The sequence below is a fragment of the Microcaecilia unicolor genome, chromosome 7 (genome assembly GCF_901765095.1).
Source record: "Microcaecilia unicolor chromosome 7, aMicUni1.1, whole genome shotgun sequence".
Taxonomy (NCBI): domain Eukaryota; kingdom Metazoa; phylum Chordata; class Amphibia; order Gymnophiona; family Siphonopidae; genus Microcaecilia; species Microcaecilia unicolor.
In genome coordinates, this window is record NC_044037.1 from 303,175,891 (window position 1) to 303,410,008 (window position 234,118).

The 234,118-nt window shown below is 46.0% G+C and overlaps 2 protein-coding genes across 6 annotated transcripts; one reads left to right on the forward strand and one right to left on the reverse strand.

The window, feature by feature from the left end:
* The first annotated feature begins 35,987 nt into the window (after positions 1-35,987).
* On the forward strand, positions 35,988-160,627 carry VIL1 (villin 1). Of its 5 annotated transcripts, none has more exons than XM_030209556.1 (20): positions 35,988-36,071; positions 74,189-74,288; positions 76,451-76,525; positions 79,505-79,701; positions 82,849-82,957; positions 84,608-84,718; positions 85,541-85,743; positions 109,557-109,635; positions 110,966-111,064; positions 114,028-114,181; positions 114,614-114,714; positions 118,030-118,167; positions 126,079-126,237; positions 126,473-126,655; positions 132,112-132,257; positions 138,688-138,832; positions 142,723-142,911; positions 145,268-145,339; positions 155,799-155,939; positions 159,894-160,627. In XM_030209556.1, exons 2-20 carry the CDS (start codon positions 74,214-74,216, stop codon positions 160,005-160,007), a joined length of 2,490 nt encoding a protein of 829 aa, XP_030065416.1. In that variant the 5' UTR covers positions 35,988-36,071; positions 74,189-74,213; the 3' UTR covers positions 160,008-160,627. The 5 variants fall into 5 exon arrangements, with proteins under 5 accessions (XP_030065416.1, XP_030065418.1, XP_030065417.1 ...); XM_030209558.1 differs by lacking the exon at positions 35,988-36,071 and adding an exon at positions 37,135-37,231; XM_030209557.1 differs by lacking the exon at positions 35,988-36,071 and adding an exon at positions 57,332-57,766.
* A 16,736-nt stretch (positions 160,628-177,363) lies between these two features.
* On the reverse strand, positions 177,364-218,711 carry LOC115474647 (sterol 26-hydroxylase, mitochondrial-like). Its single transcript, XM_030210236.1, has 9 exons — positions 218,399-218,711; positions 203,373-203,563; positions 198,516-198,715; positions 196,034-196,231; positions 190,363-190,526; positions 185,785-185,951; positions 184,300-184,381; positions 179,928-180,131; positions 177,364-177,690 (listed from the first exon to the last, which is right to left on the reverse strand). Exons 1-9 carry the CDS (start codon positions 218,612-218,614, stop codon positions 177,574-177,576), a joined length of 1,539 nt encoding a protein of 512 aa, XP_030066096.1. The 5' UTR covers positions 218,615-218,711; the 3' UTR covers positions 177,364-177,573.
* Between the last annotated feature and the right edge of the window lie 15,407 nt (positions 218,712-234,118).

A 234,118-nucleotide genomic window follows, 5' to 3' on the forward strand; every position in this document is an offset into this window, starting at 1 on the left:
AGACCATGCTCTCCCTTCCTTCTGACGTCCTGCATGCAAAGGAGTGTGCAGGACGTCAGAAGGAAGAGAGAGCAGGGCAGGGAATGCGGTGGCACCAGAGACCATTCTCTCCCTTCCTCCTGACGTCCTGCATGCAAAGGAGTGTGCAGGACGTCAGAAGGAAGAGAGAGCAGGGCAGGGAATGCGGTGGCACCAGAGACCATTCTCTCCCTTCCTCCTGACGTCCTGCACGCAAAGGAGTGTGCAGAACGTCAGAAGGAAGAGAGAGCAGGGCAGGGAATGCGGTGGCACCAGAGACCATGCTGTCCCTTCCTCCTGACGTCCTGCATGCAAAGGAGTGTGCAGGACGTCAGAAGGAAGAGAGAACAGGGCAGGGAATGCGGTGGCACCAGAGACCATGCTCTCCCTTCCTTCTGACGTCCTGCATGCAAAGGAGTGTGCAGGACGTCAGAAGGAAGAGAGAGCAGGGCAGGGAATGCGGTGGCACCAGAGACCATTCTCTCCCTTCCTCCTGACGTCCTGCATGCAAAGGAGTGTGCAGGACGTCAGAAGGAAGAGAGAGCAGGGCAGGGAATGCGGTGGCACCAGAGACCATGCTGTCCCTTACTCCTGACGTCCTGCACGCAAAGGAGTATGCAGGACGTCAGGAGGAAGAGAGAACAGGGCAGGGAATGCGGCGGTGCCAGCGACTGGAGCTGGAGAAGGCTTCAGCTGGCAAGAGTTGGGGACCCCCGCCAGCAAAACCTGGGGTCCAGATGAAATTTGGGGGGGGGGGGGCCCACAGCTATGCCACTGATGTAGACGCACTGCCATAGAGAGGAAATGTTCTCAGCTGCTGTAGGGCCCAGTTTTCTCTTTCCTTATCCCCGTGTTTTGCCATCTTGTCCCTTAGGCTTCACAGCATCTTTATGAATTTGATAATATTAATTTTCCTGGGGTTTTTGTGGGCACCAAATGTGAGCAGAGCCTTGAGTGCTCTAAGCTGCTATAAGCAAGTTCAGGGTTCTAATCCCATCCTTGGCTCTGGTTGGGAGTATCAAGCATGGAAGAACATTTAAGGTGCTTTATGGGGGACTGTTAACCTTCTGGAACTGTCTGGAAAGTTCTAGGTCTATTAAATATGTTGGGGTTTCCAGCTCTGCCTCTGAGAGTGCGTCTCTGTTGTTCTCTCTTTTTGACCAAAAAATGTTTCCCACTGCGTCGCATGTAAAAATTCCCCCGCTCGGTGCATTTCGGCAGGGGATAAAGACGCCGTCATCCCTCCAGTGTGAGTTCTACATTTGGCAAATGGAAACTGTTGCATTCCAGATGCTTAAAGCTGCCCCTACCCCCTACCTCACCAAGCTACCATAGCGACAGGGACCTGCATTTTGCCCTGATCCACCTGGGAGTGGGGGGTGGGGGAGCGCTCCAGTACATTGCGGGATACTGGATAGTCCTAAAGCACATCCTTGTGTAAATGACTGTTATGTTGGGCTCACGATAAACTCATTCTCGGAGTTCCACCCCTCTCTCTCTCTCCCCCCCCCCCCCCCAATGGGTGGTGCTTCGGAGAGCAGGACCAGCCACCTCCCACTTAGCACCCGCTCTGAACCCTCAGAAGGTTTTGGAGTCCCCAGAGACGACGCTCATACTGATAATCTGGTTTCCATGTAAACTTGTATCCGGCTGCGCAGCCACCTCTGGGGTGGATGGGCCCTCTTGCAGCATAGATTTGGCAACCAGAGTTCATGGGAAGAGTGCAGGCAGGTCGCTAAGATGCCTTGTGATGCTGTATGGTCCCCACTTGACTGTTTGAATATCGAATGTTCTTTGATTGTTCTGGATTTGGGTCCCTTTTTTGTTTGTTTTCATGCATTTCCCAACGGGGAGGGGCTGCCAGGGATTTGCTCTCTCTCTCTTGTGTATCTGTTGGACTGTGGCAAGCTGATTTTAAACTATGGGAAACAAACGCAAAACAAACAGAAAAGATCGAAGTGCCTTTGTTCTGTGTGATTTTAACTGAACATAATATCTTTATAAGAAGCAAAGATGTCTCGGGCTTTGTTTGGTGTTATTTCAGGTGAGAGTGTCTGGAAGGTTCCTGTACTGACGATTCCTCTCCTGCCCAGTCCAGCATCACTCCATGCCTGGGCTTTCTGGTAAACTCTAGCCATGGTTACCGTGGACACTGATTTATAATTTAATTATCTGTGTATATTCTCAGAGCTGCCAAGTTACCCATTCCAGGAGGCAGACGTTTTGGCCAATCTTGGTTTTAAACTTACATCCCCATTGTATTTGTAGTCCATGATTTTATCCATTGAAATATCAGTACTGCAGACCCCATAATGCACCAGGATGGGGTGGTCAGAAATCCCGGACTATCCAGCCTGGAACTAGGTAACTTGGCATTTCTGAAATACCAGAAAAAAGACCTGTGTCACCCACAGAGGACAAGCCTCAGTCATGCTGGGAACGGGCCCCTCAGGCTCCTGTTATAGTAACATAGTAGATGACGGCAGAAAAAAGACCTGCACGGTCCATCCAGTCTGCCCAACAAGACAACTCATATGTGCTACTTTTTGTGTATACCCTACTTTGATTTGTACCTGTGCTCTTCAGGGCACAGACCATATAAGTCTGCCCAGCACTATCCCCGCCTCCCAACCACCAGCCCCGCCTCCCACCACCAGCTCTGGTACAGACCATATAAGTCTGCCCAGCACTATCCCCGCCTCCCAACCACCAGTCCCACCTCCCACCACCAGAACTGGCACAGACCGAATAAGTCTGCCCAGCACTATCCCTGCCTCCCACCACCGGCTCTGGCACAGACCATATAAGTCTGCCCAGCACTATCCCTGCCTCCCAACCACCAGCCCCGCCTCCCAACCACCGGCTCTGGCACAGACCGTATAAGTCTGCCCAGCACTTTCCCCGCCTCCCAACCACCAGCCCCGCCTCCCACCACCGGCTTTGGCACAGACCGTATAAGTCTGCCCAGCACTATCCCTGCCTCCCAACCTCCAGTGTTGCCTCCCACCACCGGCTCTGGCACATACCAAACCAAAGCTTAACACATCAACAGCTATGAGTTTATGTATGATGGGCAGGAGGAGTGATGCTTAGATGGCAGCTCCAGTGAGGCCAGTTGCTGGACAGACTTCTGCGGTCTGTGTCCTGTTTATGGTCAGTCAGATCAGGATGGGCTGGAGTTGGGTGGTAGGGCCAGTGCTGGGCAGACTTTTATGATCTGAGCCCTGAAAATAGCAAGGAAGTATCGGGATCAAGTATGCGTATTTTATACCAAATTCATGTCATATGCTATGAGTGCGGGTGCTGTATATCTCAGTGGGGGAGGGGAAGACATCGTAAAGTGGAACTTAGTGAGTGAAATGTAATAATACTGTTGGATTGTTGGTTCAATCATGAATTGATAATGAGTGCGACTTGGGCAGACTGGATGGACGGACCATGCGGGTATTCATCCTCTGTCAGTTACTGTTACGTTTCTTAGGCTGTGATGAGAGAATTAAACTGACAGCAGGGTCTGTCTGGCAGGCTGTGATCACTGCAATTGCATTATATCATTACATCTAGGCTTGTAGCCCGCTAACACCTCAACAGTTTTAAGCGGGCTCCAATCAAAGAAGCCAAAACAAACTTCGGGGAAGCAATTAAATAAAAAAAAATCATCAGAAAAATACACTTTTTAGCTACATAATTTACCTGTGATTCTAATGAAATTGAACTGTCAATTTGAACCCAAAAAGATCTTGATAATTTAAAAAAATCAACATTATTGACAGTGGGCGACTGAGAGATTTGTTGTGGTCTAGAATGAAAGCATAGAAATTTGGCTTTTTTTTCTATGCATTAAGTTTTGACCTATGAATATGCATCCACCCTTCTAAAAGATCCATACAGCTCTAAACTTTGGGATTAATACCGAAAAGGGATTAATGCTGAAATGTCGTCGTCATAGATGTAATGAAGAAAATTATTTATTTATAGTAAATTTATACCCCACATTTTCCCACAAAAGTGGGCACAATTCGGCTTACAAAATTACATAAAGTTACATATCAATGAGGGTAGTGACTGAATAACTGTTTGAAACAGGTTCAGTCAAGAGGAAGAAGGTGTGGACTGAGTAATGTAGTTGGGATAAGCCTTCTCAAACAAAAATTTCTATCTAATAATGTACTTAAAGACCGCAGAAAAATATGAAACAATATTGGAGACAACAGAGAGCCCTGCGGAACCCACAAGGGTTGCTCCAGCAAAATGATAGATCCGAATGTAGCATCACTCTATTAAGATCTACAACTCAAAATACCTCTAAACCACTTCAGAACTTTGCCCGTAATTCCCAACTCTTCCAAATTCTGCAACAAGCCATGGTCCACCAAGTCGAAAGCCGATGACAAATCAAATTGAAGAAGTAGAGCGCACTTGCCTTCACTCAGCAATGACCTTACATGATCTAGCAATGAACTTAACACCATTTCCGTGCTAAAAAATGCACAGCCATGGAACTCCGATTGAGCTGTAGGGAGACTATCACATATCCAAACTCATGGAAGGCATAGTGACGAAACAACTCATTGAATACCTAAATAAACACTCAATCCTGCACGAATCTCAATCAGGATTTCGGACAAACCACAGCACAGAAACTGTTCTAGTAGCCGCAATGAATTCATTCAAACAAGCAATCGCAACTGGTAACAAAATACTCGTCCTACAATTCGACTTGTCCAGTGCCTTCGACATGGTTAATCATGAAATACTATTACATATACTAGAAAACTTCGGAGTAGGAGGCAGAGTAATCAAATGGTTTAAAGGATTCCTAACCACAAGATCATACCAAGTAATAACGAACGCGGACAGATCACCCCCGTGGACACCCGAATGTGGAGTACCCCAAGGATCCCCCCTATCACCAACCTTATTCAACCTAATGACGATACCGTTAGCCAAACTGCTAGCCAATCAAAACCTAAATCCTTACATATATGCAGACGATGTCACTATCTACATCCCGTTCAAACATGATCTAAACGAAATCACCAACGAGATCAACCAAAGCCTCCAAATCATGCACACCTGGGCGGATGCATTCCAACTAAAACTTAATGCAGAAAAAACACAATGTCTTGTACTCACCTCCCTAGGATATAACAAAAGAGAGGGAACGAAGTACAAACTAAAGTCCAAACAAAAAAAAAAACAGCACCACGGGCCTTTAAAAATGGAACACAGTTCTTTAATGAATGAGCCTTGACAAAAAGACCCGACACGGGCCGTGTTTCGGTGACTAGCACCTGCATCAGGGGTCCCCACGTCTCATATAGTAAAAGCTACAAAGCACCAAGGCACTTTCTGTATCCAAATGGATGAAACGCTGTGCTCTCAAAAGGCTCTGCTTTTAATACCACGTCACGCAGCTTTTCATCCATTTGGATACAGAAAGTGAAAGTGCCTTGGTGCTTTGTAGCTTTTACTATATGAGACGTGAGGACCCCTGACGCAGGTGCTAGTCACCGAAACACGGCCTGTGTCGGGTCTTTTGTTCCATTTTTAAAGGCCCGTGGTGCTGTTTTTTTTGTTTGTACTCACCTCCCAACATAACACAAAAAACTTCTCTACCATAATCACACCACACTGCTCTCTTCCAGTCTCACAAAACCTGAAAATTCTCGGAGTTACTATTGATTGAAACCTTACTCTCGACACCCACGTGAAGAACACGACAAAAAAGATGTTCCACACCATGTGGAAACTCAAAAGAGTAAGACCATTCTTCCCGAGATACGTCTTCCGCACCCTGGTACAGTCAATGGTAATAAGCCACCTGGATTACTGCAACACACTATATGCGGGCTGCAAAGAACAGACTATCAAAAAATTCCAAACAGCCCAGAATACTGCCGCCAGACTCATATTTGGAAAAACTAAATATGAAAGTGCAACACCCCTAAGAGAAACTGCACTGGCTCCCACTTAAAGAACGCATTGCGTTCAAGATATGTACAATTGTGCACAAAATTATTCACACAGATGCCCCCGATCTACATGCTGAACCTAGTGGACCTACCTCCCAGAAACGCCACAAGGACATCCCGCATGGATCTTCCTCCACCCCCATCCCGCTCTCTGTTGGAGTTCCTCAGGGATCTGTCCTTGGACCCCTTCTTTTTTCAATCTACACCTCTTCCCTGGGCTCGCTGATCTCATCTCATGGTTTCCAATATTATCTTTATGCTGACGACACCCAGCTTTATCTCTCCACACCAGACATCACTGCGGAAACCCAGGCCAAAGTATCGGCCTGCTTATCCGACATTGCTGCCTGGATGTCCAACCACCACCTGAAACTGAACATGGCCAAGACCGAGCTCATTGTCTTTCCACCCAAACCCACTTCTCCTCTCCCTCCACTCTCTATTTCAGTCGATAACACCCTCCTCCCTCTCCTTCTCTGCCCATATCCAGCAGACAGCCAAAACCTGTCGCTTCTTTCTCTATAACATCAGCAAAATTCATCCTTTCCTCTCTGAGCACACCACCCGAACTCTCATCCACTCTCTCATTACCTCTCGCCTTGACGACTGCAACCTACTCCTCACTGGCCTTCCACTTAACCATCTATCCCCCCTTCAATCTGTTCAGAACTCTGCTGCCCATCTTATCTTCCGCCTAGACCGATATGCTCATATCACCCCTCTCCTCAAGTCACTTCACTGGCTTCCGATCAGGTACCGCATACAGTTCAAGCTTCTCTTACTAACCTACAAATGCACTCAATCTGCAGCCCCTCATTACCTACCATCATCTCCCCTTACGCTCCTACCCGTAACCTCCACTCACAGGACAAATCCCTCCTCTCAGTACCCTTCTCCACCACCACCAACTCCAGGCTCCGCCCTTTCTGCCTCGCCTCACCCTATGCTTGGAATAAACTTCCTGAGCCCATACGCCAAGCCCCCTCCCTGCCCATCTTCAAATCCTTGCTCAAAGCCCACCTCTTCAATGTCGCTTTCGGCACCTAACCATTGTACCTCTATCCAGGAAATCTAGACTGCCCCCAATTTGATTGACTGCACTTTTTTGTCCATGAGATCAATTTATTTATAAATGCTTGTATATGACCAAATTTGACAGTACAAACGAGACAAAATTTCAGCAAATAACCTTATAAGTAACAAAATATCAAGCTGAAAATTCTTTGAGAAACTTCTCACTGTGAGACTTATTTAAGCCTAAATTTCATTTCAGTTTTCAAATTTTTAAAAAATTTTGGAAAATCACAATTTTCAGGATCACGGCACAAAATAAAGTGATTGGGAAGCACTTAGTCCCCTGAAGAAGCTTGATGCACAAGTGAAACGAAGAGCCCCGTTGGGCAAAAGGTCAAGCTAAGTGCCTTCAAACATTCAAATTATTTCTAAATAGAAAGTTGAGCTTAATGCCTTTAAATGTTTATAGTACCTGCTATAAAAGTCACAAAAAAAAGTTTTACAAAATGGAGGTTTTTGACCGATGATAATATCGGAGTCCGTATAGAGCAGGCATTTAGAAATTTTGTCTGCTGCCGAGCTGAGGTCTTTTCCGATCTGAGGAAGAAGGGCAACCTTCGAAAGCTAATCAAGAAATGTATTAAGTTATGTCCAATAAAAAAGGTATCATCTTATTTTCTTTCCCATGTTTTATTTTGTTTGATTTCTATTGATAACCTTAAGAGTGGACTAACACGGCTACCACACTCCTCTACTTTAGATTCTACAAGGAATGTTGCTACTATTGGAGATTCTACATGGAATGTTGCTATTCCACTAGCAACATTCCATGTAGAAGCCTGCCCTTGCAGATCAGCAACACGGCCGTGCAGGCTCCTGTTTCTGTCAGTCTGATGTCCTGCATGTACGTGCAGGATGTCAGACTCACAGAAACAGAAGCCTGCACGGCCGCATTGGTGATCTGTAAGGCCAGGCTTCTACAGGGAATGTTGCTAGTGGAGAAGTAGCCTAGTGGTTAGTGCAGTGGACTTTGATCTTGGGGAACTGAGTTCAATTCCCACTGCAGCTCTTTGTGACTCTGGGGAAGTCACTTAACCCTCCATGGCCCCTGGTACAAAATAAGTACCTGAATATATGTAAACCACTTTGATTGTAGTTGCAAAAACCTCAGAAAGGCAGTATATCAAGTCCCATTTCCCTTTCCCTTTAACAACAAAATAATTTTTCTCAAAATTAAAAAAAAAAAATTGAAAACAAATGAAATTCAGGTTTAAAGAAGTCTCACAGTGAGGAGTTTCTCAAAGAATTTTCAGCTTGATATTTTGTTATTTACAAATTTGACAGTAGCCATTCAAGACCGTTAACTGTCACATAATGAGTGGCGTAGTTACAGGTGAGCCTGGGTGGGCACAGGCCCACCCTGTCTAGCCCACCAATAATGTTCATCAGCTGTCCTCTCTCCTGCAATTCTCCCCCCTCCCTTTCCAATCTACCTCAGCATCTTCACTGGCGCAGCAGTGACACTCCTCTGCTGCCTGCATCAGCCCTTTGCTGCTTCCCACTCTCGCTGACATCACTTTCTGTTTCCTTTCTGGTGGGACATGGCAGAGGGAAGCCTGCAAGGCCAGCGCAAGCAGTGGATGTCTGTCACTGCTGGCACTGACTAAGATGCTGAGGTAGACCGGGCGGGGGGGGGGGGGGGTTTGCCGGGCCATGGGTGGGGGTAAACGCTATATTGGGGGCAGACGAGAGGAAGAAAGATCAAGTTTCAAGTTTATTAGAAGCTTATACCCCGATCATCAAGCAATTTTATTTTTTAAAAATTTTATTTCACACATTTATACCCCACATTTTCCCACTAGTTGCAGGCTCAATATGACTTACACAATAACATGGGTAGGCTACAGTTCAGTATAATATCATTAAACAATGTCATAGTAAAAAATTAATCGTAAACATATCGTCTAAGACAACAAAGATAATTAAAGATAATGGAAAAACAATGTCTGAGTGGCTTATCAATGTAAATGGGGGGGGGGGGGGGCGGGAAAGGACAGAGAGGAAAAAGAGAAACGTTTGCAGAGCAAGGGGAAGGAGGGGATGAAATACAATATAAACAGGAAAGCAAAGAGGGAGGCGCAAGGGTCTTCCAGGGCACGACACTCATAGGGAGCATGGAAGGTAGAGATTAATTATAGGCATCTGCAAATAGGAAAGTCTCCAAGTCAGGCTTAAAAAAGTGCAAGGAAGATTACAGCTGTAAGTTGATCGGTAGTCCATTCCAAAGAGCGGGGGCTTGTACGGAGAACATGGATTACCATGTGGTGATGTACCTAATTTCACAAAACGTTGTATCGATGAGTTGATTCTGCTGAGATGCAGGACAAATGGGGGTTTGGGGGGGGGGGGAGAAGCAGTTTTGCAAGACCCACTCATCTTAAATATGGGCTAACCCAAAATGATATGTTTGGCTACACCACCGAATGAAGTCATTTTCAAACAGAATGCCTAGCTAAGTTGGGAGGTCAAGCAGGGGATCTTGCTGGGGAGGGTTTGCAGTCCATCTGCAGATATCGTACCAAGTGTCTTCTGGGTGACCCCCAGGTCCACCCTGAGCCATCTGGGGCTTCTTGACAGCTACCCGGTGCTCCTCCTGGCTGCCAGTCTGGTGCAGTACGTCATATTCAGTGATATCTCTATACAGAAATATTTGGGGTGGCAATGGGGAGAAGCCAAAGTGAAATTTCTGCACATCATGCCCATCACCACATCACTCCCCCTGGGCATCACAGCCATCTGTGCATTAAGAAACGCTCCCCCTCCAGCTACTTTCAGCAAGTTAGCACAACCACCATTATAACTGATATCACCATTCAACAATGGAGTCTGGATTCTCTGCAGGATTGAACACAATCTCAATATAAACTCTGAAGCTCCGGTTCTGAATCACAAACAATGGAGCTCTAATTCCCCCCCCCCCCCCACCCACACACACAACTTGCCGTACAAAAAACGCAGTTTAGTAAAAGGGCCCCTTAACCCTTCACTGCCCCAGGTACAAATAAGTACCTGTATATACTATGTAAACCACTTTGAATGTAATTGCAAAAAACACAGAAAGGCAGTGTATCAAGTCCCATTTCCTTATTTGAGATTCTACGTGGAATGTTGCTACTAGTTGAGATTCTACGTGGAATGTTGCTAGTGGAGGAGTCGCCTAGTGGTTAGTGCAGTGGGCTTTGACCCTGGGGAACTGGGTTCAACTCCCACTGCAGCTCAAGTCCCATTTCCCTTTCCCTATTTGAGATTCTACGTGGAATGTTGCTAGTGGAGGAGTAGCCTAGTGGTTAGTGCAAGGGGCTTTGATCCTGGTAACCTGGGTTCAAGTCCTGCTGCAGCTCCCTGTGACTCTGTGCAAGTCACTTAACCCTCCATTGCCCCTGTTACAAATAAGTACCTGAATATATGTAAACCACTTTGAATGTAGTTGCAAAAATCACAGAAAGGCAGTAGACCAAGTCCCATTTCCCTTCCCACATGCATTGGAATTTACACACACCTCTTTTTAGAATATGCCTAAAAAGAAATGCACGTAAATTTGGTTGTATGCACAATTTAACACATGCTACTCGCTGCACCTTATATAGAATCCGGGGGAATATGTCTACACCACAGACTGTCTGCAGCTGTTATACTTCCTTGATTTCTGATTCATTATTTATGTGAATAGCATTTTTGCATGTATTTCATTTTATTATTATTTATACATTTATGTAAAAATGTTTTTTTAATGTTAATTATTTATAGGTTTGTTTTTCATTTTATTTATGTGTCTAAATCAGAGGTTTTCAAAGCAGTCCTCGGGGCAGTCTGGGTTTTCAGGATATCCCTGAGGACTGGGTTGAAAACCTCTGGTCCTAATTGACAGTTTGGCCATGGCGAAGGCTTTTTAAGGCAAAGTGTTGGGCTTGGTGTTTAATAAATTCCTTATTTCTGCAATTTACTGGTCTTCTTTGTTCACTTGCTGTTTTTGCAGCCAGTGAAAAGACAAGAATTTATCTTTCTTATCCGTGAATAGAGCTGACAACAAAGGGGCAAGACAACTTTCAGTAAAAGAACATGTTGGAAATCCATTCTAGTGCTGTTCTGGAGACATCAGCCTTGGAGAAAAATGGAGTCTCTGCAGGTTTTGCCACCTTCAATTGATCGACAGTGAAAAAGTGCACAAAATCACAAGAGTTTTACAGACTACATGGTGCTCAGAGGTGTTGCCACTTGGACAAGACACAGCAGTTCCAGTTTGTGACACTAGAGGGAACTGTATGACCTGGAAAACTCTCTGGTCTGTGGCTTGCAAATCACTATAGATGTTGATATCCCTGTGCACGGTAAGGCAAGATGCAGTCTAGGCATACATATGTGTACAAGTTTGGATGTAGTGTGGGATGAGGCATGGCGGTGATTGCTTGTAGAACTGAACATCTTTGCAGATGGATCCAAGGTGACATGTTCACTATTTTAAACGCATTGTTTTGACCTGTAGGTCACTTCTATATTTATCAATGTGGATCAGAGACTAAAGAGTCCTTAAAGACAAAATATGCTTTCTCCTGTGGCAACTCATTCTTAGGCTAATTACCAAAGTTCTACCCATGTGAGGTGCCAGGAGGAAGATTCTGGAAACTTTAAAGTGACCATCTGCAAGCACACCTGCACTCCCACTCAGGGACTCATACATCCCACATACATCTGCACTCACTCTCAGACTCATACATCCCACACACACTTGCAATCTCTCCCACACTCACATATTTATTTGTGACATTTATATCCACATATCCCACGCACACCTGCACTCACTCTCGGAATCATAGAATTGTGCATCTCATGCACACCTGCGCTTACTTTCATACTCACACATCCTATGCAAACCTGCACTGCCCCTCATGCTCATGGATCCAATGTGCACCCACACTCACTCTCATACACATCCACACTCATCCTCCGACACAAGCATCTCATGCAGACCTGCACTCACACTGACGGATTGTGGGCCAAAGATCAGCTGTCAGCTGGGTGCATTTCCAGCCTAGGTTCAGCAAGTGAATGACCTTCAGCTTTGAGAAACCCCTAAGAAGGAAATAACTGAAAGTGCTGAAAGGGTGGGCACATGGTCATGCCTGTTGCATCTCCTTACCTGTATAGAGCTACAGTAGTGCTGGGGGGGAGGGGCACATGCCTAAGGGTTACTAGAATAAACCAATCAGCAGATTAGATAGTGAGCTTGCTTGGGGGGGGGGGGGGGCAGAATCCCTCCCAGCCCTGCAATAAACTTGTTCTTTAGTTCATTGCCATGAGCACTTTCTCACTGAGTCATACCATACTTAGATCTGATAACACTGTATCTTCCAGTCGGTGTGTGTGCATGTTCTCCTCATCACCCCATTCATTTTCCTTGATATCAAGGTCCAAGGTCACCCTCAGGGTGTAAAGTGCAGTTGTTCCTGAGCTCTGGGATATGCTACCTTCTGGTAAAGCATCGCAGAATGGGTGATCCACCTGAGTGGGTGAACACTAACTCCCACGAAAACACAAACTGTCAAAGGGAAGTGGGAAGTGAACCAATGACTCCCGAGAAACGGGATACCGGTATAAAAGGTAGCACTTTATTCACAGATCCATTGTACAGGACTGCTAGAAATCCATTATAATGTACATTTCCTAAATCATTCATTTCCTTTGCCTTCACGTAATCTGCTGTCGTTCAGGTGCAATCAGGTGGCCCAGAGAGGCAGAATTAACCCTTTGGGCATATGCAAAGGAGCATGTTGGGCCCCCAACATAATATAAATCCATTTTTAAAGCTTCCACAAATATGAGCATCAGTACAGTAGTCTCAGCACTTCCATCATGCCCCACCCCTCACCTGAGTCTCTCCCTCTGTTGGTCTTCCTCTAAGGCTGGTGGGCTCAGACTATTGGGCACAGAAGGAAACAACTTGTCGACCAGTCCTTCCCGTTGGTGGGCACAATGCAAGGGACAGGAAGGATAGTCAGATGAACCTCTGCCCCCACTTTTCTCTTTCTGCTGCTGGTTGGCTTACTAGGGCTAATGTCTACCTGAGTTAGGACATCTGACAGGGCCTCCCTAAACATTCTGGACCTGGGCATGTGCCTAGTTTGCATATATTGTAACCTAGCCCTGGATATGAGCCATGTTATCCCTGTCCCCCAACCTGCACCTCTCTCCCTTTAGAATTCCTTATGGAAGATACAATCCATGGTAACATAGTAAGATAGTAAATGACGGCAGATAAAGACCTGAACGGTCCATCCAGTCTGCCCAACAAGATAAACTCATTTTACATGGTATGTGATACTTTATACCCGAGTTTGATTTGTCCTTGGTTTTCTCAGGGTACAGACCGTAGAAGTCTACCCAGCACTCTTGTACTAAAAGTTATGAAGCTAACGTCAAAGCCCCTTAAAATTTATACTCCAGCGCATCCATATCTATTCAGTCACGATCAGGGCACAGACCGTAGAAGTCTGCCCAGCACTGGCTTCCCAATTACCGGTGTTGCCACCCAATCTCCGCTAAGATTCCGTGGATCCATTCCTTCTAAACAGGATTCCTTTGTGTTTATCCCACGCATGTTTGAATTCCATTACCGTTTTCATCTCCACCACCTCCCGCGGGAGGGCATTCCACATATCCACCACCCTCTCTGTGCAAAAATACTTCCTGACATTAGTCCTGAGTCCTGAGTCTGCCCCCCTTCAACCTCAATTCATGTCCTCTAGTTCTACTGCCTTCCCATCTCCAGAAAAGGTTCATTTGCGGATTAATACCTTTCCAATATTTGAACATCTGTATCATGTCACCTCTGTTTCTCCTTTCCTCCAAGGTATACATGTTTAGGTCGGCAAGTGTCTCCTCGTACGGTTTGCAATGCAAATTCCGTACCATTTTTGTAGCTTTTCTTTGCATCGCTTCCAGTCTTTGTACATCTTTAGCAGAGTGTGTGGGAGTTGGGCACCTGTTAATCATTTTCTTTGAAATGTCTAGAGCAGCGTTTCTCAACCTGTCTTCTGTTGAGACACACCTGGCAAACCATATTCAAGGAGTAGCTTAGTGGTTAGTGCAGTGGGCTGAGAACCTGGGGAACTGGGTTTAATTCCCACTGCAACTCTTTGTGACCTTGGGCAAGTCACTTAACCCTACATTGCCCCAGGTACAAACTTAGATTGTGAGACCACTAGGGACAGAAAAAGTACCTACATATAATATATGTAAACCACTTTGGTTGTACTCACAGAAAGGTGGTATATCAAACCCATGACCCTTTACCCTTTTACAATATGAGTTAGCAGAAGGAAAGAGAGTTCAAAGGGGTGGGATCATTCTCAAGCACCCCCTTCTCCACAGCCAGCAGTGCCATTAATCATATTCATAGGGATGGAGCAAGCCCCCATGTGTCTGGGCCAGGCTTGCAGCAGTGATTGCAGCAACAAGGGAAGGAGCAGGAGTCCACATTTCTGGACCAGGATGGCAAGACGCAGCATTTCCAGCCTGGGCTGATGGGAACACAAGTAAGTCCAGGACGCAGTGGCACTGGTGGGGGCAAGCAGACCAGCAACATTTGTAGCTTGGCTTGGTGGCAACAATTATCATTGAGCATCGGAGGAAATAGAAAAAGTGAGTGGTTATAGGGACTTCAAGAACCTAGTTCCCTGCTCTGTGCCATTCCCAGAATACAGGTACATGTAGTTCTTAAGGAAAGTGGGGGCTTGGTGTCTGACACACTGGTTGAAAGATACTGATCTAGTGCATAGGTCCCCGGGGGCTACAAACCACTCAGATTTTGAAGATTTCCACAATGGAAGCAGTACGTGCAAATTAATCTTGTGCATATTGTGATAAAGTCACATCCAGGATAGTTGGGTTAAGGCAGTGTCAGTCTGAAATACAAGCCCCAGAAGGCATTGCAGGCAAGGAGCCAGGGGGTGAGATGAAGAACCCGGACTGGACTCCTAACTGCCATAGGGGAAGACATGGGTGTAAGTTGGCAGGACATGTAGATGGGCTACCACTAGGGGGAAAGAGAGATAGGAAACCCTGTGTGCAGGAGCTCATCATTAGTCTAATGCTTAACTCAGCTGGTATGGGTGTGGGGGAAGCTAATGGAAGGAGAATGATTGGTTGTGAGAGCAGAAGCCATGGATTGATTAGGCAGGTGGGAAGGAGTCCCAGGAGAGAGAGGAGAAGAGGGTAGAGAGGAGAAGCAGGGTGAAATGCCTTGGGTGTGAGGAAATCCCAAAAGTATTTGCAGGCTGAAAATCCTTGGGTAAGGGAGGTCCCAAAAGTATTGAATTTACCAGTGAAGCTGATGCAGGGTGAAATCCCTTGGGTATGAGGAGTCCCTAAAGTATTGAACTCTCCTGAAGGTAAAGAGAGTAGAAGGTAGAAACTGCTGCTTTGTGATTTAACTGTGATGATGAACTGAAAGAACTGCTTCTATTTGGAATTGAACTACTGCTTATTGTGCACTGGATAAAGAGCCCAGACTGGAGCTGACTGTGAGCCTGCATTGAATCCTGGTATGTGCTGATAGCCTACTGCTTAAAGGGGACTATTTGCCACACACTTTTAGGTGGCTTATATGTGCTTAAGATGGAAGGTGAATGCTGCTGTTGGAACTGTGTATCCGGTTTACTAGAAACCTGCATGGAATAAAGTCCTTAAGATTGAAGTTGCTGGTGGACATTTATTTCTTGACTGTACCGGGAGCCCGTGGCTGGAGGAGATTGTTCTATCCTTGGCTGCACTTAGAGGTACCTGGTTACAATATTTATTGTGAAAATCTTCAAAACCCAACTGGGTTGTGGCCCTGGAGGACCGTGATTGTCCACCCCTGATCTAGAGCAGGGGCTCTCAACCCAGTCCTCGGGACATACCAAGCCAGTCAGGTTTTCAGGATACCCACAATGAATATGCCTGAGATTTTTTAAAAGGTTTATAGGGGTGATCCGGGAAATTACATACTGGTAAGCCTGACGTCAGTGCCGGGGGAAATAGTGGAAAGTAACTAGTATAAAGAATAAAACTATGCAACACATAGACAAACATGGTTTAATGGGACAGAGTCGGCATGGGTTCAGCCAAGGGAAGTCTTGCCTCACCATTTTGCTTCATTTCTTTGAAGGCGTAAATAAACATGCGGATAAAGGTGAGCCGGTTGATGTAGTGTATCTAGATTTTCAGAAAGCTTTTGATAAAGTTCCTTATGAGAAACTCCTGGGAAAATTAAAGAGTCATGGGATAGGAGGCAATGTCCTTCTGTGGATTAGGAATTGGTTACTAGACAGAAAACAGAGGGTAGGGTTAAATGGTCATTTCTGCCTGCCGCCGAGAGACCCGCTCTGTCTCGTCGGCAATCATTTAAGCAGTGCACGGAGGCTGCCCACTGAGGTCCCGCCCACTTCCGGTCTCCCCACCAATGCCGCTGAGGGTCTCCCTTCCTCGTCACCTGGGAAAGCGGGGAAGCCGGAAGCGGAAGGGCGATTCAGGCCAGGGGCCAACACGAGGCAGCTGCCATGTTAGGTTCGGCTGCTCCGTATTTGCGTCGCTGGCCTCCTTTTTCTCTCAATGGAGGAGGGTGAATAGTGGAGTGCCCCAGGGATATGTACTGAGACCGGTTCCATTTAACATATTTATAAATGATCTGGAAATTAGAACAACATGTGAGGTGATTAAATTTGCAGATGACAGAAAACTACTCAAAGTTGTTAAAAAACATGTGGACTGTGAAAAATTGCAGGGAGAGCTTAGTAAACTGGAAGACTGGGCATCCAAATGGCAGATTAAATTTAATGTGGACAAATGCAAAATGATGCACATTGGCAAGAATAATCCAAATCATAGTTACCTGATGATAGGATCCAGCTTAGAGGTCAGCACTCAAGAAAAAGATCTAAGTGTCATTGTAGACAATATGCTAAAATCTTCTGCTCAGTGTGCGGCGGCAGCCAAAAAAGCAAACAGGATGCTAGGAATTATTAGGAAAGGGATAGAAAATAAGAGCAAGAATACTATAATGCCTCTGCATTGCTCCTTGGTATGACCTCACCTTCAACATTGTGTTGAATTCTGGTCGCCATATCTCAAAAAATATATAGCAGAATTAGAAAAGGTTCAAAGAAGAGCGACCAAAATGATAAAGGGGATGGAACTCCTCTCGTATGAGGAAAGGCTAAAGAGGTTAGGGCTCTTCAGCTTGGAAAAGAGACAGCTGAGGGGAGATGTGATTGACGTCTACAAAATCCTGAGTGGTGTAGAACGGGTAAATGTGAATCAATTTTTTTACTCTTTCAAAAAGTAAAAAGATTAGGGGACACTCAATGAAGTTACATGGAAATACTTTTAAAACAAATAAGAGAATGTTGGGTATTATTAGGAAAGGTATGGAAAACAGGTGTGAGGATGTTATAATGCCGTTATATCGCTCCATGGTGCGACCGCATCTTGAGTATTGTGTTCAATTCTGGTCGCCGCATCTCAAGAAAGATATAGTGGAATTGGAAAAGGTGCAGCGAAGGGCGACTAAAATTATAGCGGGGATGGGATGACTTCCCTATGAAGAAAGACTAAGGAGGCTAGGGCTATTCAGCTTGGAGAAGAGATGGCTGAGGGGAGACATGATAGAGGTATATAAAATAATGAGTGGTGTGGAACAGGTGGATGTGAAGCGTCTGTTCACGCTTTCCAAAAATACTAGGACTAGGGGGCATGCAATGAAACTACAGTGTAGTAAATTTAAAACAAATCGGAGAAAATTTTTCTTCACCCAACGCGTAATTAAACTCTGGAATTCGTTGCCGGAGAATGTGGTAAAGGCGGTTAGCTTGGCAGAGTTTTAAAAGGGGTTAGACGGTTTCCTAAAGGACTTGGGAAAAATCCACAATTCCGGGAATAACATGTATAGAATGTTTGTATGTTTGGGAATCTTGCCAGGTGCCCTTGACCTGGATTGGCCGCTGTCATGGACAGGATTGCTGGGCTCGACGGACCCTTGGTCTTTTCCCAGTGTGGCATTACTTATGTACTTATGTAAGAGGAACAATTTTTTTCACTCAACAAATAGTCAAGGGGAAGCCACTGCTTGCCCTGGGATTGGTAGCATGGAATCTTGCTACTGTTTGGGTTTCTGCCAAGTGCTTGTAACCTGGATTGGCCATTGTTGGAAGCAGGATACTGAGCTATATGGGCCATTGCTCTGACCCAGTAGGGCTATTCTTTTGTTCTTATAGGCAGTGCATGTAAATCTCCATTGTATGCAAATCAATCTCATGCATATTCATTGTGGATATCCTAAAACCTGACTGGCTGGGCGTGTCCCGAGGACTGGATTGAGAACCCCTGGTCTAGAGTGAGACGCTATGTCATTGACTCATAAAAGATGGCAAGGGGAAGGGGACTTTAAAAACGTTTTTTGTGATCAGGTTCCGTCAGTTGCTGTAGTGGTCTCTACAGCTCTCAATGCCAATGTCCTGTCTGCTGTAGCTTATCCTTAGTGATAGAATTATTAGTATCAGTGATCTACCAGCCTGACAGATAAGATCTCTCATTGGGGCTTGAAGACAAGACCTTCATTCTTGTTTTCTCATTCTGAAGGATCCATTAGTCTGAGCCTATTATTGTATCTGAGCAAGCCCACTGGGGTGCTGTCCATAGTACTAATTAATAGCACTGACTGGCCTTCAAGTTTTCTCAGTGTTCCAGAGTTGGAGAATCGACACAGGCTTGCATTCCATAATCCTGATATTAAGTGTGTGAAAGCACTCAGTGAGGCACTCAGGGCTTTTTTTGAGGGGGTACTCGGGGGTACTGAGTACTGGCACCTTTTCCATTGTCTGCTAAAATTGACCCAATGACCCCAAGTTTTAATGAAAGAGCTCAGGCTCAACACACCAATTCTGCCTTGTCGGATATTCTGTGACTGGTTGCAGGGGGCCTGGTTAGTGTGGGGTGGGTGTGGTTCCCTCAGTGATCACCCCAGCCCCTGAAGGGTGGCCTAGCATTTGTGTACCAGCACCTTTTTCACTAGAAAAAATGCACTGGAGACACCAGAAGGCACCCGAATCTGGTAAATTCAAGTGATAGAATAACGGAGTAGATGATGGAAGTAAAAGGTCAGTTGACCCATCTGGTCTGCCCAGCTGCATTACGTGCAAGGATGTATCCAAGCTGCTAGCTGAAGAGGCTGGACTGCTTTTAGGGGATTACATCCTAAACAAAGCAGAAACTGACCTGAGCCTTTATTGTACATGTGTAGTTTTCATTCATTTCACATTGCTCGATATACTGCTATATGCCAGTTTTACAATAAAACAATCAAAAGTTGCTGAGAGAAGGAGAAAAAAAAAAAGCTAAGAATAGGTAGGATATATAGGGGGAAAAAAGATGAGTTTTCAGGGGGGATTGAAACCTTTTATAGGAAGTTTCTGAACGGAGGGAGGCAGGGAGAGCATTCCATAAGTAAGAGCTGATGTTGGTGTGGAGTCAAGGTCTGATAACAGAAGGGGGTGGGATGTGAAGCAAACCAGCAGTTGATGAACGGAGTGAAGGTAGGAGGGCGTAGGGGAATGAGAAGAGGGGAAAGGTAGTCTGGAGATGATGGGAAACAGGATTTGAATACCAAGATTAGATTTTTAAACTGGTCCTGGGGAACTGAGGAACTGAGTTCGATTCCCACTTAAGGCACAGGCAGCTCCTTGTGACTCTGGGCAAGTCACTTAACCCTCCATTGCCCCATGTAAGCCGCATTGAGCCTGCCATGAGTGGGAAAGCGCAGGGTACAAATGTAACAAAAATAAAATAGATACTATTGGAGATTCTACATGGAATGTTGCTACTATTGGAGATTCTACATGGAATGTTGCTATTCCACTAGCAACATTCCATGTAGAAGGCTGCGCATGCTTCTGTTTCTGTGAGTCTGACGTCCTGGTGATCTGCAAGGGCCGACTTCTACATGGAATGTTGCTAGTGGAGGAGTAGCCTAGTGGTTAGTGCAGTGGACTTTGATCCTAGGGAACTGAGTTCGATTCCCACTTCAGGCACAGACAGCTCCTTGTGACTCTGGGCAAGTCACTTAACCCTCCATTGCCCCATGTAAGCCCCATTGAGCCTGCCATGAGTGGGAAAGTGCAGAGTACAAATGTAACAAAAATAAAATAGATACTATTGGAGATTCTACATGGAATGTTGCTACTATTGGAGATTCTACATGGAATGTTGCTATTCCACTAGCAACATTCCATGTAGAACACCACGCAGGCTTCTGTTTCTGTGAGTCTGATGTCAGACTCACAGAAGCAGAAGCCACATTGAGCCTGCCATGAGTGGGAAAGCGCAGGGTACAAATGTAACCAAAATTAAATATGTGCAGAAAATGGAAGCCAGTGTTCTCTGTAAAGCAAGGAGGTGATATGTGAAAAAGTCCTAAGGTGTTAAATCTGTTTTTCCTGAACAAAAAGTTTGGAATGAACTGAAAAACAAATGTCCAAACATTGAAGAGGAGGGTGGGAAGGTGAAAAAAAGACAAAAATGTTTTCTAGCACACCTCTAGTCTATATGCGTCAGAACTAAGCACAAAATTCCAGGTGAGGCCTATATGGAGGACATTATTTATTCATTTTGTTTCATGCTGGTCAGACCACATCCTTTGGATGCAGCCTTATCACATTAAGGACAATTCTCTAAGGTGGGCTTCAATTAACGCCACTATTTACAGAATATTAGCACTAATTCAGTATTCTTTATTCAGATTTTTTTATACCCCCACTACTGACTAGCAGAGCAGAGCAGAGCAGTGTATAGACCAAAACACATGAAACAGGAAAGAACTACATTATCCGAATAAGAAACGTCCAACTCTCATCCAAGGGGATTCGCAAAGAGGGTAAGAAGGAAAGAGAAGTACATAACTATTGCCATACTGGGAAGACCAAAGATCCATCGAGCCCAACATATTTTTTCCAACAGTGGCCAATCCAGGTCAGAAATACCCTGCAAGATCCCAACAATGTACAAAACATTTTATACTGCTTATCCCAGAAACAGTGGATTTTCCCCATTTAATAACGGTCTATGGACTTTTCCTTTAGGAAGCCGTCCAAACCTTTTTAAAACTCTGCTAAGCTAACTGCCTTTACCACATTCTCTGGCAACGAATTCCAGAGTTTAATTAATTTCTCCGATTCGTTTTAAATTTACTACATTGTAGCTTCATCGCATGCCCCCTAGTCCTAGTATTTTTGGAAAACGTAAACAGACGCTTCACATCTACCCGTTCAACTCCACTCATTATTTTATAGACCTCTATCATATCTCCCCTCAGCCGCCTTTTCTCCAAGCTGAAGAGCCCTAGACGCTTTAGCCTTTCCTCATAGGGAAGTCGTCCCATCCCCTTTATCATTTTCGTCGCCCTTCTCTGCACCTTTTCTAATTCCACTATATCTTTTTTGAGATGCGGCGACCAGAATTGAACACAATATTTGAGGTGCGGTCACACCATGGAGTGATACAAAGGCATTTTAACATCCTCATTTTTGTTTTCCATTCCTTTCCTAATAATACCTAACATTCTATTTGCTTTCTCAGCCGCAGCAGCACACTGAGCAGAAGGTTTCAACGTATCATTTATTTATTTGTTACATTTGTATCCCACATTTTCCCACCTATTTGTAGGCTCAATGTGGCTTACATAGAACCGGAGAGGCCTTTGCAGGCTCCGGTGTGAACAAATACAGGGTGATGTTGTGGTCAGATCAAGTTCATGTGGCACAGCCACATTAGGGAATCGGAGAACGGAAGAGTTGTGTTATCATCAACAACGACACCTAGATCCCTTTCTTGGTCCGTGACTCCTAGCACTACCACGCAACCTGAAAATGATTTATGAATTAACCCACTTCCGCAAACTATTGAAAACTCACCTCTTTGAGAAAAGCTATGGCAAGAATCAAAACATATGAAGTCCTTACGCACTAACAGAGATAGGGCAATACACTCTCTTCTGATCTCTCTTCCCCTTAATCTCACCACACTTAAAACCCTACCCACAGATGGAACTGTTATACCCTAATGTTCTCTCGCCATTGTTCTATCGCCGATCACTTCCCCATTGTTACATTCTACTGTTCCATTCCCAAACTATGTTTGACTTTGACTTGTTTTCCCAAAACATGTATGACTTCGACTGTCTTCCCATAACTCTTCTCAATATAACCCATAACCATATTGTAACCAGTGTAATTCCATGACTCACAATGTATTGTAAGCCACACTGAACCCGCAAATAGGTGGGAAAATGTGGGATACAAATGCAATAAATAAATAAAAACGTGGAACCTTGCATGACGTAGCTATAATTCGGGTTCCTCTTTCCCACATTAGGAGAGGCAACAGGGTAAAAAGGGAGCAACCCCGAGCTTGCTTCAGGTCTGCTTGCTGACAGAAAAAGCAAGTTGCCTGAACAGCAGATTAATCAGGCACAAAACCCTGCTGTAAACAGAGGAAACTGTGTGGATTGCTGAGCCCAGGAAGAGCTATGAAACCTTTGAACTCTACATTCATGCTGAGCAGCCCTGGAGCTGTCCTGGTGCTAACGCCACTCCTGTGGCTGATTAACCCTGCTGTCTGACGAGAAATCCGCTTCGCTTTCTGCACAACCCGTAAAAGTGGTTTCTACCCCACTGTCATGGGAGCCAACTTTTCAAAATTATTGGGGGTGCTAAGCCCAATGGAAATAACCCCTCCACGGACACATACAAGGAATTTTCTCAATATTGGGGGTGCTCGGCACCCCCAGTGTCGGCTCCTGTGCCCACTGTCATATGTACCCCTGCCAAAAATCAGTGGCCCTCCTGCAATCTCTTCTTCAGTGTAGTAGACAAGAGCCAACCTGCTCCACAGGCCCAGCCCTCCCTCCTGCAGATGAGATGATGGTTGGAGGGGAGCGAGGCCTTCTGCCACTGCAATGATACTTTACCGGGAAAGACAAATTATAGGGGCATATTTTTAGCAGCCAATGGCTCTGGGTCCATCTGTGCAAGGGAGATAAGATAAGCTGCAGCCACTCCCCTGGCTGTAAAACAATAAACCAGCCCTCTTTTCTGTCCTAGTTTCTGTTTTCTCTTCATTTAGGAATGGTGCAGCATCAGCTGAGAAGAGGAAAAAGGGGGCGTGGCCGCAAAGTGTTCAGGTGAAATCCAGTCTGGATCTTCAGTGACTCCTTCGTAGCACGATCCATTCCAGATTTTGAGAAGGCAAGGGGGAGAGGGTGTCAGGGAGGTCAGCGCCAGAGTTTGTGGAGGCCCTGGCAAGCTATAAATTGTTCTAAGTGTGGAACAATCTTTCCCTCTCCCTTCGCTCAGAATCTTCCTTAAAAAAAATTTAAATCTGGGGTAAAGACCTGGTTATTTAAACAGGCTTTTGAGGGATCAGACCGATTGGCTGTTCTTCGGATTACCCAACAAGAGGACTTTATCCCTCACCCCTCTTTTATATTTCTTTTATCTTCTACCTATACTAGTGTGATTGCTGAACTTTCCTGTTAAAAAAAATTGGGGTTCTTTTCAAATTTCTTTTGTTATTAGTCTGTGCACCGCTCTGTTATATACACAATGTCCCTCCTCTTCCTCCCTCTCCTCTGTCTGGCATCTTGCTTTTTATCTATTTATAAAGATTCTTTTACCGCCTTTTTGAAGAAATTCACTCAAGGTGGACACAGGCAATAGACAATTCCAGCAGTAAAAATATTCAAATACCACTACACATGATTAAATCAATGAGTGTGATATTATATACTTGATTTATGTTCTTTCTTTGGTGTTTCTGGGACATAGACCATAGAAGTCTATCTGGCCCAACTGCTGGAGTTGCCCTCGAAGCCCACTCCAGCCAATTCGTCTTCTCATTTGCGGGACACAGACCGTAAAAGTCTGTCCAGCACTGTCCTCATGTTCCAGCCACTAAAGTTGCTGTCTAAACCTTTTCCAGCCCATCCTAAACCAGATTGCCAGATATGAGACACAGACCGTACAAGTCTGCCCAGTATCAGCCCTAGTTCATCACAGCCAGAGTCGCCATCTAAGCGTCACTTGACACATCCACACACATGTAGCCATTTAAGGTTAGGTGTTTTATAACCTCCATTTTCTAATTAGAGATCCTCTGTGTTCATCCCACGTCTTTTTGAATTCCTTCATCATTTGTGTCTCTATCACCTCCTTAATGGAAGACTTTCCGCATTTGTGCTATTAAAGCAAGGAGGAGGAGGAGACAGCACTCAAAGAACTTGGTAATCGGTAGATGAGAGGCTGGCGCAGGTGTAGCTTATTCCATGTCAACCCCGCAGAAACTGCTTCCATCCCCGTGGGAAGCCCCGCGGGATTCCCGCGAACCCCGTTCCTGTGCAGGTCTCTACAGAGAACAAAACTCCAAAATCTGATCCACATATTGTCCTCCAGTTTGAACATTTTCTGGAGCCATATGGTAACCCCATTGAAAAGACCAAGACTAATCCTCCGACTCCAGACAAGTTGGCAGACAGAGACAAATTGCTGGACCTATTCTTGCAGAGTTTCACACACTAAGGGGTTATTTTCCAGTGCCGTGATAGTGCCGGTCTACTGCGGGAGCCAGAGGTAATACAGCCTCACCGCCACCATTTCTGGTACGACAGGAAATTGTTTTTTATTTATAGCACGGGGAGGGGGGGAGGGGACGTAACCAGCGGTAATCGGGCAGCGCCATGTGCAGCCCAGTTACCACCAGGTTAGCATGGGAGCTCATACTATCTCCTAAATAGGAAGCAGTAAGGGCTCCCCCAGGAAATGGCAACACGGCAAGTGTGTACTTCCCGCACAGACATTTCTTTTTTTCTGCCTTATACCCACCGCAGATCTATTCACCTATGCCACCACTGGACCAATGGACCACTGGACACTGGACACAGCTCGCTAAAAGGACCCCTAAACGACCTGCTCAAAATGCAACCGAAACTGACCAAAAATCTTCAAAAGAACTGAAGAATTTAAATGCTAAACTTAATCTATCTCAACAACAGAGAACATGGACTTTGGAACCAACAGCGTAGAAAACTCAGCAAAATTAAACCAACATCCAGAAACTTCAGCTCGACCTGGAGGACTTATCGAACCTCAATCGCAGAAGCAACATCAGAATTTTGGGATTGCCAGAAACGTCTTGGCTCTGGATATGATTGCCTTTCTTTTCTCTTGACTCACAAAAATACTCGATCTCTCCTTTGAGCCTCAGTTGGAAATTTGAGCGGCTTCACAGAGTTCCTTCGAGGCCTTCCTCTTCTGCTAAACATTCAAGGCCTATCGTAGCGAAAATCCTTCCTTACCAACATGCTCTGAAAATTCTCACTATTGTGAAATCTAAACAACATATCGTCTTTCAGGATATACTGACATTTTCTCGAAGACCTGAGGAAATACTACCTCAGGCTTGATCCTCCGATCCATGAGCTTACCTCATTTTCCACCTGTTCTCATTGAACTAATACATATACCCCCAAATCCTATATATGGAGCCTTAACTTCTACACGCTAATTTGGCTACATGGCCAAATTGTGTGCACAACTTAATTGATTAACAAGCCAATCAGTGCTGATAATTGGTACGTAACAGCCGATTAATGGCACTAATTGGCTTTAATTAGAATGTAATGCGCAGCTTTCTAGGTGTATTCTACAACGTGGTGTGTGTAAATTCTAACGCATGTAGGCAAAAATGGGGGCGTAGCCATGGGTGTGGAATGAGTAGGTTGTGGGCATTTCAAAAAACTATGGGGCCCTTTTACTAAGGTGCATAGGTGCCTACGCATATCCAACCTGCACCAAATTGGAGCTACCGCCGGGCTACCGCATGCCCCGAGCGGTAATTCCATTTTTGACGTGCCCAAAACACGCGGTAGAAAATGTAATCAGCAGTTTATGTGCACTGGTTGCGTAACGACCGATTAGCGTGTCAGACCTTACTGCTAAGTCAATGGGTGGCGGTAACGTCTCAGGCCGAAAATGGACGTGTGCTGGTTTTAATTTTGCCACACATCCATTTTCGGCCACAAGAAAAAAAAGTCTTTTTTTCAGGCATGCTGAAAAATTGACCTGCACGTGTCCAAAACACACGCCTACACCAGCGCAAGCCACTTTTAGGTGCACCTTCGTAAAATGGCCCCTAAATGCACTATTATAGAATATACCTACTACTACTACTTATAATTTCTAAAGTGCTACTAGACGTACGCAGCGCTGTACACTTGAACATGAAGAGACAGTCCCTGCTCTACACAGCTTACAATCTAATTAGGACAGGCAAACAGGACAAACAAGAGATAAGGGAATATTAAAGTGAGGATGATAAAATAAGGGTTCTGAACAAGTGAACAAGGGTTAGGAGTTAAAAGCAGCATCAAAAAGGTGGGCTTTCAGCTTAGATTTGAAGGCGGCCAGAGATGGAGCTTGACGTACCGGCTCAGGAAGTCTATTCCAGGCATATGGTGCAGCAAGATAAAAGGAACGGAGTTAGCAGTGGAGGAGAAGGGTGCAGATAAGAGAGATTTACCCAGTGAATGGAGTTCCTGGGAAGGAATGTAGGGAGAGATGAGAGTGGAGAGGTACTGAGGAGCTGCAGAGTGAATGCACTTATAGGCCAATAAGAGGAGTTTGAACTGTATGTGGAAACGGATAGGAAGCCAGTGACGTGACTTGAGGAGAGGACTAATATGAGCATAATGACACTGGCGGAATATTAGTCGTACAGCAGAATTTTGAACAGATTGAAGAGGAGAGAGATGGCTAATAGTCTAAGCGAGAGATAACAGTGTGGATGAGGGTTCTGGTAGTGTGCTCAGAAAGGAAAGGGCGAATTTTGCTGATATTATAGAGAAAGAAACGACAAGTTTTAGCAGTCTGCTGAATAAGTGCAGAGAAGGAGAGGGAGGAGTCGAAGATGATCCCAAGGTTACGAGCTGATGAGACAGGAAGGATGAGAGTGTTATCCACAGAAATAGAGAATGGGGGAGGAGGAGAGGTTGGTTTAGGGGGAAAGATGAGAAGCTCAGTCTTGGTCATGTTTAGTTTCAGATGGCGCTGAGACATCCAGGCAGCAATGTCAGCCAGGCAGGCTGATACTTTGGCCTGGATTTTGGCTGAGATTTCTGGTGTGGTGAGATTTCTGATCTGCGCCTAACTTAGGCGCAGGTATTTAGGCCTGGTTTTATGTGGCCTACATTTTAGTTGCAAGAAAGACGCATGAGCATATTCTATAAACTATGCCTAACTTTACGCGTAGTTTATAGAATCACCCTAGCCGCATGGTTTTCAGTGCCATTTATAGAATTTGGTCCATAGATTATAAACGTTATGGAGTGGAGTTGAACAGGTAGATGTCAAGCGTCTGTTCACGCTTTCCAAAAATATTAGGACTGGGGGGCATGCGATGAAGCTACAATGTAGTAAATTTAAAACGAATCGGAGAAAAGTTTTCTTCACTCAACGTGTAATTAAAATCTGGAATTCCTTGCCAGAGAATATTTAAAAAAGGTTTGGACGGCTTCCTAAAGGAAAAGTCCATAGACCGTTATTAAATGGACTTGGGGAAAATCCACTATTTCTGGGATAAGCAGTAGAAAATGTTTTGTACATTTTTGGGATCTTGTCAGATATTTGTGACCTGGATTGGCCACTTTTGTTAACAGGATGGTGGGCTCGATGGACCTTTGGTCTTACCCAGTATGGCAATACTTATGTACTTATGATAGACTCTTTCCTCAAAACTAGATCATCGTACTCTCACTGATAAAGAGCAAGAAATTTTGGGAACTTTTATAACTGGGAAAGAGGTAAGAATCACTATTAAATCAATGGTGGCAGATAAAACACAGCATACACCAGGTAACAAAAAGAGAGGGTAAGACAGTACACAAACATAAATACTCAAAGAGAAAAAAAAAATTGGCGTTTTTTTACCACGTCTTTCTCCGCAAGGCTGGACTCCCACATTCACTTCTCTTTAAAAGATATACCACATGCCGTTTGGATTCCATCACTGAATACAGTGACTCCGGACCCCTGAGGTAGGTGCTGGTGCACCAAAGCACAGCCCGAGTGGGTCTTGCTCATAATTACAGGACTTCATTTATCTCAGTCTTGAAGGCCCAGATGTGCTTTTTTTTTTCTTCTCTTTGAGTAAGTAAAACAATAGCAGAATTAAAAAAAAAATTTCAAATCTATACTTATACCTCTTCTGTTAGATTATTATAAGTCTTTGTATCGTGATCCAATCAATCAGCGTAATTTTTTATTTTGGTTACATTTGTACCCTGCGCTTTCCCACTCATGGCAGGCTCAATGCGGCTTACATGGGGCAATGGAGGGTTAAGTGACTTGCCCAGAGTCCCACTAGCAACATTCCATGTAGAAGTCAGCCCTTGCAGATCACCAATGTGGCCGCGCAGGCTTCTGATTCTGTGAGTCTGACGTCAGACTCACAGAAACAGAAGCCTGCGCAGCCTTCTACATGGAATGTTGCTAGTGGAATAGCAACATTCCATGTAGAATCTCCAATAGTAGCAACATTCCATGTAGAATCTCCAATAGTAGCAACAGAATCTCAATAGTAGCAGCATTCCATGTAGAATCTCCAATAGTATCTATTTAATTTTTGTTACATTTGTACCCCGCGCTTTCCCACTCATGGCAGGCTCAATGTGGCTATTGTATACAGGCACTTATTTGTACCTGGGGCAATGGAGGGTTAAGTGACTTGCCCAGAGTCACAAGGAGCTGCCTGTGCCTGAAGTGGGAATCGAACTCAGTTCCTCAGTTCCCCAGGACCAAAGTCCACCACCCTAACCACTAGGCCACTCCTCCACCCACAACCTCAGAGCCCTCCCCTCAGTAACTGGAGAATTCTCTCAGGATCTTTAGTAATCCCTATTATAATGAGGGATTACACGGGTAACTTGGCAGCTTTGTTTCTAACATGCCTCAGTTTTGCTAGGTAGGATGAACAGACAAGTGCAAGCAGACAAGATGAAATCTGGAGAGACAAAGCAGGAGAACTGGGGTTCCCAGTGCCTATCCCCCCCTTCTGTGAACCTGTGCCCCAGTTAAACCAGCCCACAAGGACACTGGGTGGGGGAGAGGGGAGGGAGAGAGGCTCTCTGGTTTGCCAAGGCAAGCAGTTTCAGTTTTGGCACTGATTTCAGTGCCTGTGTATCTACCGTCCTTCACTTGCCCGCAAGTAATAGGGTAAAACCTGATCTGGAGGCAGGGTCTAATTTCTCCCTCAGAAGGAGCTCTGAACTCAGGGTACAAAGTCCCAGGGAAAGCTCGGAGCTGCTCAGTGAATGGAAAAGGTAAGGGGGGCAGTGCCGGGTTATCCTGCCCTCTTTAAAGCGCAGGTGAAGTCATGGTGACTGCAGTGATAAACAGCGGTGAAGTGACTCCCCCGGGGCTCTGCTGTCACAGGGAACACCTGCGCCTCGGCAATTGTGTGTGTTGTGCGGCACAGTGTTTGTGACAGAGGAAGGACAATTAGATTGTTATAGCAGACTAAACCAAGGAAAGGAACAGGATGACAGAACCCAGGAGTTATATGCAGATCTCACACTGTGAAAGACCGCAGAGGAGTAGCCTTGACGTTAGAGCCCAAGCTGACAACAAGGGGATCCTGGTTCAAATCCCACTGCTCTCCTTGGGATCTTGGGCAAGTCACTTAACCCACCAATGCCTCAGGTACAAAATTAGATTGTGAACCCTCCAGGGACAGGGAAATACTCAGTATAACTCACTTTGAACAACAACTGAAAAAGAGGTAATCTAAATCCATATAAATAACAGATCCTAGGAGTCTGTATTATTATTATTTGTTACATTTGTATCCCACATTTTCCCACCTTTTTGCAGGCTCAATGTGGTTTACATAGTACCGTAAATGGTATGGAGACCCTGTGTAGTTTGACAAGTCCTGTGGTTCCGAAAACAGGGAGTTGAGGTCCCATCATCAATATCTTTAACCAGTGGTCACAGATTTACAGTTGAGCCTGAAATCAGAGTACTAGGGGTCTTGCTTGATTCTTCACTCATACTCTTCCCATATTAACCAGCTATGGAAGAAAACACTATTCAAAGTGAGACAGCTACGTCTAGTCCAATCATTCTTTGACCAAAAAAGCCTTTGCGCTACTAGTCCAAATGTTAGTTCTACCTCACTTGGATTACTGTAACATTCTATTTCTTGGTATTAAGTGTCAATATCAGAAAAAACTGCAAGTCATACAGAACACAGCTGCTAGACTAATAATATACATATTGAATAGATATACTAGAGTTTCAACTCATCTAAACAAACTGCACTGGCTTCCCATAGCAGGAAGACTCAGGTTCAAAGCTGCTTGTTTAGTTTTTCAAATTTTATAGGGTTTCACCTCTGAACTGCTAACTAAGACCACTTCACTATGTTTGGTCCAGTCTAACAGACTGAAAGAACAACTGATGCTAGCATCACCATTCCAAAAGACAATTCGAAATCAGAAGATTTTCATCTGTCTATTCCCTGTACTTGGAGTTAAAATATTGAACTCTCTACCTACTGCCATTAGAACAGAAAACAGCGGCATTAGCTTCAGGAAGAGGCTAAAAACCTTTCTCTTCTCAAAGACTGCTTCATAATAATCCATCATGACTTCTACCTCCTAGTATCATCCATTATCCTTTAATATTTTTGGTCTCATGTATTACACCAATGGTCTATAATTATTCTCATACCTCACACTAACATTATTGGCTTCTGTCTCACGTAGAATGTAAACCGCACTGAACCCTGGAAAGGGGATATTAGCGGTATACAAGAATTGATATGTTTTTATTGATTTGATTTGATCCCAGGAGTCTGTCAGGAGACCCTGCAGTGTGACAAACTGATAGACCCTAGGAATCTGTATGGAGACCCTGCAATCTGTGACAATCACTAGGAATCTAGGGTCTGTCAGGTAATCCCCCAGTCATAAAAAGAGGGAGTACCTGAAGAAAGAGCTGATGGGCTGGGAGGACATACGAAAAGTGGAAAGACAGTGGTCCAGGCTGAAAGGAGCTATAAAAATGGCTCCTAACCTTTATGTAAGGAGAGTAAATAAAAGCAAGAGAAAAAGGAAACCGATATGGTTCTCCAAGCAAGTGGCTGAGAAAATAAAGGCAAAAGAGTTGGCGTTTTTAAAAATACAGAAAAACTCAAGAATTGGAACACAGAGAGGAATACTGGATGAAACTGAAAGAAGCCAAGAGAGAGATACGTCTGGCAAAAGCACAGGCGGAGGAACAAATGGCTAGAAATGTAAGGAGGTAAGACAAGAATTTGTTTCAGGTATATTAGTGAGAGGAGGAAGGCTAAAAATGGAATTGTGAGACTGAAAGCTGCTGTGAACCACTATATGGAGCGTGATGAGGAAAAAGCAAATGTGCTAAACAAATATTCCTGGACAAGGAACACGATTGACTGGCAAAGGTACATATGAGAATGGAGTGGATATAGCACCGTTCACGGAAGTAAGTGTTTATGAACAACTTGAAAATCTGAAGGTGGTCAAAGTCATGGGACCAGACGGGATCCATCCCAGGATATTGAAGGAGCTCAGAGAGGTTCTGACGGGTCCTTTTAAATATTTGTTTAATAAATCCTTGGAGATGGGGGAGGTTCCTTGGGATTGGAGAAAAGCAGATGTGGCCCCTCTTCACAAAAGTGGTGACAGAGAAGAAGCCGGAAACTACAGGCCAGTAGGCCTCACTTCGGTTATTGGAAAAGTAATGAAGGTGCTGCTGAAGAAAAGGATAGTGAATTTCCTGGAATCCAGTAGGTTACAAGATCCAAGACAACATGGTTTTACCAAAGGTAAATCGTGCCAAATGAATCTGATTGAATTCTTTGACTAGGTGACCAGAGAATTGGATCAAGGAAGTGCGCTAGATGTAAACCACTTAGATTTCAGGAGAGCCTTTGACATGGTTCCTCATAGGAGGATCTTGAATAAACTTGACAGGCTGAATTTAGGACCCAAAGTGGTGAACTGGATTAGGAATAGGTTGACAGACACCAGAAGATGGTGGTTGATGGAATTCATTCGGAGGAAGGTAAGGTGAGTAGTGGAATGCTCTCATGGATCGATGCTGGGGCCAATTCTGTTCGTATATTTGTGAGCCACATTGCCGAAGGATTAGACGGTAAAGTTTACCTTTTTGCGGCTGATACCAAGATTTGTAACCGAGTGGACACCCCATAGGAAGTGGAAAACATGAAAAAGGATCTGCAAAAGTTAGAAGAACACTTGGCAATTAAAATTCAATGCTAAGAAGTGCAAAGTGATGCACTTAGGGAGTAGAAATCCAAGGGAGATGTATGGGTTAGGCGGTGAGAGGCTGATATGGGAGAAGGATCTTGGGGTGATAGTATCCGAGGATCTGAAGGCAATGAAACATGTGACAAGGCAGTGGCTGTAGCCAGATGGATGCTAGGCTGGATGGAGAGAGGTATAACCAGCAGAAGAAAGGAGGTGTTGATGCCCCTGTACAAGTCATTGGTGAGGCACTTGGAGTACTGTGTTCAGTTTTGGAGACAGTATCTTGCTAAGGACATAGAAAGACTTGAAGCAGGCCAGAGGAAGGCAACAAAAATTGAATGGGGCTTGTGCCAAAAGCCGTATGAGAAGAGACTGGAAGACAGGAATGTGTATACCCTAGAGGAGAGGAGGGACAGGGGAGATATGATACAGACGTTTAAATACTTGAAAGGTATTAATATAGAAACAAATATTTTCCAGAGAAGGGAAAATGGTATAACTAGAGGACATGAATTGAGGTTACGGGGTAGTAGACTTAGAAGTAATGTCAGGAAATTCTTTTTCATGGAGAGGGTGGTTGATGACTGGAATGCCCTCCAGAGGGAGGTGGTGAAGAAAAAAAACCTGTGACGGAATTCAAAAAGACCTGGGATGAACACAGAGGATCTTCAATTAGAAAATGAATGGTATAAAAAACAAAACTGAAATGGTCGCATGTGTGTTTGCATGTCAAGTGGTGCTTACATGGCGACTCTGGCTGTAAAACCTAAGGCCGGCGCTGGGCTGGTTTGTATGGTCTGAGTCCCATATATGGCAATTAGGATGGGCTGTAGGGAGCATCGACAGAAACTCCAGCAATTTGGAACACAAGGACAGCGCCAGGCAGACTTTTCCAGTCTGCGTCCTGCAAATGACAAAGACGGCTTGAGATAGGCTGGAGTGGGCTTTCACGGCAACTTCAGTAGTCGGAACCTAAGAACAGGGCCGGGTGGACTTCTACGGTCTGTGTCCCAGAAATGCCAAAGAGAGACAGCAATCATGTAGTTTATGTCACATTCATTTCTGGTTTAATCGTCACTTGATAATGAGTGTGACTGCTGGGCAGACTGGATGGACCGTTCTGGTCTTCATCTGCTGTCATTTACTGTTACTATGTAATCTGACATTGCCGAAGGGTTAGAAGGTAAAGTTTGCCTATTTACAGATGATACTAAGATCTGTAACAGAGTGGACACCCAGGAGGGAGTGGAAAACATGAAAAAGGATCTGCAGAAGCTGGAAGAATGGTCTAAGGTTTGGCAATTAAAATTCAATGCGAAGAAATGCAAAGTGATGCACTTAGGGAGTAGAAATCCACAGGAGACGTATGTGTTAGGCGGGGATAGTCTGATAAGTATGGACGGGGAGAGGGATCTTGGGGTGATAGTATCTGAGGATCTGAAGGCGATGAAACAGTGTGACAAGGCGGTGGCCGTAACTAGAAGGTTGAAAGGCTGTATAGAGAGAGGTGTGACCAGGAGAAGAAAAGAGGTTTTAATGCCCCTGTATAAGTCACTGGTGAGGCCCCACCTGGAGTATTGTGTTCAGTTTTGGAGGCCGTATCTTGCTAAGGATGTAAAAAGAATTGAAGCGGTGCAAAGAAAAGCTACGAGAATGGTATTTATAAATGACCTAGAGATGGGAATAACTAGTGAGGTAATTAAATTCGCCGATGACACAAAATTATTCAGGGTCGTCAAGTCGCAGGAGGAATGTGAACGATTACAGGAGGACCTTGCGAGACTGGGAGAATGGGCGTGCAAGTGGCAGATGAAGTTCAATGTTGACAAGTGCAAAGTGATGCATGTGGGTAAGAGGAACCCGAATTATAGCTACGTCTTGCAAGGTTCCGCGTTAGGAGTTACGGATCAAGAAAGGGATCTGGGTGTCGTCGTCGATGATACGCTGAAACCTTCTGCTCAGTGTGCTGCTGCGGCTAGGAAAGCGAATAGAATGTTGGGTGTTATTAGGAAGGGTATGGAGTCCAGGTGTGCGGATGTTATAATGCCGTTGTATCGCTCCATGGTGCGACCGCACCTGGAGTATTGTGTTCAGTACTGGTCTCCGTATCTCAAAAAAGATATAGTAGAATTGGAAAAGGTACAGCGAAGGGCGACGAAAATGATAGTGGGGATGGGACGACTTTCCTATGAAGAGAGGCTGAGAAGGCTAGGGCTTTTCAGCTTGGAGAAGAGACGGCTGAGGGGAGATATGATAGAAGTGTATAAAATAATGAGTGGAATGGATCGGGTGGATGTGAAGCGACTGTTCACGCTATCCAAAAATACTAGGACTAGAGGGCATGAGTTGAAGCTACAGTGTGGTAAATTTAAAACGAATCGGAGAAAATTTTTCTTCACCCAACGTGTAATTAGACTCTGGAATTCGTTGCCGGAGAACGTGGTACGGGCGGTTAGCTTGACGGAGTTTAAAAAGGGGTTAGATAGATTCCTAAAGGACAAGTCCATAGACCGCTATTAAATGGACTTGGAAAAATTCCGCATTTTTAGGTATAACTTGTCTGGAATGTTTTTACGTTTGGGGAGCGTGCCAGGTGCCCTTGACCTGGATTGGCCACTGTCGGTGACAGGATGCTGGGCTAGATGGACCTTTGGTCTTTCCCAGTATGGCACTACTTATGTACTTATGTACTTATGTACTCATGGTATGGGATTTGCGTTACAAGACGTATGAGGAGAGACTTGCAGACCTGAACATGTATACACTGGAGGAAAGGAGGAACAGGGGTGATATGATACAGACTTGCAAATATTTGAAAGGTATTAATCCACAAATGAACCTTTTCCGGAGATGGGAAGGCAGTAGAACTAGAGGACATGAAATGAGATTGAATGGGGGCAGACTCAAGAAAAATGTCAGGAAGTATTTTTTCACGGAGAGAATGGTGGATGCTTGGAATGCCCTCCCGCGGGAGGTGGTGGAGATGAAAATGGTAACGGAATTTAAGAATGCTTGGGATAAACATAAAGGAATCCTGTTTGGAAGGAAGAGATCCTTAGGAGCTTAGCGGAGATTGGATGGCAGAGGCGGGACTGGTGGTTGGGAGGCGGGGTTAGTGCTGGGCAGACTTATACCGTCTGTGCCCTGAAAATGGCAGATACAAATCAAGGTCAGGTATACACATAAAGTAGCACATATGAGTTATCTTGTTGGGCAGACTGGATGGACCGTGCAGGTCTTTTTCTGCCATCATCTACTATGTTACTATGTCTGTAGACCCTGCAGTGTGACATTTCTATTTGCAAATGCCGGTTCTTCAGCTTAGGTGTGCAGAGTGAAAATACATGTTTTTCTTTTTTTAAGTAAGCAGCAGTTAATCTGATGAGGCAATTAAGTGAGAATGTACATCTCCAGGGACAAGAGGAGAGAGCTCCTGAGCTCAGCCTGCCCCTACGTCTGTGTATCCCGCTGCCCTTATATGGGAACACAGGACCTACCCAGTGCCGAGAGGAGGTGGGGACAAAGGTCACTCTCTCTGGCAGGAGAGCTGTGCCACACAGGTACGAGGCGGCTCCCAGGTGTCTGCTCTGCAGAGAAGAGATCCTGGCACACAAGCAGATACAGCGAGGAAGGTAGGACTGAAAACATCACTCAGCTAATGCACACAGGTTGTGCACCTGGTGTTAGTCTGTGTGTGTGTGTGTGTCACACACCTTTCAACCTGCTGAGTCACTGCCCAGTGACATTTCTTTGACTTTCACTATTCCTAGTGGTTCTTTTCAGGGTGATGCCACCGCAAAAAATGGGCAGCATGGCGACTGTCACCCTGCAGGGAAGATGAGCTGTGTGTGTGTGTGTGTCTCCCTGTGCTGAGACTAGCTATTCAGGTAACATCTGGCAGTGATTGACATAAGGATGCAGTGACTGTTCTATCCTGACTTGGGCACATCAAGCTCTTTAAATTCTGGGTCCTCGGAAGTGATTTGCACCCATCCTCCCTTGCACATCTTGCACTGCAGAGCTCGGGTACTAGACAGTGTTACAACAGTGGGCTTATACACTTGTTGCGTGGGCCAGTCCTGAAGTGGCACAGACTTACAGGGTGGCGCTGGACTTTCATCTCAGAGGGTAGAGCTGAGTTCCAGACTCAGTGACATCCGAGAGAGGCCATATGATGTGACAAGGCTGGAAGCAGGATCAGAATCTACTGAAAATGTCTATCTCTTGGATAGATGGACCTCTAACAAATCATGATCAGAACACAACACGTCTCCCCATACCCCTAGTTGCCTTCTGTGTGGTGTGTGACATAGGAGCCGACTCTGTGGGTGCTCGAGCACCCCCAATATTGAGAAAATTCCTTGTATGTGTCCAGGGAGGGGTTATTTCCACTGGGCGTAGCACCCCCAATAATTTTGAAAAGTTGACTCCTATGGGTGTGTGATACAGGCATCATTCTGCCCTGAGGAGGAAGGAAGGGCCATTCTAACCAGCAGAAAGAAAACCCGTGTCACAGTTTCGAGGGTTTGTTCCCTTGATATTTGGAGAATCTTGAAGTATTAATTGCTCTTCTTTGCTCTGTTGCACTGGGTGCGTCGATTGAACTTGATTAATTATTAAGACATCATCGGAACTACCACAGAGTTACAAAGGCCACTTCCTGAAATGGTTGTGGAAGACCGGGGGAAGGCACAGCCAAAGAAGTGGAAGAGATCAGGAGGGAAGGGAAGACGGCTAAAAGGGCGGAGGCGATGGAAAAGGGTTGCCATTTGACTCCAGGTCAGCCAAACAGGTAAATCTGATCCAGGTTTTGCCCCAGTGCATGCAGGGATTTGTAGCTGTCATTGTCTCATTAATTTCCTGAGGGAAAATTCTGAACGATGTCTCCCCCTGTATATCAGGAGCAAATCAGCCTGTTCAGTTGACCTTGGGTAAGGTGGCATCTCCAGGCTAGATGGAGACCCAAAGGTTAGCAGAGGGCTGTGGGGATTATTTATTTATTTATTCATTCATTCGTTCTTATATCCCACAATTATCCAAAAACAGGTTTCAGTTCAATGTGGCTTACATTTTTCATTTAGTACATGTTACATTACGGAGTGATGACAGCCTATAGACATAGTTGACACATTTTAGATCTAACGACAGCAGGCTATAAACCTTGTACCAGTCCTGCCATCCTGTTTCAAAACGCAGTGTCCCACAGATCTGGGGCTGGGGAATCCCGTAAGTATCCCACAGATAGCAGTTGGGAGATCCCGTCCCACAGAACTGGGAATGGGGAATCCCATAAGTGTCCCACAGACGGCAACTGGGGGATCCCATAAGTGTCCCACAGATCTTGGGCTGGGGAATCCTGTATGTGTCCCACAGATGGCAGTTGGGAGATCCCGTCCCACAGAACTGGGAATGGGGAATCCCCTAAGTGTCCCACAGATGGCAACTGGGGGATCCTGTAAGTGTCCCACAGATCTGGGGCTGGGGAATCCTGTAAGTGTCCCACAGATGGCAGTTGGGAGATCCCGTCCCACAGAACTGGGACCCACAGATGGCAACTGGGGGATCCCATAAGTGTCCCACAGATCTGGGGCTGGGGAATCCTGTAAGTGTCACACAGATGGCAGTTGGGAGATCGTGTCCCACAGAACTGTGAATTGGGGATCCCGTAAGTGTCCCACAGATCTGGGGCTGGAGAATCCTGTCCCATAGATGGCAGTTGGGAGATCGCGTCCCACAGAACTGGGAATGGGGAATCCTGTAAGTGTCTCACAGATAGCAACTGGGGGATCCCGTAAGTGTCCCACAGATCTGGGGCTGGAGAATCCTGTCCCACAGATGGCAGTTGGGAGATCCCGTCCCACAGAACTGGGAATGGGGAATCCCCTAAGTGTCCCACAGATGGCAACTGGGGGATCCTGTAAGTGTCCCACAGATCTGGGGCTGGGGAATCCTGTAAGTGTCCCACAGATGGCAGTTGGGAGATCCCGTCCCACAGAACTGGGACCCACAGTTGGCAACTGGGGGATCCCATAAGTGTCCCACAGATCTGGGGCTGGGGAATCCTGTAAGTGTCACACAGATGGCAGTTGGGAGATCGTGTCCCACAGAACTGTGAATTGGGGATCCCGTAAGTGTCCCACAGATCTGGGGCTGGAGAATCCTGTCCCATAGATGGCAGTTGGGAGATCGCGTCCCACAGAACTGGGAATGGGGAATCCTGTAAGTGTCCCACAGATAGCAACTGGGGGATCCCGTAAGTGTCCCACAGATCTGGGGCTGGAGAATCCTGTCCCACAGATGGCAGTTGGGAGATCCCGTCCCACAGAACTGGGAATGGGGAATCCCCTAAGTGTCCCACAGATGGCAACTGGGGGATCCTGTAAGTGTCCCACAGATCTGGGGCTGGGGAATCCTGTAAGTGTCCCACAGATGGCAGTTGGGAGATCCCGTCCCACAGAACTGGGACCCACAGTTGGCAACTGGGGGATCCCATAAGTGTCCCACAGATCTGGGGCTGGGGAATCCTGTAAGTGTCCCACAGATGGCAGTTGGGAGATCGTGTCCCACAGAACTGTGAATTGGGGATCCCGTAAGTGTCCCACAGATCTGGGGCTGGAGAATCCTGTCCCACAGATGGCAGTTGGGAGATCCCGTCCCACAGAACTGGGAATGGGGAATCCCCTAAGTGTCCCACAGATGGCAACTGGGGGATCCCGTAAGTGTCCCACAGATCTGGGCCTGGGGAATCCTGTAAGTGTATTTCATGCTAACACTATCAAAAAAGATATGTGAGACCAAAAAAACAATATCACAAATCATACAGGTCTCAACCCAAAACAGGTTAGAGAACGCAGTGCCATGTTGAATCGCTGAGAGCTGTAGGTGTCATTAAGCAAAATTTGAAATCAAGCCTGCACAAGGTATGACTCCCCGATGAAGCCAGGTGAAACAGGTTCCTTTAGGAGCCAAAAGATAAGAGCCGGCTGTTCTGTCTATAAGATAGAATTTTCAATTTAATCAACATGGGCGAATGGTTATAATTGGCTTAAGCATTTATTTGGAAGATTGTGCAAAAGTGAATAATATAAGCAAAAGAATATATTAAAAACAAACTAAATAGAATTTAGTGATTTTGGAGGTTTTTTCTGACCTATGATTGGGATTGCAACCAAGAAGACACTCCAGCTTATTTTGGAAAGAGAAAGACGCCCATATTTCGACCCAAATTGGGAGATGGGCGCCTTTCTCCCGTGGGCGCCCAAATCGGTATAATCGAAAGCCGATTTTGGGCGCCTCCAACTGCAGTCTGTTGCGGGAATGAACAAAGTTGACGGGGGCGTGTCGGAGGCGTGGTGAAGGTGGGACTGGGGCATGTTTATCGGCCGAGGAGAGATGGGCACGCTCGGCCGATAATGGAAAAAAGAAGGGCGGCAGAATCGAGAATTTGGGCCGCTTTTATTTTACCCTTTTTTTTTCACGAACAAGTCCCCAAAAAGTGCCTCAACTGCCCAGATGACCACCAGAGGGAATCGGTGATGACCTCCCCTGACTCCCCCAGTGGTCACTAACCCCCTCCCACCAAAAAACAAGAACTTAAAAAACTTTTTTTGCCAGCCTGTATGCCAGCCTGAAATGTCATACCCAGCTCCATCACAGCAGTATGCAGGTCCCTGGAGCAGTTGTTAGTGGGTGCAGTGGACGTCAGCCAGGTGGACCCAGGCCCATCCCCCCCTACCTATTAGTACATAAGTACATAAGTAGTGCCATACTGGGAAAGACCAAAGGTCCATCTAGCCCAGCATCCTGTCACCGACAGTGGCCAATCCAGGTCAAGGGCACCTGGCACGCTCCCCAAACGTAAAAATATTCCAGACAAGTTATACCTAAAAATGCGGAATTTTTCCAAGTCCATTTAATAGCGGTCTATGGACTTGTCCTTTAGGAATCTATCTAACCCCTTTTTAAACTCCATCAAGCTAACCGCCCGTACCACGTTCTCCGGCAACGAATTCCAGAGTCTAATTACACGTTGGGTGAAGAAAAAGTTTCTCCGATTCGTTTTAAATTTACCACACTGTAGCTTCAACTCATGCCCTCTAGTCCTAGTATTTTTGGATAGCGTGAACAGTCGCTTCACATCCACCCGATCCATTCCACTCATTATTTTATACACTTCTATCATATCTCCCCTCAGCCGTCTCTTCTCCAAGCTGAAAAGCCCTAGCCTTCTCAGCCTCTCTTCATAGGAAAGTCGTCCCATCCCCACTATCATTTTCGTCGCCCTTCGCTGTACCTTTTCCAATTCTACTATATCTTTTTTGAGATACGGAGACCAGTACTGAACACAATACTCCAGGTGTGGTCGCACCATGGAGCGATACAATGGCATTATAACATCCGCACACCTGGACTCCATACCCTTCCTAATAACACCCAACATTCTATTCGCTTTCCTAGCCGCAGCAGCACACTGAGCAGAAGGTTTCAGCGTATCATCGACGACGACACCCAGATCCCTTTCTTGATCCGTAACTCCTAACGCGGAACCTTGCAAGACGTAGCTATAATTCGGGTTTCTCTTACCACTTGTGGTGGTAAATGGGAGCCCTCCAAACCGGCCCCAAAACCCACTGTACGCACATCTAGGTGCCCCCTTCACCCATAAGTGCTATGGTAATGGTGTAGAGTTGTGGGGAGTGGGTTTTGGGGGGGATTTGGGGGGCTCAGCATCCAAGGGAAGGGAGCTATGGACTTGGGAGGTATTTTAATTTTTTTTGTTACTTTTTACAAGTGCCCCCTAGGGTGCCCGGTTGGTGTCCTGGCATGTGAGGGGGACCAGTGCACTACGAACCCTGGCCCCTCACTGTGTTCTTTAATGGTTCACAGCAGTGGTCTCTGAGGTCTTTTTTCTTCCATTTATTCAGAATACTGGAGTAGTTGTTTTGTCAGTTAACAACCTTGTGCCTTTCTTCTTTTTTGGGTTTATTTATTTTATTTTTGTTACATTTGTATTCCGCGCTTTCCCACTCATGGCAGGCTCAATGCGGCTTATATGGGGCAATGGAGGGTTAAGTGACTTGCCCAGAGTCACAAGGAGCTGCCTGTGCCTGAAGTGGGAATCCAACTCAGTTCCTCAGGACCAAAGTCCACCACCCTAACCACTAGGCCACTCCTCCACTGTTGCTACTATTGGAGATTCTACATGGAATGTTGCTATTCCACTAGCAACATTCCATGTAGAAGTCGGCCCTTGCAGATCACCAATGTGGCCGCGCAGGCTTCTGCTTCTGTGAGTCTGATGTCCTCCCCACCCCGACATCCCATCTGAGCCCCCCTGCACGACCCAGTCCCCACCTGCCTACCAGCTCCACGATCGACGAGCAGACGACCCTCGTCTTCCATCCGGCATCGAGTCTTAAAAAAAAAAAAAAAGCCCGGAGAAACGCCTCGCGTCTGCTGTGCACTGCTGTAAAGCAAGCAGCAAATTGTCTCGTCGGTCCTTCCTTCACTGTGCCCGCCCTTGCGGAAATAGGAAGTTACATCAGAGGGCGGGACACAGTGAAGGAAGGACCGACGAGACGATTTGCTGCTTGCTTTACAGCAGTGCACAGCAGACGAGAGGCGTTTCTCTGGGCTTATTTTTTTTTTTTAAGACTCGATGCCGGATGGAAGACGAGGGTCGTCTGCTCGTCGATCGTGGAGCTGGTAGGCAGGTGGGGACTGCAGCACCAGCAGAGCACCCCCCTCCGCACCTGCTGACACCCGGGGCTGGGCGGGCCTGGAGGGAAACTGGCTGGGCCTGGGCCCGTCCAGGCCCACCCGTGGCTACGCCCCTGGTCACAAGGAGCTGCCTGTGCCTGAAGTGGGAATCGAACTCAGTTCCTCAGGACCAAAGTCCACCACCCTAACCACTAGGCCACTACTCCACCTATATGAATCCTGTGTAACTGCCTCACAGACGGGAGTTGGGGAATCCCGTAAGTGTCCCACAGATCTGGGGCTGGGGGATTCCATCAGACTAGGAGGAACGCACCTGCATTCCACAGACCCAAGACTGAGATCCTGTCAGCCTCCCTGCACAAGGTCTCTTTACCCTAAGTGAGGAGCCCAGGACGGGCCCGAGGCTGCCCCCCCCCCCCCCCCCCCCCCCCCCCCGCTACAGAAAGTTCCTTAAAGGGATGTGGAGGCAGGAAATGAAGCTGGTTTAACCTGGATCTTGTTCTTGGAGGGGTTCTTTGCTTCCTGACTGAATCCTGTGACTTGTGTAGCTGGTGGGTGCAGGGCCCTGATGTGCCTTTGGAAACGCTTGTTACATTTGGTCAAGCAGATGGTTGTACAGGGCATCCGTTCCCACAGTATTTATGAGAAGAACTACAGAGAACATTTAAAATTACAGGAATGAGATGCCTCCTTCATTATTACAAAACCAAAATAAGTTCTTTCAAGCAGCCTAAATATATAGTCTTACCCACTAAAACAAGCACCTTCACAAGTTTAAGTTCAGCTTTATTGATGTGAACCACGTACAAACTATCAAGGAAGTTCACATACAAAAAAATACTGCATTTAAACATAGTAGAGAAATGGAAAGAGAATTAATGAACTACAGGTACACAAGAGTCTCACACACACCAGCATTTCACATCTACTCACAAGCATCTCACACACAAAGAGCCTCATACTCACACACACCAGCATCTCACACATGCACACCGGCATCTCACATCTACACACGAGCATCTCACACATACAGAACCTCATACACGCACCAGGATCTCACACATACACACCAGCATCTCACACATACACACAAGCATCTCACACATACAGAGCCTTCATACTCACACGCACCAGCATCTCACATATACACACAAGCATCTCACACATACAGAGCCTTCATACTCACACGCACCAGCATCTCACATATACACACCAGCATTTCACATCTACACACAAGCATCTCACACATACAGAGCCTTCATACTCACACGCACCAGCATCTCACACATACACACAAGCATCTCACATCTACACACAAGCATCTCACACATAGAGAGCCTTCATACTCACACGCACCAGCATCTCACATATACACACCAGCATTTCACATCTACACACAAGCATCTCACACATACAGAGCCTCATACACGCACCAGGATCTCACACATACACACCAGCATCTCACATCTACACACAAGCATCTCACACATATAGAGCCTCATACACACACCAGGATCTCACACATACACACAAGCATCTCACATCTACACACAAACATCTCACACACACCAGCATCTCACATCTACACACAAGCATCTCACACATACAGAGCCTCATACACGCACCAGGATCTCTCACATACACACCAGCATCTCACATCTACACACAAGCATCTCACACATACAGAGCCTCATACACGCACCAGGATCTCTCACATACACACAAGCATCTCACATATACAATCTCATACTCACACGCACCAGCATCTTACATCTACACACCAGCATCTCACATCTACACACAAACATCTCACACATACAGAGCCTTCATACTCACACGCACCAGCATCTCACACATACACACAAGCATCTCACATATACAATCTCATACTCACACGCACCAGCATCTTACATCTACACACCAGCATCTCACATCTACACACAAACATCTCACACACACCAGCATCTCACATCTACACACAAGCATCTCACACATACAGAGCCTCATACACGCACCAGGATCTCACACATACACACCAGCATCTCACACATACACACAAGCATCTCACACATACAGAGCCTTCATACTCACACGCACCAGCATCTCACACATACACACAAGCATCTCACATATACAATCTCATACTCACACGCACCAGCATCTTACATCTACACACCAGCATCTCACATCTACACACAAACATCTCACACACACCAGCATCTCACATCTACACACAAGCATCTCACACATACAGAGCCTCATACACGCACCAGGATCTCACACATACACACCAGCATCTCACACATACACACAAGCATCTCACACATACAGAGCCTTCATACTCACACGCACCAGCATCTCACACATACACACAAGCATCTCACATATACAATCTCATACTCACACGCACCAGCATCTTACATCTACACACCAGCATCTCACATCTACACACAAACATCTCACACACACCAGCATCTCACATCTACACACAAGCATCTCACACATACAGAGCCTCATACACGCACCAGGATCTCACACATACACACAAGCATCTCACATCTACACACAAACATCTCATACACACAAACATCTCATACAGCATCTCACATCTACACACAAGCATCTCACACATACCAGCATTTCACATCTATACACAAGCATCTCACACAAACAGAGCCTCATACTCACATGCACTAGCATCTCACACATACACACAAGCATCTCACATATACAGTCTCATACTCACACACACCAGCATCTCACACGTACACACAAGCATCTTACATCTACACACCAGCATTTCACATCTACACACAAGCATCTCACACATACACACAAGAATCTCACATGTACACACCAGTAATGCACATCTACACACCAGCATCTCACACATACACACAAGGATCTTACATCTACACACCACTATTTCACACACACCAGCATCTCACACACACCAGCATCTCACATCTACACACCAGAATTTCACATCTATACACAAGGATCTTACATCTACACACCACTATTTCACACACACCAGCATCTCACACACACATAAGCATCTCACATATACAGAGCGTCATTCTGACACGCACCAACATTTCACATCTACATACAGGGCTGGATTTAATACATGGTGCTGAAAATTCAACACCAAAAAAAATTGGCGCTGAAGTGTATTCTGTAACAAGCATTCTAGGATGCCTCTGTATCACCCATCTTGTCCCCATCTATATATGTGCACTTGGCTCCTGCCTTCATGGTAAACTGTATTGTAGAAAAGCATTTAGATCACCACCTTGGAGACCAGAATGCGGAGTTCCCCAAGGATCCCCCTTCTCACCAACTATCTTCAACCTAATGATGATACCACTAGCCAAACTCCTAGCTAACCAAAACCTTAACCCCTACATATATGCCGATGATGTTACGATCCATATCCTGTTCAAAAGCGACTTAAATGAAATAACCAACGAGATCAACCAGAGCTTCCAGACTGTGCACTCTTGGGCGGACTCATTCAAGCTAAAACTCAACGCAGAAAAAACTCAATGTCTAGTTCTCACCTCCCAATACAATACAAACAACTACCCTACAATAACCACACCCTACTGCACACTTCCTATCTCAGAAAATCTGAAAATCCTTGGAGTCACCATTGACCGAAACCTCACTCTCGACACCCAGGCGAAGAACACGATGAAAAAAATGTTCCAATCGATGTGGAAACTCAAAAGAATAAAACCTTTCTTCCCAAGAAACATCTTCTGCACCCTAGTACAGTCACTGGTAATAAGCCACTTGGACTACTGTAACGCTCTATACGCAGACTGCAAAGAACAGACCATCAAAAAACTCCAGACAGCCCAGAACACCGCAGCCAGACTCATTTTTGGAACATCTAAATACGAAAGTGCGAAACCCCTCAGAGAGAAACTACACTGGCTCCCGCTCAAGGAACGAATTGAGTTCAAGATCTGCACGACTGTACACAAAATCATTCAGGCAGATGCCCCACTCTATATGCTAAACCTAGTGGACTTACCGCCCAGGAATGCCAAAAGATCGGCCCGCAAATTCCTCAACCTGAACTTCCCCAGCTGTAAAGGAATGAAATACAAACAGGCTTATGCTACTACCTTTGCGTATAAAAGCACAAAGTCCTGGAACGCACTACCCATGGTGCTGAAAACCATAACCAATCTAACAAGCTTTCGCAAAGCCCTGAAAACACATCTCTTCAACAGAGCCTATAAAAGTCACCCTCAATGAAACAAATCATTCCTTAATCTACCCAAGTACACCTAAGACACCTCTCACACGTCCTTACCTAACACCTTTCCATCTGAATTCCTCTTCCACCTCAGCCTATGATTGACTCTCTTTTTTTTTTTTTTTTCCTTCAAATCATGTAGCGACGTTCTCATTTCCATACTCTGTAAGCCACATTGAACCTGCAAAAAGGTGGGAAAATGTGGGGTACAAATACAATAAATAAATAAATAAATATTGTACCTATGTTATTTGAATGTTGTAATGTGTTGCTTATTAGGTGTTTCATTGGTATTATTCTGACATCGTATTCTATCTATGTTATTTGACTGTTCTACCCTGTTTGTATCGTATTGACATTTATCATATTTCTTTTACACGGTTGTTCTGCAGTGCTGTCAGATGTGTACAGTTCTAATACTAGCCCACTCCTCAAGTCACTTCACTGGCTCCCTGTCCGCTTCCGCATTCAGTTTAAACTTCTCGTACTGACCTTTAAATGCATCCACTCTGCAGCCCCCCATTACCTCTCCGCTCTCATCTCTCCCTATATTCCTCCCCGTGAATTCCGCTCACTGGACAAGTCTCTCTTGTCGTCCTCCTTCTCCTCCACTGCTAACTCCAGGCTTCGCTCCTTTTCTCTCGCGGCACCTTATGCCTGGAATAGACTTCCTGGACCTATACATAAGTACATAAGTACATAAGTAGTGCCATACTGGGAAAGACCAAAGGTCCATCTAGCCCAGCATCCTGTCACCGACAGTGGCCAATCCAGGTCAAGGGCACCTGGCACGCTCCCCAAACATAAAAACATTCCAGACAAGTTATACCTAAAAATGCGGAATTTTCCAAGTCCATTTAATAGCGGTCTATGGACTTGTCCTTTAGGAATCTATCTAACCCCTTTTTAAACTCCGTCAAGCTAACCGCCCGTACCACGTTCTCCGGCAACGAATTCCAGAGTCTAATTACACGTTGGGTGAAGAAAAATTTTCTCCGATTCGTTTTAAATTTACCACACTGTAGCTTCAACTCATGCCCTCTAGTCCTAGTATTTTTGGATAGCGTGAACAGTCGCTTCACATCCACCCGATCCATTCCACTCATTATTTTATACACTTCTATCATATCTCCCCTCAGCCGTCTCTTCTCCAAGCTGAAAAGCCCTAGCCTTCTCAGCCTCTCTTCATAGGAAAGTCGTCCCATCCCCACTATCATTTTCGTCGCCCTTCGCTGTACCTTTTCCAATTCTACTATATCTTTTTTGAGATACGGAGACCAGTACTGAACACAATACTCCAGGTGCGGTCGCACCATGGAGCGATACAACGGCATTATAACATCCGCACACCTGGACTCCATACCCTTCCTAATAACACCCAACATTCTATTCGCTTTCCTAGCCGCAGCAGCACACTGAGCAGAAGGTTTCAGCGTATCATCGACGACGACACCCAGATCCCTTTCTTGATCCGTAACTCCTAACGCGGAACCTTGCAAGACGTAGCTATAATTCGGGTTCCTCTTACCCACATGCATCCCTTTGCACTTGTCAACATTGAACTTCATCTGCCACTTGCACGCCCATTCTCCCAGTCTCGCAAGGTCCTCCTGTAATCGTTCACATTCCTCCTGCGACTTGACGACGTCTAGCTCCATCTCTACCTGTTTTCAAATCTATGCTGAAAACCCACCTTTTCACTGCTGCTTTTTAGCTCCTAGCCACTACTCAATTGCCCTCCCCTTGTCCCTTCCTTCCTTCTCACCCATTACTTCCCTCACCCGTAACTGTCTTGTCTGTCTGTATTATTTAGATTGTAAGCTCTTTTGAGCAGGGACTGTCTCTTTGTGTCAGGTGTTCAGCGCTGCGTGCGTCTGGTAGCGCTATACAAATGCTAATAATAATAATAATAATGTATTTATTTTTACATTTATATCCCACTATAACCCAAAGTGGATAACAATTGTACATACATAATATCAATATAAACAAAAGACAGATCAGAGAACAACACTCTTAGCAACATGGACAAACAACGTTAAATAAATAAATCAAAACATAAATCAAGTCACAGCCAATAAAATATACCTCATTCCTCCAGGAAAGCTCTTAAAAAGCAATGAGTCTTCAGGAATCTTTTAAAATGTTGAAGATGATCAGTCATTCTCAGATGGCCAACGTATAGGTCCAGCAACTGAAAAGACACCATTTTAAGCACCATTTATAGAATTTCGGGGGTTAATATGTTCTCTATAAATACTGAATATTAATAAGTACATAAGTACATAAGTAATGCCACACTGGGAAAAGACCAAGGGTCCATCGAGCCCAGCATCCTGTCCATGACAGCAGCCAATCCAGGTCAAGGGCACCTGGCAGCTTCTCAAACGTACAAACATTCTATACATGTTATTCCTGGAATTGTGGATTTTTCCCAACTCCATTTAGTAGCGGTTTATGAACTTGTCCTTTAGGAAACTGTCTAACCCCTTTTTAAACTCTGCCAAGCTAACCTCCTTCACCACGTTCTCTGGCAATGAATTCCAGAGTTTAATTACGCGTTGGGTGAAGAAAACTTTTCTTCGATTTGTTTTAAATTTACTACACTGTAGTTTCATCGCATGCCCCCTAGTCCTAGTATTTTTGGAAAGCGTGAACAGACGCTTCACATCCACCTGTTCCACTCCACTCATTATTTTATATACCTCTATCATGTCTCCCCTCAGCCGTCTCTTCTCCAAGCTGAAAAGCCCTAGCCTCCTTAGTCTTTCTTCATAGGGAAGTCGTCCCATCCCCGCTATCATTTTCATCGCCCTTCTCTGCAGCATTCTTAACAAATGAAGTAATGAGCCAAACATAAGGGAAGGAAGAGAGAGCTAGTTTGCCACTATTAAATGTGTTTGCTGAAAAGAAAGGACTTGGCCCCCTCCAGTCTGGATTTAGGCCAGGTATTGGTGTGGAGAAGGTGAATGATCTGAGCAGAGGTTCAGATTAAGAGGCATATTTAGTCCTTATCTTAGCTGATAACTGGGTGGCCTTTAGCACCATCAAGTTTAATAGACCTGCCAAGCAAGCTGGGTGTTGTGGCCCAGAGTTTTCATTCCTTTTGGATAGATAGGTTTCTAGTGCAACATAGGGTACGTACCCCTGATTTTTAAAGTGCCGAGTCCCATGGGTTTTGTCTCCGACGCTCTTTTGTGACATGGTAAAGTGTTTTGGGTTTCATTTCGTCACTTCTCTGATGACATGCTATTACACTGTCCTCTCGGCCTAGACCAGAATGGATGTAATTTAAAACACTTTGAATCCCACACCCCCCCTCAAAAAAAAGGGATTGGTAAGATCCCTGTTCAGGTGTAAAATATCATGTAGGTATTAGAAGATCTGGTTCTTTGACTGAGGAGTTTGGGTACAATATTAGACTTGAAAGTCAATATGTAATCTAATCTCTCGGCAGTGTCATGGAGTATGTATCTGACACTCTGTATAGTGAAGCAACTCTGTCGATATCTGAAAAACGATCATATGTGCATTAGTGTTATGTGGCACTGATTATTGCATATCTCTGTAAACAGGTTAGGTGATTTAGAATAACGCAGCATGCCTAGCACAGAAGGAGAGAGATATCCATTCCTTGTGAGCTTCTCTCTTCATTTTAAAGCCTTCTCTGGCTTGTGGTGAGTTTACCTGAAAGATTTTTGACTTGGCGTGCTCTGTCTGGGGCTCTAAGATCACCCAGTGAGGCCCTCCCCTGTATCCCTTTGATTAAAGAGATGAAACTGGTCAGGGTTCGGGGACACTTCTTTGTCAGTGCAGCTCTAGCTTTTGGGAACACTCTTCCCCGAAAGAAGTTAAGTTAGAGGAAAAAAATCCAGCGTTTAGACCACGGGCGTAGCCAGACCTCGGCAGGAGGGGGGTCCAGAGCCCAAAGTGAGGGGGCACATGTTAGCCTGCCTCCCCCAGCCGCCGACTCCCCCGCCACTTTCGACCCACCGCCACAAGGTACCTTTGTTCGGAATGTGCAGGACATGCTGGATGTCAGGACTCACAGCACAGATCAGCGAACGCGCCGGAGACCGGCTCTGAAAAAGTAAGACTGGTGGGGGTTGGGGACCCCTGCAAGTAAAGGTACCTAATGGCTGGAAGGGGGTCAAAAGTGGCAGGGGAGGGTCATTGGGGGGGGTCAAAAGTAGAGGGTGCCAGGACTAAATCTGTGGGGGCCCATGCCCCCATGGCCCCACCTAGCTACACCCCTGGTTTAGACGACCTACTTTTATAAGGAAATATTTCATTGATTTTCACTATTGGATTTCAGGTTAAAATCCATCTTGGCTGGATGGACCGAGAAGGTCTTTATCTACCGTCATTTACTGTTGTTTATTTTGCTGGCTTTGGTTACTCATTATTTCAAGTCTCCTTGTCTCTGTTTTCTACTCCTCATGCATTTCACTAGAAAGCCATTTCTATCCTAGTTGTCTGTAAGCCCTGTAAACGCAATTAAGTATAGGGTGTGGAAGTCCACAATCGCAAGTTATACAGTAACAATTACTTCCGCGTGATGAAAATGCAAAAATCTGCACTCTGTGTGAACAAGTGCATATATCAAAGGAAAAATGGCCTCACAGAGCTCCTAGATCAACAGGATCTATTGGAGCTGAAACGGATCCAAAGTGATCCTGTGTTCATCATTGGCCAAAAAACACCCTTTGATCTCGATGACGGGTAGCTAGTTGCTGCTATCGCTTTCGTTGCAATAAAGTTTTAATTCACATTGCTGCTGCGTCAATTGTTTAAACAACTATGGCTACACACAGATAAGGATTAGTGAAAACTGAAAGGAGACTTATCTTTCAGTCGCATTTGCTACCGGCACATGTAACTTCTTATGCTGGAGCAAGTTTCTTCTCCCCCTCACCACTAGCCGACGAAGGCCAGCGTTTCGTGCCACTGCTTCAGGGCCTAAGTGGCGGGGCTGTTTCTGCAAATGGAGAATAAAAGTGAAATACTCTCTCTCATAATAACACAATAGCATAACGTGTCAAACACTCTATGCAACACAGTACTTGAAACTGGCTCTAGTTAGCTCCTCCGTGCCTTTCTAAGCAGAAGAGTGAATCGAACATGGCTTCACTTTTATACGGTTAGTGATGTCAGACGCTCTCATTGTTGGATGAAAATTTTTAAGGAGGTCTGTGAGAATCAATATCATAGAAAAAATGGTACCATTCAGTACGTGTGTTCAGTCTGTATGGTTCCAGCGATTTAAGTCGGAAAATCCACTCCTGTTCCTGCTGCAGAAGTGCCCTACGGTAATCTCCTCCTCTACTAGACCGGTAGATAGGTTGTAAAATTATACAATTAAAATCATCAAAATTGTGGCCATGTCGTTTACAGTGCGCCACTAAAGGTGACCCAAACTTATCCACATGTAGGGCACTTTTGTGTTCAATTAAACGGGTTGTCAACTTTCTGGATGTCTGACCAACATATATTTTATTGCACGGACATCTAAGACTGGAGATCACATGGTCCGAAGCACACATGGAATGGGTTTTTAGTGTATACTTTCTATGGTCCACGGGATTAATGAACTCGGATGTCTCTTCCATAAGCGGGCAGAACGTACAGTTACCACATCTAAAATGCCCTGGACTGATTTCATGGTGGCTGAATGCTGTATCACGCAAAGTGGCTGGGCTTAGATGCTCTTTAAGATTTTTATTCCTACTATACGCAACCCGCATATGTGAGTCTTTCAAAGCGGGTATCATTTGAATCAGCTCCCAGTGTTTTCTAATGATTCTCGTCACCTTGGGCGAGCTTGAATTATATTGCATGACATAGGTTAATGTATTGCTCTCAGTTAGTTTGGTAGTGTCTCTCTGTGTAAGCAACAGTTTGCGATGATTAAATTTCGCTCACTGGTAAACTCTACGTACCACATGTTTAGGGTATCCACGCCTTAATAGTTTGGTCGATAGTTCTTCAGATTGACATTTGAAATCTTCATCTCTTGAACAAATACGGCGGTGCCTAAGAAATTGAGAAAATGGCAAACTGTTCTTTAAAGCCACAGGATGACTTATTTTATATGATAGAAATATATTTCTATCTGTGCTTTTGTGATAGACAGTTGTAGTAAAGCCTGTTCCACTGTTTTCAATTAGTACATCTAAAAAAGGAATTTTATTTGGATCCGAATTTAAAACAAATTGAATCCGTGGGTGGCACTTATTCAAGTCATGCACAAACTGCTGCAAAGTCAAAACATCACCAGCCCACAGTAAAAAAATATCATCAATGTACTGAATCCAGAGGCTTATGTTGGCAATCGAGGGAGCCATCGTCGCTCCCATTGCTACACCCAAGACTTGCTGAAATAAATAAACCTCAAATTGGAAAAAGTTGTTTTTCATCGCAAGACTTGCAAGGGACAAAATAACGGGGTTCGAAACCCTACCTGGTGTCCATGTCTCAAGGAACATTTGTAACACTTCCAAGGCTTCATCTTGAGGGATGACCGTATATAGGGAAGTAACATCTAAAGTTGCCATAATAGAATTTTTGGCTAAAGAATTGTTTGCCTCTAGTTTCTGAAGAAAGTGAGTACTGTCTTTTAAATAGGATGCACTTTCCATTACTAGTTGTTGTAAAAAAACAATCAACAAACATAGACAATGGCTCCAATACAGACCCTCTGCTCTTAGGGACCTTGAGAGATTAGAGCAAAGCATGTGGAGACAGAAGAGATTTAATTTAACAATGGACGAAAATAAAGCGCTCCATTTGCTGAAGTCTAATGAGTCCATTGTAATCAGAAGAGCTGACAAAGGCGGTGCGATTGTAATCCAAAATAGGGAGCAATATATTACTGAAATCGCCAGACAGCTCCAAAACGTATCAGATTGCCGCCCACTATTACAAGACCCCACTAAAGAGTTACAGCAACAGATTTTTCATCTGACCAGTAATGCGTACGCAAAACGGTACTTTGACTCAAAAAGAATTTCACTTCCTGAATACGCCTCACCCTAAGATCCCAGTGCTATACACTCTTCCTAAGATTCATCCACCAGGTAGACCCATTATTTCCAGCAGAGGGTCTGTATTGGAGCCATTGTCTGTTTGTTGATTGTTTTTTTACAACAACTAGTAATGGAAAGTGCAGTCCCTTGGCTTATAAAGATACACTGACTCCCAATCAAAGTCAGAATAACATTCAAACTATGTATGTTTGTTTTCAAAACTCTGTATGGCTTAACTCCTGATTACGTGCAACCTTTAATTGATCTCTCCCTTCACAACGCTCTCCCTAGTTCAAGAGATTATCTAACCCTCCACCATCTCAGTTGCAAAAATGTGATCTACAAGTCAATCTATATGTCAGGATTCTCTTACCTCTGTACCAAATGGTGGAATTTTCCTCCTGAAATTCATCTACTACTATTTATCATTTCTATAGCGCTACTAGACGTACGCAGCACTGTACACTTGAACATGAAGAGACAGTCCCTGCTCGACAGAGCTTACAATCTAATTAGGACAAACAGGACAAACAAGAGATAAGGGACTATTTGGAAACCTAATTATTTGATATTCTGGAAATACCTTAAAGCCTCTCTGTTTAAGCAATTTCTTAAGGATGATCATAATTCATTTAACCCCCTAATTGTACAATTATTCCAAGTTCTCAGTTCCACTGTAATTGTTATTATATATGGATGGCTATAAATAGTTTTTGTGTCTAGCATTCGTTTCCATATTACACATTGTAATAATCCTCATTTTGTTATTAATACTTAATGTGTAGTATCCTGCATCACTTTTTGTACTGTTAATTACAAAAAGCTGTTAACCACATTGAACCTGACCTATTTTATTTTTTGTTACATTTGTACCCCGCACTTTCCCACTCATGGCAGGCTCAATGCAGCTTACATGGGGCAATGGAGGGTTAAGTGACTTGCCCAGAGTCACAAGGAGCTGCCTGTGCCTGAAGTGGGAATCAAACTCAGTTCCTCAGTTCTCCAGGACCAAAGTCCACCACCCTAACCACTAGGCCACTCCTCCACTGTTGCTACTATTTGAGATTCTACATGGAATGTTGTTATTCCACTAGCAACATTCCATGTAGAAGTCGGCCCTTGCAGATCACCAATGTGGCCGTGCAGGCTTCTGCTTCTGTGAGTCTGACGTGCAGGACGTCAGACTCACAGAAACAGAAGCCTGCGCAGCCTTCTACATGAAATGTTGCTAGTGGAATAACAACATTCCATGTAGAATCTCCAATAGTATCTATTTTATTTTGGTTACATTTGTACCCTGCGCTTTCCCACTCATGGTAGGCTCAATGCGGCTTACATGGGGCAATGAAGGGTTAAGTGACTTGCCCAGAGTCACAAGGAGCTGCTTGTGCCTGAAGTAGGAATTGAACTCAGTTCCTCAGGAACGAAGTCCACCACCCTAACCACTTGGCCACTCCTCCACTCCGTTGGGATAATGTGGGATATAAATGAAATAAATAAATAAATAAATGTAAACCGCTTTGATTTTAGCCACAGAAAGGTGATATATTTATTTATTTATTTATTTATTGCATTTGTATCCCACCTTTTCCCACCTATTTGCAGGCTCAAAGTGGCTTACAGAGTTTGGTTATGACATAATCATTTCGTGTTAACAGGTACATTTCTTATAGTTTCAATGTTGGTAAGAGAAGATAAGCATAGTCGTTTCATGATGACAATTACAATTCTTGCTGTTTAAAGATCGGGTAAGGGAGGATAGACAGGGAAGTGTTAGGTAAGTTCGAGGTGAGCTGTGGGAATTGTGTGATTTGTTGAAGTAGTTTGTAGGCTATATATTTTCCTTGTAGGCCTTTTGGAAGATCCAAATCTCTTTCTTTGGGATCACCAGAAGGGTGAGTGGAAGAAATGCCAGGCTGTAGGTGGACAGACAGGGGGGAATCTCATGCCCACCCAAAACTGGTCATTTGGCTACACCACTGAGTGGTAGAAGCTGAATAGTAAACATACCAACCGAATCTCTCTGAGAGTAAAGAAACAACGCGGTGAATACAGGACGTTAGCTGATTGTCTGGAGCAATCCCCAGAATCTTAACAGAAAGAGGAGGGGAGTTCTCTTAATAGTGAGCATAGACGATCAGTGCAGGAAAACACAGCTTCAGATTTAGTGGTGTTCAATTTGAACTCGTTAAAAAAAAAAAAGAAGCAATTTGCAATTGTATCTAAGTTAGAGGATAACATTAAAAGAGTTATGGAGGACAGTGAGTCTAGGGGAAAAAAAGAAACTGAATGTCACCTGCATATAAAAAGAAAGTAAAGCTAAGAGATTTGGAAATGAAGGGCCAGAGGAGCAAGGGAAGCATTGAAAAGGATACAGTAGGGCTTAGGATGGAGCCTTGAGGAACCCCAGAAGCTGTTCCAGGGGAGGAAAAACCTAATAAATGAACTCTGCGAGCATATTTAAAATGATTTAGAGATGGGAATAACTAGTGAGGAAGTTAAATTTGCTGATGACACAAAGTTATTCAAAGCCGTTAAATCACGGGAGGATTGTGAAAAATTACAAGAGGACCTTACGAGACTGGGAGACTGGGCGTCTAAATGGCAGATGACGTTTAATATGTGCCAGTGCCGGTGGTGGGAGGCGGGGCTGGTGGTAGGGAGGCGGGGATAGTGCTGGGCAGACTTATACGGTCTGTGCCAGAGCCGGTGGTGGGAGGCGGGGATAGTGCTGGGCAGACTTATACGGTCTGTGCCAGAGCCGGTGGTAGGAGGTGGGACTGGTGGTTGGGAGGCGGGGATAGTGCTGGGCAGACTTATACGGTCTGTGCTCTGAAAAAGACAGGTACAAATCAAGGTAAGGTATACACAAAAAGTAGCACATATGAGTTTATCTTGTTGGGCAGACTGGATGGACCGTGCAGGTCTTTTTCTGCCGTCATCTACTATGTTACTATGTAATATGAGCAAGTGCAAAGTGAGCCATGTGGGAAACAGGAACCCCGAATTATAGCTGCGTTAAGCAAGGTTCCACATTATGAGTCACCAACCAGGAAAGGGATCTAGGCGTTGTCGTTGATGATACGTTGAAACCCTTTGCTCAGTGTGTGGTGGCGGCCAAGAAAGCAAATAGAATGTTAGGTATTATTAGGAAAGGAATGGAAAACAAACATGAGGATGTTATAATGCCTTTTTATTGCTCCATAGTGCGACTGCACCTCGAATACTGTGTGCAATTCTGGTCACCACATCTCAAAAAAAGATATAGCAGAATTAGAAAAGGTACTGAGAAGGGTGACAAAAATGATAAAGGGGATGGGATGATTTCCCAATGAGGAAAGGCTAGAGCTGCCATGGCTTTTCAGCTTGTAATAGAGTTAGCTGAGAGGAGGTATGGTAGAAGTCTATAAAATACTGAGTGGAGTAGAATGGGTAGATGTGAATCACTTGTTTACTCTTGCAAAAATACTAGGTCTAAGGGGCATGCAATGAAGCTACTAAGTAGTAAATTTAAAACAAATCAGAGAAAATATTTCTTCACTTACTGTGTAATTAAACTCTGGAATTTTCTTCCAGAGAATGTGGTAAAAGCAATTAGCTTAGCAGGGTTTAAAAAAAAAGGTTTGGATCATTTCTTGAAAAAAAAGTTAATGCGCCATTATTAAGATGGACTTACTGTTTTACTGGTTTGGGATCTTGCCAGGTACTTGTGACCTGGATTGACCACTGTTAGAAACAGGATACTGGGCTTGATGGACCTTCAATCTATCCCAGTATGGCAACGCTTATGTTCTTAGAGGCTCAGTGAGGGGGGGGGGGAGGAGCCAAGATGGCAGCCTGACCTTTTGGTTGTCTTTCAAATGGTTTGCTGTTTGCTTGAAAATCCTTGTTCTTCATGCCTCATACAAAGAGAAAGGAATTGGTGAAAGGCCAACTGCTGCTGCTCATAACATCTTCCCTGATTCAGCAGTCCATAGACAGATACACAACGGGCAAGGTCACAAGCAGCTGGAGTGATTGAGCCCTTGCTGAGAGCCAAAGGAGGAGCTTCAGCTCCCCAGGCAATTGAAACATCTTTGCCACCTCCTGAACTTAATCCCCCTCGGTGTCCTGCTTATGCTGGGAGAAACGCAGTGAATGACTCTGAAGTTCAAGAAATCAGGACTCCATTCGGCAGTGCAAAACCCATGGTGCAGGGAGAGAGAACAAGGAGCTATTAGCTGCCACGGAGATTAACCTTGAGGCTATTTGGAAGTCTTTACAAGATCGGACTGAAATGGTAACAAAAACAGCCCAAGACACGTCAGCAATTGTGAGTAAAGTTGATTTCTTAACTCAATCTTTGGAAAATACTAGGCAAGAATCTAAGAACCAGATTATGCAAATTCAACAAGATATAAAAGAAATAAAAAACACAGAGGAAGTACTGATAAAAGATAAAATTATCATTAACAGAAAAATTGGAAAACTTTAATAGACGTTTAAACTTAAGAATCCTCAATTTTCCTGTGGTGGAAGGTATAAATCAAATGGAACTATTTAGAAAATACCTAACAGATGTCTTAGCTTATCCAAACTCAGCTATTCCTCTGGTGATTAAAATATATTATTTGCCATTGCGGCCACTAACTGGAACAGAATCTTCAAAAATGGAAAATATACTACTACACTACTTATCATTTCTAAAGCGCTACTAGACGTACGCAGCGCTGTACACTTGAACATGAAGAGACAGTCCCTGCTCGACAGAGCTTACAATCTAATTAGGACAGACAAACAGGACAAATAAGAGATAAGGACAAACAGTAGCAAGATTCCAGAATCCCAAAGAGTAGCAAGATTCCGGAATCCCAAAGACTACTACTACTTATCATTTCTAAAGCGCTACTAGACGTACACAGCGCTGTACACTTGAACATGAAGAGACAATCCCTGCTCAACAGAGCTTACAATCTAATTAGGACAGACAAACAGGACAAATAAGAGATAAGGGAATATTAAAGTGAGGATGATAAAACTACTACTATTACTATTAAAATTTCTATAGCGCTACTAGACTTACACAGCGCTGTACAAATTAACATGAAAAGACAGTCCCTGCTCAACAGAGCTTACAATCTAAATTGGACAGACGAACAGACAGCTAGGGGTGGGGGAATTGCAGTGGTAGGGGTGATAAGTGAGGGTGTTGAGTAAGAGAGTCATGGTTAGGAGTCAAAAGCAGTAGCAAAGAGGTGGGCTTTAAGCCTAGACTTGAAGACAGCCAGAGACTGAGCCTGATATACCGGCTCAGGGAGTCTATTCCAGACATAGGGAGCAGCGAGATAGAAGGAACGGAGCCGGGAGTTAGCAGTGGGGGAGAAGGGGGACTGCTCCGCCTCCCGCCATCCTCCGCCCCCCTGAGGTCGCCGCCGCCGCCCCCACCACCCTCCACCAGTCCCCCCCCCAACCGGCCCGCGCAGCGCCCCCCACCTCCATGCGAAGGCACCGCACGAGCAGAGAGAACAGCCGCCGCCTCCAGTCCTCATGTCCCTCCCCCCTCCCGGGCCCGCCCCTGTCTGATGCAGGTTACTTACGTCAGACAAGGGCGGGCCCAAGAGGAAAGAAGAGACGTGAATAAATAAAAAAGGGTTCTGAACAAGTGAATAAGGGTTAGGCGTTAAAAGCAGCATCAAAAAGGTGGGTTTTTAGCTTAGATAAAGTACCAACTGAACCATTGAATATATCAGCTTTATTAGAAGACTCTCTTTCTGACGTTACTCAGCGAAGAACTTTAATTGTGTCTTAGTATTTGAGCAAGATGTAAATTCGATTATAAAATTATACATCAAAAACTCTCTAAAAACATTTTTGTGGACAGAGGATTTGGCTCTTCCATGACGTCACGAAATCAACACAGGATAGAAGAAAGAGATTTTTGGCTCTGAGAGAAGAAACAAAAAACCTGGGGGCAACATTTTCTTTAGTATATCCATGTAAATGCCTGATAAAGTTCTTTTTTTGAACCGGATCAGCTTCAAGATTTTTTTAGATACTAAAAGATCCCAGATAATCAAGAGGTTTAGAGAATAAGATTTCTGATTAAGATTAAAAGTATGTGAACTGACCAGACCATTTTCCTTAAATTGGTGTTACTATGTAAATATCTCCTCATTTATAAAGCTTCCGCCCCCCCCCCCTGCTTTTTTCTTCTTATTGTGGTCTAAGAAAGTGATTGACTGTGGATAGAACATTTTCCTGCTTTTATTTCTTTTTCTTTTTATGTATTTTACTAGACTACAGTCATCTCTGTATTACTGTTTGCAAGTGACCCTTGTAAAATGAAAGATTAGAAATAAATAAAAAAGAGGCTCAGTGAGCTTAACCCTTTGATGTGTAAGTAATCCTACCGGCAAGAAGGTTCCCTCTGTGGCTGAGCCCAGAAAAGCGAAGCTCTGCCAGTGCTTTTATTTTTGTTACATTTGTACCCTGCGCTTTCCCACTCATGGCAGGCTCAATGCGGCTTACATGGGGCAATGGAGGGTTAAGTGACTTGGCCAGAGTCCCACTAGCAACATTTCATGTAGAAGTCGGCCCTTGCAGATCACCAATGTGGCCGCGCAGGCTTCTGTTTCTGTGAGACTCACAGAAACAGAAGCCTGTGCAGCCTTCTACATGGAATGTTGCTAGTGGAATAGCAACATTCCATGTAGAATCTCAAAGAGTAGCAACATTCCATGTAGAATCTCCAATAGTAGCAACATTCCATGTAGAATCTCCAATAGTAGCAACATTCCATGTAGAATCTCAAAGAGTAGCAACATTCCATGTAGAATCTCCAATAGTAGCAACATTCCATGTAGAATCTCCAGTAGTAGCAACATTCCATGTAGAATCTCCAATAGTATCTATTTTATTTTTGTTACATTTGTACCCTGCGCTTTCCCACTCATGGCAGGCTCAATGCGGCTTACGTGGGGCAATGGAGGGTTAAGTGACTTGGCCAGAGTCCCACTAGCAACATTCCATGTAGAAGTCGGCCCTTGCAGATCACCAATGTGGCCGCGCAGGCTTCTGTTTCTGTGAGACTCACAGAAACAGAAGCCTGCGCAGCCTTCTACATGGAATGTTGCTAGTGGAATAGCAACATTCCATGTAGAATCTCAAAGAGTAGCAACATTCCATGTAGAATCTCCAATAGTATCTATTTTATTTTTGTTACATTTGTACCCTGCGCTTTCCCACTCATGGCAGGCTCAATGCGGCTTACGTGGGGCAATGGAGGGTTAAGTGACTTGTCACTAATGAGCTGAACTCTATTAAACAATCAGTAAGTATTCACAACATATGGAATGTGATATCAATTTTTTATCTCTTTTTGTTATAATCTTTTTTTTCTTTTTTTTTCTTTTTTAATCAAAATGGAGAAAAAGACCTCATCAGTCCTAGCATGACAATATTCTGTTCAATACATACAACCGTCTGCATTCTTAGGACTCCATTATAATCCTTGGTCTTTAAAAAATCCACTTTTCTATAATAAAAAATGTAGTACTCAATCGTGATATTTTTTCTCGATCGTAATATTTTTCTCAAAGAATAATTTTACTTAATGTTACTTAGCTTTTACTCTGCCCCACGGGGCTCTCCGTTTCGCTATATATTATATTATATGCTTCATCAGGGGGCCAAGTAACTGATGGCAAATCACGGTGTCTACAATCAAACAAAAAGATACCACATCAATCTTCATGTAAGAAAAAATTAAATATTGTTTATAAAGACATACGGCATCAAACCACAAACCTTACAACATGGCGTCTCCTGCTCCTATGACACCGGTAGTGAACGCACCACCCGGAAGGAGTGACTCTTATTTATAATCGCAACTAGATTGAATCAACCCCCGATTGGGTTCCTAACAATGTGTTTTAAATTTAACCATACAATTCTACAAAAAACAATTCTTCAAAAAAGATTTCAAAACGTAAAATATAAATCCACTTCTGTTCTTTTCTAATTAAGATCTTATTTCTATCCCCACCTCGAGTGTTATATGGAATCTGATCAATCGCAAAACATCTCGAAGAGTCAAAGGTATGTCCTTTTTCTTGACAGTGTGCAACTAATGGAGCACCTTTTTTATTCAGTTTAATGCATGAACGGTGTTCTGTAATCCGTTGATGTAATCGACGCTTGCTTTTTCCTACGTAAATTTTTTGACAGGGACACATCAGAATATATATGACGTGTGTAGATTGGCAATCAGTATGAAAACAGTGCTGCACAAACATAGAAGAAAGACAGTCCCTGCTCAAAGAGCTTACAATCTAATAGACAAAAAATAAAGTAAGCAAATGAAATCAATTAATGTGTACGGGAAGGAAGAGAGGAGGGTAGGTGGAGGCGAGTGGTTACAAGTGGTTCTCTAGGAAAAGTCTTGTCCGAATATTGGAATTTACTAACAAGACCTTTAAAATGTTGAGAAGAGATAATCTCAACTTCTTTATGCCAGTATGAGCGGCACTGTCCGTAAAACATAGAGAACCAACCGCACTTTGCCATACGGGAACTCCTGAGGCAGGCCTGAGTGGCCGAAACACCACTCGTGTCGAGTCCAGTTTTTAAGAGTAAACTCTTGCTATGAACTTTTTCTGAGTCCAGCAGAAGTTTTCTTTGGCATCATCCATCTTGTCGCCTTCGCTGCGTTCTACTCTTGGTTTTTCCATTGCGGAGGTCTGCTTTCTTCTGTGCTTACCGATATTTAAGATCTTGTCAGGAGCAGCTCCCTCATGTATGACGGGCTTAGCAACTCTCCTTCATAGATCTCCTCTTACCATTTCCCAGTGTTAATGCTTTGAAATCAATTAGACATTTCTCTGCATCACCTTCTTACCAGATGGCTTCTTCTTGGAATTCATTCCTTTAGTCTTACCATGCTGCTTACATTACTCATTGTTTAGAAAGAATTTGAAAACATTTTTGTTTCCGTGAAGTGCGACTTCATTCTTGTAATCTATGTTTTAATTGTATTTGATATTGTAATTACCAGAAAATTGGACCTGGTTCTCTTAGGGCCCCTTTTACAAAGTGGCAGGAGGTGGCGGAGATGAAAATGGTAACAGAATTCAAAAATGCATGGGATGAACATAAAGGAATCCTGTTCAGAAGGAAGGGATCCTTAGAAGCTTAGCGGAGATTGGGTGGCAGCATCGGTGGTTAGGAGGCGGGGCTAGTGGGTGGGAGGCGGGGCTAGTGCTGGGCAGACTTCTACGGTCTGTGCCCTGAAAATGGCAGATATAAATCAAGAGCAAAACAAAAAAGTACCAGGCGCCTTCAAAAAAAGGGGAATACAACCTTTAATCGTGTGTTTTGAGGAACAAATCTTTGAATGGAGCTGACACGGTCCGTGTTTTGGCGCTGAGCGCCTGCGTCAGGGGTCGCGAAGTGTAGCAGAATACGTACGGCTGTATTATAAAATTTGGTACGTTTGTTGAAAGCAATATGCTGCGCCGCTGTGCTGTCCCTTCGCTTAAAATCAAACAGAGAAATTACTCTCAAGAACAAACTCCTCTAGTCACGAAATCAGTAAAGGGCTCTTCAGCTTGGAGTAAAGGCGGCTGAGGGGAGACATGATAGAGGTCTATAAAATAATGAGTGGAATGGAACAGGCAGACGTGAATTGCTTGTTTACTCTTTCCAAAAATACTAGAATCAGGGGTCATGCAATGAAGCTACAAAGTAAGTTTAAAACAAATCGGAGAAAATATTTCTTCACTCAATGTGTAATTAATCTCTGCAATTTGTTGCCAGAGAATGTGGTAAAAGCAGTTAGCTTAGCATGGTATAAAAATGGTTTGGATAGCTTCCTAAAAGAAAAGTCCATAAGCCATTATTAAGATGGACTTGGGGAAAATCCGCTGCTTATTTCTAGGATAAGCGGCATGAAATGTATTGTACTGTTTGTTTGTTTGTTTGTTTGTTTGTATGTATGTACAGTGGGGGAAATAAGTATTTGATCCCTTGCTGATTTTGTAAGTTTGCCCACTGACAAAGACATGAGCAGCCCATAATTGAAGGGTAGGTTATTGGTAACAGTGAGAGATAGCACATCACAAATTTAATCCGGAAAATCACATTGTGGAAAGTATATGAATTTATTTGCATTCTGCAGAGGGAAATAAGTATTTGATCCCCCACCAACCAGTAAGAGATCTGGCCCCTACAGACCAGGTAGATGCTCCAAATCAACTCGTTACCTGCATGACAGACAGCTGTCGGCAATGGTCACCTGTATGAAAGATACCTGTCCACAGACTCAGTGAATCAGTCAGACTCTAACCTCTACAAAATGGCCAAGAGCAAGGAGCTGTCTAAGGATGTCAGGGACAAGATCATACACCTGCACAAGGCTGGAATGGGCTACAAAACCATCAGTAAGACGCTGGGCGAGAAGGAGACAACTGTTGGTGCCATAGTAAGAAAATGGAAGAAGTACAAAATGACTGTCAATCGACAAAGATCTGGGGCTCCACGCAAAATCTCACCTCGTGGGGTATCCTTGATCATGAGGAAGGTTAGAAATCAGCCTACAACTACAAGGGGGGAACTTGTCAATGATCTCAAGGCAGCTGGGACCACTGTCACCACGAAAACCATTGGTAACACATTACGACATAACGGATTGCAATCCTGCAGTGCCCGCAAGGTCCCCCTGCTCCGGAAGGCACATGTGACGGCCCGTCTGAAGTTTGCCAGTGAACACCTGGATGATGCCGAGAGTGATTGGGAGAAGGTGCTGTGGTCAGATGAGACAAAAATTGAGCTCTTTGGCATGAACTCAACTCGCCGTGTTTGGAGGAAGAGAAATGCTGCCTATGACCCAAAGAACACCGTCCCCACTGTCAAGCATGGAGGTGGAAATGTTATGTTTTGGGGGTGTTTCTCTGCTAAGGGCACAGGACTACTTCACCGCATCAATGGGAGAATGGATGGGGCCATGTACCGTACAATTCTGAGTGACAACCTCCTTCCCTCCGCCAGGGCCTTAAAAATGGGTCGTGGCTGGGTCTTCCAGCACGACAATGACCCAAAACATACAGCCAAGGCAACAAAGGAGTGGCTCAGGAAGAAGCACATTAGGGTCATGGAGTGGCCTAGCCAGTCACCAGACCTTAATCCCATTGAAAACTTATGGAGGGAGCTGAAGCTGCGAGTTGCCAAGCGACAGCCCAGAACTCTTAATGATTTAGAGATGATCTGCAAAGAGGAGTGGACCAAAATTCCTCCTGACATGTGTGCAAACCTCATCATCCACTACAGAAGACGTCTGACCGCTGTGCTTGCCAACAAGGGTTTTGCCACCAAGTATTAGGTCTTGTTTGCCAGAGGGATTAAATACTTATTTCCCTCTGCAGAATGCAAATAAATTCATATACTTTCCACAATGTGATTTTCCGGATTAAATTTGTGATGTGCTATCTCTCACTGTTACCAATAACCTACCCTTCAATTATGGGCTGCTCATGTCTTTGTCAGTGGGCAAACTTACAAAATCAGCAAGGGATCAAATACTTATTTCCCCCACTGTATGTATGTATTGTATGAAGAAAGACTAAGGAGGTTAGGGCTTTTCAGCTTGGAGAAGAGATGGCTAAGGGGAGACATGATAGAGGTATATAAAATAATGAGTGGAGTGGAACAGGTGGATGTGAAGCGTCTGTTCACGCTTTCCAAAAATACTAGGACTAGGGGGCATGCGATGAAACTACAGTGTAGTAAATTTAAAACAAATGGGTGAAAATGTTTCTTCACCCAACGCGTAATTAAACTCTGGAATTCGTTGCCGGAGAACGTGGTGAAAGCAGTTAGCTTAGCAGAGTTTAAAAAGGGGTTAGACGGTTTCCTAAAGGACAAGTCCATAAACCACTACTAAATGGACTTGGGAAAAATCCACAATTCCAGGAATAACATGTATAGAATGTTTGTGCGTTTGGGAAGCTTGCCAGGTGCCCTTGGCCTGGATTGGCTGCTGTCGTGGACAGGATGCTGGGCTCGATGGACCCTTGGTCTTTTCCCAGTGTGGCATTACTTATGTACTTATGTTTTAGGTTCTTGCTAGGTACTTGTAAGCTGGATCAACCACTGTTGGAAAAAGATGCTGGGCTCGATGGACCTTTGGTCTGTCCCAGTATGGCAAAGCTTATGTTCTTATGTTAAGGACATGCAGGACCACTCATATATCTGCTGACACTTACAGTGGGAGTAAGTATTTAACAAATATGCATATGGAAAAAAATGAGCAACACAAGCCTGGCAGCTTTCATATGGAGGTGGCAATTTTACAAATTCAACACGTAAGTGTAGCCAGCCTATTTTACAGATCTATCACATAAGTGCCAGCAGTTAAGTGGTGAGGTTGCGGGGGGGGGGGGGGGTCATTTTGGAGGTGGAAATAAACAACTAGGGATTAAGGATTACTCCTTAATCCTTTGCCTAAAACCCTGGCGAAATGAGCACTTTTCTGAAATGTATTAATTTAATTCCAGTGCTTATATCTTGCTTAACCTAGAAGTTCAAAGTGGGTCAACAAAAAATGAAAATGAAATAAAACATCATAATAAAACAGGACAAAAAAAAATAAAACAATACATTACAAAATAGAAAATATATAACAAAATAATATGTCAATGTTTAACTCAACAAATATTTTCAGAATAGCCAGGTTTTTAAAGCTCACTGAAATCCTACAGAATATATTTTTCTTATATACGACAATAAGTCATTCCAGAGATCAGGAGCTTTGCCAAATAGAGTCTCATTTCTTGTACTCACTAAACAAGAATGGTGAGTAGATGGCCTTGCCAGCTGCGATTCGTGTGGCGATCTCAAGGAATGCATTGTGTGATGTACAAATGCCAAATGAGTTATATAACTAGGACATAGGCCATATAAGACCTGCAAAACGAAAGTAAGCACTTTAAATTCCGTCCTTGCATGAACAGGAAGCCATTGTAGTTCACATAACAGTATTGTGGCAAGATCAAACTTCCCTCCTCCCAAAATCAGTTTTGCAGAAAAATGTTTGTAATACCTTTACCCTTTGCAATTGTTTGGCTGGCAGAGCCAATAAACACATATTAAAATAATCGAGTAGTGAAAGAATCGATGATTGGATGACAAACTGGAAATGGTAGACATCCAAAACGTATTTCAATTTTCATAATTACTGTAATGACAAAAAACCTTAAAAAGGTTGCTTGTCAGATTCCGTTGTCCTACCTGAATTCAACCAAATACCCAATCATTTTATTTCTGTTTCAATAGATACTTCAACACCCTGTAGGGTTAAGGTTTTCGCTGACACATTCACCGTACTGGACCTTATCCAAAGTGCATTTGTTTTATCTGGATTTATTTGTAACAAATGTTGTGTCATCCTAATAAAAATCCCAGAAAAAAAATATTATCTATTAATCTCGCTGTTATAAAATCTGAGAAAATTGGAAGCAGCAGTACAATATCATCAGCATAAAAAAAGTGATCAGTTTCCCTCCATTGCAGAATCACACCCATTTTACTGATAAACACTGTATAGAATTCTGGGTTATTTCCAGTCCTCAAGACACCCCAGACCAGCTGAAGGTATCCCGAGCACAGGAAATTCCCAAGGCTGCTTTCAATATATTTACCTCATATTATGCAGACTCCTTAATTACCAGAGATGTGCACCCACTCAAGGTAGTTCAGAAGACAATAACCAAGAAGAACTAGTGAATATGAGAAATTAGCTCTCAAGTTTATTACAGAATATTTCTACATGAAATTACTTCTATATCTGAGACACCAAAGAATATACAAGTGGCATGTACAATCAATTGGTTATAGGAATATAGTATCCCAGCTGCACAAAGATGCTTTCTGGGTCTTAGTCTTATCTCTCTATATAAGAGGCACCACCAACGTTCTATGAAGCCTCCAGCCAGAAGTGTGAAGGGGGAGAGATATCCGGTTTCCCCATGAGTGTCTGCCCCACCCTCTGCTCTCTCTGTAACACAAACAGTGAAGGAAAACACAGCAAAGCACGAAATCAAATCGCTCTCTCTGTAACAGTGAAGGACTCAGAGGGGGGAGGGGAGAGAGGGCAGAGGGCAGGGACACACACACTCCCACATGCACACAGAAGAAAACCTTGCTAGCCCCCATTTCATTTGCATCAGAAACGGGGCTTTTTTACTAGTGTGATATATTTTATCACTCAAAGGTATTCATGAGAAAGCAATTGGGTAATTTGCCAATTCTGATGCACTGCATTGGTTTCTCATGGACAGAGAGCAGCCATGGCTGCCCCTCTCTGACTTGAAGTAGGAAGTACACTCACTTTTATATGTCCATTCAGGATACGGGTAATATGACAGTAATCACACCGGATTGGATCTATGTTAATGTCATAGTTAACACTGATTTGCTATGATAATGAGTGTTTACTGGAAAAGCTAGCAAAAGACCAACCCTTACTGGAAGACTAAGTCATGTTCGTGTAAGACCTCTCATTTCTACATTTTTGACCACATCTTCCTTAAAACATTTTCTGTGACACCTGGTCATCTTCCTGTGAAGGCATCTGTTTCTCAAAAACACCTGTTGCCACCCTTTTGCCACATTCATGCCACTCTGCAAGTTAGTAATCCATGTCTTCCTGCTTATGAGGTTTTTACACCCTAGCTCCTTCCTTGTTTTGCTGCATGGTGTGTCCTAATAGCTCATGAGCTTACTGGAACTTCAGAGTTCAGATTACAGTTAAAGGCCTGTACTTTTCCTGTCAGTTTTAGATCCTGAGCCTTAAGTCAGGCCTGGGCTACCAAATAATAATATTCAACACCTTGATTAATATTCCAGGAGTTTGATGGTTTACCTCGCCAGGTGAACTTGAATCAATCTTTTTCATAAAAAAAACTCTATTTCACTCTTTCCAGGAGTACATCATGATTTAGTAGGTCAAATGTTGCTGATAAATCAGGCTGCATCACTAAGACCTGGACTCCCTTATCTAGATAACTTCTTACATTTGATAACAAAGCAGCAAGGACATAGGGTTCTAAACCCTGATTGCTTTGCATCGAGTATGTCATGCTGGTTTAACCAGTCTTGAAATTGAATCATCACTATAGCTTCAATCATTTTAGTAGTGGAGGGCAGGAGTGAGGTCCACTGACAGGTGGGTGGGGGAGGGCCTCGGTAGTGGAGGGCAGGAGTGAGGCATAGTGGCAGAGGGTCTCGCTAGTGGAAGACAGGACTGAAATGCAAAAAAAAAAAAAAGATTGGGAGATTCACAACTGGGTGATAATTGTTATAGTTAGCATCTAAAGTTTCTCCTGTAAGTAATAGGTTTAAAATGAGATTCCCCATTTCCATTTGAAAAGGGGAAATGTATTCCTATATGTGATTCTCATCGTAAAATCAGGAATACAACCTATATCATGCCTAAATCATGCCCTCTTGAAGTCTCTTAACTACAAACTCGGGAGAGGGACCTTGGGGTGATGGGGTTTGAGGATCTCAAGGTGAAGAAACAAGGCGACAGCCATGGCCAGAAGGATGCTAGGCTGCGTAGAGAGGGGCATAACCAGCAGAAAAAAAAGAAGGTGTTAACGCCCCTGTATAAGTTGTTAGAGAGGCCCCACTTGGAGTGCTGGGTTCAGTTTTGGAGGCCGTATCTTGCTAAGGACGTAAAAGATTTGAAACGGTTCAGAGAAAAGTGACCAAAATGGTATGGAGTTTGCGTCACAATATGTATGAGGAGACTTGAGGACCTGAACACGTGTACCCTGGAAGAAAGGAGAGACAGGGGTGATATGATACAGGTGTTCAAGTATTTGAAAGGTATTAATTTACAAACAAACCTGCTCCAGAGATGAGAAGGTGGTAGAACCAGAGTGTCAGCTATTAATATAAGTATGTCCAGCAATAATTTTGACCTCCTGCAATCCTGACACAGAGGACATGAATTGAGGTTGAAGAGGGGCAGACTCAGGAATAAAGTCAGGAAGTATTTTTTCACGGAGAGAGTGGTGAATGCTTGGAATGCCCTCCCGCAGGAGGTGCTGGAGATGAAAACAGTAACAGAATTAAAATGTGTGTGGGATAAACACAAAGGAATCCTGTTTAGAAGCAGTGGATCCAGAGATGTTTAGTTGTGAACAATGCCAGTGCTGGTCTGTGCTCTGATCTTGGCTGAACAACTTTGGATGGCCTGGAGTGAGGCTTTTCAGGGGCTTTGAAGACAACGTCAGAAGTTTTAGAAAAAGGACAGTGCCGGGCTGGCTTCTGCAGTCTATGCTCTGAAAACGGCAAGGAAAATTAAGATCAGGTATACATATTAAGCAGCACATCACACCTTATGCATGAGTTTATCTTGTTGGGCAGACTGGATGGACTGTACAGGTATCTGCCATCATCTACTATGTTACTCACGGAGCTTATTTTCAAAACACTCAGGGGCCCTTTTACTAAGCTGCATAAGCGTCTATGCGTGCCCAACGCGTGCCAAACATGGCTCTTGCGGTAATTTCATTTTTGGCGCGCACCTGATATATGCAGCTGAAAAATAATTTTTATTTTTAGATGCGCGTATCGAATCCACGCCAAGTGGCATTTGATGCGCATAGGTCATTACGTCTGGTTACCACGTGAGACTTTACCGCTAGGTCAATGGCTGACGGTAAGGTCGCAGACCCAAAATGGGCGTGCAACAATTTTCATTTTGCCGCACGTCCGTTTTCAGCAAAAATGTAAAAAAAAAAAAAAAAGGCCTTTTATACGGGCGCGCTGAAAAATGGATCGGTGCTCACAGCATCTACACTACCACAAGCCATTTTTCAGCACACCTTAGTAAAAGGACCCCTTAGACTTACAAAGTTCCATTTTCAAAGCAGGTTGCTTTTGAACTTTGTAAATCTAAGTGCTTTGAAAATACGCCTCCATATGAACTAGCTCACACAGCTAACATAGATCAATGGTCTTAGGTAATGTTTATTCACTTGTCAACTTGACTCTGAAATATTAGAAATATTTTGATTTGTGCTCTGAGGTGACTGAAGAGTTTGAATTAGTGCTTGAGAGATTTCCCCTTCCTTTTTGAAAATGTTATTTCAATGGATTCATTGAAGATGTGGAATGTGAAACTTGGATCATGTAGGGAGCCTCTGACCGTGAATATTTGAGTACAGTAAAGCAATTTTCCAGATAAGCGTACAATGTTTAGAGATATCTATAGGAGGGTTTTGTGGATTATGAACTTTTTGAGTGCTCTGAATATACAAAGCTGAGCTCTTGTGCCTTTGACTCATGTGATTGTGGAAGTCTCTCGAAAAGTAAATAACTGATAGCTGAGACTGTTGACGCATATTAGCTGAGAAGCTGTCTTGCAGTTGATAGTATCAACACCTTCCAGAAAGTAAATATTTTCCCCATTTTTATATGTGGTTTGTCCCTTGAAATCTCTGCCTGGTTGGATCTCCGTCTCTAAAGAACAACTTTGCAAAACTGCTATTGCCATATGTAAAAATGTTACTATTTACAGGTGGAGCTGTTTGTGGTGTCTCATTTCAAGCATGTAAAGGGTAGAAGGCATTTCTCTTATTCAGATTTCAATATATTGCCATTAAGCTGGGAATCAGAACATCAGTTGTGAGAGGGGACAGTGCAGGTAACACAGGGGCAGGGGTATCAGTCTATAGGGTGACATTAATCTGGGGCTGGTGACATCAGATGTGGGAAGGGACAGTTTATTTGTACATGGTAGGTAACACAGAGACAGGTTTATCATTTCAGAGAGCAATCATTCTCAACCCAGTTCTTAAGGCACACCTAGTCCCATTGGCTTTTCAGGATATTCGCAATGAATGTGCATAAGGTAGATTTGCATGCACTGCCTGAAATCTGGGCTTGGGGACATCAGGTGTGAGAGTGGACAGTGCAGGTAACACAGGTCTGTTCCGTCTTTGACATTCACATTTGTTGCCAGAGAATGTGGTAAAGGTGGTTAGCTTAGCAGGGTTTAAAAAAGGTCTGGACGGCTTCCTAAAGGAAAAGTCCATAGACCATTATTAAATTGGACTTGGGGAAAATCCACTGCTTATTTCTGGGATAAGCAGCATAAAATGTATTGAACTTTTTCGGGATCTTGCCAGGTATTTGTGACCTAGATTAGCCACTGTTGGAAACAGGACGCTGGGCCTGATGGACCTTTGGTCTGTCCCAGTGTGGCAAATACTTATCTTTCACTGGAGTAACATAGGGGCCCTTTGGGCTTCTTTGCATTTAGCAAACTTTAACGCCTTCAATGTGTGTTAAGGCCCTAATGCCCGAGTGAAGACCATGTTACTGCTTGATGAATCCCCCTATTTCAACTAGCCTTGAAAATTCATTTTCCTGCATCCAGTTTTTATCAGTTGGACTTGGAATTTTCCAGGTACAGGATCAGAAATTACTGAGAGGGGCTCCAGCAAAAAGCAGAGAGCACAGGGGGTAAAAATGTCTTTTTTATTGGACTCGCTTTACATTTTTTGAAGACAATGACCTTCTTCGGGTCAGAAAAAGAGAAGGCATTTGCCTTCCATAGCTGGTCAAAAAATGTATGAAGTTAATCCAATTTAAAAGATATGATTTCATCATCATATTTTGTTGTTGTTTTGCTTTATTTCTGCTTATTACCTGAAAAGGTGAACTAACACAGTTACCCCACCGATTTATTCAGAAATTTGTGGGAAAGGTGTTTCAGCAGGGCCCTAACAGCAGACACCCCTCTGATTCGCATTAACTGGATTCCTTACACGCTGATAAAGGCATCGGTGAACATATTCTGTCTTTTGTGCGTTTAATGTTTAGCTCAGCAAGGGTTTAACCTGTACTGCTCTGCTGGGTGGAGCTGGGTGGGGAGGGCCAGATGGGACATTGCACTATTATATCTGTTTGTAAAGAGCTGAGCAGTGATAATCCTGGTACTGAAGAAGCATCTAAGCTCCTTCCCTCTGCAAACACCTTACCCCAGTGCTCCAGCTGCAGTTATTGTTCTAGTACAAGCTGTGGGATGCTGATAGCTCTGTGGGTGTGTTGGGGGGGGGGGGGTCCCCTAGGACTGGAACAGCTGCTCTTCAGTGTGCATAAGGTGAACACATCCAGGTAAAAGAAAGCAGAAGAGGCTCGGTGAAAACCTACTGAATGTAACAAATCATTGAGTTAATCATAATCTGACATCTTTCTTGGCAGTCTTTGCATGCCTGCTGTGCTCAATCTCTCTTTCTCTCTTTCTATATCTGTATGCTTACCTTCATTTTTGCCTGTCTCTCAATCAGTCAGCTCACAGGATCTAGTGTAACCATCAAAGCATCTTTTTCGACTCTTGTATCTTTAGCCAGGCTACACTGGCTTATTCTTTTGTCAGATATGGAGTTGGTTTATTGTTTTGTTGAGAGGCGTTCTAGCTCTTAGACTAAGATTTTGCTCTGTCGGCAGCATGGCTGGTCCCACTGCGCTTTGCGTTCCTCCGGTTTCATTAGTGGTTCTCTTTCTCCTGTCATTCAATGCTCTTCCCATTACTCTGAGGAGTGAGTCAAATTACTTAAATTTCTAAAAGCTAACTGCTTTTTGCACATACCTTCGGAAAGCAGAAGTGATTCCTGTGAATATTTTTTTTTTATATACCTATTTGGAGATCAGAAGTAAGTTTTATGAATATTTTTCGTATGTTTGGAGTTAGAAGTGATTCCTTTGTATATATTTTGTAATGTGTTTGGAAATTAAAAGTCATTCTTGTGTTTTTAAATCTCACTTGTGCTTTATACATTGATGTCATATGTTTTCATTTTTATAGTTGTTTTATTATTTTTAATGCTGTATGAAATTTGTATGACTTTGATTTTGTAGATTTTTTTTGTGCTCCAATGACATTATTCTGTTTTGACGAATAAAAGCTGAACTTAACTGCTTTATATCTCACTGGAATCTGTGTTTGTTTTCCCGACCACCTGCTGCATCTACTGTTTGCATCCAGAATCCATCTATGTTTAAATCTGTTTATTGATGCGATAATGAAAATGTACAATCTTATAGTTTTAACCAATAACATTGCAAATACAACAAAGTACTATCAATCCTTTTATATAACGTCATGTCATTTTCTCTTTTATCCCCCAACAACCACCCCCCCCTCACCTTCCCTTCCTGTATGATTTAAGTGTAAGTGCTGATGCCAGCTGGCATACAGCCTGCACAAATTACTACTACTACTACTTAGCATTTCTATAGCGCTGCCAGGGTTACGCAGCACTGTACAAGTTTAAACATGGGGAAGGACAGTCCCTGCTCAAGAGAGCTTACAGAGATGTTACATCTATTAGGGTTCCCTTCTGACAAAGAACAACTAAAACAGTTCATTCATCTTACACACCCTACCCTCGACCCCATTTCCCCCCCTCCTCTAGCCCCTCCCCCTCTGTTCCTGCTATTCCAATGCACATTCTACTATATTATTGGTTATACATTTGTATGGTGTTAAGTAGCAAACTGCGGGCCCTGCTATTAAGCTGTTGAATATAAGGTTCCCAGACTGCCCAATACTCCTTTTTCCCGCTTTGAGGTTCTTCTAGCGTCTTTGGTCCAGAATCCATCTAAAGAACATAACTTCTTACGCATGTGCTGTGGCCTTTAGCGTTCCTCTAACATTATCATCGATTCTCTTTTGCCCTGTTTCCAGATCACAGCCCTAAGATCTGTTCAACATGACAGAACTGAGCTCCAAAGTCACCACGGTTCTCAATAAAACCACTCCAGGGATGCAGATATGGAGAATAGAGGTAAGGAATGGCGACAGATTATTCAAGAATTCATGTGCTCAAGGTTCTTCGACTTCTTGGGTCAGAAAGTAACTGGTTTAGGATCAACAAGAAAGCAGGCTTGATAAAAGGAAAAAGTATTTTATTAGAACAATACCCGACGTGGCCACGTTTCGCCCTCAGGCTGCGCCAGGGGTAGAACTATGAAATAAGAACATAAATATATATAGAACTGTTTCATAAAAAACATATTAAACATTTAGAACGTTTAAATGTACATCACAACAAAATAAAACCATCTATTAGATCAAATAATTGAATAAAAAAATTGAATAAAACAACTGAATAAAAAAACAATCCATATCTTGATCATAACAATTGAAACAATATAACAAAAATTATCAGACAGGAGGTAAAAAAATAAAAAATAGAAAATAAAATCATATATAAGGAGAGGCAGAGTTCCGAGTATCCAAATCAGTGCAAAAGATGGTGTGACATTCAGTCCTCTATATAGCTGTATTGTGGACATACCCATATAATCATGCTCTTGAATAAAAAGCATACATACCTTATTAGAGGTATAATAAAATAAACACCTCAAAGAAAATATCGCAAACACTCTATAATAAAAACACATTGAGCCTGCAAATAGGTGGGGAAATGTGGGATACAAATGTAAAGATTCAGTACATAAGTATTGCCATACTAGGAAGGACCAAAGGTCCATCAAGCCCAGCATCCTGTTTTCTGGATATAAAGATTCAATTTAAACAGGGTAAGGTTATGACCACACTCTATCGTAAACCGACAGATAAGAACAAACTTCTGCTATTTGATAGCTGCCATAGTCGACCTCTCAAGCGCAATCAAGATATGGATTATTTTTTTATTCAGTCGGGTATTATTCTAATAAAATACATTTTCCTTTTATCAAGTCTGTGGTTTTTTTGCAACTACATTCAAGGTGGTTTACATAGTACATACAGGTACTTATTTGTACCTGGGGCAACTTGCCCAGAGTCACAAGGAGTTGCAATGTGAACTGAACCCAGTTCCCCAGGATCACTGCAGTAACCACTAGGCGACTCCTAGAAAAGAGGTAAAGAAGGCAGAGATCTGGTAGTCTCTGGACTCCCAATGTCAAGAGGAGTCTCAAATATCCCCAAACGTTAGTGAAAATAAGCCTTGAAAGAGGTTTTCACACATCCACAATTTATTTCATTTCATAGAGAATGTGGGAGTGGGTTCCGGTCCAAGGGGCCAAAGTAGGAGATGGCAGAACTTCTTATTCTGTCAAGACAATGGGAGGAGGAAGGGTTAATTGGTTAACATATCGGGATCGAGTAGGACAGTTTGAACAAGTAGGAATGAAGAGATTGGCCAAACAGCTGCTGATGCCTGTGGAAAAGGCGCGATATATAGAATCTAGCCCTTTGTGGGTGTGTTCTATGGAAGCAAAGGGCATGTTTAGGCAATTCTAAATGACACCTGTTTTTAGAAACCAATGCCATGCCTATCTGGAGCTCTCTTTTCTTTATAGAATACTATTGTAAGAGGTCAAATTCGTGCCTATATCTTAGGTGTAACCGTTAAGGTAACCAGTTGGCTCCAGGTCACAGAGGGCAGATTGATCCAGTCCAGGTTTTACTTTCATTGAAAGCAATGGAAGTAAAACCCAGACTGGATCAATCTCTCCTCCATGACCTGGAACGATCTGGTAACCCTACACCAGCTGTAGTACTGGTGTAAATGCTTGTGCCTCGATTGTGAAAGTTCATGCATAAATTATATTACAGTCCATGTATGGAAAGCTGCACCCCGCCCATACCCTGCTTAAATGTCCACCTGCAGAGTATGCGTCACTGATCCTGCACATAGACAATACCGCAGAGCCCGAAACGGCTCATAAATATGCAGAGGTTCATAAGCACTTGCCAGCTAAATCAAGGTGGCTCCTTCTAGAATAAATGACACCCTATAAGCTCTTTGTTTGTGACAGAGAGAAAAGAAATTGGGTTAAATTTAAAACCTTTAAGAGCCATAAATGTTTTCAAACAGTCCACCCTGGCAAGAGCCCACAGGTTATAATTTAAAAGAGTTTATTACCTTTTGCAAATGTAAAATAAAAAAAAAAAATAAACCCCGGAAGTGAAAGGAATTATGTTGTTGGTGTTTTTCAGAGCATGGAAATGGTTCCTGTGCCTCAGAAGTCCTACGGTAACTTCTTCGAGGGAGACTGCTACGTGCTCTTAATGGTATGGCTCAGATTACTTCACCAAGCGTAGAGAAATCACCTCCTGCACCCTTGACATCCTTTGCACATGGCACTCTCAAGACGTGGTGAGCAAAGCACTGGTAGGGAGCTCACCGTGGCAGGACAGTGGCCACCATCAGAAGCTCCACTGTGTAGACAGGCTTCTGGTGCCCTCTCTTTCGTGCTAAGGGTTACTATTTTGCCCTGCCAGGTAAGACACCCGGCTTGATGGCTCAGGCTCTGTCTACTCAGGCAAGCTCAGGTTATAAGGGATGATCATAGGGCTGCTTCATACGATGAATCCAAGGGGACATGAATCCTGCATGTGTCACAGTGAGGTCCCAGCAAAGACTATGACAGATCCATTAGTCGGGCTGGGGGTGATCAAGGCAGTCTCTGCAGAAGCAGCACTCTGTAGTCACTTCTTCCTTGCTGGCACTGCTGCTGCCCTTGATGACTCCCCTTGCAGCTGGCAGATTTGGTTCTTAACAGCAGATCTGAGGCCTTCCTCCTGTCTGGTGTGGGTAATCACTTAATCACTGCAACTCCAGCACCAGCTGGCTGCAGGAATGGGAGCTGGAGCCAGAAATCAAATGATGGGATGCCAAGCTGGTGCTATCACTGGGCATTTCCTGCCTTCCAGGTGTCACTTATGGAAATTATTTCACCCCTTGGTCAACCCTGTGTCACAAAGTGCCTAGCCACCCTCCTGGGGTTATCCTTCGGCCACTTAAAGGGTCTATCCCCAGCACAGCTCAGATCCGCCTGTACCTGCCGTTTGTGCTCTACATTAGCACCCTCCTCCCACCAACTGGGTCACAACTGCCTCTGGGCGAGTCTCCCACTCCCAAATTATCCACAGTGATTTCTAGGTTACTGGAGCCACACTCCTAGTGGTCCCTCAGTTCCCAGAAAGCACTCACAGACCCAACACACAAACCACCAGGATTCTTTATCAGTCCAGACAGGCAGGGCAAACAAACAATTATGTTTATTCTCTTAAAACATATCGAACAGTGGAACAAAATAGTGCAAATAGCAAACAATAACAAGTAACTGAAATATGGATCAATTATAACACTAACTAATGACATCATAAAGGCACTCTTGACAGTGGTCAGCGACATCACAAAGGCACTGACTGTTACTAAGTAGAACAACCTGAGTCTGCCACTTAACATCACTCTAAATCAAAATTTATTTATAAAGATCATAAATAAACAACGTGATGGCAGAGACAGGGTGTGAAGAAACAGTGTGTGATTGAAGCCTGACCACTGTCGAGAGTGCCTTTGTGATGTCATTGGCCATTGTTAAGAGTGCCTTTGTGATGTCACTGGCTATACTGAAAGCCACATTCTAATCCAGTCCTCAAGGCCCAGCCTAGTTCTTAGGAGTTCCACAATGAATATGTATGAGGTCTATTTGCATGCAATGGAAGCAGTGAATGCAAATAGATCTCATGCTTATTCATTGTGGAACTCCTGAAAACCAGGCTGGGTTGCAGCATTGCACCCCGACTCTACAGCAGTGGTTAAAGCTCCAAAGAAAGTTAAGTGACGCATGCGATGTGTCCTGCGTTTGTTTAACAGTTGCTAAAAGAATAGCCTTTGATGAATCTTGGGTTACTACATCCTATATAATAATTTGCATCATGAATGTTCCATGAAGCTGCCTGGGCCTGTGCTTCCATTCTGATTGGCTGTGCCTGGGACTGAAGCCTCGGATGATGTCATCCAGAGAGCCCAAGCAACAGCAGTGCGGGCCCAGGCAGCTTCATCGAACGTTCATGGAAAATAAAAGCTAAGAAAAAGAAAGGACAACCCCCCCCCCCCCCCCCAGAAAAGCAGATTAAAAGAGCTTTGCTTGCTTGACCTCCCGCCGACCACCTGAACAGCAGGGCTGCCTCCAAACCCTCATGAGCACATGCACAATAAGCAGGTTCCAGCGCGCGCGGGGAGCTCACCGGGCTGCTGCAGGATGCAGGCAGTGCAGCAAACACTGAGCAGGATGGAACAGACTCCCTGGCTCACGAGCCGCTCTCTCCTGTGCTGCCTCGAGCCCTTCACGCGCTAATGGCAGTCGCCGCTGCTACTGCCCCGCACTCCCATATCACAGGGTGCAGCCCAGGGTCCCCGGCTCGGCGCCCACACGTCTCCCTCTAGGACAGAGGGAACCCTGAAACTTGGAGGGAGGGAACCCTGAAACTGGGAGTGGGGGAGGGGGACCCTGAAACTAGGAGGGAGGGGGGAGAGCGACCCTGAAACTCAGAGGGGGAAGACCCTGAAACTCGAATGAAGGAGGAGGGAGACCCTGAAACTCGGAAGGAGGAGCCCCTGAAATCAGAGGGAGGGAGGGGATGACCATGGCACTCAAACAGAGGGAGGGGGGGACGACGACCCTGGAACTGGGAGGGGGGACCCTGGAACTGGGAGGGAGGGGGGAACACGACCCTGGAACTGGGAGGGAGGGAGGGAGAGAGAGGGGGGCCCTGGGGCACACTCTCATTCTCACACACACACTCTCTCTCTCTCACAGACACACTTGCACCCAGTCTCACTCTCTCTCACACACACACTCGCACATTCACTCTCCCTCACACAGTGACTATCACACACACTCTCTCAAACAAACACACTCCGAGAAAAACCTTGCTAGCGCCCATTTCATTTGTGTCTGAAACGAGCCTTTTTTACTAGTAAGTTATAAAAACAGAACACAATACAGCTGCCCTTTTACAAAGGACAAACTAAGCACGAAATATTCATCCAGGAAACAGCACCATTCAATGTATAAAACTGAACTAGGGGAGACAGACGGCGCTGAGATAAGAGAGACCCTTCTGATAAAGGCAGTGTCTCAACTGCATCAGATTTAGAGGTGCTGGAAGGTGGAGGGAAGATAAGATCCTTCTGTTCCCTTCATGCTACTAGTGCAGGGAATTCATGATTCAGTAGTTTTCTTTATTGTTCAATTTCAGACACACAAAACCTCAAACGGATTCACCTATGACATCCACTACTGGATTGGGGCACAGTCAACACAAGATGAGCAGGGGGCTGCAGCCATCTATACCATGCAGATGGATGAACACCTGGGAGGGGTGGCTGTGCAGCACCGGGAAGCCCAAGGCCACGAGAGCGAGGTCTTCAGGGGTTACTTCAAGCAGGGCATCATGTAAGTATTGTGTAGTTCCACCTGGCAGAAGGCATTCAGTCTCCTAGATCAGATGCATGCCTGACACTTGGCAGCTGCCATCTTGCATGGAGAAGGTCAGTCCATAGCTGCCGAGAGGGGGGGCAGGGGGGACAAAATTCCCCAGGCCCGGGCCTCCAAGGGGGGCCTGGCGCCTCAGTCCCACCTGCCCTCCGTTGTCGACCGTCTGCCCCCTGCATTGAAATCGCAGTCTCACCTCCGTGAAAGCAGCGCTGCAGGCAGCAGAACGCCTCCCTTCGGCCTTCCTTCCCTCCCTGTGTCCCGCCTTCGTCTGACGTAACTTCCATGAGGGCGGGACACAAGGAGGGAAGGAGGGCCGAAGGGAGGTGTTCTGCTTCCTGCAGCGCTGCTTTCATGGTGATGAGACTGCAATTTCAATGCAGGGGGCCCGGCCTGGTGGCGGACAGAGGGAGGGGGAGTGGCGGCGACCTCAGGGGGGGGGGTGGAAGGGGGAGCAGTGGCTGCAGCGATCTCGGGGGGAGCGGTGGCGGGGGGGGGGGGGTGGAGGTGGGAGTGGTGGCGGCGAAGGTGGCAGGGCCCAGTCTCTCAGCGGCCCTGGGTCAGTCCTTTATTCTGTATGTAGAATGGACTTTCTGTGAGGAGATCCTGAGTTTGAATCGTCCAGTCCCTAGGCCGGGCAGGGTGGTTTGGGCTACTGCAGGGGCAAGATTTACTGCACTGGTAGGGGGGGGGGGGGTGGAGGGGGATTAAGACCCAGCCACCACGGAATAATGACATCTAGTGGCTGGATCTAGGGCTTCTAATTTCTGGGTTTTGTAGAGAACTCCAGTGGTCTGACCTTTAGCCAAGGACAGTCACTATAATGACTGGACTATATAAAGCGGGAAGGAATTTATAAATAAGAGAAAGAAGTTCAAAGTGGTTAATGACTAATAAAGGCTTGTGGTACCAGATCCCAGCCCAGAGCAACAGGAGCTGGAAGTCCATGAGGAAAATGAGTTTTCTGATTGGCTGAAAGCATTTCCTGGCAAACCTGCTCAATTGGAACCAGCTTTCATTTCTTGTCATCCCTCATAGACATATACACAGTACTGGGGAAAAAACACCCAGCTGGTCACAGCAGATCTCACTCATAGTGAGTGACCTATGTTCCATTACGGAGCTTTTCTGAAAATAAAATACTCAGCACCTTAAAAATAAAACAACCCAGAAACCACTTTAATAGTTGCTTTCTGAGACGTGTCACTGGAGTGCGGGTGCTGGAAGATAAATCCAACTAGTTTGCAGTGCCAAAGACCCTGGCTGATCTCAGGTTTACCCCGCACTTCTTGGAGCTAGAAACTCTTCTGTTCTTTTTGAACAAAGGAAACGTGTCAGGACATAGGGAATGGCGAGGGAAGATAAATAAGTTGGATTTCTAGTGCAAGGCTTTGTGTGTGAGGAACTGTAGGGGTATTTTCCTGTGTGTCTCACCTTGCTGGTCTTGGCCTGTATAATCCTATGACATCAAGATGGAGTCTGCAACCTATGACCTGCACATCAGTGAATTAGCTAATTCAGCTTTCTGGAAAATCACTAGCAGTCATGTAATATCCAAGGACATGCTGTGGGCAACCAGCCCCCCCTTTATCTCCCTGAGAAGCTGAGAGGGAGTGAGACATGGCTCCAGCAAGCCGGGTGAGAAGCAGAACATGCATACTACAATGTAACAACTTGAAGGTCAAGAACAACGGTCACTTCTTGCCATGCAGTGAGCTGAGGAGGATCCAGATTGGTCCCGTGACTACCTACAGAACCAGTGAAAGTAAAGAAGCAATGGTGAGGCCTGGTCACACCGTTTGGTATGATCCATGATGCCAGCTGCCGTATTTTGTACAGTTTGTGATCTCTTTAACTTGGAACTTTGTAATTCGTGCATAAACGTTAACTACAGACATCAAGACGAGATATAGGAAAAGTGTGAAATAGTGTAGGAAGGGAATCATTATCCAAACAACAACAGACTGGCCTCAGTTGTCGTAACGCTAGAAAGTCCACGCACAACCGATGAGGTCTGTTGTGAAAAAGAGATCTTGGCGCCCCAGATAGCAAAAGGAGTCGACCGGAGTTACAGGCAAATCAAAGAGAGTCGGACGAGCTCAAGATGAGTAATAATTCATATACAGTGAAACCTCGGTTTTCGTTGACTTCGGTTATCGTCGGTTTCGGTTTTCGTTGATTTTTTCAGTGAAAAATTTGTCTCGGATTTGGTTGGTTGCCTCGGTTTTCGCTGCTAATTTTGCAAAAACAAAGGGCAACCCATGCGTTCTCCTGCTCATTGGATTTACATTGATTCATATGGAAATAATTGCCTCAGTTTTCGTTGATTGTTTTCGGACGGATTATCAACGAAAACCGAGGTATCACTGTACATGAGTTTTTTTTCCCCTGTCCAAATGGGCCCACAGTCTAAGAACCTCATTTACTGATGTGCATTAATGAACATTACTGCTTTCTCCATTAGGCTGAATGGGTCCTATTTGCTAAGCACATATCTTGCATTACCGCAGGTTGGTAAATGAGGCTATGGATGCGTGAAGTGAAGTGAAGAGTCCCAGGTCACATGAAGCATCAGTGGGAGAATTCAGATTTGAAACTTGGCTTCCCTGGTTCTCATCCTACTGCTTTAACCACTAGGCTATTCCTCCAGTATCATGAGATCTTCAGATATGATCACCCTGGGGTCAACCTCTATGAGATCTAGGATTGCAGGGTTTAACTCTGGATTCAACCTGGTTGTCCAAAATCCTACTTTCTCCACATTTGGACTGGGCCTCCTACCTGCCTGATTTAGAAGAGGCCGGAAACTATTTGTTCCTTACTGCAAATATCAAAACTGATGCGTTTGTAGCCACTGTCTGCCTTAACCTGGAAGACATGCCTAGGCCTGTGTCTGAACGAGAGGGGATCCAACAGTTGGTGGGTAGCCATGTCTCATCCTCTGTCGTGCCCTGCTTTCTCATTATCAGTTTGTAAAAGAGTTAAAAAGCAATAATGGAGAAAAAGAAACCTGGTGTATTGTGGGTACATTCAGCTGTAAGGCTGGAATATTTAGGTTATGGCTCTGAGTAGATGTTTCGACTTCCCGGTGTTGATTGTGTCTTACAGTTACAAGCAGGGAGGCGTGGCATCTGGCATGAAACACGTGGAAACCAATACTTACAACGTGCAACGGCTGCTCCACGTCAAGGGGAAGAAGAACGTGGTAGCTGGTGAGGTGCGTGGCTTCCAAGGAGTTGGGGGGGATAGGGTTAATGAACAGAGAGTCAGACACATTGAGTGAAGTTGTATTTTATTATTTCTTTTTAACCATGCTGTGTGTTACTTTGCCAACACATGTACAAATTGTCCGTCCAAGAAAGTTTCCAAAATGTGAACGTGATCCGATTTGCTCCTTCTCTCAGCCTCATTACGGCCTGTGTCTTCAAACACCGCCCCTCCCAGATTAAGAATACTGTGAGATTTAAGATGTAAAGAAGGAGAGACAATGTTAGGGAGAGAGGAGGGGAGGAAGAGAATTATCTCACATTTCTACTAAAATGATGATAGAGTGATAAATGAATGCAGAATTGAAAAACTAGCCACTTTGGCCAAAAAGAAGAGAATTTGGGGCTAAAGAAGACCAGTTACTAAATAAATTCTAACCTAACCCTAACCCTAGACCTAACTCTACCTCAAATCCTAACCCTACATGAAACCTAACTCTATTCGAACCCTATGTCTAACCTTAAACCTAACATAAACCTAACTACTCTAACCCTAATCCTAAGCATAAACTTAACCCTACTCTAACCCTAAACCAAAGTCTACTGTAACCCGATCTCCAACCCTAAATCTAATTTTAAACCTAAGTACTCTAACCCTAACTCTAACCCTAAACGTAAACCTATTATACTCCTATCTCCAACCCTAACTCTATCCCTAAACCTAAGAATACACTTAAACTTACCATAACCCTATCTCCAACTATAACCTTAAGCATAAACCTAACTACTGTGACCCTATCTCCAACCCTAACCCCCCATCTCCAGCCCTAACTCTGACCATAATCTAACCCTAATCCTAAGCATAGACTGTGTTAAGAGGAAGTTATCCAGCCTCAACAAGGGAGAACAGTGATTGCGTATCTTCAGTACAGAGGGAAAGGCTGGTCAGTTCTCTTTATTAATCAAATTACACTGGCTTCCCATCAAAGCGAGAATCACCTTCAAATTATATACCTTTATGTTGCAAATCCTAAATGGCACAGCTCCAGACTATATGGTACCATTAATAAACTTACCTCAAAGAAACACTAAATATGAGGCAAGAAACTATCTCAGACCACACCTCCCAAATTTCAAAAAAGTGATCTACAAAACTGTCCACTCTGCAGACTTCACTTACCAGCCAAAATAAGAAATATACAGGAATACACTAGATTCCGCAAAATCCTCAAATAGTTCCTATTCAAACAAACCCTCTCAAAGAACAACCATATCTCAAACAATTAATGATTACCTGAATTGGTTATTACACTATTTACCATTAACTTTCTCTTTGCTTCATGTACAATATTTCTCATTCATAATAGATTTTCTAAATGCTAAACATCGATTGCTATCCCAGTACGTTTATGATACTGTATTGTAAAATTGGATTCTTACAACAAATTACTTTCTTATGTATTATTCTTTGTTGTGTATCCTATACTGTTTATTGTAAGCCACATTGAACTCAAACTTGTTTGGGATAATGTGGGATATAAATGTCACAAATAAATAAACTGTTTATGATCTGTGAGTCAGGGAAGCAGTCTCTGCTTTTGCCATCCCTCAGGTAGGTGAGAGATTTGCTCTGACCTAATTTTTTTTTTTTTTCATTCAAGGTGGAGATGAATTGGAACAGCTTCAACAAAGGAGATGTATTCCTGTTGGATCTGGGGAAATTGATTGTCCAATGGAACGGACCGGAAGGCAACCACATGGAGAGGATCAAGGTACCTGATATGAGCCCTGGTCATCAGATTCAGCTTCCATACTGCAGTGAGAGCTGAGCCCAACCCATGTTCATCGGTTCTGAAATCTTAGCATTGTAATATATAGGATGGGCTGTGAGACCCTCTGTAATAGTATGAGAGGGAAAGCAGAGAGGTTCTGAATGCATTCCACTCTAAGATGTGTTCCTCTCAGAGGCGTTCCTAGGGGGGGGGGGGGGGCGGTGGGGGTGGTCCGCCCCAAGTGCACGCCGCTGGGGGAGGGGGGGTGCCGCGCGTGCCTGTCCTTCGTTCGTTCCTGTTCCGGGGCAGAGGGAGCATGGAACAAACGACGAACAGGCGCGCACTGCACTCCCCCAGCGGCGTGCACTTGGGGCGGGGGGTCCTTTTACCGGGGGGGGGGGGTGTCGTGCTGCATCCGGGGGGGGCGCTGCATCCGGGGGGGGGGCGCTGCATCCGGGGGGCGGGGCGCATCAGCGATCCGCCCCAGGTGTCAGCCCCCCTAGGAACGCCACTGGTTCCTCTTGTACATTAGAAATGTTTCCCTGGTCCATCTGAATTTCCCTGGTGATATTTCTGCAATACTGGAAGAGCTGACAACTATTTCCTTTTACAATACATCAGTAAGAGATGGCCTTCACAAAGACAAGGGTCAAATTTCTGTTGCCACCTTAGACCTTATTCACCCATCTTGCTTTTTTGGCAGGCATATGGCTTATAGGCGCCCATATCTGAAAGAATCAAAGGCCTATGGCTGCTCCAGAACATATGCACTGGTGACCATGTTTAACGGTGAATCATTAACACACAGCCATCTCTTTTCAGGGAATGAATCTGGCAAAGGATATCCGAGACCGGGAGCGTGGTGGGCGGGCACAGATTGGTGTAATTGATGGCGAGGATGAAGACGCTTCGCCTCAGCTGATGTCCATCCTGACCCGTGTTCTAGGAGCAAAAAAAGACATTAAGCCTTCTATCAGTGATGATGTGGTGGATCACGCCGTTAAGACTGGACTCAAGCTCTACCAGTGAGCTGTTGGGTATTGGGGGCTGGAATGAGGGTGCAAGTTTGTAGTACTGTCTACGAGATTTCATGGTTAGAGGTTCAACAAAGCTTCTTAGAGGGAATGAGAGTGATCAGGAAGGTCAATGAATGCTTAGGGGAAGGGTCACTAAGGCCAGGGAAGCTAGTGGGGCAGCATGGGGGATCATGGGTTAGACAGGTCCTAGAAATGCCTACGGAGGGTGTGATAATGTGATCAACAGATAGGCATGGAAACCTTACAGGCATAAGTCAGTATAAAGTCAAAAGAAAACTTTATTGGTGGAAAATAATTAAAGCAAGACAGTCTGTTCTTCTCACAGGCTCATTTTCCTTGTTGGTAACAGTCACTAGTATTCCCTTCTCTAAACACGTCTAGCTTCTCCAATACAGATCATGTTACTCATAAATCTAGGCCTGGCTCCAACTAGGACACTCAGGACCTGGGTCTTCATGTAAAAATAAAGACACACTTTTATCTTTGCAGTTTTCTGTTCCTTCTCATACAATCCTTGAGCATCTACAGGGTGCAAACCTTTGAGCTAGGGCCACTCCTTACTTCCCCGGGACTCTGCCACAGATACTGCAGCCCAGCCAACACCGTAGGGAGGATTTTTTTCACTTGGAGCCTCCCTCCAGGCGATCTCTGAGCTTGGGATCTCTCTCCTGGAGACCTCTTACCTCAGGGCCTCTCTGATCCACTCTGCTCCAGGGCATTTAAGTACCTCTAGGCCTGGACATGAAATGTTTAGCACCACCTGCTGTAAGTGACTAACCTCAAGGAATGTTCCTAGGGACACCACCTGGAATAGTGGAGGATCGGGGTCAGAGGTTGAACTGTAGGTGTGTGTGTGTGTGTGGGGGGGGGGGGTTAAGTGAAGGTCTTGAATACAGTCTTCTTCTGACCCTTTATTGCCATTTAGGGAAGGGGATGGTTTTTGTAATTACATTCAAAGCAGTTTACATATACAGGTACTTATTTGTACCTGGGGCAATGGAGGGTTAAGTGACTTGCCCAGAGTCACAAGGAGCTGCAGTGGGAATTGAACTCAGTTCGCCAGGATCACAGTCCACTGCACTAACCACAAGGCTACTCTTCCAGTCCTTGGGATTCTGGAATCTTGATATTCTTTGGGTTCTACATGGAACGTTGCTACTCTTTCAGATTGTGCATGGAGTTGATATACTGCCTTTCTGTGTTTTTTCCAACCACATTCAAAGCGGTTTATTGGTACTTATTTGTACCTGGGGCAATGGAGGGTTAAGTGACTTGCCCAGAGTCACAAGGAGCTGCAGTGGGAATTGAACTCAGTTCGCCAGGATCACAGTCCACTGCACTAACCACTAGGCTACTCTTCCAGTCCTTGGGATTCTGGAATCTTGATATTCTTTGGGTTCTACATGGAACGTTGCTACTCTTTCAGATTGTGCATGGAGTTGATATACTGCCTTTCTGTGTTTTTTCCAACCACATTCAAAGCGGTTTATTGGTACTTATTTGTACCTGGGGCAATGGAGGGTTAAGTGACTTGCCCAGAGTCACAAGGAGCTGCAGTGGGAATTGAACTCAGTTCGCCAGGATCACAGTCCACTGCACTAACCACTAGGCTACTCTTCCAGTCCTTGGGATTCTGGAATCTTGATATTCTTTGGGTTCTACATGGAACGTTGCTACTCTTTCAGATTGTGCATGGAGTTGATATACTGCCTTTCTGTGTTTTTTTCCAACCACATTCAAAGCGGTTTATTGGTACTTATTTGTACCTGGGGCAATGGAGGGTTAAGTGACTTGCCCAGAGTCACAAGGAGCTGCAGTGGGAATTGAACTCAGTTCGCCAGGATCACAGTCCACTGCACTAACCACTAGGCTACTCTTCCAGTCCTTGGGATTCTGGAATCTTGATATTCTTTGGGTTCTACATGGAACGTTGCTACTCTTTCAGATTGTGCATGGAGTTGATATACTGCCTTTCTGTGTTTTTTCCAACCACATTCAAAGCGGTTTATTGGTACTTATTTGTACCTGGGGCAATGGAGGGTTAAGTGACTTGCCCAGAGTCACAAGGAGCTGCAGTGGGAATTGAACTCAGTTCGCCAGGATCACAGTCCACTGCACTAACCACTAGGCTACTCTTCCAGTCCTTGGGATTCTGGAATCTTGATATTCTTTGGGTTCTACATGGAACATTGCTACTCTTTCAGATTGTGCATGGAGTTGATATACTGCCTTTCTGTGTTTTTTCCAACCACATTCAAAGCGGTTTATTGATACTTATTTGTACCTGGGGCAATGGAGGGTTAAGTGACTTGCCCAGAGTCACAAGGAGCTGCAGTGGGAATTGAACTCAGTTCGCCAGGATCACAGTCCACTGCACTAACCACTAGGCTACTCTTCCAGTCCTTGGGATTCTGGAATCTTGATATTCTTTGGGTTCTACATGGAACGTTGCTACTCTTTCAGATTGTGCATGGAGTTGATATACTGCCTTTCTGTGTTTTTTCCAACCACATTCAAAGCGGTTTATTGGTACTTATTTGTACCTGGGGCAATGGAGGGTTAAGTGACTTGCCCAGAGTCACAAGGAGCTGCAGTGGGAATTGAACTCAGTTCGCCAGGATCACAGTCCACTGCACTAACCACTAGGCTACTCTTCCAGTCCTTGGGATTCTGGAATCTTGATATTCTTTGGGTTCTACATGGAACGTTGCTACTCTTTCAGATTGTGCATGGAGTTGATATACTGCCTTTCTGTGTTTTTTCCAACCACATTCAAAGCGGTTTATTGGTACTTATTTGTACCTGGGGCAATGGAGGGTTAAGTGACTTGCCCAGAGTCACAAGGAGCTGCAGTGGGAATTGAACTCAGTTCGCCAGGATCACAGTCCACTGCACTAACCACTAGGCTACTCTTCCAGTCCTTGGGATTCTGGAATCTTGATATTCTTTGGGTTCTACATGGAACGTTGCTACTCTTTCAGATTGTGCATGGAGTTGATATACTGCCTTTCTGTGTTTTTTCCAACCACATTCAAAGCGGTTTATTGGTACTTATTTGTACCTGGGGCAATGGAGGGTTAAGTGACTTGCCCAGAGTCACAAGGAGCTGCAGTGGGAATTGAACTCAGTTCGCCAGGATCACAGTCCACTGCACTAACCACTAGGCTACTCTTCCAGTCCTTGGGATTCTGGAATCTTGATATTCTTTGGGTTCTACATGGAACGTTGCTACTCTTTCAGATTGTGCATGGAGTTGATATACTGCCTTTCTGTGTTTTTTCCAACCACATTCAAAGCGGTTTATTGGTACTTATTTGTACCTGGGGCAATGGAGGGTTAAGTGACTTGCCCAGAGTCACAAGGAGCTGCAGTGGGAATTGAACTCAGTTCGCCAGGATCACAGTCCACTGCACTAACCACTAGGCTACTCTTCCAGTCCTTGGGATTCTGGAATCTTGATATTCTTTGGGTTCTACATGGAACATTGCTACTCTTTCAGATTGTGCATGGAGTTGATATACTGCCTTTCTGTGTTTTTTCCAACCACATTCAAAGCGGTTTATTGATACTTATTTGTACCTGGGGCAATGGAGGGTTAAGTGACTTGCCCAGAGTCACAAGGAGCTGCAGTGGGAATTGAACTCAGTTCGCCAGGATCACAGTCCACTGCACTAACCACTAGGCTACTCTTCCAGTCCTTGGGATTCTGGAATCTTGATATTCTTTGGGTTCTACATGGAACGTTGCTACTCTTTCAGATTGTGCATGGAGTTGATATACTGCCTTTCTGTGTTTTTTCCAACCACATTCAAAGCGGTTTATTGGTACTTATTTGTACCTGGGGCAATGGAGGGTTAAGTGACTTGCCCAGAGTCACAAGGAGCTGCAGTGGGAATTGAACTCAGTTCGCCAGGATCACAGTCCACTGCACTAACCACTAGGCTACTCTTCCAGTCCTTGGGATTCTGGAATCTTGATATTCTTTGGGTTCTACATGGAACGTTGCTACTCTTTCAGATTGTGCATGGAGTTGATATACTGCCTTTCTGTGTTTTTTCCAACCACATTCAAAGCGGTTTATTGGTACTTATTTGTACCTGGGGCAATGGAGGGTTAAGTGACTTGCCCAGAGTCACAAGGAGCTGCAGTGGGAATTGAACTCAGTTCGCCAGGATCACAGTCCACTGCACTAACCACTAGGCTACTCTTCCAGTCCTTGGGATTCTGGAATCTTGATATTCTTTGGGTTCTACATGGAACGTTGCTACTCTTTCAGATTGTGCATGGAGTTGATATACTGCCTTTCTGTGTTTTTTCCAACCACATTCAAAGCGGTTTATTGGTACTTATTTGTACCTGGGGCAATGGAGGGTTAAGTGACTTGCCCAGAGTCACAAGGAGCTGCAGTGGGAATTGAACTCAGTTCGCCAGGATCACAGTCCACTGCACTAACCACTAGGCTACTCTTCCAGTCCTTGGGATTCTGGAATCTTGATATTCTTTGGGTTCTACATGGAACGTTGCTACTCTTTCAGATTGTGCATGGAGTTGATATACTGCCTTTCTGTGTTTTTTCCAACCACATTCAAAGCGGTTTATTGGTACTTATTTGTACCTGGGGCAATGGAGGGTTAAGTGACTTGCCCAGAGTCACAAGGAGCTGCAGTGGGAATTGAACTCAGTTCGCCAGGATCACAGTCCACTGCACTAACCACTAGGCTACTCTTCCAGTCCTTGGGATTCTGGAATCTTGATATTCTTTGGGTTCTACATGGAACGTTGCTACTCTTTCAGATTGTGCATGGAGTTGATATACTGCCTTTCTGTGTTTTTTCCAACCACATTCAAAGCGGTTTATTGGTACTTATTTGTACCTGGGGCAATGGAGGGTTAAGTGACTTGCCCAGAGTCACAAGGAGCTGCAGTGGGAATTGAACTCAGTTCGCCAGGATCACAGTCCACTGCACTAACCACTAGGCTACTCTTCCAGTCCTTGGGATTCTGGAATCTTGATATTCTTTGGGTTCTACATGGAACGTTGCTACTCTTTCAGATTGTGCATGGAGTTGATATACTGCCTTTCTGTGTTTTTTCCAACCACATTCAAAGCGGTTTATTGATACTTATTTGTACCTGGGGCAATGGAGGGTTAAGTGACTTGCCCAGAGTCACAAGGAGCTGCAGTGGGAATTGAACTCAGTTCGCCAGGATCACAGTCCACTGCACTAACCACTAGGCTACTCTTCCAGTCCTTGGGATTCTGGAATCTTGATATTCTTTGGGTTCTACATGGAACGTTGCTACTCTTTCAGATTGTGCATGGAGTTGATATACTGCCTTTCTGTGTTTTTTCCAACCACATTCAAAGCGGTTTATTGATACTTATTTGTACCTGGGGCAATGGAGGGTTAAGTGACTTGCCCAGAGTCACAAGGAGCTGCAGTGGGAATTGAACTCAGTTCGCCAGGATCACAGTCCACTGCACTAACCACTAGGCTACTCTTCCAGTCCTTGGGATTCTGGAATCTTGATATTCTTTGGGTTCTACATGGAACGTTGCTACTCTTTCAGATTGTGCATGGAGTTGATATACTGCCTTTCTGTGTTTTTTCCAACCACATTCAAAGCGGTTTATTGGTACTTATTTGTACCTGGGGCAATGGAGGGTTAAGTGACTTGCCCAGAGTCACAAGGAGCTGCAGTGGGAATTGAACTCAGTTCGCCAGGATCACAGTCCACTGCACTAACCACTAGGCTACTCTTCCAGTCCTTGGGATTCTGGAATCTTGATATTCTTTGGGTTCTACATGGAACGTTGCTACTCTTTCAGATTGTGCATGGAGTTGATATACTGCCTTTCTGTGTTTTTTCCAACCACATTCAAAGCGGTTTATTGGTACTTATTTGTACCTGGGGCAATGGAGGGTTAAGTGACTTGCCCAGAGTCACAAGGAGCTGCAGTGGGAATTGAACTCAGTTCGCCAGGATCACAGTCCACTGCACTAACCACTAGGCTACTCTTCCAGTCCTTGGGATTCTGGAATCTTGATATTCTTTGGGTTCTACATGGAACGTTGCTACTCTTTCAGATTGTGCATGGAGTTGATATACTGCCTTTCTGTGTTTTTTCCAACCACATTCAAAGCGGTTTATTGGTACTTATTTGTACCTGGGGCAATGGAGGGTTAAGTGACTTGCCCAGAGTCACAAGGAGCTGCAGTGGGAATTGAACTCAGTTCGCCAGGATCACAGTCCACTGCACTAACCACTAGGCTACTCTTCCAGTCCTTGGGATTCTGGAATCTTGATATTCTTTGGGTTCTACATGGAACGTTGCTACTCTTTCAGATTGTGCATGGAGTTGATATACTGCCTTTCTGTGTTTTTTCCAACCACATTCAAAGCGGTTTATTGATACTTATTTGTACCTGGGGCAATGGAGGGTTAAGTGACTTGCCCAGAGTCACAAGGAGCTGCAGTGGGAATTGAACTCAGTTCGCCAGGATCACAGTCCACTGCACTAACCACTAGGCTACTCTTCCAGTCCTTGGGATTCTGGAATCTTGATATTCTTTGGGTTCTACATGGAACGTTGCTACTCTTTCAGATTGTGCATGGAGTTGATATACTGCCTTTCTGTGTTTTTTCCAACCACATTCAAAGCGGTTTATTGGTACTTATTTGTACCTGGGGCAATGGAGGGTTAAGTGACTTGCCCAGAGTCACAAGGAGCTGCAGTGGGAATTGAACTCAGTTCGCCAGGATCACAGTCCACTGCACTAACCACTAGGCTACTCTTCCAGTCCTTGGGATTCTGGAATCTTGATATTCTTTGGGTTCTACATGGAACGTTGCTACTCTTTCAGATTGTGCATGGAGTTGATATACTGCCTTTCTGTGTTTTTTCCAACCACATTCAAAGCGGTTTATTGGTACTTATTTGTACCTGGGGCAATGGAGGGTTAAGTGACTTGCCCAGAGTCACAAGGAGCTGCAGTGGGAATTGAACTCAGTTCGCCAGGATCACAGTCCACTGCACTAACCACTAGGCTACTCTTCCAGTCCTTGGGATTCTGGAATCTTGATATTCTTTGGGTTCTACATGGAACGTTGCTACTCTTTCAGATTGTGCATGGAGTTGATATACTGCCTTTCTGTGTTTTTTCCAACCACATTCAAAGCGGTTTATTGATACTTATTTGTACCTGGGGCAATGGAGGGTTAAGTGACTTGCCCAGAGTCACAAGGAGCTGCAGTGGGAATTGAACTCAGTTCGCCAGGATCACAGTCCACTGCACTAACCACTAGGCTACTCTTCCAGTCCTTGGGATTCTGGAATCTTGATATTCTTTGGGTTCTACATGGAACGTTGCTACTCTTTCAGATTGTGCATGGAGTTGATATACTGCCTTTCTGTGTTTTTTCCAACCACATTCAAAGCGGTTTATTGGTACTTATTTGTACCTGGGGCAATGGAGGGTTAAGTGACTTGCCCAGAGTCACAAGGAGCTGCAGTGGGAATTGAACTCAGTTCGCCAGGATCACAGTCCACTGCACTAACCACTAGGCTACTCTTCCAGTCCTTGGGATTCTGGAATCTTGATATTCTTTGGGTTCTACATGGAACGTTGCTACTCTTTCAGATTGTGCATGGAGTTGATATACTGCCTTTCTGTGTTTTTTCCAACCACATTCAAAGCGGTTTATTGGTACTTATTTGTACCTGGGGCAATGGAGGGTTAAGTGACTTGCCCAGAGTCACAAGGAGCTGCAGTGGGAATTGAACTCAGTTCGCCAGGATCACAGTCCACTGCACTAACCACTAGGCTACTCTTCCAGTCCTTGGGATTCTGGAATCTTGATATTCTTTGGGTTCTACATGGAACGTTGCTACTCTTTCAGATTGTGCATGGAGTTGATATACTGCCTTTCTGTGTTTTTTCCAACCACATTCAAAGCGGTTTATTGGTACTTATTTGTACCTGGGGCAATGGAGGGTTAAGTGACTTGCCCAGAGTCACAAGGAGCTGCAGTGGGAATTGAACTCAGTTCGCCAGGATCACAGTCCACTGCACTAACCACTAGGCTACTCTTCCAGTCCTTGGGATTCTGGAATCTTGATATTCTTTGGGTTCTACATGGAACGTTGCTACTCTTTCAGATTGTGCATGGAGTTGATATACTGCCTTTCTGTGTTTTTTCCAACCACATTCAAAGCGGTTTATTGGTACTTATTTGTACCTGGGGCAATGGAGGGTTAAGTGACTTGCCCAGAGTCACAAGGAGCTGCAGTGGGAATTGAACTCAGTTCGCCAGGATCACAGTCCACTGCACTAACCACTAGGCTACTCTTCCAGTCCTTGGGATTCTGGAATCTTGATATTCTTTGGGTTCTACATGGAACGTTGCTACTCTTTCAGATTGTGCATGGAGTTGATATACTGCCTTTCTGTGTTTTTTCCAACCACATTCAAAGCGGTTTATTGGTACTTATTTGTACCTGGGGCAATGGAGGGTTAAGTGACTTGCCCAGAGTCACAAGGAGCTGCAGTGGGAATTGAACTCAGTTCGCCAGGATCACAGTCCACTGCACTAACCACTAGGCTACTCTTCCAGTCCTTGGGATTCTGGAATCTTGATATTCTTTGGGTTCTACATGGAACATTGCTACTCTTTCAGATTGTGCATGGAGTTGATATACTGCCTTTCTGTGTTTTTTCCAACCACATTCAAAGCGGTTTATTGATACTTATTTGTACCTGGGGCAATGGAGGGTTAAGTGACTTGCCCAGAGTCACAAGGAGCTGCAGTGGGAATTGAACTCAGTTCGCCAGGATCACAGTCCACTGCACTAACCACTAGGCTACTCTTCCAGTCCTTGGGATTCTGGAATCTTGATATTCTTTGGGTTCTACATGGAACGTTGCTACTCTTTCAGATTGTGCATGGAGTTGATATACTGCCTTTCTGTGTTTTTTTCCAACCACATTCAAAGCGGTTTATTGATACTTATTTGTACCTGGGGCAATGGAGGGTTAAGTGACTTGCCCAGAGTCACAAGGAGCTGCAGTGGGAATTGAACTCAGTTCGCCAGGATCACAGTCCACTGCACTAACCACTAGGCTACTCTTCCAGTCCTTGGGATTCTGGAATCTTGATATTCTTTGGGTTCTACATGGAACGTTGCTACTCTTTCAGATTGTGCATGGAGTTGATATACTGCCTTTCTGTGTTTTTTCCAACCACATTCAAAGCGGTTTATTGATACTTATTTGTACCTGGGGCAATGGAGGGTTAAGTGACTTGCCCAGAGTCACAAGGAGCTGCAGTGGGAATTGAACTCAGTTCGCCAGGATCACAGTCCACTGCACTAACCACTAGGCTACTCTTCCAGTCCTTGGGATTCTGGAATCTTGATATTCTTTGGGTTCTACATGGAACGTTGCTACTCTTTCAGATTGTGCATGGAGTTGATATACTGCCTTTCTGTGTTTTTTCCAACCACATTCAAAGCGGTTTATTGGTACTTATTTGTACCTGGGGCAATGGAGGGTTAAGTGACTTGCCCAGAGTCACAAGGAGCTGCAGTGGGAATTGAACTCAGTTCGCCAGGATCACAGTCCACTGCACTAACCACTAGGCTACTCTTCCAGTCCTTGGGATTCTGGAATCTTGATATTCTTTGGGTTCTACATGGAACGTTGCTACTCTTTCAGATTGTGCATGGAGTTGATATACTGCCTTTCTGTGTTTTTTCCAACCACATTCAAAGCGGTTTATTGGTACTTATTTGTACCTGGGGCAATGGAGGGTTAAGTGACTTGCCCAGAGTCACAAGGAGCTGCAGTGGGAATTGAACTCAGTTCGCCAGGATCACAGTCCACTGCACTAACCACTAGGCTACTCTTCCAGTCCTTGGGATTCTGGAATCTTGATATTCTTTGGGTTCTACATGGAACGTTGCTACTCTTTCAGATTGTGCATGGAGTTGATATACTGCCTTTCTGTGTTTTTTCCAACCACATTCAAAGCGGTTTATTGGTACTTATTTGTACCTGGGGCAATGGAGGGTTAAGTGACTTGCCCAGAGTCACAAGGAGCTGCAGTGGGAATTGAACTCAGTTCGCCAGGATCACAGTCCACTGCACTAACCACTAGGCTACTCTTCCAGTCCTTGGGATTCTGGAATCTTGATATTCTTTGGGTTCTACATGGAACGTTGCTACTCTTTCAGATTGTGCATGGAGTTGATATACTGCCTTTCTGTGTTTTTTCCAACCACATTCAAAGCGGTTTATTGGTACTTATTTGTACCTGGGGCAATGGAGGGTTAAGTGACTTGCCCAGAGTCACAAGGAGCTGCAGTGGGAATTGAACTCAGTTCGCCAGGATCACAGTCCACTGCACTAACCACTAGGCTACTCTTCCAGTCCTTGGGATTCTGGAATCTTGATATTCTTTGGGTTCTACATGGAACGTTGCTACTCTTTCAGATTGTGCATGGAGTTGATATACTGCCTTTCTGTGTTTTTTCCAACCACATTCAAAGCGGTTTATTGATACTTATTTGTACCTGGGGCAATGGAGGGTTAAGTGACTTGCCCAGAGTCACAAGGAGCTGCAGTGGGAATTGAACTCAGTTCGCCAGGATCACAGTCCACTGCACTAACCACTAGGCTACTCTTCCAGTCCTTGGGATTCTGGAATCTTGATATTCTTTGGGTTCTACATGGAACGTTGCTACTCTTTCAGATTGTGCATGGAGTTGATATACTGCCTTTCTGTGTTTTTTCCAACCACATTCAAAGCGGTTTATTGATACTTATTTGTACCTGGGGCAATGGAGGGTTAAGTGACTTGCCCAGAGTCACAAGGAGCTGCAGTGGGAATTGAACTCAGTTCGCCAGGATCACAGTCCACTGCACTAACCACTAGGCTACTCTTCCAGTCCTTGGGATTCTGGAATCTTGATATTCTTTGGGTTCTACATGGAACGTTGCTACTCTTTCAGATTGTGCATGGAGTTGATATACTGCCTTTCTGTGTTTTTTCCAACCACATTCAAAGCGGTTTATTGGTACTTATTTGTACCTGGGGCAATGGAGGGTTAAGTGACTTGCCCAGAGTCACAAGGAGCTGCAGTGGGAATTGAACTCAGTTCGCCAGGATCACAGTCCACTGCACTAACCACTAGGCTACTCTTCCAGTCCTTGGGATTCTGGAATCTTGATATTCTTTGGGTTCTACATGGAACGTTGCTACTCTTTCAGATTGTGCATGGAGTTGATATACTGCCTTTCTGTGTTTTTTCCAACCACATTCAAAGCGGTTTATTGGTACTTATTTGTACCTGGGGCAATGGAGGGTTAAGTGACTTGCCCAGAGTCACAAGGAGCTGCAGTGGGAATTGAACTCAGTTCGCCAGGATCACAGTCCACTGCACTAACCACTAGGCTACTCTTCCAGTCCTTGGGATTCTGGAATCTTGATATTCTTTGGGTTCTACATGGAACGTTGCTACTCTTTCAGATTGTGCATGGAGTTGATATACTGCCTTTCTGTGTTTTTTCCAACCACATTCAAAGCGGTTTATTGGTACTTATTTGTACCTGGGGCAATGGAGGGTTAAGTGACTTGCCCAGAGTCACAAGGAGCTGCAGTGGGAATTGAACTCAGTTCGCCAGGATCACAGTCCACTGCACTAACCACTAGGCTACTCTTCCAGTCCTTGGGATTCTGGAATCTTGATATTCTTTGGGTTCTACATGGAACGTTGCTACTCTTTCAGATTGTGCATGGAGTTGATATACTGCCTTTCTGTGTTTTTTCCAACCACATTCAAAGCGGTTTATTGATACTTATTTGTACCTGGGGCAATGGAGGGTTAAGTGACTTGCCCAGAGTCACAAGGAGCTGCAGTGGGAATTGAACTCAGTTCGCCAGGATCACAGTCCACTGCACTAACCACTAGGCTACTCTTCCAGTCCTTGGGATTCTGGAATCTTGATATTCTTTGGGTTCTACATGGAACGTTGCTACTCTTTCAGATTGTGCATGGAGTTGATATACTGCCTTTCTGTGTTTTTTTCCAACCACATTCAAAGCGGTTTATTGGTACTTATTTGTACCTGGGGCAATGGAGGGTTAAGTGACTTGCCCAGAGTCACAAGGAGCTGCAGTGGGAATTGAACTCAGTTCGCCAGGATCACAGTCCACTGCACTAACCACTAGGCTACTCTTCCAGTCCTTGGGATTCTGGAATCTTGATATTCTTTGGGTTCTACATGGAACGTTGCTACTCTTTCAGATTGTGCATGGAGTTGATATACTGCCTTTCTGTGTTTTTTCCAACCACATTCAAAGCGGTTTATTGGTACTTATTTGTACCTGGGGCAATGGAGGGTTAAGTGACTTGCCCAGAGTCACAAGGAGCTGCAGTGGGAATTGAACTCAGTTCGCCAGGATCACAGTCCACTGCACTAACCACTAGGCTACTCTTCCAGTCCTTGGGATTCTGGAATCTTGATATTCTTTGGGTTCTACATGGAACGTTGCTACTCTTTCAGATTGTGCATGGAGTTGATATACTGCCTTTCTGTGTTTTTTCCAACCACATTCAAAGCGGTTTATTGATACTTATTTGTACCTGGGGCAATGGAGGGTTAAGTGACTTGCCCAGAGTCACAAGGAGCTGCAGTGGGAATTGAACTCAGTTCGCCAGGATCACAGTCCACTGCACTAACCACTAGGCTACTCTTCCAGTCCTTGGGATTCTGGAATCTTGATATTCTTTGGGTTCTACATGGAACGTTGCTACTCTTTCAGATTGTGCATGGAGTTGATATACTGCCTTTCTGTGTTTTTTCCAACCACATTCAAAGCGGTTTATTGGTACTTATTTGTACCTGGGGCAATGGAGGGTTAAGTGACTTGCCCAGAGTCACAAGGAGCTGCAGTGGGAATTGAACTCAGTTCGCCAGGATCACAGTCCACTGCACTAACCACTAGGCTACTCTTCCAGTCCTTGGGATTCTGGAATCTTGATATTCTTTGGGTTCTACATGGAACGTTGCTACTCTTTCAGATTGTGCATGGAGTTGATATACTGCCTTTCTGTGTTTTTTCCAACCACATTCAAAGCGGTTTATTGGTACTTATTTGTACCTGGGGCAATGGAGGGTTAAGTGACTTGCCCAGAGTCACAAGGAGCTGCAGTGGGAATTGAACTCAGTTCGCCAGGATCACAGTCCACTGCACTAACCACTAGGCTACTCTTCCAGTCCTTGGGATTCTGGAATCTTGATATTCTTTGGGTTCTACATGGAACGTTGCTACTCTTTCAGATTGTGCATGGAGTTGATATACTGCCTTTCTGTGTTTTTTCCAACCACATTCAAAGCGGTTTATTGGTACTTATTTGTACCTGGGGCAATGGAGGGTTAAGTGACTTGCCCAGAGTCACAAGGAGCTGCAGTGGGAATTGAACTCAGTTCGCCAGGATCACAGTCCACTGCACTAACCACTAGGCTACTCTTCCAGTCCTTGGGATTCTGGAATCTTGATATTCTTTGGGTTCTACATGGAACGTTGCTACTCTTTCAGATTGTGCATGGAGTTGATATACTGCCTTTCTGTGTTTTTTCCAACCACATTCAAAGCGGTTTATTGGTACTTATTTGTACCTGGGGCAATGGAGGGTTAAGTGACTTGCCCAGAGTCACAAGGAGCTGCAGTGGGAATTGAACTCAGTTCGCCAGGATCACAGTCCACTGCACTAACCACTAGGCTACTCTTCCAGTCCTTGGGATTCTGGAATCTTGATATTCTTTGGGTTCTACATGGAACATTGCTACTCTTTCAGATTGTGCATGGAGTTGATATACTGCCTTTCTGTGTTTTTTCCAACCACATTCAAAGCGGTTTATTGATACTTATTTGTACCTGGGGCAATGGAGGGTTAAGTGACTTGCCCAGAGTCACAAGGAGCTGCAGTGGGAATTGAACTCAGTTCGCCAGGATCACAGTCCACTGCACTAACCACTAGGCTACTCTTCCAGTCCTTGGGATTCTGGAATCTTGATATTCTTTGGGTTCTACATGGAACGTTGCTACTCTTTCAGATTGTGCATGGAGTTGATATACTGCCTTTCTGTGTTTTTTCCAACCACATTCAAAGCGGTTTATTGGTACTTATTTGTACCTGGGGCAATGGAGGGTTAAGTGACTTGCCCAGAGTCACAAGGAGCTGCAGTGGGAATTGAACTCAGTTCGCCAGGATCACAGTCCACTGCACTAACCACTAGGCTACTCTTCCAGTCCTTGGGATTCTGGAATCTTGATATTCTTTGGGTTCTACATGGAACGTTGCTACTCTTTCAGATTGTGCATGGAGTTGATATACTGCCTTTCTGTGTTTTTTCCAACCACATTCAAAGCGGTTTATTGGTACTTATTTGTACCTGGGGCAATGGAGGGTTAAGTGACTTGCCCAGAGTCACAAGGAGCTGCAGTGGGAATTGAACTCAGTTCGCCAGGATCACAGTCCACTGCACTAACCACTAGGCTACTCTTCCAGTCCTTGGGATTCTGGAATCTTGATATTCTTTGGGTTCTACATGGAACGTTGCTACTCTTTCAGATTGTGCATGGAGTTGATATACTGCCTTTCTGTGTTTTTTCCAACCACATTCAAAGCGGTTTATTGGTACTTATTTGTACCTGGGGCAATGGAGGGTTAAGTGACTTGCCCAGAGTCACAAGGAGCTGCAGTGGGAATTGAACTCAGTTCGCCAGGATCACAGTCCACTGCACTAACCACTAGGCTACTCTTCCAGTCCTTGGGATTCTGGAATCTTGATATTCTTTGGGTTCTACATGGAACGTTGCTACTCTTTCAGATTGTGCATGGAGTTGATATACTGCCTTTCTGTGTTTTTTCCAACCACATTCAAAGCAGTTTATTGGTACTTATTTGTACCTGGGGCAATGGAGGGTTAAGTGACTTGCCCAGAGTCACAAGGAGCTGCAGTGGGAATTGAACTCAGTTCGCCAGGATCACAGTCCACTGCACTAACCACTAGGCTACTCTTCCAGTCCTTGGGATTCTGGAATCTTGATATTCTTTGGGTTCTACATGGAACATTGCTACTCTTTCAGATTGTGCATGGAGTTGATATACTGCCTTTCTGTGTTTTTTCCAACCACATTCAAAGCGGTTTATTGATACTTATTTGTACCTGGGGCAATGGAGGGTTAAGTGACTTGCCCAGAGTCACAAGGAGCTGCAGTGGGAATTGAACTCAGTTCGCCAGGATCACAGTCCACTGCACTAACCACTAGGCTACTCTTCCAGTCCTTGGGATTCTGGAATCTTGATATTCTTTGGGTTCTACATGGAACGTTGCTACTCTTTCAGATTGTGCATGGAGTTGATATACTGCCTTTCTGTGTTTTTTCCAACCACATTCAAAGCGGTTTATTGGTACTTATTTGTACCTGGGGCAATGGAGGGTTAAGTGACTTGCCCAGAGTCACAAGGAGCTGCAGTGGGAATTGAACTCAGTTCGCCAGGATCACAGTCCACTGCACTAACCACTAGGCTACTCTTCCAGTCCTTGGGATTCTGGAATCTTGATATTCTTTGGGTTCTACATGGAACGTTGCTACTCTTTCAGATTGTGCATGGAGTTGATATACTGCCTTTCTGTGTTTTTTCCAACCACATTCAAAGCGGTTTATTGGTACTTATTTGTACCTGGGGCAATGGAGGGTTAAGTGACTTGCCCAGAGTCACAAGGAGCTGCAGTGGGAATTGAACTCAGTTCGCCAGGATCACAGTCCACTGCACTAACCACTAGGCTACTCTTCCAGTCCTTGGGATTCTGGAATCTTGATATTCTTTGGGTTCTACATGGAACGTTGCTACTCTTTCAGATTGTGCATGGAGTTGATATACTGCCTTTCTGTGTTTTTTCCAACCACATTCAAAGCGGTTTATTGGTACTTATTTGTACCTGGGGCAATGGAGGGTTAAGTGACTTGCCCAGAGTCACAAGGAGCTGCAGTGGGAATTGAACTCAGTTCGCCAGGATCACAGTCCACTGCACTAACCACTAGGCTACTCTTCCAGTCCTTGGGATTCTGGAATCTTGATATTCTTTGGGTTCTACATGGAACGTTGCTACTCTTTCAGATTGTGCATGGAGTTGATATACTGCCTTTCTGTGTTTTTTCCAACCACATTCAAAGCGGTTTATTGATACTTATTTGTACCTGGGGCAATGGAGGGTTAAGTGACTTGCCCAGAGTCACAAGGAGCTGCAGTGGGAATTGAACTCAGTTCGCCAGGATCACAGTCCACTGCACTAACCACTAGGCTACTCTTCCAGTCCTTGGGATTCTGGAATCTTGATATTCTTTGGGTTCTACATGGAACGTTGCTACTCTTTCAGATTGTGCATGGAGTTGATATACTGCCTTTCTGTGTTTTTTCCAACCACATTCAAAGCGGTTTATTGGTACTTATTTGTACCTGGGGCAATGGAGGGTTAAGTGACTTGCCCAGAGTCACAAGGAGCTGCAGTGGGAATTGAACTCAGTTCGCCAGGATCAAAGTCCGCTGCACTAACCACTAGGCTACTCTTCCAGTCCTTGGGATTCTGGAATCTTGATATTCTTTGGGTTCTACATGGAACGTTGCTACTCTTTCAGATTGTGCATGGAGTTGATATACTGCCTTTCTGTGTTTTTTCCAACCACATTCAAAGCGGTTTATTGGTACTTATTTGTACCTGGGGCAATGGAGGGTTAAGTGACTTGCCCAGAGTCACAAGGAGCTGCAGTGGGAATTGAACTCAGTTCGCCAGGATCACAGTCCACTGCACTAACCACTAGGCTACTCTTCCAGTCCTTGGGATTCTGGAATCTTGATATTCTTTGGGTTCTACATGGAACGTTGCTACTCTTTCAGATTGTGCATGGAGTTGATATACTGCCTTTCTGTGTTTTTTCCAACCACATTCAAAGCAGTTTATTGGTACTTATTTGTACCTGGGGCAATGGAGGGTTAAGTGACTTGCCCAGAGTCACAAGGAGCTGCAGTGGGAATTGAACTCAGTTCGCCAGGATCACAGTCCACTGCACTAACCACTAGGCTACTCTTCCAGTCCTTGGGATTCTGGAATCTTGATATTCTTTGGGTTCTACATGGAACATTGCTACTCTTTCAGATTGTGCATGGAGTTGATATACTGCCTTTCTGTGTTTTTTCCAACCACATTCAAAGCGGTTTATTGATACTTATTTGTACCTGGGGCAATGGAGGGTTAAGTGACTTGCCCAGAGTCACAAGGAGCTGCAGTGGGAATTGAACTCAGTTCGCCAGGATCACAGTCCACTGCACTAACCACTAGGCTACTCTTCCAGTCCTTGGGATTCTGGAATCTTGATATTCTTTGGGTTCTACATGGAACGTTGCTACTCTTTCAGATTGTGCATGGAGTTGATATACTGCCTTTCTGTGTTTTTTCCAACCACATTCAAAGCGGTTTATTGGTACTTATTTGTACCTGGGGCAATGGAGGGTTAAGTGACTTGCCCAGAGTCACAAGGAGCTGCAGTGGGAATTGAACTCAGTTCGCCAGGATCACAGTCCACTGCACTAACCACTAGGCTACTCTTCCAGTCCTTGGGATTCTGGAATCTTGATATTCTTTGGGTTCTACATGGAACGTTGCTACTCTTTCAGATTGTGCATGGAGTTGATATACTGCCTTTCTGTGTTTTTTCCAACCACATTCAAAGCGGTTTATTGGTACTTATTTGTACCTGGGGCAATGGAGGGTTAAGTGACTTGCCCAGAGTCACAAGGAGCTGCAGTGGGAATTGAACTCAGTTCGCCAGGATCACAGTCCACTGCACTAACCACTAGGCTACTCTTCCAGTCCTTGGGATTCTGGAATCTTGATATTCTTTGGGTTCTACATGGAACGTTGCTACTCTTTCAGATTGTGCATGGAGTTGATATACTGCCTTTCTGTGTTTTTTCCAACCACATTCAAAGCGGTTTATTGGTACTTATTTGTACCTGGGGCAATGGAGGGTTAAGTGACTTGCCCAGAGTCACAAGGAGCTGCAGTGGGAATTGAACTCAGTTCGCCAGGATCACAGTCCACTGCACTAACCACTAGGCTACTCTTCCAGTCCTTGGGATTCTGGAATCTTGATATTCTTTGGGTTCTACATGGAACGTTGCTACTCTTTCAGATTGTGCATGGAGTTGATATACTGCCTTTCTGTGTTTTTTCCAACCACATTCAAAGCGGTTTATTGATACTTATTTGTACCTGGGGCAATGGAGGGTTAAGTGACTTGCCCAGAGTCACAAGGAGCTGCAGTGGGAATTGAACTCAGTTCGCCAGGATCACAGTCCACTGCACTAACCACTAGGCTACTCTTCCAGTCCTTGGGATTCTGGAATCTTGATATTCTTTGGGTTCTACATGGAACGTTGCTACTCTTTCAGATTGTGCATGGAGTTGATATACTGCCTTTCTGTGTTTTTTCCAACCACATTCAAAGCGGTTTATTGGTACTTATTTGTACCTGGGGCAATGGAGGGTTAAGTGACTTGCCCAGAGTCACAAGGAGCTGCAGTGGGAATTGAACTCAGTTCGCCAGGATCACAGTCCACTGCACTAACCACTAGGCTACTCTTCCAGTCCTTGGGATTCTGGAATCTTGATATTCTTTGGGTTCTACATGGAACGTTGCTACTCTTTCAGATTGTGCATGGAGTTGATATACTGCCTTTCTGTGTTTTTTCCAACCACATTCAAAGCGGTTTATTGGTACTTATTTGTACCTGGGGCAATGGAGGGTTAAGTGACTTGCCCAGAGTCACAAGGAGCTGCAGTGGGAATTGAACTCAGTTCGCCAGGATCACAGTCCACTGCACTAACCACTAGGCTACTCTTCCAGTCCTTGGGATTCTGGAATCTTGATATTCTTTGGGTTCTACATGGAACGTTGCTACTCTTTCAGATTGTGCATGGAGTTGATATACTGCCTTTCTGTGTTTTTTCCAACCACATTCAAAGCGGTTTATTGGTACTTATTTGTACCTGGGGCAATGGAGGGTTAAGTGACTTGCCCAGAGTCACAAGGAGCTGCAGTGGGAATTGAACTCAGTTCGCCAGGATCACAGTCCACTGCACTAACCACTAGGCTACTCTTCCAGTCCTTGGGATTCTGGAATCTTGATATTCTTTGGGTTCTACATGGAACGTTGCTACTCTTTCAGATTGTGCATGGAGTTGATATACTGCCTTTCTGTGTTTTTTCCAACCACATTCAAAGCGGTTTATTGGTACTTATTTGTACCTGGGGCAATGGAGGGTTAAGTGACTTGCCCAGAGTCACAAGGAGCTGCAGTGGGAATTGAACTCAGTTCGCCAGGATCACAGTCCACTGCACTAACCACTAGGCTACTCTTCCAGTCCTTGGGATTCTGGAATCTTGATATTCTTTGGGTTCTACATGGAACATTGCTACTCTTTCAGATTGTGCATGGAGTTGATATACTGCCTTTCTGTGTTTTTTCCAACCACATTCAAAGCGGTTTATTGATACTTATTTGTACCTGGGGCAATGGAGGGTTAAGTGACTTGCCCAGAGTCACAAGGAGCTGCAGTGGGAATTGAACTCAGTTCGCCAGGATCACAGTCCACTGCACTAACCACTAGGCTACTCTTCCAGTCCTTGGGATTCTGGAATCTTGATATTCTTTGGGTTCTACATGGAACGTTGCTACTCTTTCAGATTGTGCATGGAGTTGATATACTGCCTTTCTGTGTTTTTTCCAACCACATTCAAAGCGGTTTATTGGTACTTATTTGTACCTGGGGCAATGGAGGGTTAAGTGACTTGCCCAGAGTCACAAGGAGCTGCAGTGGGAATTGAACTCAGTTCGCCAGGATCACAGTCCACTGCACTAACCACTAGGCTACTCTTCCAGTCCTTGGGATTCTGGAATCTTGATATTCTTTGGGTTCTACATGGAACGTTGCTACTCTTTCAGATTGTGCATGGAGTTGATATACTGCCTTTCTGTGTTTTTTCCAACCACATTCAAAGCGGTTTATTGGTACTTATTTGTACCTGGGGCAATGGAGGGTTAAGTGACTTGCCCAGAGTCACAAGGAGCTGCAGTGGGAATTGAACTCAGTTCGCCAGGATCACAGTCCACTGCACTAACCACTAGGCTACTCTTCCAGTCCTTGGGATTCTGGAATCTTGATATTCTTTGGGTTCTACATGGAACGTTGCTACTCTTTCAGATTGTGCATGGAGTTGATATACTGCCTTTCTGTGTTTTTTCCAACCACATTCAAAGCGGTTTATTGGTACTTATTTGTACCTGGGGCAATGGAGGGTTAAGTGACTTGCCCAGAGTCACAAGGAGCTGCAGTGGGAATTGAACTCAGTTCGCCAGGATCACAGTCCACTGCACTAACCACTAGGCTACTCTTCCAGTCCTTGGGATTCTGGAATCTTGATATTCTTTGGGTTCTACATGGAACGTTGCTACTCTTTCAGATTGTGCATGGAGTTGATATACTGCCTTTCTGTGTTTTTTCCAACCACATTCAAAGCGGTTTATTGGTACTTATTTGTACCTGGGGCAATGGAGGGTTAAGTGACTTGCCCAGAGTCACAAGGAGCTGCAGTGGGAATTGAACTCAGTTCGCCAGGATCACAGTCCACTGCACTAACCACTAGGCTACTCTTCCAGTCCTTGGGATTCTGGAATCTTGATATTCTTTGGGTTCTACATGGAACATTGCTACTCTTTCAGATTGTGCATGGAGTTGATATACTGCCTTTCTGTGTTTTTTCCAACCACATTCAAAGCGGTTTATTGATACTTATTTGTACCTGGGGCAATGGAGGGTTAAGTGACTTGCCCAGAGTCACAAGGAGCTGCAGTGGGAATTGAACTCAGTTCGCCAGGATCACAGTCCACTGCACTAACCACTAGGCTACTCTTCCAGTCCTTGGGATTCTGGAATCTTGATATTCTTTGGGTTCTACATGGAACGTTGCTACTCTTTCAGATTGTGCATGGAGTTGATATACTGCCTTTCTGTGTTTTTTCCAACCACATTCAAAGCGGTTTATTGGTACTTATTTGTACCTGGGGCAATGGAGGGTTAAGTGACTTGCCCAGAGTCACAAGGAGCTGCAGTGGGAATTGAACTCAGTTCGCCAGGATCACAGTCCACTGCACTAACCACTAGGCTACTCTTCCAGTCCTTGGGATTCTGGAATCTTGATATTCTTTGGGTTCTACATGGAACGTTGCTACTCTTTCAGATTGTGCATGGAGTTGATATACTGCCTTTCTGTGTTTTTTCCAACCACATTCAAAGCGGTTTATTGGTACTTATTTGTACCTGGGGCAATGGAGGGTTAAGTGACTTGCCCAGAGTCACAAGGAGCTGCAGTGGGAATTGAACTCAGTTCGCCAGGATCACAGTCCACTGCACTAACCACTAGGCTACTCTTCCAGTCCTTGGGATTCTGGAATCTTGATATTCTTTGGGTTCTACATGGAACGTTGCTACTCTTTCAGATTGTGCATGGAGTTGATATACTGCCTTTCTGTGTTTTTTCCAACCACATTCAAAGCGGTTTATTGGTACTTATTTGTACCTGGGGCAATGGAGGGTTAAGTGACTTGCCCAGAGTCACAAGGAGCTGCAGTGGGAATTGAACTCAGTTCGCCAGGATCACAGTCCACTGCACTAACCACTAGGCTACTCTTCCAGTCCTTGGGATTCTGGAATCTTGATATTCTTTGGGTTCTACATGGAACGTTGCTACTCTTTCAGATTGTGCATGGAGTTGATATACTGCCTTTCTGTGTTTTTTCCAACCACATTCAAAGCGGTTTATTGGTACTTATTTGTACCTGGGGCAATGGAGGGTTAAGTGACTTGCCCAGAGTCACAAGGAGCTGCAGTGGGAATTGAACTCAGTTCGCCAGGATCACAGTCCACTGCACTAACCACTAGGCTACTCTTCCAGTCCTTGGGATTCTGGAATCTTGATATTCTTTGGGTTCTACATGGAACGTTGCTACTCTTTCAGATTGTGCATGGAGTTGATATACTGCCTTTCTGTGTTTTTTCCAACCACATTCAAAGCGGTTTATTGGTACTTATTTGTACCTGGGGCAATGGAGGGTTAAGTGACTTGCCCAGAGTCACAAGGAGCTGCAGTGGGAATTGAACTCAGTTCGCCAGGATCAAAGTCCGCTGCACTAACCACTAGGCTACTCTTCCAGTCCTTGGGATTCTGGAATCTTGATATTCTTTGGGTTCTACATGGAACGTTGCTACTCTTTCAGATTGTGCATGGAGTTGATATACTGCCTTTCTGTGTTTTTTCCAACCACATTCAAAGCGGTTTATTGGTACTTATTTGTACCTGGGGCAATGGAGGGTTAAGTGACTTGCCCAGAGTCACAAGGAGCTGCAGTGGGAATTGAACTCAGTTCGCCAGGATCACAGTCCACTGCACTAACCACTAGGCTACTCTTCCAGTCCTTGGGATTCTGGAATCTTGATATTCTTTGGGTTCTACATGGAACGTTGCTACTCTTTCAGATTGTGCATGGAGTTGATATACTGCCTTTCTGTGTTTTTTCCAACCACATTCAAAGCGGTTTATTGGTACTTATTTGTACCTGGGGCAATGGAGGGTTAAGTGACTTGCCCAGAGTCACAAGGAGCTGCAGTGGGAATTGAACTCAGTTCGCCAGGATCAAAGTCTGCTGCCCTAACCATTAGGCTACTCCTCCACTCATAAACAGGAAGGATGGGAGCCACAGGCGCCGACTCCGTAGGTGCTGTGGGTGCTCGAGCACCCCCAATAGTTCACCCACCGGAAGTTCGTTCACCCACCGGAAGTTCGTTCCCTCCCTCCCTCCTCCCTCCAAATTTTAAAAGTCATCAATTTTACCTCGTCGGGGTTAGGGCAGCAGCAGTGGTGAAAAGCCTGTAGGCTCGGCTTGGTGCTTAGTTCAGTTTTCCCTTCTCTCTCTCTCAGCTCTGGTCCCGCCCTCATTACCTGTTTCCACAAGGGCGGGGCCAGAGCTGAGAGAGAGAGAAGGGAAAACTGAACTGAGCACCGAGCTGAGCCTGCATGCTTTTTACTGCTGCTGCAGCCCTAACCCCGATGAGGTAAGATAAATGACTTTTAAAATTCGGAGGGAGGAGGCCTGGAACTTGAAGGGAGGGAGGGAGAAAGGGAAGGATGACGACCCTGGAACTGGGAGGGGGGCCCTGGAACTCGAAGGGGGGTGGAGGGGGGACGAGGGCGGGCGACAGGAGAGGGGGAGAGGGAGGGGGGATGAGGGGGAGAGGGAGGGGGATGACGGAGGGGGTCAAGGGGGAGGGGGGACAGGAGGAGAGGGAGGGGGAATGCACCACCTGTACAAAAAAATAAATAAATTCAGCACCTCCAATCATTTTGAAAAGTTGGCTCCTATGATGGGAGCTGCATGTCTAGGGTTACCATATGGCTCCAGAAAAAGGAGGACAGATTAAGCCAGTCTGGACTTTTTTCTGGAGCCATATGGTAACCCTATGCATGTCTGTACTTTTTTCAGGGTATGACTGATTTTGTTGAGTGTCATCAAGGATGACCAACCTGAAGTCATTGAATCTTCTTTTTAATGTCTTGGGTTCTCATCTTTTCTTCTTCTTCTTCCTGTTTCCCCAACATCCCTTTCTAAATAGCGTCTCTGATGCCAATGGAAACCTGGTAGTCCAGGAAGTAGCAGTACGACCTTTGACCCAAGACTTGCTGAACCATGAGGTAAGCTGCCTTTGAAAGGGATGGGAGTTCAGGGAGAGGGGTTCTACGCATGGGACTTAAAGAACCAGATGGTGCAAAGGCTTTAATTAGTCCCAGAAACAAAAAGATGGAATATGATGAATATCTGTTGGGGGAGGGGCTTGGGCAAACCAGTCATGGTTTTGCCTCATTATTATTAATTTGCTCACACTTTTTTAGTGGTACACTGGGTGTTTCTCTGTCCCAGGAGAGCTCACAATCTAAGTTGGTACCTGAGGCAATGGAGGGTTAAGTGACTTGCCCAAGATCACAAGGAGTGGCAGTGGGGTTTGAACCGGCCACCTCTGGATGTTAAGCCTGGTGCTCTAACCACTAGTAGACATACACTAAGATCTACTTCACTAATGATACGAGACAGCTCAATAGTTGAAAAGTGAAGGAAAACACAACACTCTCTCAATTAAAGGAGGAAAGAGATCTCATAATACTGTGGCAATGAACATCACAACTAGGGTTACCATGTGTCCGGATTTACCCGGACATGTCCTCTTTTTGAGGACATGTCCGGGCAACCAGGCAGGTTTTGCCCATCTGCCCATTTGTCCGGATTTCTGGACAAACGGGCAGGCTGGTGGGCGGGCTGTCCTATAAGACGGCCCGCCCGCCAGCCTGCCCATTTGTCCAGAAATCCGGACAAACGGGCAGATTGCTAGCCTCCCCTCCCCTTACTTACTACTGCCCTGGTGGTCTAGTGACCTCTTCCGCCTTCGGGGCAGGAAAGAGCCCCCTCTTTCCTGGCCGGAGCGCTGCCCTGCATGCATCCTTCCTGTTCCCATAGGTCTCCCCCCCCCCCTCCTTTTCAGGCTCCTATTCCATTTACAATGTTATTTTTCTCTCCCTGACTGAACTACGCAGCCTCCCAGTTTCCTGCCTCTGGACCCTGTGGCCCTGCACCTCTTTCTGGCCTGCACTGTCCTGCATCTCCTGCACCACTGACTTCTGCTGACTGCTCACAGTGGCTGCATGTATGCTAATGCAAACAACTGCACCCCACCATTTTGCCAGTGGATATCACTTCAGAACCAAGTGTATTATATAGAGACAGAGAAAAGAGAAACATGGGGCTGGTTTGGAATGTGAGGACAGTGCTGGGCAGACTTTTGTCCTGATTTGGATAGGCCGGAGTGGGCTTTGACAGCAACTCAAGTAGTTAGAACATAAGGACAGAGGCAGGCGGACTTCTGTGGCCTTATGTCCCAGAAACACCAAAGAAAGACTGTGAATCTCTGTAACGCCTCCGTCATCTCTGTATCTCTCACCTTGTCTTCTTATGTTTCTTTATGGTTCACAGGATTGCTATATTCTTGACCAGGGAGGACAGAAGATCTACGTATGGAAGGGCAAGAACTCAACCAAGGAAGAGAGACAGCAAGCTATGAACAGAGCCCTGGTAAACACGAGTGACCATGAGGCCTGTTCCTACTGAAGGAGGGGGTGACTGTAGGATGCAAAGCTGCCAAGTTAACCAGTTCCAAGTGAGAGATTTTGGGCCAGTCTTAGATTGTGGACTACCTTAACCTGGTACATTATGTGCCTAAAGCACTGATTATAATGGGTAGAATTAGGGTTACCATATTTTGTCCCCCAAAAAGGAGGACACATACCCCGCCCCACCCCCTGTCACACCCTCGCTCTGCCCCCTGTCACATTTTCCCCTCCCCCCTGTCACATACCCCATCACCCCCCCTCCTTGTCACCCCTCTCCCCTTACCTTACTACTGCCCTGGTGGTCTAGTGACCTCTTCGGGGCAGGAAAGAGCCCCCTCTTTCCTGCCCAGAGTGCTGCCCTGCATGCACCCTTCCTGTTGCTGATCCTCGGCTCCCATTCAAAATGGCCGCCGAAAGTTGAAGTCTCAAAAGATCACTTCAACTCCCGGCGGCCATTTTGAATCAGCACCAAGGATCAGCAACAGGAAGGAAGCATGCAGGGCAGCACTCTGGGCAGGAAAGAGGGGGCTCCATCCTGCCCCGAAGGCAGAAGAGGTCACTAGACCACCAGGGCACTAGTAAGTAAGGGGAGGGGAGGCTAGCAATCTGCCCATTTGTCTGGATTTCTGGACAAACGGGCAGGCTGGCAGGCGGGCCGTCATATAGGATGGCCCGCCCACCAGCCAGCCTGTTTGTCCAGAAATCTGGACAAATGGGCAGATTGGCAAAACCCAGGGCCGTGCTGATGCAGTAAGCGCCGCAGGGGGCCGTCTGCTCACTTGCAAAATCTTTTACCTGAACTTGTGATTCTCCTATTTCCGCTGCCCTCCCCTTTTCATGCAAGGGAGCAGTATTAATTGAGGCAGGCAGGCACTCTTCAAGTTATATGAGAATACAACCAGATTGCTATTTATGCTTCAGTTTGGGGCTAGCTCCTCAGTCAGGGTGAGTTTCAGAGCTTGAAACAGCATTCAAATTAAAGAGAACCTGAAATTTTAAAAGTGCTAAAAATAAGTTTTAAAAGTATTTGCCTTAAATCTAATTGCAGAATTCAGGTGCTGGGAGTCTGTACTTGGTTGTCATATGCTCAGATTTGTTTAAATCATATGCAAATTAGTCCGGTGTTTTTCACTAAACATTCCCATGAGTGTCTGTATGTTAATCTGCATTCAAATAGAGCTCTCTGATTGGATGATCAGCTTCTGTTAAGAAATCTGCCTGGGAAGTGAACAGAGTGAGAGCTGTCCTTTGCCAAGAGAGACATCCAGCTGTGACTTCCTGTGTTTGTTGACTGAAGTTGTAAAAGAGTGCCTGATTGTGGTAAATGAGAAAATATAAGTGAAAAGAGATTGGTGGCGATTGAAGTTTCTCTAGTGAGAAAAGGATCTGAATATTTCAGGATTACTTGAAGTTTATGAAGAATAGAAAAGGGTGAATTTCAGTTTTAAGAGTGTTTAAATCCTATAAGCTATATAAAGGCTAGGTAGATTTAAGTGACTGTAAGCAAGGAAACCTTAATATTTGATCTGAAATAAATATTTGATCTGAGATAGTTGATCAGAGATAAATGTTTGATCTGAATTATATCCTTTGGTGCAAAGGAGATTAGAATTCAATAGAGTATTTCTTTCTGTTTACCAGTACAGTCAAATAATTCCATTCCACTTAAATAATTTTTTGTTATATATATGAGGGAGTAGTATCTGGATTTATTGTAAATCAAATTGATTCCATTCACAGGAATTCATATTCACCTTCATGCATTCATCCGATATTATCTTTTAAGGATGAAGTTTTATTTTATGTTCACTCTGTCTCTTGTGAGCTGAGCACAGTTAGTTTCCTCGGCTGGCACGATTACATATTAGAGGTATTTTGATACTGTGTGAAGTTTTACCACAGACGGGTGACATATATAAAACATTCTCCTTGGATAGGATGTGATATGTGAAAATACATTTTGCTTTAATGAAATTGCTAAACTTTAGAGTCAGAGACTTATCAATGAGGGATACATACAGTGCTATTTTTTCCTGAGGTCCAGCTTACTTGCCTGCTCCCTTCTGTTCCTGCTCTGCTGGACAGGGGGGGGGGGGCGCCAACCGATAGTCTGCAGGGGGGCACCAGAGACCTTAGGCACGGCCCTGGCAAAACCTGCCTGGTTGCCCGGACATGCCCTCAAAAAGAGGACATGTCCGGGTAAATCCCGACATATGGTAACCCTAGGTAGAATAGAAGCTACAACTCCCACACTGCTTTAGGATAAAAGTTCAAAACCAGGATTGGCCAAAAAGTCTCCCTCCTGGAACTGGGTAACTTAGCAGCTCTGAGGGTGAGTCTTATTAACAGTGAGGGCTGCTCTGAGATGGACTCTGTTGGCCATGGTAGAGGCTCAGGGATGATACTGTTGGTGATCGAGATGTCTCTTGAATGAACTCTGCTGATGGTTGGGGGTCACCCTAAGATGACCCCCCTTTTTTTAAGCCAGCGGAGGAAACTTGAGATACGCCTATAAATGGTGGGTCATCTCTTGGAGGCACCCTGTTTATATTGGGGGTAACGCTTAAGATGACCTTTATTGATGGTGGCGGTGATTCTGTGATGAGGCAGCTTTGACATGACTCCTTTTGACCAGGAGACGGAATTTTGGGATAATCTTCTTTATAATGCAACTGTTTCTCAGATGATCCCTGGTGACAATAGCCATTGCTCTGAGGTAATAACAGTGACAATGAGGGTGTCTCTGGAAGGGAATCTGGTGATGGTTAGGGCTCCCCTGGGTTGACTGTATCATGGCTTGGCTCTTCCTGGGTAGAAGGTGAGAGTAACCAGGAAGTTGACCTGAGAAAGACCCGTGTTTTTTTTTTTTTTTTAATCTGCTTCTTCATTCTAACTGTTGGTTTCTTCCAATCATTGCCCTTGCAGAACTTTATTAAGGCCAAAAATTATTCCTCTTCCACCTATGTGGAGACAGAGAATGATGGGGCAGAGTCTGCTGTATTCAAACAGCTCTTCCAGAAATGGACAGTGAAGAATCAATCAGTCGGCCTGGGCAAGACCCACAGCGTTGGCAAAGTGGGTGAGTGATGGAGATAGAGGGCGTTCTGTATAGTCCTATTTCAGCTGTAGCCTATACTCACGTCCGTTTTAAGCCCTGTCACTTTAAGCTTCCACTCTCCGAAAGCTACAGCCGGAATATGAGATCAGGTCTTCCATGTCTTAAACCTGAATTACTGTCTTACAAATCACTGGGGGCCTCAAAATATCATGTACCTCAGCACTCAGGAAGGACGAGACAATCCCCATGGACTGTAAATCCCTTCCCTTTCCTGTAATACACATGTGTATTATATACAAACATTACACTGGTTTATGGCATGGCAGTTGTGGCTCTTCACCTGCTCACGAGTCTGTCTGTGTTTTCTGAACTAAGTCTATCAGGGCTTCCTGAACTGGTGATTTGATATAGTAAGCCAGGCATTAAAAGTGAGCCTCCTTCTCTTTCCCCCAGCTAAGGTGGAACAGGTGAAGTTTGATGCTGCGACCATGCACGCCAAGCCAGAGATGGCAGCACAGCAGAAGATGGTGGACGATGGATCAGGAGAAGTGGAAGTAAGTAGGGCAAAAGGGAATAATAAACTCCCTCCCCGCCATCCCACATAGTTATCCCCGATACTCAAAAGCATTTAACCGGCCGGGTTCGGCACCTGGCCGTTTAAATGCCTCATAACCGGCTATCCAGTGGGGGATAGCTGGCTATCTCACGTTGAATATCGCCAGTCAGCCGGTTATATTGGGTTATATTTTATTTATTTGTTACATTTGTATCCCACATTTTCCCACCTATTTGTAGGTTTAATGTGGCTTATTTAGTACCGGAGAGGCGTTTGCAGACTCCGGTGTAGTGACGTTGTGGTAAGATAAAGTTCATGTGGTATAGCCACATAAGGGAATCGTGCCACGGAAGGGTTGTGTTATGTCTGGCTAGCTGCCGATTTTCAGCCCCACTTTAGTGGCTATATTTGGCTGTGTGAAAACATGGTATATCTCTGGCCGATTTGAACATAACCGGCTAAGTCTGAATATTAACTTAGCCGGTTATGTTCAAACTGCCTAAAGCTAATCCGGATATTTAATGCCAGTCACTGGAAACAGCCCGACACTCAGTGGTGTAGCTACGGGCCACCCAATCTTGGCTCAGGCACACCCAGCTGCAGCGCCAAACTGCTCTCTTACCCCCTCTCCTCCGTGGCGTCCTGGCATCTGCACTCCGGTCTCTGAACCCCTTCCCTCCCCAGTGTCGGTACAGGTGTCCTTGGTGCCTGCAGCGATTAATTTTTGCTGCTTGTGCTGGCCCCTCAGGCTTCCATTTGCCATGTTCTGCCAGACAGGAAACAGGCAATGATGTCAGCGAGGGTGGGACATGACAGATGGAAGCCTGCGGCACCTGCGCAAGCAGTGAGAATGAATCACTGCAGGCCAGGGGCGTAGCTACATGGGGCCACGGGGGCATGGGCCCCCGTAGATTTGTCCCTGGCCCCCCCACCACCAACCCCTTCGACCCCCCCCCCCCAGCTGCCAACACTCCCCCGCCACCGTTGGGTACCTTTGTTGGGGGTCCCCAACCCCCACCTGCCAAAGTCCTCTTCTCCGGCGCGGCTGCGTTGCTGATCTGCACCAAAGCACACTGCGCACCAGGGCTGCCGAGGGGGGGGGGGGGGGCGGAGCAAATTTTCCCAGGCCTGGGCCTCCAAGGGGGGCCTGGTGCTGGGGTCTCTCTCTCTCCTACTCCTGACAACAGGACCCGGGTGATCGTGTCCCGACAGGAGCAGGAAAGAGAAAACTCCGGCGCTGGGCCCCCCCTTGGAGGCTGGGGAGAACCTGGAGGAACAGACACAGCAGCTGCTCTTCTTCACAGTCTGCCGCACTGCCTTCCCCTGCGACTGATTGTCCCCTCAGGCCATGCACGCGCAACCTGAGAGAAAAAGCAGTCGTGAGGAAAGGCCACGCGGCAGAAGGAAGAAAAGCAGCGCTGGAGGATGAACTCTCCTGCTGGCGGGGCCTTGGGATCCTTGCCAGCCAAGGTACTTAACAGTTACGTCAGGTGGACGGGCGGCAGCAACAGCAGCGATTGAGAAGGGTAGGGCAGTGGAGGGGGGGGGGTGCCAGGACAGAGACAGCAGTAGCGATCGGGGGGGCGGCAGTGGCGACAACGATTATCCTGGGAGGGGCCCGGTGGCGGCAGCAATGATCCTGGGGGCCCAGCGGTGGCGAAGATCCTGGGGGGGGGGGGGGGCCAGCTCAGTCTCTCAGTGTTCCAGCTGCGCACATGTGCTGGTTACACAAATATTCTATGAAGTAAAGTAGACCCCTATCAGGCTTCCTATTACAGATGTTCCCTCCATGCAGGGACAATGGCCCTGGACCCCCGTCATGCCACAGGGGGCCCCGTGATTGCCTCAAAAGGAAGGAGGCACAGCCTATAGGTGGACTGTGGAGCCCCCTCTCCTCTGGACCTCTGCATGTCTACCATCAGCCCCCGCCTCCATGTGAAGTGACTCAGACTCAGCTCTCCTACCTTCACCCTCACAGAGGTGTTAACAAGCTCCAGGTCATAAAGGACAGGCTGATCCAATCCTGGCATTACTCCAGGATCAAGTACTGCATGTGGTTAGATCTGCATTTTTCCAGCTTCCTTTACTGGCTGGGTTGAAACTGATGTAATTAAAATGTGATTTACGGTCAGTGGTACAAAGTTTGGCGATTTCCCATATTGATTTATGCAATGCTTTGGATCTGGGTTTGTCTAAATCTAAGATAATACCTGTTCGATTTGTTAGCAGGTACATCTCGGTTTGAACATGTAGCCCTGATCCTTCGCTTTCTGCATTGGTTGCCAGGACACTCCCGAGTACGTCTGATGCATCAAGTGTTGTACTCAGACTGTGTTCCTTGGTATCTTAAAGATACGATTCCAGTGTATCAACCGTCAAGATCTTTGCGATCTAAAAATGTGAAGTTATTAGCAAATGTTAAACTGCATACTGTAAGATATGCTGGTACCCAGAATCAGGGGCATAGCCAGACTTTGGCGGGAGGGGGGTCCAGAGCCCGAGGTGAGGGGGCACATTTTAGCCCCCCCGGCACCGCCGACCCCCCCCACCATTGCCGACCCTGCCACCGCCGCCACCACCAACTTTGCCCCCCCTTGCCAACGACCCTCTCGACCCCCCCCTTCTGCTGCCAACCCGCCGCCTACCTACCTTTGCTGGTAGGGGACCCCAACCCCCGCCAGCCGAGGTCCTCTTCTTCCCGCAAAAGGCTTCCTTCTGTTTATGACGTCCTGCACGTTGTATAGGTGACGACAATGGTGGGAGGGGGGGTCAAGCGGGTTGTCGGCAGGGGGTCCAGGGCCAAATATATGGGGGGCCCAGGCCCCCTGGCCCCACGTAGCTACGCCACTGCCCGGAATACCATCTTTTCGATAACAGGCCCACAACTTTGGAACAATTTGCCAGGTTACTTGAGATTGTGTAGCAGCAGGAATCAATTTTGTAACTTTCTGAAGACATATTTGTCTGAACACACCTGGAGTTGATACTCTTGTCTGTTTTATTAGCGATGATTTCTTGATTTGTTTTTGATTGTGTCAGTTTCGTTGTTTGGTTTTATTGCTTTATAATCCACCTAGTGGTAGGCGGAGTAGAAATGTTTAAATAAATACATAAATAATCTCTCTATGCAAAGCGTGAAGTGCATAGGTGCAAGTGAGAGGTATCTGGCAAACTTACACTGATACACCCCAGTAAAAAGTGAAGCATTTCCTGTCTGAGTTTGCTAGGTTGATGGGGGAGGGGTGTTCATGGCGGCTAACTTGCCATTCTAACCTGGGTATTAGCAGCCACTCTTCTGCCTCTTTCCTTGCAGATTTGGAGAGTGGAGAACTTGGAACTGGTTCCTGTGGACAAGCGCTGGTTAGGTCACTTCTATGGAGGGGACTGTTATCTCATCCTGTATCAGTACAAGATCAACAGTAAGGTCCACTACATTCTTTACATCTGGCAGGTAAGTGTCCAGAGCCCAGCTGCGGTCAGTGTGGGAAATGCAGGGGACTGGAAGCAGGGGAGCCCGCTCCTTTATATGGGATGCTGCTAAATTACTCTGATCCAGGAGGGAGATTTTGGGCTAGTTCTGGATTTCTGATCTCCCCTTCCTGGTGCATTTTGGGACCTGTAGTGCTGTTTTCAAAGAGTAGAATCAGAGATTACAAATTCTACATGCCTTTGGGATGTGAGTTCAAAATGTCTCCTTCTGGGAACTGGCTAATTTGGCAGCTCTGCTTTTGTATTCAGTGGAATGACTGATATTTTCCCTAACGATATTTCCAAAAATGTTCTACCACTGTTGCTAATGCAAAACGACCACAAAAAGTGGAAAGAACACAAAACTCTCACGGGACAGACAAAGCCAAAACAGGGAGTGGGAACTGGATCAGGAGCTTCAAAACAGACCTCGGACTCTTGATGATGAATTAAAGAAGTTTAATTCAGATGACTCGACAGGGTACCGTGTTTCGGCACACACACGCCTGCCTCAGGAGTCTTGATGTATATATTTGATAATTACATCTGTCCTTGGTAATACGTCTTGCAAAATAAACATGAGCTGGTCTTTAAAGAGACCATTGGTGAGAGTTCTGCTTTCCTCCAGGAACTTGTCCAAACCTTTTTTTAAACCCAGATATGCTAACCACTGTTACTATATCCTCTGGCAACAAGTTCCAGAGCTTAACTATTTGTTGAGTGGAAATTTTTTTCCTCCTATTTGTTTTTAAAGTATTTCCATGTAACTTCCTTGAGTGTCCCCTAGTCTTTGTACTTTTGGAACGAGTAACAAATTGATTTACTTCTACTTGTTCTACATCACTCAGGATTTTGTAAACCTCAATCATATTTCCCCTCATCCGTCTCTTTTCCAAGCTGAAGAGCCCTGACCTCTTTAGCCCTTCCTCATATGAGAGGAGTTCCATCCCCTTTATCATTTTGGTCGCTCTTCTTTGAACCTTTTCTTTTTCATTTTTATTTATAAGTAATTTCCAAATTTTACAAGAAAACTGTTGAACAGAAAGATACAATATTTCATTAATAAAGAAAAAATATAGCTAATATAAATTCAACTACCTCTTCCTTATATATCAAACTAAGAACTAAGAAAATCTTCAAAAAGAGAATTGTATCTAAAGTCCACAATTAGCACAGGACAAGTACATAAGTACATAAGTAGTGCCATACTGGGAAAGACCAAAGGTCCATCTAGCCCAGCATCCTGTCACCGACAGTGGCCAATCCAGGTCAAGGGCACCTGGCACGCTCCCCAAACGTAAAAACATTCCAGACAAGTTATACCTAAAAATGCGGAATTTTTCCAAGTCCATTTAATAGCGGTCTATGGACTTGTCCTTTAGGAATCTATCTAACCCCTTTTTAAACTCCGTCAAGCTAACCGCCCGTACCACGTTCTCCGGCAATGAATTCCAGAGTCTAATTACACGTTGGGTGAAGAAAAATTTTCTCCGATTCGTTTTAAATTTACCACACTGTAGCTTCAACTCATGCCCTCTAGTCCTAGTATTTTTGGATAGCGTGAACAGTCGCTTCACATCCACCCGATCCATTCCACTCATTATTTTATACACTTCTATCATATCTCCCCTCAGCCGTCTCTTCTCCAAGCTGAAAAGCCCTAGCCTTCTCAGCCTCTCTTCATAGGAAAGTCGTCCCATCCCCACTATCATTTTCGTCGCCCTTCGCTGTACCTTTTCCAATTCTACTATATCTTTTTTGAGATACGGAGACCAGTACTGAACACAATACTCCAGGTGCGGTCGCACCATGGAGCGATACAACGGCATTATAACATCCGCACACCTGGACTCCATACCCTTCCTAATAACACCCAACATTCTATTCGCTTTCCTAGCCGCAGCAGCACACTGAGCAGAAGGTTTCAGCGTATCATCGACGACGACACCCAGATCCCTTTCTTGATCCGTAACTCCTAACGCGGAACCTTGCAAGACGTAGCTATAATTCGGGTTCCTCTTACCCACATGCATCACTTTGCACTTGTCAACATTGAACTTCATCTGCCACTTGCACGCCCAATCTCCCAGTCTCGCAAGGCACAACGCAAAGAAATATTTTTAACAAAAACAAAAAAACAAAGCCCAGTCTAAGCAAATTATACATTATGGAGTAGATGTAACAGGTGCCAAAGCAAAGGGAGAGAGGAGTAGAGGTCGGCTTAGAATCCAAAATGGTCACTAAATGGACCGGATCAAAGAAAACATATTTACATAAGAACATAAGTGTTGCCATACTGGCACAGACCAAAGGTCCATCAAACCCAGCATCCTGTTTCCAACAGTGGCCAATCCAGGTCACAAATACCTGGCAAGATCCCAAAACAGTACAATACATTTTATAATGCTTATCCTAGAAATAAGCAGTGGATTTTCCCCAAGTCCATTTTAATAATGGTCTATAGACTTTTCCTTTTGGAAACCGCCCATCTCTTTTTTAAACCCTGCTAAGGTAACCACCTTTACCACATTCTTTGGCAATGAATTTCAGAGTTTAATTACACGGTGAGTGAAGAAATATTTTCTCTGATTCATATTAAACTTACTACTTTGTATCTTCATCACATGCCCCCTAGCCATACTATTTTTGGAAAGAGTAAACTAATGATTCACGTCTACCCCTTCCACTCTACTCATTACTTTATAAACCTCTATCATATCTCCCCTCAACCATCTTTTATCCAAGCTGAAGAGCCCTAGATGCTTCAGCCTTTCCTCATAGGGAAATCTTTCCATCCCCTTTATCATTTTCATCGCCCTTCTCTGTACCTTTTCTAATTCCACTATACCTTGCTGATCCTGGATATGGTATGGGTTGAAGTAGATAGAGAAAGAGAATGTGAGAGTGAGTGAGTGTATATGTGCAGTACTTTAATTTAATAATCAATATTAAAAAAAATCAATCTAGAGAAAAGTTATTAATTTACCAGATAAATACACAATAGAAGAAAAAGGCCTCAGTAAGAAACCCATAGTTGTCAGGCTAACTAGGTTTTAAAAACTCAAGTAATCAATCCTAAAAAAAAAAAAACCCTCCTAATTTTTCTATCTGTGCATATCCAAAAATGTATATTCATGTTCCATATGTCCTTTATACAAACATCCAGCTATAGATTTGCATAATGTTTTCCCATTACAAGATGCCCAATGGAGGTCTTCGTTTCGCCAAAGCAAGCTGCTTCAGGGACAGAACTTATCACACTTTTCTTCTGAAAGAACTCATTGCATCACTTTCTAAACAGTGGTATTTATTTGCCAAAAGACCAACCAGCCATCAATATGAATAATAAAATCATAATCAATAATGCAACCAGAGAAAGGCTTTTTTTTTTAACAGAAATATTAAATTCTGTAGGTTCAACTGCTCCAGTGGAAGAAGTGCATGATCTCGATTGCCTCCTCACGTCCAACTTGCTATCACATCTAAAATCATACATCTTAAATCCACAAACTCATGTCCATAACGTATACAGTGTTTCAGCCTTCTTCCTATTCAGACAAGATTTATGCTCAGCTATTCTAATCTGAAATTGTATAAGATTAGTATAGGAACAACACAAGTGGCTCATCATCGCAACCGATACATTTTACCATCTTGTGGATTTTCAAAAATTTGTGCTCTCCATTGTGATGTCACAAATATTGCATTGCCCACATTTAGAATGTCCCATTTGTTCTATACCTTTATTGATTTTGAGAACAGCCGGATATAAAAAGTCTTTGAAATTCTTTTCTCTTTTAAAAGCAAACGGTACTTTTTGATTTTCAAATTATGAATGAGTGGACGGAACCTTGCAATGTCGTTATGCTGATATTAGCCCTCTCCTCAAGTCACTTCACTGGCTTCCTATCCGTTTCCGCATACAGTTCAAACTCCTCTTATCTATATAAATAAATCCCACCTTGAACGTTCTGAAGCTCCCTCCAACTGTGGCAGTGAAGCCCTGAACTGCTGTAGTCCTCCTGGTAGGGAAGGCTATTCGGACTACTCACCACCGCCCTCAGCCACGCCCCATCTGCGACCTACGCCACGCCCCAACTGGACACAAAAAGCACCCTGAACGTTCTGAACCACACTCTGAGGCTTCAATAGTTCGTATGTTCGAAGCTCTGTAACCACTTTTAAGCACAGTAAATCTGTGCGCCGCCATGACCTGGACGAGCGTCACAGCTGCAACACACACGGATGAGCGTCACACCAATAGGAATAGAACAAGGGAGGAGCGTCTGAGGCGAAGGCGTCAGTCGGGAGGAGTCATTTTCTACGACTGCACCGTTGCCACGCAACGGAATGCAATCACGCCTCATGCGCCTATCAAACAACTCAAAAAGAAGAAGGGAGGGAGAGCCGGCACGGGGTGAGCCGCTCTCACATTTTTCCCCGTCAGCGGACTCCGCCCCTTCGTCCTTCTGGAGCCTCTGATTGGTTCTACTCCCTGCCCGTCTCCCCTCCACTCCCCGTCCCCATGGCAGACGCTGCAGGAGGAAGAGGAGGCGAGGTAAAGGATCCCGGTGTCCTCTCAGCTCGGCCCAGGAACAGTTTGCGGCAGCGGAGGGAGCGACAAGGGCCGGGGAGTTACGAGCTGTCTGTCACCTTCCTTCCCGGCGGAGCATGAAGGTTACCGTGGACTTTGAGGAGTGCCTGAAGGACTCCCCCCGCTTCAAGTATAACTACAGACTTCCTCTTCCCCCTCCCCCACGGTGCATCACCCAAGCCCCTACCCCTCCCCCCTCGCCACGCGTGGCCAGCATAGGACGAAGGGAGATCCAGCACAGGGTGAGCCACTCTCACATTTCTCCCTGTCAGCGGACTCAGCCCTTTCGTCCTTCTGGAGCCTCTGATTGGTTCTACTCCCTGCCCGACTCCCCTCCACTCCCCGGCCCCATGGCAGATGCTGCAGGAGGAAGAGGAGGTGAGGTAAAGGATCCCGGTGTCCTCTCAGCTCGGCCTAGGAACAGTTTGCGGCAGCGGAGGGAGCGACAAGGGCCGGGGAGTTACGAGCTGTCTGTCACCTTCCTTCCCGGCGCAGCATGAAGGTTACCGTGGACTTTGAGGAGTGCCTGAAGGACTCCCCCCGCTTCAAGTATAACTACAGACTTCCTCTTCCCCCTCCCCCACGGTGCATCACCCAAGCCCCTACCCCTCCCCCCTCGCCACGCGTGGCCAGCATAAGACGAAGGGAGATCCAGCACAGGGTGAGCCACTCTCACATTTCTCCCTGTCAGCGGACTCAGCCCTTTCGTCCTTCTGGAGCCTCTGATTGGTTCTACTCCCTGCCCGACTCCCCTCCACTCCCCGGCCCCATGGCAGATGCTGCAGGAGGAAGAGGAGGTGAGGTAAAGGATCCCGGTGTCCTCTCAGCTCGGCCTAGGAACAGTTTGTGACAGCGGAGGGAGCGACAAGGGCCGGGGAGTTACGAGCTGTCTGTCACCTTCCTTCCCGGCGGAGCATGAAGGTTACCGTGGACTTTGAGGAGTGCCTGAAGGACTCCCCCCGCTTCAAGTATAACTACAGACTTCCTCTTCCCCCTCCCCCACGGTGCATCACCCAAGCCCCTACCCCTCCCCCCTCGCCACGCGTGGCCAGCATAGGACGAAGGGAGATCCAGCACAGGGTGAGCCACTCTCACATTTCTCCCTGTCAGCGGACTCAGCCCTTTCGTCCTTCTGGAGCCTCTGATTGGTTCTACTCCCTGCCCGACTCCCCTCCACTCCCCGGCCCCATGGCAGATGCTGCAGGAGGAAGAGGAGGTGAGGTAAAGGATCCCGGTGTCCTCTCAGCTCGGCCTAGGAACAGTTTGCGGCAGCGGAGGGAGCGACAAGGGCCGGGGAGTTACGAGCTGTCTGTCACCTTCCTTCCCGGCGCAGCATGAAGGTTACCGTGGACTTTGAGGAGTGCCTGAAGGACTCCCCCCGCTTCAAGTATAACTACAGACTTCCTCTTCCCCCTCCCCCACGGTGCATCACCCAAGCCCCTACCCCTCCCCCCTCGCCACGCGTGGCCAGCATAGGACGAAGGGAGATCCAGCACAGGGTGAGCCACTCTCACATTTCTCCCTGTCAGCGGACTCAGCCCTTTCGTCCTTCTGGAGCCTCTGATTGGTTCTACTCCCTGCCCGACTCCCCTCCACTCCCCGGCCCCATGGCAGATGCTGCAGGAGGAAGAGGAGGTGAGGTAAAGGATCCCGGTGTCCTCTCAGCTCGGCCTAGGAACAGTTTGCGGCAGCGGAGGGAGCGACAAGGGCCGGGGAGTTACGAGCTGTCTGTCACCTTCCTTCCCGGCGCAGCATGAAGGTTACCGTGGACTTTGAGGAGTGCCTGAAGGACTCCCCCCGCTTCAAGTATAACTACAGACTTCCTCTTCCCCCTCCCCCTCCCCCACGGTGCATCACCCAAGCCCCTACCCCTCCCCCCTCGCCACGCGTGGCCAGCATAGGACGAAGGGAGATCCAGCACAGGGTGAGCCACTCTCACATTTCTCCCTGTCAGCGGACTCAGCCCTTTCGTCCTTCTGGAGCCTCTGATTGGTTCTACTCCCTGCCCGACTCCCCTCCACTCCCCGGCCCCATGGCAGATGCTGCAGGAGGAAGAGGAGGTGAGGTAAAGGATCCCGGTGTCCTCTCAGCTCGGCCTAGGAACAGTTTGTGACAGCGGAGGGAGCGACAAGGGCCGGGGAGTTACGAGCTGTCTGTCACCTTCCTCCCCGGCGCAGCATGAAGGTTACCGTGGACTTTGACGAGTGCCTGAAGGACTCCCCCCGCTTCCTACCGAAATGGGCCTCTCTCTATCTCTTTGTCCCTCTCTCTCACACACAGTCTCACAGACACACACACACTCTCTCTCTCACACAAACACACACATACTCTGTCTCTCTCTCTCTCATTCTCTCTCTGACATACACAATCCATTTCTCACACACACATACACTCTGAGGAAAACCTTGCTAGCGCCCGTTTCATTTCTGACAGAAACGGGCTTTTTTCCTAGTTGACCTATAAGTGCATTCACTCTGCAGCTCCTCAGTACCTCTCTACTCTCATCTCTCCCTACATTCCTCCCCGGGAACTCCGTTCACTGGGTAAATCTCTCTTATCTGCACCCTTCTCCTCCACCGCTAACTCCAGACTCCGTTCCTTTTATCTTGCTGCACCATATGCCTGGAATAGACTTCCTGAGCCGATATGTCAAGCTCCATCTCTGGCCTTCTTCAAATCTAAGCTAAAAACCCACCTTTTTGATGCTGCTTTTAACTCCTAACCCTTAGTCACTTGTTCAGAACCCTTATTTTATCATCCTCACTTTAATATTCCCTTATCTCTTGTTTGTCCTCTGTCCTAATTAGATTGTAAGCTCTGTCGAGCAGGGACTGTCTCTTCATGTTCAAGTGTACAGCGCTGCGAACGTCTAGTAGCGCTACAGAAATAAGTAGTAGTAGTTTTCTAATGACTGATCTGATTCACATTGCTATGGAAGAGTAACCCACTGTAGCATAGTTTAACTTTTCTTCTCCTTGCTAAAGAAATTTAACAAATAATCTCTATGGTTATGTAATAGCTGCTCATATTACACTATTAAGAACGTTAACTAGATATCCTGTTCCAAGAGGTTTTGATTACACACAATATTCAACTACTGGATATCTTAGAAACTGTGAGTAAGGAGACTACTTTTTAGCTGCTGAAGATTACATCTTATCATACCATAAAAACATATTATGATTCATTGCTCTTACATGCATCACCATTATTAGTTTTTGTGATATCACCATCCCCGTCTTGGTTGGTGTAACTCTTTAACGTACCATAATGTGAATTTTGATATGTTGCATTCCACAGGGCCGTCATGCCAGTCAGGACGAAATTGCTGCTTCCGCCTACCATGCAGTGGCTGTGGATCAGAAGTATGGTGGGCAGCCAGTCCAGGTGCGGGTGTCAATGGGCAAGGAGCCAGCACACCTCATGGCTATCTTCAAGGGCAAGATGGTGGTCTACGAGGTAAAGGCACCTTTCTGAGAAAGCCTTTTTATTGCTTGGGTTATGTTTATCCAGGTCAGTTTTCTGATTTGTTCTTTGGTTGTGTCACTGGGATTATTATTGTTTTTGTTTTAAAAAACAGGATAGGATAAGGGCTGTACTGTTGACGGTATCCTCAACGCAGAGCATATGAATGTTAATATCTAAGACAAATCCAGACAAAGAGGTTATCAGCTTCAAGTTGTCTCTTTTCCAGGGCGGTACTTCCCGGGATACTAATGAGAATTCGCCACCACCAGCTGTTCGCCTTTTCCAGGTGCATGGGACCAACGAGTATAACACCAAGGCCTTTGAGGTCCCAGTCCGTGCCTCTTCCCTCAACTCCAATGACGTCTTCATCTTGAAAACCACAGGGAGCACCTACCTTTGGTGTGGAAAGGTAGGAGTGCTAGGGGAAGGCACAGAGCCAGAAATAAATCATAGGCACAGATGTACCAAGCAGGGAAGGAATCTAGGAAGCAGATTCTAGTGAGGGAACGCATGCAGTATATCTGGAGGTAATGTAGGAAGGTGTGTACACAAACGGACAAGGTAACTAGGCACTGAGTGGAAAGCTGAGTATAAAACAAGGAATCACTAAGAGGAACCAGGGTCAGGATGGACAGTGGGTATAGAGCGGGGATCATTCAGCGGAGCCAGGATCAGGATGGGAAGTGGGAATATAGTGGGAAACATTCAGAGGAGCTGGGGTCTGAATGAGAAGTGGGAATATAGTGGGGAAACATTGGGGTCTGGATGAGAAGTGGGAATACAGCGGGGAACATTAAGAGGAGCTGTGGGCAGGATGGAAAGTGGGTATAGAGTGGGGATCATTCAGCAGAGCTGGGATCAGGATGGGAAGTGGGAATATAGTGGGAAACATTCAGAGGAGCTGTGGTCTGGTTGAGAAGTGGGAATACAGCGGGGAACATTCAGAGGAGCTGTGGGCAGGATGGAAAGTGGGTATGGAGCCGGGATCAGGATGGGAAGTGGGAATATAGTGGGAAACATTCAGTGGAGCTGGGGTCCGGATGAGAAGTGGGAATACAGCGGGGAACATTCAGAGGAGCTGTGGGCAGGATGGAAAGTGGGTATAGAGCGGGGATCATTCAGTGGAGCCAGGATCAGGATGGGAAGTGGGAATATAGTGGGAAACATTCAGTGGAGCTGGGGTCCGGATGAGAAGTGGGAATACAGCTGGGAACATTCAGAGGAGCTGTGGGCAGGATGGAAAGTGGGTATGGAGCCGGGATCAGGATGGGAAGTGGGAATATAGTGGGAAACATTCAGTGGAGCTGGGGTCCGGATGAGAAGTGGGAATACAGCGGGGAACATTCAGAGGAGCTGTGGGCAGGATGGAAAGTGGGTATAGAGCGGGGATCATTCAGTGGAGCCAGGATCAGGATGGGAAGTGGGAATATAGTGGGAAACATACAGAGGAGCTGGGGTCTGGATGAGAAGTGGGAATACAGTGGGGAACATTCAGAGGAGCTGTGGGCAGGATGGAAAGTGAGTATGGAGCCGGGATCAGGATGGGAAGTGGGAATATAGTGGGAAACATTCAGAGGAGCTGGGGTCTGGATGAGAAGTGGGAATACAGTGGGGAACATACAGAGGAGCTGTGGGCAGGATGGAAAGTGGGTCTAGAGCGAGGATCATTCAGCGGAGCCGGGATCAGGATGGGAAGTGGGAATATTGTGAGGATCTTTCAGAAGAGCCAGGGTGAGGATGGGAAGTTGGGTATACTAAGGGGAGCGCTCAGAAAGGGATGTCATGGGCATGGAATGGGTGGCTTATATAGTATGTTATACGTGTGCTAACTGGATAATGCAGGGTTAACACAGGAGCACTGGAGGCAGTAAGTGTTCTCACTGCATGCTAATGACCTGCACGACCTGCAAAAAAATATATATTTAAAAATCCCTCAAAGTGCCGCATTAAATCTGGGCTTAGTGCGCAGTAAAATCCTGTGTTATCATACATTGAACCCGGAATCTAGCACATTTTAATAAAAGGGTCCTGAATTTAATTTGAACAAAATCCATGTAATATTACAGAAAAAAAATGACACAAGCCAGTAAAATAATTTTTCTTGAAGGGATTTGATGTACTGCCTTTCTGTGATTACAATGAAAGCGAGATGGAGTGCAGAGAAGATTATCCCCTTCCCTTATCCCTGGGGTTCTTCAGACTCCTCACATTCCCTTTAGAGAGTCAGAAAGCTCCTGACTTTCTCCAGCCTACATCTCCTTTCTTGAAGATACAGGTGGCATACTGAACTGGTCAGCAGTGCTCGAATTTATGATCTAACTTCCGGAATACTGTAAATTACACAGGATGCTACCACACTCACACTTACACCAGCTCTGTAGCTGGTATAAGGGGAATGGGACTTATATACTTCCTTTCTGAGGTTTTTGCAACTACATTCAAAGCGGTTTACATATATTCAGGTACTTATTTTGTACCAGGGGCAATGGAGGGTTAAGTGACTTGCCCAGAGTCACAAGGAGCTGCAGTGGGAATTGAACCCAGTTCCCCAGGATCAGAGTCCGCTGCACTAACCACTAGGCTACTCCTCCGATCAAATCTAAGGTTCCTGTTTACAAAGCCACATGGCAATGCCAACACAGTCCACTCAAAGTGAACGGGCTGGGCTGCATTGGTGTTACCGCACCAGCCACTAGAGCAGCCTTGTAAACAGGGAGTTAAGTGTTGGTATTCTGCAGCTCTGCCCCTATCTACAACCCTTGACATATGTGCTATGAAAGCTAGGCAGGGTATTTGCAGTATAGCAGTTAGACAGCATGTTAAGAGCACATGAACTGTCCTACTGTATCAGACTGATGGTCCATCTAACCCAGTATCCTTTTTGCAATAGTGGCCAATCCAGGTTGCAAGTACCTGGTAGAATCCCACAGAATAGCAACATTCCAGGATCCCAAAGAGAAGCAAGATTCCATGCTACCAATCCCAGAGCTAAAGATCTGGCTTTCCCCAGGTCTACTATGTTACTATTACCTTAATAATGGTTTATGGACTTTTTCTCCAGGAACTTGTCCTTACCTTTTATGAAACCCAGCTACATTAACTGCTTTTACCACATGTCTAGAAATGAGTTCTGGAGCTCAACTATACACTGAGTGAAAAAAATATTTTTATTGTAATTCCTGGGAAGTGACCGGTATCTTATCATATAAACCGCTCTGAACTGAAAGACTAGTGTGAATAATAAGTTCTGGTATTATTATTATTAACGTATCTCTTAGTCTCTGTATATGTTGAAATAGTAAGCAACCAATTTGTGTATACTCGTTCTACTTCACTCAGGATTTTGTAGACCCCTATCGTATTCCCCCTCCGCCATCTCTGTTCCAACCCGAAGAGTCCTAACCTCTTTAGCCTTGCCTCATATGAAAGTCTTTCCATCCCCTTTAATTTAATTTAATTCTGGCATTTATAACCCACTTAACAATTCTAGGCAGAGTACAGTTAACTGAGAATCTACAGTAGAGCAGACTTTGATCCTGGCTACCTGGGTTCAATTCCCTCTGCAGCTCCTTGTGACCCTGGACAAGTCACTTGACCCTCCAATGCCCCAGGTACAAATAAATACCTGTATATACTATGTAAAACGCTTTGAATGTAGTTGCAAAAGCACAGAAAGACAGAATATCAAGTCCCATTAACAAGATTCCATGCACAGTCTCAAAGAGTAGCAACATTCCATATAGAACCCCAAAGAATAGCAAGATTCTGGAATCCTAAAGAGTGACAAGATTCCATGCAGAAACTCAAATAGTAGCAACATTTCATGTACAGCCTCCCAAAGAATAGCAAGATTCTGGAATCCTAAAGAGTGACAAGATTCCATGCAGAATATCAAAGAGTTGCAACATTCCATGTAGAACCTCCCAAAGAACAGCAAGATTCCAGAATCCCAAGAAGTGGAGGAGTAGCCTACTGGTTAGTGCAGTAGACTTTGATCCTGGGGAACTGGGTTCAATTCCCACTGCAGCTCCCTGTGACTCTGGGCAAGTCACTTGACCCTCCATTGCCCCAGGTACCAAAACTTAGATTGTGAGCCCTCTAGGGACAGAGAGAGCACCTGCATATAACGTGGACAGTGCTGCATACATCTGGTAGCACTATAAAAACGATTAGTAGTAGTAGTACATAGAATTGAAAAGCAGGTTACAATCAAATTGAGCATGAACTGCAAAACCATGCAAAAGAAACAGCAATTATAGTCAGATTGAGCCTTGCTAACGATACAATGTAACAATCTTCATGGAACAGTTAATTAGTCTCAATAATAAGCAAGTCTTTACAGATCCTTTATGATTCTCAACATGGGCAATTCTTTCCAGAGATTGTAAGGCATATCTTGTGGTTACTTGTTTTGGGTCAGGTACATGAGCGGGTCTGTGTGGGTGATATTAAAGTATTAATAGGATATGCAGGGTTTTAAGGGGATTGTGAGTCTAGGTCAGAGGATCAGGAATTACGTTTTAAGGAGTTCATGAGTCTTAGGTCAAAGGGTCAGCGGATTGCATAGAGTTCAGTAGTGGGCCGAGCGTTGGGATCTGTAGTATTTTTGGAAGAACACAGAACTTACCACTCATACAAAAGAAGCAATTTCTCTGTCAAAAATGTGGTAATTACACTATGGAAACCCAAATACTATCTTTTTATATAACCTTCATCACAACCGGAGAAAATAGCAAACAACATGTTAGGAGGGAAAAGCCTCTGTATGTCTGTAGTCTCAATTCTGTATTTTGAGACTCCCAGAACATAATCTTCGGCTACAAAAAACCTCCAATCTTCTTGCTTTAATTCTCCTTTTTTTACTTTAATTTTTTTAGACTGTTCACTAAAATTGGGAGGGGGTGGTAGAAGGCTTGCATTTGCTTTGTTATATAAGAATACTGCAGAGCAGTAGGCAGGGGTTACAAGTGTTTGTTCTCTGTCTCCACCTGCTGGTACCTCTGAACTGGTCTGGTAGGACTCAAGGAAAGAAAATTAACACACAAGACCAAATTTCTCCTTTGAGTTTCAGCTTTCTACCAAACATTTGTACACACATCAGGAATTAAGAGACTCATGTTCACATTCGAGCCAATCACTTGCAAGAGAATTATACCAGCATCAAATCCAAACACATCTGGGTGCCAGGAAGCCCGATCTTCTTTCCCCTTTGAAGAACACTTTGGGGGATTTACTTGCAATTATTATACAAGCTTTTTCTGGCTGTGCTCCAAAATGAAGATGGACTATTAGAAGTACCTGTATAAAATGTAAACCACTTTCATTGTAACCACAGAAAGGCAGTATATCAAATCCAATCCCCCCCCCCCATCCCCTAATCATGTCTGAAAATATTAATAGCCCCTACTTAATGCACCTACAAGTTAACAGATATACTTTTATTTGTATGTGGGGGGGGGGGGGAGTGACCGTTGGACCTTTGGATGCATCTCGATTTTCTAGATAAAAGGACGCACATATTTCTGCTTTGAAAATTGGTGCAAATCCCATAGGTAAGCATTTTTGGCTTTTGTCCCAGTAGGAACTGTTGAAAAAGTAGACCCTTAATTATAGATATTCACCTCTTCCGCTCTCCCACCCTACTAGCAGAGATGACTCTGCAGTGGTTCGATCTCTAGCACTCTGTTGGAGTTTCTGGTAATAATTCTCTAGGTCTGAGCTGCTGTGGGTTTTGTAAGTGTCAAGATTCTTCCTGAGACCTGCTCCCCACAGCACAATGGGAGGTGATGATGGAGCAGGCTGGGGGGGGGGGGGGCAGGGTGCTGTAGTTCTTCTTGTATTGATGACTTCTTTCTGGTCTTGCAGGGCTGCAGTGGTGATGAGAGGGAGATGGCCAAATCTGTGACAGAATTTATCTCCAGAGGCGAGAAGGTGGTAATAGCTGAGGGACAGGAGCCCAATGAATTCTGGGTGGCTCTTGGTGGAAAGTCCCATTATGCCAACAACAAAAGGTGAGTGAGCAGTCGGCCTAGGTCTGGAACCTGGGAGCCACCTGGGGAGGAGGGTAAGGCTTTCATGCATTCATCCTTTTAACTAGGGGACTTCAGGCATGCAAGCATAGGTAATCACTGATGGAAGGGTAAGAGTATGGTAACACCAAGCCTTACTAAGGGGGAAAGGGACATAAGTATTGCCATACTGGGACAGACCAAATGTCCATCAAGTGCAGCATCCTGTTTCCAACAGTGGCCAATCCAGGTCACAAATACCTGGCAAGATCCCCAAAAAGTACAAAACATTTTATACTGCTTATCCCAGAAATAGTGGATTTTCCCCAAGTCCATTTAATAATGGTCTATGGACTTTTCCTTTAGGAAGCTGTCCAAAACTTTTTTAAACTCTGCTAAGCTAACCGCCTTTACCACATTCTCTGGCAATTAATTCCAGAGTTTAATTACATGTTGAGTGAAGAAAAATTTTCTCCGATTCATTTTAAATTTACCACATTGTAGCTTCATCGCATGCCCCCTAGTCCTAGTATTTTTGAAAAGCGTGAACAGATGCTTCACATCTACCCATTCAACTCCACTCATTATTTTATAGACCTCTATCATATCTCCCCTCAGCCGTCTTTTCTCCAAGCTGAAGAGCCCTAGCCGCTTTAGCCTTTCCTCATAGGGAAGTCGTCCCATCCCCTTTATCATTTTCATCGCCCTTCTCTGCACCTTTTCTAATTCCACTATATCTTTTTTGAGATGCGGCGACCAGACTTACACAATATATCAGAATGCATTCTTCTCTACCATGTATATATGCACATGGTATATATATATATATATATATATATATATATATATATATATATATATATATATATATATATATACCATGATCTGTACCACATATGCTATGATCCATGTATGTATGCACATTAACGCATTACCATTTGTAATTCTGTTACCCGGAAATGGCATCCGCCACTATGGCAAATGTAAGCCACATTGAGTCTGCAAATTGGTGGGAAAATGTGGGATACAAATGCTACAAATAAAAATAAATAAATCAATAATGCTGGGAGGTGAAATGCCAGCAGAATGCATGGAACATAAGAAGATATGAGTAGCCCAGTATCCTGTTTTCCAAACAGTGGCCAAGCCAAGTCACAAGTACCTGGCAAAAACCCAATTAGCAGCAACATTCCACATGCAACATTCCATGGACGTCAGTGAGGGAATGTGTAATGCCAGGAAAGAGTATGTTATGTTGAGTATAAGCAAGTAACGGTAACACAGAAATACTATAGATATTGGAAGATAGTCTGTCCAGTTGAAATTCTTCCTCCCTGGTTCTCTACCACTTTAGGCAAATGAGCAGGTAAATTTGCAATGCCAGCATCCCACCATATCTTTTAACTGGTCCCTTAATCCTATTCCTACCCCGCACTATCTGTTTAAATTCCATCACAATTCTGGCTTCCAGCACCTTCTCTGATGGCTATTCAGTTTAGTGTCGTTTCCCTTTTTGTTTTTACAAATCACACACTTAATTCAATACCCAGACCCTCCTCCCTCATGTTTTTCCGCAAAGGTTTGCAGTCACCCAATAAGCCACCAGAACTTCTGAAGCTGTTATGTGTATATAAGAACATAAGAGTAGCCATACTGGGTTAGACCAGTGGTCCATCTAGCCCAGTGGCCTGTTTCAAACAGTGGCAAAGCCAGGTCACAAGTACCTGGCAAAACCCAAATTAGTAGCAACATTCCATGTTACAAATCCTAGGGCAAGCAGTGGTTTCCCCCATGTCCATCTCAATAACATATGGACTTTTCCTCCAGGAACTTGTCCAAACCTTTTTTAAACCCAGATATGCTAACCGCTGTTACCACATCCTCCAGCAAAGAGTTCCAGAGCTTAATTATTCGTTCAGTGAAAAAATATTTCCTTCTGTTTGTTTTAAAAGTATTTCCATGTAACTTCCTTGAGTGTCCCCTTGTCTTTGTACTTTTGGAACCAGTAAAAAATCGATTCACTTCTACTCATTCTTCACCACTCAGGATTTTGTAGACCTCAATCATATTTCCCCTCATCCGTCTCTGTTCCAAGCTGAAGAGGCCTAACCTCTTTAGCCTTTCCTCATACGAGAGGAGTTCCATCCCCTTTATCATTTTGGTCGCTCTTCTTTGAGCCTTTTCTAATTCCGCTATATCTTTTTTGAGATATGGAAACCAGAACTGAACACAATACTCAAGGAATGGTCGCACCATGAAGTGATTCAGAGGCATTATAATATTTTCTGTCTTATTCACCATCCTTTTCCTAATAATTCCTAGCATCCTGTTTGCTTTTTTGACCATCGCCGCACACTGAGCTGAAGATTTCAGCATATTATCTACAATGACGCCTAGATCTTTTCCTTGAGTGCTGACCCCCAAGGAGGACCCTAGCATCAGGTAACTATGATTCAGATTATTCTTCCCAATGTGCATCACTTTGCATTTGTCCACATTAAATTTCATCTGCCATTTGGATGCCCTGTCTTCCAATTTCCTAAGGTCTTCCTGCAATATTTCACAGTCCACATGTGTTTTAACAACCTTGAATAGTTTTGTATCATCTGCAATTTAATTACCTCACTCGTCATTCTGATTTCCATATCATTTATAAATATGTTAAATAGCACTGATCCCAGTACAGATCCTTGTGGCACTCCACTGTTCACCCTCCTCCATTGAGAGAAATGACCATTTAACCCTACCCTCTGTTTTCTGTCCAATAACCAATTCCTAATCCACACCAGAACCTTGCCTCCTGCCCCATGACTCTTTAATTTTCTCAGGAGTCTCTCGTGAGGAACTTTATCAAAAGCTTTCTGAAAATCTAGATACACTATCCAGCTTATAATTGAAAAAGAAAAACGCCTATATTGCGACCCAAATCGGGAGATAGACGTTTATCTCACAAAAACGAATAAAGCGGTATAATCAAAAGCCGAATTTCGACGTTTTCAACTGTACTCCGTCGCGGATGCGGACAAAGTTGATGGGGGCGTGTCGAAGGCGTGGTGAAGGCGGAACTGGGGCGTGGTTATCGGCCGATCAGAGATAGGCGCCTTTCGCCGATAATGGAAAAAAAATATGCGTTTTTAGCGAGAATTTAGGGCACTTTTCCTGGACCCTGTTTTTCCACGAATAGGGCCCCAAAAAGTGCCCTAAATGACCAGATGACCACTGGAGGGAGTCGGGGATGACCTCCCCTGACTCCCCCAGTGGTCACAAACCCCCTCCCACCACAAAAATATGCCGTTTCACAACTTTTTATGTTCACCCTCAAATGTCATACCCACCTCCCTGGCAGCAGTATGCAGGTCACTGGAGCAGTTATTAGGGGGTGCAGTGGACGTCAGGCAGGTAGACCCAGGCCCATCCCCCCCCCCCACCTGTTACACTTGTGCTGGTAAATGGGAGCCCTCCACACCGCCCCCCAAACCCACTGTACCCACATGTAGGTGCCCCCCTTCACCCCTTAGGGCTATAGTAATGGTGTAGACTTGTGGGTGGTGGGTTTTGAGGGGGATTTGGGGGGCTCAACACCCAAGGGAAGGGTGCTATGCACCTGGGAGCTGTTTTACCTTGTTTTTTTTTTTGTAAAAGTGCCCCCTAGGGTGCCCGGTTGGTGTCCTGGCATGTGAGGGGGACCAGTGCACTACTAATCCTGGCCCCTCCCACGAATAAATGTCTTGGAGTTATTCGTTTTTGAGCTGGGCGCTTTCATTTTCCATTATCGCTGAAAAACAAAAACACCCAGCTCACAAATTGTCGAATAAAACATGGACGTCTATTTTTTCCCAAAATACGGTTCGGTCCGCCCCTTCACGGACCCGTTCTCGGAGATAAACGCCCATGGAGATAGACGTTTTTGTTCAATTATGCCCCTCCATATCAACCGGCTCATCTTTATGCGTATGTTTATTCATGCCTTCAAGGAATTGAAGCAAATTGGTGAGGCAAGAGTTCCTTCAACTGAACCCTTGCTGACTCTGTCCCATTAAACCATGTTTGTCTATGTGTTCTGTAATTTTATTCTTTATAATAGTTTCCACTATTTTGCTCAGCACTGAAGTCAGGCTTACCGGTCTGTAATTTCCCGGATCACCTCTGGAACCTTTTTTTAAAAATCGGCGTCACATTGGACACCCTCCAATCTTCAGGTACTATGGATGATTTTAAAGATAGGTTACATATTACTAACAACAGATCAGCAATTTCATGCTTGAGTTCTTTGAGTATCCTTGGATGTATGCCAACCAGTCCAGGTGATTTACTACTCTTTAATTTGTCAATTTGGCTCAGTACTTCTTCCAGGTTCACTGAGATTTCTTTCAGTTCTTCCACATCATCAGCCTTGAAAATCATTTCCAGTACAGGCAGATCTCTTACATCTTCTTCTGTAAAGACCAAAGCAAAGAATTCATTCAGTTTCTCCACAATGACCTTGTCCTCCCTGAGTGCCCCTTTTGCTCCTCCGTGATCTAACGGTCCCACAGATTCCCTTGCAGGCTTTCCGCTTCTGATGTACTTATGTTACTATGAGTTTTAGCCTCTGCGGCAAGTTTCTCTTCATATTCTTTTTTAGCCTTCTTTATTATTGCTTTGCATCTGACTTGCCAGTGTTTTTGTTGCTTCTTATTTTCTTCATTTGGGTCCTTTTTCCATTCTTTGAAGGACAGTTTTTTGGCTGTAATAGTCTCATTTACTTCACCTTTTAACCATGCTGGCTGTTGTTTTCTCTTCTTTCCATCTTTGCAAATATGTGGAATGCATCTGGTCTGGGCTTCCAAGATGGTATTTTTGAATAATGTCCACACCTGATTTAGTGTCCTAACCTTAGCAGCTGATCCTTTTAGCTTCTTTTTAACTATTTTCCTCATTTTATTATAGTCGCTCTATCGAAAATTAAATGCAGCTACAGTAGATTTCCTTTGTGGGTTCATCCCAGATAGTAGCTCAAACATTTTATGATCACTGTTTCCCAGGGGACCCAACACTCAACCTCTCGCACTATGCCCTGTACGCCACCAAGGGTAGTTACCGGAGCTGCTCCATGTGACTTCCCCCCCCAACTTTCTTGGAAGCTGGATGTAGCCATATCATCACTCTTTATATTTTCCCCTCTTTTGTCTACTAGATTCCATATGGTTGAGCCAATGCTAAAGTCCCCCACACCCCTTCCTTTCTTCTATCAGTTACCCACATACCACTGTGTTCTGTGTCTGTCCCAAGCAGGTTTACATTCCATCACTGTTCTTTGGTTGGCCCCAAGCCCATTCTAGACATCTCCTCTCTCCTTCATGTAAAAAAGTGTTTTCTCGTTTTGATCTGAACTTTCCTTCCTCTGTTTTCAAATCATGACCCTGGTCCTTGAATTTCTCTTATTTATTTATTTAATACATTTATACCCCACATTTTCCCACCAGTTGCAGGCTCAATGTGGCTTACACAGAACCACAGGGTAGGCTACGGTTCAGAAAGTATAATTAAACACTGTAGTAGTAGGTTATTAGCATATTGGTATCATTTAAAACAATTGATAACAAAAGATAGTAAAAAGTCCATGGATTATGCTGAAAAACAGGTGGAAGTACATTAGGTTGAGTCTGTAAGGTTTGCCTTCTTGAACATGGTGGTCTTTTGCCTTCTTGAACATGGTGGTCTTCAATAGTTTTCTGAAATGTAGATAGTTCTGGGTTGATTTTCGGGTTCTAGGCAGTGCATTCCGCAGTTGCGTGCCTACGAAGGAGAAGTTGGATGCATAGGTAGATTTGTACTTCAGACCACTGCAATCTGGGTAATGTAAATTTAGGAAGGATCGGGAGGAATTGAAACTGTTTCTGGGTGGAAGATCCACCAGATCTAGCATATAATCGGGAACTTCTCCGTAAATAATCCTATGAATCAAGGTACACATCTTAAAGGTGATAAGAACAATGCCTGCTTCTTTAACTTTAATGGGGCTTGCTAAATATTTTAATGATTCTCTCATACAGAGGTTTGGGTGGGGGTGGGGGGTAACCTGCACATATAGACAGGTACAATGCTGGCCATCTTCTGGACAGACTGGATGGACCATGCTGATCCTTATGTGCCATTATGTACTATTTTAGTCTGTTTCCCCCTTTCCCTCCTCTTCTCCAGCAAGTTCCTTCTAATGTCTCTGTATGGCGGAGTCTACTTGCTTTCACTGTATGCATTCAAAGATCTTACAAAAGTTATCAAATCACGAATTTATGGTAGATGCTGAAAGGTGAAAGAAAGATCTTGTTGGACGATACCATAAGACCTATTGAGATTTCTGAAAAGGTTCTGTTTGTAGTGTGGGTAACTGAGACAGGTTTGAGAAGCTCTGTTATTCTGCTGACCAGCTCTGTTCCCCTTTCACTCTAAGATTGCAGGAGGAAAGTCAGGATGTCACTCCTCGCCTCTTTGAGTGTTCCAATCAGACAGGGAAATTCATTGCGACCGAAATCACAGATTTCAACCAAGATGATCTGGAGGAAGATGACGTGTTTCTGCTGGATACGTGGGATCAGGTGAGAGGGACTATGAAGAAGACGGTGAGGGCAATGCATACAACTTTAAGGCAGTAATGTTTCTTGAATCTTGAGACTGAGTGAGAGAGAGAGAGGATGGGACAGGGGACAACGCTTGTCAACCCAGTTCATGGGGCACTTAGCCAGTTGGGTTTTCAGGATATTCACAATGAATATGCATGAGAGAGATCTGCAGATTCAATGTGGATATCCTGAAAGCCTGACAGCCCAGGTGTCCCCAAAGACTGGGTTGAGAATGATTGTCCTAGAGACATGTTGTGGGCTTTTCAAATCTCTATTGCAGAAGGCATACTCTACGTTTTACTACTATCCTCTGTGTCTGTGCTAGAGACATTAACGCTGATTCCCTCTCCTCCCCTTGGGTGTGCTAGAGATATTTCTGCCAACCCTTCCCCAGGCATGTGCTCTATGTCTTACTGCTGCCCCCCTGCTGATCTGCTACACATAGTGAAGGTAGCTTTCAAAGGGATCTATGTACTTGCCTTGGAGCTCCCTAGATGAAAATTGTGTGATGCAGAGCAACTACATATAATCATCCCTTCACTATGTGGTCATATCCAGCTGCGGCCCTTGCTTTAAGTGGTCCAGGCGACTGCCTAGACTATGCCTGGGATTAGTAGACAATAGAGGTGCACAATATTATTTGTTGTTTTGGGACCAGAGTCGGACTCAGGAATATCCTCACAGGCCGAAGCAAGCGCAACACCAGACCTTACATTTCAGGAATAACAGTCCGCACCAGTTGTCAACTTGAACCAAAACAAAACTTTAACTCCAATTAATGAGGTAAAGACATCATTTAATATACAGGTGGCCAACATATTTACATCAGTCTCTCTGCTTCTTATGTAGTGGTGTGTGTTACGTACTGTTCCCAGATAATAGGTTCTAAGGTCTGTCAAGTTCCTTGATGGAAGACTGCAACATGCTTGTTGGCAATTTCCTGCCATCAGACTTTAATTTTCTGCAGTTGGCCCAGCATCTGTTGTTAATAATGATGTCCCCCTCTGCCTGAGATGGAACCAGTCCCTTTCCGATGGTACAGGGCAGTGGTGATCCTAGGTTAGCCGCCACCCAGGGCGGATTGCCGCTGTGCACCCCCCCCCCCAGGTGCAGCGGCGTCTGTCCCCCCAGGGTGCAGCATGGCGCCCCCTCCACAGCGCATCAAGCCCCCCCCCCCCGGGTGCATTCTTGACTGCTGGAGGGTGCAGAGAGCAGCCACGCACCTGTCGGCTCCACTGGCTCCCTGCTGCCTCTGCCCCGGAACAGGGAGTAACCTGTTCCGGAACAGAGGGAGCAGGGAACCAGCGGAGCTGACAGGTTCGTGGCTGCTCTCTGCACCCTCCAGCAGCGTGAACCCGGGGCAGACCACCCCCACCGCCTCGCCCTTCCTACGCCACTGGTAGAGGGTTTTAGCCTGGAGGGTATCCACAGTCCTAAATTCTGTCTCTTTCACCTGGATTTTACTGGGGTGCAGTGGTTCACAATAACACCACACAATGCCAGGCAGCAACTTTTCCAGTTCTGGTTCTGGTCCCAGACATCCTGAATCCTTATCAAAGCAAGTGCCTGTGATGCCTTCCCGTGGGGGTACAGGCAGGCTGATTCTTCAATTCAGAGCATAATGGCAGGAAAAATAGGAGATGACCAAAGACAAATTTGGTGGTAAAACAGGAGCTTAAATTATTTTGGGGGGAGTTCACTGCTGCAGGTAGGAACATCCCTCAAACACCAACCCCTCCTTCATTTCCATCCTCTTCTAGTGACTTCCCCAAATCTCTGGAATGTTCTGGTGCCAGAAGGTCTAAATTTCCAAGCATTCATTCATTCAAGTATTTATATACCACTTAGACCTAAGTGGTTTACAATTTCATTTTACAGGTACTGGGTCTGTCCCTAGTGGGCTCACAATCTACCATTGCCCCAGGTACTACTATTGTACCTGGGGCAATGGAGGGTTAAGTGACTTGCCCAGGGTCTCACGGAGCTGCAGAGGGAATTGAACCTGGTTCCCCAGAATCTCAACCCATTGCTGACCATCAATCAGCAGCGGGAATTGAACCCAGGTGCATTAAACAAAAGTTCATAAAAAAGGAAAACCTAGGCTTTCTAGAACAAAATACTGAAACAATCTGCAGACAGCCTGTTCTCATTGGCTGGAACATACCAAACCAGAAAAACTGCCAGCCGGCAAACACATAAGCACCGTTATAGGCGTGTTAACGTTTTTAATGCACGTTAACTATGTACGTGCCTACAATATCCCTATAGGCGCCTACATGGTTAGCACGCATTCTAAGTGTAGTCGTGCTAAAAACACTAACGCAACTTAGTAAACAGGGCCCATAAAAGGAGAACAGCAGGTATAAATTCATGCAGCTAATCTATTGAATTTCTCCCAATGTTAAGTAGAGAGGTGTGGTAGCCGTGTTAGTCCACTCTTAAAGGTTATCAATAGAAATCAAACAAAATAAAACATGGAAAAGAAAATGAGATGATACCTTTTTTATTGCACATAATACATTTCTTGATTAGCTTTTGAAGGTTGCCCTTCTTCGTCAGATCGGAAATAAGCAAATGTGTTAGTTGATAGTATATATAAGTGAAGCTTGAAAGCATTTCAATGACAGTGTAGCAAGGTGGGGGTGGGTAGGATGTATGCATAGGTACATCAAAGCATTTCATTTCATTGATAGTCAAAATATTCAATCATTCTGACTTCAAAGGTCTTACGTTCCTGTATTGTTTTAAAGTTACCTTTCAGGATTCTTACTGTGAAATCACTGTTGCATCCCCCTGTGGGCCAACACTTTACAGGACCAGGACACTGCACCAGTGATTTCACAGTAAGAATCCTGAAAGGTAACTTTAAAACAATACAGGAACGTAAGACCTTTGAAGTCAGAATGATTGAATATTTGACACCCACCAGACAGGACTTAACAAAGATCTGGGTTTTCTAGCCCATTATAAACCATAAAGTTTTTTTTTGTTTTTTTTTACATTTGTACCCCACGCTTTCCCACTCATGGCAGGCTCAATGCAGCTTACATATTGTATACAGGTACATATTTGTACCTGGGGCAATGGAGGGTTAAGTGACTTGCCCAGAGTCACAAGGAGCTGCCTGTGCCTGAAGTGGGAATTGAACTCAGTTCCCCAGGACCAAAGTCCACCACCCTAACCACTAGGCCACTCCTCCACTCCTAAAGTTGTATTGCTCTGTTTGTCACCCTCCTCTCACCTATACACCCCCATCCTGTTAGACTGTCACTGAAATGCTTTGATGTTTCACTTATATATACTGTCATCTACCAACACTTGCTTATTTCCGATCTGAGGAAGAAGGGCAACCTTCAAAAGCTAATCAAGAAATGTATTAAGTTATGTCCAATAAAAAAGGTATCATCTTATTTTCTTTTCCATGTTTTATTTTGTTTGATTTCTATTGATAACCTCCCAAGGTTACAAATGCTTTTAGCAAGTGCTAAAAGTGCAATTTTTTTACAGGTGCTTTTGAGGCTTTGTCCCATGGGGATTATCTAGGGCTATATTCTGGGTACTTAATTTTTAACTTTTAGTTTTAATTTTAAAATGTAGTAATTTTTAGGACTGTGCGGTCTTAAAAGCTGGAGTTCTTTTCTGTTTCAGTTAATTTCTTATTATACACTGCTGCTTTAAGCCAAGGGGTATAGCAAGTTTAATAAACTGTAAACTCTGCCTCTGCACTTCCCAAAATGCAGCTGGATGTTTTCTGTGTGCCTGCCCTTTCCATGTTCCATAAAAGCCCTTTTCTGTGCGTTATAAAATGACTCCTTTACGCCTTGTCCCCAGGCAGTTTTTTTCTCATCTCTTTGCTTCCCTTGTAGCTGTTTTTCTGGATAGGTACAAATGCAAATGAGAAGGAGAAGAAAGAAGCTGCCATCACAGCTCAGGAATACCTCAAGACCCACCCGAGCGGCCGAGACCCTGATACGCCCATCATCGTGGTGAAGCAGGGCTTTGAGCCCCCTACCTTCACAGGCTGGTTCCTGGCTTGGGACCCCTTCAAGTGGAATGTAAGTGTCCCAAAACAGTCGCCTTTGTCCTTGTGCCTCTTGGGGGGCTGAGTTGCCTCTGACCGACTGGGTTGGGGCTCGAGAGTGGGGCTACTGATTGAGTTGAGCAGTTGTCTGCCTGGTGGAGGAAGCCCGGATCCCAAAGTGCTTGATAATTCTTCTGCACAGCTGAAGTGGCTTTTCCTAAATTTACATGCTGGTTCCCTTTTTTCCTGGCAGGCCAATCCAGTGCTGGTTTTTCTACATTACCCGTGTGTGGTGGGGTAAAGCTAAGACTGGATCAGTCTTTTGGGAGGGAAGGTGGATCCACATGACAAGCACAGCCTTCCCGGTGCTAAAGCAGAGAAGGTCTCGCTCTGGAAGCGATTCTGGAGCTTTCTTCCCAGGCTGTTTGAGGAGTGTCCTAGTGGTGACAGTACGTGCAGGACGTCAGACTCACAGAAACAGAAGCCTGTGCGGCCGCATTGGTGATCTGCAAGGGCAGGCTTCTACATGGAATGCTGCTAGTGGAGGATTAGCCCAGTGGTTAGCAGGGCCGGTCCTAGGGTCTCTGGCGCCCCCCAGTAGACTATGAGTTGGCGCACCCCCCCCCCCCCTTTCTCTCTTCTCCCACCCTGCCCCTGTCTAGCGATTCTCCTTCGCCCCATCCCCTGCCATACCGCGCCGCCCTTGGTACTTTAAATCTTTAATTTACCTCCGTTCCAGCAGCCATGTCATTTGAAAGCCCTGCCCTGTCTCTAGCCTTCCTTCCCTTCGTGAGTTTGTTCCCTCAGAGTCCCGCCCTCGAGGAAATAATGTCAGAAGGCAGGACTGCGGAATGAACTAACGAAGGGAAGGAAGGCTAGAGATAGGGCAGGGCTTTCAAATGACGTGGCTGCTGGAACGGAGGTAGATTAAAGATTTAAAGTACCAAGGGCGGCGCGGTATGGCGGCGCCCTTGAAGGCAGGCGCCCCCCTGCGGTGCTTACCCCGCTTACCGGGTTTGACCGGCCCTGGTGGTTAGTGCAGCGGACCTTGATCCTGGGGAACTGAGTTCGATTCCCACTGCAGCTCCTTGTGACTCTGGGCAAGTCACTTAACCCTCCATTGCCCCTGGTACAAAATAAGTACCTGAATATATGTAAATCACTTTGAATGTAGTTGCAAAAACCTCAGAAAGGCAGTATATCAAGTCCCCTTTCCCTTCCCCCTTTCCCTTATGACATCACAATATCAGAAGTCAGCCAAGTATTGGGCAGTCAAGCCACTGTGACATCACTGATGAGGTTGGCTGTTATTGGTGGAATGAGGGGAGGAGTAGCCTAGCGGTTAGTGCAGTGGACTTTGATCCTGGGGAACTGAGCCTGATTCCCACTGCAGCTCCTTCTGACTCTGGGCAAGTCACTTAACCCTCCATTGCCCCTGGTACAAAATAAGTACCTGAATATATGTAAACCACTTTGAATGTAGTTGCAAAAACCACAGAAAGGTGGTATATTAACTCCCATTAACAAGATTCCAGGCACAATCTCAGAGTCGCAACATTCCATGTAGAACCCCAAAGAGTAACAACATATGGAATCCCACAGAAAGGCGGTATATCAAGTCCCATTTCCCTTTCCCATTAAGTACGGCAGCTGTAGGTGAGTTTACCGAGTTGCAAACAGCGACCAATGCACAAAATGGCAGGTAAACGAGATGCATTGAAATGTAACGGCCAATGCACAAAGGTCACTGTTAAATTTCCGTGCATGCCATCACCTTTGTGCATCGGTAGCTGTTTGAGACCCATAAGCTGTCAAGTGCAACCACCAAAGGGAGATTTTTGAGTTGCGTGGTGGAGGGGTCCAGTGCAGGGGCGTAGCCAGACAACAGATTTTGGGTGGACCTAGGCAAGAAGTGGGTGGGCACCAAGTGTTCTCCCCTTCACCCACCACCCAAAACAAATCTCAGTTGGCGGGAAAACGCTTCTTTCCACCTTAGCAGTCTGCAGCAGGCACACGCTGAAAACTGAGCATGCGAAGGTGCCAGTATCCTGGAGAATGGCGTTTTCATTACCATCAGGGGGAAGTCTTCTGCTGGCGGAGCTTGGGATCCCCACCTGCTACCGCTAATACGTGTGCTGCTGTTGGGTGGGCCTGAGCCCTAATTGGGGGGGGGCTATAATGTGCCTCCTCACTCTAGCCCCTGCCCCCCCTACCGCCGAACCACAGATATGCCCCTGGTGGAGAGTGTGAACCCCGCTCTGTTTCTCTGTGTGCAGAAATATACAGAAACATATACATACGTGAACACAGATGTTTCCATCTTGCCATCATGCCTATTGACTACCCCCCACAGTGCATTTCATGGTCTCTCTCTCATCCTTCTTGTATAGGAAACGAAGAAGTCATATGACGAGCTGAAGGCAGAGCTGGGAGACTCCAGCGTTATTGATCAGATTAACACGGTAAGAGAAGGGAGCATGCTTGGGGGCACTGCAGGCTGGTGGTTCCCCCATTTCTTACCTGTGCTGGGATTCTCTTCCCCAGTTTTATAGGCTAAGTGGGGCAGAAATGAAACAAAGAGGGTGCACGAAATTTACCTATCAGTTTCTTCATTTTCTGCATTGGACATAAGCCAGACCATCTGCAGAAAGGGCTTTCGCTAATCCTGGAAGGTTACAGAGAATGAACAATTCACAGGTGGAGCTCTGGCTTTGACTCCCAGGCTAAGTAGGCCTGGGTGTAGGTATTTGGTTACAAATGACTGGGCCATGGGCCACCACAGCTTCAAAGTGCTGGTCCAATAGCACTCGAACCCCCCTCCCACCCCCCATAGGCGTAGTTTGACTGTTTCATTTGGGGGGGGCAAAGAATGGGCGGAGCATATTAGCATATCATTTGCATATATACATATGCAAATGAATATGCTAATGTGGAGGAAGGAATAGAATTTACAGGCAAAATATCACAGATGCACATTTCAAAAAGCTGACACATTTCAATTAATAAATTATGAATAAAATACTTTTATGTACCTTTGTTGTCTGATCATTTAGTTTTTCTATTCGCTTTGGTCCCAGTGTCTTCTGTTTTATTCAGTGTCTTCTTTCCAGTAGGCTTCCCTCTGCTCCCCACCCCTCGCAGTCCCATCCATCTCTTGCTCCTTCCTTCTGCTCCCCACCCCTCCCAGTCCCATCCATCTCTTGCTCCTTCCCTCTGCTTCCCACCCCACCCAGTCCCATCCATCTCCTGCTCCTTCCCTCTGCTTCCCACCCCTCGCAGTCCCATCCATCTCCTGCTCCTTCCCTCTGCTTCCCACCCCTCCCAGTCCCATCCATCTCTTGCTCCTTCCCTCTGCTTCCCACCCCTCCCAGTCCCATTCATCTCCTGCTCCTTCCCTCTGCTTCCCACCCCTCCCAGTCCCATCCATCTCTTGCTCCTTCCCTCTGCTTCCCACCCCTCCCAGTCCCATCCATCTCCTGCTCCTTCCCTCTGCTTCCCACCCCTCCCAGTCCCATCCATCTCTTGCTCCTTCCCTCTGCTTCCCACCCCTCCCAGTCCCATTCATCTCCTGCTCCTTCCCTCTGCTTCCCACCCCTCCCAGTCCCATTCATCTCCTGCTCCTTCCCTCTGCTCCCCACCCCTCGCAGTCCCATCCATCTCTTGCTCCTTCCTTCTGCTCCCCACTCCTCGCAGTCCCATCCATCTCTTGCTCCTTCCCTCTGCTTCCCACCCCACCCAGTCCCATCCATCTCCTGCTCCTTCCCTCTGCTTCCCACCCCTCCCAGTCCCATCCATCTCCTGCTCCTTCCCTCTGCTTCCCACCCCTCCAAGTCCCATCCATCTCTTGCTCCTTCCCTCTGCTTCCCACCCCTCCCAGTCCCATTCATCTCCTGCTCCTTCCCTCTGCTTCCCACCCCTCCCAGTCCCATCCATCTCTTGCTCCTTCCCTCTGCTTCCCACCCCTCCCAGTCCCATCCATCTCCTGCTCCTTCCCTCTGCTTCCCACCCCTCCCAGTCCCATCCATCTCCTGCTCCTTCCCTCTGCTTCCCACCCCTCCCAGTCCCATCCATCCCTTGCTCCTTCCCTCTGCTTCCCACCCCTCCCAGTCCCATTCATCTCCTGCTCCTTCCCTCTGCTTCCCACCCCTCCCAGTCCCATCCATCTCTTGCTCCTTCCCTCTGCTTCCCACCCCTCCCAGTCCCATCCATCTCTTGCTCCTTCCCTCTGCTTCCCACCCCTCCCAGTCCCATCCATCTCCTGCTCCTTCCCTCTGCTTCCCACCCCTCCCAGTCCCATCCATCTCTTGCTCCTTCCCTCTGCTTCCCACCCCTCCCAGTCCCATTCATCTCCTGCTCCTTCCCTCTGCTTCCCACCCCTCACAGTCCCATTCATCTCCTGCTCCTTCCCTCTGCTTCCCACCCCTCACAGTCCCATTCATCTCCTGCTCCTTCCCTCTGCTTCCCACCCCTCCCAGTCCCATTCATCTCCTGCTCCTTCCCTCTGCTTCCCACCCCTCCCAGTCCCATTCATCTCCTGCTCCTTCCCTCTGCTTCCCACCCCTCCCAGTCCCATTCATCTCCTGCTCCTTCCCTCTGCTTCCCACCCCTCCGTCCCATCCATCTGTTGCTCCTTCCCTCTGCTTCCCACCCCTCCCAGTCCCATTCATCTCCTGCTCCTTCCCTCTGCTTCCCACCCCTCCCAGTCCCATTCATCTCCTGCTCCTTCCCTCTGCTTCCCCACCCCTCCCAGTCCCATCCATCTGTTGCTCCTTCCCTCTGCTTCCCACCCCTCCCAGTCCCATTCATCTCTTGCTCCTTCCCTCTGCTTCCCACCCCTCCCAGTCCCATTCATCTCCTGCTCCTTCCCTCTGCTTCCCACCCCTCCCAGTCCCATTCATCTCCTGCTCCTTCCCTCTGCTTCCCACCCCTCCCAGTCCCATCCCTCCCAGTCCCATCCATCTGTTGCTCCTTCCCTCTGCTTCCCACCCCTCCCAGTCCCATTCATCTCCTGCTCCTTCCCTCTGCTTCCCACCCCTCCCAGTCCCATCCATCTGTTGCTCCTTCCCTCTGCTTCCCACCCCTCCCAGTCCCATTCATCTCCTGCTCCTTCCCTCTGCTTCCCACCCCTCCCAGTCCCATTCATCTCCTGCTCCTTCCCTCTGCTTCCCACCCCTCCCAGTCCCATTCATCTCCTGCTCCTTCCCTCTGCTTCCCACCCCTCCCAGTCCCATTCATCTCCTGCTCCTTCCCTCTGCTTCCCACCCCTCCCAGTCCCATTCATCTCCTGCTCCTTCCCTCTGCTTCCCACCCCTCCCAGTCCCATCCCTCCCAGTCCCATCCATCTGTTGCTCCTTCCCTCTGCTTCCCACCCCTCCCAGTCCCATTCATCTCCTGCTCCTTCCCTCTGCTTCCCACCCCTCCCAGTCCCATCATCTCCTGCTCCTTCCCTCTGCTTCCCACCCCTCCGTCCCATCCATCTGTTGCTCCTTCCCTCTGCTTCCCACCCCTCCCAGTCCCATTCATCTCCTGCTCCTTCCCTCTGCTTCCCACCCCTCCCAGTCCCATTCATCTCCTGCTCCTTCCCTCTGCTTCCCACCCCTCCCAGTCCCATTCATCTCCTGCTCCTTCCCTCTGCTTCCCACCCCTCCCAGTCCCATCCATCTCTTGCTCCTTCCCTCTGCTTCCCACCCCTCCCAGTCCCATCCATCTCTTGCTCCTTCCCTCTGCTTCCCACCCCTCCCAGTCCCATCCATCTCCTGCTCCTTCCCTCTGCTTCCCACCCCTCCCAGTCCCATCCATCTCTTGCTCCTTCCCTCTGCTTCCCACCCCTCCCAGTCCCATTCATCTCCTGCTCCTTCCCTCTGCTTCCCACCCCTCACAGTCCCATTCATCTCCTGCTCCTTCCCTCTGCTTCCCACCCCTCCCAGTCCCATTCATCTCCTGCTCCTTCCCTCTGCTTCCCACCCCTCCCAGTCCCATCCCTCCCAGTCCCATCCATCTGTTGCTCCTTCCCTCTGCTTCCCACCCCTCCCAGTCCCATTCATCTCCTGCTCCTTCCCTCTGCTTCCCACCCCTCCCAGTCCCATTCATCTCCTGCTCCTTCCCTCTGCTTCCCACCCCTCCGTCCCATCCATCTGTTGCTCCTTCCCTCTGCTTCCCACCCCTCCCAGTCCCATTCATCTCCTGCTCCTTCCCTCTGCTTCCCACCCCTCCCAGTCCCATTCATCTCCTGCTCCTTCCCTCTGCTTCCCACCCCTCCCAGTCCCATCCATCTGTTGCTCCTTCCCTCTGCTTCCCACCCCTCCCAGTCCCATTCATCTCTTGCTCCTTCCCTCTGCTTCCCACCCCTCCCAGTCCCATTCATCTCCTGCTCCTTCCCTCTGCTTCCCACCCCTCCCAGTCCCATTCATCTCCTGCTCCTTCCCTCTGCTTCCCACCCCTCCCAGTCCCATCCCTCCCAGTCCCATCCATCTGTTGCTCCTTCCCTCTGCTTCCCACCCCTCCCAGTCCCATTCATCTCCTGCTCCTTCCCTCTGCTTCCCCCCCCCTCCCAGTCCCATCCATCTGTTGCTCCTTCCCTCTGCTTCCCACCCCTCCCAGTCCCATTCATCTCCTGCTCCTTCCCTCTGCTTCCCACCCCTCCCAGTCCCATTCATCTCCTGCTCCTTCCCTCTGCTTCCCACCCCTCCCAGTCCCATTCATCTCCTGCTCCTTCCCTCTGCTTCCCACCCCTCCCAGTCCCATTCATCTCCTGCTCCTTCCCTCTGCTTCCCACCCCTCCCAGTCCCATCCCTCCCAGTCCCATCCATCTGTTGCTCCTTCCCTCTGCTTCCCACCCCTCCCAGTCCCATTCATCTCCTGCTCCTTCCCTCTGCTTCCCACCCCTCCCAGTCCCATTCATCTCCTGCTCCTTCCCTCTGCTTCCCACCCCTCCGTCCCATCCATCTGTTGCTCCTTCCCTCTGCTTCCCACCCCTCCCAGTCCCATTCATCTCCTGCTCCTTCCCTCTGCTTCCCACCCCTCCCAGTCCCATTCATCTCCTGCTCCTTCCCTCTGCTTCCCACCCCTCCCAGTCCCATCCATCTGTTGCTCCTTCCCTCTGCTTCCCACCCCTCCCAGTCCCATTCATCTCCTGCTCCTTCCCTCTGCTTCCCACCCCTCCCAGTCCCATCCATCTCTTGCTCCTTCCCTCTGCTTCCCACCCCTCCCAGTCCCATTCATCTCCTGCTCCTTCCCTCTGCTTCCCACCCCTCCCAGTCCCATTCATCTCCTGCTCCTTCCCTCTGCTTCCCACCCCTCCCAGTCCCATCCCTCCCAGTCCCATCCATCTGTTGCTCCTTCCCTCTGCTTCCCACCCCTCCCAGTCCCATTCATCTCCTGCTCCTTCCCTCTGCTTCCCACCCCTCCCAGTCCCATCCATCTGTTGCTCCTTCCCTCTGCTTCCCACCCCTCCCAGTCCCATTCATCTCCTGCTCCTTCCCTCTGCTTCCCATCCCTCCCAGTCCCATCCATCTGTTGCTCCTTCCCTCTGCTTCCCACCCCACCCAGTCCCATCCATCTCCTGCTCCTTCCCTCTGCTTCCCACCCCTCCCAGTCCCATCCATCTCCTGCTCCTTCCCTCTGCTTCCCACCCCTCCCAGTCCCATTCATCTCCTGCTCCTTCCCTCTGCTTCCCACCCCTCCCAGTCCCATTCATCTCCTGCTCCTTCCCTCTGCTCCCCACCCCTCGCAGTCCCATCCATCTCTTGCTCCTTCCTTCTGCTCCCCACCCCTCGCAGTCCCATCCATCTCTTGCTCCTTCCCTCTGCTTCCCACCCCACCCAGTCCCATCCATCTCCTGCTCCTTCACTGGTCATTCTGATTTCCAGATCATTTAGAAATATGTTAAATAGCACTGGTCCCAGTACAGATCCCTGCAGTACTCCAGTATTCACCCTCCTCCACTGAGAAAATGGCCATTTAACCCTATGCTTTGGCCAGTTCTTGATCCACAAGAGAACCTTGCCTCCTATTGCCATGACTCTTTAATTTTCTCATGAGTCTCTCATGAGGGACTTTGTCAAAAGCTTTCTGAAAATCTAGAGTGGAGTGGAGGAGTGGCCTAGTGGTTAGGGTGGTGGACTTTGGTCCTGAGGAACTGAGTTCGATTCCCAGCCCAGGCAGCTCCTTGTGACTTTGGGCAAGTCACTTAACCCTCCATTGCCTGCTGCATTGAGCCTGCCATGACTGGGAAAAAGTGTGGGGTACAAATAAAAAAAAAAAAAAAAGTACAAAAGATAAGCCATGTTTATTCACACCTTCAAAGAAATGAAGCAAATTGATGAGGCAAGACTTCCCTTGGATGAACCCATGCCGACTCTGTCCCAGGGGCGTAGCCAGACACCCAATTTTGGGTGGGCCTGGGCCCAAGATGGGTGGGCAGAAGATCCAAACCCCATTCCACAGGTAATTTGGTCTCTCCTTCTCTCGTTTGCATGCCATATGGTCTGTCAAACATTCCCCTCTCCCGAAAACTTTTTAAATAGCAGATTTTCACCGGCAGCAAACAGCAACTAATATACACTGCTCATGTTGGCCCCACAGCCTTCCCACTGATGCAACTTCCTGTTTCTGCATAGGTGGGAATAAGGCTGTGGGGCTGGAGTGAACGGTATGTATCAGTCGCTGCAGGCGAAGATCTACTATTTACAAGGTATGCAGAAGGGACAGTTTTTAGCTGGTGGGACTTGGGAATCCCTGCCAGCCACATCATAGGTGTGCTGCTTCTGGGTGGGCCTGAGCCCAAAGTGGATGGGCCTGGGCCCACCCCTGGCTACACCACTGCTCTGTCCCATTAAACCATGTTTGTCTATGTGGTCTATAATTTTATTCTTTATAATAGTTTCCATTATTTTTCCTGGCACTGAAGTCAGGATCACCCCTGGAACCCTTTTTAAGAACAAGCATTACATTGGCCACCTTCCAATCCTCGGGTACTACGGATGATTTTAGCGACAGATTACAGATCACTAACAGATCAGCAATTTCATGTTTTGAGTGATTTCAGTACGCTAGGGTGCATGCCATCCAGATCAGGTGATACGCTTTAATTTGTTGATTTGATTCAGTAAGTCTTCCAGGTTCACCAAGTTTTCTTTCAGCTCATCTGCATCGTCACCCTTGAAACAATTTCTGGTATAGGTGTATCTTTCATATCTTCTTCCATAAAGAGCAAAGCACAGAAATTCATTCAGTCTCTCCGAGTGCCCCTTGTGTGTCTTCATGGTCTAACAGGCTTTCTGCTTCTGATGTTCCTGAAAAGGTTAACAACTGTGAGTTTTTGCCTCTGTGGCAAGTTTCTCGTCCTATTTTCTTATAGCCGTCTTTATCAATGCTTTGCATCTAACTTACCAGTACCTATATTGCTTCTTATTTTTTTCATTCTTTGAAGGATATTCTTTTAGCTCTATTAGCCTCTTTCACTTCACCTTTTAACCATGCTGGCTGTCATTTGCTCTTCTTTCCACCTTTGTTAAATATGTGGAACACATCTGATCTGGGCTTCCTCAATGGCATTTTTTATTTATTTATTTATTTGAAGTCAATATTAACAAATGATACATGTTTCAAACAAGGCAAACAAAGATCTGGTGACAATGCAGAGCAATACATATAACTTCAAATTTTATAGAACTTTTACTTTAGAAGTCAAATTTACCCCCCTCCCCTCCACCCGTACCCCCCTCGGACTGGCTTTATCACAACCCAGTTTGACATCGAATTTATGTATGAAGGAGAAAGGGGTCCCAAATCGAGTGCCACCTATTTGTACGGTTACTCCGCTCAGCTATGAGCCGTTCCATCTCACAGACATATCCCAATTTTCGAAGCCACCTAGTTAATGGCGGAATCGTAGTCTGTTTCCAACAAGCCGCTATAACTACTCGAGCTGCACAGGTGGCATAGCGCACTAAAGTCTGTTGAGTAGGTGTGAGGCCCGCTGCTTTTGTTGAAAACAGAAAAATAGTGGGGTTCCATGGAATCTGAGTTCCCAGCCATACCTGCAGTCTACTACGAACTGCTTTCCAATAAGCTCTGATTTTCCTACATTTCCACCAAATATGTCCCATGGATCCCTTCACGCCACATCCCCTCCAGCACTGCCCAGGCATGGTGGGATAAATTCGTTGTAAACGCTCTGGTGTCATGTACCACCTAAATAGGACTTTAATGGCATTTTCTTTGAACGGGACATGAGACGACACCCCGGCCGCCGCTCGTTCCATCCTCTCCCATACCGTATCCTCCAATTCAATCTCAATGGCATTTTTAAACAACATCCATGCCTGTTTTAAAGTCCTAACCTTTGCAGTCAAACCTTTTAGCTTCTTTTTAACCATTTTCCTCATTTTATCATAATCGCCCTTTTGAAAATGAAATGCTGCTACACTACATTTCCTTTCTAATTTCACTCCAGATTTTAGCTCAAAGTTGATCACTGTTTCCCAGCGGAGCCAACACCGTTATCTCTCATACTACGCCCTGTACTCCAGTAAGGACCAGATCTAACATAGCTGTCCCTCTTATCAGTTCTGTAGCTGTAATTTAATTTTCATATGTGCTGAAGAAAGTTCTCTTTGTGAATGTTCAGGTTCTCATTTTAGAACTTGCTTTTGTGGTGTATCTGGATTATTGAACAGACCGGTCACTGTAGTGGCAGGGGCCTCAAGTGGCACTCTTTATGGAGCTTTAAAACAATGGCATAAACTCTTGTCGACACTACGGATCAATTAAACTTTCATACCTTACGTGTCTAGCTCTTTGAAAATATTTGAAAATATAAACCAATCAAGGGCAAACAATTCATCTCATCTCAAAAGTATTTCACAGGTGTTCAATTGACCTCAGTGTTGGTCATTGCCACCTAAAAACTTTTTATGGCAATGTTCACAACATCCATCATCTTCATAGGTCAGCTTTTTTATATTTAAAGCTTTCTTCTATCTTATTTTATAAGCTTTTAAATTTTTCACTTATCTTTTTCTCCGTTTAACATCGGACCCAGGGGTTACAGTTGTCCGACATATGTTTCGCTCTAATCTGAGCTGCCTCAAGGACAGTCCCCTATAAAATAAAATAAAATACTTTGATTAATAAATATTGCTCGGAATCAATCTTATTTATTAGATACCAAGCAATGAAATCTTACCCCGAGCAATTTTAGCAGTGCCAGCTCTATCTATAGAGGATATTTGAGATCTGGAAGAAGAACGCGGCTGCCATCTTTATATGAAAGTTTTGGATAGAGCTGGCGCTGCTAAAATTGCTCGGGGTAAGATTTCATTGCTTGGTATCTAATAAATAAGATTGATTCCGAGCAATATTTATTAATCAAAGTATTTTATTTTATTTTATAGGGGACTGTCCTTGAGGCAGCTCAGATTAGAGCGAAACATATGTCGGACAACTGTAACCCCTGGGTCCGATGTTAAACGGAGAAAAAGATGTGAAAAATTTAAAAGCTTATAAAATAAGATAGAAGAAAGCTTTAAATATAAAAAAGCTGACCTATGAAGATGATGGATGTTGTGAACATTGCCATAAAAAGTTTTTAGGTGGCAATGACCATCACTGAGGTCAATTGAACTCTTTATGGAGCGGCATCTCCCCCCTTCCTTCCTCAATCTGCCGCCTAAGGCAGGGCTGAGATGGTGCCTCGGTGCCCCACACCCCAAGACCAACATCTCTCCACACTCTATCTCCCTCCCTCCTCCAGCCCAGTCTAGCATCTCCCCCTTCCTTCCTCAATCTGCCGCCTAAGGCAGGGCTGAGATGGTGCCTCGGTGCCCCACACCCCAAGACCAACATCTCTCCACACTCTATCTCCCTCCCTCCTCCAGCCCAGCCTAGCATCTCCCCCTTCCTTCCTCAATCTGCCGCCTAAGGCAGGGCTGAGATGGTGCCTCGGTGCCCCACACCCCAAGACCAACATCTCTCCACACTCTATCTCCCTCCCTCCTCCAGCCCAGCCTAGCATCTCCCCCTTCCTTCCTCAATCTGCCGCCTAAGGCAGGGCTGAGATGGTGCCTCGGTGCCCCACACCCCAAGACCAACATCTCTCCACACTCTATCTCCCTCCCTCCTCCAGCCCAGTCTAGCATCTCCCCCTTCCTTCCTCAATCTGCCGCCTAAGGCAGGGCTGAGATGGTGCCTCGGTGCCCCACACCCCAAGACCAACATCTCTCCACACTCTATCTCCCTCCCTCCTCCAGCCCAGCCTAGCATCTCCCCCTTCCTTCCTCAATCTGCCGCCTAAGGCAGGGCTGAGATGGTGCCTCGGTGCCCCACACCCCAAGACCAACATCTCTCCACACTCTATCTCCCTCCCTCCTCCAGCCCAGTCTAGCATCTCCCCCTTCCTTCCTCATTGCCCCTCCCCATGCCTATATTCTTCTTCTTCTTTTTTTTTTTTTAAATCAGCGGTGGCAGCGATTCCCATACATTGTCCTGCCACCGGCACAGGATTCTTCTCTGTACCATGGCCCCACCTCTATGATGTAACTTCCTGTTTCCTCAGAGGCGGGCCATGGTACAGAAACGAAGCAGGTGCCAGTGGTGGGGCAGCACACAGGAATCGCTACCACTGCTGACTTTTGAAAACAAGCAAAAAAATAAGGTGGGCTCGGGGAGGGGGGGGGTTGAGAAAGGAAGGGGGAAATGCTAGACTGCAGCTGGGGGTGGGGGAGGGAGAGGGGAGAGAGAGAGTGTGTGGGAAGGTGTTTGATCTCGGGGGGGGGGGGGGGCAGAACACCAGTGCGCCATCTCAACCCTGCCTTGGGCTGCCCCTGCTCAACTGGTCCCTCTAGAGGCTTGAAGGAGGAATGTAAATGATCTGTACTGCTTGCCAGGTTTAACTTCCATCTCTCTGTTTCTATTCTTTAGGAATTAAGCAATGTTCAAGTAGAAATGTTCACCAGTAAAACCAACTTCATTTCAAGCTCTACGAAAATCTACCCAGCAGAGCAACTGGTTAACAAGCAAGCGGAAGAATTACCCAAGGGAGTAGATCCTACCAGGAAAGAGGTGAGAGAACAGAATTGGAAGTGAAGGAGGGTATGAAATTACAAGGAAGGACAATGTTGGAGTGAGCTGGATTTCCTACTGGTGTTAAAACTCTAATTTGCCATGAAATGGACGATCCTCCCTATTCAGCAAACCGAAGGACAAGAGCTGTTTCTTTATTCCAAATGATTTCATAGGGATCATTACTAAGTACCTACAGGAATTTAGCTTCAAAATTCCTCTTCCGCCTTTCCTTCAAAAATACCCAGTTGGTGGTAAGTAGAGCCCGACTGAACTAAGATCTTCAATTTCTAGGAAAACCAAATATGTAACTGAAACTGGCCACTCAGTTTCAGTAAAAACCGAAACCATAAATGAACCCCCCCCCCCCCCGACCAAAAAGGTCCCCTTTCTGAGCTGAATCCCAGCAGTTGCCCACCTCTCTCTGCTCCACCACCCATGATTACTTCTCCCCCCCCCCCCCCCCAAATCTCACCTGTAGGCCCTGGGAGCAGGAACAAACCCCACCGATTCCTGGCTGTCGAGGCTACTGCAGGAGGTCCCAGCAGCCATTTTACAACTGGAATCAGCATTGAGACTCCAAGCTGGTTCCAATTGCAAAATGGTTGACCGGACCTCCTGTGGCAGTCATTGTGGTGGAGCAGTGGCATGAGGTAGGAAAGAGTGGGGTTCATTCCTGCCCCTGAAAACGCCATTAGAGCACCAGGACTACAGGTGGGATTGGGGGGGGGGGGGGTGAGTTTTGGATTTTAGCTGAAAATGCACAGGCATTTTTGGCTGAAACCTAAACCCTGATTTCGGTCCGGTTTCCGTGCCGAATTCGAAACTGAAATTTGGTCAGCCTCTGGTGGTAATGGGCATCTTGAAAAGGGAAGAGAGATGGAGAACCTCCCAGGCTGATGTGTTAGGAGCAGGAGACGACGTTGCTCTGGTATTCTAAGACTGTTCCTTCAAATTGTTCCTCTTCAGGATTGTTAGATTATAAAGACTTGTATACATTATGTCTTACTGTGTTATTACACTTACTATGGAGGATATGGAGTGACAATAATAGGACGGGGACAAGGTGTACGGGATATAGGATGAGTAATGATAAGAGGGGGCAGGGTGATGGTTAGTACTGGGGTGTAAGGGGCACGGGGTGAGTAATGACAGGTGGGGCAGGGTAATGGTTAGTACTGGGGTGTAAGGGACACGGGGTGAGTAATGACAGGAGGGGGCAGGGTGATGGCTAGTACTGGGGTGTAAGGGGTACGGGGTGAGTAATGACAGGAGGGGGCAGGGTGATGGTTAGTACTGGGGTGTAAGGGGCACGGGGTGAGTAATGACAGGTGGGGCAGGGTAATGGTTAGTACTGGGGTGTAAGGGACACGGGGTGAGTAATGACAGGAGGGGGCAGGGTGATGGTTAGTACTGGGGTGTAAGGGGCACGGGGTGAGTAATGACAGGTGGGGGCAGGGTAATGGTTAGTACTGGGGTGTAAGGGACATGGGGTGAGTAATGACAGGAGGGGGGCAGGGTGATGGTTAGTACTGGGGTGTAAGGGGCATGGGGTGAGTAATGACAGGTGGGGGCAGGGTAATGGTTAGTACTGGGGTGTAAGGGACATGGGGTGAGTAATGACAGGAGGGGGCAGGGTGATGATTAGTACTGGGGTGTAAGGGGCACGGGGTGAGTAATGACAGGTGGGGCAGGGTGATGGTTAGTACTGGGGTGTAAGGGGCACGGGGTGAGTAATGACAGGAGGGGGCAGGGTGATGGTTAGTACTGGGGTGTAAGGGGCACGGGGTGAGTAATGACAGGTGGGGCAGGGTAATGGTTAGTACTGGGGTGTAAGGGACACGGGGTGAGTAATGACAGGAGGGGGCAGGGTGATGGTTAGTACTGGGGTGTAAGGGGCACGGGGTGAGTAATGACAGGTGGGGGCAGGGTGATGTTTAGTACTGGGGTGTAAGGGGCACGGGGTGAGTAATGACAGGTGGGGGCAGGGTAATGGTTAGTACTGGGGTGTAAGGGACACGGGGTGAGTAATGACTGGAGGGGGCAGGGTAATGGTTAGTACTGGGGTGTAAGGGGCACGGGGTGAGTAATGACTGGAGGGGGCAGGGTGATGGTTAGTACTGGGGTGTAAGGGGCACGGGGTGAGTAATGACAGGTGGGGGCAGGGTAATGGTTAGTACTGGGGTGTAAGGGACACGGGGTGAGTAATGACTGGAGGGGGCAGGGTGATGGTTAGTACTGGGGTGTAAGGGGCACGGGGTGAGTAATGACAGGTGGGGGCAGGGTGATGGTTAGTACTGGGGTGTAGAGGACATGGGGTGAGTAATGACTGGAGGGGGCAGGGTGATGGTTAGTACTGGGGTGTAGAGGACACGGGGTGAGTAATGACAGGAGGGGGCAGGGTGATGGTTAGTACTGGGGTATAAGGGACGGGGTGAGTAATGACAGGAGGGGGCAGGGTGATGGTTAGTACTGGGGGTGTAGAGGACACAGGGTAATGACAGGAGGGGGCAGGGTGATGGTTAGTACTGGGGGTGTAGAGGACACGGGGTGAGTAATGACTGGAGGGGGCAGGGTGATGGTTAGTACTGGGGTGTAAGGGGCATGGGGTGAGTAATGACAGGTGGGGGCAGGGTAATGGTTAGTACTGGGGTGTAAGGGACACGGGGTGAGTAATGACAGGAGGGGGCAGGGTGATGATTAGTACTGGGGTGTAAGGGGCACGGGGTGAGTAATGACAGGTGGGGGCAGGGTGATGGTTAGTACTGGGGTGTAAGGGGCACGGGGTGAGTAATGACAGGAGGGGGCAGGGTGATGGTTAGTACTGGGGTGTAAGGGGCACGGGGTGAGTAATGACAGGTGGGGCAGGGTAATGGTTAGTACTGGGGTGTAAGGGACACGGGGTGAGTAAAGACAGGAGGGGGCAGGGTGATGGTTAGTACTGGGGTGTAAGGGGCACGGGGTGAGTAATGACAGGTGGGGGCAGGGTGATGTTTAGTACTGGGGTGTAAGGGGCACGGGGTGAGTAATGACTGGAGGGGGCAGGGTAATGGTTAGTACTGGGGTGTAAGGGGCACGGGGTGAGTAATGACTGGAGGGGGCAGGGTGATGGTTAGTACTGGGGTGTAAGGGGCACGGGGTGAGTAATGACAGGTGGGGGCAGGGTAATGGTTAGTACTGGGGTGTAAGGGACACGGGGTGAGTAATGACTGGAGGGGGCAGGGTGATGGTTAGTACTGGGGTGTAGAGGACACGGGGTGAGTAATGACAGGAGGGGGCAGGGTGATGGTTAGTACTGGGGTATAAGGGACGGGGTGAGTAATGACAGGAGGGGGCAGGGTGATGGTTAGTACTGGGGGTGTAGAGGACACAGGGTAATGACAGGAGGGGGCAGGGTGATGGTTAGTACTGGGGTGTAGAGGACACGGGGTGAGTAATGACTGGAGGGGGCAGGGTGATGGTTAGTACTGGGGTGTAAGGGGCACGGGGTGAGTAATGACAGGTGGGGGCAGGGTGATGGTTAGTACTGGGGTGTAGAGGACATGGGGTGAGTAATGACTGGAGGGGGCAGGGTGATGGTTAGTACTGGGGTGTAGAGGACACGGGGTGAGTAATGACAGGAGGGGCAGGGTGATGGTTAGTACTGGGGTATAAGGGACACGGGGTGAGTAATGACAGGAGGGGGCAGGGTGATGGTTAGTACTGGGGTATAAGGGACGGGGTGAGTAATGACAGGAGGGGGCAGGGTGATGGTTAGTACTGGGGGTGTAGAGGACACAGGGTAATGACAGGAGGGGGCAGGGTGATGGTTAGTACTGGGGGTGTAGAGGACACGGGGTGAGTAATGACTGGAGGGGGCAGGGTGATGGTTAGTACTGGGGTGTAAGGGACACGGGGTAAGTAATGATGGGTTTTGCTATAGCTTACTGCATTCTCTTCCTGCCTTCTCTCCAGGACTACCTGTCCAGTGATGACTTTATGGCCATCTTTGGGATGTCGCACTCCACCTTCGATACTTTGCCCGCCTGGAAACAGCAGAATTTCAAGAAATCAAAGGGTCTCTTCTGAGGTCTGAGAAAACTCAGTCCACTTGCTCAAAGCAGTTCATGCGTCTATTTTGTTATTTTTATTAGTCATAACGGAAGCTGTATATGAAATAAAACAAAAAATGGTACCTGCGAGAGTTTTCCAGTCTCTCATCCCCAGCTTGAAGTACGGAACAAACTTGCAAAAGCACAGTGAGGACCAACACTGAATTGGGTTTTTTTTCTGCAATCTTTTTATTTGGCTGAAAGAGGGAATTGAGTACTCCTGCTGCATCAACAATGATGATCCAAATGCACCTCAGTCCTGCCTTCAGCTCCCTTTGACCCACATCCTTACAGCTCTGCCAATGGCCTACAGCACTCTCTGTTAGTCCAGTACGCAACATCCTCCACAGCTCTACTGGTTCACCTCATTCCTGCCTGCAGCAGCCCCTGCTATTCCAGCACTGAGAAACTCCTCCCCCCTCCCACACACACAACACATGTCATAGCACCTCATTCCTGCCCTGCAGCAGCATTTGCTATTCCACAGAAAAGTGGTGTATCAAGAATCTAATAAAAAATACTGAACATCCTCCAGAGCTCTACCGGTGCACCTCATTCCTGCTGTGCAGCAACACCTGCTATTCCAGCACCAAGAGACTCCTGTCATCACTCCCCCCCCCCCCCACCACGTCTCTCTACAAATGTACCTCATTCCTGCCTGGGGGACACCCCACCACTTCTTAATCCGTCCTCTCCTGGTTCTCCTCGTATCTTTCCCAACGCACCTTCAGATTATTTTCTAATGGCTCTTCTTCCACCCCCGTCCCACTCTCTGTTGGGGTTCCTCAAGGATCTGTCCTTGGACCGCTTCTTTTCTCGATATACACCTCTTCCCTGGGCTCGCTGATCTCATCACATGGTTTCCAGTACCATCTCTATGCCGATGACACCCAGCTCTACCTCTCCACTCCCGACATCACAGTCGAAACCCAGGCCAAAGTTTCGACCTGCCTTTCCGACATCGCTGCCTGGATGTCCAACCGGCATCTGAAACTGAACATGGCAAAGACTGAGCTCCTTGTCTTTCCACCCAAACCCTCCTCTCCTCTTCCCCCACTCTCCGTCTCTGTTGACAACGCCCTCATCCTCCCCGTCTCTTCAGCCCCCAATCTCGGAGTCATTTTCGACTCCTCCCTCTCCTTCTCTGCCCATATCCAGCAGACAGCTAAGATCTGTCGCTTCTTCCTCTATAATATTAGCAAAATCCGCCCATTCCTCTCTGTACAGTCCACCCGAACCCTCGTCCACTCACTCGTTACCTCTCGTCTTGACTATTGCAACCTTCTCCTCGCTGGTCTCCCGCTTAGCCACCTATCCCCCCTTCAATCTGTCCAAAATTCTGCCACACGTCTTATCTACCGCATGAACCGATACTCTCATATCACCCCTCTCCTCAAGTCGCTTCACTGGCTCCCGATCCGCTACCGTATACAGTTCAAGCTTCTCCTATTGACCTTCAAATGCACTCAATCTGCAGCCCCCCATTACCTCTCTACCCTCCTCTCCCCGTATGTTCCCACCCGTAACCTCCGCTCTCAGAACAAATCACTCCTATCTGTACCCTTCTCCACCACCGCTAACTCCAGTCTCTGCCCCTTCTGCCTCGCATCACCTTATGCCTGGAACAGACTTCCCGAGCCCATACGCCATGCGCCCTCCCTGCCCATTTTCAAGTCCTTACTCAAAGCCCATCTCTTCTCCCTTGCTTTTGGCGCCTAACCACCTTCCCCATTCATGATACCTATACTGACTACATAGTTTTTACCTTTAGATTGTAAGCTCTCTTGAGCAGGGACTGTCCTTCCCCATGTTTTAACTTGTACAGCGCTGCGTAACCCTTGTAGCGCTATAGAAATGCTAAGTAGTAGTAGTAGTAGTTAATCCTATGACAAATCAGTATTCAATTTAGTCAGCTATTTCCAACAGAAACAAAGTTTGTGGCCTAACACTGAAGCATGGGCGTCAGTTTTTCATTTGCATCGTAGAAACCTATTTGGAACAATTCATCCAATTAACAGCGTAAACCTAGTTGCCTTTTAAAAGTAACAGTGTAAATAGTTTATATAATCTCTGAGCTCTCAGTCCACTGAACTATCTGAAGTAAAAAAAAAAACAAAAAAAAAAAAACACCGTTAACGCAATGCCAAACATAGGAGCCTAGGCTCAAAGCAGGGGCGTAGCTACGTGGGGCCGTGGGGGCATGGACCCCCATAGATTTTGCCCTGGCCCTCCCCGCTGCCAACCACTTTGACCCCCCCCCTCCTGCTGCTAACCCGCCGCTGTCCCCAACCCCTGCCAGTCAAAGTCCTCTTCTACGGCGCGGCTGCGTTGCTGATCTGTAAGGGCAGGCTTCTGTTTCTCTGAGTCTGACGTTTGACTCACAGAAACAGAAGCCTGCCCTTGCAGATCAGCAACGCAGCCGCGCCGGAGGACGGTGGCGGCGGGGGAGGGTTGGCGGCGGTGGGAAGAGGGGGTCGAAAGGGTTGGCGCTGGGGGGGTCAAAGGTGGTGGCGGGAGGTAAAAAATGGCGGGGGGCTTGGCTGCGGCAGGGAGGGTGGGGCTAAAATGTGCCCCCTCACCTCGGGCTCTGGACCCCCTCCATCCGAAGCCTGGCTCAAAGGTACTTACTCTACCATGAAATTAGCACAAAAACATTGCCACGGCATGCTCAGACTAATCAGCACGCAAATCACAGCAGTAATCGGTGGCTCAGTGCTAAATGTCAACTTTCCTATAAATGTCTGAGTGATGAGCGTCTCAAGCACTAACCACTAACAGCCCCCCCTTACTCCAACCCCCAACCATATCCCTAGTGTCTAGCAGCATCCACCCCACTCCCACCTGACCAACTCTCCCTTCTGACACCCCCCCCCCCAAAAAAAGATGCCCTATTGGTCAAGAAGTCCCCTCTCTCTCTCCTACACAACTTCTCCGGGCACCCGTCATCTGCAAAATGGGCAGCCTCTTTAGGGGACCTGAAAAGGGAGGGGGGCGGGGACAATTGAACTAGACGTTATGTGGGTGCGACCACTGCTATTTGGTTGCTGGGACCAGTTAAGGAGCAGAAGTCCCAAAAAGTGACTTTTAACATTTTCAAAACCAAACTAGACCCCAAGGAGGTTAAGTACAATTATCCCCGCTATCCCTCATGTCAAACGCTGGCGAAATCTTTGCATGGCTTGGAACTAGTATAAGAGCCAATGGGGACATTTATTTTAATGTAATTGTTTTATTCCCACCTTAAAATGAAAACATCATGTATTTTGAAGAGTCCCCAAACTATGCCTGTGCTTCCTGAAGTCTCTGTCTCCAGGGTCAGGTGCTTCTGAAGTGACCTCCTTGGCGAATGGGGAGCAGAAGGACATTAGCAAGTCCAAACTTAAAGCCCACCTCTTTACCACGGCTTTTGACTCCTAACCACTGCTCACTTGCCCTGTCCTTTTATCCTCACCTCTTTACTCCCTTACCCTTAATTGTTCTGTCTGTCTGTCCTATCTAGATTGTAAGCTCTTTGAGCAGGGACTGTCTTTTGTGTATGGTGTACAGCGCTGCGTATGCCTTGTAGCGCTATAGAAATAAGTAGTAGTAGTAGGATGCAATGCAAGTCTGATCCCCCCCCCCCCCCCCCCCACACACACACACACTTTATCTCCTTCAGTATGATAGAGAAACCCTTGACCTCTAGTCGGCAGGAAGAATTTTATAACACTTTAAGCTGCCAATTAGCGTTTCAGCTATCAGCTCTCCATTTTTTTAAATCATAGTTGATAAACTGAAGAAACCACTCTTTAATGTTAAATGTATTTTTCTTGTTGGTTCATATCGGTGTAATCCCCTGAACTAACAGTGTTGAGGGAAATAACAACAATAAAACTGAATCGATTCCCCACGAGATTACTAGACAGAGAATCAGGGCTTTTTTTGAGGGGGTACTCGGGGGTACTGAGTACTGGCACCTTTTCCACTGTCTGCTACAATTGACCCATGGACCCCAAGTTTAATGAAAGAGTTCAGGCTCTACACACCAATTCTGCCTTGTCATAGATTCTGTGACTGGTTGCAGGGGGCCTGGCTATTGTGGGGTGGGTCCCTCCATGATCACCCCACCCCTGAAGGGTGGCCTGGAATTTGAGTACCAGCACCTTTTTTGCTAGAAAAAAAAACATACTGTTCTTTAGGATTCCAGAATCTTGCTATTCTTTGGAATGTTCTATATGGAATGTTGCTACTCTTTGAAATTCTGCATGGAATCTTGTCACTCTTTAGCAGGGCTTTTTTGAGGGGGTACTTGGGGGTACTGAGTACCGGCACCTGTTCCATTGTCTGCTAAAATTGACCCATGGACCCCAAGTTTTAATGAAAGAACTCAGGCTCTACACACCAATTCTGCCTTGTCATAGATTCAGTGACTGGTTGCAGGAGGCCTGGCTATTGTGGGTGGGTTTGTCAGTGATCACCCCCCACCTTTTAAGGGTGGCCTGGCATTTGAGTACCGGCACCTTTTTTGCTAGAAAAGAGGCACTGCAGAGAATTGACTCTTCTGAATAGGAGGGGGGGGGGGGGGGGGAGAGGAGCTATGGGGAGTTTATAGTAATGTTGTGGGGAGTTTATGGTAATGTTGTGGGGTGTAGTGTTGGCAATGGTTATGAGTATATGATTGAAAGGGGATGTCAAATGGGGGGGGGGGGGTGTAGCTGGAATGTAATCAAAACTGCTGCATTGCTCAGCATGTGGTCTTTGGTTGCCTGTACCCCCCACCAGGACCCGTTGAAAGAAAGGGGGTAGCTGGTCTGGTTTTACAATCGGGCTGGAAGAACAATGGGGAGTCCCTGCTACCAAAGCACCAATTGAACTAAAAGCTCCAGGAGCCGGATAAGGAGAGCCTCCCCCCCCCCCCCCCCCCCCGGGCATCAGAACAGGAGAAGGCCTATTTGGGTTCAGATGCAAAAGAGAGGTGATGCGCCCTGAAACCAGTAAGAGAGGACACACAGGGTGGTCTGGCAGCTGGGGAAAAGCCCAGCGGGACACTTGTTTGGGGAGCACCCAGACAAGCCAAAACCCCTTAATGTTCTCTGCCAGATGGGATGGGGAAAAAAATTGAATATTGAAATTTTTGTGTTATTAAACACTGGAGGGTTTTCAGGACTAATGACGAAAACAGAGCAGGCCATTAGTCCAAGTCTGACTTTAGGCGCGACCTAAGCCACTGAAGTCCTTTTCCTCCTGTTAATTCTTACAGCAAATGGATTGTTACTTGCTAAGTCGACTTAGGAAGTACAGCCATAATGGATAGATGGGTAAAAGAGGGAAATGGACCGAATGGACAGTTGTCAGTAGTTCAGTAAAAGCTGTTGGTTGCTATTTGCAGTTTACAGTAAAATCAATTAGAAAAACCCCATCCATGGAGTGAGAGTGGAATTCTTGGACTCTGGGATTGTAAAGTGATAATACCTGAAGAGTGGCTCAAAACCCCACGGCCTACCTGGATTTAGCCCAGCCCTGGCCCAGCTCGACATCTGACCTCTGTTTTGTATATCCTGGTCCTGGATGACCGACCTGAGGAGCATAAGCCGGTGCCTGAGAACTGAGCAAGTGAGACCAGGGTTACATCAAAATTGAAATTGTCAGCATCTGTTCTTCCTGAGTTGTGGTCTGTCCCCACAGTTGTAAACATGTGCATTTATTGGATCTGTATTTCAAACTAGTATTAACTTCCTAGTATGACTTATAATCTCCTTTTTAATAGGTTACCCTTTGCATGTGACTAGGGTTACCAAATTTTGTCTCCCAAAAAGGAGGACACATGCCCTGACCCCTTTGACGCTCCACCCCCTTTCACACCCCACCCCTGCCACACCCCACCCCCTTTCACACCCTCACTCCGCCCCCTGTCACATTTTCCACTCCCCCCTGTCACACACCCCGTCACTCCCCCCTTCCCTTATCTTACTACTGCCCTGGTGGTCTAGTGACCTCTTTGGGGCAGGAAAGAGCCCCCTCTTTCCTGCCCGGACCACTGCCCTGCATGCATCCTTCCTGTTCGTGATCTCGGCGCCGATTCAAAATGGCTGCCGAGAGTTGAAGTCTCGCAAGGTCACTGAATCGGTGCCAAGATCACGAACAGGAAGGATGCATGCAGGGCAGTGGTCCGGGCAGGAAAGAGGGGGCTCTTTCCTGCCCCGAAGGCGGAAGAGGTCACTAGACCACCAGGGCAGTAGTAAGTAAGGGGAGGGGAGGCTAGCAATCTGCCCGTTTGTCTGGATTTCTGGACAAATGGGCAGGCTGGCAGGCGGGCCGTCCTATAGGATGGCCCGCCCACCAGCCTGCCCGTTTGTCCAGAAATCCAGACAAATGGGCAGATTGGCAAAACCCGCCCGGACATGTCCTCAAAAAGAGGACATGTCCAGGTAAATCTGGATATATGGTAACCCTACATGTGGCCCATTTCTCCAGTCTCTGAGACACCTGCCAGATTCATGCTTCATCCTGCCAAGCACATGTCTGACCCCATTAATCATGTTCTCAGCCTCCTATTACGAGTATTCTCGGCACCTTCCCTGGAGAGGCAGAATTCTTCACCTTGGGTTCAAGTGTAAACTGTCCTCAGCTCTCTGTCCCTCTCTCTCACATTCTCAGAGACCAGGACCCTTTTTCCAAGGCCTTATTATCCTTCCTACACTGAACGCTGCATCTATTCAGTGAACAGACACACAGGTCTTCCTTTAGAGGTTGGCTTGGTTTAGCTGCCTGTTTAAATACTGCATGGATATGATTTGTGAGATCAGCAGGGTTCCAGAGGCATGGTTATCATTTACCCTCATAACTCTGACAGTCAGCATTGTCAAGGTAAGGTCATCTGGTTAGCCCAGGCTGTTCAAACAGTTGTCCTGGATTCCTTATCAGGGGAGTGTATTTGATGACCAAACATAACTGGCTAAAATCAGCTGCAATCCAGTTAAAATTAACCAGATAAAGTTGGCTATTGAGCCACTGAAGGGGCTGACAATAGGAGAGACAACCAGTGCAATTGCCATGAGACCCCATACTACAGGGGGTCAGAAGCATGGCCTGAAGGGGGCAGCCTATGGGGCCCAACACCTGCCCTGGTGGATGAATAGCAGCCAGAGACCATGAGCCTGTTCTGTTTGCTTTTCTTTGCGCTTAGGCTCAACCTCACCAGTGATACCATTGTAGTGAGTCTCAAAGTGCAGACCACCTATTGGGTTATGATCTCCTGGGAATGTTAAACCTCTGGAAGCAGGACATGCAACAATCTTTTTCTGAACCTCATTACCACTGCTGCGATTCTCTTTCTTGCTATCTATATGCAAAGGACTCTGGGACTTGTAGTTCGTTACTTTTACGAGTCTTATATTTTGCAAATTTCTACTCCGTTCACTGTGGATTACAAAACAGGAGGACTGAACCAACAATATAAATAATCTAATAGCCTCATTCTAAAAAAAACTACTTTGCTGATCGTTCCAACCACAAACACTTTTGAAATAAAACAGTTTTTAGAATCCTTCTAAACCTTAAGGGGTCCTTTTACTAAGGTGCGCTGAAAAATGGGCTGCGATAGGGTAGGCGCATTTTGGGTACACGCAGAAATGGACGTGCGGCAAAATAAAAATTGGCGCGCGGCCATTTTGGTTAGGAGACCTTACCGCCACCCGTTGACTTAGCGGTAAGGTCTCATGCGGTAACCGTGCGGTAATCTTCTATGCATGTAGAATGATGATTACTGCCTGGTTTCCGCCACGCGTGGGAAAATAAAAATTATTTTCCAGTGCATGTAGCAGACGCATGTAAAAAACAAAATTACCGCCCAGGCCACGCAGTAGCTCCAAATTGATGCGCATAGGACGTGCGTACGTGCCTGCAAGGCTTAGGGGCCCTAAATAATTCCTGTTAGCGTGATAAAGGTAAAGAGTTCCACATAGTAACAACTTGATAAGACAGGGAAGATTACTACTACTTATCACTTCTATTGCGCTACAAGGCCTACGCAGTGCTGTACATCATACATGAAAAGACAGTCCCTGCTCAAAGAGCTCACAATCTAAATATGGAATGTTGCTACTGGAATAGCAACACTCCATGTAGAATCTCAAATAGTAGCAACAGAATCTCCAATAGTAGCAACATTCCATGTAGAATCTCAAATAGTAGCAACAGAATCTCCAATAGTAGCAACACTCCATGCAGAATCTCAAATAGTAGCAACAGAATCTCCAATAGTAGCAACATTCCATGTAGAATCTCAAGTAATAGTAACAACATCCCATGTTCCACTGCACTAACCACTAGGCTACTCCTCCACTAGCAACATTCCATCTAGAAGCCTGCCCTTGCAGATCAGCAACGCAGCCACGCAGGCTTCTGTTTCACAGAAACAGAAGCCTGTGTGGCCGCGTTGCTGATCTGCAGGGGCAGGCTTCTACATTACTACTACTACTTAACACTTCTATAGCGCTACAGGGCATACACAGCGCTGTACACCATACACAAAGACAGTCCCTGCTCAAAGAGCTCACAATCTAAATAAGACAGGTAACAGACGGAACAACTAAGAGGCAGGGGAATTAAAGAGGAGGGGATAAAAAGTACAGGCAAGTGAGCAGTGGTTAGGAGTCACAAGCAGATGTCGGCAATCTTATAGATGCAATTTTTCTTACTGAAGGTTAGCATAGTAATGATAAATCACGCGTGCCAAAGAAATTGCAAATGCTAGAGGAAGTATTAAATCAGTCATCTATGGTGGCATTTCTCCATATAGTATTTTAAAGGTAATTTTGCACAGCTTGACCTGAACTCTGGCTTCTATTAAAAGCCAGTGTAATTCAAGAACAGCAGGAGTGTCAGAATCAAATCGATGAAGAGAATATATCACCCTAGCCCGCTGTGTTTTGACTTATTTGAAGTAGTCTAATCAAAACCTTAGTTCAACTAGAGAAGACAATGAGGGGCATAATCGAACGTGAACAACCATCTCTAAGGACATCCCGGTGAAGGGGTGGGGAAACCCGTATTATTGAAACAAGATGGGCGTCCATCTTTCGTTTTGATCATAGGAGCCAACTTTTCAAAATTATTAGGGGTGCTAAGCCCAATGGAAATAACCCTTCCTTGGACACATACAAGGACTTTTCTCAATATTGGGGATGCTCAAGCACCCCCAGAGTTGGCTCCTATGGTTTCGATAATACGGTCGGGGACGCCCAAATCTCAACATTTAGGTCGACCTTAGAGATGGTCGACCTTAATGTTGAGATGGTCAACCTTAGAGATGGTCGTCCTGGTTTTCGGCCATAATGGAAACCGAGGACGCCCATCTCAAAAACAACCAAATCCAAGCCCTTTGGTCGTGGGAGGAGCCAGCATTTGTACTGCACTGGTCCCCCTCACATGCCAGGACACCAACCAGGCACACTAGGGGGCACTGCAGTGGACTTCACAAATTGATCCTAGGTGCATAGCTCCCTTACCTTGGGTGCTGAGCCCCCCAAAACCCACTCCCCACAACTGTGCACCACTACCATAGCCCTAGGGGATGAAGGGGGGCACCTACATGTGGGTACAGTGGGTTTTGGGTGGGTTTTGGAGGGCTCCCATTTACCACCACAAGTGTAACAGGTGGGGGGGGGGATGGGCCTGGGTCCGCCTGCGTGAAGTGCACTGCACTCACTAAAACTGCTCCAGGGACCTGCATATGCTGTCAGGGAGCTGGGTATGACATTAGAGGCTGGCAAAAAAAAATGTTTTTAATTTTTTTTTGGGGGGGGGGCGTTGGTGACCACTGGAGGAGTATGGAGAGGTCATCTCCGATTTCCTCCGGTGGTCATCTGGTCAGTTTGGGCACCTTTTTGAGGCATGGTCATGAAAAAAAATGGACCAAGTTGACCAAATGCTCGTCAGGGACGCCCTTCTCTTTCCCATTATCGGCCGAGCACACCCATCTCTTAAGCACGCCCCAGTCCTGCCTTCGCTACGTCTCCACGCCTCTGACACGCCCCTGTGAACTTTGGTCATCCCGGCAACGGACTGCAGTTGAGGACACCCAAAATCGGCTTTCGATTATGCCGATTTGGGCAACCCTGAGAGAAGGGCGCCATTCTCCCATTTTGTGTCGAACGATGGCGCCCTTCTCTTTTGAAAATGCCCCTAAATGTTACAATAGTCCACTCTCTAAAGGCCGATAAAAATATTTTCTGATAGTTCTAAGTCTAAGTAAATAAAAAGTTTTTTTTTTTTTTTTTTTTTTTACTACTGAATCTACTTGATTTTTCATTGCGAGAGAGGCATCAAAGGAGAATTGGTCCCTACTAATGATACAACTTTGCAATCTCAATGGATTGTCACTAAAACCCAACCATAAAAATTAAGTTTTCTATCAATTTTAATTTATGAGATGAAATCCAGCGTTCTGACAGACAATTTTGAATGCTGTTCAGAGCTGTAGGCCACTCTTTTGAAACTGGATACAATACAGTAATATCATCTACATAAATAAAATAATTTTGCCTTAAGCTTTTCCAAAGCTACTCCTAAAGATTTTTTTTTTTTTTTTTTGTTACATTTGTACCCTGCGCTTTCCCACTCATGGCAGGCTCAATGCGGCTTACATGGGGCAATGGAGGGTTAAGTGACTTGCCCAGAGTCACAAGGAGCTGCCTGTGCCGGGAATCAAACTCAGTTCCTCAGGACCAAAGTCCACCACCCTAACCACTAGGCCACTCCTCCACTCAAAAAAAATTAAACAAGGTGAGGGATAACGGTGAGCCCTGTAGAATACCACAGGAGGTCCTCCAAGAATCAGCTAAAATACCATTCCATTTCACTCTATAAAATCGATTGGCTAAAAAAAAAACAACCTTGAAACCAGGTCAATACTACACCCTGGATTCCAAGGCCACTGAGAACTGTTAACATAAGATCACGACCTACTACATCAAATGCACTTGACAAATTGAATTGCGTATTGGGTAAGTCACACAGGGAGGCATAACTTTCTCTGTATTTTAAACTACAAGACCTCAAATTAGCCACAGAAGCTCCTGCCCGAGACTGGTCAGCAAGTCACTTCCCAGAACACTGCTAGTGCCTTCTCATAAGCTGGACACCCCACAGATAGCGCATACTGTAACTTTCCCTAACATCAAGCAAGGCCTAGATTTTAGACTTTGCTTTCTTCTTCTTGAGAATATGATTGTACCATTGGCCTAGGGTTACCATATGTCCGGAATTACCCGGACATGTCCTCTTTTTGAGGACATGTCCGGGCAACCGGGCGGATTTTGCCAATCTGCCCGTTTGTCTGGATTTCTGGAGAAACGGGCAGGCTGGTGGGCCTATAGGACGGCCCACCCACCAGCCTGCCCATTTCTCCAGAAATCTGGACAAACGGGTAGATTGCTAGCCTCCCCTCCCCTTACTTACTACTGCCCTGGTGGTCTAGTGACCTCTTCCACCTTCGGGGCAGGAAAGAGCCCCCTCTTTCCTGCTCGGAGCGCTGCCCTGCATGCATCCTTCCTGTTGGTGATCTCGGCGCCGATTCAAAATGGCAGCCGAGAGTTGAAGTGACCTCACGAGACTTCCACTCTGGGCGGCCATTTTGAATCGGGGCTCTTTCCTACCCCGAAGAGGTCACTAGACCACCAGGGCAGTAGTAAAGTAAGGGGAGGGGGTGACGGGGAGGGGGGGTGAGTGACAGGGGGGAGCGGAAAATGTGACAGGGGCGGAGCAAGGGCATGAAAGGGGGTGGGGTGGGTGTGAAAGGGGGTGGGGTGGGGTGTGTGGTGGGGGCGGGGCATGTGTCCTCCTTTTGGGGGGACAAAATATGGTAACCTTACATTGGCCAGGCCCCAGGAAAGGGTACCCTCTCACCCCATGTAGGGGTCACTGTTTTGAAAACAGCCCTAATTCTGTAGGGGAATATCACATTCCAGGAGGAGAACCTAAATGTTTAGGGAAATATGGCTATCCCCAGGATAGTAACATAGTAAATGATGGCAGATAAAGACCTTCCCCCAACATCCCACTAAGGAACATGGCAGCCATTTTGACCAAGGCCTGGGTGGGAGTAGAAGGAGACTGCGCCTGCCCAAGGCCATTGAGCTATCAAACAAGGTCTTGGGATGCTGGGGGAGGGGAGGCCTTTGTGGGGGAGGATGTTTTCTCTAGGGGGCGGAGTTTTAAGGACAGGGGTGGTGTTTAAGAACAGGGTGGGATTGGAGCTTAACGATAGGGTTTGGTGTTGGGGAGGAATGAGAGGGATGATGGAGAGATCTGATGTGCAGGGGGATCGGATGGTGGGGAGAGATGTGCAGGAGGGTGGGGCATTTTGACAGTGCTCATCATAGGCACCGTGGGTGCTGTGGGTGCTTGAGCACCCCCAATATTTCGCCGACCGGAAGTTCCCAAAGTCCCTCCCTCCGAGTTCCAGTGCCCCCCCCCCCGCTCCTCCATCCCTCCCTCCCTCCGAGTTCCAGGGCCCTCACCCTCGCCCCTCCATCCCTCCCTTCCTCCGTCCGTCCAAATTTTAAAATCCATCTTCTTACCTCGTCGGGGTGTTACGGCGCCAGCTGCACATAGTGAGAAAAGCGTGCAGGCTTGCGCTTCAGCCTTCCTTCGTCTGTCTCTCAGCTCTGGTCCCGCCCTCATTTCCTGTTTCCGCAAGGGCGGGACCAGAGCTGAGAGACAGACAAAGGAAGGCTGAAGCGCAAGCCTGCACGCTTTTCACTATGTGCAGCTGGCGCTGTAACACCCCGACGAGGTAAGAAGATGTATTTTAAAATTTGGACGGACGGAGGGAGGGAGGGATGGAGGGGCGAGGGCGGGGGGCCCTGGAACTCAGAGGGAGGGATGGACAGACAGGCGGGGGGGGGGGGGGGGGCCCTGGAACTCAGGGGGGAGGGGGGAATGCACCACCTCTTAAAAAAAAAAAAATTGAGCACCCCCAATCATTTAAAAAGTCGGCTCCTATGGTGCTCATGGCTATTACTTATTTATTTCATGGGGGCTGCTGACCCTGGACTGACAGCTGCCTTGCTACTAGATTGCTGGTAACATAGTAATATAGTAAATGACGGCAGATAAAGACCTGTACGGTCCATCTAGTCTGCCCAACAAGAAAAACTCATGGTTTATCACTTTATGTGATACTTTATACCCGAGTTTGATTTGTCCTTGCCGTTCTCAGGGCACAAACCGTAGAAGTCTGTCCAGCACTGTTCTTGTACTAAAAGTTCTGAAGTTAACGTCGAAGCCCCTTAAAATTTACACTGCAGCCCATCTATATCTTTTCAGTCACGATGAGGGCACAGACTGTAAAAGTCTGCCCAGCACTGGTTTTGCTTCTCAATTACCGGTGTTGTCACCCAATCTCTGAAGTGTGCAGTATGTAGGGGATTTTTTTACACTGACCTCTGGATCCCAACTCTACTCTGTTTGCCAGCAATAAGGACGCCAATAGGAACCACACCTATGCAAATGAAGATTTATGCTAAATTGCCAACAGGAAATTAGCAAAGGTTGCAATATTTCCCTTACCAGTAATTTCATGCCTAACTTCTTAACTTCCTATAACAACTAATCAATAAATTCCTAATGAAACATCAAAAAGTCTGATTTATACTTTACCAAATGCAGGAGAATATTCTTAGATGATCCGTTGCCCCGAGAATGCTATGCAACAGCCATATAAACTTTTGGGGCAGATAGACATAGTCTGGTCTGTTCCTGGAAAGTCTCTGCAACAAGGTAGTTGAATAAATTCTTACAGCGCAGGTTCCAGTCAGCCAATCCTTCAGGGGGTGAGCCATGTATGCGGCAAAGTCCGTGAATCTCGGTGTTGCCTAGAAGACAGCACAAGGTATTCCTGCCAAACGTGACCTGGGTAAACCTGTGAACTACCCAAGAACTAAATATGGCAGAAAGCTAAGTAAAGGAAAACAGCAAACCCCCCCCCCCCCACCCCAAATAAGTGGCACAGAAGTGCAGTGTAGCACTGGAATTCGTTGCTGGAGAACGTGGTGAAGGCGGTTAGCTTGGCAGAGTTTAAAAAGGGGTTAGACGGTTTCCTAAAGGACAACCCCATAAACCACTACTAAATGGACTTGGGAAAAATCCACAATTCCAGGAATAACATGTATAGAATGCCGGGGCGTAGCCAGATGACAGATTTTGGGTGGGCCAGGGCAAGAAGTGGGTGGGCACCAAGTGTTCTCCCCGCCCCCCCCCCTCCACTGCCAAAAAAATATCTCAGCTGGCGGGAAAACGCTTCTTCCCACCTTGGCAGTCTGCAGCAGGCATGTGCTGAAAACTGAGCATGTGCAGGTGCCGGTATCGTGGGGAGCAGCATTTTCGTTACCACCAGGGGGAAGTCTTCAGCTACCGGAGCTTGAGATCCCCACCAGCTACTGCTAAATGTGTGCTACTGTTGGGCGGGCCCCTGCCCACCCAGGCCCACCTGTGGCTACGCCACTGATAGAATGTTTGTACGTTTGGGAAGCTCGCCAGGTGCCCTTGGCCTGGATTGGCCGCTGTCGGGGACAGGATGCTGGGCTCGATGAACCCTTGGTCTTTTCCCAGTGTGGCATTACTTATGTACTTATGTCCTCTACTTGGCTCACTTTTATTACTTAGAGCAGTGATTTAACCTATTGTGATGTCATAGTGGCTCATTCCACCAATAAGAGCCAACCTCATTAGTGATGTCACAATGGCTTGATTGTATAGAATGTTTGTACGTTTGGGAAGCTCGCCAGGTGCCCTTGGCCTGGATTGGCCGCTGTCGTGGACAGGATGCTGGGCTCGATGGACCCTTGGTCTTTTCCCAGTGTGGCATTACTTATGTACTTATGAGAGAGCGAGCACAAATAGCAGGTCTGTGACTCTTCTTGCAAATGAGTATATTTGCTGTTATTAGTGCTGTGTGCAGACTACAACTGAACTCTGGAAACAGTCTCTGTGGTTAGTTGGATTGGAATTAGCAGAACCAATCAGCTCTTCGCTATCATGTGGAAATCATATGAACAGCATTCTTCGGTGCTCAGAGACAGAATGCAGAAGCTCCAAAGCTGAATGAAAATACAGACTGGTTTTCTTGGCTACACACATGCTGGAAGCTTTAAGGCACTGGTTTAGCAAGGCCACAGTAGGGAAATAAACATGCTGTCCTCGATTCTTCACACACACAGACAGAATGGCCAAAACTGCAGTGTCAGAAGTACACAGTGAGTTGCAGTAAAATCCATGTGTATTTAGTTTTGGCCTCATCTCTCTATATAAAATGCACCTCCAACGTTCTAATGAAGCCGGAACTTCCATAGTTGTATAGATCAATTTTCCCCCATGAGTGTCTGCCCCGCCTTCGCGTCACAACGTGATGACGTCGAGGACGGAGCACTGACACTCACCCAATCGCATCGCTGAGCCACCCTCGCGTCAAACCGTCACGACGTCGAGGGCGGGTAATGAAAAAAGAAAAAAACAAAAGAGGACTTCGTTCGCGCCGCAATGCCGCCACGCGCCCCCTCCAAACATTTCAGGAGAAAGGTTCGGACCACACGTCACCGTTTTCTTTTCTCTCAGAGGATCTCGCCTGCATGCTGCGTTTTCGCGGGCCACTGCACTGGCAGTGGCAGACACCTGGCAATGGCGCTGCAGGAACCCGCACTAACGCACTGCAGGCTGCTGGAGGGAGTGATGTGGGGTGGGTGGCTGGCTGGGAAAACCGTGCAACTGGGATGCAAAACCCTGGAACTGGGAGGGAGGGAGGACCCTGCAACTGGGAGGGGGGACCCTGGAAATGGGTGGGTGGGAGGGAGGCAGGAAGGGAGGGGGAGGGAAAACACTTGAACTGGGAAGGAAAACCCTAGAACTGGGACCCCAAACCCTGCAACTGGGAGGGAGGGAGGGAGGGAGGGACAGCACCCTGGAACTGGTAGGGAGAGAGTGTGGGGGGGGGGGGGAACCCTCGGAACTGGGAGGGAGGGGAGGGGAGCCCCTGCCACACACTCTCATTCTCACACACACACTCTCGCACCCAGTCTCACTCTCTCTGTCACACACACTCACACATTCACTCTCTATCACACACTCACTCTCACACACACTCTGTCAAACACACACACTCCAAGGAAAACCTTGCTAGCGCCCATTTCATTGCTTTCTGAAACGGGCCTTTTATCCTAGTAAACATATAAATGGTAGGTTGTGGCCTATGTTTTGAACTCTAATAGGAGTGCTACAGAAAGCTAAAGGACACACACTGGACACTGGACAGAACCTATCACAAGAAAAACAAAAAAAATAAAGAATTTGTGTGGCAGAAAAGATCTCAGAACTTGTTAGACACCTAGAAAATTGTGTTTACTTTTATGGTTAAATATCGCTTTCATAGGTCACAAACTTATGCTAATTTAATGTTAAACTATTTATATAAAGAAGATGGGTTTTTGACCTATAAAAGAGACATATAGCCAAAAGCCAGACAATTTTCTAGGTGTCTAACAGCTTCTGAGTTCTTTTCCTCCTCAAACCTTCTTGACTTTTCGGTTTTGTTCTGGTAACAATTGTGCAATCCTTCATTTAATAGCGATTACTGAACTATTGAGCAACCCCTCGGAAATTAAATGTTTTGGGGGAAAACACGAGATCTTTGGTTGCCTCTCTCCATGCTGGGACCCTTGTGGAGAGGGGATGAATTCAAGAATCTAAGGCTGAACTACGTGGAGGTTTCTGCTGGTACACGCATTAGCTGGGAAGTGGAGGACTGCTCCAGGTGGGAAGCAGGACAACACACCTACAAAGATCTGGCTTGAAAAGCTGCTTTCATAAAAACAGGCTTAATTTGCATCTACTTATTAGGCACATGGAAACCATTCAGTATATGTCCCAGGGGTGTAGCCAGACCTTGTGGAAGGAGGGGGCCAGAGCCCGATGTGGAGGGGCACATTTTGGTCTGCCGCCGCTCCCCACCCACTGCCGCAGCAAATACCATGGCTGGCGGGGGTCCACAATCCCTGCCAGCTGAAGCCTTGTCCAGCGCCGGTCTCCGGTGCCTCTGCATCGCCTGCCCTGCTCTGTCTTCCCCTCACGTCCGGCACGCTCAATTTCACTAACAGAGCGTGCCGGACGTGAGGGGAAGACAGAGCAGGGCAGGCAATGCGGTGGTGCCGGAGACCAGCGCTGGACAAGGCTTCAGCTGGCGGGGGTTGGGGACCCCTGCCAGCAAAGCCGGGGGCCCAGAGGAAATTTGGGGGGGGGGGGCCCAGACCCCCGTGGCCCCAAGTAGCTACGTCACTGATATGTCCAGAGGATGTAACTAGTGAACAGTACATACATGTTTTATAAACAGCCATGAAGAATACATTTTACAATACACAGGCACCTCCAGGCAGCAGGCGCATGTGCCCATGAAGAGAGTTTACAGTCCGAAGTGAATGCTGCTTCGCTACTTGACATACGATACAGTGGGATGCGGAAGAGCATCTGCATCTGAGTGAGAGTGGTCAATCCTCCTTTCCACATGATAACAGTCATTTCCTGGAGAAGAATTGCAGGTTGATGGGGCTTCCAGGGATCATCAGTGTCCGGGTTTTGGGTTCCACCTTGCCACCAGCAGGATCAGGTAGAACCCGAAATTCCTTCATAATCTGTAGGAGAACATAAAAATTGTAAAGTTGGGCCAGGCTAAAGGCTCTCCATCTTGCCCCGTGTGCCCTGTCTGAGGCAGGCCATGTGCGGAAGTGTCCACTCCTGGTCACCCCTTACCCTTCTCTCCTTTCCAGAAGTCATGATTCAGGGATTTTAAAAATCTGGGTAATGCCCCCATTATTATATTAAAATAGCGTCTGACTAATTTCTCTATCAATGTGTCAATCTTCCGCCTAGACCGATATGCTCATATCACCCCTCTCCTCAAGTCACTTCACTGGCTTCCGATCAGGTACCACATTCAGTTCAAGCTTCTCCTTTTAACCTACAAATGCACTCGATCTGCAGCCCCTCATTACCTCTCTACCCTCATCTCCCCTTACACTCCTACCCGTAACCTCCGCTCACAGGACAAATCCCTCCTCTCAGTACCCTTCTCCACCACCGCCAATTCCAGGCTCCGCCCTTTCTGCCTCACCTCTCCCTTTGCTTGGAATAAACTCCCTGAGTCCATATGCCAAGCCCCCTCCCTGCCCATCTTCAAATCCTTGCTCAAAGCCCACCTCCTTCAATGTCGCTTTCGGCACCTAACCACTACACCTCTACTCAGGAAATCTAGACTGCCCCAACTTGACATTTCGCCCATTAGATTGTAAGCTCCTTGGAGCAGGGACTGTCCTTTTTTGTTAAACTGTACAGCGCTGCATAACCCTAGTAGCGCTTTAGAAGTGTTAAGTAGTAGTAGTAATTCCCTTTATAAAACCCATTTATACTATTTATCAATGGGGTAACGTCTGTGTTTGTTTTAAATCTGCCCCAACAAAGAGAGAGCACTGCAATTATATCAAGAAAATTAGAAATAAAGAATAACGCAGCCCAAAATTATTGCCGAAGGGTTTCCCACATGTCAATGTCACCACAACTAAGTATTCAAAATCCGGAAAATAAATAGTGATTAAAAAAAGACCAGTGAAAAATTGCTGACAGTCTTTGAATGGAAACGGCGTCTGCATAGGAGCCTTTTCCCTATCATCGGTCTAGAAAATAAAACCAGCTCCTCTTGTAGTTTTCCAGCTTCCATGATACTCTGCACCTCCATCACATCTCCCCTCAGTCCTCCATTTTCCAAGCAGAAGGGCCCTGATGTTTCAAGCCTCTCCTCAGATGGCCGTCCTCCCAGCCACCTGATTTAATATACACTTACAAACAGTTATAGTGAAAGGTTTGAGGTACTTTATTGGAGTAGCTGAGGGTTGGCATTGCTAGCAATACTGAAGTTACTCAGGAAAAGAGAAGCCAGGGGCGTAGCAAGACTTCGGTGGGAGGGGGGTCCAGAGCCCGAGGTGAGGGGGCACATTTTAGCCCCCACCCCCGGTGCCGCTGACCCCCCCTGCCACCACCACCTTTGACCCCACCAGCGCCAACCCTTTTGAGCCCCTCTTCCCGCCGCCGCCAACCCTCCCAACCCCCACCAGTCGAAGTCCTCTTCTCCGGCGCGGCCGCATTGCTGATCTGCAAGGGCAGGCTTCTGTTTCTGTGAGTCTGACGTCCTGCATGTAAGTGGGCTTCTGTTTCTGAGTCACAGAACTGATCTGTACGTGCAGGACGTCGGAAACAGAAGGAAGCATTTTGCAGGAAGAAGAGGACCTCGGCTGGTGGGGGTTGGGGTCCCCCGCCAGCAAAGGTAGGCGACGGCGGGTTGGCGGCGGGAGAGGGGGGGTCGAGAGGGTCGTCGGCAGGGGGGAGGCAAAGTTGGTGGTGGTGGCAGCAATGGCGGGGGGGGGGGCTAAAATGTGCCCCCTCACCTCGGGCTCTGGACCCCCCTTCCGCCGAAGTCTGGCTACGCCCCTGTTAGAACGATTAGATTTTTAAAAATATTTTTGTTGTGGATAATAATAAAGTGAATGAAAATTGTGAAAAAGTAGTCACTAGATTGTTATTTAATTCATATATTGTGACCAAAGTGAAATATGAGGTGCTCATAAGGAAAGAGAAGTTACAATGAATATGCATGAGCTAGATTTACATACCAAGGGGACAGTACATGTAAATCTCTCATGCATATTTCATTGTAGATATCCTGAAAAACCAACTGGCTGGGTGTGCGTCCCGAGGACTGGTTTGAGAACCGCTGCCTTACAGAAGAATCATACGTGTGATGGATCAGAGGTTAGACTGCCAAGTCTGAACCTGAAGCAAGTTGCTGTCTCTAGCTGAAGGATTCAAAGACACATACCCTTGATAATGCAAAGTACATCTCCAGTTCCGCAACTCTCTTCCCTACGCAGGCTCGCAGGCCTACCCCAAAGGGAATGGAGCTGAATGGGTGATGCTTGAACTTCTCCTCCCCTCTCAGCCAGCGCTCGGGCCTGAACTTGGATGGTTCTGGGAAGTGTTTCTCCTCATGTGAAGCTGCATAGTGACAGAGGTGGAACTGTGTCTGGGAAGCAAAGAGGCAAGAAAGGTAAAAGAAACTCATGGACTCAGACTCCACGGGAAACTAGATTAAAAAAATACAGACACATATCTTCTATGGGCCACGCGTGCAAGCATATTCCACTTGGAGATGCAGGTTAAGTACCACGTCCGTACATACAACACGTATCTGCAAACATTCACACACACACACTGCACGTCTGCAGGGCATGAAGACAGTATTTATGTAGGCCGCTCTACAAGATGTGCCTGGAGACTCTCCTATCATTTTCAGTTTTAAAAAGCTTATTATGCCTTAAATAAGTTGGTTAGGCTTAAGTTAGTGGACGAGTAGCCTAATGTTTAGAGCAGTAGGGTGTGAACTAGAAAGATCAGGGTATGAATTTCAGGGCCACTCCTGGTGGCCTTGGGCAGTTCACTTAACCCTCGATTGCCTCATGTACAAACTCAGATTGTGAGTCCTCTGGGGACAGGGAAGTACCTACTGCACCTGAATGCAACTTACCTTGAACTACTCAAGGCATGAGCTAAATAAAATAATTCACCAGCCCCTCTGGCATTTTTTACCCAATCACAGGCCCTCTTTCAGGATCTCCATGTCAATACCCAATCAAAGGTCAAATATATACTTCAAAACCAAGGCATCTTTAGCAGTGGCGTGGCCAGGGCCCACCCACATAGGGCTCAGGCCCACCCAACAGTAGTATACGTTTAGCGGTAGCTGGTGGGGATCCCAATCTCTGCCAGCTGAAGACTTCCCCCTGATGTTAATGAAAATGCTGCTCTCCACGATACTGGCACCTGCGCATGCTCAGTTTTCAGCGCATGTCTGCTGCAGACTGCCAAGGTGGAGAGAAGCATTTTCCTACCAGCTGAGATATTTTTTTGGTGCGGTGGAGAACACTTGGCGCTCACCCACTTCTTGCCTAGGCCCACCAAAATCTGCTGTCTGGCTACGCCCCCGACCTTTAGTGCCACCCTTTTGATATGATGATCACTTCACATTTTAAGGAATGGGCATGATTATTTTTCAGGTCACACTCTTACGAAACCTAATATATCACAGAATAATTTGAACGAGATACTCATTGCCCTCGGCAGACTCATGGGTTGATGCTCAAAACATAACACCTAGCACTAGAGGTGATCAGCGCTGCACTAGCACCAGCGTTAGTGAACACAGATGAATTCTTAGAGACTCTAGCGCGGGGTTACAACAAGCACGTCAAAGATTAGCGCAAACAGCGGAACAGTGAACAAAACAAAGTCGCACTTACTACTGAAAAACTAATGCCAGCTCGGAGCAGGTTTTAGAGTGTTGGAGAAGATTTCTCCTGATTCTTTCTTTAAAATCTGCCAGTTTTGATTTCTTTTGGAAATGGAAAAAAGCCCGTGCAAACCTGTAAGCGCCGGTACCACAAAATAAACGTGTGCGAGTCCGAGCAAATCCGAAAGTGAAAGCACACATTAGGACCCGTTTCCTGCGTTTAAATACAAGCCTTCGAAAAAAAAAAAAAAAATCAAAAGTTTATATTTAAAAGGCGCAGAAAACAAGTGCTAATGTGTGGTTCGCTTTCGGGTTTGCCAGGCGCATGCGCACAGGAGCTGAGCTTACCTGAAACTCTTTTGTGCTTTCACCAAGCAGGTTCCCCCCCCCCCCCCCCCCCCACTTGCTTTTGCTTTTACAGTGCACATGTAATTTGAATACCATTTCTTCTGAGCACTGGAGAACTAGTTTTCTGCACTTTTCCGGCGGTCTGGGTACTGCGCTGTTGGCGTTACCATGGGTGTTCAGAGCAGCGGTGGCTTAAAGGGTAACACACTGGTCTCTGAACTGTGCATTGTGGTTTCAAATCTAGCTCCAGTGTCTTGGGGCTCTCACTGTATGAGTGTTGTTTTGGGTTAAAAAAAAATTTTAGACAAATTCCTGGAGGAAATGTCTATAGTCTACTATTGAGACAGACATGGGAACCACCTGTTTGCCCTGGGATTTGTAGCATGGAATCTTGTCACTCTTTAGGATTCCGGAATCTTGCTATTCTTTGGGGTTCTACATGGAATGTTGCTACTCTGAGCTTCCACATGGAATCTTGTCAGTCTTTAGGATTCCAGAACCTTGCTATTCTTTGGGGTTCTACATGGAATGTTGCTACTCTGAGCTTCCACATGGAATCTTGTCAGTCTTTAGGATTCCAGAACCTTGCTATTCTTTGGGGTTCTACATGGAATGTTGCTACTCTGAGCTTCCACATGGAATCTTGTCAGTCTTTAGGATTCCAGAACCTTGCTATTCTTTGGGGTTCTACATGGAATGTTGCTACTATTTGAGTTTCTGCATGGAATCTTGTCATTCTTTAGGATTCCAGAATCTTGCTATTCTTTGGGGTTCTACATGGAATGTTGCTACTCTTTGAGATTCTGCATGGAATCTTGTCATTCTTTAGGATTCCGGAATCTTGCTATTCTTTGGGGTTCTACATAGAATGTTGTTACGCTTTGAGTTTCTGCATGGAATCTTGTCACTCTTTAAGATTCCAGAATCTTGCTATTCTTTGGGGCTCTACATGGAATGTTGCTACTATTTGAGTTTCTGCATTGAATCTTGTCACTCTTTAGGATTCCAGAATTTTGCTATTCTTTGGGGTTCTACATGGAATGTTGCTACTATTTTTCTGCATGGAATCTTGTCACTCTTTAGGATTCCAGAATCTTGCTATTCTTTGGGGTCCTACATGGAATGTTGTTACTATTTGAGTTCCTGCATGGAATCTTGTCACTCTTTAGGATTTTAGAATCTTGTCATTATTTGGGGTTCTACATGGAATGTAGCTACTCTTTGAGCTTCTGCATGGAATCTTGTCACTCTTTAGGATTCCATAATCTCGCTATTGTTTGAGGTCCTACATGGAATGTTGCTACTCTGAGATTCTGCATAGAATCTTGTCACTCTTTAGGATTCCAGAATCTTGCTATTCTTTGGGGTTCTACATGGAATTATTATTATTATTATTAACATTTGTATAGCGCTACCAGATGCATGCAGCGCTGAACACCTGACATAGAGAGACAGTCCCTGTTCAATAGAGCTTACAATCTAAAAATAATACAGACAGTCAAGACAATTAAGGGCGAGGGAGTACTGGGTGAGAAGGAACAAGGGGAGGCAATTGAGTAGTAGCTAGGAGCCAAAAGCAGTGGTGAAAAGGTGGGTTTTCAGCATAGATTTGAAAGCAGGTAGAGATGGAGCTAGACATACAGGCTCAGGAAGTTTATTCCAGGCATACGGAGCCACGAGGGAAAAGGAACGAAGCCTGGAGTTAGCAGTGGAGGAGTGTTATTCTTTGGGGTCCTACATGGAATGTTGCTACTCTGAGATTCTGCATGGAATCCTGTCAATCTTTAAGATTCCAGAATCTTGCTATTCTTTGGGGTTCTACATGGAATGTTGTTACTATTTGAGTTCCTGCATGGAATCTTGTCACTCTTTAGGATTTTAGAATCTTGTCATTATTTGGGGTTCTACATGGAATGTAGCTACACTTTGAGCTTCCGCATGGAATCTTGTCACTATTTAGGATTCCAGAATCTTGCTATTCATTGGGATTCTACGTAGAATGTTGCTACTATTTGAATTTCTGCATGGGATCTTGTCACTCTTCAGGATTCCAGAATCTTGCTATTCTTTGGGGTTCTACATAGAATGTTGTTACGCTTTGAGTTTCTGCATGGAATCTTGTCACTCTTTAAGATTCCAGAATCTTGCTATTCTTTGGGGTTCTACATGGAATGTTGTTACTATTTGAGATCCTGCATGGAATCTTGTCACTCTTTAGGATTTTAGAATCGTCATTATTTGGGGTTCTACATGGAATGTAGCTACACTTTGAGCTTCCGCATGAAATCTTGTCACTATTTAGGATTCCAGAATCTTGCTACTCTTTGGGATTCTACGTAGAATGTTGCTACTATTTGAATTTCTGCATGGGATTTTGTCACTCTTTAGGATTCCAGAATCTTGCTATTGTTTGAGGTCCTACATGGAATGTTGCTACTCAGATTCTGCATGAAAAGGGAAAGCACCTCAATTTACACATATGTCTACTATATTCCTATGCATTCTTATGCTGTTGTTGCCTTTCTACTACAGAGAGAACATTCTGATGTTTACCTACCTTTTTGGGGAAGAAGTAATCATCCACCACAATTTCATTCTCCACCACCCAGCGTCCGTTACCTGGGACCACAGGGTAGAGCCTGTAAGGAGGGGGAGCATGTTGTGTTTCTAAAGAGCAGTCAGTCAGCAAAAGTAACCTTGGATTTTAAAATTACTTTAAAAAAATGTAAATTTAAACATTAGGGAAATTATAATGACTTGCAATTTAGCAACTTTCACTCAAGAAGCTCCAGCGTACATTGCAGGTTATTTATTTAGGGCTAGATGCACTAAAAATCATTAGAGCCCTTCCCTTACCGATTCCCTTAGCATGCATCAAGGAATAGGAATGCAAATGATCTGCTCGTTGTAGCTCACTTGCATTCTCTATTCCATCGGTAAACAGTCGGCCAGTCAGCCGGTCGAGCATGCGCAGAGCAGCCAAGTGTTATTCTGGCTGCTCTGCGCATGCCAAATACGCCTCCCTGTGCCTCCCGAAAGGAAGACGCCGCGCCGTTCACCTCCTCCACGGAGTGCTGCAAGAAGGCTCCGATCCTAAGGAGAGTGCACTTGAGTACGCCCATCGAAAAAGACGTCCTTTTTGGCCATCGTTCCCCCCCCAATAATAAAACCGTCCTTTTTGGACGTGCTTCACTCAGCTGAGAGACCTGGAAGTCTCTGAGCCAATCACAGCGTGTTTGCTTGTTTTTCCAAAAAATAAAAATATTGTCATCTGCATCAAACATAAATAACAGTCCAGTTCATTAACAGGCTTCAAAGTAGAAAATGACACGGGGACAAAGTTTGTCCCCATCCCTGTGGGCTCTGTCCCCATCCCATCCCCATGAGTTCTGTCCCTGTCCCCATTCCTGCGGTTCACCATCCCCGTATCATTCTCCACGTAGCACCTTTCACTTCATCTCTAATGCTTCACATCTAGTTATCAACACCCGATGATCTACAAGGTTGAAAGTACTTCATAAATCTAATAACACCATTAACATCTTCTGTCCTTATCAAAATAGGCCATCATCATATCCATTACTGATAATAGTACTGTGCTATTTTTACAGTCAGATTGTTGAATACCTAATCCCTGTGATCTGTTTGGGAGGGGGGGGCGTGGAATCTCAACCGGATGAATACCACTCTCTCTAGTACTTTAGCTACATATGGATGATTGGCGATACATTCACAATTTTACCTGTTGTCTTATGACTCTCTGCTTCAAGGCCAGCACCCTTTCTCTCCGTCAGAGAGGAATTGATCATTTCCCTTAGGATTATCGTTGTTCGGGCCCAAATTGTTTAAATAACAGTGTGAAGTAGATCTATAGTATAACCCACCGCCTTCACCGAGTTATGCACATGGTTCTCGACTGGTGGACTTCCTGGAATGCAAGAATGTCTCCTTTTGTACATCTGTGTGTGTTGGGGCCGGGAACAGGCATTATGGAATAGGGTTTTGTCCTTTTTTTCAGGGGAAATGTCTGCCCACACCTTACCTGAGTGTCTCCTTGATGACGGCCTTTAAGTATTGCATCTTGCCCACATCCTGGCTGCTGGGAAGCTGCTCACCCGGACACACCATCTCAATCTCTTGAAGAAGCTGATCCTGCACGGCTGGATTTTGGGCCAATTGGTAGAGAGCCCAAGATAAGGTGTTGGACGTCTGCCAGGGAAAAGAGGCAAACTGAGGTCAAAGAAGAACCCTGATGCAGCCAACACCACTTAAAACTCTTGAAAGTCACACCGTCCAAGTAGGCCCCTCTGCAATCCATATCACCGTCCTATCTAGCTTCCGAGAACCATATTGCCAAACAGACCCCAGTGCACTCCACATCGCCAAAGCTAAGAGATGCCAAGTCTCTCTCAAGACGCATGGGTCACAAGCATGTTTTCTATGGATGAAAGTGACTGTGATGTAAAGGCAACTGGCTGCTCTTGCACCTTTTTCACTTGTATCACATTGCATGGTGAATTCTTACATTGTAACATAGTAAATAACAGCAGATAAAGACCTGAATGGTCCATCCAGTCTGCCCAACAAGAGAAGCTCATTTTACATGGTATGTGATACTTTATATATATACCCGAATTTGATTTGTCCTTGCCTTTCTCAGGGCACAGACCGTAGAAGTCTGTCCAGCACTGTCCTTGTACTAAAAGTTCTGAAGCTAACGTCGAAGCCCCTTAAAATTTAAACTATTCATAGACATCAGAATGAGGTAACTTCTTACCTCAAAATAGCCTCGATATTCTGGTCTGCCACTACTGCCTTCTCCAAAAAAAGAAAAGAAAAAAAGTAGTAAATGAGTGTGGAAGAAGGTCCCTTACTCCGGGGATGGGGACCAGCAAGTGTGGGAAGGATGCTGCTATCGGGATTCTCACGAGGTGGCAGGGGAGGGATACCAGCTGCACCAGAACCAGCCTCCTGCACACTCATTATCAACAGTACCATTGCCTCACCTGTGCCCCCCTTGCAGATGGTAACCCGTACCTTTGTTGGTGAAGAAGGGTTCACCAGTCTATAGGCAGAAGTCATCATTCCATTTTCTGAAGCAGAGGATTCCCTCCTGTGCTATCTTGCAATAATCTTTTAATATGCCATTAGACTCCACATTGAAGCAAAGTCTAACTGTCTCCACTGGATGCTGTCCTGTGGTTTAGTGACCCAAAACACTATTCTCTTGTATATTGTACGAGTCTGAAAACTGATTCATCAGAAGAGTTGCTTTTGGCATGTTCTACCACATGTCATGAGCTTCATGTTGTGAAGGAACCTGACGCACTTTAGAAGAGCTTGAAAATTTACTTAGAGACAGAAGTTCTATAAAGGGGCCTGTTTGGAGTCTATCCTACACAGTAGAGAGGTGTGGTAGCCGTGTTACTCCACTTTTAAAGGTAATCAATAGAAATCAAACAAAATAAAACATGGAAAAGAAAATAAGATGATACCTTTTTTATTGGACATAACTTAATACATTTCTTGATTAGCTTTCGAAGGTTGCCCTTCTTCGTCAGATTGGAAATAAGCAAATGTTGGTAGATGACAATATATATAAGTGAAACATCAAAGCATTTCAGTGACAGTCTAACGGGATGAAGGTGGATAGGTGAGAGACAGGAAGAGTTGGGTGGATGCGGGACAGGGAGATATGCATGGAGATAGGAGGGTGACAAAGCAGTACAATTTTATGGTTTATAATGGGCTAGAAAACCCAGACCTTTGTTGAGTCCTGTCTGGTGGGTGTCAAAATAAATACTTGCTTATTTCCGATCTGACGAAGAAGGGCAACCTTCGAAAGCTAATCAAGAAACAATCTACCCACAGATAAAAACTGTCTACCCCCTCGCTCTCTTGATATTATTCGATCAGCATAGTAATTCCCCAACGTCATATCCTTTAGTTTCTATGCCCCAAAGGTGATTGATCTGACTCTGTCTTCCTTAACTATTCACAATGTAACCCATAATCGTAATGTAACAAACTGTATTTCCATCATTTACAATGTATTGTAAGCCACACTGAGCCCGCAAATAGGTGGGAAAATGTGGGATACAAATGCAATTAAATAAATAAAATAAATAAATTAAGTTATGTCCAATAAAAAAAGGTATCATCTTATTTTCTTTTCCATGTTTTATTTTGTTTTATTTCTATTGATTACCTATTCTACACCTATTATGAAACTCTAGTGTAATAGGTCAAAGTTGGGCCTATTATTTCAGGTGCAGATCACTTTCACCAGCCATAGAGCTGTCCACATTCTCACACCTAGACTGATAAAAGACATGTAAATTATAGTTACCTGTAAATGCACCATCACATTTAGCTGCAATGTGATAGAACATGTGTATGTGCATAAACACACGCTTACATATGTGTATTCTAATCATTTATGAGCGAGACAAATTAGGATAAAACATGTACTGTCCCTCATTAGTCTCTGATTTCTGTTTTCATCCTTACTGCTCCTGCACATCTCAATGCGACTGTCACTGTAAGCCAAGTTTATTTATTTATTTATTTGTTGCATTTGAACCCCACGTTTTCCCACCTATTTGCAGGCTCAATGTGGCTTACATAGTACCGTGAGGTGTTAGCCAGCTTCGGTGATGAAACAAATACAGAGTGATGTTGTTACAGAGCATTAGAGAATCAAGAGGAGAAGATTGATATATTGTTCATTGCAGGTTATGGCTTCGTTGTGTTGCTGAGTTCAGCATGCCCACTTACACCTGCCAAAGTGTGTGATGGAATGCATACAACTTATAGAGGGGCCCTTTCACTAAAGCCCGGTGCGCACTAATGGAACTAGTGTGTGTTAAACGCTAAGAAGCCCATTTTATACCTTAGCAGTCTCACCCTAGCTCCTGCATCTTTAATCCCAAGCAACATACGACCATGAATAAGTTCACCATCATGTATGTTGCTGCTAGCTGCTACAGCTTGGTAACATACCAAGACTGGGCCTCCGATGTACAAAATATACATCGCTCATGCAGGGTGTTGCAGGAGGGCTGGAAATGGCCTTTAAATGCGACAAGTGCATTTTTAATCCCCTGCTTGTCTGCCTCATACAGTGTGAGACTCTGGTAAATTTGCAGCAGTTTCTCATCATTACTTGGTGGAGCAAAGTATCCTCACATTCAGTTCTTTGTGGTCCAGTCCAGTTTCACAATGGGACGATTGCAAGACTTCTAGCTTGCAGCCAGGTCCTTCCTTCCTTTCCACGAAGGACGGGATGGGGAAGTTATTTGCTATCATAATTTCTCTCCTTTTGATCCTTTTTTAAAAACTTACTTTTCTTCGGTCCTGCTCCAGTTTGTTCTTTCCTGGAAGCATCCTTTTTGTTTAGAGCTTTCCTCGTGATGAGGCTGCAAGTTAACACCTTAAACACAACAAGTTGTGCATTAGGCTTCTTACACCATGTTTACTAAGCAGGCCGTGCCTTTCAACAAAGCTTTATTTATAACTGTTCCACAGTGAGACAGTTTTGGGAACGACTTGTGATATCATTCCAGTCTCCTAACACCGAGAGCTGCTTGGGCTTGACTGTCTGGAGAGGGTAGTCAACGTGGAGGACAGACACAGGGCAAGAGCCAAAACAATGACCCCACAGTTCAAGAAGACCATAGCACTTGCCTCAGTACTTGAGAAATGGTTTCCTCTGCTTTGCTGTTTAAATTTTGCCATTTCTCTCTCTAAAAGTATATTAATGTTTCTACACTGTTTAAAATATTCTTTGCTGGCTTGCAAGCCTCTTAGAGAAACCATGCATGGGAAACATGAATTAACCAATCTAATTGGCAGACTGGACCGTCCCAGTGCAGAACTCACCTCTACGTGGTTGGGAGGCGGGGATAGTGCTGGGCAGACTTATACGGTCTGTGCCAGAGCCGGTGGTGGGAGGCGGGGCAGACTTATACGGTCTGTGCCCTGAAGAGGACAGGTATAAATCAAAGTAGGGTATACACAAAAAGTAGCACATATGAGTTTGTCTTGTTGGGCAGACTGGATGGACCATGCAGGTCTTTTTCTGCTGTCATCTACTATGTTACTATGTTACTACATATCCAGTTAGAAAATGAGGTTCAAAATATTTTCATCATTTTGTGGGTTTTGAGATACAGCACCTTCTGAGTCACCCCTTTAACCAGGTTAATAACCTCACTGGAAGGTAACACTTCCCTTCTCCATCCTGTTCACTGCCACAGATTTATAGGCAATGCCATTCCTCAATGACCTGATTCTCATCACTTTTAGTCTGTAGAACCATTAACTCCCCTCTCATCACTGACGCATAATAAGCGCCTTGCCTTCCTTCTCCATATATTTATACCTTCTAGAACCTCTAGGATTTCACACCTGCTAAATCCACTGATGGAGAAACCAGCTTTCCAGCTATACCACCACCCTTCTTAAATCAGTAGAACCAAGGAATGACATCTAAGCTCACCATGCTTTCTGGCCCCTACCCCACCCAGTAGGGACTTGAAAGTGCTGGAATTACCATCTCAATCTAACCTAAACTTAGTGTACTAAGCTCAGCCTACCTCACCCACCAATCTGCACTCACCGTGTCTACCCCGCCCAGCAGGAGCTCAGAAATACTGGTGTAGATCTCCGGCAAGGAGAGCTTCTTACTGGAAATGACGTAGGTCAGGAAATCGCCCTCCACTGGTTCATCCCGCTCCAACTTTTCACTGATATCCTGTACTTTTTGATCAATCAGTTTCTTGGCTGAGGAAGGAAAGGAAAAAATGCATGAGAGCCAGGCATGAAAGGAAGCAGAAGGGCACCTCGCCATCCTTATCACTACATGGTGCTGGGTTGGGCAGTACTAGGGTGGCTGGTGAGGGTGAGGAGGATAGTCCATATGAGGAGAGAGAGGAAGGCTGTTTGGGACGGAGGTAGAGGGACAGACTGGAGCTGCTGCTGGAGAGGGGTGGCAGGGTGAGGGGTAGTAGCTGTGTTAGTTGAGGACAGGAGAGTGAGGTGTGATGCTACTGGGCAAAGATGGGTGGGAGAAAAAAACAGAGATACTGGTAAGTCACTGGGGGAGCAGGGTGGGGAAAGGTAATTCTGAATATCTTTAGATTCATTGAACTTCAATTTTACATGAAATGAGATTGAAGGGGGCAGACTCAAAAAAGATATCAGGAAGTATTTTTTCACGGAGAGGGTGGTGGACGCTTGGAATGCCCTCCCGCGGGAGGTGGTGGAGATGAAAACGGTAACGGAATTCAAACATGCGTGGGATATGCATAAAGGAATCCTATGCAGTAGGAATGGATCCTCAGAAGCTTAGCCAAAATTGGGTGGCGGAGCAGGTGGGGGGAAGAGGGGTTGGTGGTTGGGAGGTGAGGATAGTGGAGGGTAGACTTATACAGTCTGTGCCAGAGCCAGTGATGGGAGGCGGGACTGGTGGTTGGGAGGCGGGAAATACTGCTGGGCAGACTTGTACGGTCTGTGCCCTGAAAAAGGCAGGTACAAATCAAGGTAAGGTATACACATATGAGATTATCTTGTTGGGTAGACTGGATGGACCATGCAGGTCTTTTTCTGCCGTCATCTACTATGTTACTATGTTACATGTGTTACCAAAATAGTATATTTAGAGGTTAATGTAAGAAAAGAACAAAATGAGCGATTATTTATTGAATCTTTTGCTACCATTTGACAATTCTAGGCAGTGTACAGTAACATTACAGAACATTTACCACTGACTGTGCTAATACTCCGAATCTCATATGTTGTTGTTACATTTGTATCCCACATTTTCCCACCTATTTGTAGGCTCAATGTGGCTTACATAGTACCGGAGAGGCCTTTGCAGGCTCCGGTGTGAACAAATACAGGGTGATGTTGTGGTAAGATCAAGTTCATATGGCACAACCACATTAGGGAATCGGAGAATGGAGGCAATGGAGGGTTAAGTGACTTGGCCAGAGTCACAAGGAGCTGCCTGTACCTGAAGTGGGAATCAAACTCAGTTCCCCAGGACTAGAGTCCACCACCCTAACCACTAGGCCACTCCTCCACACTCATATGGCATATTCACTGTGGATATCCTGAAAACCTGACCAGGTTTGGGAAGCACTGGTGTAGAGGGAAGAGGAGCAGAAAGAGCTTTCCTATACCACAGTGTAGCGAGGAAAGAGCAAAGTGGGCTCTATTTATACTGGTTTTTTAAATCCTCTGTATGTTTATTGCTTGTAACCACTTAAAAGACTTTCAGTAAACTTATGAGGCCTGGACTGAATTAGTTTTGGTTTTGTTTTTGAAGTGGAAGCAAGTCCTCCCAGTTCTAGCTGGTCCCAACCTGCAACCCTGTAGTATCATGGATAGTAGATCTAAGCGAAAGCAGTGCTGCAATTCCTGAAATATTTACCCCGAATCCTCCTCCCCAGAGAGGAATTGACACTCAGTGAAGACCCAGAGGCCCAGGGATTACGTTTGAATACTCTCTGTTGAATTATGAATAGTAAGGCATTTTAATTCTGCTCTGTATAAAGTTTGTTGGTTTTTTTTGCAGAAATTGCCTTGTCGCCCAGACCCTGAGGCAGCCATAAGTTACTTACGTCAGAGGAGGGCAGGCCCAGGAAGAACAGAGGGACGTCGGAGAAGGCAGCACTGATCGCCGATCAGCTGTTCTTGCCCATGCAGTGCCTTCACACAGACGTGAGAGGCGCAGTGCGGGCCAGTAAAGCGGAGGGGGGGCCTGGTAGAGGGGGGGAGTGGCGGCGACGAGCTCAGGGGGGCGGGGCACGGGGGCGGAGGATGGCGGGAGGTGGAGCTGTGGGAGAAGGAGAAAAACAGAGACAGGAAGGGAGGGGGACCGGGGCTGCTAAACTTTGGTTTTTTGTTTTTATTTTTTATTTAATACATGCGGAAGCGGGGAGCAGCGGTGACCTCGGGGGGGGGGGGGGGGGGGGCAAGGGCGTCCATACAGGACGCTCCTGACGAGCGCCTTTGCCCCTTTTATTTTCAACGTGTTTTTTTTTTGTTGTTTTGGGTTTTGACGTTTGTGGCATGCGCAGAGCAGCCAGCATAATGCTTGGCTGCTCTGCGCATGCTTTACAGGCAAATTAATGACGGGGATTACACTTCTGTAATGCATTCGACTTTCAAATACCGAACATGTGGGACTTCTGTTTTTAGTGCATTCTTCGTTTTTTCAACTTCGGTAAGGACTTTTACGTTTTTCATTATTTTAACGTAGGGTTGATGCATCTGGACCTCAGTGAAGACCCACAGGCCCAGGGATTACGTTTGAATATTCTCTGGTGAATTGTGAGTAGTAAGGCATTTTAATTCTGCTCTGTATAAGTTATTGATAACTGATCAGTTATCAGTTTGCAGAACTGGAAGTATTGGATTTTTATTATAGTTATGCTCTATTCTATGTAGTTTGGGTTTAGCGATAGACCTCAGACGTCAACCCCATACAATAAAGTTGGTTGAATGATGCTATCACTTAATTTTAATTGTTCTAGTTAGGAATTATACTGATCCAGAGGTTTTCTTTGTTGTATATTATTTATTTATATTTATTTATGCATTCTTTTATCCCATTACCCAAAACCAAATTTCGGTTAAAAGTGGCTTAAAAGTTAGTGGCTCTTAGCTTTTCCTTGTAATGTCTTTATAACCAGTTTAAAACTTAATCTAAGGCCAAGGTTTGTATTCTCTAATATATGCTCAGCTTCTACACAGTAGACCCCAAACCAGAAGAAATAATGTGCGGAGTGAGGCAGCCAGGTCAGGGTGGGCAGAAGTGGCAGCCAGCAAGGGCTGTGAAACAGCAGCCAGATATGCTAATGAGGAGGGGGCAGGGAAATGGATTGCACCCAAAAAGAAGGAGCAGCAGCTGCCGGGGTGAAGTATAGGTGAGGGGCCCTGGATTACAGTGAGCCCAAAAGCCCATAAAGCTGCCACCATCCACTAGGAGTAGCCTAGTGGTTAGTGCAGTGGACTTTGATCCTGGGGAACTGAGTTCAATTCCCACTGTAGCTTCTTGTGACTCTGGGCAAATCCCTTAACCCTCCATTGCCCCTGGTACAAAATAAGTCCCTGAATATATGTAAACCACTTTGAATGTAGTTGCAAAAACCTCAGAAAGGTGGTATATCAAGTCCCAGTTCCCTTTCCCTTATGACATCAGAAGTGAGCCAAGTATCGGGCAATCAAGCCATTGTGACATCATGATAAGGTTGGCTCTTAAATGGTGGAATGAGTGGAGGAGTAGCCTAGTGGTTAGTGCAGTGGACTTTGATCCTGGGGAACTGAGTTCAATTCCCACTGTAGCTTCTTGTGACTCTGGGCAAATCCCTTAACCCTCCATTGCCCCTGGTACAAAATAAGTCCCTGAATATATGTAAACCACTTTGAATGTAGTTGCAAAAACCTCAGAAAGGTGGTATATCAAGTCCCAGTTCCCTTTCCCTTATGACATCAGAAGTGAGCCAAGTATCGGGCAATCAAGCCATTGTGACATCATGATAAGGTTGGCTCTTAAATGGTGGAATGAGTGGAGGAGTAGCCTAGTGGTTAGTGCAGTGGACTTTGATCCTTGGGAACTGAGTTCAATTCCCACTGTAGCTTCTTGTGACTCTGGGCAAATCCCTTAACCCTCCATTGCCCCTGTTACAAAATAAGTCCCTGAATATATGTAAACCACTTTGAATGTAGTTGCAAAAACCTCAGAAAGGTGGTATATCAAGTCCCAGTTCCCTTTCCCTTATGACATCAGAAGTGAGCCAAGTATCGGGCAATCAAGCCATTGTGACATCATGATAAGGTTGGCTCTTAAATGGTGGAATGAGTGGAGGAGTAGCCTAGTGGTTAGTGCAGTGGACTGAGTTCAATTCCCACTGTAGCTCCTTGTGACTCTGGGCAAGTCACGTAACCCTCCATTGCCCCTGGTACAAAATAAGTACCTGAATATATGTAAACCGCTTTGAATGTAGTTGCAAAAACCTCAGAAAGGCGGTATATCAAGTCCCATTTCCCTTTCCCCCTTTCCCTTATGACATCACAATATCAAAGTGAGCCAAGTATTGGGCAATCAAGCCATTGTGACATCACTGATGAGGTTGGCTCTTATTGGTGGAATGAGTGGAGGCGTAGCCTAGTGGTTAGTGCAGTGGACTGAGTTCAATTCCCACTGTAGCTCCTTGTGACTCTGGGCAAGTCACGTAACCCTCCATTGCCCCTGGTACAAAATAAGTACCTGAATATATGTAAACCACTTTGAATGCAGTTGCAAAAACCCCAGAAAGGCAGTATATCAAGTCCCATTTCCTCTTCCCCCGCCGAGAGATTTGGAAGTAGAGATGGAGGAAAGAAAAAATAATGTCCAAGAGAGGGGAGAATGTGCCCTCGTTCCTAAACTGCACCACAGAAATGGTCTGCTACTGCCTAATTGGCGGGATCAGACCAGCACCTGGGCTCTGTTTTCAGCATCTTGAAGTTACCCACAGTAAGCCAGTTTTTCTCTTTGAAATATTGCCGTCTCAGAGCCCTGGGTGAAAACTATGTGGGATCAAGAACGGGCCAGTTCGGGTGGCTCATCTATTCTATTCTAATTTCAATATTTGTTAGTTAACCAACCCCAATATTAGGTTCTAAGTGACATACAGAAATTAAGACACCACCAAGTCCCTGAACATTTAGACGCAAAGCAAGATAAAGAGTGTGAAAAGTACTCTGGGCTGAAACCACCCCTGATTTTGTGCTTTTCCCTCAGAGGGAGGCAATTAAAGAAATCCCTTTGAAAATTAAAACATGAAAAATAGCAAAAGACAGCAGATCGGCTAGTTAAGCATGTGCATTTCCCTATTTAAACAAACCTGGCCTTTACAACAGCCTATTCCTACCACCCTGTATGCCCCCCCCCCCTCTGTGCAGGGTACCCCTGCTTTGCTGTATCACTGATGTGAGGTTATAGACATGGCTGCTGCATTCTTGGAAGCCCAGTTCTGTCACTCCACTGTTTTCTGCCCATCAGTCTTTAATCTTCTCCAAAGTTGAGCAAACATTTAATCCCCCTCTCCCATTTATTATACCTAACAACCCCTCCTCCACCCTCCTCCTGATCTTATGTGGAGAGAAGTACAGACCATGAACATGAAATGGGTGGGCACATGCATATGCCTGAATTTGAAAAAGACAAGATTTAGAGCAACAGAGTGCACGAACTATAAATGTTAAGTGATAGTTACGAGTAAAGGAAAGTTAAAACTTACAGACGTCAGAGATATCGTCCCATGCTTGCACAAACTTCTTCCAGAAAGGTAAGATTGGGCGTGTCCATCTGGGCAGGAAAATTACAGTCTCTGAAAGCCTCAGCATATCTCCTACAGCCTTGATGAACCGTTGGGTTCCCTCAGGGATCTCAGGATCCAAGCAGCCCAGGCGGGTTTCGAACAGAATAGCACTGATCCCTCAGGAGACAACAGTGAAGGGTGAGTTACTGGTTCCAGAATCCAGCCAGGAGGCGCAGGAGAGGGAGACAGAGAGAGAGAGAGAGTGAGAGAGAGAGAGGGGGAGAGAGAGAGAGAGAGAGAGAGAGAGAGAGGAGAGAGAGGGAGAGAGAGAGGAGAGGGGGGGGGGGGGGGGGGAGGAGAGAGAGAGAGAGGGAGGGAGAGAGAGAGAGAGAGAGAGAGAGAGAGAGAAATAAGAGAGACAGACACAGTGAAGTGAGCCAGGCAAAAGAAAAAGCTGACTCTTCAAAAAGTTCACTTAAATTCAATTGAAAGTATTTACTATAGCACAGAATAGGAGCCAGTTCACCAAATAAATACCGTTAACTGGTGTGAAGGCTTATTTTACTTAGGTCGTTATGATCGGAGGACGTCCAGGTTAGGAAGTGCTCCACTTCCCCTGTATTTCCCAAAAGGATCTGCTGAATGCAATTTAAAAATAAAACAGCTTTGACCTTACAAATCATTTGTAGGTGGAAAAACGAGAATACGCCACCTTCTTTATATGTGGCCTCATTTTCAATTGATCATTTAGAATTACTCCAACACTGGTCACAGCCACTACTACTACTTATCATTTCTAAAGCGCTACTAGACGTACGCAGCGCTGTACGCTTGAACATGAAGAGACAGTCCCTGCTCCGCAGAGCTTACAATCTAATCAGGACAGACAAACAGGACAAATAAGGGATAAGGACAAAGAGTAGCAAGATTCCGGAATCCCAAAGAGTAGGAAGATTCCGTGCAGAATCCCAAAGAGTAGCAAGATTCTGGAATCCCAAAGACTACTACTACTACTTATCATTTCTAAAGCGCTTCTAGACGTACGCAGCGCTGAACGCTTCAACATGAAGAGACAGTCCCTGCTCCACAGAGCTTACAATCTAATTAGGACAGTGACTACTACTTATCCTTCAGATTAAGTGGTCACTTTTTAGGACTCTGCCAGATTCTTGTAACCTGGACTGATCACTATTGGAAGCAGGATACTGGGCTAGATGGATCCTTGGTCTGACCCAGTAGGGCAACTCATATTTTTATGTTATGAGCGACCTGCTAAGAATGGAAGATTCACAAGTTGACGATTGCTTCTCTTGATTTAGTCTGATTTAAGATCAGTCTATGTTGACAGAATCACTCAGCAATGACCTTTATGTTTCAACTTTTTATTGATGGTTCCAAACAAGCAACATAACCATCGCATTAAGTATACAACAATGCTAGTTACAAACTTCGCTCCCCAAACAATGGAAAACGTTTTTACAAAACAGAGAAACAAAAAGGGTCCATATTTCTCCCATCAATATTTTTCTCCCCTTTCCCCCCTTTATTAACACCCACCTCCCTACCCCCCTCCCAATCCCTCTTGTTTAACTCCCCCCCCCCCCTTTTATCTTATGATCCATAGGTCTTTTGCTCTGAGAGTCCCAGGATCTACCCTCCCCCCCTCCCCATAGCACATCCCCTAGTGTGTCTCTGGGATATTCGTGGGACTTTCATTTAGTTCCTGTTACTTTTTGTTTAATAGCAGACTACGTCCTCTGGTCAGCAATGACCTTTAAACAGCAGTGTAGATTGTCTAGAGCAGTCTTCTGATCACTTGGGGCATAAGCAACAAATTCATTATCATCGGTGAACATATAAAATCAATTCCAAACATCTCAATGATCACAGCCAACAATGACAGATATAGATTAAACATCAAAACGAAGAATGAACCTTGACACACTCTGCACCCATGAGGATAAAAGTCTGCTAATGAATTTTGATCTCAAGCAGTATTTTGGCAGTCGAACAAGACGTAAACCAGTCTTTGACATTATCTGAAAATCAGCTTTCTCTCAGCCATGGAGGCAAAAGGATATAGAAGACAATGATGGGAAGGAAAGAACACAAGCAGGCGAATGTAAGACAAGAAAACGAAGAGAAGGGAACCACAGGAAAAAGGCAGGGCACCATATAAAAACTGAAAACACAAGGGACAGAAGACAAACTGAGGATGAGTGTGGAAGATGGAGGGAGGAGGAAGTGGAAGGGAGCAGTAGAGGAAGAAGATGGTGGTGGAAGGGAAACAGTGGTGATGGAAGAAGAGGAGGGAGGGTGAGGAGGATTTGGGGGCTTATTCTCATTGAGACCTAGAGATAGTGGTCAGTGCAGTCACATATGGTGATGGTGTAATTACTTGTGGTCACAATCATGGACTAACCACTTTCCAGCACGCTCCCTCCCTAGCCAGGGTTCTTACCTTCAAAGCCAAATTTGTACAGTTCATCTGTGAGATTGGGGACCATGACCCCTGAGGGGTCCTGCCTACGCAGGAAGTGAATTCTCTTCAGGAGGTCTGACACCACCTCATGCACAGTGGGAGAATACTGTGACACCTCTTTTAGTTTCAGCATCTTGGGGTTCAAGGTGGTGCGAATCCGATACCACTGATCTCCATAACTGTACAGGAGGAGAAAATCAGATAAAATATTGGTTTTGTTTTAGTAATCACTCGTTTCCAATGGGACTTCAAAACACAGTTCTGCTGGCAATCCTAACTGGTGGTACTCAAGTATTCCTGTACCTAGACCAGGACTTGACAAATTCATGGTCATTGTGCAATGTAGACATTTTGTTATAGTGCAAGAGATTTGCAACCACCAGGGAACAACTGTGGGATCTCGGTGAGTTGGATCTATGTGGTACCTGAACTCCTGAAAACTGGTCTCTTCATCTCAGGTCTCACCAATAGTCAAGTAAAGCTGAATGAAAGGAAGCCAGATGCCGCAGCAACCAGAAGGTGAGGGGGGAGGGGAGGGAACTCACAGACTGACTGAGAAATGACTGGGTTGACAGTGGTAAAATTTGCTAGGGATAAGGGGGTGGCAAGAAGAGACTTCTGGGGGTGACAAGAAGTGAGAAGCACTGCTGGGAAAAAGGAAGGATAGTAAGAGAGAAGGAAAGATGGAGAACTAGGGGGATCCACATTCGATTGAATGTAAAGGCTTGATTCACCAAGAATATTTTTTGTTTGCCCTTAGACACCTGATGGCAGTGGCGTAGCCAAGGGTGGGCTGGGGTGGGCCCAGGCCCACCCACTTTAGGTTCAGGCCCACCAAGTAGCAACAAGCCCCAACAGCCAAAAGCTCCCAACAACTGTTTGCTGCCGGTGAAAATCTGCTATTTAAAAGGTATAAGGGGGAGAGGTGATGTTTCAAAGACCATATGGCATGCAGGCAAGAGAGGGAGAAACCAAATCACTTGTAGGACAAGGTGGAGTTCTGCCCACCCACCTTGGGTGTCTGGCTACGCCCCTGCATGATGGGACATCAAACTTTCATTAATGAAGCCCTAAAGGAGCAGTGGCAGACCTGGGGTGGGGGGAGTCCTATACCCCTCCCCCTCAGCTCCGCTCTTCACTGCCAGTCACTGGCTTCTGAGGACATTTTTCAAGACCTTCTGATGGTTCAAAAATGTATATGTATTATATACAGTGTGGGGATTTACAAACTGATCTTTACTTGTTTATCATTGAAGGCTGAACTTTATTAACATCAATAGTTGTCACGCAGAGCGCTACACGTCTCTTGGAATTTCAGCCTCTTTCAGATGGAGGAAGGATCAAATGTTCCAGTGTTATAGTCAGTGGGAGGAAACGCCCTGGAGTATAAATCTCCTGGCCTTACATGCGAGTAACTGTGTTTGGTTTTTCCTGCCTTCATTAGGGAACAGCCTAAAGCCTTAGCCAGGTAGACCCGAAAGTCTGCAAGACTGCACGTCCTGTGCTATGTCTGAGCTGGTATAAAGGTCAAGGAGTGATCCAAGAGTATACGTTGGCTTCCTTTATCAGCTCGGATATAGTTTAAGTCCAAGCTCTTCTCCACCCCTTATCTTGCTGATTGTCTCATTCCTTACATCCGTTCTGCCAATCATAACCTTCTCACCCTCCCCTCCAGAGATTCATCTAACTACCACTCATGAGTCCGCTTTCAGGGGCCCTTTTACTAAGCTACGAAAGCGTCTATGCGTGCCCAATACACACCAATTTGGAGTTACCGCCCAGCTACCATGTGGCTCTTGCAGTAATTTCATTTTTGGCGCACGTCTGATACACACATCCGAAAAATTATTTTTATTTTCTGGCGTGCATCCACTATGCGCGCAAAGTGGCATTTGGCGCGGGTAGATCATTACCGCCCGGTTAATGCGTGAGACCTTACCACTAGGTCAATGGCTGGTGGTAAGGTCTCAGACCCAAAATGGACACGTGCCAATTTTTATTTGGCTGCATGTCCGTTTTTGGCAAAAATTTTAAGGAGGCATATTTTTGTAGGTGCGCTGAAAAATGGATCTGCGCGCGTCCAAAACACATGCCTACGCTACTGCGGGCCATTTTTCAGCGCACCTTAGTAAAAGGACCCCTCACTTACCTAAGTCCCAAACTTTGGAACAACCTCCTACTTAACATCCGCCATCAACCCTCTTTCCCGACCTTTAAATGAGCCCCAAAGACCCATTTACTCTCCTTGTCCTTCCTCTGCTTATCTTTATTTCTGAAAATGTAGTTTGTGGGTGTCTCCCCGTGGTTTACTAAAGATTCCAATAAAGAAATCTATAATGGCCAATTACATAAATGGAAACCTCAAACCTCCAGATAGGGAAAATACAATCGTACTGACAAAACCACTATCAGCTGAGGAGTCCATGATTATCATTGGTTCCAGTGAGGAGCAAAGGAAGAAAAATAATCAAGCACAAAAAACTCTCATGTAATACCACTTTGTAGTTCTCATTCTGGAAATGGCGATCACCACTACGGCATAATGTAAGCCACATTGAGCCTGCAAATAGATGGGAAAATGTGGGATACAAATGCAACAAATAAATAAATAAATAAAAGGACCTTACGAGACTGGGAGACTGGGCGTCTAAATGGCAGATGACGTTTAATGTGAGCAAGTGCAAAGTGATGCATGTGGGATAGAGGAACCTGAATTATAGTTATGTCATGCAAGCTTCCACGTTAGGAGTCACAGACCGAGGAGATCTAGGTGTTGTCATTGATGATATGTTGAAACCTTCTGCTCCTTGTGCTGCTGCGGCTAAGAAAGCAAATAGAATGTTAGGTATTATTAGGAAAGGAATGGAAAACAAAAATGAGGATGTTATAATGCCTTTGTATCGCTCCATGGTGCGACCGCACCTCGAATATTGTGTTCAATTCTGGTCGCCGCATCTCAAAAAAGATATAGTGGAATTAGAAAAGGTGCAGAGAAGGGCGACGAAAATGATAAAGGGGATGGGACGACTTCCCTATGAGGAAAGGCTGAAGCATCTAGGGCTCTTCAGCTTGGAGAAAAGGCGGCTGAGGGGAGATATGATAGAGGTCTATAAAATAATGAGTGGAGTGGAACGGGTAGATGTGAAGTGTTTGTTTACACTTTCCAAAAATACTAGGACTAGGGGGCATGCGATGAAGCTACAATGTAGTAAATTTAAAACGAATTGGAGAAAATGTTTCTTCACTTAACGTGTAATTAAACTCTGGAATTCATTGCCAGAGAATGTGGTAAAGGCGGTTAGCATAGCGGAGGTATAAAAAGGTTTGGACGGCTTCCTAAAGGAAAAGTCCATAGACCGTTATTAAATGGACTTGGGGAAAATCCACTATTTCTGGGATAAGCAGTATAAAATGTTTTGTACATTTTTGGGATCTTGCCGGGTATTTGTGACCTGGATTGGCCACTGTTGGAAACAGGATTCTGGGCTCGATGGACCTTTGATCTTTCCCAGGATGGCAATACTTATGTACTTATGAATAGCTGAGCTGGCCTAGGGAGCAGCGTTTTTTCTTACAGGTCCAGCCCCAGACTGCAGCCAGGTCACTTCAAGACAGGATGATACACATTTTCATTGCAGGATTTACAGAGATGCCGAGGAAATTGAAGGGATTTTGGATTCAGCTCACACCTTTTTCAGGAGTAGCTCAAGGCGAGTTACATTCATTCCCTGTCCCTGGAGGGCTGGCAATCAAGTTTGCACACAAAGCAATAAAGGGGTCAGGCTACGAAATAGTGAGATTTATCACCTCAAAGAGTGTGATTAATGGCCAAAGAGTGAGATTCTTCAGATGCTGCAATTGGGGTATAAAATCTAGAAGAATTTTTGTGCACTATTGCTTTGCAAAAGTAAAAAACAAAACAAAAAACAGCCTAAAATAGTATTTGCTTTTCACTGTACTTTGGTACCTATAAAAGAATTACAGACAGGAATTTGCCTAGTGGCTAAAACATACGTTCATGGATTTCACAGCACAGGTACTTCTAGGTGCAAGGAAAAGGGATGGGGAAGGAGGAGGTGGGCTCAGATTTCTTCCTAGTGGGGAGACTGCCTGACTTTTCTTCTTAGTGTAGTGATCAGGTTCGGCTGACAGGACTGAGGCATTCAGTGAGGCTTAGCAGCTCTATGTTTCCATAACCAATTCTAGGGAAAACAAGAACAGCCATGGTCAATGTCCAAGAGTAATGTTTACTAAGTGACCAAAGCATGGCTCAAGGCAGCAGTCCCAAGGTTGTAAGAACAGGCCACTGTCCTGGCTCCCTTCCAGAGTCAATAGGTGGGGATGAGGGTCATACAATGTCCCTGCTGTCCCCTGGCTTCAGATCAAGGCCATACACTGACCCTGCCTTTAATCCAATGGTGGTGAGGGGAGGGCGGGAAGAGGCTGGTAATTAGTCTGCTGAGTAATAACAGTACAGAGGACATTAACTCAGTCTACTTCTGCGGTTAAACAGGAGTATAAAAGTGAGTATTTATAAAAACATTTGGAGGGAAGGACAATCGTTTGGGTAGCTTGCCAGGTGCCCTTGACCTGGATTGGCCGCTGTCGGGGACAGGATGCTGGGCTCGATGGACCTTTGGTCTTTTCCCAGTATGGCATTACTTATGTACTTATATCCTTCCTTAATTCTTGCTGCTGAACCCTCAGCCCACACCGCCTTCTCTTTACTTCTACCCTGCTCTCATCAGGAAGTCATCATGCTAGACTTTTCCATTTACTCATCCTTATACATCTAATACCCCTGGGGTTATGAAAACGGAACCAGAACAGCCTTACTCCACATGGATGCCATAGGCCTGGCCTCGCATGTCCCGGTACTCCCGCCAGTGAGGAAGGTCTGAGCGCACAGGATATTTCCCTTCCTGCCGCACCACCTGCTCGATCAGCTCGGCACTTGCCACATTGATGATATTATAGTGGCCAAACCTGGACCGCCAGATCGGGCCATATAGCTTCTTATGTTCCACCTAGGATGCAGACAGGAGAAGCGCTTTTGTTAGGGAATGTGTATCGTCTGTATCTTTCCTAAGTTAATGCACAAATACAAACCCAGGACCAATCCTTCCACTAGGTGGGCTAGATGTTTACCAAGGGTGGCAAAATTCAGGGGGTCAGTGCCTGCTCTCTCCCTTCCTCCACCACCCTATCTACGCCATATGCATATATGAAAACTACGTTGGTTGTACCATAGAAAGGCAGTTTTTTATTTATTTTATTTACACAACAAATAAAAACATAAATATACATAACATCATTAAAACAATCATAATCAATCAATAACACTCTACTTCATTCTTCCAGAAAGGCCTTCGCAAAGTAATGAGTCTTCAAAAGGCATTTAAATTGCCAAATATTTTCACAAGATCGCAAATGTCCTGGCACAGCATTCCACAAGAATGGGCCAGCGATTGAGAGCGTTCGCATCTTTGTCTCTACATAACGATAAGATGTTGGAAGAGGCAAAGTTTCTGGGATGTCTCAGATCTTAATGCACGGCCTGGAACGTACATTTTCAATGTATTGCAGAAATAAGAAGGTACAGTCTTATATGTATGTTGATCAATTAATACGAGAACTTTAAACAAAGTTTAACTGGGAGCCAATGTAATCTTTTTAACACTGGAGTTATATGTTTGGATTTTGAAACTCCGGTAACCAATCGTGCAGCACCATTCTGAGCGACCTGCAGAGCCTGACACCAAAAGAAGAAATACCTAGAAATAAAAATTACAAAAATTGATTTTTATTAATAGCAGACTCTGCATGATCGTTCGGAAGTCCTGCGATGTAACCATGCTCTTCAATTTACTTAAAACCCAAAGCTGGAATAAAAGATGTAGAAATTACACGATCTACCTGTCAAATTACTATCTAAAAAAAGACTCCCAAATTACAAAGAGATGACTTAACTTTTATCTGCTCTCCTCTATAGTCTAAAGTCATTAAAAACAATGGATCTAATATTCTACCCACATACATGATTTCCATTTTCGTAAAGTTTAATGACAGTTTATGTTGTTCCATCCAATTCCCGATTTTATCTAAAAGTTTTGTTTAACTTCAACGATGCAACACAGCAACCATTCTCAAGTGGAATGAGGAACTGCACATCATCGGCATACACTCTATAGGAAACTTGCAAACTCCAAAAGACTTTCCTGCCGTAACCCTGACTTGGTAAGTGAAGATGACTTTTAAAAATCGGAGGGAGGGGGTCTGGAACTGGGAGGGAGGAAGGGAGGGACGACAACACCCTCATACATGTGACGTGCCCTTCCCTCTCACTGTTCCACCCTAGACGTCATCACGTTTTGACGCGAGGGCGGGACAGAGAGAGATGGTGACAGCCAGCACGAACCCTACAAACCCTTCACTGCCACGGAGTCAGCTTCAGAACGTTGGAGGAGCTTTTTATTATAGTAGATGTAAAAACATCAAATGGTCAATAAACGTTAATTTTTGTTGTTTAATATCCAGCACCTTTATCTCCTGCACCAGATCATGCTCTCCATTAAGGACTAAGTCTAGAATTTTTCCTTCTCTTGTCGGCTCCTGTACCAGCTGCTCCATAAAGCAGCCCTTGATTTCATCAAGGAATTTTACCTCTCTAGCATGCCCTGATGATACATGTACCCAGTCTATATCAGGGTAATTGAAATCGCCCATTATTATTGTGTTGCCAAGTTTGTTAGCCTCCTTAATTTCTGATAACATTTCTACATCTGTCTGTTCATCCTGGCTAGGTGGATGGTAGTTCATTCCTATCACTATACTTTTCCCCTTAACGCATGGAATTTCAATCCATAGGGATCTAGTACCTGAAGATTAGAGGGTGGCCAATGTAACTCCGGTTTTGAAAAAGGGTTCCAGTAAGCCTGACTTCACTGCTGGGCAAAACAGTGGAAGCTAACATAAAGAATAACATTACAGAACACATAGACAAACATGGGCCAGAGTCAGCATGGCTTCAGCCAAGGGAAGTCTTGCCTCTCCAATTTGTTTCATTTCTTTGACGATGTGAATAAACATGTGGATAATGGTGAGCTGATCGATGTAGCGTAACTAGATTTTCAGAAAGCTTTTGACAAAGTTCCTCATGAGAAACTCCTGAAAAAATTAAAATGTCATGGGATAGGAGGCAAAGTCCTTCCATGGATTTGGAATTGCTTATTGGAGAGAAAACAGAGGTTAGGGTTACGTGGCCATTTTTCTTAATGGAGGAGGGTGAATAGTGGAGTGCCGCAGTGATCTGTACTGGGACCAGTGCTATTTTAACATATTTATAAATGATCTGGAAATCAGAATGATGAGTGATATGATTAAATTTACAGAGGACACAAAACTATTCAAAGTTGTCAAAACACATGCGGATTGTGAAAAATTCCAGGAAGATCTTAGGAAACTGGAAGACTGGGCATCCAAATGGCAGATGAAATTTAATGTGGACAAATTAAAAGTGAGGCACAATGGGAAGAATAATCTGAATCATAGTTATCTGATGCTAGGGTCCATCTTAGGAGTCAGTACTCAAGAAAAAGATCTAGGTGTCTTTGTAGACAATACGCTGAAATCTTCTTCCTAGTGTGTGATGGCAGCCAAAAAAGCAAACAGGATGCTAGGAATTATTAGGAAAGGGATAGTAAATAGGACCAAGAATACTATAATGCCTCTGTATTGCTCCATGGTGCGACCTCACCTTGAGTATTGTGTTCAGTTCTGGTCGCTGTATCTCAAAAAAGATATGGAGAAATTAGACCTTACCTGCTAATTTACTTTCCTTTAGTCCCTCCGGACTGGCCCAGGATTGGACTGATGGGGGCTGTACACGCCTTCCAGCAGGTGGAGACTGAGAAACTTCTGACTCTAGAGAGCCAATAAGAGCCCTGGTCATGTGACCCTAGCCTCAGTATTTGACTAACAGAGCAGGAAAGAAGAGAAAGACCAACCTTCTGTGCCCCCTGGAATCTAAACAGCCACAAAGCACTCATAAAATGTGTTTGAAGGATGGCAAAGCCATAACACAATTCTCACGTGCAACTCCAAAAGGAGATGAGGAATGGCATAACACTTTGAGTCATTTATTTATTGTATTTTATCTTGTAAAGAACTGTAAATTAGCAGAGCAACTCCGTCGTAGGACTCAAAGAACTGAGCTCCAGAACTATGTACAAGTAACTACTGTTGAAATAATACAGGAGGGACCTGGCTGGTCCGGAGGGACTAAAGGAAAGCAAATTAGCAGGTAAGATCTAATTCCTCCTTCCTTAGCGTCCATCCGGACCAGCCCAGGATTGGACTGATGGGAAGTAAAGCAGTAGTTTTAAGGGAGGGACCCCAGTAAACCCACTGTGAGTACTTGAGTTGCAAAGATTGCCTCCTGACGACACTGGACATCCAACACGTTGCTGCCTTACAAATGTCTGTGGGCAAGACCAAGAACCGCTCCGCCCATAAAACTGCTTGTCTCCTTGTAGAGTGAGCTTTAACCCACTCAGGGACTGATCTGCCAGCAAGAATATAGGCAGAAGCTATCATCTCCTTCAGCCACCAAGATATAGTGGGCTTAGACGCGGCGAAGCCCTTCTGCGAACTGGTCAGCAGTACAAACAGATGGTCCGAGCGCCAAAAGTTGGCAGTCACTTGCATATAGTGCTTAAGAACCCTTTTAACATCCAACTTACGCAACTTCCTCTGATTCTCCGTGCCCGAGGAAGACCCAAGGACAGGCAGAAAGACCGACTGAGATAGATGAAACTTGAAACTACCTTAGGCAAGAAAAAAGGTACTGGGCAAAAACCACGCACTCTTTAGAAAACTGCAAAAATTGAGGCCTACAGGAAAAGGCTTGGAGTTCCGAGACTCTCCTAGCTGAAGCAATGGCCACCAAAATTAAAGTCTTGAGAGTTAAGTCCTTAAGTGAACAAGAAGACAAGGGCCTTGAGACAGAAGATCCCTGTGAACAGGGAGACAAAGAGGAGGCGCAGACAGAAGATGCTGGAGGTCTGCGTACCACGGACTGCAGGAAACGAACCACCCGACCCGTGACCTGCACACTCTCCTGAAAAGATTTCGCCCTGATAAGCCAGTCATCCAAGTACGGGTGGGCAAGGATACCTTCCCGCCTGAGGGCCGCTGCCACTACAACCATGATTTTGGTGAACGTCCGAGGAGCTGCAGTCAAACCAAACGGTAGAGCGTGAAACTGAAAGTGCTGGCCCAGAATCGCAAACCGCAGGAACTTCTGGTGAATGGGCTGGATAGGAATGTGAAGATAAGCTTCCATCAGATCCAAGGCCGTTAGAAATTCTCTGGTACGGACGGCCACGATCACTGATCGAAGGGTCTCCATTCGAAAACTTGAGACTTTGAGAGCCTGATTGACGGCCTTGAGATCTAAAACAGGACAAAAGGAGCCCTCCTTCTTGGTAACCACAAAATAAATGTATTACCAGCCTTGTCTGTACTCCAAAGGAGGATGGGACAAATTGCCCTGCAGATCCAAGAGCCTGTGTAGTGTGTCTCATACTGTGCCCGCTTTGAGGCGAGAGCAACAGGGAGATTTTAGAAAGGCGTCTGAAAGAGGCTTGGCGAATTCTAAGGCATACCCGTCTCGAATAACCTCCAGGACCCACTGGTCGGTGGTGACTTGGGCCCACCTCTGAAAGAACTGGGACAAACGAGCTCCTATAGGAATCAGAGGCGAGACCCACGCACCTTCACTGGAATGGATGGAAAGGGGACTGTAAAAAGGAACCCGAGTCCCGACCTTCCCTACGGATGCCTTGAAAGGACTGAGTTCTTTGAAAAAAATCTTGACCTCTGAGTCTGAGCTCCCCGACCGGTGCGAAATCTACAGAAATCACTCGCCCGACCACGGTCAAAGAAAGAACCCCGACTAGCCAGACGAGGCCTATCCTCCGGGAGATGAGGGACCTTCAAGTCCCCTAAATTACGAACCAACTTATCCAAGTCATCGCCAAACAAAAGAGAACCCCGGAAAGGAAACTTAGACAACTTAGATTTGGAGGCAGCATTCCCTTAGCCACAGGGACCTGCGGGCAGCGACCCCCAAAGCAAAGGACTTGGAGGAGGACCCTCTGAGCAGATCATACAAAGCATCTGCCAGAAAGGCAGAGCCCATCTCAATCTTGGACACCTCCGCATCAATAGAAGACAGATCATCCAAGGTCCTATCTGACCAGTGGGAACAGGCCCTAGCTACCAAGGAACTGCAGATGGTCGGCTGCCTGTACAGCCAGAGAGGAGACATCAAAACTATTCATAAGGAGAGCATCCAACCACCTATCCTGGACATCCCAGAGAGCTGTTCCGCTGTCCACTGGGATCATATAATGCTTAGTAACCGCCGAGACCACCGCGTCAACCACAGAAACCTTCAGGAGAGACCTGTCCATCTCTGGCACTGGGTAAAGATGGGTCATCGATCTGGTTGGATGAAAGGAAGCATCGGGAACATCCCACTGCACCTGAATAATATCTCGAATGTCCTCTCAGAAGATCTGGTGCCTTTGACTAACAGGTCCACCTTGCGGACCTCGGAGGTCAGGGTCTGTTCCTCTTCAAAATGGCGAGTTGAGGAGACTAAGGCGATGAGTTCCTGTAGATCCTCTTTATGAAAGATCCTGACCACCGAGGGATCTTCTCCTGGAGGTAAGGGGTCAGCACTTGCCTCTGAAGGACCTTGGTCCTCCCAATGCCCCTCTGCCAACCCTTCCTCCTCCTCCAGGAAAGGCATCTCAACTTCATGGTCTGAAGCTGATTTCTCTTCTGGATCCCAGCAAGCTAGAGCTCTTTTTGGAAGAGCTGAGGATCTGGAGGCGGACTCCCCCGTACCCCTGATTCCAACACCTGACTTGTGCATCAAGAAAGCCTGGTACATCTGGAGGAGAAACTCAGGGGGGAATCCCCCCTCCTGAGACCCCCCAGAGTGTACCAGGGACACTGCCTCTGATTGCACAGAAGGCTGTGCAGGAGAAGAGTGCAGGGCCTGCCTGGGGACACCTTTATTATACCAACTTCATTGGCTTCCGATTGAAGCAACAGTCAAATTTAAAGCACTCACTTTGACACATAAGGCTTTTCATTTACTCACTCCTAGTTACCTATCTAATCTGACTATTCCCTATTCTCCTATGCAAACTCTTAGATCACTAACAGATAATAGGTTAGTCATTCCTCCGCCTGCTATGGCTTGATGGGAATCTACGCGTGCATCAGCGTTCTTTTTTCTGTCTCCCTCTCTCTGGAATGGACTTCCAAAAGAGATTAGAATAGAGGATTCCTACATTCACTTTCGAAAACTTCTGAAAACTTTTCTTTTTACAAACTGTATTGATGTCATGCTGGTGAGGAAAAGTGAGCCCTTGGGCCACTGCCGAGGAGCAGCAGCGGCAGGCAAATCACCCAAACAGGAGGCAAGGCAGACCACAGACAGACGGGCACAGGCCAGACTGGAGCAGCTGGACTGGAGCAGAAGCACTAAGCAGAAGCAGGAGAATAGTCCATGAATCACGCAGAGTCTTACCGGCAGGCAGCAAAGCAGCAGGGAAACCAGGAACCACAGAGTCTGTAGGCTGGCGGCAATCAGGAATCAAGCAGAGTCTTAGGCAGACAGTAGAACAAACCAGAAAGCAAGCAGAGACTTGGGCAGGCAGCAGACAGTAGAACAAACCAGAAAGCAAGCAGAGACTTGGGCAGGCAGCAGACAGTAGAACAAACCAGAAAGCAAGCAGAGACTTGGGCAGGCAGCAGACAGTAGAACAAACCAGGAAACCAGCAAGGTCAAAAACAGGCAAAACAAGCTATCAGGGCAGGAATCGCAACAGACCAACAAGGACAAGAACAGGACTGAAGACCTCCTTTGCCAAGGCAAAGCCTGAAAGTTCCCAGGTGCTTAACAGAGGCAACATACAAGGGAGTTCACCAGGAAAGGGTGCTGCTAAGTTCCAAACATCCCAAGACAGTCTAGAAGGCAGGAAGATCCAGACCGGACCGGCAAGACTTCTGGAACATGGGAAACAGCAAACAGACAGTCCATCGCAGCCACCAGGTGGCGAGATGAATGAGAGCATGAAACAGGGGCACAACCGTGACAGTACCTCCCCCTCAAAGCTCCCCCGGGCTCCACGGGTGATTCAGGTCTCCATGGGTAGGAATGATGAAACCTGCAGAGGAGTTTCAAAACATGACCAGGGGTAGCTGGGCTGAAACTTGAACAGGAATCAGGACTGGAACCCAGAATGAACTCAGCATCTTGACTGGACTCGGAACTCCACCTGGACTCAGCATCTGGGCTGGAGCTAGAACTCGGACTGGACGGCGTCTTGGCTGGAACTCGGCCTGGACTCAGCAGCTTGGCTGGAGCTCGGCTTGGACTCAGCAGCTTGGCTGGAGCTGGAACTCGGCTTGGACTCAGCATCTTGGCCAGAACTGCAACTCGATCCAGACTCAGCATCTTGGCTGGAACTGCAACTCGATCCGGACTCAGCATCTTGGCCAGAACTGCAACTCGATCCGGACTCAGCATCTTGGCCGGAACTGGAACTCGGCCTGGACTCAGCATCTTGGCTGGGGCTGGAGCTCGGCTTGGACTAGCCTCTATTCGGCTGACAGCGTCCCTCAGGGATGGACTGCTGGTAAGCCTGGACCTCAGGACTACCAAGCCACCTACTTTCAGCCTGGGCTTCAGGAGTCTCCCACAGGGCTGAAACCGAGAGACGTTTGATGCGGTAAAAGAAGAGCTTGATAGAGGGATCAATAGCAGAAACTGGGTTTTCAAAGAACCCAGACAAAAGGACACGCTTTCCGTCTGCTGCAGCTTCAGGAGTATTCTTCAGGGCTGGATCAGACAAAAGTTTAACACGGTAATCATGGAGCATCATAAACGGATCCAAAGCAAAAATTGGGTTGGAACTGGGATCCGAACTAGAATTAGGAGCTAGACCGGGGCTGGAACCCGGATTGCCAACAGAGAAAAAAAGTCTTGGGCTGGAAGCCCAACTGGAAGGATGATTCTGCCGAGCTCATGGCCTTGGCAATCTGTCACACTGGTGAGGAAAAGTGAGCCCTTGGGCCACTGCCGAGGAGCAGCAGCGGCAGGCAAATCACCCAAACAGGAGGCAAGGCAGACCATAGACAGACGGGCACAGGCCAGACTGGAGCAGCTGGACTGGAGTAGAAGCACTAAGCAGAAGCAGGAGAATAGTCCATGAATCATGCAGAGTCTTACCGGCAGGCAGCAAAGCAGCAGGGAAACCAGGAACCACACAGAGTCTGTAGGCTGGCGGCAATCAATAGTAAATCAGGAATCAAGCAGAGTCTTGGGCAAGCGGCAGACAGTAGAACAAACCAGGAAACAAGCAGAGTCTTGGGCAGGCAGCAGACAGTAGAACAAACCAGGAAACCAGCAAGGTCAAAAACAGGCAAAACAAGCTATCAGGGCAGGAATCGCAACAGACCAACAAGGACAAGAACAGGACTGAAGACCTCCGTTGCCAAGGCAAAGCCTGAAAGTTCCCAGGTGCTTAACAGAGGCAACATACAAGGGAGTTCACCAGGTAAGGGTGCTGCTAAGTTCCAAACATCCCAAGAAGACAGTCCTGAAGGCTGGAAGATCCGGACCGGACTGGCAAGACTTCTGGAACATGGGAAACAGCAAACAGTCAGTCCATCGCAGCCACCAGGTGGCGAGATGAATGAGAGCATGAAACAGGGGCACAACCGTGACAATTGAACAGAATTTATGATAGCAGGGAAGGTGTAGAAGCTTTGGCTAAATTATATTTATGGTAGGTAATTGTGGTTTTTTGAGGGGGTTGCTGTGCTTTTCTGTCAATGATTCTTATTTGTTTGTATGTATGAGAAGTTTCTCTTTTTAATGTAAACCGTTCTGTTTTGCAATAGCAATAAGAAACGGCATATAAAATGAATAAATGATAAATGAATGATGACAAAATGGCGGACTTCCCTGCCAAAATTGAAGGTCCAGCCACCTCTGCAATTAAACGGGCGGGCGCTGAGGAGGGCGCGGCTGCTGACGCAGGTGGAGGAAGAGACGCTGCAGTAGTATCAATGGCGGTGAAAAACTTGCAAGACACGAGCGTGCCAACTCCCCTGCGCTGGCAAACAGAGCATCTTTTTGCCACTGATACAACCTGACGAAACCGCTTGCTAGTGCAAGCCTTGTGGAACTTTTTTTTTTTTTATTTCCTCAAGAGCTGCTGAGAGGCGGAGGAATCGAAGAGCAAGCAATGCCAACAGAAAACCAGTAGAGCATGACTGGAGCTGACTGCTCATTTGTGCCTTGGCGAGGTTTTCTTTTGTTTGTTTGTTTTATAGCTAAAGAAGTGGCCTGCGTCTCCCCAAGGCTAAAACACCTTTTCTCCGAAAAGGTTGGACCTTCCCTGACAACCAAGGGAGATGGGGAGGAAGGGACCCAGGAACACCCGAGTTTACCACCCTAGAAGCTGGAGAATAAAAGACCTTTATCTCCTAGTCTCTCAACAAGATTTCCCAGGTACAGAAGGGAACAATCCCCTTTTTTTCCAAGTAAAGAGAGAGAGACTAATGGGCTCACCTCCTGCCTGCTGGAGACTGAGAAAATACTGAGTAGGGTCAGTGGCATAGGAAGGGGGGGCGGTGGGGCGGTCCGCCCCGGGTGCACGCCGCCAGGGGGGGGGGTGTCGTCTCCGTTGGTTCCTTGCTCCCTCTGCCCCGGAACAGGTTACTTCCTGTTCTGGGGCAGAGAGAGCAAGGAACCAATGGAGCCGACGCAGCTCCCAGCGACGTGGACTCGGGGGCGGATCGGCCCTCCCGCCCGCCCCTCGCTTCTAAAGTAATAACAATGTGCTCCGGGGGAGGGGGGAGTGTGCGCGCCAGGGGGGGTGCATGCCGAGGGGGGGGCGTGCGCAGAGGGGGGGTGCCATGCTGCACCCGGGGGCGGCACAGCGGCGACCCGCCCTGGGTGTCAGCCACCCTCGCTACAGCACTGGCTAGGGTCACATGGCCAGGGCTCTTACTGGCTCTCTAGAGTCAGAAGTTTCTCAGTTTCCACCTGCTGGAAGGCGTGCACAACCCATCAGTCCAATCCTGGGCCGGTCCGGAGGGACACTAAGGAAAGCAGAATTAGAAAAGCTTCAAAGAAGAGCAACCAAAATGATAACGGGGATGGAACTCCTCTCATATGAGGAAAGGCTAAAGAGGTTAGGGTTCTTCAGCTTGGAAAAGAGATGGCTGGGGAGGGGGGGGGGGAATCGATTTTTTACTCTTTGATAAAGTACAAAGACCAGGGGACACAATGAAATGACATGGAAATACTTTTATAATAAATAGGAGGAAATATTTTTTCACTCAATGAGACAGACATGGGGAAGCCACTGCTTGCCCTGTGATTGTAACATGGAATGTTGTAATTATTTGGGTTTCTGCCAGGTACTTGTGACCTGAGTGATTACAACTATCACACTGTTTTGAGATGTAAATGTAACACCAGAACTGACCAAAAAGTCTCCCTCCTGGAACTGGGTAACTGGGCAGCTCTGTATAACTTTGCGGCTCAAACTGAATCCAATTCACTATGATTTTTCAAAGTTGCTAGATCGTACATACCCAATCTTAAGAACCAAAAGGATCCCAGAATCCATTTTTTGAATGCATTATTGAGGCTACCATTTTAGCTTCTGTGATCTCATTTATTTACAGTTTGTATCTAAGAATGCTTTTGGTAGCCAATGCTGAGCAAGAGCAGTGGGTGAACTGAAAGCACTTAATGTACCCCCCCCCCTCCCTTTTTATACTTTCCAATGTATAATTTTTAGGATTTTAATGTTAAAAAGAATCATAATAAAGGGATCAGTGTCCATGATAATTCTCTAAACAAAGCATGGAAATTCACCAAATTTGGCATACAGGAAGAAAACGTGACTCTTAGAAAAATATTGAGTCAGTATCTTATAGAACTGAATTTTTTCACTGACAGAGTGGTAGATACTTGGAATGCCCTCCCGCGGGAGGTAGTGGAGATGAAAACGGTAGTGGAATTCAAGCATGAGTGGGATAAACAAAGGAATCCTGTGCAGAAGGAATGGATCCTCAGAAGCTTAGCCGAGATTGGGAGGCGGGGCTGGTGTTTGGGTGGTGGGGCTAGTTCTGGGCAAGACCTCTACGGTCAGTGTCCTGAAAATGGGGCTAGTTCTGGGCAAGACTTCTACGGTCTGTGTCCTGAAAATGGGGCTAGTTCTGGGCAAGACTTCTACGGTCTGTGTCCTGAAAATGGCAGATACAAATCAAGGTGAGGTATACACAAGAAGTAGCACATATGAGTTTATCTTGTTGGGCAGACTAGATGGACCGTGCAGGTCTTTTTCTGCCGTCATCTACTATGTTACTATGTATATAGCTTTTTCTGGGAAATGGTCAGAGCTTCAGCTCTGTTCACCCTTCCAGAACCAGACCCAGCGCAACACAGACAGGAAAAAAAGAACCGAAGCAGCTGAAGAATGGCACATACCACCTCATTTCCAAACTCATACGTACTCCCTACAATGCTCCACCCACCTGCCTCCCATTTTATCAATCTAATTCCACCTACATACAGACAACGGGGGGGGGGGGGGGGGGGGGGGGAGATTCTAAATATGGCGTCTAAAAAAAAAAAAGAAATTGGCATTGAAATTAGTGCCGACTAAGCATTTTCTATAATCGGCGCCTAGATTTAGGTGGTGATTATAGAATACGCTTAGTTGATATCTCAACGTCTAAAACTACACACATCCATTTACACCAATGAAAATGTGGCGTAATTCCCAGCGTGTAGATTTAGGTGCACAGGGCCACATTCTGTAACTACGTGTGTAAATTTCAGAACGCTCACGAAACGCCCATTTTCCTGCACATAACCACACCCCTTTTTGCCTGTAAGGGTTAGAAGTTCGGCGCACTTTGTTACAGAATATGCTTAGCGAGTTGTGCGCCTAAATTCTAATCAGTGATAATTAGTGCTCATTATTGCTTGTTAAGTGCTGTTATCGGCACTCGTGAGCTTAAGTCACGTCACGTGCATAGTTATAGAATCCGCTTCAATTTCGGCTTGGATCTCTAGGCACGCTAAATAGAATCTGGGAGTACATCCCTAACAGAGAAAGCTCCAGCCTTACTCCCCTTATATGCTATGCATTTAAACATAAACGTACCCCCACCAAACTCCTTCATACCTAGACCCCTGCACAAACACCTACACACCAGATACCCATACTACTTACCCCCTCACCTCATGCTACAAAATGTAAGGCGGATAGCAATATCTCTATATGGTCCCCGTTACCTGTTCAGGTGGAGATCAGAAGTATCAAATGTTAATCCAAGCATGAAATTCAGTTTCCATATTAGTCAGTGAAAGCACACCAGCGTCACTGTCTGTTGAGAATGCCGACATGCCATTTGGACAGAGTGAAGGACTTTCACTTTTTTTTTTGCTCTTTATGAAAGTGGATCGAGCACTATCTCAGAAGCTTTATACAATGATGCACAAGGAAACAACAGAGCTGGGAAAAGTGATATTTGTCTACTGAGGCATATTCTATTAGACCCTTATCAACCTGTGAGGCAAGGTGGCATTTTGAGTCACTTTTTATTTATTTAGATTTTGCTGACACCTTTTTCAGTAGTAGCTCAAGGTGAGTTACATTCAGGTACTCTGGATATTTCTCTGTCCCAGGAGGGCTCACAATCTAAATTTGTACCTGAGGCAATGGAGGGTTGAGTGACTTGCCCAAGATCACAAGGAGCAGCAGTGGGATTTGAACCGGCCACCTCTGGATTGCAAGACCGGTGCTCTAACCACTAGGCCACTCCTCCACTCCTCTACCCTTTCTCTCCCTTCCATCCAGGGTCTGCCCTCTTTATCTCTCTCTGTTCCTTCCATCCACCAGCTGCCCTCTCTCTCCCTCTCTCTGCTGCTGCTTCCATCCACCATCTGCCCTTTCCATCCATCCAGGGTCTGCCCTCCCTCTCTCTCTCATCTAGGATGTCCTCTCTCTCTCTCTTTCTTTCTCTGCCCCTTCCATCCACCATCTATCTATCTATTTAGATTTTGCTCACACCTTTTTCAGTAGTAGCTGAAGGTGAGTTACATTCAGGTACTCTGGATATTTCTCTCACAATCTAAGTTTGTACCTGAGGCAATGGAGGGTTAAGTGACTTGCCCAAGATCACAAGGAGCAGCAGTGGGATTTGAACCGGCCACCTCTGGATTGCAAGACCGGTGCTCTAACCACTAGGCCACACCTCCACTATAGCAACATTCCATGTACAATCTCAAATAGTAGCAACAGAATCTGCACTAGTAGCAACATTCTATGTTCCACTGCACTAACCACTAGGCCACTCCTCCACTCAGCAACATTCCATGTAAAAGTCTGCCCTTACAGATCACCAATGTGGCCCTGCAGGCTTCTGTTTCTGTGAATCTGACTCATACTTTCTAAGCATCAAGACATGTGCACAACGGTGTGCTGGGCCGTGCCAGGCCTGCAATTTGGGGTGGACTGGGGGAGGAGCAACACATGCCTCTCTCTCCCCTCCTCCTGCTGGCACGCTAGGCATACCTTTGCTGGCAGGGATACTGAGCCCCACCAGCCAATAAATGGACTGCCACTACTCCATAAGTACATAAGTATTACCATACTGGACAGACCAAAGGTCCATCAAGCCCAGTATCCTGTTTCCAACAGTGGCCAATCCAGGTCACAAATACCTGGCAAAATCCCCAAAAGTACAAACATTTTATGCTGCTTATCCCAGAAATAAGCAATGGATTTTCCTCAAGTCCATTTTAATAATGGTCTATGGACTTTTCCTTTAGGAAGCCATCGCCTTTATCACATTCTCTAGCAACGAATTGCAGAGTTTAATTACATATTGAGTAAAGAAAAATTTTCTCCGATTTGTTTGAACTTTTACTACTTTGTAGCTTCATTGAATGCCCCCTAGTCCTAGTATTTTTAGAAAGAGTAAACAGACACTTCACATCTCCACTCATTATTTTATAGACCTCTATCATGTCTCCCCTCAGCCGTCTTTTCCCCAAGCTGAAGAGCCCTAGCCGCTTTAGCCTTTCCTCATAGGGAAGTCGTCCCATCCCCTTTATCATTTTCATCGCCCTTCTCTGCACCTTTTCTAATTCCACTATATCTTTTTGAGATGCGGTGACCAGAATTGAACACAATATTATATTAGGCATTATAACATCCTCATTTTTGTTTTCCATTCCTTTCCTAATAATACCTAACCTTCTATTTACGCCGAGATCCCTTTCTCGGTCTGTGACTCCTAACGTGGAACCTTGCATGACGTAGCTATAGTTCGGGTTCCTCTTTCCCATATGCATCACTTTGCACTTGATCACATTAAAGGTCATCTGCCATTTAGACGCCCAGTCTAGTAAGGTCCTCTTGAAACTTTTCACAATCCTCTTGCGATTTAACAACTTTGAATAACTTTGTGTCCTCAGCAAATTTAATTACTTCACTAGTTACTCCCATCTCTCCCTGTTGCTTGTTTCTGACTCTGAGCAACAAGCTGGGACCTTCTGGCACATGCAAGAAAAGTCCCAGCCTGCTGCTCAGAGCTGGAAACAAGGAGTGGGGAGCACGTTTGACCTGTGCTAATCCTTTTTTCGATTGCTTGCACCGGAACATTTATTGCTGTAGCTAAAAGCACTTTGCATACCAACACGACACGTCACAGATTTAAAAGCAGTAATATGCTTGAAACCTGAAGTTTACCTGCATGGCGTGACTTTTGTCCTGATACCCTTTCACAAACAGCCAGTAAGCGGTGGTAGCCAGGCTGGGACCTGGCAGATCTTCCATCGTCTTCAACTTGAGGCTATTTTTATCACTTTGCAGACTCCACGAAGTTGCTTTGCTGGCACATCTGACAACTGTGAGAACAATCGGCCTGCTTGAGTAGGGCAGACTCCTTAAGCACGTCCCAGCCATGGAACTGCAGGGGTTTAACAATATGTGTGTCAGCTTAAACACTTTATGCAAGCTGTAATCATTTGAGCTATCGTTCCTCTGCTGGTTCAGATTAAGTATCCTGCTTTCCTCTCTTCTGTACAGTACGAGCGCTTTTACTCCGCCCAGACTGACTCCACCCTTACAGGAAGGAGCCTTTGGAAACTGTAATGAATAGTAAATACTGGTTTGGTTAACATGTGTATTTCACAGTTTATTTATTGCATTTGTATCCCACATTATCCCACCTATTTGCAGGCTCAATGTGGCTTACATAGTTTTGTTATGAAAACGGTCTATGAATTGACCAACTTCCCTAAAGCATTAAAAACTTCTCTCTTTGACAAGATATATCACAATGAGCAACACATGTAACTGTACAACCCTTAATCCATCCAGCATTATCTTATAATGCCTTCTGCTCTTACACTATCATGTATCTCATCTTCATGTAACCCAAAACACTCTGTAAAGCCAAATGTATACTCTCTTCTATTTCAGTATCCATGACGAATTGTAAGCCACATTGAGCCTGCAAAGAGGTGGGATAATGTGGGATACAAATGTAACAAAATAAATAAATATTGTCATTACAGAATATCAGATACAGTTAGTAGTATGTAGAGATTAGTAGGGAGATAGCAGAAGTGGATTTTCCTAACTGGTTGGGTTGGGAAAGTGAATTAGTGAAGTTGTTGATTTGTTTTGATTTTCATTTAGGATTTAATCACTGGTCCCCCCAAAAAAAAAAAATAAAAGTTTGTCCTAAAGAGTTTAAACCACTGCACCACGGATGAAAACAAAAAGTACATACCGTATTTTTCGGACTATAAGACGCACTTTTTTCCCCCCAAATTTGGGAGGAAAATGGGGGGTGCGTCTTATAGTCCGAAGGTAGCGATTTCCCTCCCTCCCGCCCTCCCCCCGAGTTCAGGATCGCCCTCCCCCCGGCCCTGTCACCACTTCTCCCTACTCACGTCACGCGATCTTCCCTGGTGGTCTAGTGACGTCGGGGCAGGAAAGAGGCCCCTCTTTCCTGCCCAGCGCGCTGCTCTCCGTCCTCCTGTATGCAGCCTGACGGTCTCGGCGAGATTCAAAATGGCCGCCGAGACTTCAATTCTCGCGTGACGTGAGTAGGGAGAAATGGTGACAGGGCCGGGGGGAGGGTGATCCCGAACTCGGACAAGACGCACCGGAGCACCTAGGTTTTAGAGGAGGGAAAAAGGAAAAAAAAAATTTTCCTATTTCCCTCCTCTAAAACCTAGGTGCGTCTTATGGTCCGGTGCGTCTTATAGTCCGAAAAATGGTAAGTATTGCCACACTGGGATAGACCAAAGGTCCATCAAGCCCAGCATCCTGTTTCCAGGCCAATCCAGGTCACAAATACCTGGCAAGATCCCTTCCCCAAAAAGTTCAATACATTTTATGCTGCTTATCCCAGAAATGACAGAAATCAAGATCAGCTTGAACATCATGGACTCTTGGGCAAATGCATTTCAACTAGACAAAGAAAAAGCACACTGTCTCATCCTCGCAACCCTACACAGCGCAGATAACCCCACAATTATCAACACCCCAGATTACACCCTCCCTATCTCAGAAAGACTGAAAATCCTCGGCGTTACAATGGACCGCAGCTTAACACTAGAGAGCCAAGTGACATCCACAACAAAGAAAAGGTTCCACTCAATGTGGAAACTCAAACGCGTGAAACAATTCTTCCCGAGGGAAACATTTCGCAACCTGATACAATCAATGGTACTAAGCCATGTAGACTACTGCAATGGAATTTATGCGGGATGCAAAGAACACACCGTAAAGAAACTTCAGACCGCTCAAAACACGGCAGCTAGGCTTATCTTTGGAAAAACGCAATTTGAAAGTGCAAAACCCCTTCGCGAAAAACTACACTGGCTCCCAATCAAAGAACGCATCGCCTTCAAAATCTGCACTATGGTTCACAAAATTATCTACGGTGAAGCTCCGGGATACATGACAGACTTGATCGACCTACCAACTAGAAACACATCCGAATCAACACGAACGTATCTAAATCTGCACTACTCAAGCTGCAAAGGACTCAAATACAAATCAACTTACGCATCCAGTTTTTCCTACATAAGCACACAACTGTGGAACACATTACCAAAAGCCTTGAAAACTATGAATGACCACCTAAACTTCCGGAAAACACTAAAAACTAACCTATTCAAAAAGGCATACCCTACCGATCCAACTTAAATGCCTGATCTCTGCAACACAACAAAACTAAAGAACGTAATGGACATAACTCAACTCTTCTGTTGAACGATTCCCTAATGTGGCTATGCCACGTGAACTTTATCTTACCACAACATCACTTTGTATTTGTTTACACCGGAGTCTGTAAAGCCACTCCGGTACTATGGAAGCCACATTGAGCCTACAAATAGGTGGGAAAATGTGGGATAAAAATGTAACAAATAAATAAATAAATAAGCAGTGGATTTCCCCCAAGTCATTTTAATAGTGATCTATGGACTTTTCCTTTAGGAAGCCGTCCATGCCTTTTTTAAACCCCGCTAAGCTAACCGCCTTTACCACATTCTCTGGCAACAAATTCCAGAGTCTAATTACACGTTGACTGAAAAAAAAATTTCTCTTGTTTTAAAATTACTAGTTTGGAGCTTCATCGCATGCCCACTAGTCCTAGTATTTTTGGAAAGAGTAAATAAATGATTTATAACCTGGTAACAATACCAAACAGGCTATAGTTGCAGGGTAGAAATATAATAAATAAATAAATAAATTGTTGGTCATAAAAACTCTTCTCTTGCATTATAACACGAAGAAAGGACTTTTCATGACCAAGGCTATGAATGATATGAAATGTGCATTTGTTTGTACGCAGAAATGAGAGGAATAAACCCCGACATGCCAGGTTTCTTTCTAGAGTCATTGCATTTCAGCATTCCCCAACCCCCCCCCCCCCCATGTTAATAGGTGTCAGGCACACGCCAGCCCTGATCCTCTGACCCAGTGGCATGGCCACAAGTGGGCCTGGGTGGGCCAGGACCCACCCAATTTGGACTCAGGCCACCCAAAATTATCTTCTGTTGGCAGGAGTTGAGGATCCCTGCCAGCTCAGATATTTAATAATTAGTGTTTGCACGTGTGGGCAAGGGGCACAGAGTGAAGCATGGTGGGGAGGGGGGGGGGAGACAAATTTTGTGCCCACCCACCTTGGGCTGAGGCCCACCCAAAATCAGCCATCTCTAACCTTCAGGATAGAAGGCAGCTGCCATCCAGGAAGAGAGATTCTGCCTCTTGAGAGTCTGCTAGAGCCAGCCCATACGGAGCTGTAGTAATCTTAGGCCACGATGCATGAAAGTAACGTTAAGGTCCATGGTAGAAGTTACCAATTTTGAAAAAATGATCGAATGCTCAAAAGATTGTTGCCGGCCCGGTAGGTTTTGTGCATCTGACTGGCTCTCTGCTTTCAGTAAATCTTTGTGTTGCCTTTGGTGCTGGATGTACTTCTTGGAGGAACAATGACAATAAGACTTACCTTGAGCAATCCTACTTCTGGTCTTCCTCTCAGGGCTATTCCAAGGTTGTAGGGGGGTGCCAGAAACCCATCCAGTTGGACCCACCTCCCACCCATCCAGCAATTCCACTCTCTTTTCCCTCCCACCCCATCTAGCACCTTCTCTCTTCCCTCCCCAGGGGCAGCAGAATGATTTTTTTCTTTTTTTTGGGGGGGGGGGGGGGGGAACCCAAGCTCCACCTAGCTGCCAAGTTCCCACACTAATTTACATTTAGTCAATATTTTGTAAATCAAATGGCCCCTAATTCTACAACAGGGTGACTAAAGTTAGGTGCTATTTATTTATTAGGATTTATTTATCGCCTTTTTGAAGGAATTCACTCAAGGCAGTGATCGCTGCTGCACACCCCACTGGCGCATCACCCCCTGACACATCATCTCCTGAGGGTGCAGGGAGCAGCCGCACATCTGTCGGCTCCGCGGATGCTCCTTGGAGGAGTAGCCTAGTGGTTAGTGCAGTAGACTTTGATCCTGGGGAACTGAGTTCAATTCCCACTGCAGCTCCTTATGACTCTGGGCAAGTCAGTTAACCCTCCATTGCCCCTGGTACAAAATAAGTGCCTGAATATATGTAAACCGCTTTGAATGTAGTTGATATACCGCCTTTCTGAGGTTTTTGCAAGTCCCATTTCCCAATTTGAGATTCTACATGGAATGTTGCTATTCCACTAGCAACATTCGATGTAGAAGCCTGCCCTTGCAGATCAGCAACGCGGCTGCGCAGGCTTCTGTTTCTGTGAGTCTGACGCAGGACGTCAGTCTGACGCAGGATGAATATATGTAAACCGCTTTGAATGTAGTTGCAAAAACCTCAAAAAGGCAGTATATCAAGTCTCATTTCTCTTTTCCCCTTTCCCTTGCAACATGCACCCAGGGCGGACTGCCCCCACCAGCCCGACCTTGATACACCACTGCACTTATACACATATAACGCACACTACTTGCGTAGTTCTAAAGAGCAACTCTATAATTTATATGCACAAGTCACTTAGGGGCCCTTTTACTAAAGGGTTGGCAAGCAACAATGGGCTTCTCATGAGTCAATCCACTGGGCTATCGCAGAAGCCCAGTGGTAGTTCCCACCCCCAGCTTGTGCCATTTCCGGCACTACAAAAATATTTTTTATTTTTGTAGCACTGGTACTAACCCGGCAACCATCAGGCAGTGCCTTATTTTTTTTTGGGGGGGGGGGCCTATACTACGGGTCCAAATGTTGTCTGCACATATCTTTGGGAAACAAGAGTAATAGCTGGGACTAGCAGTATAGGCTGCCAGTTAACAGCAGTGGCATAGCTAGGTGTAGCCACGAGAGCCTGCCCCCCCCCCAAATTTAATCTGGGCCCCTGGTTTTGCTGGCGGGGGTCACCAACCCCCGCCAGCTGAAGTCTTGTCCAGCGCCGGTCTCCCTGCCCTCTCGTCCTCCTCACATCCTGCACGCTCCTTTCAGTGAAATTGAGCATGCAGAACATCAGGAGGAAGAGAGAGCAGGGCAGAGAACGCAGTGACGCCAGAGACCGGCGCTGGAGAAGGCTTCAGCTGGCAGGGGTTGGGAACCCCCGTCAGCCAAGGTATTTGCTGCTGTGGGGTGCGGCGGGGCGACGGGGGGGGAGCGGAGGCAGACTAAAATGTGCCCCCCCAACCTCAGGCTCTGCCCCCCTCCCACCGCAAGGTCTGGCTACACCCCTGGTTAACAGTGGAGCTTACAGCAGGCTGCCTAATGACCTGGATGGCCAGGCAGGATAGGATGTGGCCAGTGGCAAAGAACTTATATTGTAAAGGCTGTCCAGTGATTTGTCTGACCGCAGGGGCTGACAGTTAGTTGAACGCAGAGCTCACAGTGTAGGCGACTGCCTGGCAGCTCATATCATGTTCAAACTCAAGTGTCACATCAGTGAGAGCAACACAAAACTCCCTCCACTACCAGTCGTTGAAAACTAACACAAAATAAACTGCACTAACCCTATGAAAAGTCAGGACTGCGAATATTCTAAAACATCAATACACCTCCAGTTGGAAAAAGAGAACAAGCCTACATAGAATCTATGTTAAAAGAATCCTCTGTAGTAACAATTGGAAAACACAGTCTGCCACCTAGTGTAAAAGAAACGAAACTACAGCTTAGAGACAACCTAAAAAACCCCAATTGAAAACCCAAGAACAGACCATGAGCAGCAGAACACTGAAAAAAAGAGGAGACATTTCTTCCTGCATAGAACAAAATATAAGAAATCCACTTTTTCAAAGCCATCTCATGTCTCTAAATATATTCAAAATCACAGTTTTTTTTTGTACCTTTGTCATCTAACCATTTTGTTTTCTCACTTGGGTTGGTCCTAGTCTCTCTTTACTACGCTTTAATTGGTTTTCTGCTGAGGGGCCGATGCACAAAGGTTGCCATTAAATACGTTAGCTGTGGGTGAACTTACCGATTTGCAAACAGCAACTGCATACACATGAGATGCACAGAAATTTAACAGTGACATTTGTGAATCAGCCTCTGGAAGCACCTAGCACATACACAGAACAGGATTGTTTCCAGGGGCTGGGGTGGGGGTAAGCTTCTGCACTGATGAAAGGAATTTTGTTTTGTTACATTTGTACCCTGCGCTTTCCCACTCATGGCAGGCTCAATGCGGCTTACATGGGGCAATGGAGGGTTAAGTGACTTGCCCAGAGTCACAAGGAGCTGCCTGTGCCTGAAGTGGGAATCGAACTCAGTTCCTCAGTTCCCCAGGACCAAAGTCCACCACCCTAACCACTAGGCCACTCCTCCACTGTTGCTACTATTTGAGATTCTACATGGAATGTTGCTATTCCACTAGCAACATTCCATGTAGAAGTCGGCCCTTGCAGATCACCAATGTGGCCGCGCAGGCTTCTGCTTCTGTGAGTCTGACGTCCTGCAACATTCCATGTAGAATCTCCAATAGTAGCAACATTCCATGTAGAATCTCCAATAGTATCTATTTTATTTTGGTTACATTTGTACCCTGCGCTTTCCCACTCATGGCAGGCTCAATGCGGCTTACATGGGGCAATGGAAGGTTAAGTGACTTGCCCAGAGTCACAAGGAGCTGCCTGTGCCTGAAGTGGGAATCAAACTCAGTTCCCCAGTTCCCCAAGACCAAAGTCCACCACCCTAACCACTAGGCCACTCCTCCACTCCATCTTCCCGAAGTTTCATCTTCGGGACAAAACTTTGGCTCTCCTGTGGTGGTGGTGGTGGGGACCTGCATAATTTGTAAAGACAGCGGTGGGAGCTCAGGTGCAAAGTGGAAGCTGAACCAGGAGAAATAAAAGTGGGCAGAGCGCTAGGAGGAGGGGAGGGCTCCATGCACCAGGCCAGATCTGGAGGCAGAAGCTGAATGGAGAAGGGAGCTAGCCCCAGAGTTGCCAGCATGGATGAGGAGGGCTCCTCTGACTGCTCCTGATCTGCCATAAAATCTAGCACATTAAAAGGTAGGTGCCCCTTTCAATACTAATGAGCTCATTGGAATACATTTGCATAGGGGTATCAGTAGCTGCTAAGGAAATATGGTAAAAGGGATGCAGAACCCCTTTGTGCATTACAAGCTAAATGTTTGCTTTAGGCCAGCTACAACTGGTCTAAAGCAAACACAAGCACAGTAACCACCCTATTTCTCCCATTCCTATCTGTCTTATTCTTTCCCCAGACTATTTCCTGTATTTCACCCTCTTTCTAGTCTCCCCTTTCCACCCTCTTTATTGTCTCCCCCAACTTACCTCTTCCTCTCACCCCTTTCCAACCCCAGCTCCTTCCCTGTGACTCATCAGCTCCTTTATGTGTTTATCCCCTTATTCAGGCTCCCATTTTCCCTTCCGTATTTTCTTCCTTTCTCACTACCATCAAAGATCTGCCCCTTCCTTTGTCCCTCATTCGCCCTGTTCCCCATCATCCTTTCTCCTGTCTCTTCTCCCACACTTCCTTCTCCAATATTTACCCTCCTTCCTCCACTTAAATCCCACTACACATCCCTCTGCCCTTCCACCTTCACTTGTACATGCCTTGCTTCTCCCCCTCTCCCACACAGTTTCTGTCCTTTTTCTCCCAGCCCCTGCATCAGCCCCCAACCCTTATATCTATCTGCTCCTTATCGGACCTCAGCCTCCTTCTCATACCTAGTAGTAGATTCCTTCTCCCAACCCCATCCCCAGTTTGACAGCTTTAAGACCCTTCTCTCTGCCCCAGTGCTAGCATCAGCCTGTTCTTGCATTTGCCCTCATAATCGGACCATTTCTGTCACTCCTACCATCAGTTTTCTTTGCTATTCCAAGCCACCTTCTTTTAGCCCCTGAATCGGAGCCATTTCCAAGCTCCAGCCTCCTTCTTCTAGAGGTCGGTGGCCCCTGCCACACTTACCATAATTACTGGGTTGTGCCGGCCCTGCTCCTTCTAGTCTAGTATTCAAGCCTCAGGAGTTCCTGCTAGGGTATAATAGAATGAAGTAGCCAAAATAAAAATACAGAAGCTGATAGAATAAATTTGACTAACCCAAAAGGACAGGACCCCACCCCCTCCTGGAATGGCCTCCTCCCACCCTCAAATCTGGCATTTCCCTCCTGTGGCCTGGCAACTCCTCTTCCCTCACTATCTACCTCATCATCTTCACCAGCACAGCAGCAACGCACCTCCAGTGCCAGCATCAGTCCTACAGGTCTCCATCTGCCACATTCCACCCTTGCTGATGTAAATTCATGTTTCCTGGACACAGCAGAGGGAAGTCTGCAAGGCCGGCACAGACAACAAAGGTGCATCACCGTTGCACTGCTGAAGATGCTGAGGTAGACCTTGGCTGCTGCCAGGCTATGGATGAGGGGGTGAATGCTGGATCTGGGATCAAAGGAGAGAGATGCAGGACAGTGTGTATATATAGTTTTTTTTTTTTTGGGGGGGGGGATAGTTTGGAAGGCCCATCCATCCTGTGGCCCACTCAAAATGATAGGTGTGACTACATTGATGGAGAATGCTGCCCCACAACTGCTTTATGTTTTGCCATTGCTGCCGTCGGTCTGGAGCAGCAGCATTTGAGGAAGGTCTTATATTCAAGTGTCACATACCTCTACTACTACTACTACTACTACTATTTAGCATTTCTATAGCACTACAAGGCGTACGCAGCGCTGCACAAACATAGAAGAAAGACAGTCCCTGCTCAAAGAGCTATGTAATAAAAGTGAGCCAAGTATAGGACAATCAAGCCATTGTGACATCACTGATGAGGTTGGCTCTTATTGGTGGCCTGAGGCATTATGACATCACAATATTAGCTCTGGTTACAAGAGACTACTACTACTACTATTTAGCATTTCTATAGCGCTACAAGGCATACGCAGCGCTGCACAAACATAGAAGAAAGACAGTCCCTGCTCAAAGAGCTTACAATCTAATAGACAAAAAAATAAATAAAGTAAGCAAATCAAATCAATTAATGTGAACGGGAAGAAAGAGAGGAGGGTAGGTGGAGGCGAGTGGTTACGAGTCAAAAGCAATGTTAAAGAGGTGGGCTTTCAGTCTAGATTTAAAGGTGGCCAAGGATGGGGCAAGACGAAGGGGCTCAGGAAGTTTATTCCAGGATGCTACTATTGAGATTCTGTTGCTACTATTTGAGATTCTACATGGAATGTTGAAACTATTTGTAGATTCTACATGGAATGTTGAAACTATTTGTAGATTCTACATGGAATGTTGCTACTATTTGAGATTCTACATGGAATGTTACTACTACTACTACTATTTAGCATTTCTATAGCGCTACTACTACTACTACTACTATTTAGCATTTCTATAGCGCTACAAGGCATATGCAGCGCTGCACAAACATAGAAGAAAGACAGTCCCCGCTCAAAGAGCTTACAATCTAATAGACAAAAAATAAATAAAGTAAGCAAATCAAATCAATTAATGTGTACAGGAAGGAGGAGAGGAGGGTAGGTGGAGGCGAGTGGTTACAAGTGGTTATGAGTCAAAAGCAATGTTAAAGAGGTGGGCTTTCAGTCTAGATTTAAAGGTGGCCAAGGATGGGGCAAGACGTAGGGGCTCAGGAAGTTTATTCCAGGCGTAGGGTGCAGCGAGACAGAAGGCGCGAAGTCTGGAGTTGGCAGTAGTGGAGAAGGGAACAGATAAGAAGGATTTATCCATGGAGCGGAGTGCACGGGAAGGGGTATAGGGAAGGACGAGTGTGGAGAGATACTGGGGAGCAGCAGAGTGAGTACATTTATAGGTTAGTAGAAAAAGTTTGAACAGGATACGAAAACGGATAGGGAGCCAGTGAAGGGACTTGAGGAGAGGGGTAGTATGAGTAAAGTGACCCTGGCGGAAGACGAGACGGGCAGCAGAGTTTTGAACCGATTGGAGAGGGGTATGTAGACCACAAGTTGAGAACCTATTCTACAGTCAACCCATTCCTAGCTATATCTTATATTTCAGTGACAGAGCGAACCAAAGATACCGAAAAATTGACTCTGTATTTGCAGTACTATAAGTTCATGTTTTCAGCCTGTCAAAAAAATGTAAATTTATATATATATAAAACACACCTCCAACGTTCTAATGAAGCCTCAGTTTCCCAACGTCCTGCACAGTAATGCTCAGACACCAGAGATAGAGGGGGGGGGGGGGGGGGGGGGGCTGACACCAGAGAGATGGGGGGAGGTATCTCTGTCACACACACACTCTCTCTCTCACTCACTGTCTCTCACACTGTATCACAGTCACTCTCTATGTGTCACACAATCACTCACACACTCTCTTGGTCTCATACACTCAGTCTCACAGAGAGTCTGTGTCTCACACACACACTCTCTCTCTCTCTCTCGCACACACTGTATCTGTGTGAAACACACTCTCTCTCACACTGTGTCTCACATATGCACTTGCACACACTCTCATTCTCACACACACACTCTCTCTCTCACAGACACACTCGCACCCAGACTCACTCACTCTCTCTCACACACACTCGCACATTCACTCTCTCACACCCAGTCACTGTCGCATACACTCTCTCAAACAAACACACTCCGAGGAAAACCTTGCTAGCGCCCGTTCCATTTGTGTCAGAAACGGGCCTTTTTTTACTAGTATATATATATTTGAAGAACTCAGCTAAATTTCAGTCTAACCCAAAACAACAGGGACACCCTCCCTCCCCCATGGCAGGTTTCTTTCTAGTGTCCTTAAATTTCAACATTTATCCCAGTGTTAATTACTATCATGCACAAATGAGCTTTGAACCCGTGTCACCTTCTAGGGATAACTACTGTGTGTGTTAAGGCTCTGCTTTACCCAGTGATATGAGTGTTCAGGTTTCCTGACAGGTCTAGCAGGAACCAGCAGAAGGCAGACTTGAGCATTTCTGCCCTACCTCAGGGCTTGTTTTGTGTTGTTCTTGGTCAGTTGAGCCCTAAACAAAAACAAAATATGATTTATAAGCACAAAACAAAATGAAGCAAAAGAGGAACCCGAATTATAGCTACGTCTTGCAAGGTTCCGCGTTAGGAGTTACGGATCAAGAAAGGGATCTGGGTGTCGTCGTCGATGATACGCTGAAACCTTCTGCTCAGTGTGCTGCTGCGGCTAGGAAAGCGAATAGAATGTTGGGTGTTATTAGGAAGGGTATGGAGTCCAGGTGTGTGGATGTTATAATGCCGTTGTATCGCTCCATGGTGCGACCGCACCTGGAGTATTGTGTTCAGTACTGGTCTCCGTATCTCAAAAAAGATATAGTAGAATTGGAAAAGGTACAGCGAAGGGCGACGAAAATGATAGTGGGGATGGGACGACTTTCCTATGAAGAGAGGCTGAGAAGGCTAGGGCTTTTCAGCTTGGAGAAGAGACGGCTGAGGGGAGATATGATAGAAGTGTATAAAATAATGAGTGGAATGGATCGGGTGGATGTGAAGCGACTGTTCACGCTATCCAAAAATACTAGGACTAGAGGGCATGAGTTGAAGCTACAGTGTGGTAAATTTAAAACGAATCGGAGAAAATGTTTCTTCACCCAACGTGTAATTAGACTCTGGAATTCGTTGCCGGAGAACGTGGTACGGGCGGTTAGCTTGACGGAGTTTAAAAAGGGGTTAGATAGATTCCTAAAGGACAAGTCCATAGACCGCTATTAAATGGACTTGGAAAAATTCCGCATTTTTAGGTATAACTTGTCTGGAATGTTTTTACGTTTGGGGAGCGTGCCAGGTGCCCTTGACCTGGATTGGCCACTGTCGGTGACAGGATGCTGGGCTAGATGGACCTTTGGTCTTTCCCAGTATGGCACTACTTATGTACTTATGTACTTAAAAACAACCCCAAACCAAACAAACAAACATGCAAACTACACAAGCCTCTAAAACAAAACTTTTTTTTTTTTTTGCCTGCACATCAATAACATTTAATTATTTAATTTATTTATTGCATTTGTATCCCACATTTTCCCACCTATTTGCAGGCTCAATGTGGCTTACAGAGACCTGTTATGGCTTCGCCATTCCAGGATATCAGATACAATAGATGTTACAAAAAGATCCAGAATGAGAAAAACAGGGCCGGTCTTAGGCAGAGGCAACCAAGGCGGCCGCATAGGGCCCCGCGCCTAAGGGGGCCCCGCTCAGCGTGCCTCAATTTTGCCTCGTGCCTCCGCTCCGACCCGGACCGCATCGAGTCACTCAACCTCTCTCCAGCCATAGGCAGATAAAGCATTCCTGGCATACCTTGTACACTGTAGCACTGTGTTGGATCTTTTCTTAATATTTTTCCTTATTTTCTCCTTTGTTATGAGAATTGGAACTACTAATTGTAGTGGACTTGAACTGAATAATTTCTGGGGAGGGGAGGTTTCATGATGATAGCATTGTGCTTATTATTTCAATCAGTTTTTTTGTACAAGTTTAGCTTCATTTGTTTTTGAAATTTCATAAATAAAAAAAAATTCTAAAAATGGAATAATCTTATCAATGGGGTGGAGCTAGGGTGGGGGCGGGGCTAGGATGGGGCCCCACCAAATTGGTCTGCACAGGGCCCCGCACTTGCTAAGACCGGCCCTGGAGAAAAAGATCTATGCAGATAGTTATAGAAAGACTAGTAAAACATGCCCGTTTCTTGCACAAATGAAACGGGCACTAGCACGGTTTCCTTCCGAACCTGCCCCCCTCCCTACTCACCCCTTTGGCGTTCTGAAGGTACTGACCGCCATTATTGCGGATCTTGGCACGCCACCTTCAATCTGCTGAGTCGTTGGTTGTGAAGCCACTGACGCCATTGCTCCGCCCTCGACGTCATCACGTTTGACGCGAGGGCGGGGCCCCAACACAGTGTTTTCGGTGGCTTCACCACCACGAAGGCTTCGAACCGGAAGGAAGTGCCCGGAGGACCTGACAGTCACGTCAGTGTCCTCAGAACGTTGAGGGTGAGTTTTATTATATAGGATGACTTTCAGAATAGGGTGGGTTGGTGAAGTGTTATAATTAAGCTATGGGATTCTCATTGTAGGCCTTGTTGAAGATCTAGCATGTAGGTCAGGGCGTCACCATGGATGATTTTGTGTACAATTGTGCAGATCTTGAACGCGATACGTTCTTTAAGTGGGAGCCATATGGTCTGAGGTCTTTTTTCCTCATCTATATGATATAACAGCAGTGCTTTTTCACACCCAGCCAGTCAGGTTTTCAGGATATCCAAAATGCATATGCATGAAATAGATTTGCATTCACTGACTCCTTGGTATGCAAATCATCTCATGCATAGTCATTGTGGATTATCCTCAAAACCCAACTGGCTGGGTGTTCCTCAAGGACTGGGTTGAGAAGCAATGGTGCAGAGGTTTGTACTCTTTTAAACAAAGCTTTTACATTTTTGTTGATATAATTCTCTACAGATTTGCCTCGCTATATTTTGGGGATTTAACAAAAAATTGTGTTCTGATACTTTTCTTTCCTTTAGTCGCAAGCAGATGAATCCAGAGACATGTGGGGTTGTGCTCATCTACCAGCAGGTGGAGATAGAGAACACTGAACGGGATGCTCCCTGGTCAGTCAGTATCTATATAAATAATTCTCACCTTCTCTCTCACCTGCTGAAGCTCAATCTGTGCTGAAGCTCACTCTGTGGGAGGCAAACACAACACTCACTCTCACACTCATGCACCACTGTCACTCATAGACCCGCCCCCAGCCACGCCCCTTCCGGACATAATTCGCAACACCAACGTTCTAAATGAAGCCTCCAAATTGCTCCAAACCGGAAGTGTGAGGCGTCAGAGATATCCTGTTTGCCCAGGCCTCCAAACCGGAACTCAGAACTCTGAAGCGCCGTATGCCCCGCCCTCGCGTCAGAATGTCATGACGACGAGGGCGGAGCACACTGCAGGAGCAGGACACAAACTCAATCTCCCGGCTGGGACAGCGAAGCTGCAAATGCTATCTCCCCGTGCCCGGCCCTCAGCGACTCGGCGGCCATGCCTCACACCGAACCTGCATCACAGAGGGGTTGCGGGACAGCTGCCTTGCTGACGGTATGTCAATGCTGAAAACCCGATCTCCCCGTGCCCCAAAACCTTGCTAGCGCCCGTTTCATCTCTCCAAGAAACGGGCGTTTTTTACTAGTTTCTCATAAAGCAGAAGGAAACACAGTTATAACATTTCTCCTTCCCCAGAGGGAAAACTGCAAAATCCAGAACTGCAAACACGCAAACTGATAACAATCGAACCAAATGGAAAAATACCGCAATCAGGTCCAACTGAGAGAACCAACCAATAAAAACCTCCAGAAGAAACCAGGGTGGGCCTCTGGATTCATTTGCTGCGACTAAAGGAAAGAAGATTATCAGGCAAGACATAATTTTTTGTTCCTTAGCGACAACAGCACATGAATCCAGAGACGTGTGGGATGTAGCAAAGCAGTCCTTAACTAGGATGGGAACCTGATGTTCTCCAAGACAGCCCTATACTCGAAAAAGGCATCCGAACGAGCGGGCATATCCCCGCAGAATATAGGCAGGGAAACTATGTTGTCCCCCTACATATGTCCTCCAGGAAGAACAAACGGACTCCCACCTAGGAAGCCCAGAATGAGCTGGGAGAGACTCAGGAGGAATAAGGGGACGCAAGAGCCCCTGTGACTTGCTAGCAAATGAAGCTTTGGAAACTACAGTAGCTTTGGAGGTTCTGAGCCAAGAAGAAACCAAAGAACTGACCAAGAGAACCCAAAGGCCAGCTCCAGAAGATGGCAAATAACAAGTGGGAAGAAAGATGGAAACGAAAGGTGAAACCCACTGTAGGAATAAAAGACGGGAGTGTGTGCTCCGTCACTGCTGCAGGAGAAAACCGAGGACCTGGACAGGTCAAAGCCTGGAGTGTCAGAACTGTGCTGAGAAAAATCAGATCGCCCCGGATGATAGCACCTGGCATCTTTAAAGCGAGGGTGAACCCGACCTGACAGGAAAGAACAGGTAAACATGTCCCTAGGTGGATGCTGAGACTCTGATCTTCCGGTAACTCCATCCAGACCTCAAACATCAGCTCGTCCTGAAACGAATGGCAAACTAACCGCTGGTCAAAGCTGCATCTGCCGCCCAGTGGTGCCAGCACAGCAAATGATGGGCTGTGACCAACAAATACCACGGCCTGGCCATTGCCTGAACCCAGTCAGATAAAGAATCTGCCAAAATGCCATCCATGTCCCTACATCTGGCAACGCAGCCGCAGACTGACCATTGGACTCCTGGAAGGAATCCGAAATCCGTGGTACCCAGCAACAGCACATCGTAGCAGCTTATGTGATGCAGCTAGATGACCACAGAGACAAAGCTCATCTGAATCATCTGAGGAAGGCAGCGCTGAATCCACCTGGAGAGATTGAGTTCAGCATAGAAGGGCCAACAGAAATG

Coding starts and splice junctions, on each gene's coding strand:
- LOC115474647 (XM_030210236.1), bottom strand. CDS start 218,614: ATGGCTGGGACGTGCTTAAGGAGTCTGCCCTACTCAAGCAGGCCGATT. Junction 190,527..196,033: donor GGACGATATCTCTGACGTCT/GTAAGTTTTAAC, acceptor TTCCTTCCTCAG/CCAAGAAACTGATTGATCAA. Junction 185,952..190,362: donor TGCTGGGCGGGGTAGACACG/GTGAGTGCAGAT, acceptor TTTCCCTGGCAG/ACGTCCAACACCTTATCTTG.
- VIL1 (XM_030209556.1), top strand. CDS start 74,214: ATGACAGAACTGAGCTCCAAAGTCACCACGGTTCTCAATAAAACCACT. Junction 74,289..76,450: donor TGCAGATATGGAGAATAGAG/GTAAGGAATGGC, acceptor GGTGTTTTTCAG/AGCATGGAAATGGTTCCTGT. Junction 109,636..110,965: donor AAGACTTGCTGAACCATGAG/GTAAGCTGCCTT, acceptor TATGGTTCACAG/GATTGCTATATTCTTGACCA.